We start from the raw sequence: 288,358 nt of genomic DNA on the forward strand, positions 1-288,358 counted from the left end.
GGGGTGGCGAGGCTTGTCAAGCGGTCGTAATGACTGCTTTTTTCTTGCCACCCTCAGTTTTGTAAAAGAAGCTGAAATAAAGTGATTGATTGATTGATAAACGGCTTAGCAGAATGCACGGGCGGTGCTCGCAGGTAAAAAACGTCGAGGATGCTGGCGTACCATTGATTAGTTCAGTCCTGAAGGAAGACAAGTGATTGACTTAAAGCAATTTTCTCAGACTGGTTGACGAAGTGGTACACAAAATTCTGTTCAGGCTTATGGGGTGGGGGGGGGGGGGGGGGGTGCTCGGGAAAAGATATTCTGCTGCGGGGAAATTTGAGCCATGGTGCTCTTGACAGAGAGAGCGGTTCACGCTGTCCCCTCTAGGCCAGTTGTTTTGACCAATAGTTGACACAGTGTTCGAAGACGTGATCTAGCCCTTTCTTTCAAAATGGCGCGGGATCACCGAGTAATCGGAGAATTCCTAGGATTTCCAAACCTGGAGGGAAGTAGCTGAAACGAGGGAGGGTCTTGACCTCCCAGGAACATCAACATCATCATCCCTAACTATTAGCTACAGGTATTCCTATTTTCCCGCACAATAATTGTCTTCGGTTGCTGGGTAATGTACAATATTTAATCAATTATCTGGCAACTTTTAATTTGGTAGCGGTATATCACACTTCCCCGCGCTCATAAGGATACACTGTTAGCATCATCATCATCATCGCCATCATCTTGAGAGTCAAAGGCGTGTGTCGTTGCATGATCTTTGCAGTAAGTCATACATGAGAACTGGCGCGTTTACCTGCTGGACAATCCTAATGTCATTAATGCGGACCGGGTTGTGGGCACTCTTTGCAATGCGTCATGCGCGCATGTGTAGTAATGTGGGATCCATATGGATCTTGAAATGGGGGTGGAAGGGGGTAGATGGGGGCCTGGTACGACGAGAAATTGCATCGTTGTCACGTGAGTAGGTGTGATGTCATATTACAGCGTCGTCACGTGACTAGGTCTGATGGCACATTACATCGCTGTCACTTGACCTGGTATGACGCCACACTCATATGATGTCATCACTAATTATAGTAATTATTCTTAGTTTTTCCTAATTATATTCATTACCATTAATTATGCGACGTCATGATCTTCGTCGCTTGACTCGTCGGTTCGTTAGGTCACATGGTGCCGTTTTTTGCGTGCCTCTGTTCGTGTACTGCAGTCGCAGCTTGTCAAGTGTTTTCGAAGGCAACATACAGAGGATTGAAAAGAGCATTCTCGCTATGCCGGAGAGAGCTAGAAAATCGAAATATACTGATATGCGTCTGCATAACCGTCGCATTGGAAAGTACATCGGCGACCAGTTTCTTTACATTCGGTAACTATTCTCAAGCCTAAAAAGAGTATAGTGAATACCTCCCCCCTCCTCTCAATTTCTGGTAGATGGTGTAGAAGGGCTGTGTTCGTCAATTGCCGGTTCGTGCGTGAATGAGTGAGAAGCATCCAATGCGAACAAGTATACACGAAGCAAGTTGCCAAATACTAACACATATAAAGTACTCACCGACGTACTGGTGGTAAGTAAGCCTTCCCACGCATTTACATCGTTTTTGGCTACTACTAGTCGGCCCTGCTTTTCACTTGAGGTCTTTGCTCTCCGTCCCTTTGATCGTGGACACAAGGCGGCTTCTTCGCAAGTTTTCTTTATGGCGTGCATTTATTGGAAAGTGTGATTTTTTTTCAGTGCTGCGTCGCACTTAAATGACGGATTTGCGCCCTCCACGCGAAAATAACCAAACCACAAGCAGCAATTTTCAGGGGGAAAGTTGGCAGTGCCTTAACTTGAATAACCCTGGAATTCAGCGGGAAGCTTCTGCGCGCATGGTTACCCATCACGTGGCTTCACATCACCCCATCGGGTGCTCTTAAGGTCAACCCAAAGGGCACCCCAATGTCAAAGGTCAACTGAAGGTCATGGGTAAAGGTTCGACGCCATTACTGTGCCACATACGTCACCCACTGCTGTCGTTGGTTGAGGTGAAGGTCGTTGTGCTGCCTATCCGAAAACTGCTTTACTCAGCATAATGATGTTTTTCGATTAAAAAAAAATAAGTGAAATGAATCATGTGACGTTCGTGTCAGAGTAATCTCAAGGGTGATCACTGCAGCATCGCCTTTCCGGAAAACGCGCTATTGTGGTCAACTAATCACTGGCAGCCGCTCTGTTTGGCGATAAACTTGCACTGTGGTGCGATGTAAGCGCCCCGTCATTTCCACACTTTTCGAACACAGTCATGCAACTGTGCTCCCATTTAAGATTTTGCATCGCTTAAAACAGGACGGCGACGGACGGATTTTTGTTGGGCAAGAACACCCGTGGTGCCGTAAAAAAACCTCTCCAAGTTAATTTTCAATTTTGTTCACTCTCAGTGGTCGTAACGCCAACTTCTCTACAGCTCTCAAAAAGCACGCCTCAGCTGCCTTGTTTACTGCAGTACCGAGGCGCGCGCGAGCCGACGGCACGCGAGTCCTCGTTGGCGTTCCATAACCCTCCTCGCTGCTCCGGCCCCTCCTCCTCTCCCCCCACCCACTCCTCTTTCCGTTTACACTGCGCCAGGTCTTCCGAGCATTCGGCGCAGGCCTGCCAACTCTAGGAATTTTCTCCTATATCTAGAGAATTTAAACGTTTAGGGGAAAAATAGATTATTGTTGTAATGTAGGGAAATTTTACTTTCTGTATGGGTCATTTTTATTTTTCGGTGTGAATAGGCTCCTTATTCACCCTTTCTTGACCACCTTGATTTTGAGAGCCTACTAATGCGCCATCTGCAGGTGCGAAAAGCATTGATGGGGTCGAGGTAGCGGGGTCGGGCAGGGTGGAGGTACGAGGATGACGGGACTCACGAAGACATTGGGGGACAACAATATATTTATTCTATTTACATGGTGAGTCAAATGCACGGACTGTATAGAGATGATGAGGGAAGCGCTGCAGAGAAGAGCTCTAAAGACTCAATGAGGCAGACGGGCGCCCTGAAACAAGGCTTTGCCTCTGCAAGCTGATCCGGAGTTCCCGGGTTCGAACCCGACCGCGGCGGCTGCGTTTTTATGGAGGAAAAACGCTAAGGCGCCCGTGTGCTGTGCGATGTCAGTGCACGTTAAAGATCCCCAGGTGGTCGAAATTATGCCGGAGCCCTCCACTACGGCACCTATTCTTCCTTTCTTCTTTCACTTCCTCCTTTATCCCTTCCCTTACGGCGCGGTTCAGGTGTCCAAAGATATATGAGACAGATACTGCGCCATTTCCTTTCCCCAAAAAAACCAATTATTATTATTACTCTGCAAGCTTCCCTGTTGGCCGCACTGCAGTGCAACAGAGTTTTCTCTCTGATCAACCTGATGAAAACAAAGACTAGAAACAGCTTGGCGACGCAAACCCTGGAAGCTACCCTTCACGCCAAGCGGCTTCTAGGAGGAGCCAACTCTTATGACTTTACAGTGAAGGAACGCTTAATTGGCCTTCTGAAAAAAGACATAAGGCGAAAATACGTCCCCGAATCGCTTTCTCTGCGGCGGTTAATGAACTGGGCTCTGTGGCTGCATAAATGCGCGCAGAGCCGCGTTTTCGCTCCAAAACAAGCGCACACAAGACGCTGTACCACGATTGGAACGCGTTCCGAAGGCGAAAATACGTCCCCGAATCGCTTTCTCTGCGGCGGTTAATGAACTGGGCTCTGTGGCTGCATAAATGCGCGCAGAGCCGCGTTTTCGCTCCAAAACAAGCGCACACAAGACGCTGCACCACGATTGGAACGCGTTCCGAAGGCGAAAATACGTCCCCGAATCGCTTTCTCTGCGGCGGTTAATGAACTGGGCTCTGTGGCTGCATAAATGGGCGCAGAGCCGCGTTTTCGCTCCAAAACAAGCGCACACAAGACGCTGTAAAACGATTGGAACGCGTTCCGAAGGCGAAAATACGTCCCCGAATCGCTTTCTCTGCGGCGGTTAATGAACTGGGCTCTGTGGCTGCATAAATGGGCGCAGAGCCGCGTTTTCGCTCCAAAACAAGCGCACACAAGACGCTGCACCACGATTCGAACGCGTTCCGAAGGCGAAAATACGTCCCCGAATCGCTTTCTCTGCAGCGGCTGCAGAATATGCCCTAGCCGCTGAGGTTATAGAAAAGAAAGGAACGGAGCGAAGAGCGGAACGGCTGTGAAAGAGGAGAACAACTAGGCAAGGAGGCGGAGGTAAAGAGAAAATAGAAGGAAAGGAAAAAAAGGGGGCGAGGAGGGTACAGGAGGAGGAGAAGCGCCGTTGCGAGAGGGGTTATGGAACGCCAACGAGGAAAATGCCGCCGGCCGTGAGACGCCGTGAGACGCGGCATCTGCGCCGTGTCCTCACCAAACAGCTGAAATGACAGTGCGCGTACGTGTGTATGCGTGCGTGTGTGTGCGTGTCTGTGTAAGCGCGTAAGCGACTTGCTGGCATGGCGCACTGCGTATATGGGTTCTCATCTGTCTGTCCAGCCTCGCACGTTGCTGTACACCATTTCCCTTTTGTGTGCAAATATGATTATTGCACGCAGCACGATGGCAAGATGTTGGCAATCGTAATGCTTGACTCGCTGCGATAAGCCCAGCAAACAACGTACCTCCCCAGGTGCGCCCAGAAAGTATGGAATGTCCCAGTCCCAGTAAAACATTTATCGAACATTTCCAGGCCGTAGAGGCAGGACACAGAAAAACAAGCAAAAGGGAAGTGCGCCCACTAATTGCCTAGAAACATTTTTTCGAGGGTGTTAAGCAGAAACAAAAACAAATCATAGCATTTTGATCCCAGAAAGGTAACTGGGAGCACGTTTTCGGGAGAAATGCTTTTCAACAAAAAATACAAATTGACTCCTCGCTTTCTTTTCTCTCTTCCTCGCGCCAAAAGCTACGGAGAGAGAAGGTTTCGCTCTTGCACTCGCCGTTTTGAGAGATCAGTTTTTTCGAATAGCCGAAGAAAGCGCATTTCACCCCGCATCTCTCTCGTGGGCCGTCGGCTACATGCTACAGGCAGGCAAGCGACGGCGGTCTGCCTTTTCATCGCACCGCCGGGAGCGGCGGTCTTCTATAGTGTTTCCAACTTCAGCACGGTGTGGCGGTCCCTGTAGGCATCTCCAACTAGCAGCAGTCCCGTTGCGCCGCTGTCTAGCAGAGGCGTAGTAATGGCCTCCCATCGCTCGCCCGGCTTCCCCGCTGCGCTCGCCCGGCTTCCTCGCTGGACGGAAGCCATCTTGCGCACACGTATTCGCGCAGCCCCTAGCCGCTCGCGCGCAAGCCCCAGCGCGCGGCAGCTCTTGCTCTCATCACTGGGCTGTCGTGAACTTCGTAGCTACGGATTCATGTAAGCTTTCCAGCGCACCTCGGCGTGCCCATATAATTCCTTTTGGAAATGATGCAGCGGCGCGCGGCGCATCGCAAGTCTTTTGCGCAGCTTCGCGGCCCTACACCATAATGGCGCTCTTACAGGCGTCGTTCGCGGCAGCGGATTTCAAGGCAATGGGCGATTCCTAGCGCGCACTCTGCATCCCTCAGCGCCTCCGACGACTGTGGCGTGTTGTTGGTGGCAGCGTGGCCGTCCACTGTGGTCAAAGGCGGGAGAGATCTTCGGAAGCCCACCAGTCTCTTGCTGCGAGTGCCCATGGATTAACCTGCTCTACCTACACTGCCGTCCTGTCGCAGCGGCATAGTTTGTGTTGTGTTCGCGTCGCTGACTCCCAACCCACCCCCACCGGATTACTTGTGCCTTGATCACCTTGATCTCGCCTCCCACGCCGTATTGTGCCGCACGCGTCGTCAGCTGTATCATGGGTACGGCCATCCGGCTCCAAGCAGTCTTTATCTCCACACTTAGTCACAAGAAAATAAAACGGGGGTGTAACGAGGATGTAACGCGTATGTTTGAGCGTTCGCTGTGCCGTGAGAAGGCGCAGGACAGAAGGCTGCGCTGAACTCATATATATATAGTTGCAGCATTTTATTTCATCCCCAGGTTTCTGTTGGCAACGTCGTCAAGGTATGTGGTTTATGCTCGTTTTTTATTTTCGCCTCGTAGAATTAATTTTTTTTTCCTGTTTTGATAACACGCTCAAGATTACTCCGAGGCTCTTGCGAGAGGCAAAGCGAGAGGGATGTTTCACCCTGCAGAATATCCGTAACCTGAAACCGCGTATCTGTATCGTACGCCCATATCGTCTTTTCTTCTGGCACCCAGGTTGCTCTTTACACGCGTTTGCTTTTCTGTGTGGATATATGGGAGGTGTAAAAGTGCTCATGTCAGCACCCAACAAGTTAAGGAGCCTGTGCGCCAAAGTCAACAGCGAGCAAAAAAAAAAAAAAATCAATGGAAGAAAAAACTCCTGAAAAAACGTGAAATGCGTGAAAAGCGGGGTTTATGATATAGTACCTCAGTCATGCGGACGCACATACATTGGTCAAACAGGGCGCTGTTTGAATAAACGGCTTCGAGAGCACAAAGATCCCTAAAGGGCGCCATCAGCAGTGAATTAGCAAAACATTGCAGAGAGCATGAATGCGCTCCGAAGCTTATCAACACATGGTCATTCCGTCGTATTTTGATCAACGGACCAGGGAGATTGAAGAAGCCTTGAACATCCGACCAAAGAGCGACATCTGCGCCTGCATACCTTCAATAGCGCTTCGTGACAGAGAAATTATCTGCGTGCGATGTCTTAATATTTCACCACGTGTACATCTTATGCGTTTTTCATGCTTCTTTTTTTCCCTTGTTATACGAGCGATGTATAATATTCGACGAACGTGCATTAAAATCTGGTTGTTAGCGTCGTGTCCCGCCTCTGTCTCGTGCTGCGCTGCTCCCGTCACAAGATCATGCACCAACCAGTTCAAATTTTCACCTTATTAAAGGACATTTCATGTAAACAGGTAAGTCTGAATGGCCTAGCCAGCAAGCATTCAAGTTGACAGATGTATTACTCCACCTGTAACGTAAGCATGTGCCTGAAATTTGGCACATATGTGCGCTTAGATGCCTGAAGTCTGCATGAAAAAGAAGAAATAATTTTATTTAGCCAGAGCCGAGAAATCTAGCATTAACCTTTTTGGGCTGTCCCTGGGACGCACAACTTTTTGGACACGGCTAGTTGTGGGGACGTTTTTTGTACGTCTTCGGGAAAAAAAAAAACCTCCTGGGGACATTCCAAATGTCCTGATGGGATATTTCTGGGAGATTTTGAGGTGGTTTTGTGTTTGTTGGGACGTTGGCACGCATTCTGCGTACCTTCAATGTTGACACTGCCCACGTTCCGACCAGAAAACTGCGACATGCTTTCGTCAACGTAAAGGACGTTCTTCCAAAAGAAAAAATATCCCGGCGTGGTTTACAGCATTCCCTGCCCCGACTACGACTGCGGCTACATTGGCGAAACTGGTAACTTCGAAAGGCGCCTAAAAGATCATAAAAAACTGCTAAAAACAGGAAAGTGGATTCTAGTGCTATCGACGAACACTGCATATCGAAACAGCACATTATCGACTGGGGCAAGGCCCAAGTTCTTGCGGCAGAAAAGAGGAAATTCCCTCGCCTTCACCTGGAATCTGATTATGTTGAGATAAGAAAGGTAATCGAGGTCCCATGGCTATTTTTTGTTTTCAATAAAATTTTTATATGTGATGGGTAAATGCGTCCACACAAAGGAATGAACCTTAGTTTTGCAAGAAACTTAGTAGTTTTCTCGGAAAAAATTGTCACAAGAGGTGGAGAATGTCGTTGTTGCCACTTCGCAAAATTGCAAGCTTGGAGCCTCACTACATGCACAATAAATTGTTCCCGCACATCAGTATTTTTTCAGTACCTCGTTACAACTTGTACTATACGAACAAACAAAAAAAACGTGTCAATCTTCTGAGTAAAAAATCGCGAACTTCGCTTCCGGAGCTACGCGGTGCCGAAAAGGCACTTGTCAGGGCAGCCTTAGGGCAAGATACGTGAAGATCTCCCCACTGAACTTTTTTCACTGTATTTTCCAGCCACTTTTAATCACTTCAGGAAATTTTTGTAGCTCTACACTTGACAGATATTTTTCAATATTGCCTCAAAATTGGACAAAGTTCAAAAACGTCAAAAAAGAGAACTTTGACTTGCAATTAAAAAAAAGCAACATCATCGAATTTCATTAAAATTTGCTTGAATAATCCTCAATACTTGATAATTTTAAGTACCAAAAAGTGTTGCATTGTTTTAAAGTACGAAAATACAAAACTGTGTTTTGTTATCTAGAATTGATTATTACTGCCTCTTAGAAATAGTAACTGTCAGAAATTTGATTTGGCACTCACTGAATGTGGCTACATTTCATTTACCACAATATGCAAACTATCCTGAATGTTTGTACAGCTTCTACTCGCTTGTTAGTGGCATTCTTAATGCGTCAAAATGGGAATAACTTCGCTATTTAACCTGTCTCAAGAACTGGCTGGTGGTGTTCAAAGTTTTTTTGTAATCTCTACTTCAACGTAAGGTACATTGGTATGTAATCAATTCTTTAAAAATATTAGATCATTTCTCCGTTCTTAGAAAAATTTTATATAGAAAAATTAATATTAATGTGTTTCTGAAGCCGACGCTTCCGTACCTGCATCTGTTTACCTCTGTGTCAATGGTTCTACAGAGCACTGTCAGGAGATGGAACATCGTCTTCTGAGAGAAACAATTTATCTGCAAGGTTTTTAATCAGGAGGAGTTTTAATCGGGACGCAATTTAGAAATGGGATGCCGCTTCATGTGCTGATTGCAATTCAGAAAATCATAACAAGAAATAAACGGCAGCCGTTTATTTTGGTATGCGCACAGTATATTGTCCAGCACGAAGCACAAACCAGATCACAGTCTCTTCCATTACGAAGCAGCGGTGAAGTCCATGTACGATCCACTGCCTTCGTTTCTTTGAACGTACTTCCACATATGGAACGTCTGAACTCCAGGCACTTTCTTTGCCATTTTCCTTTCTTCCTTCTTCATTTCGCAAAAGTCTGCAAGCTCCCTCTGTGGGAGCTCCAGAATGGTGATGTTCTTTAGCGTTCCTTGAATTGCGTCTACGAAGCCGCTGACCTCACTTGCAGGCTTCCGCAAGTTGTGGTGCGATGCTCGATGTTTCACAAGCTCACCAACGCCGTTGCAAGCATTTTTGCTGTCCAGTGGCCGAAAACATCCATTTCGTCTCGACATTCACTGCGTTGTAGCTCATGAAATTGATATTGATTCTTGAACTGAGCGGGAGCCCCGTCGCTCACATGTTATCTTGGTTTAGATTGGCGTGTTGTCTTCGAAGTGTGCTTTGATTTTCGACAGAGCCAAGCATGCATGAGCCGTATCATGAGACATATCGTCGGAAATAACAACGTAGCTTCGAGTCGATTTTCTTGACGTGACAATGCAGGTAAACACGGTGACCTGCTTTTTCTGCCAGTGATACGCTTGTACTGCGTCTGGAAGCACTACTGACCAGTTTTCAGCGAAGTCAAAATGCAAAACAATTGCACCTCTCTTGCAGCTGTGTTTTTATTCATGTATTGCTCTTGCTTGCACAGATCTAATATAGTTGTGGGGAGTCCATTTCATGGTCATTCTTAAAAATTCTCTCATAAATGATGAAGCGGTCAGAGTTTATTTAACTAGCTCACTGTATTCCCATGAAGCAATCAACACCTCGTCCTCGCTGCTCATTTCAAAATTTTCCGAAGTGAAAATGCCATCTTGTGGACAGCGCTCACAATTCCTGAGGAAACATGACGCAGTAGTTTCCTGGCATAAGCAGTGACTCTGCATATCTTCGGGAGAAAGCGACCTTTCGGACGCGTTCTGCAGTCCCACGAGACACAACTGAGTTTGCACAGCACACGCAAACACACACTTGCCACTGTGGCGAGCATTTCAGCCACTTAGGACGCAAGGATATGAATTTTGTGAGGCCAACCTGGGAGGCAGGGTGAGCTTGCTTGTAGAGGCGGAATGCTTCTCGCAAGGACCGCGTCATGAAGCATTTAGGTATCCATTCTTTCTCTCCCTCCTTTTTGATTCTCACAACATCCTTTTTGTTCGGAGTCTGTCTAGAGCAATCAAGTTCATCCATGGTGTAATATCCTAAAACAGTGGTAATGTACTTCAGTAGAGTCAGTTCTTGGGCTAGTTGGTATTCTTGATTCACGTTCATAGTATTCCGATAAAGATTTTGCGATAAAGATGTGATGAGATTGTTTTCCTATTTTTTTCTTTTTTTGGTTCTTTTACGGTGCGCTTACACTGGTCTAATACCCCTGTTACACGGGCGTTTTCAACGGCAGTTCAGTTGATTCTCAGTTGAACTGAACGGCAGTTAGCGGTGTTACACGGCAGTGCTAACTGCCGTTGAAATCTCAACGGCAGTTGAGTTCGACTGAGATCCCAGTTGAACGGGCAACTGACAAGATGGCGACGTACAGACCGAAAAACTTGTCCTCTTACTGGATTGTCTTGGCTCAGTGTGCTTCGAACCCGCAAATTTCTGCCGCAAAGCAAAAAGTACACAAAAATAATTGTCACTATAGTAAAGAATATATACACTACGATCATTTACAACAAGAAAAAATGCACACACTGCTTTTTTTCTTATTTAAACTTCGCTCTAGACGCGAGGACATGTGGTTTAGAGTGCTAACTGAACTGAACGCGAAGTGCTCGTGTAACAGCTGGCGATTCCAGTTGAGTTCAACGGCAGTTGAAATCATCAACTGGCGGTTAACTGAACTGTCGTTGAAAACGCCCGTGTAACACGGGTATAAGAGTATTTAAGCTGTGTGTGCATCTCTGATTAAACAGTTGTCGGTCAGCACAGTGTTCGTCCTTCTTCTTTTCCATCTTTTCTTTGGCTATGTGCAGTTGCGCTGGAATACTATGAACGTGAATCAGTGGTAATATCTTGTTGCTGTAGTTTACATCTTAAATCTCCTGTGTTGACTATACGCCTTCTTTATCCACCATCTTCGATTTTTGATAGCATACCTCGTTGCCTCTGGAATAACTTCCTGCACATATTTCACGGTTAGGTTGTGTAGTAGCAGTGTCAGCAGCTGGCAACGCTATTGAAAGGACGTACACCTATTGTAGGCAGCATGTAGGTTGTCTTCCCAGCTGCTGCATTGTGCACACTTTTCTTCTGACGCACGCGAAGTCTCCGGGATATTACATGCTGCCTGTATCCTCAATTGGATTTTCGTCACCGTAGCTCTTGCCATCTCTTCCTGCTTTCGCTTTGCATAGGAAAGTACGACGCGTTTTTCTACAGCGCTTGGTGGCTTTAGGGGCGAGATTTCGGAGGTAAGGCTGACGTTTAAGTTTAAATATTCTACGATTTCTTCCCCAGGGCAGAATTCTTCGAATGTTTCGGTTGACTCTGCCTGCATATATCTGTGTCTTCCTTGAACCGAGGGTAACAATTCTGACAGATGGTCACTTTCTCATACTCGGAGAGCTTCCTCGGGAAGTAGGACTTTTTTGAGAGCAGCGACATTGAGTGTTGTTACACTGCGAAAATTACGTCCTTTTCCAATTCTCTGTTTGTGCCTTTTTGAGTAGTCGGCACAAAACATTTGCCGCGGAAATCTCTTCATGAATGCAAAAGCTCACCGCTTCCGAAGATTATCGCGGGACAGAAGAGCAGGTGACAGATGCAGGGCCCAGGGCTGCTTTTCCAAAAAAAGGAGATGGACAGATGAATGGATTTTTAACGCAGGCTGCCCACCGTCGACACTGATGCTGTTTCGATCTGGCGTACAAGCTGAGACTGGGATACCAAGTATGCTTGTCGAGGAAGCCCTCCAGCGCATAGAAAACACGTGAGTACAGAAAATGACCCACCGGGTCTGCCGGGCCTAGAAAACAACAAGCGAAACTCGAAATCTGAAAAACATCCGCTCACCAGGGCTATCTCGGTCGAAGGTTGAGGCACAACTGCCAGGCCAGGCATTCGGTACATTGCGATGAAAAGATGATAGCGGCGGCACACAATGTGCTATGAAATTCAGGGCGTTGGGCGGCTGCCAAGCGCGGTTCATCCCTGGAGCGGCGGTTGGGCGTTATATAGCTATACGAGCAGCTGCCAAGCGCGGTTCATCCCTGGAGCGGCGGTAGCAGTTAAAGGCATCTTGAGAGTAGCATCAGATGCATTGTTTGTATATACTACTCCTACACACACGTCACGCCAAAATAACGTGCTAATTAAAGTATGCTTACAGTAATTTAGGTCCCACTGTTACAACAGTATGAAAGCGAATAGGAGCTTAGACCTTTGATTGGAAGAGAAAAAAAAAACTTACAAATTACACTTATGAACGCAGCAACTGTAGCGTTTAAAATTTGCCCACAAAAAACCAATACTAAATCCAGCTTCAGACAATTGCGCATCTTAAGAGGGAATACTGAGCAGTCATAAGGATTGAAATCATGGTCTGTTTTGTATTTATTTTCATACTTTAAGACAACATAATGCAACACTTTTTTGGTGCCTTAAAATTATCAAGTATTGAGGATTATTCAGGCAAACTTTACCAAAATTCGATGATGTTTTTAAAAATCCAAGCCAAGTTGTCACCTTTCTGACGTTTTTGAACTTCTGCCAATTTTGATGCCACATTGAAAAATATCTGTCAAGTGTAGAGCTGCAAAGCTTGCCAGAAGTGAGCAAAAGTAGCTGAAAAATACTGGGAAAAAGATTCAGTGGGGAGATCTTCTTCTTGCAAAACTAAGGTTCATTCCTTTGTGTGGACACATTTACCCATCACATATAAAAATTTCGTTGAAAACAAGAAATGGTAATGGGACCTCGATTACCGTTCTTATCTGAACATGCCCTTATACAAACGACCTGTCACACCTTGAACCGAAACTGCGGAAATCTGACAACTGCTTACGCACGCTCCTTGCTCCCGCTTTTCAAACATACATAAGCCCGTGCACCCGCATCTCGTTTTTTACTGTGAACAAGGCTCCCGCATGGGAGCTGAAACGTCTTTTGTGTGTTCTTTTCTTTGTAGTGGTCGGCGCCTTCAATGCTATGCTTCATGATTCACCCCAAGCAGACGAGTTTTCGTCGAACTCTTGATTTCTATTTGATAATTCAAACTTCGCTTAATTAGAACAATTTTTCGGTCCCCTTCGAGTTTACATTAACGAGTTTTTACTGTATACGCTACATACTTGAGTTTTTTGACGCGGACAAATGAAACACTGTTGACGGGCAGCTGGTGTCGTGAAGCTCTGATGACAGCGACGAACAGATGGACAGCACCCGTGTGCACGTCTCTTCGTTCCCGTGTCTTGCTCGTGTTGTTTCAAGGACAGACTTATTTGATGGTGTATGTACGATTCCGTTTGGGAAGCCGAGTCGAAAAAGCGCCACCATTTCCTTGTCATAAAACTGTGAAACGCCTGCCTGCTTGCCTCGTACACTGTTTTCGCAAACTGCACTGGGCATCTGGCAAGTCTGGGGCTGCCTGAAAACGGTCCATTGGCAAAATGCTGTCGCCACAGGCTAGAGATGGTGTAGGTCGCAGCACTGTAGGTCACAACAACTACCCAATCAAGGCTAAACAAAACATTGAAAGAAGTCTTCCAAACGCACCCCACCTTCCGAAACCTCTACCTCCAGTTATTGAGCACCAACGGATCGGCTCCACCATTCTAGGCCTGCCCAAAGTCCACAAACCGGGGATCCCTTTGGGCCCGATTGTGGACTTCTAGTGTTCCCCCTTCACTTGTTGTCGGAATACCTTCACAAGCTCATATCTCCGATTGCAGGAAAAACAGCGACCCATATCAGTCATTCCAGTCACTTCATCGAACTGGTGTCCCAAGCCACCCTTGAGGCCGACGAATGCCTTGTCTCCATCGACGTGGTGTCCCTTTTCAAAGAAATCCCCGTGAAGCTTGCGATGACCGCTACTCGAGATGCCCTACAACACGACGACACACTCAGCGCACGAACCCCACTGAGTGTAAATGATGTGTGCCGCCTCCTGGAGCTGTGGCTATGAAACACATACTTCTCGTCAAACGGGGAATTTTATCGTCAAGTGAAAGGAAAGCCAATGGGAGCCTCCACCTCTGTCGTCATGGCCAATTTAACCATGGAACACATCGAACAACGAGCCCTCAACTCATTCCACCCGAAACCAAAGATTTTCCTCAGGTATGACCACGACTGCTTCGCCAAAAAGATCTGAAACTCAAAATTTCCTTTCCCATTTAAACTCCGCAGAACCTGATATTCAGTTCACGTTATAGGTGGAACAAGAAAACTCCTTGCCGTTTCTAGACGTCCTCGTGTCCCGAAACTACAGTACCTATCAATTCTCCGTATACCGCAAACCAACTCACTCAGGCCGGTATCTCCACTTCTCTTCGAACCACCTGACAGCCCATAAAGCATCAGTGGTGAAGACTTTGTTCAGAAGTGTTGAGACACACTGCAGCACAGAACTTTACAGAAAAAAAGAACAACGCAGAATTGAAAGAACTCATCATGAATGGCTATCCAAAAACTTTATTCAAAAAACCATTCGACGTCAAAATCACAACATTCGCCAAGAAATCAACGCACAAAGACCAACGCCACCACCAAAATACGTCATTTTACCTTATGTCGGAGGTGTCAGGGAAACCATCGCCCGAATCCTGAAAAAAGGTGGTCTCCAGGTTGCGCACAAGCCCACAAATACTGTTGCGGTTTGCCTACCTGTTCCCAAAGATCGGACGCGGAGAGAAAGAGCCCAAGGCATTGTCTACAAAATTCCTTGCGCCGACTGCGACACAAGCTACATCGGCGAAACCAAAAATCTCAAAGAAAGAATTTGGCAACATAGAAACGACATCCGCAACTTCGCAAGAGAGCGCAATCCTGTAACCAAACATTCCGAGGACTCAGACCATAGAATCAACTTCGAAGAAACCCGCATCCTCGGAACCGAAACAAATTACCACTAAAGGCTCCTTCTGGAATCCTGGAACATCCAAACCACCCCGAACAACATAAACCCCACAAAAGGAAACCTGCCCCCAGTATATGCCCAGGGACTTCGCTCTTCAACTCAACGAAAAAAAGTCGCCATTGACCGCCTCCCCACAGTGCGCCAACTGACAAAGCCTTAACACCCCCCCTGCCCCCCTTTCCAGAAAAGGGTTGTAGCACCGAAAAAGACAACACGTAGCAAGCGAGACAGGACAAGCGCAACTTCCAACTGTTTATTCACTGTGAATGCGAATGAATGTAAGGACAATCAAGATGGGTAGCAAGAACCACACATGCACGCGAGGGTTTTAAAAAAAAAAAGTGGACAAAAGATAGGTGAGGCACACGCGTATCTCACCCCCATGTATCTAAAAAAGTTTCATTCTTATAAATGGTGATAGATGGGGCACTAACACAATCGCAACAGTTTCTTTTAATATAGAAGGCCTCCAACAGTTCATGGGCTGTCTGGTCCTTACTTCTGTTTAAAACCTTTGCTTTTTTCAGCCTTGCCACACACTTAATCTCCCTTTCTTCTCCGCAGGCTTTACAATGATGCGGCAAATGAGAACCAGTGCCATTTTGTAAATCCCGATTATGTTCTGCTAATTGGTCGTTAATACAGTGGCCGGTTTGTCTGGTGTACTTCTTTCCGCATGTGAGAAGAATCTGATAGACGACTCTCACGGCACATTTAACAAGCGGAGCTGCATGTCTCTTTTTACATTCAGTTTTGTTTACCTTGTTGGGATCAGTTTTAACGCAGAAGCCAGCCAGTTTCTTTTGGGCAGAAAAAACGACAGGAACCTTATATTTTGTTGCCACATGCTTCAAATTGTGCGCCACCGTGTGGGTGTACGGATGACAACCAGTCTACATTTGCTTTTGGTGACCTCATCTTGGTCACCTTTTGTACTTTGTTCTTTCTTCAGTTTTGCAGCAAAGCTTCAGCTACTCCACTGAAGATCGACGTTGGAAAGCCCGCTTTTTCCAACTTCCGAATCTGGGTTTGAAAGCTTTCCTCTGCTTTATGGCAACATGATTTCTTCAGCAACGCTTCCAGGCACATCTGAGCAATGGCACGCTTTACAGTCTGCGAATGGGAAGAATCATAGGGCATTAGTTCTTTCTGCGTGCGAGGGCGGTACATCCAGCAAAAGCTTTGGTCTTTAAGGGTGATATCAATGTCTAAAAACTGCAATCTGTTTCCTTGGGCAAGCTCATGGGTGAAGTCCAAACCTTTTCCAAGTAGTTTAAAACCAGATAAAACTTCTTCCACTATTTGTGGGTATGATGAGGAAACCTGTTTCTTTAAAATAATACAAAAATTGTCACCATAGCTAAAAGCTTTCAGAACTTTGGCTTCGTCAAAAGTATCCGCCAGTGACCTGTCCATCTGTGCAAGAAAGATGTTACATACCACAGGAGCCATGTAAGAACCAATGCGAATTCCCCTTTTCTGAACAACCAGCTGGTCTTCAAATGATACCACCGTGCAAGACAAGTAGTACTCTAACATTGCCAAGAAATTCGCAACAGAAACACCGGCAGAGTTCTGGAAGACAGTAAAGCGCGCCATTGCTCAGATGTGCCTGGAAGCGTTGCTGAAGAAATCATGTTGCCATAAAGCAGAGGAAAGCTTTCAAACCCAGATTCGGAAGTCGGAAAAAGCAGGCTTTCCAACGTCGATCTTAAGCGCAGTAGCTGAAGCTTTCCTGGGAAAATTGAAGAACGAACGTAGTAAAAAAAGGTGATCAAGATGAGGTCACCAAAAGCAAAAGTAGACCGATTGTCATCTCGTACACCCACACGGTGGCGCACAATTTGAAGCATGTGGCAACAAAATATAAGGTTCGTGTCGTTTTTTTCACCCCAAAGAATCTGGCTGGCTTCTGCGTTAAAACTGATCCCATAAAGGTAAACAAAACTGAATGTAAAAAGAGACATGCAGCTCTGCTTGTTAAATGTGCCATGGGAGACGTCTACCAGATTCCTCTCACATGCGGAAAGAAGTACACCACACAAACCGGCCACTGTATTAACGACCAATTAGCGGAACATAATCGTGATTTACAAAATGGCACTGGTTCTCATTTGCCGCATCATTGTAAAGCCTGCGGAGAAGAAAGGAAGATTAAGTGTGTGGCAAGGCTGAAAGAAGCAATGGTTTTAAACAGAAGTAAGGACCAGACAGCCCATGAACTGTTGGAGGCCTTCTATATTAAACGAAACTGTTGCGATTGTGTTAGTGCCCCATCTATCACCATTTATAAGAATGAAACTACTTTTTTAGATACACGGGGGTGAGATACGTGTGTGCCTCACCTATCTTTTATCCACTTTTTTTGTAAAACCCTCACGCGCATGTGTGGTTCTTGCTACTCATCTTGATTGTTGTCCTTATATTCATTCGCATGTTGCGCCTGTCCCGTTTTGCTTGCTATGTGTTGTCTTTTTCGGCGCTACGCTTTTCTGGAAACATGCACCAACTAGGCCCCCAACAACAAGTATTACTCAGCCCCCCCCCCCCCCCCCCCCCCCCCCCTTCTCATCACAGCTTTCGGTCGTTTGACCCCCTCCATACTTAAAAGACATTAGCTACTGCCCTCTGTCCCCCCCGATGAAGGAGCCGAGTCGGCTTCCAAACGTTGTTAATTCTTGGTTGGAGATGTGCAGTTCATTATGTCTTCAAACTCAACCAGACGGGCAAACCTGTCAAAATGGTTAGGTCACAGCAAGCCTTTTAAACCTTCACGTTTTATTCTGGCCATTGAATAGAACATGTGCAAGTAAGGTACAAATGTTTAAGTGGCTGTGGGTTAATCCGATCTTTGCAGGTGCACCGCTTACGGGGATACGGTGGCTGCAGCTGGCAAAGGACAGGGTTAATTGGAAGGGACATGGGAGAGGCCCTGCAGTAGGCGCAGTCAGGCTGATGATGATATGAATGTATATGGCGAAAGTAAAGCTATATCTGCTTTTGTTGTACAGTCTTACTTGCACATTAATTCCTCACAACCATGAAGAGATGCTGAGCAAAATGATGTTTTATTAAATCGCCAGTAGCACATCCTACATACTTACATGTTGTGAGATGTGTACACACCAACAATGCTACAGTGCTAAGAATTCGTGCACAGCAACAGTGTAATACCCCTGTCACACGGCCAGTTTCAATCACCCTCGAGTCGAGGGTCTTCGAGATTCTCAATCGCCATCGAACTCGCCGCTGCTACACGGCAAATCTCAATGGCCATTGAGATGGTTCTCGTGTCTTACACCACGGATGTGTGGCGCCACAATCGCTACTTTGGATTTTGTAAAAATAACAAAAATATTTGATAAATGTATACTAAATGCTGAAATACAGGCATACGCGAAAGTCGTTCAAAACCCTTTTAATTGCACGTACGCAACGGACATATGCTTACACTGCTGTAGCCACTCTAATACAAGACGAGCCAAAACCAAGCCAGTCCAACTTTGTCGGAGCGCTGCATCGTCAGGCTTAAGACCTGGGAAATCGCCATGATATCTGAAAAGCAAGAGCTATTTGTCTCTGGAAACCTTATGCGAGGGTAAGAATGGACAAATCGAAGGCAAATACAACAGCTTAGAACACGATATTGCTTTGAGGGATTAGCGACGAAGCTGTTATCGCTGTGAAGCGGGCGGGCAGGGTGCCGCCATGTTGTCAACATTAAGTACGCAAGCAACGCAAAGACTGCAACGCAAAATTAATGCGCTTAATGCGCTTAAAACCAGTCTAATATAATTTTAAAATAATTTTACAGACTGCTTGCATTAAATTTTATGCGAATAGTGTTTGTTCGTGTTTTTGCACCGTGAATGGGTCGTGTACGAAAGTGCGCTTGGCGCCGCTCGAAGCAACGCTAGCAACCTTGGGCAGCGCTCGAAGGCCCTCGAAATCTCGATGGAGTTCTGCGCTACTCCGTTGACTCGATAGGCTATTGACTCGATCGCCATTGAAACTGCCCGTGTGGCAGCGCTCGATCGCCTTTGAGTCGATAGACTATCGGTTCGAGGGCCCTCGAAATGCCCGTGTGACAGGGGTATAACACATTAAAAATCGGTTTAGAGATGGGTAGCACCAAAATGCACTTCTCACAAGGTGTAGAGGAAGCGTGAAGCAACTGCAGCAAAAACAGAAGTTAACATGAAAATATGAACAAATAGGCAAAACCAAAAGGGCTTGACACGTCACAACTAGAAGGACCACCTTGTAAATAATCTCTTGCCCACATCTAGAATTGCTCATACTCTTCAAGCATATAAAAAGCCAGCTTGATGATGTGTGAATTGAACTACTACATGCAAACCACCAGAACAAGTAAAATGGACATGTAAGTGGCAGCCACCTGTGTTATTGCACATACCAAGGAAACAAGCCTCCACTGCTCTCTACAGCATATACACAGGGCAGGTGCTAAAATACCATGCAAGCTGCGCATCTCATAGAGAACGACACAGTACTTTTCCTCCCAGTACAAAAATACCTTTATCAGTATTTGTGCTGTGCTTCCTCGTGTCCATGAGGAGCAACCTTCCCCACAGCACGGCCTGTAGCAGCCCTGGCCCACTTGTGTTGCTTTACTGCCTTCCTGGAAACTTTGCAGCCAGGTAAGTGCTCACTGAGCAGAGCACATGCACCCGCTATGAATGCAGGCCAAATGTGCAGTGCCCCATAAAACAGCAGTTCCACTGCTACTCTGTGTGTGAGCAATTTATACAGGCACAGCATGTCTTGACCAACCTTAGTTTCACATATCATTCCAGACCATGTTTCAACATGCCGCACAAAGAAAAACAACACAGGCTGCCTCCAAACACATGCATACCAGGTGAAAGGGTAAAAAGCTACTGAAGGCACTGGTTTTTTGGAGGCACAACATACAAGTGTTTCCTGAAAGAGCAAGTTTGTCCATACTAGTAGCCAGCTTCCAGCACTGAACCTTAAGCTGCAGACCTGTAAGTTAAACTGGGCATTTAACTCAGGCTTTGCTTAAGAATTATTACCTGCCATGAAAAGAATGCCAAGCTGAATGGTCTCGGCACTGGTCTGATGAGACCAAAAGCTGAGCTCAGGGACGGTACTCATTGGCACAAGTACCATTTATCGTTAGTACGAAATCAAGGTTAAAAAAATATACCTGACTAGAGCTTTGCAGTCGGCGGTGGTGGAATGAGGGTCACTAAAGTGCAAGTTATTCCAGCTGCCATAGTGGGCTGCTTTTAATCACACAATACAAGCACCTGGTTGGCTGGCCAACTTGAAGCTTGCACTAAATCCGACACAATAAGCGCACTTGTTTGACACCTGCAAGCACTGAGAAATATCCACACTGTGCATTCTCTTTTTTCCACCTTGTGCCAAGACCAGAAAAAAAGCATGTCAGGGTTGTTCTGCAGAGGGTGCTTCTGCACGAAGCAGCAGTGGCGCTTTTAACAGCACACAAAAAAGAACAAGATTGCGCAAGTTGCAGCTAAAATGCAACATGGTGTGTGCAGCTTCTTTAACAGAGTAATCCCAATTATACGACCTGCATTTTATGACAAATTAGCACGAGCCTGGCCCACAGAGGTAATGCATTAAAAGTCTCGGTTGCATGACACACCTCATTTCATACTACTACAGCTGGCAGGAACCATCCGGCAGGGATCAAACGTGCAGGTGGCAGAAGCAATTCCAAATCGGAGATATGCACGTAATGACTGCCTACAATGATGGTTCTGCTGATGGCTCTAGCCTGGCCTGCTTTTCCTCTGGCTAAGGTGTCACAAAAATCAACTGCACTTTGATACAAGCTATTGTGCCAGTGGTAACCAGTAACATTCATCAGTGATGGCTATTTTGGAACCGCCTTGCACTCAGGTACCGTATTTGCATGACTGTAGTCCACCCCCCAAATCACATTTCCAAAAAAAAAAAAAAAAGCTTCCTAGGCTGTTTAAGTTGGCCTTGAATAGTAGAATGTGATAGCATTATCCAGCGGCCGCTGTTTATCGCCAGCCGCTATCAGCTGCCACGTGCCTGTGGGCACATTCCAAAGCGAAAAGGTATTAGTCACTGGACTACTCGTCCGCACTTTCGCCATCGCCCTCACTAGCGCTGTCGTCGTGATCGCTGCTGCGGTCCCACAGCACGTCGTTCTAACGTCGTCTTGCAGCAAAATCCCGCACTTCAGAAACAGCCACATCACGACACCGCGTGGAACAGCTGAAAATTTTGCCTTGCTGCAGCTGCCACACCTGTATCACTCGTTGCGAACGTCGAACTTGCGGCCCAGTGCACAGCTGCTCATTTCTTCAGCGTAAAGAATGGCAGCCATCTTGAATGTAGCCGTGAACGAGCGCTGGTCGCTTGCCGGACCTGGAGCAGAAATGACGACTGACAAAGCACTACAGTAAAAACTTGTGAAACGTGGCCAGCAGTAGTCAAATGTGTCAGAGCCAAAGAGAAACTACGCATGAATGGTGTCTGCTCTTCTGTCGGCTACCGACACTCCCCGGCACCGCAGCCCTTCCGAGTGGGTGCTGCCTCGATTGGAACAGCCGCTTTTCCATCAACTATCAACGCTCCCTTGAGTGCCGAGCGTGCATTTGAAAGTAAATGCCAGCTTGCTGCTTATCGAGAGCCGCCATCGGCAGCCGCCTGCGCGCGCAGTGAGGGTATGTTAGTTCTGCGCATCAAAATAGTAGCTGCTCAAGGCAAGCACCAAGAGCGATGCGATGGAGCCGCGCAGCAAAAATGCAACCACGCTGTAGCATACCCGGTATCTCGTTTGTCTCGCCTTTACTTATAGTGCGATGTTTTCATTTCGTTTGTAAGTTGACCCCCTACTTCGGATTTTCAAACTTTGAAAAATAGGTCGATTTACAATCGTGTAAATACGGTACGTTTTGCCTAGCAACACAGAGTGCTGCAGGGAGCCGCTGGCTGCTGTCGCATTAGCGCCACAAGCGAACATTGCGATTGTTTTTTTTTCCTTTATGCTGCAAATGCCTGATACAGGAACGGCTGCCTAAATTGTGGAGTGACAGCGGTTCTAGACGTCTAAACAGAAAGACATATTGCTGGCATGCTCTTACCACGTTATCAAAAAGTCCGAGCAGCTATACTTCTGGAGCATTGTAGAAATCATTTCCAAGGCGCATGTGTTCCTGGATTCACGGTCGCAGTACTGATTCTCTGAACAGAAACAGAGGAGCTTTAAATTCGCAGGAAAAAAATATATATAGCCAGAGGGGTGGGTGCATTTATTATGCAAATGCATCCACTTTGTAAGATTATATGATGTGCAAATAATGCGAACGTTTCGTGCGGTCCGCTGAAAGTCGTATAATTGAGGTTCTCATGTACCAGTTGGCATACAACACATAAGAATGCTAAGCTGCAATGCCGCGAAAAAATGCCTACCAAAATAAAATGATACTTCCTCATTTCTTTCCAAAAGAGGGCCCCATCTACAATCACCATCACTGGTTTTTCCAATAACTGGTCAAACCACTTACACCCCAGTGGTGCATCATAAAGGTCACAGAGATCCGGATTAAGTTAAAACATCCAACATGACAATGCACATGCAAAAATGAGATGCTTGCTCACACTGCTTTGTGCAAAGCTGGCCTACTAGGAAACCACGAGCCAGTGCTCTGTCACCGGGCAGAGGAGCAAAAAGCCACTCATCAGAGACAGATGTGTGAAGGCGGCACAGAGTGGCGCCAGACAGCAGCCAAACACCACAACTCCACAAGGAGACCTATAAATATGTGCATCGCATAGGAATGACAACCCTCTGCCCTGATTCAACCAGCAGTGGATAATAAAACAGGCAAGAGGCCCTACACGAGAAAGGCAACACGCATTCATGCAAGGCAGTGTTGGCTCTTGGTTGGCCATCAGAGAAGCTCCTTCATATCAAGCCCCGGGATATCCTCCTACCTCTGCTTCCAGCCCAAAAGGTGGCGACAAACACACAAAAGCTGGCCAACGCCATGAGATTGCTGCCTCCCCTAAACGCAGCTGCCAAGAAGAGTGGGTTTGGAAGACGGCGCCAAGCCTCACGACATGTTTTCGAGCAACAAGTCGAGCGTAACAGGAGACGACCTTTGCTCTGCAAAACTTGTTACCTGAAAACCTCACTGCATGATCATTTTTCCCCCATGCTCCTGCTCTTCGAAAAACACCTTGGTGATGACAATGTCACCCGTTGAGAGCGTCTGGCAGGCCACCTCTGCACCCTCCCACTGCCTCTGATAGTCCCCACTGCCGCTACCACAGCAGCAGTAGCAGCAGCAGCCGCTGTTCTCCGAAGTGTGCCCGTTGGCCGTAATTGGGGTGGGCGCCTTGCCCTCCGACGAGTGGCTCGGCGATGCTGCCACACCGCCACCCAGTGAATCACAGCTCCAGTCGCCAGATCGAGGCAGATCCGAATCGGTAGACTCAGACTCTGACTCGGAGGCTTCCTCCTCCTCCTCTTCATCATCATCGTCACCGGCCGCCACTCCCAAGCCACCCGGCAGGCCGCCTGCGGCTGTGCCACCTGTGCCGCGGTTGCGCAGGCGATCCAGCTTGCGAGCCACCTTGGGGTTGCCGTCGATGCGGGCACACTCCTCTTCAGTCAGGTTCATGTACCTGTGTAGGAAAGCACGCATTCACTCGATAGAAGGCTGCTGAATTTGGCTCCACCTAATATCTTACTTTCGATACAGCAGGATGTAGCGGCACCTCAACTAAGACACACTAGTAACAGTTCTAGCAACTGGTCCACTTTGCCTGCTCAACCTTCTCCACAACTCAGTGACCTTGCATGACAGTCCTTGGCTCATCTCTTTGAGCCATGCCCGAAATTTATCAGAATTAAAGGATAAGTACGCACATTTCCTTGCGATTTGCCATGGATGTGAGGCACCGTTAAATGAGACCAAGATTCTTGGAAAGAGCACAGATAAATCGGCACGTGTTAATCTGGAGGCGTTCCACATAAAGAAATTTGGCAGCAGGTGTGTCAGCACCCCACGTTTATCTCTTTTTGCCTTCGAGCTCAAATTTTTAGATGCAGCTATCAAGCAACATGTTTTTTCTTTTGTGCTTTTTGGCTGCTTGCTTGCCTCTGCATACCAAGATGGTCATCCTCTCCTCCATTCACCCTTCTGTCCCCTTGAAAGTTCACCTCACAGTATAAGCTGCTTCCAAGGTTCAATAAATTTTAGTTGTGAGTCAGTGCCTGCGTCTCGTCTTCATTCTTTCTTGCGGTTGCATGGTTTGGTGCTATTTTTTCACCAATTCAAGGAAAGAGAAATGAGGGGCAAATTTGACATATATACGAAGGAAGCCACCAAAACAAAGGTGCATAAGGGAATGCTTCTGTATTTGTTTAATTTGTTGTGTTCATCAATGGGAGAATAATACCGTGATTAATCTGTTGCTTGAAGACGAATGCTTCTGTATTTGTTCAATTTGTGGTGTTCATCAATGGGAGAATAATACCGTGATTAATCTGTTGCTTGAAGACAATTAATTATAAAGCAGAAGAAAAACAGCAATGCTGACAGTGGCATCCGAACTGCTGACCTCCAAATTTTGTGTCCGGTGCGCTAACAACCGAGCTATGGCAATGGCTGTCCAATTTGCTGCCTTCGGGGATATTTATGTTTGTGTGTAATCGAACATTTCACCAGCACACCCTCGTCCATAGCGGCGGACGTAGTAGGTACTGTATTACCGTGAGTGTGATGTGGAACGTCATCAAACGGTGAAGGCGGAAGCTGTGCAAGAACTCTGATGCTTATGGCATTAACCCTGCCAGAACAAAGACCCTCGTCAGTTCAGATCTCACTGGCGGCATAGGAGCTTTTTCTTCTGCTTAATAATTGTCTTTAAGCAACAGATCAATCACGGTATTATTCTCCCACTGATCAACACCACAAATTTAAAAAAATTACATTACACTTCAGTCTGCTTAGGAGCAGAAATGCGAAAGCCTTTCCCTGTCCTCTTTCTCCTTCCATTTTTTGTTTGTGCCATTTTGTGCTTCTTGTTGCCTTTTGTTTTTATTATTTTATATTGTTTTACTTTTGTTATTTTATTCCTGCATTCTTGTTTTCCAGTTTTTTTTTAATATGCAGTTTTTATTTTATTTTCGTTTTTGCTTTTTTGTTTCATTACATATGTGTTGCTTAAGAACTGTTGCTAAATGAACTTTTGTATTTTTGTTTCATTTACCATACAACTTATGTATGACAGTTCACGCGGACAACTTCTGTCTACAGCTTCCGTCTACAACATCCATCTACAGCTTCCGTCCGTGCCACTCATGAGCCAAGAACGCTTTCACCTTAAAAAAATACATAAACAATGCACCTTGACTTCGGTGGCTGTTGGCTTCCTTTGTATGTATGTCAAATGAGCCCATTTCCCTTCCCTTGTCTGCTCAATAGCTGAACGAGGGTCCCGGCTCTGGCCGTCTTGATGCCATAGGCAGCATAGGGGTTTTTTGCACAGCTTCCGCCTTCATCGTTTGATGACATTCCACGTCACACTTGCAGCAATACAGGACATACTATGTTCTATGTCCGCCACTATGGACGAGGGTGGCGCTGGTGAACACCCTCAAGGTTCGGTTACAAGCAAACATAAAGTACCCCCGAAAGTGGACAGCCATCGCCATAGCTCAGCTGGTAGAGCACTGGATGCGGAATTCGAAGGTCGTCGGTTCGGATCTCGTGGGCAGCATGGTTGTTTTTTGTGTGCTTTATAATTAATTGCCTTGAACAACAGATTAATCACAGTATTAGTCTCCCATTGATGAACACTACAAATTGAAAAAATAAAAATAGAAACATTCCCCTGTACACCTTGGTTTCTGTGGCTACTAGGTTCCTCTGTATATAGAATTTGCACATGGAAGGGATGGAAAGAATATGCAACCTAAATGTCACATGAAAAGGAAACGTAATTGTTTTTAGAGGAGAGCAACAGACGGCAAGTTCTCTTTGCCAAGCGGTCATAAGATGGCAGCAGCAGCCGGAACAATTTCCCTTTCAAGTTGCCCGTTCCTACAATCTGAGTGCGGCTGAACTTCAGGGAACAGCCCTTACAACTGCGGCACTGAACTGGCAGTTGTGCCCCTCCAACCTCAACCAAGGAGCGCATGTGCACTTGCAAACCATCATTTAAGCATTTACTGGCTTGTCCAAAATAAAAACAGCCACAACTGCGGGGTACATGGAACCTGGTTTTTTAAAGGCGCTTCTTAGCACGTGCCTGGTTTTGAGGTCCCTTTTCCCATCCCACCATGACCGCGTGGCATAGTCGGTGGTGATGGTGATCCATTTGTTGACCAAGCAAGTCAAGGCCAACACGAGAAAACAGTTCGGCTCAGATGGCCGTCGACTGCAAATGTCCGGGAGGCAGAGCCGAGGGCTTCTTTCGGCGCTCCCAAGCGGGCACATAGCATTGGACAGGGCGGCAGAGGCGAGGCCAAAAGAAACGCCGACGAACATGGGCGTCCGTGCGAGCGACACCAAGATGACCAAGCATCATAGAATTGTTCGGGGACGGTAGAACGCAGGTGTTGGGAGACAAGTGTGAGAAGGCCGAGATAGACAAGACACAGTCTGTGAGGGAAGGAGGATCAACGGGACAGGCAGTCTGCCTCTTGATGAAGCCAGCCAGATTTGTGCACGTCATTAGGGTCCTTGAGGGAAGAGAGCCAGAATAAAGTGTGGTGGTCGGTTACAACAGTGAACGGCCGGCCAAACAAGTAAGGGTGGAATTTAATGGCCCAAATGATGGCCAGGCACTCCCACTCTGTGATGGAGTAATTCTTCCCCGGTGAAGAAAGGAGGCGGCTGGGATAGGCAATCATGCAGTGCTGGCTGTGTAGCCAATGAGCAAAGAGGCCACCGATCCCGTGGCCACTGGCGTCTGTGTGAAGTTCCGTAGGGGCGGAAGGGTCGAAGTGCTCCAAACCAGGCGGGTTGCTGAGGACAGCAATGAGGCTTAAGGAAGCGTCAGCGTGCTCAGACCCCCGAAAAAAGGAAATACCTTTCTTTAGCAGATTGGTGAGAGGGTAGGCAACTTCAGTGAAATTGGGGACGAACCAGCGAGAATAGGCACACAATCGGACGAAACTGCGCATGTCACTGGATGGACGGGGAATGAGAAAGGCACTGACTTTGTCGGGATCGGGCTGAACGCCAGCAGCATTAACCAAATTTCCAAGAACTTTAAGTTTGCTGTGTCCAAAACTGCATTTCTTTGAGTTAAGCTGAAGTCCAGTGCGGCAGAAGAGTGCAAGGATGGACAAAGGGCGAAGCAGGTGGCTGTAAAATGTGGGCAAGAAAACAATCAAGTCATCCAAGTTGTCCCCTTAAAGCAGCGCAGCAGCAAGCCCATCATGCGTTCAAATGTGGCAGGGGCATTACAAAGGTCAAAAGGCATGACTTTAAATTTAAACTGGTAGAGAATGTCTGGGATGACGAAAGCAGTCTTCTCACAGTCCCTTTCGTTAACAGAGATTTACCAGTAGCCGCTATGAAGGTCGATGGAGGAAAATTAGTGGACTCCGTGGTAACAACCCAGGGCGTCTTGTTCAGATGCTGGTAGTCGGCATAAAAGTGCCAACTCTGATCTGTCTTCTTAATAGGCATGACAGGCAGGCATCAGGGGCTGTTCAAAGGCTGAACAATGTCACTGGCCAGCATCTTATTGACCTCCCGCTGCATGACATGGAGCTCAGAAAGAGATACATGGTACTGCCTCCGGTCTATAGGACAGGCATCGTCGGTGTCAGGACTGGCATCGTCGGTGTCAATCCAGATTTACATACAGATTTAGTATTGGGTGGTAATATAATAGAAATAACTAATGTTGTAAAAACACTTGGCGTTCACTTCAATGAATTTATGTTATGGGACTACCACATCGAGCAAATAGAGAGTAAGCTAGCTCGCGTTGTCGGCATACTCAGAAGGTTAAAGTGCATGATACCTACTAGGACAAAACTTGTTATTTACCATGCCCTCTTTGACTCTCATGTTAAATATTGTCATTTGGTTTGGGGTACAACGACGCAAACTAATATTCAAAAGGTTTTGACATTACAAAAAAATGCAGTCAGAGCAATTGCGGGTGCCACATACTTAGCACATACGAGTGCTCTATTTGCAAAATACCGCATTATGGATGCAAGGGTTATTCATCAGTACCGTGTAATTCAGCAGTACAAATCTCAGGTACATAGTGACAGCACATTTTTTTCTGACGTTGCGAATCTACGGGAAAATACCGCTGTTCACAACACAAGACACTACGAATATTGGTATGTACCTTGTCCACGCACAAATTACGGTTTTCAAACACTCAGGTCTGTGTTGCCATCTTTCCTTAATAGAAATGCTTTCACTAATCAATCCATTCTTTCCGTTTCATATAACGCTGTCAGAAATATGTTCTTACAAAACAATGAATCATATCCAACGGTAAAATAAACTAAGTATCCATGTGCTGTGATTAAACTATAATTTGCGTGTGTGTAACAGTACCGAGACTATTCTGGTGATCTGTTATGAAGATATTGTACATATTTGTTATTTCCTGCATTCTCTTGTTATTGTTTTACTGCTGCCTGTCATCGCCGTGCCAAGCCGCTACGGGAGATGGGAGCTTTGTCAAGCCGCGTGCGCGGCTTTTTTTCCTTTCTCCTCAGCCATTGTACATGACTGAAATAAATGCAAAATGAAATGAAATGAAATCCGGTGAGTTACAATGGACGTTTGGCCCAGAGGTTGTGCACTAAAGTAAAAATTCTCACTACAGGACACCAAGAAGTGGTGAAGATCTTCAGCATACTTGGGGCTCAGGTCTTGTGCAATCATTCCGGAAAAAGGAGCTAGACCAGAGATGGGTTGTGGAGGGGCATCAGAGGGCGGATCAAGTGTTAGGGTAGAAATGGTGCAATCGGCCAGACATCAATCGGCGAGTGAAATGCCTTTGGGAAGAACTTGGCACAACAGGCTGATGAAGTTAAGGACAGGATGGTAGGTGCTGTTCTTGGTGACACACATGATGAGGTGTGGGAGAATGACATCATGGTGCAGAACAACATCAGTAATGGGGCAAGCAACGTAGTTGCCGTCAGAAACAGATGGAAAAGGTGACATAGGGAGGTAAACAGCAGAGTCAAGGGGCAGACGAGCGAACTCCATGGAGCAAAGGCGGGTAGGGCTGGAGGAGGCGTCAGAGCATAGGGGCATGTCCCGTCGAAGAAGGCCGCTGGAGCTGTTAAGTAGTCCAGCGGCTGGACCCATGAACAGGCGGAGCTGTACCAACGGCTCAGCAGTGGCAAAAGATGTGACCGACCCGCGAGCATGTGAAACAGATGGACCGATTGTCAGGGGTGCACCACTCCGTAGGGCTGCGGTAGCGGTAATGGGTCATGAAGGTGTTGATGGGCATAGCCTGAATGAGAGATATAGTGGCCAGCGTGTTGTTTGGCAAAGGCGGTGTGGAAACAATAGAAGTCGGGGCCTCTAGTTCACGGCGCACGATCCGAGTGAAGTTGTCTGTGTTCAAAGGCTGCTGCAAGATCAGTAGGTTCTTGCACGAGGTAATGGCAGCTGCGTTTGCTAAATGGTCAAAACGGTGCACAATTCTCCGATGTTTGGCCGGCTGAATTTGCCGGCACACCTGTAGAACGGAATCAACTGTGGAGCAGTCTTTACAGAGAAGGTTGAAGCTGTCGTCAGCAATGCCTTTTAGTATGCGGCCTAACTTACCTGCCTTGGACATTTCTTGATCAGCCTAAGCTCTCGAACACACACAAGCACTAATTTTCTTGAATTAAATCTCGATTTCTCGTTGGACCAACTAGTTTAACAGCCTACCCGAGGAAACAACACGCTCGACCTCGTCTTCGTGTCAGTTCCACAAAGTATTAGCGCTATTTCCCGTTCTGAGGGCTGTAATGATCGTGTGCTGCTTACTTTCACGATTTCTATGTCCCCGTGCACACGTGCCTTCACACATAAACGTATTTTCGATTATCACCGTGCTGACTACAATGCAATTAATCATGACTTGAAAAGTTTTTGTGATACATACCTACCAACATTTCCTCAGCATTCAGTCTATGACAGAAGCAGTGAAACTAGCAATGAAAGTAATGCCCAAAGCAATGAGTAAGCAATGGAAACACGAAGCTCTATTTATAAGAGCCCTCTCCTAAAATAGAAAGAAACTTCTCTCCAGTACTTGTCTGCTATAAAGGGGTACAACTGTATTGTTCTTGGTATTAATTTTAATCTCTACCTACGTTGATGTTTGTCTGGCAGTGAAAGACACTCATAAACTCAAACTCGTGATGCACTTACCAAAAGGACAGACTGCCACCGCTATGAAGTAAATGGTGATACAGCATAAAAAAAATCAGCATTGACAGACACACTGAAAAATCAACCAAAGATGGCAACACCTGTATTTGTTTTTTTATTATTGTGTTAGCACTACAACCCCCAATCTCATGTTGCCTTTGGCTGATGGCACTCGTGCGGTGCCCCACGTTCGGCGCCCCACGTTCGGCTGGATGCCCCTCGTGCAGTGCCATGCGTTCGGCAGGGACGAGCACAACATGAGTGCGCGCCGCCGTGGAGACCGACAGTGGAGCCGGTGGAGCGCGGTGAAATCCCGTCTTGCAGTGCGCGCTAGCAGACGTTGCGGGCAGACGATGCTGTTGGTGCAGACAATGGAGTGCATATTGCAACCGCGCAAAACAATGAAGGACAAAGAGAAGAAAGCACAGTCCAAAACACGTTTTGCACTATGCTTTCTTCTCTTTGTCCCTCCTCGTTTTGCGCAGTTGCAATATGCACTCCCCTGTTAATCACCAACTAGCCTGCCTTTGCCTTTTAAATGTGCTACTTTCTAGTTCAATGGGCCCTGTTCTACCTTCCTTTCTTTGTGTGAATTCAGCCATTACCCTTGTTAACTTGACGGCCATCGTCATCTGTCGTGCGCGCGTGTGCCTTTGCCTTGAACCACCGGCTCGTCCTTTCAGAGGTTATTCTCCCCTTCTCCTCGTGTGTTCCCTCGCAAAGGCATTCTACCAGACTGATGAAGATACTACGGTCCGAACTATGGAGGCAAGTCAGAGATCTTCAAGGTTTGCTACGGGCCCTCGCAGCATCCCAAGTTGGGGGAGCAGAGAACTGTGATGCCGTGTATAGAAGGTACTCTCGCGAGTGTAGCTTTATCACATAACTACTGTGGTCCCTATGCCTTCCCGCGCTCCTCGATTGGGTTAAAAGTCGAAAAAAGAAAAATCCGCTGCCAGGTAAAGTTAGCTACATTGGTGACTGCGGTGTTCCTACAGTAAGAGAAGACTTCAAGAGAGACGTTTATTCCAGCCCGCAGGCAAAGACGTGCTCCCAGCAACAGCACCAAGCGACACCAAGCACTGTACATTCCCATCGTCATAATGGGAATGTACAGTGCATGAAAAGAGGATGAAGTCTCTGGCTGCGACGACGAAAGCGCATAAAGTGCTCACACTAACTACCCACGCGGTCAGAAGCGGCCAGCCTGGCTGCTATTAGTCTGATGCAAAGCGCCGAATGAAAGGCTTCAGGCGAGAAACGTGGACAATTTCAGTCCCGCGGTAACGGCGGTCCGGCGGAGGATCAACAGGGGTGACGCGGTAGTTCACTGGTGAAGTTTGGTTGAGCACCAAGTATGGACCAATGAAAATTGGGTCACTGACCAAGTCGAAAGATGAAAAATGACGTTTCGGGTCCCATACGGGGCCCTTGTTCACAATGAGGCTGTCACAGAAGAAGGAATGGTTATATATGCTTCAGAATCTTCTGCAATCTTTTCACGTAGATAGGATGTAGCATGCCCTGATTCTTGTTTAGCGTGTTGGCCGCTGTCTGGATGATTAGGGATTCTAGATAAAGTCTTGCAGATAGGTTTCTTTCCGTTGCCAAGATTTCCACCTCATCCCAGCCAATCTCGTGGCCGGTGGACAGCACGTGCTCTGCAACTGCATTTTTTGCTGCGCGCTTGTTTCTGACGTCGCCCTGGTGCTCCTTCATGCGCCGCTGGAAGTTCCCGGTTTCCCCAATGTAGACGGAGGGGCAGTCGCTGCAAGGGATCCTATAAACAACGCCAGGGAACTTGGCACGTGGTAGCGGGTCCTTCACGTTGACCACATCGGCTGGCAGTTTGCTAGTTGGCACGTGTGCAATGTGCACTTCGTGTTTACGGAAAATCCTAGAAAGGGCCTCGCTGATCTGACACACGTAGGGAATCGCAGCACGTTTTATCTTTTTTGTCAGCTGTTGTGCTCCTCGTGTGTAGGTGGCTTTCTTGGTGACTTTGCTGGTAAAATTTCTAGGGTAGCCGTTTCGCTCAAGATCGTGCTGTATAAGCTTCATCTCGTTGCCAAGGCTGACCGGGTCGGAACAGATGTTTTTAGCACGGTTGACAAGTGACGCAACCACTGAACGCTTGTGAGCCGTAGGATGAGCGGAATCAAAATCCAGGTATCTCCCCGTGTGCGTTGCTTTTCGGAAGACGCTGAAGGCTAACCGATGCGCATCACGTTTGACGAGCACATCCAAGAACGGGATCATGCCGTTCGCTTCCTCTTCCAAAGTGAAATTTATGGATTGCTCTACGGCATTCAGGTGTTCAAGGAAGCTGTGAATGTGCTGCTTGTTTAAAATGCAAAAGCAGTCATCAACATACCTCAGAAACACCTTTGGACGATGTGTGAACGAGTTCAGGGCTTTCTGTTCAATAGACTCCATTGTCAGGTTGGCAGCCGTGACTGAAATGGACGCTCCCATTACGGTTCCGAAGATCTGCTTGTACACTGTGCCGTTGTAAGAAAAATACGTATTGGCTAAGCAGAAATGAAGCAATTCGCTGATCTCGCTGACGTTCAACGGTGTGCGATCGGGAAATGAGGGGTCGCTTTTTATGAGCTCCTTGCAGGTTTCCACAGCAAGATCGACCGGGACACTTGTGAACAGGGAACATACATCAAAGGACACGAGCACATCGCTTTCTTCGAGGACGACATCCTTGACTTTTTCAATAAAGTCTTGCGAATTCTTGATGTGCGTCGCTGTTTGTCCCACCAATTTTCATTTGTGAATAAATCATGCTTCGCCCTGACCAGACGGTGTTCCGTCGTACCTTGGACTAAGGGACCAATGAAACGAGGCTGAAACTTGTTACAAAGACCAGGCGTCTGCAGAGGGGTAGAAAGCAAGACTTCGTCTCCAGGGTTGAACGACACAACGCGGTGCGTCATGTCGTAGTGACTCTTGCGATCCTCCTGGCAGGCATGAGTGTTCAGGCGAGCAAGGTGGCGGCATCGGGCCAAGCGGGAGAGAAAGTGTTCGGGGAGAGACGGTGAGGAGCTCGCAGGCGTCGAGAAGAAAGAGGCGTCGAGAAGGATAGTGGGAGAACGGCCGTACATGAGGAAAAACGGGGAGTAACCAGTGGTTCGTTGCAACGCGGAATTGTAGGCAAAATTGACGAAAGGAAGGACTGCGTCCCAATTCTGGTGGTCAGGTTCGACGTACATAGCAATCATATCTGAGAGGGTGCGATGGAACAGCTCTGTAAGACCATTGGTCTAGGGATGGTAGCTGGACGTCATCTTGTGAAGTGTAGAAGAAGCTTGCAGAACTTCGGCAACAACGGTCGAAAGGAACGTCCGGCCGCGGTCACTGAGAAGCACCTAAGGGGCGCCATGGCGGAGCACGATGGATTGGAGAAAGAAGGAGGCAACTTCGGGCGCCGAGCCATCAGGCAAGGCTGCGGTCTCGGCGTAGCGTGTGAGATGGTCGATGGCAGTGACTATCCATCGATTACCTCGTGTAGTGCGAGGAAGCGGGCCATACAAGTCGATGCCGACGACGGCGAACGGCGTGGCGGGGCATGGTAGAGGCTGCAGATGTCCAGCAGCAGGTGAAGTCGCCCGTTTTCGGCGCTGGCAGAGCGGGCAAGATGCGACGCTGGAGGAAAGCCAGGCCAGAAGAAACAGCTCTTGACGCGGTCATACGTTTTGTGAAAACCTAAGTGACCGGCTGTCGCGTCATCGTGGAGGGCCTCCAAAATACGCGAGCGAAGTGTACGTGGCACCACGGGAACCCAGCGGGTGCCATCAGGGCAGTAAACGTAGCAGCAGAGCACATCATTTTCGAGTTTGAACTGGCCAAGCTGCCGACGCAACCGAGCGGTAGGAGGGTAGGAAGCTCCCGTGAGACAGTCGATTAGGGAGCGGCAATATGCATCATTGCGTTGGTTCGATGCAAGGTCGTTTAAATCGTCAGATGCGACGCAGGGGAGTGCGGTGAGGTGCTGAAGAGCTTGCGACGATGAGGAGGCGCTGTGAGATGTGGAAAGTGGAGTTGAAGACAGACACGAAGAGTCCAGAAGAGGGCAACGAGAAAGAGCACCGGCGTCTCGGTGTGTTCGACCGGACTTGTAGGTGACGTCAAAACGGTATTCTTGGAGACGAAGAACCTAGCGGCCAAGGCGGCCAGTCAAGTTTTTCAGGCTAGACAACCAGCATAAAGCGTGATGGTCTGTGACGACCGTGAAGTGGCGACTGTAAAGGTAGGGGCGAAATTTATGCACTGCCCAAAAGACGGCAAGACATTCCTGCTCAGTGATAGTGTAGTTACGTTCGGCAGGTGTCAGAGTGCGGCTGGCGAACGCAATAACTCTTTCGCAAGAAGTAGTATCACGCTGCAGAAGAACAGCACCAAGGCCGTGGCCGCTAGCGTCAGTGTGTAGAATGGTTGGAGCAGCATCGTCGAAATGGCCAAGAACAGGGTCGGAGGTGAGAGCTTGCTTTAAGGCTTGAAAAGTACTTTCGCATTGCTCAGTCCAAACGAAAGCACTGTGAGCAGTGAGGAGCTGATGCAATGGTCGCAAAATTTCGTATAAAGCACCAAAAATAAGAGGACAGACCGAGGAAACTACGCAGTTCTTTAGTGTGCTGGGGACGGGCAAAGTTCAGGACAGTGGCAAGCTTGTCAGGGTCGGGTCGAATGCCGTCCTGGCTGACGAGGTGACCTAAAATTGTTATTTCCTTCCTGGCGAAATGGCACTTTTTCGTATTTAGTTGAAGGCCAGCAGAAGCGAGGCAAGTGAGCACTTCATCGGGGCGGCCTAAGTGTTCACAAAAAGTTGAAGAGAAGATAACAATATCGTCCAAATAGCATAAGCAGGTTTTACATTTCAGGCCGCGAAGGACTGTATCAATCATGCGTTGAAAAGTAGCAGGAGCGTTACACAGTCCAAAATGCATAACATTAAATTCTTAAAGGCCATCAGGAGTAGCGAACGCGTTTTTTTCCTTGTCGGCTTCATGCATGGGGATCTGCCAATAACCAGAACGGAGATCTAGGGTCAAAAAGTATTCAGCTCCTGAAATAAAAGCACTGACAGAAGACAAGAAATCCCAACCAAAAATCATAAGGTAAGCGCACGGAGAAAGCACAGCAAACTGTACGTGGTGACGGACACCGTCAATATAAACCCGAACAGTGCACTTAGCGGATGGGCGAATGATGACGTCGTTAGTGCCACGCAGGGAAGGCCCATCGTATGGCGTTTTCACCTTCCTTAAGCGAGAACACAAGTCTGCGTGAATAACAGAAACTGCAGCACCCGTGTCAATCAATGCCTCTATCTGTAAACCTTCAACCCACACTGAAACCATATTAGACGGGCGCTCCGGAGGCATTTGTCGGTGTCCGAAGCATGCAGCTTTCCCTCCAAGAACTGCAGCAGCTAGTTTTCCGAGCGCAGGTCAGGCGCCGCAGAAGCCGGCCGAAGCGGAGAAGAAGAGCGGCGGAACGGCGAGGGGGATCGAGCTCTGGTGGGCCGATAACCACGAGGGCAAGCAGAGGTGGGGGGAGGTGAAGAACGTCCCAAAGAGTCAGGGAGGGCATGGCGTTGAGGAGAGGGCGCACGAGTAGAGTAGCCGCTTTCGAAGGCCGCATACCCGCGACGTTTCGTCTTGAAGGCGCCGGCGGCAGAAGAGGGAAATATGGCCCCGGAAGCTGCAATAATAACAAATCGGGCGGCTGGGGCGCCAGGGCGAGGAGAATGTTGGCGTTGAGGCTTGATGTGCTAAAGCGGTGACATGGTCGCGGGGTGGCGCTGGCGTTGGAGGCAGACCAAAGACAGGTGGCATGGCAGCGACCTGAGCGTACGTGGGTGGTGGGCGAATAGCAGGGGTGTCTGGTGCCAGAGAGCAGGCTACTGAGGCCAACTCTTCTTTGATGATGCTGCGAAGGCCAGCACCAGTAGAGGACGGAGCAGAAGGCGCAGGTACGGTGAGGCACGGAGAACCGTGAGCGAGAACCTCCTCACGAATGAGTGCACGAATGAGGGCACGCAGGTCGGAGTTGGCTGGCAAAAAGGAGGCAGCCGGGTCAGGTTGTAAACGGATAGATTGCAGCTGATCGAGGCGTTGACAGGTCGCGATGATAGCATCGACGGTAGTAGGGTTTTGGACGGCAAGGGCATTGAACGTCAGAGAGCCGATACCCTTCAGGACGTGGCGAACACGGTCAGCCTCGGTCATGGTGTCATTGACACGGCGGCAGAGAGCAAGCACATCCTCAATATAGGAAGTGTACGACTCGGCAGGGCGCTGGATGCGGTCAGCAAGCTTCTTCTTAGCGACTTCAGATCGAACAGCCGGAGAGCCAAAAATCTGTCGCAATGCTGCTTGAAACTTGTCCAGTCAGAAATATCCGTCCCATGATTTAAGAACCATGTCCGTGCAGCGTCAGTTAAATAAAAGGACACATTCAGAAGTTTAAGGGAATCGTCCCAGCGGTTGAAGGAACTCACGCGGTCGTAGTGGTCAAGCCAGTCATCCACGTCGTCGCTGCGGAGGCCGGCAAACATCTGGGGGTCGCATTGACGGCTGCTCACAGTCCAAGTTGTGGGGGCAGCAGAGGGCGAGCGGGAGGAACCCGGGCCATCGGCGTCCTCCTCTTGAGGCATGACGGCGAGAGTACACAAGCGACGACCGGAACGCAGCTCCAGCGAGAAGCGGGAAAGAGGATACGGGGGATCCAAGGAGCACCTCCACCACGTGTAAGAGAAGACTTCAAGGGAGACGTTTATTCCAGCCCGCTGGCGAACAGCACCAAGCGATGACGATGGGAATGTACAGTGCATGAAAAGAGGATGAAGTCGCAGCCAGAGAGGCGACGACGACGAAAGCGCATAAAGTGCTCACACTACGTATGTTGATTTGGTGTTGTCCAAAGGTCCTAAGTTCTGCACGGAACCTGAGGATTCCCCGGTAGAGCTGTTGTCGCTTGTCAAAAATATCGCTAGACGTGCCCCAGAGGAGGGAAAAGGCTGGTGTATTTCAGAAGGTGTAAATTCCCTTGTGACGAAGCGGCCGCAGCAGAAGCAAAAACCTGATGTAAAAAAGACTGTTGAGTACCTTAAACAGAATGATCTTGCCTTAATGATCTCTGATAAAGAGGGTAGTTTCGCTGTTCTGCCCAATTCGGTTTATCGTCAAAAAGCAAGAAAAGCTGTGTCAAAAAACTTCTCCCCCTTGAAGTTTAGCGCCGCTAAGCTGAAGAAACTAGCGATAGGGTTATGTGAAAGATGTAATCTGGAGAGGCTCTGTTCGACTGTCAAGGGAGCGTCCAGCGGAGCACTTAGCATTTTCTTTTCCACAAAAACCCACAAACAAGATGTTCCTTTTCGAGCCATTGTATCTGAACGTGATACGTGGCAGGGGGCAGTCTTGAAGTCTCTTCAGAAACACCTACGCATGCTCAGCTTTGAGGACCCGTTCTTGATTAAGAATTCTGAAGAGCTCATCATATTTCTTAGTGACCAGTAAAGCACAGGTGAATCGTTGTTTCCTTTTTCAATTGACATTGTTGACCTTTTTCATTCCATACCACAAGACAAACTGCTTTGAGCTCTTAAGGATACCATAGATGACTATGGCTCAGTGGCTTTTCAAAACGCACGTGGCATGAGTGTGGATGACTTTGTAGAAATGCTCCGTTTTTATCTTGCTTCGACCATAGTTAATTTTGAGGGAAAGAATTTCATTCAGAAACATGGTGTTTGCATAGGTTCATGTATTGCCCTTTGTTAAGCGACATCTTTTTATCATATTGTGACAAGCGAATTGCTGGAAAGCTTGACACAGCCCACTCGGATAAGATTTCTAGATCTGTAGACGACTATGCCATTTTCTTGAAAGGCGTATCTCGAGAAGGGGCCATTACAGTAGTGAACCAAATTCTTCAAATCTTCAGTGAGTGTGCCTTTGGGTTGAGCTTCACCTATGAGTTGCCGTCGCAGGGATGCTTGCAGTTTTTGGACATCTGTATTGTTACGAGTACCAGTGGAACCCAGGTGTGCTGGAGGTACCAGCCTCGCTCAAAAAAAGGTATTTTAAACCAGCAGTCAGCTCATTCAAAGCTTATAAAAAGGGGAATAGCCAAAAACTGCTTGCGCGCCGCTCTTGATAAGTCTTGCCCACATGAAATGCAGAACAGCGTGCACTTTCAGTTACAACGACTGACTAGTGCGGGTTTCCCTTGTGAGCTGGTCACTTCGGTGATAGAAGCCCTAGCCAAGGAAGCTCGATGCCCACCGAAGCACTGCCTAAGTGAAGAACCGCACCGCCGGAGACCCGTGGCTATGCCGTACTTCCACCAGATTTCACATCGCCTCAAAAAAGTGGCCATGAAATGTGAGGTCCCAGTGGTCTTCACGGTGCTCAAGAAGCTTTCAGGCATGTGCAATATGGTGCAGGGAAATGGAAAAAAAATACGGGTGCCACACTAAGCACGTAAACAGGTTCATTCCCTGCAAAACAGGGGTGGTGTACCGAATACCCCTCACATGTGGGAATTGTTACATAGGGCAAACTGGACGTTGCCTGAATGTTAGACTTCAGGAGCACCGCACAGCCGTTGAATCATTGGCGGGGGGCGCTGAACTGGCGAAACATTGTCGCCATTGCCGTAACTGCACGCCCAGGTTCCGGGACACAATTGTCCTGAAAAAATTACCGACCCAGCTTACCAGGGAAATTTTTGAAGCCTACAGCATTAGAAAAGAAAATGACCATTGCATAAGCACCACTTCCGTATCCTTATCCAAGACGGAATTCAACTATCTTGATGCTAACTTGTGCCATGTGCGCCCGCATGCCAGTGTCACGTGATGGGGTCTGCTGTCTATCAGGTGTGATTATGGATCTTGTATATATGTGGTTTTCCTTGTAGTAAACCTCAGTTGAAGTTCCGCATTGTGTCCTGTGCTCTTGTGCATTCTTCTCTACGTCCCTAGTCGTTTTGTGCGGTTGCAATATGCACTCCATTGTTAACCACCAGCTAGCCCGCCTTTGCCTGTTACATGTGCAGACAATTTCACTACACAGTGGCCGATAGGAAGCATCGACGAAGAGAAAAAAACAGATGAAGCTTAGTAAGGTGTAGGTGCGGGCTAGTTGGTAATGCATTGTAAGACGAAAAGCGCGAAGAAAAAAACACATGGACGCAAGAAAGATGAAGGACAAGCGCTAGTGAGCATATTTTAAAGAAATGCTGAATATTGTAGCAGCTGCAATGCATTTATTTGTGCTGCAATCACGCAGCCACTGGCCGGCAAGCCATGTTGCCTTTTCCTTAGGATAAAATTAAAGGTTTGTCAATATTTTTAGTGCAGCGAATGGCAGATGCGGTTCATCCAGCATGCCTGCACTTTATGACATCATACTTTCTGTCAACGTGAGCATAGGCTAAAAGACATATCAATAAAGCGACAACGTGGGGAGCTGAGATTGGATTGAGAATCGTCGGCAGATATTTTCAGAAGTTACTCTAGCTGTTCGGAGTACCCGGGCTTGATCCCGACTGCCCCGTGTTTCGATGGAGGCGAAACGCAAAGGCGCCCATGTGCTGTGCGACGCTAAAAGATCCCCAGGTGGTGGAAAATATTCCTTACGGCACCTTCTTCTTTCAGACCCTCCTTTGCTGCGCCATTTCCTTTCCCAAAAAGCCAATTTTCATTTTTACTCTAACTGCTCTAAAGCGTATGCATCTAAACCCGCAAGCATAACGCCTTGGTGTTGTGTCTGACAAACCTGCACAAGCACAACAGGGACCCCAACCTAAAGTTTTCCGCGCGATGACAGCGCCGTGCTCCTCCCGTAGCGGCGGAATTCTTAAGCGTCGATAGAGCACGATGGCGCCGGGGCGCTCTGACTGGCCGTGTTCGCGTGCTGTGCGCGCTTTCTCCCTCCGCGTGCTCCTCGTGCCCGTCTCCTCGCGGGCGCGGCGGATGCGAGCACAGCTTGACGACTGCACAGTGCGCCGTTTATGTCCATCGCTGGGCAGTTTTTATGCGGTGATCGAAGTGGCACGCGGCACTGTGGTTGCATAAAGGTGGGGAAGCATCTTGCTTGACTTGTGGGCTTCTATGGAATGAAGCATTTGCTTACTGATGTGTGTGCTGTCAACAGAAATTACCCAGGTGGCAGGAATCGTTCAATGCTAAGTACCGGTGCATTATCGCGCGCTGCAGTATTGATTAAAAATAGTACTACTTATCCATCACCGGCGGCAACATGAGAGAGCCCTGGCGGGCACTTAATATATGTGCACTTACTCGGCCGACACAATGTAAAGTAGCAGTGCATACAACTGCGAAGGCGAAGATGGCAGACACGATTCCACATGTGAACTAACCTTGTGTCTCTGTCGTACACACGAGTAGCAGTGTGGCTCTGCAAATTACATTGTAGCTAGACCATTGTTGTCCGTAACGCGTTACAAGTAACGGCGTTACCGGTAACGCATTACTTTTTTCGGTAAATTAGTAACGTAGTCGTTACCAATTCGGAACTGTAACGGGTAACATACTTACGTTAACATTTTTCGGCAACGGGAGGTGCCACGTTACTAGTTACTTTTTGTTCCAGTTGTGACCTACTCCGCCACATTTTTTAGAAAGCGCAGAGCACCTAAAGTGATGTAAATAAACAAAATGCAGAGGTGCTCCCGACAACCCGTGTTGGGGTTCGCATGCATGCCAGAAAACAGCTGCCCTTGACAACGCACCCTACTAAAAAAAGACGGAATAGCCATAAAGCACGAAACACCTGCACGAACACGCATTCACACACTTGCCTTCACCTACCTCCCCTTTCCAAACCACTCACACACACACAACTTTCTACAGAGTGGAAGCATGCCGATCATTTTGGAACATCACATTTTTCAGAATTACTCTAAATTTGTTGAGAATTCAGCGATGTTTTCTTTGTGAAGTTAGAATTGATGAGGGAGTGTCATTTTGTGTTTAATGCCATATTCATAAGATGGCTTCATCATGTAATACACAGTTAGAATCGAACACATGTAACTCTACAGGCATCTTTAGGCTACTATAACATTGCTAAGCTCCTGCACATTTGTGCAAAGTATTCTCGTTAAATCAGGATATCGCGTAAAACCGTTGTTTAGGCTAGTTGTTATTTAGGAAATTTGAGCTTTATAAAATTGTTATCGTAAGTTCTTAAGGTGACGAAAACTTAACATTTATGGCCAAGAAGTAACGGCAAAGTAACGTACGATACTTTTTTTCGGTAACGTTAATGATTACGCGCTACCTTTTTTTGTAGGTAACGTAGGGCGGTAATGCGCTCCTTTTTTTAACGTAACCAGTAACGTATTTAGTTACTTTTTTTCGGTAACACCAACAACACTGAGCTTGACCTCGAGCGGCCGCGCAATAGTGTTACGTGCCCCGTCGATGCGCATCAAAACTGAGTTGTGCCAGCGGTTTGTGAGTTTAACGTCCTAATTCTGTATGTAGATTGTGCGCATAGCCGTTTCTGAAGGGCTCCGTAATAACAAGTATTATTTTTAGATATCCGTATGGTAAATACGCCATATGCTATAAATACGACCATATGGCAGAAGCGCTAAACAAGCGCGACACCGGTAGGAACGGCAATGCGTTACCATATTGGTCGCATCAGCCGCACGCCCATGCTAACACTCTCAAAGCTCAACAGAATGGGATTCATTAATGCGCACCTATATTGCAAAATACGCTTTCGTATTTCGCACAAATCTAAACACGGCACGATTTGATCTGTGACACTGGGGTGAGCAGCATAGCGCCAAATCCATTGAAACACCGCGCAAAGGTAAAAGAAAAAGGTTGCAGAAACATGTCACCAGCACGCACAGCGGAAGCAAGCAGATCGAGCCGAGCTAGCACTATTTAAGACACGAAGAAAAAAAAAACGCAAAACGCATTCGTGCCGCAGCTTCGTTGGAAGGTAGGCTAAATTTCAGTTTTCACTTCGTACACCACGTGGTTATGCGCTCTGGGCACAAAACTAGGGCGTGACGAAAGCAGCGCCCTTTTGGACTGTTTGCTTGACGCCGCGCACACGAGCTGCTCCCTCTCTAAACCACGAAAGCGCGCGCAAAATTTTCGTAGCAGTGTCAAAGCGTGCAGAAAACTCTCGAGCGGGCGCGCTCTTCTCTCACAACGGCATCCATGCACGAGCGGAGAGAGCATAGCACGCGCGAAGCAAGCTCCTCTCTCAACGGCGCCGAAGCTCGAGCCAGAAAGAACGAGTGCGCGCGTGCGAAACGCGTTTCTTCACGTGCGGGCCAGGCAACGCACACAAGTCAGTGGCGAAGCTCGTCGTCCTGCCCGATCAATTAGGAGGAATCGCTCGGAGAGGGCGCTGTTCACTGGCGTCCGCAGCGCCCTCTGGCCCAGGTTGTGTCCCCTATAGTAGCAGTATTTCAAGAGTATGCTCGTGGTTCCCGCATTTCCCACCGTTTCTATGAATGCGCGCTGTTACTGAAGAGGTGGTTGCGAACTGTACAAATTGCTGACTGCGGTCGTTGGCGTCGGCCGCTCGTAGGAATGGCCTCTGAGTGTCTCGGAGGCCACGGTGAACAGAGGGCAGGAAGAGCACTCTGCGAATGTGCCACTCGTGTAGTATTTGGCGTCACAGAGGCAGTGCGGCTCAGCCGAAGACACCATCAAATTTCACCACAGTTTGCTTCTCTGAAGAAACTTGCCAGGTGGGCACCTAGGTCGTGTGACGTCATCACAACCAGCTCCCCACCAGACTCTGAGCAAACTGCCCATCGTGGCAGGATTGGTCATGAGGGGGTTACTCGGGTAGAGGGTCGGACAGGAGTGGTATGGAGACTCTGCAATATCGAAAATTACATATGGCCATTAACTAATTACCCTTAAGGCAGAGCTTAAGTCCAATTTTGCCCATCTTTTCTGAAGCCTAAATGACCTACAAAACCGAGCCTCAAACTGATACTGAAGTGAAAACTGAAACGCCAGTGCACCTATTTAGCATTGGCCTAACTACACTAAAGCAGGTGTCATTTTTTTGTCTTATAAGCTCCATTTTCGCGATTACAACTCTGACGACAGAGGCCAACTTCTCTCAGGGTCCTCTTAGCCCACTTCAAGAATGGCTTGCGTTTAGCTTGATGCCGACAAACGGCAGCACGCATACCAAGTGGGTTTATATTTTGTGTACCTGAGCAGGCGGATCTCGCGGTTGCTGAGCACCACCTGCCGGGCCGAGTGGCGTGCTGCGTCGAGGCGCCGGCGCAGGTCATCCACCTCGTGGTCGAGCTTGCGCTGCTTCTTGCGCTGCTTGACCTCATCGGGACTGACGTGGGCGAGTGCCTGCTCCTCGCACAGGGCCCACAGGAGGGGCTCCGACTCCGGCCGCAGGGCCCCACGCAGGGCTGCGTACACGCTGGGCAGCAGGCAGAACACATCGAAGGCCGCATGGAACACCATGTCCTCGCTCAGGGGCCGTCGGCTCCAGAACTTCTGGTCCCGCCGGTACAGGCTCTTCACCTGCATGCCCAACACCAACATTAGCAAACATCACATTTGGCCTTTTTAATCAGAGCAGCCCACTAGTGACTTTACTGCAGCTAGCAAAAAAGTGGCTGCTTGTGCAACTTCAGTGTGTTTTCTCAAGTGTCTCTTGACTATGCTTGCAGAAAGTGCAGCAAGACAATGGCTTCACAGAATTTCATGCCATTAGCTGCATTGTGTTCACCTTAAGAAACGGCACAAAAGACAAGACAAGGAAGACAACAGGACACCCAGTCGTTGTCTTTCTTGTCCCGTCCTCTGCGCCGTTTCTTTTGATGAACCCATTCCAATGAGCCCTTTGGCAACGTGTGCCTTGTTAAATGCAGTGGTGTTTCTACATTATGAGTTACTTTCTCATTTTTTACTTTCTCACGAGTGTATTATGCAAGCACAAATATAAGCTTTTGTGTAGAAAAAAGTCAGGCTGATGAAAATATTTACAAAATGTCACTGCATGAACCATTCTATTGCCTAAAATTTATGATAGGCTCCTACCTCGCTTTGCTGTCACACTAGGCATTCTGCATGTCTGGTACAGCAATCAAGCCCAAAAAAACTTGACAAAACTATTCAATAAATAAAATTTTGTATTTTACCATTAATGCACTTCTCAAAAAAAAAAGCTGCCAAAATTCATCGCTCTACGCCAAACAATAAAAAAAGTTCACCTCCGGACACTGCATCCCCCTGATTTGTGGTACTCCCAAGATGCCAAGCATGCAAAGGGAGGAGTGAGTGTAACTCCTTACCTTCCACAACAAGATAGGTGATATATCTTCTCTCACGGTGACCAAAACTGCAGCCCTTTTGGTTTCTTTGCAAGAATTTTCACAGCAAGCTGCAAACTATGTCACTACACTCGATTAAGGGGACATTTTTAATGTCTGCGATATTGAGCATACAAACCGGGAAATTGTATGAACCGGGAACATATCAACGACGTTTTACTGTACCATAGCTGACCGATTTTTCCGACTCCAATAATTCGGACTTGCGCGATATATCTGGCTTTACTGAGGAACCATCGTGCACCTCAAAGGAATGTGCACATATTCACGACCAATATTTCGGACTTTGTGGAGCTTAAAAGTTGGCTTTTTGGACTAGAATAGCTGCCAACAATACCGTGGAGATTCGTTTTCAACTGGAAGTTCCTTATTTTGGCCTAATATAGATGCGCTGCCACAAGCATTAACCACTCTGCACTGCAGTGAAAGGTGCCACCTTGGATCTAAACGGTAGGGGTTCCAGAAGGAAAGCTGTGGAAAGCACGCTTGCCACTGCAAGGAGTGGCCCCCTCACACGTCACTGCTGCTATGGTAAAATCGAACGCTGCGGTCCACGGTGCCATCACAGCGCAGTCGTTTGGATGTAGCGTATATGCGTGCTTGGTAGAATTTGCGGTGTCTTATGTATTCTTGCGATGTGCCACAAGAAATGTCGTCAGCCTCAAACAAGACCGTTGCATATATTTGTGCAACAGCAGCAGCTAGTCGTGATGCACCATTTTTGCGTATGTTTCTGACGTGCATGCTGCTGTTTCCGCAAATGCCGTGGACGAGTTTTGTCTTCGAAATGCATTAAACAATTGCTGATATTTTACAAGCACGTGGTTTTAACAGGTTTATATTTACTATAGATACTAAGTAGAATTGCTCATGGTGCACTGCAATTCTTGCAATACTTCTTTAAATGCACTTAGTAACTGCATGAGTCCTTGGTGTGGGTACATTTCTTTTCTGTAGGCAGGTAATTTAGGCAATAAAGTAAACAAGCACAGCAAAGCAGACGAAATGAAATGAAATATTTTAGTTTAGGCAGATCAAATTCTTGCATGGCTAATTATCACTTCTTAAGTGTGGCTGCAATATAGACTAAAGGAAGTCATTGTGAACCTATTGACTGCATTTCGTTGTCTATTTTTGTGTCTTAAGATTAACACCTGGATTCATCTGTTTGCGCTTCATTTGGTGCTGATATTACACCCTGCGCTATTAGAAGCACAATGCAGCAGGCAGTTAATTAGGTAACGATACAGCATGTCCTCCCCTTAACTTTTTTTAAGTGGCCCATATACTTTCCAAATGTTTCATAGAGGCTAAAAATAAAAGGAAACAATAGAGGCTAGTTGGTTTGTCATCTTCAGGTTGGCGCGCTATACTTTGGCACAAGGACTAGTTACAAAAAACAGGACAAGACAGGTACGTGTGCGTAGTCCTGTTCCTTGCGCACATATACAAGCACTCAGTATTAGTTCATGTTTCCTCTGGTCCACCGGATGCATCTTCAAAGTTGCCTCTAGCAGTACGGACATATGTGACTTCTTTTCTGTTTGTGGTGTATTTTCCTGTCGACCCAAACCAGGGACATGAAGGCGAGGCAGTGGAAAAGTGGCGTGTGAATGTGTGCGATGTACAAGGGGTGGGTTGTGTGCTGGGATCGTCGGTTCCTGCTTGACGCATCACGTCAGCAGCCATCGGCAGCTGTGACTGCAATAGTGGATCTGTAGTCATGTGACGCAAGCGTATAAAGGCGGAGTACGATAATAAAGAGGGGCTTTTTTCGTCAACTGGGAACACGGTGTCTGGACTGCTTCCTCCGACAGCGCTCAGGCACGCATTCGGCTATGCCCCATGGCTTAACACGACAGGGTGAACAAAAGATAGCATCCACGAGGGTCTCCGGTGTCCGCCACAAAATTTATAAAAGGAGGCCCGGCTGTTACCAGCTTCAGTCTGCTCCTCAGTGGGGGTTAGAGCTTCCACCAAGCCCTTCTGGGACCCCAAGCTGCTGATGATACTGCATCTCCCCCAATAACCTACTTGCTGCTCTGGGAGGACCACTGTCTTCGAGAACCGTTCCATGTTGTGGTGCATGAACTGACACTGTATGGTTATTTCTGACTTCCCTCCATTTAACTATTCAGTTGCTATTGCTTGTGTCAACTAATCTTTAATGGGCTTCTGCTTCACAAGTTTCTTCCGCTCCCTCTTCAAGTCTAGTTTAATCACAATAACTGCCACCCTCTCGTTAATAATATAGTAACCTCCAAGCTTCCAGCTATATCCTGAATGATGAGGAATCCCACAACTAGATCTCGTCTATCCGCTAATCCACGATAGAGCAGTGCGTGCCCGCCCTTTAGCACACTGCACGCCTCATCTGTCCTGCTAACCTCACTAAGCCCTATGACATCCGATGAATACCCGCTAGTTCCTCGAACAGCACTGCCGCTGAGGGTAGCGTCACTGGATAAGGTTCTAGTGTTAAACATTGCCAGGTTCAGTTTACAACGGCAGTCTGTCCGGAGCCAGAGATTCTTGGCACGCTCTGCAGTGTCCCAAGTCTGATTGCCGCATTGGTCAGTTGCTGTGCAGCCCCTGGGGACTGAGGGCCGAGGTGTAATTGATTTATTCATATAGGAGGTTGTCGCCAAGTACAACACCAAGGTGGCCAAATCCTGCTCTGGCTAAGGAGTGCACTGTTGGTTCTGGTCACTGGCCTGGTTATGCAACTCCCCTAACATGCTGAGCCCTTTTCTTTATGTAGTGGCAAACAAACTGAGTGGCACTGGGATTTGCACCCCAGTCCTCTTGCCCAGGTGCTCTACCTCTGCACCATCGCTGTCATGTAAAGCACCTTGTTTCCGTTCGCCTACTTTACAAAGCATTTGACCATTACTGATAACCTCTTAGATATGGCTCTGAACACTCCGGTGTAAGTAGGTAAGTTGTCGAGCACCATAAAAGTAGTCCTACCTAGGAGGTTCTGATGGAGTATCCTTAATAAAGGGCTTTTTAGCCGGCAAAAACAAACGACCACAAAACTGAAAAGAAATACGGCGTGACAACATGCTCTGTGCACCTGAATGTGCCACTATTACAGCGCTCTAAACTGCAACTTGGTGCTTTGTGCCTTATGTGCTGCTTATGACAGGGCTTTGTATTGTGCTTGGTTACGAGATGAATGCCAGTGGCTAGTGACGGCCTCTAGCAGCCGTTCAAATTTAGGAATATGAGAAGAAATGTAATCATTATGCAGTCATAAACTTTACTCAGACATCGGCCTTCTTTCCATGCAGAGTTGATAAGTGCCTTATTACCTTATTTATTTGTGTAATTTGCGCACTTTTTTCTTTAAATTAAGGTTTCAAGAAGGGGGTATGCAAATTACAGGAAATTTTTCTAAATGCACCCTAAAAAACATCATCATCATCTGCCCCGTAGGTGAGTACCCGTAAGATAAAGCTGTTGTACACTTTCCCTTGAGGGAAATTGGTAAACTGCCACTCATGATCTGCGGGAACCTGCCATATGCGCTCCACCCCATTCTTATCCTTCTAGTTATTTCCCTCTCATGATCTGGAGCAGCTGTCACTACCTGCCTTAAGTAGGCGTATTCCTTTACCACTTCTAGGCCCTCGTTGCAATTATTAAGTGCTGTTCCCTTGCTAGACTGTTGAACATTACATCGGTATTTTGCATGTTAATTTTTAGACCCGCCGTTCTGCTCTGCCTGTCTAAATCATTGATCATGCTTTGCAATTCATCTCGTGAGTGACTCGGCAAGGCAATGTCGCCAGCGAATCGCAGATTATGCAGGTATTCTCCATTATCCACTCTTATCCCAGACTGTTCCCAGCTGAGGCCTCGGAACACCTCCTATAAACAGGCGGTGAATAGCATTGGCGAGATTGTGTCTCCTTGCATGACGCCCTTCCTTATTGAAATTTTATTGCTCACATTAAGGGGGACTATGGTAGCAGTGCAGTTGCAACATTGATTATGCAATGCCTGTATGACTGCTCAGGCTTCCACTGAGTCGGATGCTTTCTCGTAATCAATGAAGGCTATATATAGGGGTTAGTTATATTCTGCGCATTTCTCTATCACTTGATTGATAGTGTGAATATGATCTATAGTGGAATATTCTTTACGAAAGCCTGCCTGATTATTTGGGTAAATTAAAGTCTAAGGTTGCCCTGACCTTATTAGCTATTACCTTAGTAAATATTTTGTAGGCAACGGATAGTAAGCTGATCTGTCTATAATTTTTCAAGGCCCTGGCGTCTCCTATTCTTATGGATTGAGATAATGTTTGAATTCTTCGAAGCTTCTGGTGCGGGTCGAGGCCATAAGGCATTGTGTATACAGTGTGCTAGTTTTCTAGCACCTTAGCCCCTCCGTCCTTCAACAGATCTCTTGTTACCTGATCCTCTGCAGCTGCATTCAAACTTTTCTTTGCTCCTACAGCTCTCTTTACTTCCTCTTTCATTCCTGGCGGGATGACCTAGAGAGGCAAATTACTGTCTCTATCATTAACGTTTCGATACTATACAGTGCAATGTTTATTCAACATCTCAGGGATGTATGGAGCACGGGCAAAAAGCCAGAAGGCTTGACTAAGGCCCGTACCCCAATACATGGCACGCAGTGTCCAGCTACATGCTGCTGTGGTTAAGAATAAAGAATAAAAAAATGGGTGCAATAGGAGACTACAAACACAAGTCAAATATGAGCATACATGAAAATAAAGTGCACTGCAATGAAATTGTTAGTTTACACGGTGAAGCGTGTATATATATATATATATATATATATATATATATATATATATATATATATATATATATATATATATATATATATATATATATATATATGTATGTATATATATATATATATATATACTGATACATACAACATGATCCAAAGACATCAGCAATAAAGAACACAGCAAAAAAAAAGGAGAAAGAAAGGAAAAAAGTGGATGCGCAAACAGTTTCAAAATTTAAAACGTGGTGGCATTTCACTCCTATACATATTTGTTCCGCAGGCTCTTCAATGAAATAGAGTCAAAATCTGCATTTCTGTCCCTCGCAAAATCATTCAGCAATGTTGGTAGTCTAAATTTTAACATTTGCCTTCCATATCCTGTACGGCATTTGCTCAATTTCCATTCATCTGGGTTGTGCATTGGGTATATAGGCGTGTGTTGAAATTTCAAGATTTGCCAGTAACTTCAAGCTGTCATTCCCTTTAGTTCTTTCTAACCTGTATTGCTTAGAAAATCTGTAGTCATACATAGATTCTACGCTGACAATATTTAGCTGCTTGTGCATCTCCTGCGTGTGACTTAAACAGGGTGCTTTGCATATTATGTGGATGGCACGTTTTTGTAGCAAATGAAGAATATTGTCTTTTGTATTAGTCCCCCAAACAAGTGCACCGTAATTGAGTGATGGTGAGAATAAGCATGATATTACCTGCCCTTGGAAACATGAAACAATGTCGGCAAATGATAGTTTTAGAAAGTTTTTTGATGAGGTCACAAAAAATAACACAGAGCGTCTTGAATCACTGCACAACCTGTACCTCTATGCGGTCAATGACAACTGGCGGTAATAGATAAACTATATTTCTTGGATGGAACACAACAGCCTTGTTTTTGCAATATTTAATTTTAATTCATTTCTTGCTGCCCAGGTACTAACGAGGTTAAGTGTTTGACTAGCATGGCAAGCCAAATCCGGACTAGAACTACTTGGAAAAAATAAGCTTGTGTCGTCAGTGTAAATTATGTACTTAGCACTAGGGTCAATGTTAACTATGTCGTTTATATATAAAATAAATAGAAAAGGACCTAGGATGCTCCCTTGCGGAACACCTAGTTTAACTGGTTTGACGACGGAAGAGTGACCATTTATAACAACGCAGTGGGGTCGGTAGTGAAGGTAGCTAGAAATTATCTTGTGGGCTATACTGCGAATACCATATTGCTCTAGCTCTTGTAGAAGTATACTGTGGTCAATATAATCGAAAGCTTTTGTAAAATCAAGGAAGACACCAAGGACCATGTTTTTGTTTTCAAAATTTTCAAGGATGAGTTCTTTTTGAGCAAGGAGTGTTAGTTCAGTGGATCTATTTTTTCTAAAACCATACTGTGCGAGAGCAAAGATGTCGTAGCGATCAGTAAAAGAAGTTAATCATTTAAGAACGACTTTTTTCGAGTCCCTTAGAAAAAACGGGGGTATTGAAATCGGATGGTAATTAGACATTAATTAGAGGTAATTAGATTACATTGGCTACTGTACAGATCTGTGTAGAACTCTTCGGCTAATTTAACTATCTTATCCATATTGCTAATGACCTTGCTCTCCTTGTCTCTCAACGCATACATCTGGTTTTTACCTATGCCTAGTTTCCTCTTCATCGCATTTAGGCTACCTCTTTAGAGCATGCTCGATTCTCTCCATATTAAGCTTCCTTATGTCGGCGACCTTGCGCTTATTTACAACCTTTGTCCGTAAAGTTCCGAGACTGAGTCCATTAAAAAAACTGCGTTTAACATTGAAATCATTTGTGCAGCACCCCTTCGAAATAGTCTCCCTTGCAGTCTATGCACAGCTTTCAACGCTTCTTGAGGTCTTGAAAACAGTTGGAAAACGCTTCTTTTGGCAGGGCTGTCAGCTCCTTTGTCCTGGCGCCTTGAATGGCCTCCACGCTCCCTACACAGAGACCTTTCAGAGCTCTCTTCACACGAGGAAACAGGAAAAAATCGCATGGGGAGAGGCCAGGCGAGTATGGTGGATGGGGAAGTACAGTAATGCTGTGCTTGGCGAGAAATTTTGTCACGCTGAGAGCAGTGTGCAGCCTTGCATTATCGTGGAGAAGGCTCCATGTCCAGATGCCCCTAAGTCAGGGCAACGGCGTCGCAATGCATCACGCAAGTGTTGGAGCACGCGGATATAAAACTCCTGACTCACCGTCTGCCCTTGCGGGACAACCTCATGGTGTATGACACCTCTGGCATCGAAAAAAAAGTATCAGCATCGTCTTTGTTTTAGTCTTCTGTCGCCGCACCTTTCTTGGCGCCCGAGAGCTTGTGGACCGCCATTTGGTGCCCTGCCAATTTGTTTGAGGATCGTATTGAAAACACCATGTTCCGTCTTCAGCAATGATGCTGTCGACGAATGCAGCATCCTTCTCTGCCTCGGAGAGCAAATCAGCGCTCACTGATGCCCGCATGTCCTTCTGGTCCTGTGTGAGGGAGTGCGGCACAAGTTGGCATTCAGCTTTCGTTTCCCCAAGTTCTAACGCAAATTTGGTGGACTGTAATGGTGCGGTCTTGCTGTACAATTTCCCTAATCCTGATCCAAGCTACCTTGCTTTCATTCCGTGAGATTGAAGGGTGCCCTTACCTTGTGTTGTCTTCCACCCACGTTCTCCCTGAAACGAACCTCTTGTGCCACTCGAAAACTCGTGCCCGCGATAATGTCTCGTTGCCGTAAGCGTCACGAAAAACCTCATACGCCTGTGTGGCTGTCTTGCCAAGCTTCACACAGAATTTTATGTTTACACGCTGTTCGAGGTGGACGTCCATCTCTCAACAATCACTCACAGTAGAATGAGCGGACTAGTGACAACGTATTTTTCTACATGTAGTGCCATCTAGCGGCTGCCTCAGCAATTAACATAAATAGCTCAGGCTGCCCTACACACATAAAGATGGCGCTACACATATGCACCAACGTTTGTTTTAGGGAATCATTTCTAGAGAATAAAATAAACCAGTCTCGAAACTTTACAGACAAAGGTTGTATTAACTTCGATAGCTCTGCCAGTTCTATCCTTAATCAGATCTTTCGTCACCTGAGATAGCTTGCTGGTATCCTGTTGAACCATCCTACCGCCTACTTCTACTACGCACTCCGTAATGATAGCTGTCCTGTCAGATTATCGTTCATTGTATGAACATCAAGATCGTCTTCCTCAGTTAAAGCCTGCACTGTACTCTGTACATCTGTACTGTACTGTACTGTACAGTAGAGTACAGTACAGTACAGTACATCTGTACAGCAGTGATATCCTGAATTCGTGTATTTTCCTCTTAATGCTAACTCGTTCATGGACTTCCTCTTCACTAGCTTCCTCCGTTCCCTCTTCAAGTCTAAGCTAATTCAAGATCTTACCATTCTATGGTCACTAAAGTGCACCTTTCCGAGGATGGCCACATCCTGAACGATGCCAGGTTGAGCGCATAGTATGAAGTCGATTTCATTTTTAAAATAACAGCACGCAAAATGGGAACACAGGGAAGAAAACACGCAGCGCTTGTCAAGTGTTTTCTTTCCTGTGGCCTTGCTTTCTGCGCTGTTGTTTTAAAAATGTATCACCAACTCGCCCGCCTAACTATCGTGTTGAATTTCATTTTTATTCTCACCATTGGGGCTTTTCCAGGTCCACTTCCTGCTCTCTCGTTTGCAGAAGAAGGTATTCATAATCCGTAAATTATTTCCTATCTGCGAATTCGACTAATAACTCTCCCCTGCTATTTCTAGAACCTATTCCATAGTCACCTACCGCATGGTTGTCAGCCTGCTTCTTGCCCACTTTCGCATTGAAGTCGCCCATCAGCACAGTGTACTGTGATTTTACTTTATTCATTGCCGATTCCATGTCTTCATAGAAGCTTTCAACGGTCTGGTCATCATGGCTGGATGTAGGTGCATAGGCCTGCACCACCTTCAGCTTGTACCTCTTATTGAACTTAATTACTTTAGCTGCCACTCTCTTGTTCATGCTATAGAACTCCTCTACGTTGCCAGCTATATACTGATGAATGAGGAATCTCACACCTAGTTCTCGTCTATCCTCTAATCCGTGATAGTAAAGTATGTGTCTGTCCTTTAGTACTGTATACGCCTCACCTGTCCTCCTAACTTCGTTAAGCCCTGTGACATCCCATTTAATTCCCGATAGTTCCTCGAACAGCACTGCTAGGCTAGCCTCACTGGATAAGGTTCTAGTGTTAACGTTGCCAGGTTCAGATTCCAATGGCGGCCTCTCCGGAGCCAGAAATTCTTAGCACCCTCCGCTGCGTCACAGGTCTGACCGCCGCCGTGGTCAGTTGCTCCGCAGCCACTGGGGACTGAGGACGAGGGTTAATTGGTTTGTTCATTGAAGGTTGCGGCCAAGTGCTGCACCAGGGTGGCCAAGTCCTGTTCTGGCGAGGGAGTGCGCTGGCGGTTCTGGTCACCGAGATCAGGCTGCACCCCAGGCCTGGTTATGCGATTCGATCGACACATGGGTTTTTGTAGCGATAGCTACATTACGCTAGCACTTCGAGCCTTCTCCGTGGCACCCCTTGAGCTGCGTAGCCATCGCTGAGCTACATGGCCACCCTTGAGCTCCGTGGCGGCGCCTTGGCTGGTCATATGGTTGATCACTTGGTGCGGAGCAGCTGCCGCACCAGCGAAACCGAGTGGGGGGAGTGGAAAGGGGGAGAGGGGTGGGGGAGTGAATCCACGTCCAGGGATGACGATGAAGAAGGAACGCCCAGCGAAACGGAGCGGCAAAAGACTGACTTTGCAATTCGACTTAGCGAGTTCCACGCGGCCAGCTGTAGCTATCACGTCACTCCAGGTTTAACCAGAGATAAACCACAGCCATTTTTTTTTAAAACCCGGTGGAGAATTGCGTGGCACCAGGATTCGAACCCCGGTCCTCTTGCATGGGAGGCGAATGCTCTACGTCTAAGCCATCGCTGCATCAGCTCTAATTTCAAAATATTTATATGTTTTATTCTCTACATCTCTGTGTGATGGCCAGATTCCAAGTGACTGGAGAACAGCTAAAATCAAGCCTCTTCATAAGAGTGGTAACAGAGCGCACATTGTAAACTATTGTCCCATTTCCTTAACTTCAACATCATGAGCATATAATACACAAACATATCTCTGAAGTTCTTGACACATTTCATACTTTGTCGAATGTGCAGCACAGTTTCAGAAAAGGTTGCGCCACATCCACACATCTAGCCATTACAGTACATAATTTCGCAGCTTCAATAAACTTAGGTAAACAAATCGATGCAATTGTTATGGACTTCGCAAAAGCGTTCCGTAAAGTTTTACACGAAAAGTTACTTTTTAAGTTAGATAACACATTAAAGAACACCCAGCTTGCGCCATTTATTCTGAGATCAATAGTACTAAGGATCAGTTACAGTTAATATCCACGCATGGTGTAATCGATGGGGCATGAAACTTAAATTTGAAAAGACTGTCCTACTACGTATTACGAGAAAACTTAAGGGCACAGGGTAAGGTAAAATTAGAAAAAAAGATCGTTTTTTTTTCTTTTGGAATTTTAGAAGTTCAATTCTTTCTACACATGTTCCATGATCGCACTTTCCTCAGAAAGCCATATTTACGGCTGAAAAACGCTTTTTCCGAAACCAAGTAGTGAGCGGCCACGCCCCCTTTCAGGATTAACGTCAATATTTTCAACCAAAAAGTCCACCACCTGATTTCAAAACATGTCTAAAATCAGCTACATATAAAAAATTGTCTGGCAACTATTGGACAGCTCCTCTTTTTTAGCCAAGACAATCCTGAGACGCTTTGCACGTTTTTTCTGCGTTTCTGCAACCTTCATGCAGCTGCGTCCGAGTGCTATCCCTTTCGATCAGTATTGTAAATTGTGCCGGTGTTGATTGCTGCTGATAAGTTGAGATGCCCAGGGCAAAGAAGGCCTTCGTCAGGCGTGAATTTCACGGCAACCGCTACGCTCATCGTGAAAAAGCAAAAGGATGTCCACGACCGAATGAGATCCCGAACACCGAATGCGCCAGCTCCTCGACATCGAAGCTTTCAAGATTTTCTCTGTGCTTCCAGAAAGAGGATGTGCTACAGAGCAGCAGCCAATATGCCTTAATGGACATGGACGGCATTTGTGCCGCAATTACACAGATTTGTGTGTGCAGAGAGTGCGGTGGAAGTGTTGAGCTCATCGAAATTGTGACAAAACGGGTAGGTGTTGCAAGCGTTTACAGTTTGAACTGTGAAGTGTGTAGTGCCGCACAACGATTTGAGACGTCGAAGAAAACTACTTCTGGCCTCTATGAAGCCAACCTCAGGTTAGTGTATGCCTTAAGGTCCATTGGTAAGGGAATGGCTGCAGGAAATATACTCTGTGCTATGCTAAACCTTCCTAAGCCGCCGACAAAGTTTGCGAAATACAATCAAGAGCTTCTAGGTCACATCGAAGCTGCTGCTCAGGAGTCGATGAAAAGGGCAGCTGAATGAGGGGGATAAAGACATCGCAGTTGCTCTTGATGGAAGCTGGCAGAAGCGAGGCCATACTTCCAATAATGGCATAGTCTCTGCGACCAGTGTAGACTCTGGGAAAGTGCTGGATGTGGAGGTTTTGTCTAAACGTTGTCCAAAGTGCAGCATCAAGGGTACAAACAGTGACCCCCTTCATAGAGAGGTGTGCCAAAGCAACTACCAAGGCACCAGCGGTGGAATGGAAGTCGCAGGAGCACTGAAAATTTTCGGCAGGAGTGAGGAGCTTCACTGCGTTCGATACGTCAAATACCTTGGGGATGGTGACAGCAAGGCTTTTATGGCTGTGAAGGCACAAATGCCATATGGTGATTCCGTTAAAATATCCAAGGTTGAGTGCATAGGGCACGTGCAAAAAAGGATGGGCACAAGGTTACGAAGGCTAAAAAAAGGAAACAAAGCAGGAAAACTCTCTGATGGAAAGAGCCTCTCGGGCCGAGGCCGACTGACTGATGCAGTAATAGACAAGCTCCAGACGTACTATGGTTTGGCCATCAGAAGAAATGTAGGAAACCTGGATGAAATGCGAAAGGCCGTTTGGGCAACCTTCTTCCACTTATCGGCCACAGACGATGACCCATGCCATGGACTTTGCCCAAAGGGACCTGATACGTGGTGTGCCTTCAACAGAAGTCAGTCAGAGGGCAAGCCATTTTTCCACAAGGAGAGTTTGCCTGCATCTGTCTTGGAGGCTATCAAACCCATTTATAGGGAGCTATCGAAGGCTGAGCTCCTAGAGAAGTGCCTGCATGGGCGAACTCAAAATGCAAATGAGTCGTTCAACCATGTTGTTTGGGAACGCGCGCCAAAGAATGTTTGTTAGGCTTCGGACCCTACGGATGGCAACACTGGATGCTGTTCTTTCATTTAATGATGGTAGCATCGCACGGGCCAACGTTTTGAAGGCGTGTGGATTGAACCCAGGGAGCAACACCATCAAGTGGCTGAGGGAAGCTGACCATAAGCGCATGTACTTTGCGGACCGAGCAACATGACAGCTTACAAAAGAGGCCCGACAGTCAAAACGACAAGCCGAAAAGCGAAAAAATGACGGCGACAGTGACTACGAAGCAGGGGGCTATTAAACCAATTACTATGGAGGCGTTTCTGCGAATAAAAAATGGTTTTTCACATCTTTTTTCTCTTTCCGCTCTATTATCTCAAAACAGTGTTTTTTCTTACAAAGGTACCATTATTTCCAATGCCTTTCAAGACAGACGGCTGATTTTTTTTTTGCAATCATCTACATAAGTGTTGCCAACTACTGAACTAGAATTAAGCAATTTCACTGAGCAGTTATTCTGTTATGAATTTTGAAATGCGCAAAGAAAGGCCAGATTTGTGTACTACCGGAAAAAATTTTATTAAAAATCGAATTTTCAACACATTTCAAATATTCTAGTTCAGTAAAAAGAGCACAAAATTTGGCAAACAATGATATATGTATTATTAGGCTACTGTTATTAGTTAGTGAGAAACATGTACCTCAACATGGCCTAAAATGCATGGGAAGTATAGGGCTTACCCTGTGCCCTTAATCCATTTATATGCTCTTTTTTTCTGTGTTCAGCAGAAATTACTCAAGTAAACGAATATAAATATCTCGGTGTTACATTAACAAACAACTGAAGCTGGAACACTCCCACTTCTAACACTTGTTCATCTGCCTTACGAAAACTTTGTTTGTCGCGCCATAAAATAAAAATACACCCCTTCAGGTTAAGAGGCTAGCATACGAAACATTTATAAGGACTAAATTGGAATATGTGTGCATTGTATGGGATCCGTAATACTGTCACTAACATAAAAGCACTTGAGCTAATCCAAAGGAAAGCTGTGCGATTCATGTTTTCGCAATACAATCAAACTGCTTCAGTCTCTGCGTTAGTGCAGTCGAATTTGATACCAACCCTTCAGTCCCGAAGCAAGTTTCTTCAGTTGAAATTCTTATTTTTGTTACTTAACCATAAACTTGGAATAAATTCTTTACCGTATTTTATACTACAGAACACCAGAAAAACTTGACACTCCCAACCCCTTTCTCTGACCCCATACTTTGCAAAGACTAACTTATTTCAGCACTCTTTCTTTCCGCAAACCATCCGTCATTGGAACAACTTACCCGCTTCGTGTGTACAGTCTCTTCACCTGATAAGTGACCACTGTTAGCTTTTTAACTTTTTGTTTTTTTTGCCTTTCCATGTCATTTCCTGCTGCTCGTGTTCTGTTTGCATTTTGGTATTATTGCTCAATTTGTGATCCGTTTCTGCATTCCACTCCTGCTTGGGCCTCATGGCCTGCAGTATGACATAAATAAAAAAAATTAAAAATAAATGAGGCGTTCCAAAAAAAAGTTTCATGGTGTGAAGACTGGCAAATGGAGGTCAATTTTGCAAAAACTGTATTCATGAAAATTACTTGCAAAAAGAACCCTCTACATTTTATGTACTCAGCTGGTGATGCTTTCTTATCAGAAGCTGAACACTTTAAGTATTTTGGTCTATGGATTTCCAAAGATCTAAGCTAGGCAAAGCATATTATGTAACTACTTCTACTAATCAGAAACTTATCCTTCTGAGGTGAGCGTTAAAGTTGTCCACACCAGGTGTTTGGCTTCTTGCCAATAAATCAATAGTACTTCCTGCATTAGAATATGTGGCTATTATCTGGTACCCCTATACTCAAAAACCTATTAATCATATTGAACATCTACAAAAAAAGGCAATTCGCTTCATCTATAACAGCTTTGGGCGAACTTCAATTACAGCACATTTAACTAAGGCTAAACTTCTACCTCTAACCGACAGAAACAGACTAGAACAAAGACGATGCTGATAATTTTTTTTCGATGCTAGAGGTGTCTTACAGCACGGGTTCATCCCACAAGGGCAGACGATGAATCTGGAGTTTTATATCCGCGTGCTCCAACACATGCGTGATGCACTGCGACGCCGTCGCCCTGACTTATGGGCGTCTGGACAATGGAGCCTTCTCCACGATAACGCAAGGCCGTGCACTGCTCTCAGCGTGACAAAATTTCTTGCTAAGCACAACATTACTGTACTTCCCCATGTGCCATACTCGGCTGACCCCTCCCCATGCAATTTTTTCGTTTTCTCGTGTGAAGAGAGCCCTAAAAGGTTGCTGGATGGGGAGCGTGGAGGCCATTCAGGACACCACGACAAAGGAGTTGACAGCCCTGCCAAAAGAAGCGTTTTCCAACTGTTTCCAAGACCTCAAGAAGCGTTGGAAGCTGTGTACAGACTGCAAGGGAGACTATTTCGAAGGGGTGCTGCACAAATGATTTCAATGTTAAGCTCATTTTTTTTAATGGACTCAGTCTCGGGAATTTACGGACAAAGGTTGTAAGTGATTTGTAAATTCCACCAGCTATTTGATGAAATAACTACAACGAAATCCACGCTGTCTCTTGTTTAGAAGATTATGCCTTTTAAGATGTGACATTATATATATTACAGTAAAACCTCGTTGATACTTTCCCTGTTCATATGATTTCCCAGTTTGTACGCTTAAAATCGGGGAGATTAAAAATCTCCCATAGAGTTACATTGCATTTCGCCCAGTTAATACATTCCCGGATAGCACAATTTTCTGGGTACTACGTTTAAAACTGTGACACACTATGGTCGTATAACACATTTATTGACCAACTGAGCATGCACAAACATGCAGCAGCAGCAGTCATCTGCCGTGGTGGCTTCTCTGCAGCGCCTAGGTGCAGAAAGGCGAAACACCACTACCAACAGCAGCAGCAGAAAAGCATTCCAGATGGCCGTTTTGCCTAGACGCGACAGGAAGAGGTTTCTTCGTGGTGCATAAGGGCAAGGGGGTGAAGCATCTATGAAATACAGCAGCGATGCACTTACACAGGAGCGGGCCGGGTATGGGGAACGCAGCTTAATAAGTAAAAAGGCTGCAACAGTCAGCCGTCGCGTTGGCTTCCCCGCATTAGTTAGGTGCGAAGGAGCAAAACATCTCTAAACCGAAGAGATTTTGGTCACTTTTACCATTGCCACTGACGGGCCAGATGCGTTACGAAGTTCCTTCAGCACTTAAAACGGCGCTATCGCAGAGTAAATTCTGCGAGAACTAGAAAAGGATCTGGTCAGATCTTATGCCAAGAAATCCTAATTGACATTTTATGATGTGAAATTGTCAACACGTCTTTGTACCTCATTCAACAGTTACATTTTTTTAAAAATTTGGCGGCTTGGATCATAAGTTTTCCCGGATAATACATTTTTTCCACAATTCTTTATAAATGTATCAACGAGGTTTTACAGTACATGCTCGTTTACTTTACATAACGTGTTTGATTTCGCATCTGGGCTCTGTCCAGTCATGAGCATTCCTCGGTGGCGTCTCAAACCATGAAGTTGTCGAAAGCAAGGTCTGTGGAGGCAGCCGCCATGCCATATGCACGACGTGTGCAAACATCTAGAGCGGTGCGATCGTGTGGAAGTGCCGGAGTGCACGTACTACCATTATCAAGGGTTCGACAGAATCCTGTCTGGTGAGGGGGAAGCATATTGGAAGCACAAGAAACATACACTCGGCAAAGAAAAATATTTAACACATGACGTTTCGAGACCCATACGGGTCCCTTGTTCACAATGAGGATGGGCGGAATGGGCCGCTACTTATAAGCGGACTTGACTGCACAGTGAGTGGGCGTAGATATTGGGGAGATTCCCTCTCGTCCTGTTGATAGCATTCTTGGTCGTCTGTATGTAAAATGATTCGAGAAGTAATCGTGAAGATAAAGATTTCTTCGTGTCCAAGATTGTGGCGTTCTCCCAGTCAATGGTGTGCTGCATCATTTGGGCATGCTCTGCAAGTGCGTTGGAGGAAGTGCGACCTTTCTTGACGTCATTCTTGTGTTCCCTTCTTCTTCATTTAAAATCACCTGACTCGCCAATGTATGATGCATCGCAATCCTTGCAGGGGATCTTGTATACAACGCCGGGGTAACATGTGCGCGCTAGGCAGTCCTTCACGTGACACAGCTGCTGTTTCAGCTTGCTGGACGGTACGTGCGCAATTCGAACGCCGTATTTGGCAAATATTCGCGCCAGAGCCTCACCCCGGGAATACGGGACAGTCGCGCGTTTCTGTTGCCCAACAAATTGGGGCTGAGCAGGTTCCTTACAGCGGCGTTCTTGATTGTTTAGCATCTGACGGGGGTAGCCATTATTTTCAAGGTCGACGCGAACTTTCTGCTCCTCGGAAGAGAGAAGGCCAGGACTAGAACATAGACGACCAGCTCGCTTGAACAGAGCGGACACGACGGAGCGTTTGTGGCCTATGGGATGGGCAGATTTAAAATCGAGGTACTTGCTGGTATGTGCGGGCTTTCGGTATACGGTAATGGTGAGCCCATCGGGAGTGCGGAGAACGAGAACATCGAGAAAAGCAAGACTTCCGGCGGCTTCTTCCATTGTGAACTGAACTGTTGGTTGAAAAGAGTTGAGGTGGTCCAAAAAAGGTTTGGCATCCTTGCGCTGAATTACGCAGAAGCAATCGTCCACATATCGTAAAAACAGTTTCGGACGAGTATGAAACGATTGTAGGGCCAAACTTTCAATACACTCCAGCGCGAGGTTGGCACAGGTTACGGACACAGATGCACCCATGGCCGTACCAAACACCAGCTTGTAATATACGTTGCTGAACACGAAATGTGTGTTCTGAAGACAGAAGCTTAAGAGGTGGCACAGATCAACTGCTTCAAAAGGCGTACGGGATGGTAGTGATGGGTCTTCTTCCAGTGCCCTTTCACAGCATTCAACAGCGAAGTTTACTGGAACGCATGTGAACATCGATTTCACATCGAACGAGACCATGATGTCTTCGTTGTCAACCGCCACGGCCTTAATCAGCGGAATCTTTCACGTATGTCGGCGTACGCACTTCGCAAAGGTCGCACTTCCTCCAACGCACTTGCAGAGCATGGCCAAATGATGCAGCACACTATTGACTGGGAGAACGCCACAATTTTGGACACGAAGAAACCTTTATCTTCACGATTACTTCTCGAATCAGTTTACATACAGACGACCAAGAATGCTATCAACAGGACGAGAGGGAATCTCCCCGATATCTACGCCCACTCACTGTGCAGTCAAGTCCGCTTATAAGTAGCGGCCCATTCCGCCCATCCTCATTGTGAACAAGGGACCCGTATGGGTCTCGAAACGTCATGTGTTAAATATTTTTCTTTGGCGAGTGCATGTTTCTTGTGCTTCCACGTACTACCATTGACTGCTTCTTCCAGCAGCTTATTTTCCTGAATTCTTCAACTTCAAAATACTTTGAAAATATTCTTAAGATTTGTTATTCGCTTTGAAGCCTGAATCGAATGCCATATTATTATATTTGCACACCCCTATTAAAAACTAGTTCACACTTGGCGAAAATCATAGCCAGAAGGTGCGAACACCGAGTGCGTGACAGCTTTGCCTGTGATCCCCAATGCCAGTACTTCGTTTTATAATGCTCATTGTGTTCATCCAAGCTTTTAGAAGACTGAATGATACGTGGCAGTGTAATATGGTTTGCAAGAGATACTCAGCAGAATACAGGTACATTTAAAGAAGCGTTATACAAGTTTCGAAATGCGGCAAAATGAAAATGAAACATGCTCTTTCACTGAAGTTAACAGACGCACAATTTCGTTGATATTATACAGCAGTAAAATTGCTTTCTGGTAAAAGCACATAAAACCAAGATATCAGGCAATTATGGTGGTAATCATATCTCAAAATGTGGCAGAATTTCTGGTGTTAGTAACTTTGTCAGCAACGCTGTTCCAATGGCTTATGGCACGTGGTGAACGCTTTAGTACAACCGAAAATATGCGTAAAGGGAGGCCGCGTCCAGGCATGACCGGCACAGCAAGAGACTGTCGAAATAGCCCTACTCAAAACCCAATTTCCATGCTGCAGACTCACTTTTGTACTTCCGATGTTCGTGTGACAGCAGGAGTGGTGAAAAGCGGATGACCTTGTCTCCAAAACAGCATGCCTGCTGAGTTTCAGTTTTCCTTTTCAGATCTTTGCGCCAGCCAGCATCAGCCAGCTTAGCACCGCTTTGAACTCTGATAGGTGCATGGCTGGTGTTTTCTTTTCTCTCACCGCTTTGGCGCCATTTCGCTTGCTTGCGTCCACATGGTTCTGTTCTCACTGAAGCTGCAATCTCGTCACACGCTGTTCACTGTGTGTGGTGAAGCACCCTCACATGTGACAGCGCCACTTATGATGGGTGTGATGTGGCAGCGGTGGAGCTCCACCGTGTTGTAGCATGAAGGATGCGGGAGGTCTTTACGATTTTGAAGCTGTTCTGCTTCGATGCTCCCGACAGTATGTACGCAAAAAAGTATTGATGAAAATGTGAAAGAGAGTACTGTTACGATCTTAAAATCAGGCAACGGTAGAGCAGTCTTTGACCAAACAAATTTACCGTGATGCAAGCAGTCCTTGACAATTTTTCGGGGTCATTCAATACATTCGGATGATTTGAGCATGTTGTTTGGTCCCTTGATGAGGTTTGCACCTACCTGGTCCCGGCGTGGGTTGGTCGGTCCCCCGTAGAGGGCACACAAGGTCCCCAAGGACACGTTCTTCACCTTGTGCACGGGCTTGCCCAGGTCCTGCTGCTGGAGGGCAGCATGCGCCGCCTGGAGGATCGGAGCATGCTTAGACCAAGTGACATCACTGTCTAGGCTTTCTTCCACCCTAGCATGCAGAGTCCCACATTACGGTTGGCGAAAGAAATGCTTAAGGCATGCATGGTGCTCCAAGTAACACAAGGAGCAAACATGCACTGTGAATGACATAAGTGCTTTCTCGCAACTGAAGGGTCTATCAAGAAGCCCTAACATATACACACACAGCCCACCAACCCAGAGCCCCCACATGTCAACCAATGCGCGGGAAACTACTGCCTCGCACTTTTAGGTTATCAAAATTAGGTTAACAAAATTTGAACAATATATTATATACATTACCAGGGTACTGCTAATTAGTTAGTGTGAAACATGTACCTCAACGTGGCCTAAAATGCATGGGAAGTATAGGGCTTACCCTGTGCCCTTAAGAAGCTGTGTTTCCTGAGCAAAGTTGCCAAGAGCACCAAACGACGTCAAGTAAATGGCCCATAGAAGATTCATTCGACCAGTTCAGTACTTGGACCAAAACATGTTACGAGCTTATCTAGAGGAGATACAAAGACTTGCCGATCGTTTTATCTGTGGCAGGTATAGTTGCAGCCATGTAGCCTTAAGCTGCTAGAAACAAGCTGAGAAAACAAAAACTTGAAATTTTTATACCAAATACTGCATGAGGAATCAAAGGTAAATAAGAAACTGCACCTGCATCCTCCTGCTAAAGTTAGTGCCTGAATGAATCGTGTCACGACAATACGCCTTTACTTCACATGCACTGACATCTTTTGTTGTCGCTTCTTTCCTGGTGTGACACAGCAGTGGAATGAACTCCCTAATCGTGTAGGACCTGTAGAACCAGTATGACAGCCTTTCAAGCAAATGCTGATTATTATTTTAATCAGAGCTATCCAGCTGTTCCGTGCATGCCGTAATGTAGTATTGGTATCAATTTTTTTGTCTTCTGTGTCATTAGCTCCAGCGTAACATTATTTTATTGTTGTGTTTGCAAATTTTTAAAGTCGAAATGATCGTCGCTATATTGTTTCATGCTTGAAGTTCTAGATGTATTGGATCGAATTGTTTCTATTCCTTTCCTGGCGTAACCCTCAGAAGGTCAACAGTATGATTAAATAAATAAATAAATGTTGACAGCATGGTTTCAAATGGAGCCAGACTGTGATGGACTTTCACGACACACAACACTGCAGCTGAAGCAATGGGTTAAATGGACTATCTAGCTTCTTGTTGGACTGGTATGAGCCCTCACTTCCTGGAACCATCTGAAGAGTACTTCGGCACACAACTTCTCTTTGGCGACAGTGAATCTTGCTGCAGTTGCTGCCGGTTCTTGTGGATAGTTGTGTCGGATATGCCGCTGCCACCGATGCTTTCTTCATCCCACTCTCAACATCCTTTATCACAACGAGCAATAAAGCATGCTGCTTGAAGGTGCCATGGCAGCAGAAGCTATAATACGACTGCAGATTGCACAACGTGCACACACTAAACGCAACAAAAAGACTCATGCCTGGATTGGGCTCCCCATCTCTAAATTTGCTGATGAGCGAAGCTGTGCTCCGCGCACACATTTCATGGTTGCGCCCTTCAAAAAATTGGCGGTGGTTTAGCTCTGGTTAAACCTGGTAATCTGGTAACCTGGTTACTAAGGTAATCGCTAATAGAGTCAGGGCAACGTTAGACTTTAATCAACCAAATGATCAGGCAGGCTTTCGTAAAGGATATTCCACAATAGATCATATTCACACTATCAATCAGGCGATAGAAAAATGCGCAGAATATAACCAACCTCTATATATAGCTTTCATTGATTACGAGAAAGCATTCGACTCAGTGGAAACATCAGCAGTCATACAGGCATTGCGTAATCAGGGGGTAGAAGAGCCTTATGTCAAAATACTGGAAGATATATATAGCAACTGCACAGCTACTATAGTCCTCCATAAAGTCAGCAATAAAATTCCAATAAGGAAGGGCGTCAGGCAAGGAGACACATTCTCGCCAATGCTGTTCACCGCATGTTTGCAGGAGGTATTTCGAGGCCTGAATTGGGAACAGTTGGGAATAAGAATAAATGGAGAATACCTAAATAATCTGAGATTTGCTGATGACATTGCCCTGCTGAGTCACTCAGGAGGTGAACTGCAAATCATGATCAACGAGTTAGACAGGCAGAGCAGATCGATGGGTCTAAAAATTAACATGCAGAAAACCAAGGTAATGTTCAACAGCCTAGCAAGGGAACAACAGTTCACAATTGGCAGCGAGAGCCTAGAAATTGTAACGGAATACGTCTACTTAGGGCAGGTAGTGACAGCTGATCCGGATCATGAGAGGGAGATAACTAGAAGGATAAGAATGGGGTGGAGCGCATATGGCAAATTCTCGCAGATCATGAGTGGCAGTTTACCAATTTCCCTCAAGAGGAAAGTGTACAACAGCATAATCTTACCGGTACTCACCTACGGGGCAGAAACGTGGAGCCTAACGAAAAGAGTTCAGCTTAAGTTAAGGACAACGCAGCGAGCCATGGAAAGAAAAATGATAGGTGTAACGTTAAGAGATCGGAAGCGGGCAGAGTGGGTGAGGGAACAAACACGGGTTAATGACATCCTAGTCGAAATCAAGAGAAAGAAATGGGCTTGGGCAGGGCTTGTAATGTGAAGGCAAGATAACCGCTGGTCTTTAAGGGTAACGGAGTGGGTTCCAAGAGAAAGTAAGCGTAGCAGGGGGCGGCAGAAGGTTAGATGGGCGGATGAGATTAAGAAGTTTGCAGGCAAAGGGTGAATGCAGCTGGCAAAGGATAGGGTTAATTGGAGAGACATGGGAGAGGCCTTTGCCCTGCAGTGGGTGTAGTAAGGCTGATGATGATGATGAAACCTGGAGAGACGCGATAGCTACAGCTGGCTGAGTGGAACTTGGTCACGTGACCAACTACGTGATGAACCACGTGATCAGCCACGGCGCCGCGCCGCGAAATCGTCCGCGAGGAGCTATGACAACTGATGACATCCTCCGCACAGCCCCAAGCAGCGACTCTTATGGATGTGGTGTGGGAAGAAGTGCAACAGGCACTTGGCACCCCGGCGGCCACAGAACCCCAGGCTATGACCTACACCACTGCAGTACGCACTCTTCAGCCCCAACGACAACCCCTACGCCCTGTCCGAGAGGAACCGCTTGTTCAAGAACGCCACCTCCTTGCCCCCGCCCGGCCAGCCTATGAACGAAACTGAAGCCCCAGGAAATGCGACGCCTGGAGGACTCCGACAACCGACCATTGTGCTTCCATTGCGGTGAGGCCAGCCATATTCTTTCGTCACTGCCCGTATCGACTAATCGGTCTTCGTGGATTTGCCGTTGATGCACCACAACCACGCTTCGGCCAATGTCCGCAAGGAATCGACGAGTACCTGCGTCGAAAGGAGTACTCGCCGAACCGCCTTTCGCACTCACCATTGCCGCCAGCCTCGTGCTTTGCGTCGCCACGCCACAGCTATGCAGCCGCGGTACGAGGAAGGTCTTCCAGCCCACATAGGGGAAACTAGGTTGCTCCTGAGCGAAACACTGAAGATCCTCCAATGACCATGCCGCACGAAGACACCGCCCCTGACACGCCGACGCCGCATACAATGGCAACGTCGACCATGACGCAAACTGCCTTCAAAATTAAGCTGTTACCGAGAAAACCTTCGACAACACGTCACAACAGCTTGGGACGGCCCACAAATTCAGACCACAGGGGGCCACCTCATTCGACATCAGGATGATGCACAGCGCGAGTGACTGTCAAAGGACATACCTATCCTATGACCTTCGTTGTGCTATGGCAATGTTCCAGCGAAGTGATCTTGGGCATAAATTTCCTTATAAGCATCAGGCGATCATCGACCTGCGATCCAAGCTGATCACGCTTCGGACGACGCCATCCCTTCGATGAGAACTCTGGAAAATCATGTTGCCCTGAGTGTCCTGGAGGAAGAAGTGAGCGTCCCACCCCGTTCAAGCGTTATCGTGACCGTAGGCGCCACGAAAACCATTAACGCTATAGCCATCATCGAGGGGTACATGCAGCTGCTTCTACATCGAGGAATCAGCAAAAATACCGGCACATTAACAGAGGAATGACAATTGCTTTCTTCTACGATATATCCGACGTACGAGACTCCTTCACCTTCTCCGACTCCTCCGCAGAAGATTCGCCTGACCAAGAGAACTCTCCCACTTTCGACATCAACCCAGCACTGCCCCGTAACAGACAAGACCAGATCTGCAATCTACTTCAAAGCTACAGCGAGTGTTTTTCGTCATCGCCGAAGGTCCGACAAACGCAAATTGCCAAGCATCGCATTATAACCAACCAGCACGCCTGACCTCTCCGTCAAAGCCCCTACCGTGTGTCGCCGCGAGAACGACAAGCCATCTGGGACCAAGTGGAAGAAATGCTTCGCGAAGACGTCACCCAGCCTTCAAACAGCCCATGGGCGGCAGTGGTTGTTCTAGTGAGAAAGAAAGACGGCGCACTTCGATTCTGCATTGATTACCACCTCCCGCAGTCGAAGCGGACGCCCAGACCACTAGGCCACGAGCTGCTTTGCTGGTCATGTTGGCCGCAGTGCCCTACCACCTTTAGCAGGCTGCGAGGTCGTTCAAAACTAGGGCTCAGCCCGCGAGGGGCGCAGCGGGGTTTACGGAGCCTCTCCCAAGCTAACACCCCTAAAGAAAGCCAGGCGCCAGGCCGGGGGCCGCTTGTACCCATTTTTACCGGTGGGTGTTCGGCGGTGGGTTTCGAACCAACCACCTCCCGCAGCCGAGACGGGCGCCCAACCCACTGGCAGAGAAGTGCCACTTTGCCTATGAAGAGCTGCTGTTTCTGGGCCACATCGTTAGCAAGGAGGGAGTACGCCCAGACCCGCAGAAAACAGCTGCTATGAACAGTTTCCATTGCCAGCCAATAAGAAAGCAGTGCGCAGATTCCTCAGACATCGGCGCCCCTGATGTGCTCATCATGGACGCAGGAAAGGCACTCATAGTATAACTAACGCGAGCCATCCTGCATTACAGCCAAACCAGCCACCGGAGGACAACTGCATACCATCCTCAGACCAACAAGCTGACCGAGCGCCTGAACAAAACCATCACCAATATTCTCGCCATGTATGTCAATGCCGAACACAAGACCTAGGACGCCATCCTGCCTTACGTCGTCTTCGGCTACAACACCCCAGTGCAGGAGGCCATTCAGATGACGCCTTTTAGGCTCGTTCATGGCAGGGAAGCCACGACCACGCTAGACGCCATGCTGCCCAATGTTACTAAAGAGGAGAATGTCGACGACGTCGCCTACCTTCAACGCGCAGAAGAAGCTCGAAGACTTGCCCGATTACGAATCAAAGACCAGCAGTAGACTGACGACAGAAGCAACAACCTACGAAGATGCGACGCAGAATACAAGCCAGGAGATCAAGTCTGGGTTTGGACGCCCATTCGCCACCGTGGATTGAGTGAAAAGCTTTTGTGCCGCTATTTCGGCCTGTACAAGGTTCTTTGCCGGCTAGGTGAACAAGATCATGAAGTCATCCTTGACGCAATGACTACATTCCAGCGACGCCGTGTATGACCAGAAGTTGCCCATGTCGTCCATCTAAAGCCATATTATGCAAGTTAAAGGACGCTGTGTTTCCATTCTCGGTGTTTATTGTCCACTGTCCATTTTATTTGTTGCTAGTCACCTCATTTGTTTTAAGGCATTGAGTAGATGCTTCTTTCAGAGGGGAGTAATGCCATGAATCTGTGTACTGTTTGTTCATTCTTCAAAGATGCCGGCGCGTCGCTTTATTGCTTTGTTTGCGATGCAAGACGTGACCAGAGTTATCTCGACTGATCGCATCCAGACAGAGCTGATTCTACGCTGCTCCAGAATGTTCTAGTAACTTTGCACGCTTTATCTCGAAAGTTCGCTATCAGCTTTAAATTGAGCACAGCCGACAGCGGCGGGCATTCTGTTTGATGACCGCCAAGCACGCTTGTTGCTACGTTGCTGCCGAGTGATTCAGTCCATTGTGGGCGCAAGTCAGCCCAAATAGAGAGTTCTGTTTAGACACCATTTTTGCAGCCTTTCTGCTCTTCGGACTACAGTCACCACTTCGAGACAATATTAGGATATAAGCAGTCTCCATTGTACTTTGTTTATTTTGAAACTCCATTCATCAAAATGTTTCACCATTTTTGCGACTTGAATCTACAGAGGGCTAAATGCACTTTTCTGAAATGGTGCAAGAAAGCTTGCCAACACGCTCAGCTGCAGTGCAGTGTTATTAGGAACACTCTGTGTCAAGCTGACAAAATTAAACAGACACTTTTTCACACAACAGCATGCCTTCTTTTGTAAGAGTTAGTCACTGAGTGACAATATTAGAATACGGAAAATTGGTGAATTTTTTCTCTTGGAAAAACTTTGCTTAATTTCTTTAAGTACTTTAATTACTTTAAATACACTTACTTTCTCTAAGAGAAAGTAAGCATAGCAGGGGGTGGCAGAAGGTTAGGCGGGCGGATGAGATTAAGATGTGTGCAGGCAAAGGGTGGATGCAGCTGCCAAAGGAGAAGGTTATTGGCGAGACATGGGAGAGGCCTTTGCCCTGCAATGGGTGCAGTCAGGCTGAAGCTGATGACGAGATTGGTGAATAGTGAATTGCTCTGTCAGAAAGTAATTCAAGCCAAGTGTGCAGCTGTCCGCTTTGTGCAGCGAATACTGATGGTCCGCCCCACCCACTCTCCCCTGCAGAAGTGGGGCCCCGGACGCTGTCGAGACATGCCATCTGGGCAGGGCTTTTCTCGGAGTAGAACTCTGTTCATTTCATCACTCCTCCATAATAGTTACTCACCAAATTTTACACTGTCTGAGGACAGCAACTCATGAGCAAATACAAAGGTGCTCAATCACGGTTGCCTTAGATGCTGTCTGGTGGGTAAATGTGCTGTAAAAGGCCATTTGTGCAAACATGTATTTTGGTGAACAGAGGAAGTCACTCTGCAAGCATCCATCCTGGAGCCTCTTTCCTTCTGCGAAGTAGCAGTGAGAACTTTTCATGTGTAGCTGGCATCCTGCCGCGTCATGCCTCCCTCTGCCAACCACCCACAATTCAAGCCTTTGTGTTTGAAAGCGCCCAAAGGCCGAAGGTGGCACGTGAAGGAGTGCCTGACTCTTTGAGCCCATACCTGGGTGTCGAAGACATTCTGCAGCTTGATGCCAAACTGGAAGAAGAGGGCTGCGCTGTCATTCCGGCAGTCATGCATCACCTGCACACACCCATACCACTAAGAATAAGCTCAAATAACAAATTCTCAGCAAAAACGGAGCTGTTAAGAGTTAGCACAACCAAATACAGGCGTGGCATGCACAGTTTTTTTTTCATTAAATCTACGCTACATCAGCACTCACTTCAAAATCAACCCATCCCTTTCAGTAAGGATGTCACAGGTCTCAACCAGAAGGTTTTTTAAAATCCAATATCCTCCACGATAAATGCTTCTTTTACAGGGGTGTGCGAATATCAGTAGCTTCTTAGTTTGAGCCAAATACTAATTTGCTTGGAATAATTTTGAAGCAAATATTTCGAACAGTACTTCTAGCACACAAAAGAACGGTCAAATTGCACAATAAGCATTTTCAAAACCATGTATTTTTGTAACACGCAAGGCCATTCCATGAATGATGGCAGAGTGCACAGAAGTCTCGTCAAACTCACTAAGGTGAAGCTCTGTTGACATTCAGTAAAATGAGCTCTTGGGCGAGTTGGTTACTTATCTTAGGCATAGTAGCAGTGCAAAAAACACACATAAAAGAAGAATGAGACACGACCGAGAGACGCACAGACGCTGCACTCACAATTGATTTCATTCATAGCCATCAAAGTGGAATATATAGGCTGCGTCGCGCATGCACGTTAGGAGAGAAAAGAAAGAAGGCATGCCATCAAACATCCTCTTCTTTTGACTCTTAACGTGCATGCGCGACGCAGCCTATATACTCCACTTTGATGGCTTGGAATGAAATCAGTTGTGACTGCAGCGTCTGTGCGTGTCTCTCGGTCGGTGTCTCATTCTTCTTTTATGTGCGTTTTTTGCGCTGCTACTATGCCTAAGATCTGTTGACATTCTTCAAAAATGGCCATCGGAAATTGTAGGAGTTGACCTACATGTGGTGCCGATGTAGTATTTGCGGGATGCAAGACCCCTTTGTGGAATTTCTGACTGCCGGTTTTTTAATTGAGACGTCATTGCGCAGCTGTTGCTTTTTTTCAGTGCCGACTCCGTGGACACCTTCTAGGAGTATGCACCGCATGCCACTCTGCACCAGGCAGCCATCTCTAGCTGTTGGCAGTGCTGTGAAGGCTGTGGCGATTGTGCACTGGGAAACGTGCTCCTCCGCACCCTCAACCCGTGACTCCAAGGAAAGAGCACCATTGTCCAGCTACTGCGCACAGAAGACAGTGCTGAGAACAACTTATGAGATGAGGTATACGTGTCTTGTGCTAGGTCCCTTTGGTGTTCATGCCGTCATGCTTGATTAGCGAATTTCACACTGCAGTGAGCTCAGATTTTCCCCAAGAAAGTCAAGAAAGCTGCGTCCTGCCATTGTGTCGATTCCAGAGGCTGGTAATGCGGGCACAAACACTGCTGCTGTGTGTGTGTGCGTGGAGTTGGGGCAGTGTGATCCTGGAGGAGGCTGCGGATGCTGGACCAAAACCACACAAGGCTAAGCGTTTCAGAATACCAAACAAACGGAAATGTTTAACTGTTTGACTGAATATTCGAATGTGTGCACTGCTGCCGGACAAACGTCCACCTAGCCAGAAAGAGCCACTGTGAACAACAGCTGGCCTCCCTTCAGTTAGGGAAGCACCCACGTCTGTACATAGCAGCAATGCTTGAGACAGTTGCAAGTAAAGAGGAAGCAATGGGAGCACCCACAAAATTGTAGGACCACACACATTATGGGATCCTTCTGCATGCTTTCTTTTGCAGTTAAACTGCTGTACCACACAGCGCAAACTAGCACTTGCAGTGTGAGCACAGTGCGACAGCCTGGCAGTTTATTAAGCATGGCGATGAGAGGCTGTGGCGATGCCAGAGTGCCCTAAGGAGAGAAGATGATCTGATCACACCACTAAGGGTTGGAATCCCACTTAGGCAAGGGAGATTTTTATTCATTTTAAACAGTGTCACAACACTATACACCCGCATAAGATAGACACTGGGTTTTCTTCACAATGGGGCTCCTAACACTAGCACATTAAAACTTATGAAACAAAATTATGCAACAGCTTGTTGCGTACAACAGGGTGCAATCGATTCAGAGAAGAGGCCAGTGTTTGGGTGAGAGGTGAGAACAAAGCCGCCTTCCTATTCCTGCCACCACCAAGTGAATGGCGAAGCTATGTGTGGACAGACATACCTACTTACTCGCGTAATGAACCCACTTTTTTTCCAGAAAAGTTGACAACATTTTAGGGGGAGGGTTCATTACACGGGAAAAAAACTTTGCAACAGATTTTTTTGGAAGGGTCAAGATTTCATATATCTCCGTCTGTCCTTCCGTCATCAACAAACACACGCAGTCAAACGCGTTTGTGCCGCCAGTGTTTAGCATCCTTCACTTTGATGCAATTTTGCGATAGCTAGCCGGGGGCGCCGGCCAATAGCGGTGAGATACACCGAATGGCCCTGAAGGTCAGGCAGGCGTTTTTTACGGGAGGTTAAAAACAGGAAGGTGACGAGTGTATAATGCGAATCTTTAAGCTTTAGCTTAGAGCACACAACGTCTTGGCGCTCTGCCAAATTCGCTGAGCACGCGCTCCCCCACCCCCCTTTCCCTAACCCGTCTGGCCGTCTGCGGTGAGATACACCGAATGGCCCTGAAGGTCAGGCAGGCGTTTTTTACGGGAGGTTAAAAACAGGAAGGTGACGAGTGTATAATGCGAATCTTTAAGCTTTAGCTTAGAGCACACAACGTCTTGGCGCTCTGCCAAATTCGCTGAGCACGCGCTCCCCCACCCCCCCTTTCCCTAACCCGTCTGGCCGTCTGGCAGGAGCTCCCTTCAAAATATAAAAAACAAGTTTCATTTCATTTATTCCATCTCTAAAGGCCCGAGAGAGGAGCCTACAAATGGTTTTATGTAAATGCACTCATGATGAAAACATAGGCACAATGAACGCAACACTGCAACTGTAAACGCTAAAAAAAAATAAGATAAGAAGGATAAAGTGGTTACAGATACGGTAAGCAAAATAAGAATACGGAAAAACAGAAAAAAATACAGGAAAAAGTACAGGGCAACAAAAGGTTCACGTGCTCTGAATATGACTGGTGAGTTTTGCGCGAAATGATTTGCGATCGTTGCATGAAACTATGTCGTTGGGCAGGGCATTCCAATGGGTTATTGCGTCAGGAAAAAAAGAAGTGCTCATTGCTAAAGTACGGCTCTTGATGCTGGCTATGGGGTGGCTGTGGCTGAGGCGACTGGAAATTTGCATCGGTGGTTTCAGCAGGGGGTGCTTTGACGTCAGATGGTACAAAAAGCTGTGTAGTAGGCAAAGGCGTGAAATGATGCGGCGCGACTCAAGTGTGGAGAGGGAGATGGAACGTTTCAGTGCAGTGATGCTAATTTCTTTTGTGTATTCAGAGGTCTAAAACGGTCGCGCGGTTTTGGATGGCCTCAAGCTCGGCGGTGAGGTAGGCTTGAGAGGGATGGCAGATGGATGATGCAAATTCAAGTTTGGGACGAACAAATGTTAGGTAAGCAAGTTTCTTTACTTCGGGAGATGCTGACATGACGTTACGTCGCAGATAACCTGAGACACGGGAGGCACCGGAACATATTCTTTGGACATGGTTTACCCAAGATAGTGAAGATGTCAGATGTAATCCAAGATACTTATACGACGTTGTTGGGACAATTGGGACTGAGTTAATATTGTATGAATGATGAATACCTGCACACTTCCATGTATTTATCCAGGTTTAAAGGCATAATCCATGTGTCGCACCATATGGCTGTTGTGTCAATGTCTTTTTGTAGCAGGTGACTGACTATTGGTGGGATCACGAATGGGGCTGTATATTACGCAGTCGTCCGCAAACAGTCTTAACTTGGAGTTTGTGTTTTACTGGAAGATCGTTGATGTAATTTCTCACAGGCGCGACAGAGCGGGAACAAGGGGTGGTGGAGTCCATGTTCTCTTGAAATAAGAATTGCATACATCCCCGTCCATGTTAGTTTCTCTCACGAGATACTTCGCGCTACACTGGCCCTTCATAGCTGTACAGCCTCCGAATTGCAACTCCTCCTTTCTTACCGACCTTCACTCCATCCTACTTGATCTACACTCTCGCTTTATCCATGCGAACTTCCTACTTTGTGGAGACCAACTTTCCCGATATTGACTGGGAAACCCTGTCAGCACCTTCCGGTCCATCCAACAATTTCATTGACTTGGTCCTCACGTTTACCTTCCCCAGAAAGTTAAAGTGCCTACTCGTGGTGACAACATTCTCGATCTTGTTCTCGCTTTCAAACCTGAGTTAACTAAGCCATTAACAAGCATCACCGGTCTTAGCGATCACGAGGTGCTTGTGTCCAACTTTTCCGTTCCCGTCCTCACCAAGCAAAACTCCTTAAAATACATTCGCGACTACTTTCGCACTATTAACCGTGAGTTAGAAACTTTTTTCCACCTTTTCCAGCAGGCTGCACCCACTAGATCAGTAGAACAATACTGGCTGCTCTACAAGAATAAAATCTTATCCCTTGTTGAAACCTACGTCCCCCTTGTCTGCATACTTGGCGATTGTGACAAGCCCTGGTGTAGCAACACCTTGCGACAGCAAACAAAAAGAAGCGCCTCTATCGTGCGGCCAAGCACACAAATTCAGTTGAAAAAAGGGAAATGTACAGCAAGTGCCTACATGAATACATTAGCCTACTACGACATTCTAAAAAGAAATTTTTTCACGAAGATCTTGAAAACATCATGCGCGTTAACCTGAAAAAATTTTGGAACCTGGTCACTCCGAGCAAAAGCCGTACTCAAAACATTTCATTGCTTAACCATGGCGGCTTACATGTCCCTGATAATGAGCGCGCAGATGTCATGAATTCATATTTTTCCTTCGTGTTTACGCATGAACCTTCACTCCGTATTCCCCCAATACCTGCCACCAGTTTTTCCGAAATGCCATCAGTTTTTATAACCCATGAGGGTATCACTAAACTCATTGACAACCTTAAATTGTCAAGCGCCCCTGGGCCAGAAAACATAACTGCCAAAATATTGAAGGGAACTGTGAGCATTTCTAGCCGTATTTTGCAAATTATTTTTCAGCAATCTGTTTTAAATAGTGAAATACCAAATGATTGGAAAACTAGTAAAGTAATCCCAATATTTAAGGCAGGCAATCAATCCGATCGTTCTAATTACCACCCAACTTTATTAACATCCATTCCATGCAAGCTACTGGAGCACATTTTATACTTGCAGATCGTATCAGACCTCGACAATAACGCTTTCTTCTATGAAAAACAGCACAGTTTTAGATCAGGCCATTCGTGCGAGTCCCAGCTTTTCGAATTCACCACAGACCTTCCCTTAAACTTGTGGGGTTGGCATGGGGAGATAGTTTCTCCCTGCTTACTCGCAACTGACACGGTTCAAAGCCGCCCGAACCCCACCCCGTTATCGCGCAAGCCAACCACAGTGGGCCTTGCTCTGAGGGAACAAAGGAACGACACATTGGCTGACACAAACAGGCATTTATTGCTACAGCAACAATAACGCCAGGTAGCAACACGCTACGCTAATGAATCAAGGTCGCCCGACTCAGCAGCAAGGTTCCGAGCGAATGCTCGCCTGCGCTAGGGCAAGAGATACATACTCCGAAGGCCGGACGGGACGATATACGACAGCAGGTCTTCCCGTTGCTTCCTCGCCCCGCCGCGGGCAACAGTCGGGCGAGCGGAGCCGCGAGCAACACGTCCGCTCGCGCCGACGATCCCACCCGAAGCGCCCTGCCGCCTCTCCCACGCGTGGGCTTCAGCAGTCTTTCGCGCAGTGACACTGGCACCCTCTCTTGCCAGTTAATGTAACTGACAAGGAAATGCGTTCCTCCTCGAGGTGAGACTGCTGCTGCACGGTGCCTCACGGGAAAGCAAACACAGGGGGCTGCAGGGCAGCTCCCCACAAACTTAGATTCTTCTTTTCAAACTGACGTCATTTACCTAGACTTCTTGAAAGCCTTCGATCGCGTTTCACATCGGCGTTTAATGACAAAACTCTCCTGCCTCCACATTAAACCTTTAATCTTATCATGGATTGACTGCTTTCTCTGCGGCCACTCACAACATACAGTAATAGGGAACCACAGATCAGAAAATACTACAGTCATCTCTGGTGTCCCTCAGGGATCGATACTAGGACCACTCCTTTTTCCGTACTTAGAAACAGCGCGAAGAAACGCAGACACCACGAAGAAACGGCACACACCAGCACTCGTGTGTGTCATTTCTTCGTGGTGTCCGCGTTTCTTCGCGCTGTTTCTAAGTACAATGCATAACCAACTAGCCCGTAACCTTGCTCTTCCTTTTTCTGATATTTATTAACAATCTTCCTAATGCTATATCATCTTGTATCAGCCCTTTCGCAAACGATTGTGTCCTTTACCGCCGAATATCTACTCCCGATGATTAGACTCTGCTTCAATGCAACTAAAACCTCATAGAAACCTGGTACACGTCATGGCTTATGCAACTTAACATTTCCAAATACAAGTTCATGCATTGAAAACTAAACATTTTGACAGATTTGCCTGTCTGGTTGGGTTTGAAGACATAACAAACTGCACAACTCCAACCAAAAAATTTTAACTTTAATCCAACGTTTCAAAGCCGACTCGGCTCCTTCATCAGGGGTCAGTAGCTAAGCATCTTTAAGTATGGAGGGGAGGAGGGGGGGGTCAAAGGAACGACAGCTGTGACGCGAAAGGCACTGAGGAGGGGGAGGGGGTTTAGGCTGGTAGTCATGCTGGCGCACTGCAGAGAGGAGGTGACGCGAATTTTTTTTGTTGAGTTGAAGAGCGAAGTCCCTGGGCATATACTGGGGGCAGGTTTCCTTTTGTGCGGTTGATATTGTTCGGGGTGGTTTGGATATGCCAGGATTCCAGAAGGAGCCTTTTAAGGTAATTTGTTTCGGTTCCCAGGATGCAGGTTTCTTCGAAGTTGATTCTATGGTCGGAGTCCTCGGAATGTTCGGCTACTGGATTGCGTTCTCTTGCAAATTTGCGGACGTCGTTTTTATGTTGCCGAATTCTTTCTTTGAAATTTTTGGTTTCGCCGATGTAGCTTGCGTTGCAGTCGGCTCATGGAATTTTGTAGAGAATGCCTTGGGCTCTTTCTCTCGGCGGCCGGTCTTTGGGAACAGGTAGGCAAAGCGCAACAGTGTTTGTGGGCTTGTGCGCAACCTGGAGACCCGATTTTTTCAGGATTCGGGCGATGGTCTCGCTGACACCTCCGACATAAGGTAATGTGACGTATTTTGGTGGTGGCGTTGGCCTGTGTGCGTTGATTTCGTGACGAATGTTGTGTTTTTGACGTCGAATGGTTTTTGAATAAAGTCTTCTGGGTAGCCGTTCATGATGAGTTCTTTGAATATCGTGCGTTGTTCTTTTCTTCTGTCAAGTTCTGTGCTGCAGTGTGTCTCAACTCAAGTGTGTCTCAATTTTTTGGTTGGAGTTGTGCAGTTTGTTATAAGTTCATGCATATATCGAGAAAGCGGAATAACCTCAGCTATCCGTATTCATTAAATTCTACACCACTCTCCGGAACAGATTCATGCAGGTATCTTGGAATCATCGTGAACAACAAACTAACTTGGTCTGAGCAATTTGCAAAACTTTGTACAGATGCTTCCAAGTTGCTTGGGTTCATCAGACGATCCCTCGCTTTTTCACCTCAATCTCTCCGTCAACTCGCCTACGTAACATTCATCTGTTCCAAACTCGAATAAGCCTTGGTGATCTGGAATCCCCATCAGAAATATCTAATCGATCAGCTTTAAGCCATCCAAAATCGCACGGCCCGTTTTATCACATCGCAGTACGACAGACGACACAGTGTAACTCTTATCAAGGCATCCCTTGATCTTCAACCCCTGGCACTTTAGCGTAAAATTTCACAGCTTTGTTTATTTCACAAATTATACTACACCTTCCCACAGCTAAGAAACCCTGTATTGCACTTGCCGCTTCGCACCTCACGCTGACTTTCAAACTCTACAAGTTTGCAGCGCATACACGGCTCCACAAACTCATTTAATAAATCTTATTTACCTACCTCCATTACATTGTGGAATGACCTACCCAATTTCATAGTTACTAGAATAGAACCTAATCAATTCAGACAGTTATTAACAGCACATTTCAAGGACTGTGTTATTTTGCCGTGTTTTTGAGTGTGTGCATGTGTGTTTTCTTTACCTTTCTCCAAGTTGTTCTTGAGCCGCTGTGTCTTTTTTAGTGTTGATAATGTTAATGTTGAACTTGAACCCTGCACTTTGTATTCCTCATTGATGTTACCGACCATTGTATTATGAAACGACTGCTCCCCTGCTTATGTAATGCCCTAAGCCAAGGGCCTTTAAGAGTAAATAAATGATAAATGAAATAAATGATAATAAATGAGGAATAGCAGTGGTGATAAGCCAGCGCCCTGGGGGACACCTGATGATACATCGGTAAGGGATGAGCGGTAACCATTGCATGACGTGAACTGCATGTGCCCATTTAAGAAATGATCAATCAGGGTTATTAGGTTATCAGGAATGCCTAGGGACGAGAGTTTTGCGAGCAACTGCATGTAAGGAACACGGTTGAAGGCTTTGGAAAAGTATAAAAAAATGGCGTCTATTTGAAGGTTGTTCTAAAGTCTAAGAGCACTTGCTGCTGGGCTAGTTGGTTTTGGTTCATAATTAAATAGTTTTAGGCGCAAAAAAGGACAAGACACATAGGGTAGGAGACAGGACGAAGCGCCAACTTCCAACTGATTTTATTGCATGCGTGAAACGTACTTAAATAGCTTGTCGTCACATGTGCAGATGGGTCACCTAAAGCTCAAGTACGACTTGATAAGGCGCGCTCCAGGAATTTCTTTTCACAGTTGTACAATACTATCGATGTGTCTTGTCCTTTTTTGCGCCTAAAACTATTTAATTATGAATTGTTCTAAAGTGTAGGATGTCATGAGTGAATTCGACCAACTGGGTTTCACAGGAATAGTGTTTTAAAAAACAGTGTTGGTGGGGATAAAAGAAGTTAATTGAATATAGATGGCGCATAAAATTAGACGAAATAACATGTTCAAGTAATTTTGAAGGAATTCTGGTCAACGAAATGGGACGATAGTTGGAAGGTTTTGTGCATTCTTTCTTGAATATTGGAATGATTTCAGCTATCTTCCAGTCATCGGGGACTTATCCGGATTTAAATGACTGGGTAAAAATTAGATGCAGGATTAGGCTTGAGACTGAACTAGTATTTTTCAGGAGTTTATTGTTTATATGATCGCAGCCAGCCGATGATGAAGTTTCGAGACAACTGATTAAGTTTGCTATTCCTGCTGGTGTGACTGTGACTTGGGGCATGGGTATTGCTGAGATGGCTGGCAAAAAAATTTGGACTGCTAGTTGCTGCGGAAAACACTGAACAGAAGTATTTATTTAGAATTGCCGCGTACTCATTGCTGTCTATAGGCTCACGGTCAGCGTCAAGAAGCTCGATTCTACAGGATCACAGCTCAGGGGAGAAAGTAAGCCAGAATTTAATAGGGTTTGTTTGAAAGATAGAATGTAGTTAAGTCGGAAGAAAAACTTCAGTTTGGCGGAGACTGATTTTTCATTATATTCTTTTGTGCATTGATGGTATCATTCCCATGTTTCAGGCAGGTTATGTAAGTTAGCCTTACGATAAGGACGCTTTTCCCTATTAAGAAGCCTTTTCAGGTCTCTATTGAACCATTCGTTGATACAATCGGATTTTACAAGGAAGGACGAAATATGTGCATTTTTCAATGTTAGCATTGTGGTTTTAAAAAGTTCCCAGTTGGCATTGACCGAGCGAGCAAGATAAGATTTCACAAAGAGTTATAAAATTCTGATAGTGCGAGGTTGATGGAGTCAAAATTAGCCCTTTTGTAATTGGTAATCTTTTTCGTTGGGGACAGCTTTGCGATGGGCAATGGATAGGCGGATGTGAATTATAGGTTGTGATCGCTAATGGCGGTAACATGGTTATACCTTTAACGTCACCGGGGGAGGTTGTCAGAAGTAGGTCAAGAATGTTACTTCCTCTTGTGGGGCATGTAATGGCTTGGTGTAGGTTGAAGTCAAGTGATAGATCAAGGAAGCGTTTTGAAGGTGACCTATTAAGCACTGAGAGTAAGGGCCAGCTAATGTTAGGAAGTTAAAGTCGCCGAATAATAAGATGGGAGAATTTGGAAATCTATCTTTGATGTTGTTCAAAGCACGGCACAGCACGTTACAAAAGGATGAATCACTATCAGGTGGCCGATAGCAAATACCAAAAACGACTTTTTTTGACCTGTCATTCATGGATGCCCACGTGAGTTCAAGAGTGTCCTCACTAGAGATGTGAGGTAAAAATTAGATGCAGGATTAGGCTTGAGACTGAACTAGTATTTTTCAGGAGTTTATTGTTTATATGATCGCAGCCAGCCGATGATGAAGTTTCGAGACAACTGATTAAGTTTGCTATTCCTGCTGGTGTGACTGTGACTTGGGGCATGGGTATTGCTGAGATGGCTGGCAAAAAAATTTGGACTGCTAGTTGCTGCGGAAAACACTGAACAGAAGTATTTATTTAGAATTGCCGCGTACTCATTGCTGTCTATAGGCTCACGGTCAGCGTCAAGAAGCTCGATTCTACAGGATCACAGCTCAGGGGAGAAAGTAAGCCAGAATTTAATAGGGTTTGTTTGAAAGATAGAATGTAGTTAAGTCGGAAGAAAAACTTCAGTTTGGCGGAGACTGATTTTTCATTATATTCTTTTGTGCATTGATGGTATCATTCCCATGTTTCAGGCAGGTTATGTAAGTTAGCCTTACGATAAGGACGCTTTTCCCTATTAAGAAGCCTTTTCAGGTCTCTATTGAACCATTCGTTGATACAATCGGATTTTACAAGGAAGGACGAAATATGTGCATTTTTCAATGTTAGCATTGTGGTTTTAAAAAGTTCCCAGTTGGCATTGACCGAGCGAGCAAGATAAGATTTCACAAAGAGTTATAAAATTCTGATAGTGCGAGGTTGATGGAGTCAAAATTAGCCCTTTTGTAATTGGTAATCTTTTTCGTTGGGGACAGCTTTGCGATGGGCAATGGATAGGCGGATGTGAATTATAGGTTGTGATCGCTAATGGCGGTAACATGGTTATACCTTTAACGTCACCGGGGGAGGTTGTCAGAAGTAGGTCAAGAATGTTACTTCCTCTTGTGGGGCATGTAATGGCTTGGTGTAGGTTGAAGTCAAGTGATAGATCAAGGAAGCGTTTTGAAGGTGACCTATTAAGCACTGAGAGTAAGGGCCAGCTAATGTTAGGAAGTTAAAGTCGCCGAATAATAAGATGGGAGAATTTGGAAATCTATCTTTGATGTTGTTCAAAGCACGGCACAGCACGTTACAAAAGGATGAATCACTATCAGGTGGCCGATAGCAAATACCAAAAACGACTTTTTTTGACCTGTCATTCATGGATGCCCACGTGAGTTCAAGAGTGTCCTCACTAGAGATGTGAGACGATGACAAGGTGTTCTTGATAGCTATGAGAACGCCTCCGCTGTAATAAGAAATGTCTTCAAAAGCACAGCGTCACGAACAACCAGCGGTACCGTCCAGGCCCAGACCAGAGACCGCATTCAGTCCAGAGCACGCATGAGTGACCGAGCGTTCGGCGCTCGAGCTTCGGAGTGTCCGGCGCTCAAGGGTCCGGTTCGGCGCTTCTCGTCGTCTTCTTCGTTAAGCGCCAGCCTCTGAAGATTCTAAAGCCCATGGCCAGTCTTACAATTCCCCCCGGGCGAAAAAGCACCATCCTGGCGGCCCAGGGCGATGTGACGACGGCGGGGTCGTAGTATGGTTTGAGGCGGGCCGTGTGGACAATTTCGCGGCCTCGGCGGCGATCATCAGGGGATGGCGTAAGGGGTTCGGTGAGGTAATTGACGGGGGATGTCTGCTGAAGAATACGGTAGGGTCCCTGGTACTTGCTAACAAGTTTGGAGGAAAGGCCGGGACCTGAGGAGGGTACCCAGAGCCAGACCAAAGAGTCAGGAAGGTAAGCGGGAGGAAGTGCAGGGGGATCACGGGTGCTTTTCTGCTGCTGCTGGACGTGAGAAGTGAAGGACCGGGCAAGCTGTCGGCATTCTTCGGCATAAGTTGTGGCTTGAGAAAGAGCGCTGTAAATTCGGAAGCATCAGGGCAGTAAGGTAGAATGGTGTCCATTGTGCAAGAAGGCTCACGGTCGTACAGGAGAAAGTACGGAGAGAAACCGGTGGTGGCTTGAGCAGCGGAGTTATAAGCTTGTTGTAAACTAGGAAGCGCAAAATACCGGACGACGGACAGAGTAAGGGACACAAAAAACAGGTTCACGAGCGCTCGTGAACCTGTTTTTTGTGTCCCTTTCTCTGTCCGTCGTCCGGTATTTTGCGCTTCCTAGTTTACAACATGCATCACCAACTAGCTTGGCAGCTTGATCTCCTGAAGTTATAAGCGTATGTGACAAAAGAGAGAACGCGGTCCCAGTTACAATGGTCGGAAGCAACATACATGGCCAGCATGTCGCCGAGGGTGCAGTTAAAACACTCAACCATGCCATTTGTCTGGGGATGGTAGGCAGAGCTGCTGCGGTGAATGACGTTGCATTCCTGAAGGAGAGCTTCTACAATTTCTGAGAGGAAGGTCGGACCTCTATCACTGAGCAGCTCTTTGGGCGCACCATGGCGAAGAATGATGCGATGGAGACTGAAGGATGCAATGTCGTGGGCTGTAGCGGATGGTAAAGGCGATGTTTCAGCGTAACATGTAAGGTGGTCGATGTGCAACGATGATCCAGCGGTTCCCGGTTGATGTGCTGGGAAGAGGGCCGTAGAAATCGATGCCAACACGCTCGAAGGGCTGCACTGGGCAAGGCAGCGGCTGCATAGGAGCGGCGGGTCGGCGAGGTGGATGTTTTCGTCGCTGGCATGCGGTGCAGGACATAATAACTGGCGGACGTAACTGGCCCTCCCACGCCAGTAGTACCGCTGTCGTAGACGGGTGAAAGTCTTCAAGAATCCGGCATGGGTACACTGGGGAGCATCGTGGTAGGCAGAGCAAATGAACGAGCGCAGATGTGTCGGAATGACGAGAAGCCACTTGCGACCATACGGGAGATAGTTGCGGCGGTAAAGGAGCTCGTCTCGGATGGTGAAATGGTGGGACTGACGACGCAGATCACGGGAAGGAGGTCGAGACGAATGGCCAGATAGGAGATCAAAAAGGCAAGTGATCCACGGGTCTTTGCGTTGCTTGGAAGCCATATCAGTGAACTCAAACTTCAAAGAAGGCAGGGCGGATATATGAGGCACTGCCTCAGATGGTACGGGGGAACGTGAGAAGGCATCAGCATCGGCATGCTTGCGGCCGGAACGATAGATAACACGAATGTCATACTCTTGGAGTCGCACCTCGGCGTCACCTGGGCGTCAATGATGTGGCGCTCAGCGGCTGACACGCGGTACGGACGTTGGCGCAAAGGGGCATGGGTTCGTTCCAGTGTCAATACAGTGGGTAACGGTGGTGGTGCGGCCCAAAGAAGGCTGCTGGTAGTCAAAAGAAGCTTGAAAACGCTGCAGAAGGGCTACAAGCTAGTCTCGTTGGGTAGACGTCAGGGCGGCGTCGACGGAACGGTGAAAAATATCGACAGACGACTGATTCGTGATGGGAACAGGCGTAATGGCGCTGACGTGAAGGCCGGCCGCGCTATCGATGAGAGGGTATGCGGAGGAGGGATCGAGAATGGCAACGCTACCAAGCGATTGGCCACGGAGTAAAGTGGTAGGGCAGGAGAACGGGTTGGCCACATAAATAGCGGTGGAGCCATGAACAATTGTCAGCATAGCATGAGGCAGCAAAACAGACTTCTGGTCAGCGCATCGTAAAGAGGAAGTCACAGTTGCATCTGAGAGCGCAGCACAAGAAAGAGGCATCAGCACTGAAGAGAAAGGTGTAACGTCGGTGTCCTCTTAGACGACCACAGTAGCAGCAGTAGCACCGGTTACGTCCAAGGGGGCGTCACTGAAGGGGACAAGTCAAGCTGAGCACGGGCGCAGTCAATAACGGCGTGATGTGAGGAGAGGAAGTCCCAACCAAGGATAACGTCGTGAGAGGAGCGGGCGAGGACGATGAACTCGATTGTGTAGGGAACGTTCCCGATGAGCAGGCGGGCAGTGCAGGCGGCTAACGGTTGAATGTCCTGAGCGCTGGCCGTGCGGAGAGAAACGGGAGGAAGGGGCGTTGTCACTTTTTTGAGTCTGCGACAGAGGGTGTGACTGAGAACCGAAACGGCTGCGCCAGTGTCAACAAGTGCTTCGACGGCGACACCCTCAAAGAAAACGGTAATAATATTGGCAGGCGCAGAAACAGGTCTTGAGTGAGTCGCTGGTGACACAGTTCTTGCCTCCAGAACTGCGGTGGTTAGTTGTCCGCGTGGACGGCAGGTTGGCGACGGAGCATTGGAGAACGAGAACGATGGCCAGGAGACGGCGAGCGGTGGGAGCGGGGATGGTAACTAGGAGAAGAAGAATCCAGAGGCGGCAAGTGTGACGCAGGCGAGGTCGACGGCGGAAGGTTGTAGGTCGGCTCACGCCTATAATCGTAGGGATGGTGGTCACGACTGCGACACAAACGAGCCACGTGACCAGCGACGCCACAGGCGTAGCAAATAGGGCGGTTGTCTTGTGTGCGCCAGGGGTTGAGTGGCTGCGGCTGTGATCGGTGGCGGGCAACCGGACGGTAAGGTGGGGTTGCAGGTCGCTGGGGTTCTAACTGCCGGGTAGGTGGCCTGTAGACAGGGGCAACAGGTGCGGGCTGCGACCGCACCACGGCATCGGCGTACGTCAGAGGTCCGCGATCAGGGGTGGCTGAGAAGGAGGTGGCAGGACTTCAGCGACCTGCTCCTCGATAACACGCTGTAGGTTGGGAGTGAGCGACGGCACAGGCGTAGGCGGGCAGGTAGACAAAGATAGCTAGCTGGCGTGCGACTTCCTCCCGTACAAACTGCTGGATGCTCTGGAGGAGCGACTATTGGTCCAGAGCACCGTCACCTGGGAGAGCCAAGCTGCAAAGTGCGGTCTCCTGAAAGCCTGCATGCCGAGTAGAAAGGCGCTGTTTGCGCAGCTCATCAAAGCTTTGGCAGTAGCCGATGACACCGGAGATAGTCTGGGGATCTTTGGCGACGAGCATCTGGAACGCATCCTCCTCAATGCCTTTCATAATGTGTCTGATCTTGTTGGCCTCGCTCATAGAAGGGTTGACACGCTTGCAGAGGTCGACGACATCTTCTATATAACTGGTGAAGTTTTCACCGGTTTGCTGGGCCCGACTTCGCAAGCGTTGCTCGGCGCGAAGCTTTCGCACTGCGGGACGGCGAAAGACTTCTGTCAGACTGGTTTTTAGAGCTGCGCAGCTTGAGATGTCAGCCTCGTGGTTTCGAAACCAGAGATTGGCTACGTCGCTCAGATAAAAGATAACGTACGGAGTACGTTATAAAGAGAGGTACGGGGATCGAACCCCGCACCTCCACCACTTGTAATAAGAAACGTCTTCAAAAGCACAGCGTCATGAACAATCAGCGGTACCGTCCAGGCACAGACCAGAGACCGCGTTCAGTCCAGAGCACGCACGAGCGACCGAGCGTTCGGCGCTCGAGCTTCGGAGTGTTCGGCGCTCGAGGATCCGGTTCGGCGCTTCTCGTCGTCTTCTTCGTTGAGCGCCAGCCTCTGAAGATTCTAAAGCCCGTGGCCAGTCTTACACCGCCCTTTTTGTTTTTCCTGTCATGCCAATATACTGTGTAGTTTAGGTTGGGGGAAAATATTTCACTGTCTCTAAATATCGTCGTTCAGCCAGGTTTTCAGCAAGTAGAACGACATCCGCTTCAATATCAGTGATGCAACTTTTAAGTCTGTTATGCTTAGGGATAACGCTCTGGATATTCGTGAACGCAATATTTCGGTCGAGGTATAGTGATGGACGCTATATAATGACGAGTGAAAGTGCTTGTTGGTCGGTGCGTCATGTACCACTTCGTTGAGTGCTTGCAGGGGGCTGGGTGGTCCTGTGTTTTTGCGCATGGTAACTGCTGAGTTTGGGCTTTCCAGTACGCTATCAGCGTCAGCGTTATAATAATAGCATTTATTGCCTACATAATGCTTGTCAAAAGCAAGTTTAAAGGCACATTTTTTTGGTGTTATGAACTCAAGCACCTTTGAATGTGCTTGTCGTGTACGAAATTCAAAGCCATCTCTTATGGCGTAGTTCATCCCTTTAAGTTTCCGCCCATGGGAAAGAATGTTCTCCTTCGTTTTGAACCATGTAAACTTTACGATGATGGGGCGTTTTTTGTCGTCGTAGTGACTTCCAAGACGGTGGACACGTTCGATGCTACTGCGGTCTAGTTGAAGGTCAAGGTGATCTGCGCAAAGTTGAACAATTTTGTGGCGGGAGCAGCACAGCACGAGACAAACAAGAAAAAAGAGGCGAGACACTACTCTTTTTTCTTTGTCGTGTGCTGCGCTGCTCCCATCACAAGATCATGCACCAACCAGCCCAACTTTTCACTTTGGTAATCAACAATTTTGTTGTCTGATTCGGTCCATGATTCAGTGTTTGTGTCGTCAAGGCCCAAGAAAAGCAAGTTGTTGTGGTGCATACGGTTTTTGGTGTCAATGTTGGCAGCTTTTAAGACTGTGATCTCGTGCTGTATGTGGTCTGCCTCGTTAGGCGTTTTGTCGGTATTCGGTGAGTGTTCTGGTGAATCAAGATTCGCTAGACGGTTGCTTAATGTGGCTATTTGTTTTTCGGTGAGACTTGAGACACACCGAGGTTAGTTACTACTAAGCGGAGTGCAGAAAAACTTTCTTCTAGTCGCTAAATGCGGGCCTCAATAGGTAATAGCTCTTTAGGCATGCCAGGGCCAGGGTTGAGTTCGATGTCACCAGATAGTAGCAGCACGAGTTTTGACAGGTAGTTGAAAGCTAGAATATCAGTGAGTATGCAAAAAATATCGCGCCACTTCCGAGCCGCAGGGGCACGACACCATCACGAAAAAACTGTTGCTACTATGGTATTGTTTGCAATGAATAAGGTAACTAACCTGAAACATCAGGAGTGCAGAGAGCATTGTGCGGAGACCGGTGCCGTGCCCCATGTGGACCATGGGTTCTGCTGGTTGAGTACAGTAGCGTCGACTCCCGTGGTTGATGACGTAATGGATAGGGGTGGTTGCCAGATGGGGACGGTGATTATTGTCGAGAATGGTGTCTCGAGCGTGGAATGGGTGGCATTTGGTTCAAAGTTTACGGAAGGTGCGGTGTAATCTTTGGAGGGCGGGAGATCTAGGCGGCACCACGTACAAGAAGTGGCCAGCACGACAGCACATGAAACACCCAGAGTGTGGTGAGCATTGTGCGGCGACCGGTGTCGTACCCCGTGTGGACCGGGAGGTTCTGCTGGTCAAGTACAGTAGCGTTGAGTCCCCTGGTTCATGACGTAATGGATAGGGGTGGTTGCCAGAAGATGGGGACGGTGATTATCGTCGAGAATGGTGTCCCGAGCATGGAATGAGCGGCATTTGGTCCAATGTTCCCGTCAGGTGCGGTCTAATCTTCGGAGGGCGGGAGATCACGGCGGCACCATGTACACGCAGGTGGCCAGTACGACAGCACCTGAAACACCAGGACTGCGGCGAGCATTGTGCGGCGACCGGTGTCGTGCCCCGTGTGGACCGGGGGGTTCTGCTGGTTAAGTACAGTAGCGTTGAGTCCCCTGGTTCATGACGTAATGGATAGGGTCAGTTGCCAGAAGATGGGGATGGCGATTATCGTCGAGAATGGTGTCTCGAGCGTGGAATTGGAGGCATTTGATCCAAAGTTCCCGGCAGGTGCGGTGTAATCTTCGGAGGGCGGGAGATCAAGGCGGCCCCACATACAAGCAGGTGGCCAGTACGACAGCACCTGAAACCCCAGGTGTGCGGTGAGCATTGTGCGGCGACCGGTGTCGTGCCCCGTGTGGACCAGGGGTGTTCTGATGGTTAAGTACAGTAGCGTTGAGTCCCCTGGTTCATGACGTAATGGATAGGGGTGGTTGCCAGAAGATGGGGACGCGATTATCGTCGAGAATGGTGTCTCGAGCGTGGAATGGGCGGCATTTGGTCCGAAGTTCCCGGCAGGTGTGGTGTAATCTTGGGAGGGTGGGAGATCAAGGCGGCCCCACGTACAAGCAGGTGATCATAATGGAGACAAGTTTCGCAGCATGAATAAAACGCAGCAGAGTCCTGTCTTGTTTGTTCCTTGTCTTCTGTGTGCGTTTTATTCATGCTGCGAAACTTATCTCCATTATGAACAGCAACCAACAAGCCCAAACCACCGTGTTACTACAAGCAGGTGGCCAGTACGACAGCACCTAAAACACCAGGTGTGCGGGGAGCATTGTGCGGCGACCGGTGTCGTGCCCCGTGTGGACCAGGGGGGTTCTGCTGGTTAAGTACAGTGCGTTGAGTCCCCTGGTTCATGACGTAATGGATAGGGGTGGTTGCCAGAAGATGGGGACGGCGATTATCGTCGAGAATGGTGTCCCGAGCGTGGAATAAGCGGCATTTGGTCCAAAGTTCCCGGCAGGTGCGGTGTAATCTTGGAAGGGTGGGAGATCAAGGCGGCCCCACGTACAAGCAGGTGATCATAATGGAGACAAGTTTCGCAGCATGAATAAAACGCAGCAGAGTCCTGTCTTGTTTGTTCCTTGTCTTCTGTGTGCGTTTTATTCATGCTGCGAAACTTATCTCCATTATGAACAGCAACCAACCAGCCCAAACCACCGTGTTACTACAAGCAGGTGGCCAGTACGACAGCACCTGAAACGCAAGGTGTGCAGTGAGCATTGTGCGGCGGCCGGTGTTGTGCCCCGCGTGGACCGGGGGGTTCTGCTGGTTAAGTACCGTATTTACACGATTGTAAGTCGACCCTTTTTTTGAAATTTAAAATTCCGAAGTGGGGTGGTCGACTTACAATCGAAACGAAACCTTGAACTGCCAACAAAAGCAAGAAAAGCAATCTATCAGGGACGCTACTGCGATGCTAGAAGTTTTTTTTTGCTCTACGGCTCCAAGCGTAGCATTCAGGTATTCCGTGGGCTTTTTGGCCAGGATTTTTCAGTTTTTATTTTTACTGCGCACACCGTTACCCACCGCGATGGTTCAGTGCTACTGAACAGGATACCAGGGTTAGAAGCCGACCGCGGTGGCAGCGTTTCGATGGAAGCGAAACGCAAAGGTGCCCGTGTGCTGTGCGATGTCAGTACAGCAGGTTAAAGATCCCCAGGTGGTCGAAATTATTTGGGAGCCCTTCACTACGGCACCTTGTTCTTTCTTTCTTCTTTCATTCCCTCCTTAATCTCTTCCCTTACAACAGGGTTTCCGCCGATATTTGAGACAAATACTGCGCCACTTTCTTTCCCCTAAAACTAATTTCATTTCATTTCACTCGCGGGAAGGGCCGCTGTACCGCTGTTCCAATCGCGGAGTCTGCGCCAGTGCCCGGGAGTGTCGCTAGCTGATGGAAGAGCCGCTATTTCAATTGGTTGCGCAATATGTAACTGCGGCGCTTCTGGGGAATGCCGATGTTTGCTGGAAGAGCCGACACCCCGACACCGATCACTCTTTGTTTGGTGGTGCTTGGAGTTGCTGCTTTTGACTCGACTGCCGGCCGCGTGCTTCGCCATGAGCTCCCCAGGTTCGAAAAGCATTCGGCGCTCATTCAATGCAGCGTTCTGGGAGGCCATCATTTACGCCGAAGAAACCAACAACTGTGCGGCGGGCCGCAAGTTCGACGTCTCTGAACGGTTGGTGCAGGAGTGGCGGAAGAAGCGAGACAAAATTTTCGATTGCGACTTCAAGCGAAGAGGTTTCCGCGGGCCGAAGTCGGGACGCTTTCTGGAGCTGGAGGTCAAGCTTGCAGCGTATGTCACCGAAATACGTGATCAGTCCCTTCTAGTGACATGCGAAATGATCACGCAAAAAGCCCGGGTCTTTGCTGCGGAAGCTGGAATACTCCGAACAGACTTCAAAGCCAGCAGGGCTTGGGCTTTGAAATTTATTAAGAGGGCTGGCTTCTCTCTTCGTCGGCGTACTAGTGTATGCCAGAAGCTGCCTGCTGCTTACGAGGAGAAAGTTCTCGCCTTCCATAGGCACTACCTCAAGCGCGGCAATACCTGCTCGGCCAAATCGGCAATGCGGACCAGACTCCCGTCTACTTCGACATGACGAGCAACACAACAGTGAGCGTGAGGGGAGCTCGCGAGGTTAAGCTGCTCACGACAGGAAACGACAAACTTCGGTTCGCTGTTATGCTATCATGCTTGGCAGATGGCACAAAGCTCCGACACATCGTCTTCCAAAGAAAAACTATGCCAAAGGAAATGTTCCCGAAAGGTGTGATTGTGCGAGTGAACGAATAAGGCTTTATGGCGGACGACTTAGTTATTGATTGGTACCGTCGGGTGTGGGTTTTGAGGCGAGGGGCATCCCTCAAAAATCGCAGTCCGAACCTCCTTGTGCTGGACTCATTTCGCGGCCATCTTACCGCGAAGGTGAAGGCAGAGCTCCGAAAAGAAGATACAGATACGCTGGTGATTCCCGGCGGTCTGACGGGGCAGCTGCAGCCGCTAGACGTTGGCATTAACAAGCCATTCAAGGACTTGCTCTGGCGTGAGTACAATGAGTAGCTGGCAGCAGAAGGGCGGGAACTTACGCCAACGGGGCGCCTGAGGAGAGCCTTCCTGGCGGCTGTGTGCGGGTGGGTGATTTCCGCTTGGGCGGCCGTTCCATGCGATGTCGTGGCGCGGTCATTTAGGAAGTGCGGGCTTTCCATGGAGGACGATGTGCTAAGGGATCGCAGCGGCGACGACGACGACGACGACAGCAGTACCACTGAAGTTGACTCAAGTGAGGATGAATAGCCCATCTATGCAATAAATTTTCGTTTTTGAAGCGCTCCACCGGTGTTTTTTTTTCGGACATGCAATTGGGGGGGTCGACTTACATTCGCGTCAACTTTTTTTTTCTTCGGACATGCGATTTGGGGGGTCGACTTACAATCGTGTAAATACGGTAGGTAGCTTTGAGTCCCCTGGTTCATGACGTAATGGATAGGGGTGATTGCCAGATGGGGACGGCGATTATCGTCGAGAATGGTGTCTTGAGCGTGGAATGGGCGGCATTTGGTCCAAAGTTCCCGGCAGGTGCGCTGTAATCTTTGGAGGGCGGGAGATCAAGGCGGCCCCACGTACAAGCAGGTGGCCAGTACGACAGCACCTGGAACACCAGGAGTGCGGTGAGCATTGTGCGGCGACCGGTGTCGTGCCCCGTGTGGTTCTGCTGGTTGAGTAAGTAGCTTTGAGTCCCCTGGTTCATGACGTAATGGATAGAGTCGGTTGCCATACGGGGACGGCGATTATCGCCGAGAATGGTGTCTCGAGCATGGAATGGGCGGCATTTGGCCCAAAGTTCCCGGAAGGTGCGGTGTAATCTTCGGAGGGCGGGAGATCAAGGCGGCACCACGCACAAGTAGGTGGCCGGTACGACAGCACCTGAAACACCAGGAGTGCGGTGAGCACTGTGCGGTGACCGGTGTAGTGCCCCGTGTGGACCGGGGGGTTCTGCCAGACGGGGACAACGATTATCGTCGAGAATGGTGTCTCAAGCGTGGAATGGGTGGCATTTGGTCCAAAGTTCCCGGCAGGTGGGTTGTAATATTCAGAGGGAGGGAGATCAAGGCGGCACCACGTAAAAGCAGGTGGCCAGTACGACAGCACCTGAAACACCAGGAGTGAGGTGAGCATTGTGTGGCGACCGGTGTCGTGCCCCATGTGGACCGGGGGTTCTGCCAGATGGGGACAACGATTATCGTCGAGAATGGTGTCTCAAGTGTGGAATGGGCGACATTTGGTCCAAAGTTACCAGCAGGTGCGGTGTAATCTTCGGAGGGTGGGAGATCAAGGCGGCACCACGTACAAGCAGGTGGCCAGTACGAAAGCACCTGAAACACCAGGAGTGCGGTGAGCATTGTGCGGCGACCGGTGTCATGCCCCGTGTGGTTCTGCTGGTTAAGTACAGTAGCGTTGAGTCTCCTGGTTCATGACGTAATAGATAGAGTCGGTTGCCAGATGGGGACGTCGATTATCGCCGAGAATGGTGTCTCGAGCATGGAATGGGCGGCATTTGGTCCAAAGTTCCCGGAAGGTGCGGTGTAATCTTCGGAGGGCAGGAGATCAAGGCGGCACCACGTACAAGCAGGTGGCCGGTACGACAGCACCTGAAACACCAGGAGTGCGGTGAGCATTGTGCGGTGACCGGTGTCGTGCCCCGTGTGGACCGGGGGGGTTCTGCCAGATGGGGACAACGATTATCGTCGAGAATGGTGTCTCAAGCGTGGAATGGGCGGCATTTGGTCCAATGTTCCCGGCAGGTGGGTTGTAATCTTCGGAGGGAGGGAGATCAAGGCGGCACCACGTACAAGCAGGTGGCCAGTACGACAGCACCTGAAACATCAGGAGTGCAGTGAGCATTGTGCGGCGACCGGTGTTGTGCCCCCAATGTTATTAGCGGCGGGCAGCAGCTTGGTGCGCTGCCAAGGTCTGTGCTGTACATGCTCGCCCCACCACCCCCATCCCTCGCTTGCCCCCACCTCTCTGGCTGGAGCTCTCTTCAAAAGATAAACTGCAATGAAGAAGATGACATGTGCGCCACCATCGACGACGATGAATAGGTTCGGCCGGCCTCGGCGACCGGGCGCGTTGGAGAGCTCGAGCTTGCTCTGGAATTCTGTTCTGGTGCCGCTGCTGCTGGGTCAGTTTGTGCAACGTTTACGCCGCCAGCCCTTTCGGCTCTACAATAAACCTCTCTTCACTTGGTGGAGGTTTGGTTCCCCCCCGTCCTTGTACCGCCCTGGACCTCCGCAACTGCACGCTACCGGCCCCCGTTATGCCTGCACAGCCCGAAGCCCACCACCAAGCCGTGCAGGTGGGATCCCCCGTCAGCTGCTCCGGTGCCGTCCAACAGCGAGACCCCGTCGTTTTCAGAGGGCACTGCGATCAAGATTTTGAAGGCTGGCTGGTCTCGTACGAACGGGTGAGTCGCCATAACAACTGGGACGACCGCATGAAACTCAATGACGTCATACTTTATCTGAGTGACGTCGCCAACCTCTGGTTCCAGAACGCAAGGCTGATATTCCTACCTGGGCTAATTTCATGACGACGTTTGCAGAAGAAGCGTGTTTTCCGTCGTCTGAACATAAAAAGATTTTAGGTAAAGCCTTTTTTTTTTTTATATTCAGACAACGGCAAACACGCTTAATCACAACGAAGGCAATCTACCCCCGATATACTCCCGCTGCTTGCGTCATATCATGAAACCTATATAACTTACCTTCACCCCTGTCTTTCTTTCATTGTGAACAAGGCCCCCGTAAGCCGGGGCCGAAACGTCATCTTTTTTAACGATTGGTCGGTGCTTGAATATTTTCTGCCATGAACATACCCGACCAGACGGGTTTCCGTCGAACCCTGGATTTCATGAAACTTCATGTGAGGCAAATTTTTATTTCTGTACATGTCTGAGAGAAGCCCAGGTAAATTGAGCAATTAGCTTCCTTCACTGTTCATTTGATAAATCTCATTGACAGCTAAATTTTATTTAAATTCACAGACACTGCAGCAACCCACAGAAGCGATTTTAGCACTGCAGAAATACAACATTTAGGGAACACACAGGCAGCAAAGGAAACAAAGTGACGAGAAAGTATACTGTGTACAACTATATCAACAGAAACAATGTCAATACTGCAGGAATATTCCATACAACACGATAAAGTTGAACCCAATTATATCAAACTCGGTTAGATTGGATTGTCCTTTATATCGAATGATTTCTGAGCACTGTAAAGCTACAACGTCAATGTATACAGGGTGCAGAGGAAGACCTTGCGGCTGTTTTGTACAAGGCGTAATTCTGATGGTTGCCACTGAATAATAATAACATTTTTGTTTCTTATTGTTATTTTCTTACGGTTATTTATCGATTTGCTTACTTGTTTCCAGCATTATGGTACCTGAAAGCTAGCGAACGACGATAGTTATGCTCTCCCAGGCCGGTATTCCAGTGGACTTGTTTGTCACCGGAAGAGCAAGGATGCTCATCCATTTCTTCTTGAATACCCAGATGGCCCTGTTGTCAGCCGGGTTCGTCGATGGACATTGCGCATGCTTGCCCAGGTGTGAGCATTTTGGATCATGTGAACCTCTCAACTGATAGGCTAATCATCGACGGACCACAATCGCCACCGTTTAATTCCCTTCCAAACGTGCTATGCCCATACCAGCTGACCAGGGCGGTGACGTCATGAGAAGCATGTCAGCACAGCTATATAACCAGGAGCACCACCAGCCATGTCTTCAGTGGACTTGGTGGCACCGGAAGAGCAAGGATGCTCATCCATTTCTTCTTGATTCCCGAGGTTGGTGATAAACACTCATTCTCTTCTATTCGACATGACTCTGTTGCCTTGATGGTGCCACCAAGTCCACAATTACTTGTTTCTACATTGATTGCACTGATGTAATTAGATTGCTGTTACTAACATCTGGTGATGTAGAACTGAACCCAGGACTGGGTACTGATTTAGATTCAGACTGCAGTTCTGAATACTGAAAAACTTCTCAAAGAGCAAACGACAACCAACAACGTTTTCAGACAACTAACAACGAACCTGAAACAGGTAGAATCAACTCTTGGTAGTATCCAAGACAGGATCACAGTAACTGAGACAGAAATGAGTCGACTGAAGCAGTGTGAAGATAAAATTGCAGAATGCGATGCAACCTGTCAGAGTACTAGTAAACAGATGCTAGAGTTAGTACCCAAGGTAGATGATTTGGAGAATAGGAGCCGATGCAAAAACCTTGTCATATACGGTGTCAAAGAAGAGCTGGAGGAAGATCCAAAAACACTACAGGATAAAGTCAAACAAGATATTTTCAAAGAGGTTCTGGGAATTGACATAGTGTGAACAGAAAGAGTACACAGAATCGGCAATCACCATAGCGACAGATACCGTCCGATCATGCTGACTTGATTTTTCAGAAAAAACTGAGATTTTGTCTTAGCGACAGATACCGTCCGATCATGCTGACTTAATTTTTCAGAAAAAACTGAGATTTTGTCTAACTGCTTCAAGCTGAAAGGATCAAATATTTCTATAACTGAAGACTTTTCAAAAAGGATAAGAGACATAAGCTCAAATTTTTGGTGTTCCACAGCAGATGAAAGAGCAAATGGATCGAAAGTTTGACAAGTTGAAAATGGATAGAAAGTTGTATATCTGGAATTCGCGACAAAATTGCAAAATCGAAGCAACTCGTCCGAGTACTTCTACCTCTGGCAAAATCAAGAGTTCAAACTAAAAAATGACAAGGCGACAATAAAGCTCTGAAAGTTATATCGTTTAATGCACAAAGTGTACTAAACAAACCCAATCTTCTAGAACGCATAATATTATCTCATCAGCCACACATCCTGGTTGTTACCGAAACATGGTTGCATGCAGAGCGGCAGGACTCTGAAGTAGTCCCATCATCGTACAAGCTAATCCGCAAAGACCGAGGTGCAAGAGGCGGAGGAGTAGCAATTGCAGTTAAAAACAACATTAAATTCTCCCGCATGGATGACATTGACATTGATGGCCACGAAAGTGTATGGTGTAATATAGAATACGCGGGCAAACACATACTGCTCAGAGGTGTATATCACCCACCGAACGCTCCCGCTGAGTATCTCGAAGTAATGCACGACTATCTGACACAGCATACCAATTCAAGATCAAAAGCAATCTTCACAGGAGACTTCAACTTACCTGGAATTAATTGGTCACAAGTGTCCCATGACAACAAAGAAGTGAAAAGTGCTGAAATGCTGTTATTAAGTGCATTTAGTTTCCAATTAAATCAACTAGTTACCTCTGGTACTTGAACTGTTGGCAGATGCTCTTCTCTGCTTGACTTCATGCTTGTTAGCAGCTCAATAGAAAACTGTTCGGCAACTATCGATGATGGAATTTTGGACCATAAAATAATAACTCCCTCATGTCCATTCCCATATTTCATATAGCACTATCAAACCATCCGTTACCTTTGTCAAAGATTACAAGCGGGCTTATGATATTTCTGTTCTAGTTCACCTGGAAGCTTGTTTTCCAGAATAAGAAACATTTGAGTGACATTTGTGCTCTATGGTCTTACTTCAAAGAAGTTGCTCACTTCTGCGACTAGCATTATATTCCTTTGAGAAAAAAACGCGTCAGCCGAGAATATCCGTGGACAACGCGAGAAATTATTCATCTGAAAAAAAAAGATTAAGCGGCGGCGCAAGCATCGTTCATCAGGCGACCTTGTACACCTTATCAGTATGCTACACGATAAAATTCGAATTGCTAAAACACGTTTCTTCTCGGAGACGCTGCCGTCCTCTATGAAGCATGACCCAAACAAGTCTTGGCGCTATCCTGTAAGCGAGCAGTCCACAGTTCTGTCTTTTCACATAAGGCTTCGGGCACTTGCCTACAAGCATGATCCATCACTCACCCTATGCCTGACATAAACATAAGCGAGGCTGGCATTTTCTGCTTACTGCTCAAACTATGCACAAAGAAATCTGCTGGGCTGGATGATATTTCAAATAGTTTTTCATGTAGGTATGCATCATGGATTTCAAAATATTTATTTAGAATATTCGCTCTGTCAGTGCAAACCCTAACAATCCCGGATCACTGGCACTGTGCTGAAATAGTTCCAATTTATAAGGGTGGCCCCAAAAATGAAATAAATAACTACAAACCGGTCTCGCTAACAAGCTCCAGTTGTAAATTACTAGAACGTATTATAAGTCGACCTATTATGTAAGTCGACCTATTCTTCAAAATTTGAAAACCAGAAGTGGGGAGGTCGACTTACAATCGAAATGAAAACATGGCACTATAAGTGAAGGCGAGACAAACGAGATATCGGGCATGCTACAGCGTGGTTGCATTTTTGCTGCGTGGCTCCGTCGCATCGCTCCTGGTGCTGGGGGCTGCTATGTCAGAACTGGCATCCCCTCCTCGCGTGTGCAGTCGGCAGCGAATAGCGGTTATCAATAAGCAGCAAACTGGCACCCCATATTCCCCACACGTGGCTGCTGATTCCGGTTGCTGATAAGCGGCGGCGGCCCAATCATGCAATCGCGTTCTACGAGAAACTCAAGCGCCCAACAAGATTAATTTTTACTTTCAAATGTGCCCTCGGCGCTCAAGGTTTATGGTTTATGGGGGTTTAAGGTCCCAAAACGACTCAGGCTGTGAGGGATGCCGTAGTGAAGGGCTTCGGAAATTTAAACCACCTGGGGTCCTTACCGTGCACCGACATTGCATAGTACACGGGCCTCTGGAATTTCGCCTCCATCAAAATTCGACGACCGCGGCCAGGATCGAACCCAATTTTTTCGGGTCATCAGCTGAGCGTCATAACCACTGAGCCACCGTGGCAGCACTCGGTGCTCAAGGGAGCGTTGATAGTAGATGGAAGGGCCACTGTTCCAATCGAGGTGGCACCCCCGCTCGGAACGGCAGCGGTGCTGGGGAGCTGACGGAAGAGCCGACGCCATTCACACATAATTTCTGTTTGGCTCTGACGCATTTGACTACTAACGGCCGACAAGTTTTACAAGTTTTTACTGTAGTGCTTCGTCAGTCGTCATTTGTGCTCCAGGTCCGATAAGCGACCGGCGCTCATTCACGGCTACATTCAAGATGGCTGCCATTCTTTACGCCGAAGAAACGAACAGCTGTGCACCGGGCCGCAAGTTCGACGTTCGCAATGGGTGATACAGGTGTGGCAGCTGCAGCGAGTAAAATTTTCAACTGTTCCACGCGATGTCGTGACGTGGCTGTTTGCAAAGTGCGGGATTTCGCTGGACGACGACGTTAGAACGACATGCTGTGGGACCACAGCAGTGATCACAACGGCAGCGCTAATGAGGGCGATGGCGCAAGTGTGGACGAGTAGTCCAGTGACTACCGTATTTACACGATTGTAAGTCGACTAGAATGTAAGTCGACCCCCCCAAAATCGCATGTCCGAAAAAAAAAAAGAAAAGTTGACGCGAATGTAAGTCGACCTCCCCAATCCCATGTCCGAAAAAAAAAAAAAAAACACCGGTGGAGCGCTTCAAAAACGAAAATTTATTGCATAGATGGGCTATTCATCCTCACTTGAGTCGTCTTCAGTGGTACTGCTGTCGTCGTCGTCGCCGCTGCGATCCCACAGCACATCGTCCTCCATGGAAAGCCCGCACTTCCTAAATGACCGCACCACGACATCGCATGGAACGGCCGCCCAAGCGGAAATCACCCACCCGCACACAGCTGCCAGGAAGGCTCTCCTCAGGCGCACCGTTGGCGTAAGTTCCCGCCCTTCTGCTGCCAGCCACTCGTTGTACTCACGCCGGAGCAAGTCCTTGAATGGCTTGTTAATGCCAACGTCAAGCGGCTGCAGCTGCCCCATCAGACCGCCGGGAATCACCAGTATCTGTATCTTCTTTTTGGAGCTCTGCCTTCACCTTCGCGGTAAGGTGGCCGCGAAATGAGTCCAGCACAAGGAGGTTCGGACTGCGATTTTTGAGGGATGCCCCTGGCCTCAAAAGCCACACCCGACGGTACCAATCAATAACTGCAGAAGAACCGACAACTGAGCTAGTTGGTGCATCTTTAAGCCGTGGTAAAAACAGCGCAGCGACGACAGACAGACACTGTCGTCGCTGCGCTGTTTTTACCACGGCAATCAATAACTAAGTCGTCCGTCATAAAGCCTTTTTCGTTTACTCGCACAATCACACCTTTCGGGAACATTTCCTTTGGCATAGTTTTTCTTTTGAAGACGATGTACGGTCGGAGCTTTGTGCTATCTGCCAAGCATGATAGCATAACAGGGAACCGAAGTTTCTCGTTTCCTGTCGCGAGAAGCTTAACCTTGCGAGCTCCCCTCACGCTCACTGTTGTGTTGCTCGTCATGTCGAAGTAGACGGGAGTCTGGTCCGCATTGCCTATTTGGCCGAGCAGGTATCGCCGCGAGTCGCGGAGCTTGAGGTAGTGCCTATGGAAGGCGAGAACTTTCTCCTCGTAAGCAGCAGGCAGCTTCTGGCATACACTAGTACGCCGACGAAGAGAGAAGCCAGCCCTCTTCATAAATTTCAAAGCCCAAGCCCTGCTGGCTTTGAAGTCTGTTCGGAGTATTCCAGCTTCCGCAGCAAAGACCTAGGCTTGTTGCGTGATCATTTCGCATGTCACTAGAAGGGACCGATCATGTATTTCGGTGACATACGCTGCAAGCTTAACCTCCAGCTCCAGAAAGCGTCCCGACTTCGGCCCGCGGAAACCTCTTCGCTTGGAGTCGCAATCGAAAATTTTGTCTCGCTGCTTCCGCCACTCCTGCACCAACCGTTCATAGACGTCGTACTTGCGGCCCGCCGCGCAGTTGTTGGTTTCTTCGGCGTAAATGATGGCCTCCCACTAGAACGCTGGATTGAATGAGCGCCGAATGCTTTTCGAACCTGGGGAGCTCATGGCGAAGCACGCGGCCGGCAGTCGAGTCAAAAGCAGCAACTCCAAGCACCACCAAACAAAAAGTGATCGGCGTCGGGGTGTCGGCTCTTCCAGCAAACATCGGCATTCCCCAGAAGCATGGCTTTTATGTATTGCGCAACCAATTGAAATAGCGGCTCTTCCATCAGCTAGCGACACTCCCGGGCACTGGCGCAGACTCCGCGATTGGAACAGCGGGACAGCGGCCCTTCCCGCGAGTGAAATGAAATGAAATTGGTTTTGGGGGAAAGGAAGTGGCGCAGTATTTGTCACAAATATCAGCGGAAACCCAGTTGTAAGGGAAGAGATTAAGGAGGGAATGAAAGAAGAAAGGAAGAACAAGGTGCTGTAGTGAAGGGCTCCCGAATAATTTCGACCACCTGGGGATCTTTAACGTGCTGTACTGACATCGCACAGCACACAGGCGGCTTTGCGTTTCGCTTCCATCAAAACGCTGCCGCCGCGGTCAGGTTCTAACCCGGGTATCCTGTTCAGTAGCACTGAACCATCGCGGTGGGTAACGCTGTGGGCCGTAAAAATAAAAAATGAAAAATCCTGGCCAAAATGCCCACAGAATACCCGAATGCTACGCTTGGAGCCGTAGAGCAAACAAAAACTTCTAGCATCGCAGTAGCGTCCCTGATAGATTGCTTTTCTTGCTTTTATTGGCAGTTCAAGGTTTCGTTTCGATTGTAAGTCGACCCTCCCACTTCGGAATTTTAAATTTCAAAAAAAAGGGTCGACTTACTATCGTGTAAATATGGTAATACATTTTCGTTTTGAAATGTGCCTACAGGCATACCCGCGCGCGGCAGCCGATAGCGGCTGGCGATAAACAGCAGCAGCTGGATAACGCTATCGCGTTGAACTATTCAAGGCCAAGCTTAAACAACCTTGAAGTTTTTTGTGTTTTTTTCCGTTTTCTGGAAATGTGATTCGAGGGGTGGGGGGGGGGGGGGGGGGGGGTGATCGGCACATTCGAGTCGTGTAAATACTTACAATCATGTAAATACTAAGCACGGTAATTTATGATATTGCAAATGCCCTTAATGTAAGGAGTCAGTTAGATGCCATCTTTTTAGACTTTTCTAAGGCATTCGACTTAGTTCCTCATCAAGACTTGCTTACAAAACTCCAGGCTATAGGTATTGAAAATAACGCGATTTAATGGATTGAGTGCTTTCTGAAAAACCGTAAACAATGTGCAAAACTGAAAATTTCCTTATCTGGTAACTTGGATGTTTATTCAGGAGTACCACAGGGTTCAGTGCTTGCACCCTTATTATTCTTAATATATATCAATGATACCCATTTATGCATTGAGTCTGGGGACAAATCCGACTCTTTGCGGATGACTGCGTAGTGTACAAAGTAACAGATTCTGTGGATCAGATTACGCTAAGCGATTCTTTATCACCCATTTAGATTTGGTGCATTAACTGGGGAATGAAACTTAATGCCGTCAAAACAAATAGCATAGTTTTTACAAACAAAAAATGCCACTAGGTTTATCATACATTATAAATCGTGTCCCAGTTGTAAAAACCACAAAAAAACGCCCCTAGGTTTTCCATACACTATAAATAATGTCCCAGTTGTAAAAACCAATTCTGTTAAATAATTCGGGGTGACGCTACCAAGCAATCTGAGCTGAGAACAACATGTAAGTAGCATATGCAAGAATACCCAGGGAAAGTTGTATTTCCTCAGAAGAAGATTACGCAATGCTCCTCCTGCTGTAAAACTTAGTGCATATAAAAACACTCGTGAAACCGTCCTTAGAGTACGCAGATATTATCTATAGTCCTCACCAGAGATATTTAATAGGCAGATTAGAATGAGTTCAGAACCTAGCAGTACGCTTTGGATACTCGAACTATTCCAGGCATTCTAACATCTCTAACCTACTAAAGAAAGCAGATCTACACAGCCTAGCTCAGCGTAGAGTAGTATCAAGACTTAAGTTCTTGTACCAACTTTATCACGCACACTTCAACATAACAAAAGAAACATACCTTCATGAACCATTCCGGCACTCCTCAAGGACTAACAATATGAAAGCACTTCGCCAACCCATAAGCCATATTAATGTTCACAAATATTCCTTGTTCCCTTCAGCTATGCATTACTGGAATAATAAACTACACTCTACTGTTGTGAACTGCGACACAGTCAAACCTTTCTTAGAACATGTTAATCACCTAAAAATCCAACATCAATCCCACCGTGATGCTTCTGTAATGATGAAATTGTTATTTTGTGCTTATTTGTGTATATACCTGTCTCTTTTGTTCAATCTGCCACTGTCATTTTTTTCCCACCTTGTATCCACTCCTGCATGGGCCCGAGAAGTGCTTGCAGTATTCGTAAATAAATAAATAAAAAAGATCGCTTCGCTCACTGGCGTGCCTCTCAGGACGGTCCAATTTACTCTCCACCAATATAGTGACATTGGTCAGTCAACTGACCGTGCAACAAGTGGAATATCTCGTACTGCAACCACAGAAAAGATGGTCAGAACATACGGCAATGAATCAAGCGAAATCCGAAGAAAAGTCTGGGGAAAATAGCCAAGGAGCTTGGCTACAAATCGGTACAAAATACCACGAAACACTGTCTATCAAGCACCAGAAGACTCCCGCATTGAATGAGCGCTTGAAGGCTACTCGGCTGTGAAAATGCCGTTGAGCTTCTGGAATTACTTGTCCAGGAACGCCATAGGCACATGCTCTTCACTGATGAGAAACTCTTTACAACTGAGCAGAGTTTCAAATGTGAGAACAGTTTTATAATTATATAAGGGTTTAATGTCCCAAAGTGACTCCGGCTATGAGGGACGCCGTAGTGAAGGGCTCCGGGAATTTCAACTACCTGGAGTTCAACGTGCACTGACATCGCACAGCACATGGGCCTCTCGAATTTAGGCTCTAGGATTTTGCCTTCACCGAAATTCGACCGCCGCAGCCGGGATCAAACCCACATCTTTCAGGTCAGCAGCCGAGCGCCATGACCACTGAGCCACCGTGGCGGACTCAACTATCAGAACGACCGAATCCTTGCTGCATCAGCTGAAGAAGCAAATGGCCATGGTCGACACGTCACTCATAACGGAACAGACATCCAGCGTCTGTCATGGTTTAAGCCAGAGTGAAGTTATGTCGAAAGACTCCCCTTGTTTTCGTGGATCAGGGCAACAAGATGAACAGCCAAAACGACCTAAGCGACATCCGAGGGAAAGTGGTGCGAGCCATGTTCACTTCAGCGACCAGAATTGGAAATTCCATCAGGATTCTGCACCCGCTCACAAGGTGAAAGTCATTCAGGAGTGGTGCCGCACACAGTTTCCAGACTTCATCTCTTCCCAAAAATGGCCGCGGTACTCGCCTGATTTGAACCCGCTTGACTAGTTGGTCTGGTCAGTGCTTGAGAGTAAGGCCGGGGAAAAATTAAATGATGACTACCTGCGTTCAGAGGTCGACGCATTCCCGAAGCACCTGAGGGCCTACATCAACACCAAAGGTTTTTTTGCTGTTGTCCTTAGCGTTTAAATAAAGTGTTTGCCACATTTCATGTCCATACCTCAATCAGTTTCGTTTTTATGATCAAAATACCACTCGCAAGGTCTATTTCCGCACTTTGTAGGAAAATGTACGGCTATGTTGTACAAAAATTAGCCGTCACATTTGACATATCAAACTTTGGGCCACATTCGGAGACTCAAGAAGCTGGCTTTCCTTCAACACATCTTCGGGGGAGTGACGATGTCGATTTTCCATGATGTAAGTGGCAGGTGCGTTCCCAGTCATTGTCACACAGTTGATACATATGGCGTGTCGTGCTACATCGGCAATTTTGCATGGTTTTCGTTACTCTTACACGCATGATGGTCCTGCGAAACAGCAGAACCCCTCCCCTTTTTCATGCAAGTGAAAATCATCAAGCCAGTTGAACAAGGTGAGAAGAAATTCGTTAAGACTCCAAGAAGCACGCCGAGCACCACTTGAAGAAGAAGGCTGATAATGTGAAGAGACCCAGCAGAAAAAGAAAGTCTTGCTGAATGCGTTTTCGGTTCCGGTGACCTACAGGTCCAATCGTGGATGGCCCTGTTTAGTTGAGTGGCTCAGAGTTTGAGACAACAACCTGGTGGGCCAACGTCCGCCTCATCGTAGACAATGGCTGCGCCCATTCCTGCAGTGCTAGTTTCAGCAACACAGAATCCTGCTTCCGACATCAGTTAATGAAGGAAAGTTCTAGGAAACATTTGATTGAACAGCGGAACCTGAAAACTGGAAGAGCCATAAAAATCGACCTCTTGGGCCGGTTTCATATGCTGCAAATTTCACTGCCCACCACTCGTTCGGACTGCAAGTGAATTCCAACCGGATGGAAATTGTTCACCAGCTGTCTGCGGCTAGACCCTATCGGGCTGCAGACCTAACCAATTCGCTGCATGTGAAGTGGGCTGTGGAATGATGTCAAAAATGAAACTGTACAGAACTAGTTCCGACATTCTGGTCCCTGCCTTCCTGGAGAAGACGGAGCAAATAATTTGTTGGGCGAGCTCAACAAAGCCGTCATGGGTCTTGACGATTTGTGGAACCAGTTGTCCAAATTTCCTGGTGCTATTCGTGATGGATAGCTGACTATGTCTCTGTGAACGACAGCGCTGAAACTACGGGAGAGCTTCTGGATGAAGACATCACAGCTGACTTGACGGATAATCAGCACACCCCTTATGTGAATCGGGCGAGGACTTGTGAGGAACTGTGCCCAAGTGCTTCGATAGATTGCTGTGGTCTCAGCTGTTCGGAGTCCATTGATAACATTGAAAAATGTGTTCTCTCACAATAAAGAGGAAGAAACAAAAAAATTGAAGGCTATTTCCACTTATGAATCTGCGTGCTGTAAGTGGCTATCACAGAAATGCATTTTTTTCCATCTCAATAAGTTTGTTATATTTACTGCTACTTTTACATCGAATTACACATCATATTGAACTGCTGGGCATTTTTTTGTGAGCTGGATGTATGTACGTTCGATTGTACAACTGAGCCAGTATTGCAAATAAAGTAACATGTCCATCTCTTGTTGTGACTTGGAAGAGGACAAAGATAAGAGACCTTGGTGATGTGCTCAGCCTCGAGCAGCTGGCGCAGGCGGCCTTCAGTGAAGAGCTGGGGCGTCGACTGGACATCGAAGAGGAAGACCTCCCCCGTGCCTGTGGCCAGCTGGACGAGGGTGAGGGGCCCCTGGGGGCCCAGGTTGACCCCCTCGGCATCCAGGGCCAGCAGCTGCTGCTGGGCCGCCAGCCGCAACACCACCGACTCGCACTCTTTCACCTGCACCAGCCACATCATGACTCATTTTATATCAACAATTAAAACTAGTGATGTCAGAGTTGGTTTCTTTTCGTCTATGGCATGTGCAGAGTCTAGGTTTCTCACTTCTTTAAGAAGTCAACTTGCCACTTGGTCAGCATGACTGATGGGTCACTTAAGCATGCACCTTCATTTTGACAACATGCAAAAGGTTTCAAACAGCTCTCCAAAGGATGACAGTTGTGTTATAAAGTTTGTTTATTTACTCTCCAGCGAGAGAGGACATCGAGAGCTCTCGACAAGTGCAAACAATAGTTTGCACCTAGACCAAGATGTCACAAGGTTGGTTAACAAGCTGCATAACCTGCGATGCCTTTCAATCAGGCATCGTCTCGTCTGGCCAACGTATGCCATGACAACGGCATTTTATGCACCACTCCAGAAGAGCAAGCCACGCGTGCACTACCCCGCATGGCTCCTTGGCTGTTTATCTTTGCACACAAACGCCAAGTTTATTTGGTGCAGCAAACACTACTGTGACATCATACCATTCAGTCTATGTGAGGCAACGTATGTAAGGTAAAAGCACTGGCCACTTCTCGTTCGTTCTTGTTCCTTTCTCGACTTTCGCCACTAAAAAAAGCATCTGCATGGGTAGCCTGCTGCTTTCAGGCATTCAGCTGGCAGGTTCATGCTGCTTGCACACAATTGCATGGCAAAAGTCCCTTCTCATCCTTTTTTGCAAAAGCACATCTCAGAAGGAAGCAAGTCTGCTGTACCTGGACATTTCCATCTCAGATGAGCCACACTTACGTCGGTGCTGCAAATGCCGAGGTGCCATTAGATTTAGCACAACTGAACCTTGTCAAGCATGGCACTGCAATGTCTCATTTTGTCCAGGCACTGAGAGAGTGAGAAAGAGGCATAGGGGGCCAGCCACACCTGGATTTTGTTAGCTACTTGCAACACTATTTCGGCTGAAGGTGAAACGAAAAATCTCACCAATTTAATTGAATTTCTACTTCTTATTGCGAGCATAAGCAAAGAAGCAGTGAAAGACAATAAAAACAATGCATCATGTAAAATTAAACAGTTTGTAACATTACCGCTTTCTTTGTCAACAACACCAAACTCTTTGAACATCCCGTGCTTTCAGACGTCCTATCTCCAATGCAACCAAACAGCACTTACTCGCCAAGACTAGCAGCTATCCAAACTCAGAAGCAATCTTAAAATTTGCAGCATTTTATCATATGGATTATGTGGTCCAGGCATCTCGAGACAAAAAGCTTCGCGTACCATTCGTTTGCTGCGAACGTGAGGCACAGTAAAGGGGCAACGACAAACTGGCAGAGAGGGAAGCACCTCCAAATCACTTGTATGCACTGCTTGTAGCAACCAGTATCATGCTAGGAAATGCTCGAGTGTAACAAAAGAAAGTTTGAAAAAAAATGTCTGATGTTAAGGTACAAGCATGATCTTATCCTACTTGTAGAAGTAAATTCGGTCTAGACATAAAGGCAGCAGTGAGTCCATGGTTGGCCACTCATTGAAGGGATCTGCGGAGCCATGTCTCGTGGCGAAGTTAAATGTGCTTCATCGTCTAGACATATTACAACAGAAGCAGGAGGAACAACAGGCAAAGCCTGCATCTGAAAAGCAAAGAGAAACAATTATGTCCAGTGAAAAATGAATGATGCTGCTTTCATCCAAGCATGATGACGTGCTCTCAAGAAAAGAGGACTTGGAAGCTCAGCTACTTGACAGAACCCCTCAAATTTCTCTGCCAGAAGCAGCTGTTGATAAATCAGAACTGTGTTCAAGGAAAAATAACCTGGAAATTCATGGCATAAAATCGAGCCCTGGCGAGCATCTCCGGGTAGTTGTTAGATCCCTTGCTAACAAGCTAGGACTGGATGCCCATCGGCAAGATGCAATCGAAGCAATTCAATGCATTAGAGGCAAATCAAAGACAGCTCCTGCAATTTTGGTATGGTTTACAAGGCGAGAGATCAAGGAGAAACGGATGAAAAAAGGGGTGCGTTCATTGATGCCAATGTATATCTAAACAAGAACCAAACACAGGCTCTAAAAAAGCTTCTCTGGCTGTCAAGCAAACTCGAATTATGAGTTTGTCTGGCTTCAATATGGGAGGATCCTCGTAAGGAAGTTGGAGGGTGCATCGGTAATCCACGTGAACACCGAAGAAGACTTGAACACCTTAACATGAAAAACAAAATGTGTACTGCACAAAGGCGCAAACTAAGCCGCAGCGAAAAAAGTTCGTTATAGCTCAGACCATTTACAACGCAACCACTTATAATGTGAGACTGCATTTTATGCGGCTTTGTGTGACAACCGTTTCGCTTCCCATAGAGTTCAATGTACTGGCGTACCACTTCATATGCGGCAGCGCATAACTGGAGACCGCGTATAGTGCGGTTTCTGGAAAACCTGGCGGCGTTCGTACCGACGTGGGCCAATGGGAACAGGCGGGCACCGCGAAGAGCGTGCTTCCAAGATTGTGCAAGAAGGGTGAAACAGGCAGGACGGAGAAGCATAGACAACGTGGTTCAAGGCAGCGCTGAAGGCAGGAGAACAGTTGCAAAGCAGGTGTTTTTCCTCTCTCTCCAATGCGCCTCCATTGGGCATGACAAAACTTGAATGCACATGATAGCACGGCCAGACTGGAGCATGCTGGAGCAGCGGCGAGCGTATGACCCTGCAAGTGCTGCTCGTACACGAACACAAGTGACAGCACCTTGTCACGGCTCAGCCCATAAGAGAGATATGTGTTGACGTGTTGTAGCGAAAAAAGCTGACAATATAGGCAAGTCAAGAAGTACTTGCAACTGGGCTTGTTGGTGTGTATTCGTGAAAGACATGAGAGCGCCAAAATGGCAACACGGTCGAGTAAAGGAACAGGACGAGCGCTGCAGTTTCAACAGGATTTATTCAAGGAAGAGCGTTTATATAGCCACTGCCCTTATCCATGCTCTTAATCGCAGTTGGCAAACAATCACCTCTCACAGATGTGCATCGAAACAGCATTTCACTGTGGCGAAAAACAACTGACGTGTCACTGATGCAATAATCACCTTGCTTCTTGAATAGAAGGCTTCCGCGAGCTCACGTTCTGTCTTATCTCGGCTTTTCAAGAGAACTTTGCATTCCAAAATAGCATGGTGTTGCCGATGCTACTGTGTCCGCCGTTTAAAAGAATAGCGACAAATTGTGACAACAGCTGCAGGAGGACTCTCCAGCGTTTGCAAGCATGCATATTCTTGTGAAGATGTTGATGCCGCTTTGTTCAAACGGTTTTGCGAGGTGTGAGCCCAGGGCGTTCCTCTAACAATGCGGAAAGCTGGGCTAGTTGGTATGTCATCATTAATTAAAAGACTAGCGCATAAAACTGGGACGCAGACAGGGAAGAAGACAGGACAAGCGCTAATGCCTTCTTCTCTGTCTGCATCCCAGTTTTAAGCGCTAGTCTTTTAATTAATGATTAACGTTCCTCTAAGTGGGCTGATATTGTAAGCCAAGGCCTCTTGGGGAATGATGGTGTCAATCCACTGAATGGTAGGATTCAACATTTCAAGCTTGACTGGCACGGGATAATATGTGTGAGGTAGCCCGCCACACCCGATGAAGTGAGCGACAGTGCAGCAAAAGTTTTGTGCAAAGACGCGCTCGAATATCACAACAAACTGCACCTCTACTGCACTCAGAGAAATCTTAGCAATCAAGCGCTCAAGTGCCTCACTGCTTTTGAAGATGAAGTCATTCGGAATGCAGTTAAATTGCAGTGCCAGACTACAATAACATCGTTCTTGCATTCACTACAACAAATGGACAAAAAGATCGACAAACCTTCTTTGTTGCCTGTGACTGCAGTGTTTAGCGTTTGATGCACTGTCAGGCGCACTATCATATCATATTGGTATAGCGGTCAGGTCTCGAAATAGCTGTGAAATGACTGTTTGAAGAGTGCAATACACAGTTTCTGACTGCGGAGATCACGTATTCGTCGATCGGGGACAGTGTAGCAAGGCACATGCCTTGAGGAAGCGTCTGGATGTGCGTACTGAAGCTGAGAACAGGTAGACATGCGCTGTTTGCCAATACTGTGACAACTGTGTGTGCAAGGGCAGCATTCTTTGTGATGGGCAAATCAAGGTCAAGAGTGATGACATACTGGCTGTTGGGAAGAGGTAGAACAAATTTAAACAAAACATAAGTAGCGGCTGCAGGTGGTAAGCGGGTGAACTCGGCTGTACAGAGACTGTGCACAACTGGGGCAGGTTGTTGTAAGAGGAACGGGAGGTCCAACTCAACAACACTTGTAGCACAGTCAATAAGGGCTGCATGCTTACTAAGGAAATCAAGGCCGAGTATGATTTCATGAGAGCAGTGGTTGAGAACGGTAAGGAGCACAGTGGTTTGGCGATCAGAAATCGTCACACGAGCAGCACACAGGCCGCGGACTGGGGACGGCTGTAGGAGCAGGCGTCAGTACTTTGCGGAGGCGGCGACGTAGGTCGGAACTCATCACAGAAATGTGGGCGCGCGTGTCAACTACAGCTGAAACGGCAACTCCAATGACTTGTATGGTCAGTAAATTCCGCGGGGCACGAAGAACTATACGAGGATTTTGGGGCCGGGTCATCACTGCAGCATCACCTCTAGATGCTGCAGAAGCTAGTTTCGCACCTGTGATCGTCCGTAGGGGCTAGGAGAGGAAGCGCGCGGTCGTTGCAGCGAACGGGACTGGTGGCGCTGTGGCGATGGTGAGCGGCTGAAGCGGGGTGGCAAGACGTCGGTGGTGGGGCTTGATGGGTCCAAGGATCGCGAGAAAGAGCTTGAGCGGGTAGCGTCGGGGCGATAAGGGGGAGTGGAGGAACAGGTCCACTGGGAGGAGTACCATCGACTACGGCAATGACGGGCGATGTGGCCTACATGGGAACAATTGAAACATATGGCCTGTCGTTAGGCGTATGCCACTCGGAGGGATTGTGTGGTCGAGGAGTGACATAAACAGGCCGGACAGGATAAAGAGGAGGGACTTCGGGTACTTAAGGGGGATGAATACCAGCGACTGAGTTGAAACCCAAGTTAGCAATTTCCTGTCGCACGACGGCTTGAATAAGAGGAAGGGTCAATGGCTGGTCGGCCACAGGAGTTGCTAAGGGAGCTGGACCAATTGCTTCAAGCTCGCGGCGCACAATATGGGTCACGTTCTCAGGTGAGGTCGGCTGGTTCCGAGAACAAAGATCTTGGCAGGAGGAAGACGCAGCCGTGTTGGGCAGGCATGCGATATGCTGGGCGATCCATTGGCTTTTGGTGTCCTCGAAGCGGCGGCATTCTTTTATGATGTTGGCGACCTTGTCGCAGTTTTTGTAGATGAGCAGATGAAGGCGTCGTCTGCGATGCCCTTGAGCACATGTCCGACTTTGTCAGCCTCGCTCATCTTTGTATCCACTGTGTAGCACAGAGACAACATATCTTGAATATAAAGCCGCCGCGATGGCTGAGTGGTTATGGTGCTCGGCTGCTGGCCCGAAAGACGTGGGTTCAATCCCGGCCGCGGCGGTCAAATTTCGACGGAGGCGAAATTCTAGAGGCCAGTGTACTGTGCGATTTCAGTGCACGTTAAAGAACCCCAGGTCGTCGAAATTTCCGGAGCCCTTCACTACGGCGTCTCTCATAGCCTGAGTCACTTTGGGACGTTAAACCCATATAAAACCAAACCAAACCAAACATCTTGAATATAAGAGACGTAGGACTCCATGGATGACTGGGCGCGACTGGCAAGATCTCTCTTAGCAGCAAGCTGCCGGCCGAGTGGTTTTCCGAAAAGGTCGATAAACTTCTTGCAGTCAGCCCAACTGGTCAGCATCTCTTCGTTGGTATCATACCACTTGAAAGCCGTGCCCTTAAGGTAAAAAACTATGTTCGCAAGCATGAAAGTTTGGTGGTCCCAGCGGTTGATAGCGCTGCACCTGCAAATACCTGCGAAGCCAAGTCTCGACGCCGGCGCCATCGTCCCCACAGAAGGGTCCAGGATCACGAGGGTGAGTGAGGACGACAGAGGACACCGATGCTGCCAAACCTTGTGGGGGGGGTGCTTCCGTCATTGTCGGCCGTAGTAGGTATCGTCCGCTACGTAGTTCCATCTTGCCGCGCCTCCTTTAAGTGTGTTACGGGGAAATACTATTTACATTTATTTACAAGCGTTGGGGGTTGGAATAAAGAGTTCCTATCAGGGAGCCCCAACACGAACAGGGAGCTGCATTAACCTCCTCTTCTTCGTTCGTCCTTTCACGCGAGAAGCCACTTCGTCTTCCACTGCCACTTCGTTGTAACAATATTATCTTCAAAACTGGCCTTTTGACGCCGAGCGATTTGAAAGCACCACTGGAAAAGCGCATATTTCATGTTTACACATGAATGCCCAGTCTGCAATAAACAAGGAAGACGTCATCACATCTTTGAATGAGAACTTAGCCCTTCACCTCGACGTAACAATGATTACTGAAATGTGGTACCAAGACGAAAGTGAAGTGCTAAATGTACAGTCTTTGTGAAAAGTCTGCTTCTGAGTTATGCAGCGCAGCTCCTCTTGCATAATCAGAGAACCTAATCTCAACTCCTCAACCCTCCCAGATTTTGGGACTGTCAAACGTGCTGATGAAGAGCAAGCCTGCTACAGTGCATAGAAGCAAACCCCTCGGGCTGTAGATTTTTGACAAAGACTGTACCTGGCTACACATGCAACCGTTGCAAAAAGACAGGTGGTGGTGCCGTCATCATCATCATCGTCGTTGTCAGCCTGACTATGCCCACTGCAGACCAAAGGCCCCTCCCATGTCTCTCAAATCAAATCATATTTTATTCTCCAGCAAGTATCTGGATGGTCACCTGGGCTAAAAGCTGTACGAACAGCCTGACGAAGGCCCAGGAAACCATTACATGGCAGCAGACAGAACAAAATAACAATTAATGATCAATACAGAAGTGGTCATCAATAAATAAATAGAAAAGAAATTATACAGCGTATGCATGAGAGCAACACAACAGAAATAAGCTAACAGAATGTTTATCAATAATGAATGAATGCAAAAAAAAGGGTACAGTAATAACAGAAATTTTCTCATACGGCATATGAATAAATACAGATTACATTTTCACAAAGTATATTCGCAGTTGTTTTGGACTAAATCCAGCAGTATCTTTATATTTTTTAAGAAAAAATGGCAGATTATGAGCCAAGGATTGCAGCTTGTAATCAGTTCGAATTTGTGGTAAGGATCAAGTGTCAGTACGAGTGTTAACTGTTGGTGTACGATATTCAAGAGAAGCAAGTTGTGTCAAGAAATTACTCATACCTGTGAAAGAAAAGTATGTTATTTGTAACAAACGAAATTCATATATATTATCTACACGGATCACATTGAATGATGCTATTGTAGGATTAACACTCGATGTTGGTTCGGTGTTTGCGATAAGACGAACAATTTTCCTCTGCAAAACGAGAAGTTTGTTAATATTTCTTTTAGTTGTTGCCCATACCAGTGTACAGTAGTTAATATGAGAAAGAAATAGAGCGTAATATATTTGTAGTTTAGCGCTTGCGGGAAGAAATGTGTGGCAGCGTGAGATTACGCCAGTAACAGCAGACAGTTTTCTAGAGATATAAACAATATGAGCGTCCCATTTAAGGTGGGCAGAAAAATACACACCGAGAACCTTATGCTCGCTGACTATTTCTATATGCTGGTCTTGAAAAACGAATGAATTCACCGGAGGAACTGTTTTATTCTGAGCCCGAAAAATAGCAGCTTTGGATTTAGTTGGGTTTACTTTGATTTTATTTACTCTAGTCCATGCCGATAGTTTAGTAAGGATATCATTGCATTTTAACTCTAGTGCGCTAGTATTACTCCCAAAAAATAAGTGCTATCATCAGCATAGATTACGAATTTTACTGTGGTGTCGATATTTACGATATCATTGATAAAAGAATTAAATAAAAGGGGCCCCAATATACTTCCTTGTGGCACACCGCATGCTACTGGTAAGAATGATAACCTTTGGTTGTTAATACACACGCACTGGTACCTATTTTCTAAGTAGGATTTAACTAAAACCAAAGCTGTACCACGAATTCCATATGATGAAAGCTTACTAATGAGAATACTGTGATCAATGGAGTCAAACGCTTTACTAAAATCGAGGAAAATTCCGGCTGTCAATAAATTATTATTATTTTCCAAAATTATTTCCTTCAGGGCTAACAAGGCGGCTTCAGTCGACCGCCCCTTTCTAAAACCATACTGTGAGTTTGTCAAAATGCTGTGCTCAGCATAAAAATTTGTAATGCGAGAAAGAATAATTTTTTCCAATCCCTTCAAAAATACTGAGAGGACAGAAATGGGACGGTAATTGGACGCAAGGTTGTGATCACTGCCTTTGTACAACGCAGATACCCTCGCACATTTCATGGAAGTTGGAAATATGCCCGTCTCAAGAACAAGATTAAAAATATGACCAAGGGCAGACGTCAGCAATTCTAATACATACTTAACAGGTTTAACTTGAATATCATTAGTGTCCAATGACCTACTGTTCTTTAGGCTCATGAATGTGCTGTATATTTCATTTTCATCTGTAGGAGCAAAAAATATGCTTTCAGCAAAGCTATAATCTAGGGTAACTGTATCTGAGGGAGTACTGTTCGGTGTTGCAGCATTTACAAAATAATGGTTGAAGCATTCAGCTATGTCGCAATCTCCAAGTTCACGGTCATTAATTGTTATCTTTCTCGGAATTGAATGGGAGTCATCCCGTCCAAGGACACAGTTTATAATTTTCCATGCAGCACCAGGTCGTTGCCTATTTATATCTGCAAACAGTTTTTGGTAATATGCAGCCTTTGCCCGTTTAATCCCCGCGTTTACTTGATTCCTTGTTTTCTTAAATTCCTTTAGGGTGGCTTTGGAACGTGAACGTAGAAAATCATGATAAAGGCGATTTTTGTTCTAATCAATTTGCGGTGCTCCCGGTTTATCCATGGTTTTCTCGTTTTCGTTGATGACTAAAGTGCTATCAATGGGAAGTGCTTTGCATACATGTCCACAAAGATTTTGATAAATTCACCGTATGCATCATTCGGATTTGTTTTGTTCAGGACCGTTGACAAATCACATGTCGATAAACCTTGTTTGAACATTTCTAAAGTGTCTTGCATGATAGATTGAATTATAATGGGTTCTTTGAGCTCCCTTGTTTGAGTGCAGTTTCTTTGATAGGCCATAAATACAGGGCAATGGTCACTTATGTCAGAAGTTATGAACTTCTATGAAGTGCCAGAGGTATGAAGTGCCAGAAGTATGAACTTTAGTATTAATATTTGTCAAAATAAAGTCGAGTGCGGATTGAATAGTGACTAACTCGTGTAGATGTTGTGATTAGGTTCAGAAAACCAGAGGAATGTAACGCAGGCTTAAATTGTCGAGTAGTGTTGGTATCATGAAGTATATTTATGTTAAAATCGCCACCGCAGACAAGGCGGAAGTTGTTGCTGCATACATAGTCTAGCAATGACTCAAAAAGCTCTATGAAAGATTTTATGTTACCTCCTGGTGGACGATATACAACAGAGATGGTTTCATTTTTGCATTGCACGGTGATTATTTCGAAGTCGGGGGTTACTTTGCTAAAGTCAGGCAAGATTTCACAGTTCTTGTGCACTTTAACATGAACTGCAACACCACCATCTCGTCTGCCAGTACGATTTAAAAAGAAATTCTAATAACCTGGTAATCTCAACATATTACATCCATCGTGATACCACGTCTCTGACATCATCACGATACTAAATTTAAACCCAAAATCATCCAGAAATGAGGTAAGAACAACTTCTTTTCCACTCACAGACCGTGCATTTGTGTGCAGAACAGATTCGCAAGATTTTGCAGGAGGTTCAACATCTTTAGGAAAAATGAATTCTTGGTACTTCATAGAGGAATCCATGATGTGCTAATCTGCGTTGTTATCAGAAAGAACATGTCCTATTCCGAATGACCAAATACGCCTTCAAGATCACTTTCATGTGCTATCAACATGGCCGAGCTGCCATCCGATTGCTTTGCGTAGATTTTGCTGCTATATGCCCAAAGTGATTTCCACTTGTGTTCGTGTTTCTTTTTTACAGTCATCACAAGTAGTTTCTTGAGCGCGGGACAGAGGTGCTCGTTTACAAAAACAGGTGCTGTATCGCCAAGGCCGAGGTGGTCATTTGTCAGCCGCACTTTCTTGGCTTTTTTCAAGACAGCAACTCGTTTTGTGCGTGTCTTGAACTGCACGACAATGCTTTTGGTCTTATCAGCCTTTCGTGTCGGCCCCCGGTGACAGGCTTCAATGTCACTTTCCGCTATCGGTTCTTTCACAGCGCTGCCAATCCTAACAAGCAAATCTGTCACGCTTTCATTTTCTTTCTGAATGACTCCTTGAATTTCGATGTTTGCCCTCCGAGAATACTGCTCTGAAGACACCATACGATCTTCAATATCTTGAATTTTACTTTTTGCTGCGAGACATTTCTTGCGGAGGGCTTCCTTTTCTGTTGTCAGACATTCTTTTTTCAAGACTTGTGATTCCAGTTTTTTCTTTAGTTTATCAATACTGCCGTGAGCAAAGTCAAGGCTCTGCACAAGATTCCTTTGTTCAGCTTTCAAATCCCGGATTTCATTGCGCAACCCTCTCTAGTGATTCGTGAAACAACTTTAAGCTCTTGCCTTATTTCATCTTTAAATTATTAACCCTGTACTTTGCCAGCTGCGCCCACCGTACGCCCGCAAACTTCTTAATCTTATCCGCCCACCTAGCTTTCTGCCAACCCCTGCTACGCTTACCTTCTCTTGGAATCCACTGCGTTACCCTCCCTTAAGGACCAGCAGTTATCTTGCCTTTGCATTACATGCTGCTACAGTCAAACCCAGATATATCGAACCTGCATATTTCGAGTTATTGGCTATATCAAACACAAAGACTATCCCCTTGAAAATACTGTAGAAAAGTATAGGACAGCTGCGTAGTACATCCAACTCCAGTTTCACCAGCTGTTCGATATTTTGCACGCCGCGCCAGCGCTGTGTCAGCACCTCGCCTCGCTCTTTCCAGTTCTCTCTTCTCCCTAACCAAAGAGGGCAGCGCCTCCTGACTGGTTAGGGAGAAGAGAGAACTGGAAAGAGCGAGGCGAGGCGCTGAGTTTTCTCCCTATCTCTCCTTCATTGCCCTTTGTCATTCCTTCGCTGACCCCTTAACTGACACCAGTTGACTCCATCGGACAGTGCGGGGCCTCTCGCATTTTTCTTGTGCCGATTGTAGCGTGCGTGACTGCTGTCATCTATGTCATCTACAGACGTAAAAAAAGAGAAAGAACCTGGACTTTGCAACAAAGCTTGAGGTGATCCGGCGTGTTGAGAATGGTGAAAAGAATTCCTTCGTGGCACATGCATTCGGCATTTCCACGGAGCACTCTAAGTACACTGTTAAAAAACAAGGAGGACATCACGCTCAAAGCAGGTGAGCAAAGTCACTCGGGAGCGTCTCGTGTGCGCCCTGCTGCTTAAGACAAAGTTGAGAAGGCACTGTATACATGGTTTCATGAAGTCCGAGCAAAAAACATCCCTGCAGATGGCCCCATGTTAATGGAGAAGGTTTGCCATGGCTCTTGGCGAAGAGATCTTTTGCAGTGGCACTGGGTGCCTGCAATGATGTAAAAACCGCCACGGTGAAAGTGGGGCTGTCAGAGGTGCAGCAGTGGCTTTCAGAAGAGTGGCCGAAGATCGTGGCAAAGTTTTGGCCTGCTTAAGTCTTGAATGCAGACGAGACTGGTCTCTTTTGCCAAATGCTGCCGAATAAGACACTCTATATCTGCGGAAGCTCATGTCACGGCGGGAAGATGAGCAAAGTGCATGTTACGGTTCTCCCTGCAGCAAACATGGATGGCTCGTGCAAGCTGCGTCCGTCTGTTATCGGAAAGAGCACCTCACCGCGCTGCTTCAAAAAATGCAAACAGCTTCCCGTCTGCTACGGCTGCAAAAGAAAGGCCTGGATGACACGCCAGCTTTATGTTGAGTGGCTGCTGGCTTGGGACGCTGAGTTCGGCAGGTTGGGCCACTGAGTACGCCTTTTGTTAGATAACCGCTCGGCCCATCAAACGACTAGCAAGCTGCAGAACACTGAACTCAAGTTTCTGCTGCTGAAAACCACAGCGAGACTGCAGTCCATGGACCACGGTATCATAAAGGCTTTCAACGTAGGCTACAGAAGGTGACTTGTTCAGCGGCTCTTCGTAAACCTCCGCATGGGAACTGATCTCAAGACTGACCTGCTCGGCACTATCCAGATGATTACCGGCGCTTGAAAAGATGTAAAACAGGCCATGTTAGGCAACTGTTTTGGCAACGCAGGCCTTGAAGTGGCTGGGGATGAATGCCCTGAAGCTTTGGATGGCGACGATGAATGCTTGGAGGACGCATTTCGTGACTTGTCCCATTTTTTAAGAGTCGTCCCACTGGAACTTACCATTGAAGACTTCGTCAACACTGGCAGAGAAGTTCAGGCTGTAGCTAACCTCGCTGATGATGACACTGTGGCGGGAATAGCTGGCGCCCAAAGAAGGCAATTTCAGGTACGACGAGGGCAACTGTCTTCCAGAAGAGATGCTCCCATGCACAGCCGCTGAACTGGTGTCAGCATTCAGCCTCATTCAGCGTTGCTGAGGCGAAATGGAACATACCAGGCTGTTGCACCTGGACAGTCTCAAGAAGATCGAGACTAGAGTATTCAACATCATTACTCACAGCAAAAAGCAGTTGAAAATTAGTGATTCTTTTTTTCCATGAAATAAGGTGCTTTCACATTGCGTGCCTGGACTTTGTGGTTCATGACTTTTGTGATCGGTAAACCACAATTTGTCATGATCGCGAGTGACGTTTTAGCCTCTATCTGTATATCAAATTTTCGCTATATCAAACTATTTTCCGATCCCCATAGAATTCAATATATTCGGGTTCGAATGTGATCAAAAACACTCTTGATTTTTTAGTTGTCACTCCTCTTAAAACAACACCAGACTATGAAATCCTAATGATAAAAAGTGCATTTGCCATTCTCTCAACTGTTTACCAGCTACCAAGCAGCAGTGTGGATACTTTTTTCTCTTTTCTTGATACACATTTGGGTTGGATTAATGACAGTAACTTTGATTTCATTCTGGGTAGTGATTTGGACATAGATCTTCTAAGCACATCATACCATCAGACACAGCTTGAACACTTGTTAACGGCTCATGCATGCATGTATGTTATTTCGCATCCAACTCGCACTTAACTGAACACGTCAACGCTGATCGACATCTTTATCACAAACTATAAAAATACACCTATTTATTCCTGAGCTTTTGTTTGGTGCTTACATGTGATACGCTGCAGTTGAAATACTATTCAGAGGTTCATGCAGATACTTTCAGAAAACTGAATACTGAAAATATGGAACTGTCTTCTAGTTGCCCGTGTAAAATTTATTGGCAGGAAGTCTTGCACACTAAAGGTGCTAATGAGGGATATGAACTATTCATAGGAAGGTCAAAACTACCTACAACTGCTACCTTCCGTATGTTACAGAAACAAGACCACAGTGAGCTCAAAAACCCTAGGTGACTTTTGAGTGGTTGAGGACCATTCGGGAAAAGAATACAGTCTTTCAGGGTTTCAAAAGACCAGAAATTTGGCAGACCTAGTCTTTTTCAAGGAATACAGAAACAGAACAAACAACCTTTTGCACAGAAGTAAGCAGTAGGGGTTTGCTCATAGAAGGTTGTGGCCATGTACTAACTAGGGTGGCCAAATCCTGTTCTGGTGAGGGAGTGCGTTGTCGGTTCTGGTCACCAAGATCAGGCTACACCCCAGGCCTGCATATGCAATTTCATCGACACGCGAAGTTTTTTTTTTTTTTTTCAAACCCAGCGAAGAATTGCGCAGCACTGGGATTTAAAACCCGGTCCTCTTGCACGCGAGGCGGATGCTCTACCTCTACGCTATCACTGCTAGTTACCAATACCCCTCTAGAGAAAAGTGTACAACAGCTGTATATTACCGGTACTCACCTTCGGGGCAGAAACGTGGAGGCTAACGAAAAGAGTTCAACTCAAGTTAAGGACAACGCAGCTGGAGCCATGGAAAGAAAAATGATAGGTGTAACGTTAAGAGACCGGAAGCAGGCCGAGTGGGTGAGGGAACAAATGCGGGTTAATGACATCCTAGTCGAAATCAAGAGGAAGAAATGGGCTTGGGCAGGGCATGTAATGCGAAGGCAAGATAACCGCTGGTCCTTAAGGGTAATGGAGTGGATTCCAAGAGAAAGTAAGCGTAGCAGGGGGCGGCAGAAGGTTAGGTGGGCGGATGAGATTAAGAAGTTCGCAGGCATAGGGTGGGTGCAGCTGGCAAAGAACAGGTTTAATTGGAGAGATATGGGAGAGGACTTTGCCCTGCAGTGGTTGTAGTCAGGCTGATGATGATGATGATGAAGCAGCACTACTCTGAAAACCTTTTAGGCTTTTAAAAAATGATACAACCAAACAATCTGACCTCGTCTGGAGCTGCTAAATGCTGTTCTTAATCTAAGAAAAAGGAGAAGTGCCAACGCATGCAACCACAGACGAACAAAGGAGAAGACACAAGCGCTGTGGTTGCGTCTGTGGTTGCATGCCTTGGCGCTGCTCCTTTTCTTAGGTTCAAAATGCACCAACTAGTTCAAAAAGAAGTTTTATCGAAGTAGCTGTTCTAATCGCCAGTCAAACCATAATTCAAACGGCATAATATTGAAACATGCCATTGTAAAAACAGAAGTAGCACATGCATTAGTAGAGCCAGAAGTTGGTTGCCTCTCGCTCGCGTGCTCGGTCTACTTTGGGACCACCGCAGTTTCTTGGCACTACTTCAGTGGTTCTCCTTCGTGTTCTATGTTCCAGTTTGGTGGAGCAGTGCTGGGTACGCTTCCCAACCTGCGCACTCCGTACTGCATCACCACAGAATTCACAGCGGTTCACAAGCGCCGCAGCTGCTGTATCCACGGAGAGTTGCTGATGTGTTTGAAGACAACAGCGCCATGTTCGAAGACGCTGAGGATTGGCTGGAGACCTTCGAGCGGGTGGCTCGCTACGATGGCTGGAGCGATGAGCGCACGCTCAATAATGTATACTTTGCTGTGGAAGAGTCTACCCAGACGTGGTTTGAAAACCGCGAGACTACCTTTCCCGCCTGGGAGACGTTTTGCCAGAATCTCCTGGCCACGTTCCCCATTGCCAACCGACGGGAGAAGGCTGAAGCTGCGCTGCACTCCCGAAACCAGTGCACAAACGAAAGCGTGCGCATGTATATTGAAGACATGGCCTGTCTTTTCAAGCACGCCAACCCAAACATGATGGAGAAGAAGAAGCTTCGCCATCTCCCGCGTGGGGTTGCAGGAGCTGTTCGCGGGCCTAGTGCGCAGCCCACCTCGCACCGCAGCGGAATTTCTTTCCGAGGCGACGCTCAAACAATAAGCCTGCCAATACAATCAGAACATCAACAGCATGGTGCCCGAAGGCTTTTTGTCGTGCCTATGCGGCAGTGCAGACCCCTTCCGCGAATTGATTCGTTCAGTTGTTCAGGAGGGACTCTAGGACTCCAGGATGTGCGTGCGCCGATGACTGCACTGACTGAAGTTGTCAGGGACGAGGTGCGGCAGGTTGCGCAGGCACCTCTTGTCCCCGAAGCGCTGCCCTGGTTAGATGACAAAGCCCCATATATATATGTTGTACGTCGCATGGCTGGCTATGGTCCCATTACCCCGATGCATGCCGTGAGCAACATCGGTGCATGTCATGCAACCGCACCTGGCTATAGTACTACCCCGACGTCTCTTGTGAATAGCATCGCTGCATATTACGCAACCGAAACCTGCTACAGCTGGGCTACGCCCTCTGAAATCTGATTTGTGGTGTACACCGGACCATAGGCCTCTATGCTACCCCTGTGGCGAGCCCAGTCATCTCTACCGAGCATGTCCATACCACCAAATGGGTCTTCGCGGTTTCCGTCCTGAAGCACCTTGTCCTCAGAACGGCAAATGACTGCATGAGACTACGGAGCATTTCTGGGCATGCCAGAACCTTGTCTACACTAAAAGGTGTGAGTCCTGTTCGCATTCGCCTTCGCCTCTCTGCTATCACGATTCCATCCCCGGCCACCAGAGTAACACTGCTGGCCGTCGTTTGCATCGGAACCTCCACAGTCAAGTGTCCAGCGACCTCCTGAGGCATGGCCGATGAGGTTGGGACATGTCAAGAACTTCCATCGCGAAACCCTCGAGCCGACAATACCTGGACAGAGAGAGGCAGCGACAGCGTCCGATACGCTGCATCCGATTTGCGTGGGACAATTGATGGCACTGAGATTACTGCTCTGCTCAATACCGGTGCTGATTATTTTGTAATCAGCAGTGCTTTAAAAAAGTTCTGACACTGTGGACAGGGACCCACATTCGCATCGCTGGTGGCAACATGTGGGCAAGTGCACGGCTAGAGTTGGAATTGGTGGTACGTTGGTGAATTTGAACATTTGAGCATTTTGAACATTTATTTTATTTCTTCCACACAAAAAGTGAAAAGGGAGGGTGGAGAAAAAGCTGTTTTAACAGCTTCACAGCGCTCCATCCCCCCAAAGGCAAAGGCAACAGTAACAGCTTGCATATATCCCGTTACAAGATTACAGAAGAAAAAAAAAATACTGCATACAAGACTACAGGTTTCAAAGCCTAGAAGTTTACAAAGGCACCAGGCAAAGGACAATCATTTTTTTCCTTTTTTTTACAGGAAAAAAAAGAAATATAAAAATGAAAGATTCGGACAAATATACGTGGAAGAGAGACATACATACGCAACGCATCTGCCTAATGCGAAAACACTAATAATTTCAATGAAACGAAAAACTTATCCACATTGATTATTTCTCTTGACATCACAAATGTTCACTATGTTCAGTGAAATGCGGTTGTTTTTAAGCCTTTCCACATCCACGCCTTCCGAGTGGAAGCGGTTAAGAATGCCTGGCAGTGTGTGCGCAATTCTTTGTTGGCCATAGTATGTACGCGAAAAAGGAATGTTCCAGGGTACCTGATGACGATAGGGATAGACGCTGTGTGTGCTCTCTAAGTTTGCCTGTGTTAGGAATGTCTCAAGTTTCCCCTTAATTGCTCGCTTGTAGCGGCTGATCATGCTATCTCCGAGGGCCATGACATCGACTGGGACGGCTCGAAGATAATCGGAAAAGAAAAGAGCAAGACGACAAGGCTTTACCTAGAATCTTTTTATATTCAGACGACGGCAAACACGCTTAATCGCAACAAAGGCAATCTACTCCCGATATACTCCCGCTGCTTGCGTCATACCATAAAACCTATATAACTTACCTTCACTCCTGTCTTTCTTTCATTGTGAACAAGGCCCCTGTAAGCCGGGGCCGAAACGTCATCTTTTTAACGATCGGTCGGCGCTTGAAGATTTTCCGCCATGAACATACCCGACCAGACGGGTTTCCGTCGAACCCTGGATTTCATCTGCTTCTATGGGCCTACGAATGCTGCAGTGCTTTATAAACAAAACTATAGGCATGTGGTCGCTTATGTCCGCACATAATGCTCCCGATAGTATGACTTCTGACGACGCGCTCATAAGGAACATGTCCAGCAGTGAAGATGTAGATGCAGTGATACGCGTTGGCGATGTAATTACATTGCGAAAATTACTGCATTCAAGGACGGATATAAATTGTGCCGCTGGTGTTGAATTTTTAGATACGTCCACATTAAAATCACCTCCCCAGGCTAGCTCGTATCTGTTGTCATTTGGATATGATAAAAGACAATCAAGGAATTCTAAAAACGCAGATACGTTACCACGACGATATACTACCGCAAACAAATTCCTGCCCGTTCTTATGCAGAGGACCACGAAATTATCATTTATAAATGAGAATTCTTCAACCTTCTCGCTGTCCTTGAACAATGTCTGTATTGCGATGCCCCCTCCTCGTAGGCCTTGGCGATTTAAGTAGTGATGTTGATAACCGGGCAAGACTAGAAAATCAGAATAGTTTGTGTACCATGTTTCGCTGAACATTATGACATCAAACTTGAAGCCACATGATACTAGCAATACACCTATATCATCGTGGTTTGACGAAACAGATCTGGTATTTAAGTGGAGCAATTTGATGCACTTTACTAGGTTAACCCCAACGAGATCCTTTATATCTTCCGGGAGAATACAATCCATGATATCGGCCACTTATACTTTAGGCGATGTATCAGCACAGATCTTGCCGATGTCACTTTCGCGAAGAATTTGTACAATTGGTGATGTCTCAGTGCGGCGCGCAAAAATGCTGCCGTTTAGGGTCCAGACAAATTTCCAGTTGTGCTCACGCTTGCGCGCACTAGCCATCCCAAGCAATTTTTTCAATGTCGGGCACAAGTGCTTATTAATGTACACTGGAGAAACGTTTTCATCTTCACTTGAGAGTACTAGAGTCTCAGTCTAGCGAGTACTAGCGTCTTTTCTTTCACGACTTCTCAAGGACCTTGTCTTGCTTCTAACGTTGAAACTGCACGATGATGTTTGTTTTGTCTTTCTCTTTTGTTTGCACTCTTAGGCACACGTCTACGTCGTCGTTAGATATAGCTTCGCCAATGACGTCACCAATCTTTCTGAGCAGCTCGGCAAGATTTTCATTGGGTTTTTGTTTGATTCCTTTCATTTTCAGATTTCGATTTCTGGAGTACTGTTCTGATTTCCCCAAGTTTATCTGGCATTCAGCCAGGTCCTTTTCAAGCAAGAAAACCTTCTGCCAAAGGCACTCGTTTTCTTTCTTAACACTACTGTTTTCTTTTAGAGTAGACTCTAGGCGTCGGTTTGTTTGCATCATCAAGCGTCTTACTCATCTCATTCATGCTCACTTTTATCTCCTCTAGTTCTGTACGTAGTCCCCTTTCCTTTTGTCTAATGTTTTGCTCCAGTGCATCCCTAAGAGCTTGCCACTCCAGTTTCATTTCTTATTTAAAATCACTCAGTAGTTTTGACACTTCTTTAGTCATATTTTTAGGAATCGCTTTCCACACATTTTGCAAACATGCATAAAACAGCTAAAGGCAACAGTTAAAGGCAGCAGTGACAGCGGTGCAGAAAACCCAAGAGAAATAACGTGTACTTAAAAGAACTGTGGACTAACCTGCAAGATGCAGTGAACACGAGTAAGGTGTTGCCCTCACCGTCGCTGTCACTGCTGCTGAAAGCGCGACGACTCGGCGACTCGATGCTGGCTTTATGGGTGCTGGATGGGGGGCGTGGCTGTATCGTCGTATTCTTTGCGCCGCTTGCGGCCGGCGCCACGATGGCCCCGTGCTCCCCGAGTGTTCCATAGCCTTGACTATGAAATCGACTTCCAGCAGGCACTGTGATTGATTTTCAGGACGCAGGTGTCTCAACCAAACGGGCCATACTCCACTGCTGCTTGAGCGGGGACTTGCAATAGGTCTCGTCCAACTACATGACGGCCACACCCATGTCCTCATGACCAACACTGCCAACGAATATCAGCACCTCGTCAAAAGTACAGCTATCGTCTTCCTCCATGACACTGCTGAGGTCCCAGGTTTGTGCACCTGGAAGGACCCACACCAGACAATGCTGGTGAACACCACATTCTTCAGTCAATCAAAATAAATCCAGCCCTGCCATCGGTTCAGGTGGATCTTCTGTCAGCCTTCTTAGCAGACTTTGCGGACTGTTTCGCTACGTGCTCGAAGGTCGGCCAAACTCCACTCGCCAAGCACTGTACCATCACTGATGAGACTATGTGACCCGTGTACCAGCGGCCATACCGGCAACAAGAAGCCATTCAGAATCAGGTTGCCGAAATGCTTGAAGACTGTCATTCAGCCGTCCACCAGCCCATGGCCATTGCCTGTGGTTAAGGACGTTTACCTGCTGCCCGGGATAGATGACGCGCTCGACCGATTGCAGGATGCCCGATACTTCTCATCATTAGACCTTAAAAATGGGTAATGACAAATCAAAGTGGATGAGAGAGAATGGGAGAAGACGGCTTTCATGACACCCGACGGCCTGTATTAGTTTAAGGTGCTCCCATTTGGTCTGTGCCGAGCGCCGGCCATGTTCCAACGCATGATGGACACAGTTCTCTCCGGCTTGAAGTGCCAGTCCTGCCTGGTCTACCTGGACGATGTCATTGTATTTTCAACCACCTTTAACGAACACTTGGAGCGGTTGCGCTTATACTACAAGCACTCAAAGCTGCACAACTCAACTTCAAACCTGAGAAATGCAATTTTGGCTTTGGGGAACTTCACTTTCTTCGTCACATTGTCAGCGCACAAGAAGTACGCCTTGACCCTGACAAGACTGCTGCCGTCTCAGGTTTTCGGTCCTGTGCTCTTATTATAGATGCTATTGTTCAAGATTTCTCGAGAATTGCTGAACTGTTAAACACGCTGACTCGCGATGAAATGCCCTTCCTGTGGGGAAGCGACCACGAGGCTGCATTTGTCAAGCCTCGCAGTTGTCTACAAAGTACTCTGACACTCTCTAGCGCATTTTGTTGCTAGCCGGCATTACTGTTGTAGTAGCAATAAATGACTTGTTTGCGTCAGCAAGAGTGTCATTCCTTTGTTCGCCCTCAGAGCAGGGCCCGCCGTGGTCGACATACGCCAAGTAGTGCGCGCGATCAAGGGGTGGGGTGCGACGGCTTTGAACTGCGTCAGCAGCGGTTAAGCAGGGAGAACGTGTTTATCCCCCCTATTACAACCCCATAAAATCTAACTAAAGTGTACATAAATTACAAAAAAATATACTGCACATAATATCAAACATTGCTTATGATGCATACACCGGGCCAATATTTCACGCGCTCAACTCAGTACCACTACCTAAACTGTACAACTATGTGCTTGCCTTGTGCTATCAGGCTTCATGTTTCTATAAATTAAACGACCTTTACTTCAAAGAACTAGCCGCTCTGAAATCCCACCAATATGCCTATAACACAAGAAACATGGAACAATGGCAGATACCTTCCACCCTAACAAACTACGGTCACCAAATGCTGCGATACACTTCACTGACGATACTGAATTGTGAGCACCCTGATATTTCTTAAAAACTGCACTTCATTCTTTATTCACACGTGTAATTTTTAGATGTATCAGATTGTTTATTTTTTTTTTCAAGTGTGTATTCTTCTGAACACATGCTTGTACCTTCAATAAACACACCCTAGATTATTGTTCATCGTTTTTTAAATTTCTTTTTTGTATCCTGCCCTGATTTTGTCCTCTGACTGGTGTCTCCTCTTTTTGCTGCACATGAAGCAAAAATATGCTGCTTAATATTATTCTGCTTGCTTTTCTTTAACAGTTACCTTTTGTTGAAATGTATATATGTTTTTCTTCTGCCATTTCTTGAACATCTTGTTGGCTCTGCATCACTCTGGCAACTGCAGGCCCTGTCAAGAAGCTCTTGTTTGGCTTTTTGCTTGCCCCCCCCCCCTTCAACATCCAAGCTGTCAAGAGATGTGAGATGCTGAAAAACACAATTTGACTTGACTTCACTGGATGCCGCCATTGTGCTTGTGTGTTGCTTGGGTTAGCATTGCCCACTAAACCAAAGACCCAACGACATTGGTGTTCCGCACATACGCACTGCCTTCCTGCTGTTCCCTAATCCCCCTAACCTATATTAAATTGCTATTTTCATTTTGGCTCGCTTTGTGCACAGTCAGAGTTATCATGCGAACACTGGATGTCACAAAATCCTGTATGTAACAAAAAATTGTGGACTGTTCTCAGTTTGGTGGAATGGCCACTCTTGCTAGTGTAGCCAAGGTGCCGTGGCCTCTATGGATGGAATGGGTCCTAAAGCAGAGCTAGGCCCCCACACAAGAGGGAAAAAATACCTTGGTGATGACGCGGACGCCGCGCAGCATGTCGCCCAGTGCCTGGTCCTGCTCGCGTGCCGAGTTGACGCTGGCCATCTTATGGTCCATGGCCGAGTTGTCGGCCACTGCTTTGAGGATGTGCGACTTGAGCCGCTGCTGAATGCTGCTCCCTCCTCCTGGTGCCACCCGTGTTGGCGCGACCTCCGCCGGCGGCTGACGCTCCAACAGGGTCACCACATTCGCCTGCACCTGCAGCAAGCCAGCTGTCAAACTCTCCATAGGGCCTGCACTTAATGAAACTCGACCGAAAGAAAAACCACACCACTCGCGATGAATCTCCACAAGTAATTTATTGGCAAGAAATGCATACCTATTTGCAATAGGATGTTATTTTTGCCTAAACACTGCATTTAGCTTTATCAAATAGAATCACATTTTTGACACACGACATCATTTCAACCAACTCCAGTACACTTCTCGCGCAGTACATCACAGCACATTGGTAGCAGAAGGATTTCATGAAGCGTTGGACGATCGTCACCTTTCGGCAGCGGCTTCTTGGTGGTGCCAAAGACCAGCACACCGGAAAAAATTCCCACTGTCACAGCTGCCTCTGAGGAGCACTTGTAGCTGGGCGTATTGGTGCATACTCAGGAAAGACACAGTAGTGCAAATGGCAAACACTGATATAGTGAGGGAACAGGATGAGCACTGCACATGTGACAGGCTTTACTTCACTAAAATGGCTTATATCGCTTACGTAGCTTCATTTCTACTCATGCACCAAAGCATGGCCCCAAACATGTCACCAGACCTCAACAGAATCAACGTGCCAGTGCCATCAGATGCGAATCAAAAAGAGGGACCATTACCCACGTTTACAGATATGTGTCAAGAAACACCATTTCACTCCTGTGAAGCCCAACAGAGGTATCACTTATACAGTTGTCTCCTCGTTTCTAGGCATAACATGCTTCTATGGGCTCTCGTTCTGCTTTGACCCTACTCTTCAGTAACATGACATGGTTTACGCAAAAAGCGTACAGGCGCTAAAAGATGAAGACAAGCACACTCAAGACAGGACAGGCTACAACCAACTACAACCAACTAGCTCAAATGAAAGTCTTGCTTCAATAACACTTTGCAATCCGATAAGCAAGGACCACGAATTGGCAGTTTACCAGTATCCCTCAAAAGAAAAGTATACAACTGCTGCATCTCACCGGTACTGACTTAGGGGGGCAGAAACATGGAGGCTAATGAGAAGGGTTCAGTTTAAGTTAAAGACAATTCAGCGAGCCATGGAAATAAAAATGATAGGTGTAACATTAACAGACTGGAAGCGGCAGAGTGGGTGATAGAACAAATGCGGGTTAATGACATCCTAGTCGAACTCAAGAGGAAGAAGTGGGCTTCGGCAGGGTATGTAATGCAAAGGCAAGATGATCACTGGTCCTTAAGGGTAATGGAGTGGCTTCCAAGAGAAGGCAAGCGTAGCAGGGAACGGCAGAAGGTTAAGAGGGCAGATGCAGGCATACGGTGGGTGCAGCTGGCAAAGGACAGGGTTAATTGGAGAGGTATGGGAAAGGCCTTTGCCCTGCAGTGGGCGTGGTCACGCTGATGATGGTGAAGCGAGGACCGCAAGGCGACCCGTATCTTCTGACTCGGGTTAGATTCGTGAAATTACTGAAGCCGAAATGATAGATCTAAATGACTGGCCTTCGGCTTTGGAATCTTCAGAGGCTGGCATTTAACAAAGAAGTGCTGAACGCTCCGAAGCTTGAGCGCCGAACGCTCCGTCCCTCGTGCGTGCTTTGGACTGACCGCTGCCGCTGGTCTGTGCCTGGACTGTACCACTGGTTGTTTGCGACGCTGTGCTTTGCAAGACGTTCCTTATTACAAGTGGTGGAGATGCCAACAATCCCCTCGCCCTGGGGCTTCGCACTCGCGCATTACCTACCGCCTCTGCAATGCCTGAGAACAACACCCAAACCACTTCACCGCTTCCGTTGGCTGTCTTCTGTTCCGGCACTGCGCACGGATGTGGAGGACTGGTTGGCCTCCTATGAACGCCTAAGCGCATACAGTAAGTGGGACGATAGCATCAAGCTCACCAACGTTATCTTTTATTTGAGCAACGTAGCCAATCCCTGGTTTCGAAACCACGAGGCTGACATCTCAAGCTGGGCAGCTCTAAAAACCAGTCTGACAGAGGTCTTTGGCCGTCCCAAAGTGCAAAAGCTTCGCGCCGAGCAACGCTTGCGAAGTCGGGTCCAGCAAACCGATGAAAACTTCACCAGTTATATAGAAGATGTCGTCGACCTCTGCAAGCATGTCAACCCTTCTATGAGCGAGGCCGACAAGATAGTCTATGAAAAGCATTGAGGATGATGACTTCCAGGTGCTCGTCACCAAAGATCCCCAGACTGTCTCCGGTGTCATCGGCTACTGCAAAAGCTTCGATGAGCTGTCTAAACAGCGCCTTTCTACTCGGCGTGCAGGCTTTCAGGAGGCCACACTTTCCAGCTTGGCTCTCCCAGGGGACGGTGCTCGGCACCTGCCATATACGGGCTTCCAAAGGTTAATAAAGAAGGCACCCCTCTACGTCCAATAGTACACTTCAGGAGGTCTTCTGTGCGCTCTCTGTCGTAGTACCTTCACGGTGTTTTGGCTCCACTGGTTAGAAAGACAGAAACGAACGTCAAGAACTCGTCCGATTTCAGTGACAAGGTAAAAGCCATTGTCCCTGAAGACAATGACATGCTCATGTCTTTCTACGTCTGCTCACTGTTTACCAGCATACCTGTCAATCTGGCCGTTGAAGCTTGCAGGCAACGTCTCGAAGATGAGGGCTCATGGCAAGATCGGACCCCTTTCGACGCAGCAGAGCTTTGCGAGCTATTGCACTTCTGTCTCGCCAACACCTATTTTACTTATAATGGCACCTTTTGCCAAGAGACCTTCGGCACAGCAATGGGAGCAGCAATCTCGGTGACAGCGGCGAACATCACGATGGAAGTCATTGGAAACAAAGCCCTAACCACTTTCCAGCCGCGACCAAAAATATTTCTAAGGTATGTGGATGACTCTTTCTGTGTCCTAGAGCGCAAGCACATGGCCCTTTTTCTGGACCACCTGAACTCCATTGAACCCTCAATCAAGTTCACTTTTGAGGAAGAAACCGACGGTTGCCACCCATTCCTGGACACCACGGTAACACGTACTCCGACTGGCCTTGCATTTAATGTTTACCGCAAACCTACACACACTGGAAGATATTTACATTTCAGCTCTGTGCACCCAGTCTCTCACAAACGGTCTGTGGTTGTTTCCCTGATCAACCGTGCCAGACAGGTCTGCAATCAAGATGCCAATCTAAAGAGCGAAATGAAAAGAATAGTCTGATCTTCGAAGAAATGGCTACTCTCTTTCCTTCATCAGGAACACCGAAGGAAGAATGCCAGCGAATCAGCCTGTCTCCGAAGAACGCGAGAGCACCGAAAAACTGAAAGAAAAACGAGCTGCTGTCCCATACGTAGCGGGAATTAGCGAAGCGCTTGCACGTATTTTCCACAAGCATGGCGTCAACATCGCGCACGTCTTCGCTGGCAAGGTGCGAACAGAACTGGTGAATGTGAAGGACAATCTCCCTCGTGAAAGATTTCCAGGTGTTGTGTATGAGATTGACTGCGCCGATTGCTCATCAATATATATCGGTGAAACAAAGGACTTCACGAAATGCCTGAGAGAGCCCCAGAACGAAGTCCGAAACCAGAAAGCAGCATCTAACGCCATCGCCGAGCATGTGCAAGATTCCGGCCACGAGATTAACTGGGATCAGAAAGATATTGATAATGAAAAGAACACACCAGCACGGCAGAATCTTGAGTCCCTTATCATACAGACATCGTCTAACACATTAAACAGGAACGACGGAACTCTACATCCTATCTATGCTAAATCTAAAAACGCTACTGGGTGCTACAAAAGAACAGATCCGTGCGCCGATTGCTTCATAGTGAACAAGGGAGCCGTAGTGCTCCCGAAACGTCTTTTCATCTTTTGACTTTGGCCACTGACCAACAATATGCATCACCATGATTCCTGACCACACGCTATGCCGTCAAACCCTCAACTACATCGATCTGCGCCATCAGTTTGGACAACCGGCCATCACCGGGATTCGTCGTTTTGTAAGCATCTCCGGCAGCCTCGCTGTATTTCGCACGCATTTGCACTTCAACCTCAATTGCAAGTCTTCTCAAGTTATACCGAAATCATTGTGTCTGAAGAAATCCGTCAAAACCCGCTTCGGTCTCCAGGTCGTCGCAAAGGCCGAACGTCAACTGCTTCAATCACGGATAGAAGAATGCAAGCTAACAAAGAAACGCCTGGAGACAGACTTGTTCTTCGCAAAACGTTTGCTGGAGTTCATCGCTCCGGAAATTCTCGCCAGCGTTCAATTAGTCGCCAACCAGGAAATGCGCAGAAGCGTGGAGAAGCACTCGAAATCACAAGAACAGAAGATGCAAGCGTTACTTGCTGAAAAAGAAACAGGCACTAGGTCAACAACAATCTTCGAAACACAGGACCTGTCATCCTACAGTCTGAAACCTGCTGAGGCCAAGCTACTCAGCCGAGGTTTGAACTTCAACCAAGGGAAAGTTCCGAACCCACGAAAGGTTGCTTGTGCCGTCGAAGGAGCGGTGCGACTCCTGGACCGAGACGTTCAAGACGAAGTAAGGTCGAAGGCGATAGGTGTGCTGTCTCGTATGAAGAAGACGTCACCAGACTACTCCCTGCCTCAAGACGAACGCAAGGCAATTCGCAGCTTACAGGCTAACGATGAAATTGCAATACTTCCTGCGGATAAAGGCAATGTTACAGTAATCCTTGACCGCTCTTCGTACCAAGAAAAAATGGAAGCCTTGCTCTGCAGGACGAGAATACCTATCGCCGATGTAACGGGGGCTTAGGTTAATGCTGAGGCGGCGGCGAAACCATGGCGGCGACCGAGTCTCTCGTCTGTTCAGGTCAGCAGGCGCTCGGTCTGAGCGATGGCAGTGCGGCTACCTCTTCTTCTTTTTTTTCCGTAGTCAGGCTACCTCCTCTTCTTCTTCCTTTCCTCAGTCAACATAGGATGATGCCGTTCTTCTTCGGAAGACGGTGTGAAGGGCTCAATAAGGTAGTTCACGGAGGATGTGCGCTCCAGGATGCGGTAGGGGCCATGGTATCTCGAAAGAAGTTTCTTTGAGAGGCCGGGAGCAGTGGAAGGGATCCACAGCCAGACAAGTGAACCAGGTGAGAAATCCGGATCAAGTTGACCGTCGTCATGGCGGTGTTTCTGGCGCCCCTGAGTGTCTGGCGTGAGCGACCGTGCTATCTGGCGGCAGTCTTCAGCGTGCTGGGCAGCTTCAGAAATAGTTGTACACTCATATGAGGCAGGGCGGTATGGGAGAACTGTGTCGATGGGAGCGGATGGATGTCGGCCGTGGGGAGAAACCGGTGGTGGACTGAGTAGCAGTGTTGTAGGCGTACGTAATATAGGGTAGAACGAGGTCCCAGTTCGTGTGGTTGGCAGAAACGTACATCGCCAGCATGTCGCTCAGAGTGCGATTAAATCGTTGAGCTAGACAGTTTGTTTGCGGATGGTAGGCTGTACAAGTCCGATGAATGATATTGCACTCGGCGAGTAGAGCTTTAACGTGATCAGACAAGAATACGTGTCCTCTGTCACTGAGGCGTTCACGAGGAGCACCGTGGCGAAGTATAAAGCGCTGCAAAAGGAAGGACGCCACTTCACGAGCTGTAGCAGCTGGGAGCACAGCGGTTTCTGCATACCGGGTCAGGTGGTCAATGGCAACAATGATCCAGCGGTTGCCAGCAGCGGTGTATGGCAAAGGGCCGTATATATCGATGCCAACACGGTCGAAGGGGCGAGGAGGACACTGCAGTGGGTGTAACTGGCCAGCAGAGTGATGAGGCAGTTGCTTACGGCATTGGCAGGAAGGGCAGGAGCGGACATACTTCAGGATGAAATTATACATGCCTCGCCAGTAGTACCAAAGACGGATGCGATTGTACGTCTTGAAGACTCCAGCGTGGCCGCATTGCGGGTCAGCGTGGAAACAGGTGCAGATTTGGGACCGGAGATGTCAGGGGATGACGAGAAGCCATTTCCATTCGTCAGAGTTATAGCTGCGCCGATAGAGTAGATCATCGCGAATTGTAAAATGTGAAGCTTGGCGACGAAGGGCGCGGGATGATGGAGGCTTAGATGGGTCGGAGAGAAAGTCAAGAAGAGAGGCAATCCATTCATCTTTACGCTGCTCAGAAGGCATGTCGCAGGTGGTGAGCAAAGGCGCGGAGGATTCAAGGGCGGAGAGGCTGGCAAGCTCGGCCAGTATCGGGGAGCGGGACAGGGCATCAGCGTCCTGATGCTTGCGGCCCAACCGATATAAGACACGTATGTTATACTCTTAGAGGCGGAGAGCCCATCGATCCGGGCGACCGGAGGGATCTTTGAGCGAAGAAAGCCAACATAGGGCATGGTGGTCGGCGACCACGTCAAACGGACGGCCATAGAGATAAGGTCGAAACTTTCCAAGGGCCCAGACAATTGCCAAGCACTCTTTTTCCGTCACGGAGTAGTTGGATTCAGATTTCGTGAAGGTGCGGCTGGCGTAAGCAGCCACATATTCCTCAAATCCAGACTTGCGTTGGGCGAGCACAGTCCCGAGGCCAATGCCACTGGGGTCCGTGTGTACTTCAGTTGGGGCTTGCGGGTCGAGGTGACGCAAGATGGGTGGTGCCGTGAGGAGACTGCGCAAAGTGTTGCAGGCGTCGTCGCAGGCAGGCGACCAATTCGAAAAATCCACATTGCTGCCGAGAAGCTGAGTTAAAGGGGCAGCAATGGCCGCAAATTTGCGAATAAAACGTCGAAAATAGGAACAGAGGCCTAGGAAGCTGCGCAGTTCCTAAATGCAAGTAGGTTTTGGAAATGCAGTCACAGCACGAAGTTTGGCGGTGTCGAGGCGGACGCCCCCTTTTGACACAACGTGGCCTAAAATTGTCAGCTCACGAGCAGCAAATCGACACTTCTTTAAGTTCAGTTGAAGGCCGGCGTCCGTAAGGCATGTTAAGACGTGCTTCAGCCGGGATAGATGAGTGGCAAAGTCGGGCAAAAATATCACGATGTCGTCGAGATAACAAAGGCATGACTTCCATTTCAGGCCACGCAGAATGCTGTCTATCATGCGCTCAAAAGTAGCCGGAGCATTAAAGGGGCCAAAAGGCATGACGTTAAATTCATACAGGCCATCAGGGGTCACAAATGCGGTTTTAGGGCGGTCGTCGGCTGCCATGGGGACCTGCCAGTACCCACAGCGTAAGTCGAGAGAACAGTTCCACTCCTTGAAGGCAGTCCGGAGCATCATCAATGCGCGGAAGAGGGTAAACATCCTTTCGTGTGACCTTATTCAGGCGGCGGTAATCAACGCAGAAACGAATAGAGCCATCTTTCTTTTTCACGAGGACCACGGGCGAAGCCCAGGGACTGTGTGAGGCCTGGATCACGCCGCTCTGAAGCATGGTGTCAACTTGGTCTTGAATAACTTGGCGCTCACTGGCTGAGACACGATAAGGGCGCTGACGCACAGGCGCGTGGCCACCGGTGTCGATATGGTGGGCGACAGTCGACGTGCGGGTCAAAGCGGGTTGGTGTGAATCGAAGGAGGAACGAAATTGATGAAGCAGAGTGACAAGTTGAGTTCGTTGAGGTGCAGGAAGAGAGGCGTCGATGGAGGGAAGGAAAACGTCTGGAGATGAAGTGTCGGGTGCAGGAACCGGCGGGCTGACGGCATCGACGTCAAGAGACGGGGAATCGTCATTTTCATCGCGGTAGAGAATGGAGTCAATGATTTGCACGGTACCAAGGCACTCACCGCGACGTACAGCGGAAGCATATGTAAACGGATTGGTCACGAACGCGCTAAGGCCAGCTGACATAGTGAGGACGGCGTAAGGTATGGACAGGTACTTGCGGCACAGAAAGAGGGGCGATGGTGTAAAAAGTACGTTGCCGTCGCGAACAAGGTCGGAAGTGAGGGGCACAAGAACAGAAGAACAGGCAGGCAGTTCAGTGTCTTCGGCAACGACGGCTTTGGCAGGAGCAGCAGAAGGGGCATCGGGCGGCGAAAAACCGCAGAGCGCAAAGAACTCAAGTTCAGCACGAGCACAATCGATGACTGCGTTATGGCACGACAGGAAGTCCCAACCCAAGATGATCTCATGAGAACAGGTTGGTAAAATGAATTCAATCACGTAGAGGATTTCCTGAATAACGACGCAAGCCGTACACGCTAACGACGCAATAGCCTGTGCACTTGCGGTGCGCAGCGAGAATCCAGAAATTAGGGTCGTCACTTTTCGCAAGGAGCGGCAAAAGGAAGCGGCCATGGCAGAAACAGCAGCACCGGTGTCGACAAGCGCCAGAACAGAGACACCCTCTACGGAAACGGCGATAAGATTGGCGGGACATAACTGAGGCCTTGGACATTTCGCTGGTGGCGCAGTTCTCGCCTCAGGAACTGCGGCGTCTAATTTTCCTCTTGCGAAAGGTTCGGGTGCTGACGCATGGGAGAAAGGGAGTGGCGACGAGGAGAAGGTGAGCGCCGGGTGGTGAAGGTGGTGCGATCAGGGGAAAGCGGGCGACTCTGTGGCGGCTGGGCTGGCGGTGAGTAGTCACTGGGAGGAGGCCAGTAACCGGCAACTGGGGAGACTGGCGCACGACGACGGCAAAGCCAGGCCACATGACCAGGCAGTCCGCAAGAGTAACAAATAGGCCGATTGTCACTAGTACGCCAGGGATTGCCGAATTGTCTAACTGGTCGCAAAAAAGGCGTCGGAGCGTGAAGAACTTGAGGCACAGACGCTTGAGGTGGAGCGTAGGTTGGGCGGTAGTTAGGCAGCCGTGGCTGTGCGACGGCGGCAGCGTAGGTCAGGGGTGCAGCGACAGGTGCGGGCGGCTGTGCTGGTGCGGGGGGAGGGACCGGTGGAAGGGCCTCAGCCACTTGTTTGCTGATGGCAGTGCGAAGGTCGGGCGCCAGGAATGGAGATTGCACGGAGGGGGATGGCAGAAGCGACAGCTGACGTGCAACTTCCTCACGCACAAAATCTTTGATGTGCGCCAACAGTTGCAAGTGGTCGGGTGCAGCCGACAGGCCGGCAAGCGACTCGACAGGCGCTGCTGCGTGCTGGCGAGTGATGAGCCTCTGCTTGCGCAGCTCGTCGTAGCTCTGGCAGAGACTGACGACTTCGGCAATGGTGCGGAGATCTCGTGAAAGCAGCATCTGAAAGGCGTCATCCTCGATGCCTTTCAGAATATGCTTGATCTTGTCCGCCTCGGACATCTGGGTGTTGAAGCGCGAGCACAGGTTGACCAAGTCTTCAATGTAGTGGTGAACGTCTCACCTGACTGCTGAGAGCGCTCGTGCAAACTGTTTTCGGCGCGTAGCTTGCGCACAGCAGGATGTCCGAACACTTCGGTGAGGTTTGCCTTAAAAGCAGTCCACGTGGAGAAGTCTGCTTCGTGGTTTCGAAACCACAGGTTGGCAATGCCAGTCAAATAAAAGATGACATTGTTCAACTTGGTGGTATCGCCCCACTTGTTATACGTGCTCACCCGCAAGTATGATGTGAGCCAGTCTTCAGCGTCATGATCGTCAGTACCGCTGAAGAGTGCCGGGTCCCGCTGCCGGAGGGAGCCGGAACAGAGGACTGGAGGGCCAACCTGCACGGCTTGGTGGTGGGCGGCATCAGGCATAGCGGGCATAGCGGGGGCCGGTAGCGTGCAGTTGCACAGGTCCAGGGTGGTACGAGGCTGCTAAACCGAACCTCCACCAAATGTAACGGAGGCTTAGGTTAATGCTGAGGCGGCGGCGAAACCACGGCGGCAACCGAGTCTCTCGTCTGTTCAGGTCAGCAGGCACTCGGTCGGAGCGATGGCAGTGTGGCTACCTCTTCTTCTTCTTTTCCTCAGTCAGGCACCTCTTCTTCTTCCTTTCCTCAGTCAACATAGGATGATGCCCTTCTTCTTCACACCGACTACCAAAAGACCCCACGTCAAAGGTGCAGACGTCTGTTCAGAAAATGCTTGCAAAAATCTTCGAGGGTCTTCCACCATCCATGAAACGCCGCTACCATCAGCTGCTTTGTACGAACGGCTCGGCACCCGCCATATACGGGCTTCCAAAGGTTCATAAAGAAGGCACCCCTCTACGCCAAATAGTAGACTTCAGGAGGTCTCCTGTGCACTCTCTGTCGCAGTACCTTCACGGTCTTTGCGCTCCACTAGTTGGAAAGACAGAAACGAACGTCAAGAACTCGTCCGATTTCATCGACAAGGTAAAAGCCATTGTCCCTGAAGACAACGACATGCTCGTGCCTTTCGACGTCTGCTCCCTATTCACCAGCGTACCTGTCAGCTCCACTGGTTGGAAAGACAGAAACGAACAACAAGAACTCGTCCGATTTCATCGACAAGGTAAAAGCCATTGTCCCTGAAGACGACATGCTCGTGCCTTTCGACGTCTGCTCACTATTCACCAGCGTACCTGTCAATCTGGCCGTTGAAGCTTGCAGGCAACGTCTCGAAGATGAGGGCTCATGGCAGGATCGGACCCCTTTCGACGCAGCAGAGCCTTGCGAGCTATTGCGCTTCTGTCTCGCTAACACCTATTTTACTTAAAATGGCACCTTTTACCAACAGACCTTCGGCACAGCAATGGGAGCAGCAATCTCGGTGACAGCTGCGAACATCACGATGGAAGTCATTAAAAACAAAGCCCTAACCACTTTCCAGCCGCGACCAAAAATATTTCTAAGGTATGTGGACGACTGTTTCTGTGTCCTAGAGCGCAAGCACATGGCCCTTTTTCTGGACCACCTGAACTCCATTGAACCCTCAATCAAGTTCACTTTTGAGGAAGAAACTGACGGCTGCCTCCCATTCCTGGACACCATGGTACAGTGTGGCTACCTCTTCTTCTTCTTTTCCTCAGTCAGGCACCTCTTCTTCTTCCTTTCCTCAGTCAACATAGGATGATGCCCTTCTTCTTCACACCGACTACCAAAAGACCCCACGTCAAAGGTGCAGACGTCTCTTCAGAAAATGCTTGCAAAAATCTTCGAGGGTCTTCCACCATCCATGAAACGCCGCTACCATCAGCTGCTTTGTACGAACGGCTCGGCACCCGCCATATACGGGCTTCCAAAAGTTCATAAAGAAGGCACCCCTCTACGCCAAATAGTAGACTTCAGGAGGTCTCCTGTGCACTCTCTGTCGCAGTACCTTCACGGTCTTTGCGCTCCACTAGTTGGAAAGACAGAAACGAACGTCAAGAACTCGTCCGATTTCATCGACAAGGTAAAAGCCATTGTCCCTGAAGACAACGACATGCTCGTGCCTTTCGACGTCTGCTCCCTATTCACCAGCGTACCTGTCAGCTCCACTGGTTGGAAAGACAGAAACGAACAACAAGAACTCGTCCGATTTCATCGACAAGGTAAAAGCCATTGTCCCTGAAGACGACATGCTCGTGCCTTTCGACGTCTGCTCACTATTCACCAGCGTACCTGTCAATCTGGCCGTTGAAGCTTGCAGGCAACGTCTGGAAGATGAGGGCTCATGGCAGGATCGGACCCCTTTCGACGCAGCAGAGCCTTGCGAGCTATTGCGCTTCTGTCTCGCTAACACCTATTTTACTTAAAATGGCACCTTTTACCAACAGACCTTCGGCACAGCAATGGGAGCAGCAATCTCGGTGACAGCTGCGAACATCACGATGGAAGTCATTAAAAACAAAGCCCTAACCACTTTCCAGCCGCGACCAAAAATATTTCTAAGGTATGTGGACGACTGCTTCTGTGTCCTAGAGCGCAAGCACATGGCCCTTTTTCTGGACCACCTGAACTCCATTGAACCCTCAATCAAGTTCACTTTTGAGGAAGAAACTGACGGCTGCCTCCCATTCCTGGACACCATGGTAACCCGTACTCCGACTGGCCTTGCATTTAATGTTTACCGCAAACCTACGCACACTGGAAGATATTTATATTTCAGTTCTGTGCACCCAGTCGCTCACAAACGGTGTGTGGTTGTCTCCCTGATCAACCGTGCCAGACAGGTCTGCAGTCAAGATGGCAATCTAAAGAGCGAAATGAAAAGAATAGAGTGTGATCTTCGAAGAAACGGCTACCCTCTTTCCTTCATCAGGAACACCGAAAGAAGAATGCCAGCTAATCAGCTTGCCTTCGAAGAATGCGAGAGCACAGAAAAACCAAAAGAAAAACAGCTGCTGTCGCATACGTAGCGGGAATTAGCGACGCGCTTGCACGTATTTTCTGCAAGCATGGTGTCAACATCGCGCACATCCCTGCTGGCAAGGTGCGAACAGAACTGGTGAATGTGAAGGACAAGCTCCCTCGTGAAAGATTTCCAGGTGTTGTGTATGAGATTGACTGCGACGATTGCTCAACAATGGTGAAACAAAGGACTTCAGGAAACGCCTGAGAGAGCCCCAGAACGACATCCGAAACCAGAAAGCAGCATCTAACGCCATCGCCGAGCATGTGCAAGAATCCGGTCACGAGATTAACTGGGATCAGAAAGATATTGATAACAGAAAAGAACACATCAGCACGACAGAATCTTGAGTCCCTTATCATACAGACATCGTCTAACACATTAAACAGGAACGACGGAACTCTACATCCTATCTATGCTAAATCATTAAAAACGCTACTGGGTGCTACAAAAGAACGGAGATCCGTGCGCCGATTGCTTCATAGTGAACAAGGGAGCCGTAGTGCTCCCGAAACGTCTTTTCATCTTTTGACTTTGGCCAGTGACCAGCAGTCTGCATCACCATGATTCCTGACCAGACGGTATGACGTCAAACCCTCGACTACATCAATCTGCGCCATCAGTTTGGACAACCGGCCATTACCAGAATTCGTCGTTTTGTAAGCATCTCCGGCAGCCTAGCTGCATTTCACACGCATTTGCACTTCAACCTAAATTGCAAGTCTTCTCAAGTTATACCGAAATCATTGCGTCTGAAGAAACCCGTCAAAACCCGCTTCGGTCTCCAGGTCGTCGCAAAGGCCGAACGTCAACTGCTTCAAGCACGGACAGAATGCAAGCTAACAAAGAAACGCCTGGAGACAGACTTGTTCTTCGTAAAACGTCACCTGGAGTTCATCACTCCGGAAATTCTCGCCAGAGTTCAATTAGAAGAGTGGAGAAGCACTCGAAATCACAAGAACAGAAGATGCAAGCGTTACTTGATAAAAAAAGAAAAAGGCACTAGGTCAACTACGATCTTCGAAACAAAGAACCTGTCATCCTACAGTCTGAAACCTGCTGAGGCCAAGCTACTCAGCCGAGGTTGAATCACGGCGGCTGAATTTCAATGGAGGCGACATCCTAAAGGCCCGTGCCCTGTGCGATGTCAGTGCATGTTAAAGAGCCCCAGGTGGTCGAAAATTCCGGAGTCCTTCACTGCAGCGTCCCTCATAGCCTGAGTTGCTTTGAGACGTTAAACGCCCATAAACCAGTTCGTTATAAAAAATAAATTTTACATGCACAATGCTACGAGTGTTTCTGAGTGTTCGATATAAACCATAATTCGCTATCTGCACAACTCAGCATTTCCAAAGCCGCACCCAGCTGGTGCCTCCATCGAGTAGCCTCCGCAAAGTGGCCACTTGAAACAGCAGAGGAACTGATTCATGACTGCTATGATCAAAGAGCTCAAGCACACAACAGCCCTGGCACTTCCTCCTTGCCTGCCACAAGCAAAGGTGCCGTCATATAGGACAGATGGACGGATTATGGTGGCATGATTTTTGAATTCGGGTGGTGGCTTTCATATTAAACGTTTTTCTAATTTTCCCTCCCAACCTTGGCTTTTTTACCATTTGAAGCTATTTCCTTCCTGCGTTCTAATCTATATTATTCTGATCGGACGGACGGAGTTATTTCTTCATTTCTCGGTTCTTGTTTCCTGCATACTAACTGGTTAGTTTGTTCGTTTTTTACTGCCGCTGTCAGTCAACGCCCTTTCTGCATAAGTATTTAAAATATACCTTAGCTGCCCGCCTGTTATTGTCCAATTTCCTCTTCATATAATATTTTACTCTTGAGCTTCTCGTGCTTTGAAACATTGCCCCAATTGTGGTTCCTCCGTAGCCCAGTGCTAATCTCCCAAAAGCTCTCCGATTTATTTCTAATCACGACTAAAGTTCTGCCCTTGAGCAAAAAACTTCATTCCCGAAAGTAAGCCCTGACACCATCATTCCGATCCAAATACCTCTCAGTACTTCATATGTGGTGTACCCCTATAGTGCCTACTGAAAAATTTGTGCAGTAACACGAGGACTAAGATGATAAAAACGACAGGCACTACAATGCCTGTTCTAGTTTTTGTCGTCTTAGTCCTTGTGTTACTGCACAAATTTTTATCAGTATGCGAGCTCACGGCCCAGAGGGCCTTTATAGAGCACGCGACCGGTGCAGCACGACTCAGTGGAGCCTTGGAATAGGGGCCCACCCTTGCTGAAAGAAGACTCTAGTCGCCGGCACAAGCACGTAGACGACGGAGCCTTCGATCCGCGAATCCCTTTGGAAATCAATAAATGTTTTCACTCACTCAGTATGCATATCAACCAACTAGCTCAACTTTCTTAACCCCTATATGCCATATGCTTCATTATTGTGGCACCTCTTCACCCTTTCGCCCTAACAGTCTGTTCGTGTTTTTCCTTTACACATCATCATCATCAGCCTGGCTACACCCACTGCCGTGCAAAAGCCTCTCCCACGTCTCTCCAATCAACCCTGTTCTTTGCCAGCTGCGCCCACCCAAGACTTGGCACCTGCAAACTGCAAGCGCAGGCACCCATGACTTATGCCTCATGACTTATGCCTGCAAACTTCTTAACCTCATCAGCCCACCTAACTATCTGCCGCCCCCTGCTACGCTTGCCTTCCCTTGGAATCGATTCCGTTACCCTTAAGGAACAGCAGTTATTTTACCATCGCATTACATGCCCTGCCCAAGCCCATTTCTTCCTCTTGATTTTGACTAGGATGTCATTAACCTGTGTGTGTTCCTTAACCCACACCGCCCGCTTCCGGTCTCTTAACGTTACACCTATCATTTTTCTTTCCATGGCTTGCTGCGTAGTCCTTAACATGAGCTCAACCCTTTTCATTAGCCTCAACGTTTCTGCCCTGTAAGTGAGTACTGGTAAGATACAGCTGTTGTACACTTTTCTCATGAGGAGTATTGGTAAACTGGCATTCACGATCAGAGAAAATCTGCCATATGCACTCCACCCCATTCTTATCCTTCTAGTTATTAATGCGAAAGCATTATTAGGCTATGTTGGCAGCTGACGTGTCCGCAAAAAGTGGATGCAAATGTGGAAGCAGAATGTGTCGCACGATACGATACGACGTCGTCAGCTAGTGTATAGTGGTTAAGATTGAATGTGTGTGAGAATTGGTACATAAATAGATTGTCAGGTCATTGTCATGGTCATGTGAGTAATTGTAATTGAGTCATAAGTCATGGCTGGAATCATAATCAATTACAATAACTCACATGACCATGACAGTGACCTGACAATCTATTTATATACCAATTCTCACACACATTCAATCTTAAATACTACTGTCATTGTCATGGTCATGCAAGTTATTCTAATTGAGTCATGAGTCATGGCTGGAATCATAATCAATTACAATAACTTGCATGACCAGACAATGATCTGACACTCTATGTACCAATCCTCAAATCATGACTGGAATCATAATCAATGTGGTCATGACCGGAGTGTCTGCCTCCAGAAGGAATTCAGTTGCGGTCATTAAAGTCACGAGTCATGATCATAAGTCACAAAAAGTGCTAAGTCACAGGTCACAAGAAGTGCCAAGTCATGGGTCACACAATGGGTCACAAAAAAAATTAAGCCAGGGTTGAGGTGTCCACCGAGATGTGGAGATCTGAGAGCTACTGTTCCCTTTCCTTTGGTCAAAAACATTTCCATTCCTCAAAACACATGCTTTTGCATTCCTCCACGTAAGCAGACTTAAGTGCCCTCAAATTTTTTCCCTCCAATGATCTGACCAGTGGCCACTACTTGCCCTTACCACTCCACTTACCACCACTTACTTGCCAGCATCTCGCTGCCAATTGTGAACTGCTGTTCCCTTGCTAGGCTGTTGAACATTACTTTGATTTTCTGCATGTTAATTTTTAGACCCACCGTACTGGTCTATCTGTCTAACTCACTGATCATGATTTGCAGTTCATCTCCTGAGTGACTCAGCAAGGCAATGTCATCAGTGAATCACAGATTATTTAGGTATTCTCCATTAACTACACCCTGATTGGCAATGTCTTTATGACTGCTGAGGTTTCCACTGAGTCTAACGCTTTCTCGTAATCAATGAAGGCTATATATAGGGGTTGGCTATATTGTGCGCATATCTCTGTCACCTGATTGATAGTGTGAATATGATTTATTGTGGAATACCCTTTAAAAAAGCCTGCCTGATCATTTGGTTTGATATATCATTTGATATATTTGTCAGAAGTACTTGTATTTGGGCGTGTTGGTTCATATCTTTTCAGGAGGACACAGGGGCGCAACAAAAACACACGGACATATAAGTAGACAGGGACGAGCGCTTACTATCAACAGGCTTTATTTGACGTAGACCGTTAATATACTTTCGCCTACCCAAGCGCCACTGTGCGAATCACAAGCACGTGGGTGACAGTGGCGCACAGTGGCGCTTGGGTAGGCGAAAGTATATTAACGGTCTACGTCAAATAAAGCCTGTTGATAGTAAGCGCTCGTCCCTGTCTACTTCTATGTCCGTGTGTTTTTGTTGCGCCCCTGTGTCCTCCTGAAATGATATATTTGTATTCAGCCACTCTGGTTATTTCCTGGCCTTGTACTGCAAGTACCTGATCAGTTTAATCATTGGAAATCATCAGGCCTGACTTCACTGCGCAAAAAGTGAAGCCTAGAGTGTTCCCTTTATCTCCACAAGAATTAACCAGAGTTTGAAACCTTCCTGGCTATCAGCTAAGCACACACTGTACTTCTGAATAACTACCTGAGGGGCGAGTTGGTGCATAATGAAATGAATGGTGGTGCAAACAAGGACACTAACAAGAAAGAGACACCACATGCGCACAACACATGTGGTGTCTCTTTCTCGTTAGTGTCCTTGTTTGCGATGCCGTTCATTTCAGCACAAAGTACTGCCTGACATGTACGTTAGATTGCCACCTATCTTACTTTCTTGTAGACTTCTGTACATATTTATAATATAAAGCATGGACAGCCACGATGACAGAGGACAACCCTTAATCCTTTCTCAACTGGGTACAGTTGTTGCAACCTTATCCCTGCCCATTCAATTTTAAATTTATTATTGATACCTTCATCTTTTAGTATGTTTCACAGGAGTTGCCTGTTCACGTTGCCATATACGTTGCCTTATGTACAGGAAGGCTAAATACAGAGGTCTTCCGCCCCAGCTCCGAGTAAGCAGGAACAGGCCACTATCTAAGTGCCGACCACTTTTGAACCTGTTCTGAAGTTCTTTGAGCGTCGTATTACTTTATATTACATCATGCCAACCGGTTAATTCCGCCCGGCTCACTTAAAAGCAACAAGCTTCTGTACATAAGTTGCAGTCCAGCAGAGTGCACTGGGCTGAGCTGAGAGGGACAGAGAAAAACCCTTTAGCTGGTGTTTAAAAATCACACGTCGACAAGATTTGAAGCTGTGGCTATCTCTTACCCACATGGCCTGAACAGAGCCTTCAAGCAAAGGCAGATGTTTCAACACCGAGGCATGGAATTACGTCATGCGGAGAGCAGCCAACCAGTTCATTCCGCCTGGCTCAACTACGCTTAAAAGCGACAAGCTTCTGTCCATCAGTTGCAGTCCGGCGGAGTGCATTGGGCTGAGCTGATGCAGTTTACTTTGCTCGTCTAGGTAAGACTATCCTTTGTTGTTTTATATTTTAGTCTATTGCTCTGCAGGACTGTGTGTTTAGGTGAAAAATGCCCAACCGTGACTGCCTTGCTTGCGTGTTTTCAATTTCACCAAAAAACTAGTACTTACAATGTGTTAAATGCGAGCACACTTATCACACAGGGAAGTGCTCGGGTGTATCAAAATCTAAGTTGAAGCAAATGAACCTTGATAAGCTCCAGAAGCGGTCATGTGTCCCATATATTAAGGAGCCTAAATTAAATTTTAAAGGAAAGAGTGAGAAGAAGACGATGTGGATTAACCAAAGAATAAAGAAGATGAAGAAGAAGCATTCGGTGAGGTGGAGAGATGGTTGGTGGAGAAGCATTCGGTGAGGTGGAGAGAGATGATTGGTGGCGAAGAGAAGAAGACAAAGACAAGGATTACGTGTACTAATGCGAAGGCTATAAAAGGGCGAGTGAGAGCGAGGCACGGGGGGGGAACAGCAGAGAAGCGGAGGCTCCGGCGGGTCAGGGACGCATCTGGTGGAAGAGTGCTCCGGTGAGCTCGCGTTCTACGGCTTCGCATCGTGGGCTTCCTGCTGTGCCTGAGCCCGTTCCAGGGAGTCGACGGAGGACGCTACCACCTGCTACGGCCAGGGGTGTCTCCAGCACTGTTGCCACCCATCCGGGTGGTGGCCCCATCCGCGTGGTGGCTCCACGGGCGCTTGTACCTGGAACTTATACGACGCAGCCAGCAACGCCGCCAGCGACGCCAGGCCAAGGACGTCGAACGCCGCCTCGACGCCGGCTACTGGATCCATAGAACGCCGCAGCCGCACCGAACCAACCGTGAGCACGAAAGTCGACCACTAGTAGTAGAACGCTAGTAGTAGACACTGGTAGCAATATGCCCGGATCGTGTGTATTTATAGTCTTTGTGTTTTGTTTTAGTTTTGTTAGTTTTGTGTTCTTGTGTGTCACGTAGGGGGCATTAAATGTGCGTCTGTGTGTGTACACCTGTCGCCTAGTCCATTCTTTCGGTCCGAGTGTTCTCCGGGGAGATCTGCGACATGTCCAACTCGTGCGTCCAGAAAATCAAAGCTCGCCAGCACAATAAATGACACTGATAATACCGGTAGTGTTGACGATCACTCGTTGAGAGACATTGTGGCTAACCTAGACGTCATCCTAAGCCGCACTGATACCACTTAAGAAAAAAAGGAAGAACAACTGGCGAAGCCTCAGGCCACTAATAGTAAGCTAGAAGCGCAAGCGGTAACAATCCAGGGAATACAGACATACCTTGATTTGCTGTCATCCAAATACAACAGCATTTTAGGAACCCTTGAATACCAAGGAAATGAAATAAAAGAAATGAAGGAAAAGAAAATACAAACACTTAATAGCAAAGTTTGCTTGCCTCTCGATGGTGGAACAAGATGTGAATAGGCTGGAACTGTACTCGAGGTGAAATAACCTAGAAATACAAAGTGTCAAGGAAGACTTGAAAGCAGTTTTGTGGTCTATTGCTGAGAAACTCGGACTTTCTCTATCAATGAATAAAACTACCCAGAATTTAAACCAAACCCAGCACTGTAGCCCCAATCCTAATACGATTTGCTAGTAAGAGATAAAAGGACTGAAGAAAGAACCAGCCTAAGAAATGACCCAACAATATTTGTGAGAAAGCAAGCGGGTCACTAAGAGCGTTAACTCAGTGACTGGGTGAAGAGGGAGGGAGAAGTAGCAATGTCCAATGACTTGATGTACAAAAGAAATTGGGATAAGCAGGTCTGTCATCCCTACAGATTCTTATTTTGATGGCCGCTAATATTAGTGAGCCTGAATGCTCGCAGTGCTCATTAACGCATCAGCCATTTCCACTATGTAGGAAAAACCAAAGATGCGGTGGTATGCTCAGGTTTGTAAACAATGATTGGTTATGCGAGCAGGTGCCGTTTTGTTGAAGCAGAAGCTATTGCTCTAAATATTACAAAAGGTGCGGAGAATTCTTGGCGTGCGCAGTGCATAGACTGCCAAACAAAAACAAAGCTGTTTTTCTAGAAGAGCTTCCTTGTGACCATGGATCAAAACAAGTTCTCTAACGTAAACAAAATGGGAGTAACAGAATACCTAACCCTACTGGAAAGCTTCGGATTGGAAAATAAAATTCAAAGTTACCCACGTAAAGAAATCTTAGGCAATCACTTAACACAAAGCTGTACTGACCACATCAGTACAAAATTGTGTAAGGACACTTCTTTTGGTTGTGTAATTTTGTTGTTATTTTGTTACTGTTATTTTGTTGCATTAGCTATTTTGGGAGATGCTAACCAACCTGGCCAACAGTTACTGGAGAAGTTAACACTGAACAATGCACCTGTCGATAAACAAATGTCTTTTGACTAAAACAGGCTCATATGTGCTGATCATTTACAATGCTATGAGTTACTAGTACTGAGTTCTGATATACAGTCGAATCCAGCTACAACCAAATTCACGGGACCCTGTGAAAAACTTCGTTGCAGCGGAAGCTTCGTTGTCATGAAATCGGGCCAGAACATTGACAGTGTCGACCGGATAGTTCATGAACAATGTTTATTTTACAAAAATATGTCAGTTTTGGTCTTATGCCATTTCAAAATGGGTGTCGTGGCGATTTTCTTGGAACTCAGAAAATCTAGAAATTGCGTAATAAATGCACCAGCTACATTTGCTAGCAAATCTAACATTTTTTTTCCAAATGCGCTTTCAAAGCGCCCTTGCTTTAATCATGTAAAACCCGTACTCAGATGTCAGTGTGTGGAGGCATTTCTGTGTAGACAACACGCGTGTGCGCCCGCATCACTGTGCGTTCAGTAGTGGTCACATGCTCCTCAAAATTAACCCTTTAGATCACGTAACAGAAATGTAGTTGCCCAGGTTCTTTGAAGACATTTTACATTTTGTGACGCGCGCTACGAACGTACCGGCGGAGTGTCGTTCTCTTGAGACATCCGCCAAGAACCACCAACACTCATTAACAAAGTGGTGGTTAGGGCTTGTTGGTATAGCATATTAGAAGAAGACATAGCACAGCACGAGACAGAGAAAAGGAGCACACAGGACGAGTGCTAACTGAAAACAGAAGGTTTATTCCAAGAAACCAGTGGAAGAAAACAACAAAGCATATGCCCAACCACACGGCAAAAAATGTAACCAGAGATTCTGTGAGCGCAAGACGCAAATCAGGAATACTACTACCGTAGTAGGAAACAGACAGCCGGAAACCGAAAGGCATGCAACACACCAGAGGACGAATCAGACAAGATTATCTTGCATTAAGCCCCCGAATTTCTTTTTGCTGAAGAGTGAGTGATGTATCACTGATGCACGTGTCCTTACCAAATTTGTAAATCAATGAAGCCTCAAGAATTTCTCTTGCCAACTCATCTTTGGAACGACTGACCACCTTGGCTTGCCATAACAACCATAGTTCCTGCAATGCTCTGGCATGTGCCTGCCACTGGAACCTTGAAGGGAATTAGAATATTCTCTTAATTGGTCGTTTAGGCACCTTCCGGTTTGTCCTATGTATACATGCCCACAGCTCAGTGGGATTTTGTAAACAACGTTCACTGTACATTGCACGAACTTGGTGGTGTGCTTGATGTTGCAAATGGCTTTTTTTCCGAACTTCTACTGGCCAGAGCTTGCGGGGTGCAGTGAAGATCCCATCTACCCCGAGCTTTCCTGCAACTCTTTAAATTGTGAGAGATGCCGTAGATGTAGGGCAACAGCTCAAATTTCTTGATTTGCTTATCATTCTGCCTGTTATTGGCGCTAGTGCGTGTATGTTGTTGCCTTAAGTTCTTTAACAGGTTTTCAGCTACAGCAGTGATTACCGGCACAGGGTAACTGCCACAGGGTAGCGCCTTTTCGATGGCATTAAAGATTTATTTTATTCTGTACCGCATGATGAACTTTTCATGCTGTTCGGGAGAGCGTTGACATTTTGAGAACTGTAGCATTTCAGAATGCTTGCGGCCTTTCTGTGAAAGCATTTTTAGAGCTACTAACTTTTTACTTGAATTCCACCGTCATCAATTTTAATGACAAATTCTATGTTCAAAAACGTGGTATTTGTATTGGTTCCTGTGTCACTTGCTCTTCGGCAAAAATAAATTCAGGGGCTTAATGTAAAATAATCTTGTCTGATTCACCCTCTGATGTGTTGTATGCCTATGGGTTTTATTTTAGTCCAGTTGTCTGATCGTTTCCTACTGTGTAGGTATTCCTGATTTGCTTTTTGCGTTCACAAAATCTTTGGTTACATTTTTTGCCGTGTGGTTGGGCATGTGGTTTGCTGTTGTCTTCCAGTGGTTTCTTGGAAAAAACTTTCTGTTGTCAGTTAGCGCTCCTCTTGTGTGCTCCTTTTCTCTGCCCCATTGTGCTGCACTATGTCTTTTTCTTCTATTACACTCGCAGTGGCCATATTTGGTCAGTGCCGGAGTGCACCAGACGGGGAAAAAACAGAACAATGCTTGCCTGCAGTGCAAAAGTAAGACTAGAAACATTAAATATTCCTCCCATGACAGCGCATTTTTAAAACCAACGAACTCTGCAGAAATTTGCGACATGTTTCTCACCGTCAACAACAGCAAATCATGCGACTCGAATGACTTGCAGATGCGCCCCGTAAAATAAGTCATAGACATTATCAGTCCCATCTTTGAGCACGTGTATAACCTCTCCTTTGCACATGGCATAATTTCTGAACCTATGCAGATAGCAAAAGCGAGCGTTCTTTTCAAAGGCTGCGATATACTTAGCCTAACCAGTTACAGACCGATTTCTTTCTTCCGGTTTTTTTCACAGAGATCAGAAAAGTTAATTAACAACAGGATGAGTAAATTTTATGAAAAGCATAAAATACTACCTAAATCTCAGTTCGGATTTAGAAAGGGACCTTCAACTGAATCAGCACCTCTAACTGAAAAAGAACTTATTGTGCATGCAACAGAAAACAAATTACTAACTCTGGGCAAATTTATTGATTTATTGAAGGCCTTCGACCGCATAAATCATACTACATTACTAAAGAAGCTTGCAATCTACAGATTTCGAAGGGTATTTTTAAGTTTAGTGAAAAGTTATCTCCAGTATCGCAAAGAAAGAGTGCACATCAATATTCACATGTCTCAAACTAGGCAAATTAACATTCGGGGTGCCTCAAGGGAGTATCCTCGGCCCATTGCTGTTTAATATTTACATTAACAACACAACATTATTGATGATTCAGCTACATTTGTTATTTACGCCGATGATACTACCATATCTTTTACTTCACCGACACCGGTGGGCTTATTCGACCTGGCAAACCTTGCATTGTCAAAATTGCACAAATGGAGTTCTGTAAACTCGTTAGCAATCAACACTAATAAAACCAAAGCTATTCTCTTCAGGGCAAAAAATCAGGACGTGTCCATTATTGGTAATCTTACGATCGGAATGTAATAAGAAACGTCTTGCAAAGCACTGCGTCGCGAACAACCAGCAGTACAGTCCAGGTACAGACCAGGGGCAGCAGTCAGTCCAGAGCACGCACGAGGGATGGAGCGTTCAGCACTCGAGCTTCAGAGCGTTCGGCACTTCTCGTCGTCTTCTTCGTTAAGCGCCAGCCTCTGAAGATTCCAAAGCCGAAGGCCAGTCTTACAGGAACATCAGTCATTGACATCGTACATTCTTTCAAAAGTCTTGGGGTCATATTCGAGGAACTTGGAATTCACATGTTGACATAGTGGCTAACAAAATTGCCAAAACAGTTGGAGTAATAACCAAATTACGTCCATTTTAACCGACCAGAATAAAAATATTTATAACTCACTCATTCTTTCGCACATTAGCTATTGTCATCCGATTTGGGGGCCTACCACTGCCTCTAACATGACCAAGCTGTTGTTACCGCAGAAAAAGTCAGTGTGTGTCACTTCCGACTCCTCATATGATGCTCATACAGAACCGCTCTTTGATAATCTAAAAATCCCTCCAGTTCACTTTCTATATAATGACACATTAGTCAAGCGATACTTTAAAACAAAAACCAGGGAAATAATTTCATTGCAACATTATCGAACCTGATGAAAAATAATAATGTTTATGAAGCACGCCACCATGAAATATGGCAAATTATATCACTGCGCACCAACAACAGCACTCAGTCATTACGCATGAGATTACCTTCCCTACTAAATATTCGTAACCTATGAGAAAAAAAAAATACAGTAAGCTATAAAAACTAAGAAAGACTAAGTCTTTTCCTACAGGTTTTAAAACTTCCACCAACGTGTCACTTTGTCTTGTTTTTCCTAACGTTCCCATTGTTGGCTTTGTTATCCTGTATTCACCCGTGCTTCCTTGCTGTCGCCCTTAGTTTTACTCAGCTATTATACACTTACCTACCTTGTACCATTACTGAGAATGTTTTTTATTAGCATTGTGAATTGTTTGTCTGCAGTTATTAATAAAAGAATTGTTGGTTTAGTTCAGCCATGACTCTTTAAGTTCTGAATTACAAATTTGCAACTGGCGATGCCAACTATCATTTATACATGTCCGTACGCACATGAATTGTTAAGAGGCACAGACCCCATCAAGCTGTCTTCTTCAGCTTTTTGTCTTTGCTCCAGACCTCTGTAAACCGCGAATGAAGAGGAATGAATGAACTTCGAATTATTAATGGGCGCTTCAATGAGCGGTCATTATGCCCCACCGTCTGGGCTGAATCCGAAGCAGCCACATCAAGATTTTTTATCACGAGCTAGGCTCTACTACACAGTGGTGGTTCAATAGCGCAAAAACACACAGAGCAAGTGTGACAAAATTCGGCGCATCTTCGAAAAAACCTGCGCTGCGCGTAAGCAATCGCGCCTGAGTACGGTAAAATAAACAAAAGAACAGCGGGGAAAGACCCCCGGAGAGCACGTAAACCTTGCGTGAGCTTTCCCCTCTGCTCGCCGGCGGGGCGCCAAAGTAAACATAGCCACGCACGGCATCGATTTCTCAAGAATGTCGGAGAAGTTTCTGCTCGTTGTCGATGGAAAAGGGGTAACCTTGTCCGCGCCTAAGTAATACCCTCTCCCCTTCGCTCCTGGGGCGATGAATCCGCGTGGCGAGAATGACCTAGATTTTTCTGGATGGTGTTTTCCGCGCTCGACCAATGGGGTCGCACCCGGCGCGAGAAGGAGGAGGAGTTTGTGCAGTTGAAGCTGCGTTTGTGCGCGCCTGCCTTGGCACATGAGTTGCATTGTATTTGTAAATCATTTCGTATCTGCTCGTACGAGTGATTGTGAAATCCTCTGTATCGTCTCTTTGCTGTATAAACTTTGTTTTGTTTTGTGAACCTTTGGCTCCGACCCATTCTCTGGCTTGAGACCGGTGACAGCTGGGCGCCAAACAACCAACCCCCTTGTCACTTGGTAGCTGGTCTCCGGCTGAGTTTGCCGCGCTGAGTCGAGGGCATCTCTTTTGTGACCGAGACCGCTACCCCCACACGCTCTAAGGGTGCCTGGGAGCGCACGCAAAAGTGCGCGAAGTGGTGACATATTCTGCCGTCTGCGACAGGACGTTTGGTGCTTTGCGAGCTCAGAGAACGGAGAAAGAGTCGGAAGGGTGTTAAGAGGTCGTAAACGAGTGTTTAACAGCAGAGCGATATTGTGAGGAGCAGCGCTGAAGCGCTTATTGAGGTTCACCATGTGGAGGTAGTCTTTGCCTTGAGAAGTTCAGTATCGGAAAATTAAATTGAAGGAAGTAGTTGAGGTTGGCATCCAGATGGGGATGTCCGGGGCTGAACTACGGAAATGGGTGAACCAGGAGAGGGAGAAGGCTGAGAAGGAGAGACAGACGGCTCGAGAAGAAGCCGAAAAGGAGAGAGAGAGGGTTGAAAAAGAAACAGAGAGAGAATTCGAACACGAAAAGCAATTGCTTGCCACGAAGCTGGAAGTCCAACGTTCTGTGAACAACTCTGCGGAAGTTCATAGCACTAGAGAAGAAAATAGGGTGCTGCGGATAGATGCCAGCAGATTACTTCCCCGGTTTGATGAAAAAAAGGGACGATCTCGACGCGTTTTCAGGCGATTCGAAGGGATCGCAGGAAGTCAGAATTGGTCAGACGGCGAATGTGCTACGGTTCTTAGCACCTGTCTCAGCGGGGAAGTTCTAAGTGTATTCAGGCGACTTTCTCCGGAAGATGCTGCAAACTACAGCAAGGTAAAGGCCGCCTTGCTTAAGCGATTCTGAATCACCACCAAGGGATTCCGAGATAAATTTAGAACAGGGAAGCCCACAGATGGCGAAATGGATACCCAGTATGCGGCAAGATTAAGTCACTACTTTGATCGGTGGATAGAACTTTCAGAAATTGCACAGAAATACAGTACCTTTCGTGAACTACTGATCAAGGAGCAATTCCTGAGTAGCTGTCACCTGAGCTTGTCGCTGTACCTGAAGGAGAAGAAGAGCCAAGACTCTCTCCGAAATGCTTGATCTTACCGATCAATTTCTTGAAGCTCAAGGAGGAACAAATCTGGCCAAGATTAAGAATACGAATTCGGAGAGCGCGGAAAAAACAGACAGCCGTGATGCCCGATTTAGCCCAAAGGCTCCACCAAAGTGCTACCTGGGCAACAAGTTAGGCCATTACGCATCTAATTGCCACAACAGCGCTACAAACAGTAGCCCAACAGCTTGTTTTAAGTGCGGCCAGAAGGGGGCACAGAGCCGCGGTTTGTCCGAACCCAAGCAAGCCCATCACCCACGTATCGTGCGTACGGGCCTCCTCATATGACCACCTGGAGGAAGATGAAAACGGCTTTGTAGAACTGAAGAACGGCAAGAAGGTACCAGTTGTGAACGCCGTTGTGAACGTGCTACCGGAAGCCGAAGTGAACAAAATGCCTGTCCTGAAAGGGAAGGTAGGAGAAAAAACAATTACAGTGTTGCGAGACACGGGAAGTAGCGCTGTAATAATAAAACGAAGACTAGTGAGAGATAAGGACCTCACTGGAACGAAGAGCCTCGTGCGGTTACTGGACGGCTCGTTTCAGCGCTTGCCGGAAGCTGAAGTACATGTGCGGACTCCCTACTACAGCGAGAAACTAACTGCACTGTGCATGGAGCGACCCATATACGACCTCATATTAGGCAACATAAAGGGGGCAAAATTTCTAAAGGGCCCAGAAAGTAGCCACGAGACAGAGAAATCCGAATCCTGCTCTTCGGAACGGCGCAGTGATCGCCAAGCGAAAAATAAGTGCTAGCTCAAGCAAAGGATCAGTCATGCAGAGAGTCAAGCACGAGGAACGGAAGAGTCCCTCGGATGAACATTCCGAGGAAGAAAAAAGTTTCCGTTGGAAAGGACGGGCACTGCGGTAAGAAGCCGTGCGGAACCGAAAGAAGAGCCACCGAATGGACACAGGGAAGCAGCGAAACGTGAAAGAAAAACAGCTGAAGAGGACAAGGTGTCTGACACTCCCGCTAAGCTCAGCTTAGAGCAGGTTGTGGACATGTTCATCATGCTGTTGGGTGCATTACTTCAGCTGCCTTTCGACCGCAAAGGAGAATTCTGGAATGTAACCAAGCGTGCATTCACACCGGTCAATATTGTGACCCTGTGTGTTTTGACGCAGGTGCCCTGGAATCCATCGATTGCCTTGTTTGTGTGTGCATACCTAATCGCACAATTCTTTTCCGAGTCGGAAAATTTATATGGAGGGTTCAGGTGGGGCAAAACAGAAGCCCATGTGACCGAGAAAAGGACCCGCGAGTCGAAGAGACTTGATGCGAGAAAAGGCAACTGTGAAGGTCCTCACACGTGCATTACGGAAGCGCAAGTAGGAAATCAATCTGGAAGTTTAGGCGCAAGCATGCCTTGAACTTGAATGCTCCCTGTTTGTGTTGTACTAATGTGCTGCCAAGTGAATCTTGACAGTTCAATAAAACTTGTTGCTGGGCGAGTTGGTGGCACATACACAGTTGCAAGTGTCATGTACGTGGAGACATCGTTGTAGTGATGTGTTTTTTGGCATTCGCCATTGAGTTTGTGAGCGCAAGAATGTGTGCACGAATTTTGTGTTTTGTGAATACTGTTGCACAATATTCTTAAAGGAAGGGGCAGTGTCACGAAATTCGGCACATCTTCGAAAAAACCGACGCTGCACGTAAGCAATCGCACCCGAGCGCGGTAAAATAAACAAAAAAAACAGCGGGGAAGGACCCCCAGAGAGCTCGTAAACCTTGCGTGGGCCTTCCCCTCTGCTCGCCGGCGGGGCGCCAAAGTAAACATAGGAAAGCGCGGCGTCGATTTCTCAAGAATGTCGGAGAAGTTTCTGCTCGTTGTCGACGGAAAGGGGGTAACCTTGTCCACGCTAAATTGATACCCTCTCCCCTTTGCTCCTGCACCGATGACTCCGCGCGGCGAGAATGACCTAGATTTTTCTGGACGGTGTTTTCCGCACTCGACCAATGGGGTCGCGCACCCGGCGCGAGAAGGAGTTTGTGCAGTTGAAGCTGCGTGTATGTGCGCGCCTGCCTTGGCGTGAAGAACAAACAGACGCGGACTGCGCCTATAAATAAGGGGCTTCAACCGCTGTTGGTTAGCCCGAGCCGCCATTTAAGCTTCCGAGAAGCGTGCCCGCTTGACTCCCGGGAGAACACCACCGCCCAGCCACGGTCCAGCGAGGCAACGTCCGCCAGTCTACGGATCGGCCCCGTCGTGCTTCTCAGGCCGTCAAACTGTCGCAGTGCCCGGTGAACAAATTGTGTTTTGTTTATTTGTCTCTGTGTTAGTGCACTTTAGGTGCAAAGATTTTGTTGAATTGCTATCTCTCTCCATGGTTACTTTGCATGAGTTGCTTGCGACCGGGAAAAGCTGGGCGCCAAACGACGAACCCCCTTGTCACTTGGTAGCTGGTCTCCGGCTGAGTTTGCCACGCTGAGTCGAGGGCATCTCCTTTGTGACTGAGACTGCTACCCCCACACGCTCTAAGGGTGCCTGGGAGCACACAAAATTGCGCGAAGTGGTGACACCAAGTAGGAGACGAGACACACAAACCAGCGATGAACTTACATCTGATTTTTTATTAGGAAGAAGCACGTCATATATACATACACGAAAAATAGCGCACATGCGCATGTACTAGCACTAGGTGTCTTGTTGACATTGCGCATGTGTGCTGTTTTTCGTGTATGTATATATGATGTACTTCTTCCTAATAAAAAACAGTTGTAAGTTCAGCACTGGTTTGTGTGTATCGTCCCCTACTTGGTCTGTGTGTGTTTTTGCGCTGTTGAACCATCACTATACATCACCAACTAGCCCAATCTGCAGTTCTTCTACTACACATTTGTGGCGGGCGATTCTGAGAATTAAATTCATGCGGTCCTAATGGCAAATGAAACAAACTGATTGGCCACTTATGCATCAGAAACAAGAACTGGAATGCATTCACGTGAGCAGTGTGCTTTAGTGCTGGAATATAGGACGCTATTTATGCTCCAAAACATGTTTATTTAGGGGAAGGGTTGCCAAAATTAAAAGTAATCAGTGATGTGCATTTGCTTGCGTTTCTTAAGCTGAAACTCCATCAGCAACATCTGCAGCTTGCCCAAGAGCTCCAGCGAAACGTCCAAGTTCTCATTGATAGAGAAGAAGCGTGCTGCAAGGTCGAGCACCGACGCTACTACACATGCACTACATGCACTTGGCGGTGGCATAGGCTCATCGCCGCAGTCGGACTCATAACTGTCAGCTGTGCTCGCCACACGCGAGGCCTGTGGCGTCTGCTGACAGCATGCAGTCTAACGTTTGACGAAATACCATCTGGTCTGGATGAAGCATAACAAGGTGAAGTTTGGGTCACTGACCAAGTCGCAAACAGTACGGGACCCGAAACGTCATTTTCGTTTGTTTGCGACTTGGTCAGTGACCCAAACTTCACCTTGTTATTATGACAGCATGCAGCCTCAATTATATTGCCATCACTCAGGGGTTGCAACGTCTCCACACTGCTGTCCACGTAGCACGCGGCGCCAAGGTGATGCATGATGGTGGCGCCCAAAATATTACCTAGAGGAAATGCTGGTACCACCATCTATGCGAGTTTCTGAAAGAGCCATGAAAGAAGACTTCATCCACCGTGGGAATGCCGGGATGACAGCAAGACGCACTTGGCTTGGCCCTAAAACATGACTAGGGGGCTGCAGAAATATAAATTTTTGCAAATTATATTGTCACATAGCCGTTTGGAACACAAAACAAGGCTTCACAACAGAACACAAGGCTTCCACGGGGAGGAAAATCGAGACGGCAGTGAAGAGCACCGAGCTAAAGCGAGACTTCAGCTTCTTCCTTTCGGCGCACAAGGCCCGCGAAGAGGAGCCGCCCAGTGGCTGCTGCTGCGGACGCTGCATTACCCCCTTTCTAAAAAAAAAAACATCGACCCGATGTATGCACAAAAAAAGCAAAAAATAAGCAGTCATAAAAAATATGCAGTGATGGCACTGCATTAGGCCACTAGCTCTGCTCTCGCGAGAAATAAGGTTTCATCCACACAACATGGACCCCTTCGGGTTTCTTGCTGACGATGAGTAGTTGAGGAAGAGCCAGCCGGAACAACTTGGTATGTGACGTTGCTCAGTTGACGGAGCACTTTGTAGGGGCCGAAATACTGCTTGAGCAGTTTCTCGGAAAGCCCTCGACGTCGAATGGGAGTCCACACCCACACCCTGTCATTTGGTTCGAGCGTCACTACTCAGTGGCAATGATTGTAACGCCGGGCGTCGCGACCTTGCTGGTTCCGAATGCGCAGTCTTGCAAGCTGTTGCACTTCTTCTGCGCATCGGGTAAATTCTTCTGCACCAACTTCAATGTCATGGCCATCATGGGACAATATGGCTTCCAGCATTGTGGACACCTCGCGGCCATACAGTAGAGAGAAGGGCGTCATTTACGTGGTTTCTTGTTGCGCCGTATTGTATGCGAAGGTGACGTACGGCAGGATGTCATCCGAAGACTGATGTTACAACATCCACGTACATAGACATCATGTCTGCAAGTTTTGTTCAGACGTTCAATGAGGCCATTCGTTTGCGGATGGTAGGCGGTTGATTTACAATGGGTAGTGCCACAGTTCGTTATTATAAGAGCGGGGAGGCCGTGCCGTAGGATGATGTGCTCGATGAAGAATTTCGCTGCCTCGGCCACCGTACCATGCTGGAAGGCCTTGGTTTCAGCATAGCACGTTAGATAATCAGTAGCGACAATTATCCACTAGTTGCCTGAGGAGGAAGTTGGGAAAGAACCCAGCAGATCCATGCCAACTTGCTCAAACGGGAGTCTGGGCACTTATACAGGCTGCAGTAAACTGGCCGGTCTTTGAGACGGTACTTTCCGTCACTGGCAAGCGTGACACGTTCTCACGTAGTGGCGAACTGGCGCTGCAAGTTTTGGCCGGTAGTAAGTCCTTTTGATACGAGCTAGAGTTCGGGAGTATCCTAGGTGATCGAAAGTGGACTCATCATGACATGCCTGCAAGGTTTCTGCGCGCAGACTCCGGCACGACAAGGAGATAATCTTTTCCCACTGGAGCAAAGTTGATCTTGTTGTTTCGCATACAAAATGAGAATTGCACTCTGGCAAAAAGACGGGGTTTTCCCTGGAGTACGCACTTCCAGGAAGTCGATGAGTGGTGCGAGCTCCGGGCCCTCGCGTTGCTGCTGCAAAACAGTTATTACGTCGATGGCCGTGATAATGGGAAAGTCCTGTTCTTCGCGCTCGCTCGCAGCCATGACTGGAGATCGGGACAAGTAATCAGCATCTTTGTGCTAGCGCACGGACTTGTACACGATGTGAAACTCCTGTAGACATAAGCTCCACCGTGCTAGGCAGCCAGAGGGATCTCGTAAGGTAGTCAGCGAGCAGAGAGGGTCACTCACGACTTGACAGTGCCGCCCATAAAACAGCGAGGCATTCTTTCTCAGCGGTTGAATAATTGAATTCAGCACGGAACAAGTCCGGCTGGTGTACACGACGACTCGCTCAGCGCCATCCTGTCACTGAACAAGTACAGCGCTGAGGCCGACGTTGCTTGCATCTGTGTGGACCAGTCTCAGCACGAGTATTGAAGTGGGCAAGTACGGGTGTTGTTTGCAAGCGGTGCCGTAAGTCATCGAATGCCTGTTGCGTTCATCTGTCCAGGTGAAGGGAACCTCATCTCTAGTGAGACGCGTCAGTGGGGTGGCAAGTCTGGAAATGTTGGCAATAAATCGGCGGTAATAAGCACAGAGGCCCAAGAAACGGTGAACAGTCTTCTTGTTGGAGGGAGTAGGGAAGTTGGCGACGGCTGCAGTTTTGGAGGGATCGGGCTGGACGCCTCGATGGCTGACAACGTGGCCCAGGAACAGGAGCTTTTCGTAACCAAAGTGGAATTTTTCAGGTTTCAGCATGAGTCCAGCAGTTCTTATAACCTGTAGCACGGTAGAAACGCACTCGAGGTGTCCCTCAAATGTTGGCGAAAAGACGACGTCGTCCAGATAGACTGGACACGTGTGCCATTTAAGGCCCGGTAAGACTGCGTCCATCATTCGCTGAAATGTTGCTGAAACAGAGCACCATCCGAAAGGTAAGACCTTGAATTCATAAAGTCCATTGGGCGTAACGAATGCTGTCTTTTCGCGGTCCCATTCGTCTACTTAGATTTGCCAATAGCCACTTTTCAGACTGAGCAAAGAAAAGTAGCGCACGTGACGCAGCCGGCCCATAGTCATCTATACGCGGTAACAGGTAGACGTCTTTTTTTGTGACCTGGTTAGGCTTGCTTATAGTCTACACAAAATCGTAGACTGCAATCTTTCTTCTTAGGCAGAACAATAGGTGAAGCCCAAGGACTTCTCGATGGATCTATGACACCGTCATTCAACACTGCGTCGTCCACCTGCTGAGCGATGAGTATTCGTTTCCGGGGTTATACTCGGTATGGGTTCTGTCGGACTGGGCGGATATGTTTGTCAGTTATAATGCGGTGCTTGGTGAGGGGCGTCTGCACAGAGGTGGATGAGAAACATTCTTGAAACCATGACAGCAGCACGACGAATCTTTCTCAGCCAGTGATAAGGGGGGGGTTCATATCTAGGGCAAATTGAGGCGTCCGGCAGGCAGATGTTTCGCCGTGGAGTGCGAGGCAGTCGTGAGTTTCAGCTATGTATTCAATGTATGCCACCATGGCACCCTTAGAGACGTGTTGCCATTCGTTCCCGAAGTTTGTAAGAAGCACGTCCGCTAGGCCATTGGTCAGATGGACGACACAGCGTGCAACGCAGATGCCGTTATGTAACACAAGGTCAGCGTTCTGTTCGGCAATCCCGGTAGCACCAGTCTGGTCGTCGCAGTGGACTGTAACAAGGGCACATGAGCGCGGTGGCACAGTTACATTCATGTCAGTGATGTGTAGCGGTGCGTGGCGTTGTTCGAAGTTTGCTCTAGCGTTGTTGTTGCGCGCGTTGAAAATGTGACCAAATGGTGAGTAACGTTAATGAAGGCACCATGCTCTCTTAAAAAGTCCATGCCAAGTATAAGGTCATTGCAACAGTGAGGCAGGACAACAAAAGCGGCGACAAATGCTGAGTTTGCAATCATGACACGTGCAGTGCAGCGTCCAACCGGTGTCATAAGGTGACCACCAGCGGTGCGAATCTGCAGTCCCGACAATTCAGTTTTGACCTAGCTAAGGCGATCCGCAAAATTTTTGCTCATTATTGAAAAGTCTGCGTCTGTATCAAAGAGGGCAGTCACGGGGTGCCCATCAACGAGAACGGGAAGGTAGGCGCTTACAATGTCGTCGGCAGGACAGCAACTCAGAGTCATGGGATCACGCTGTGCCAGCATTAATGTCTTAGAATCGTGCCAACTCATCACGGAGGGGTCTTTGGGACAGCGTTTTTATTTATCAGCAACCTAACCCCACTGAGGCCGCCGCCTTCAGTTACCCTGGCGGGGGCTTGGCGACTGCCCGGCCCTTGTGGCGTCGGTAAAACGGACATATCGGGGTTGGCCCGCCGACAAAGACGGGTCACGTTTTCGACGAACGTGTCTATGCTTTCACTGGGCAGTTGGATGCGAGCTTCCGGGAGGTGGCGGGCACGATCGCGACGGTCTGTGCTGGCAAATGTATCACGCACCTGCTGGCAGAAGTTATCCCAGCTTTGAAGACCAGCCTCCCGGTTCTCGTATTGAGTCCTGGCACCGTCTTCGAGCGTGAAGTACACATTGCGAAGATTCTGTGCAGGGCTCCATTGGTTGAACTGAGCCACCCGTTCAAACTGGTCAAGCCAGTCGTCGACATCCTCCAAAGCAGCACCATGGTAACTGGGCGGCACATGGGGCTGCTAGGTGACTTGAACCCGGTTGAGCCATGGAAAGGATGTCAACGGGACATCTGGTGCAGGGAAGGAGATCAAACTCCAGGGCGACGCCCTGGAGGCGGCGGCTGCGATGTACGGGTGGTAGGCAAGAGCGGGAGCATATCAGGACTTGATGAGCCGCTGCGAGAGGAGGTCCGGGACATGGGATGTCAAATCCACACCTCCACCAGTGTCACATAGCCGTTTGGAACACAAGGCTTCACAATGGAACACAAGGCTTCTATGGGGACGCAAACTGAGACGCCAGCCAATAGCACCGAGCTGGAATGAGACTTGAGCTTCTTCCTTTCGGCGCACGAGGCAGACGCTACAATATGTTGCAAGGAAGCGTTGTTTTGCAAAATATGGGAACTGTACATTGCAATTAATGAGCAGAAAACCACACAAGCACCGAATTTGCCCCTGGCGAGAGAGGGCTTCCTATTCATGCCGCCAAACATAGCTAACCATGAAAAATAATTTTTCACGCTTTCTAGAGCGAATATTCTTGCAAAAAAATTGTTAGCGCTTAGCGCGTTGTTAGTACATGTTTCATTGGCATACTCTGCTATTGCGGAACACGCCCTGCGTCCGTGCATAGGCTATGTTCGTGCCGTGAGAAACTTGCTCGATCCATCTTTTTTCTATGAGAAACTGGTTTGCCTACACTACGTGCCAGCTCTCGGCATGCCCCGATTTTGCCAAGACAAACATGCATTAGGAAGCGCAACTTCTCCTACGACAAGTAAGTGACGGCCGTGTTCATGCTGACAGGTGCAATATGCGGGTATTTGTTTAAATGAATTCGTGAAGTGGAAGTCGTTCCTGCATGCAATACGCAGCCACCACCAGTCTTCAAAATGAATCAAACGCAATCCTCCGTGAGTACAGTTAACAAGTTGCATTTGTCGAAGTACTTAATTTTGCGCTTTTAAAGTGTCTCCGAGATTCCTACGAAAAATGTGCAGAGTGGCCACAGCAGCGAACTGTTGAGTTCCCAGTTAAAAAAAAAAACCATTTTTCCCTTTTTTCACATTTCGGTGCAAAAGTAGTACAGGTTCCCGCTGAGCAAAATACAGCTTGCTGCATAAATGGCTCCCAGTGAAGGGGCAAACCAGCTTAGGCCTAGCAGGCACCAGACACTGTGCTCAGCTCACATCGAGTCATGCGCCTTTGGATGCTTCGGATTTCAAATGAACTGTGTGCGTAGCTGCATTTCACAACCACAAAGCGCACAAAACATCAGCAAAACCTACAGGAATGAAAACGAAACTGAACAACAAAAAAAATCCACTCCGTAGCACAGACAACTAGATGTCAATCCGGTTTGCTGTCTTCCCAGCATGCCTCGGGCGTCCATGGTGGATGAAGTGAAAAGCCGCCAGCTTTCCAACACGAAACTCATGGTGGCGCGGGCGCCACCATACTGCGTTGTAATAAGGGAGTAATTCCGCGAAAGCTCCTGGTGATGATAGTGATCCAGTATTAACACTGCTTCATGGTCTTCTGGACCTTTCCGCCAACATCGAACAAGGACAGGCAAAGCCCTGCAAAACCTCACAGCAAATCAGAAAGAACTGAGTAGAAATATTACAGACATCTCAGCCTGCCTTAACGCTGTTGAAAATAAACTCCAGTTACTTGACGCAGTTCGGGATGACATGACCACAGTGAGGGAAAATGCTGAAAGAGCACTAGCTCAAAATGAGATTCTCAAAATTCGTTTAAATGACCTTGAGGACAGGTCCCGTAGAGACAATACTGTGTTTTGTAATGTTCCAGAGGGACCCAATGAAACATGGGCAGAATCCGAGGAAAAAATAAGAGGTATTGTTCAAGAGAACATGTCCCTAACCTTAGGCGAACTGGACATTGAATGCGCGCACAGGGTCGGTAAGGCTGCAACTGGGAAAATGCGACCAATAATTGTGAAATTCACTCGCTACAAAATTAAAGAACGGGTCCTGGGCGCAAAAAGCAAGCTAAAAGAGTCCGAATTCTCGATTAGTGAAGATTTTGCCCCGGACACCAGGCATGCACGGAAAAAGCTTCCTGAATTCGCAAAGCAAACTGAGCCTGGTGAACCGTTTAGTCTTCATTTTAACAAGCTTATTCTGAAGAAAAAATGCCATACCTACTGCTCCATAACTGATGCAGTTCAAGAAAAAGATGAAAAATGTGTCGTAACTAACTCTGGCCTTTCGTCTCCGAGATAGCTCAATGAACATGAGCACCAACCTGCGCAGGCACCTCACAACGTCTCAGTTCTTTTTACTAATATACGCAGCGTCATTTGTATTCGTGATAGCTTATCTTGCCCAGCCGATACTACCGCGGCTGACATCATTGTAGTAACGGAAACTTGGCTCAAAGAAACTGTGCATAATGAAATATTTTCAACGCAAAGGTGTTACCGTGTATTTCGCTCTGACCGTTCATTTGGTCGTGGCAGTGGTATGTTAATCGCTGTGTCCGACAATTTAGAATGCTTTGAAGTGAGTGTTCATACTGCACTGGAGTTCAAATGTGTACAGGTTAAAATTAACAATAAAGATCTGTTATTTTGTGCATGCTACCGCACATCATCTACCACTGTCGGCTTTTCTAACGACCTTCATGATATTCTGAACATAATTCAAACAAAGTTTCCTAATCACCCTATTTTTATTTTTGGTGACTTCAATTTCCCGAACTGGTCTAGCCCTGCAGTAGACAGTGACGGACCTTCTGAATTGGCAAGTTTTTCATCCTTCTGCTCCTTCTTCTCGCTATCTCAAATGGTCACCCAGCCGACAAGGACGACAGCTACCGGTTTTAATGTATTAGAACTTTTGCTAACGAGCGGCCAAGATTTTGTTTCCGAGGTAACATACTTGCCAGGCTTGAGTGATCATTATTTACTACACATCACGTTGAATTTACCCTCGAATAAAACGCCAAATAAAACGAAAACCATTTACAATTATGCTAAAGCAAATTTTTATTCAATTAATGATGGCCTCCAGCTTTTTCTCGACGATTTCGTCCCAGCATAATGTCGAACGGTCTGTTAACGACATTTGGTGAATGTTTAAAAAAAACTGCATGAATTAATCTAATTTCACGTTCCTCGTAAAATCATCACGACTAATCGCAGGTCCCCATGGTTCACTCATTCCTTAAAATGCTTTGGGCAAGGTCGTCGGGAAAATCAGAACATTGGTCAGCGCTAAGAGCCGTGGTTAGTACTTATAAAAAATCATTAAAAGATGCTAAACAACATTTATTTACTGTCACACTGCCATCATTTCTTTTAACTGATACTAAAAAATTTTGGACCGTTGTTAATGGGTCAGATCAGCCATCAATCTCTCTCCTGGATTCTCAGTCAAATCCCATCCCTAACAGTGACAGTGGTAATGTACTTAATGAGACTTTTGCTAACGCATTTTCTGTCCCTTTTAGCGCATCACTACCAGACTATACTTCCGTTATCATATTTCCAATGGATCCCATTTGTTTTGACTTTGAAGGCTGTAAGTATCATAGACCGTTTAAAGTTATCCTCTTCATGTGGACCCCGATAATATCAGCACTAAAATACTGAAAAACACCTAAGTATATTCTTCCATCATACTATCGAAAATATTTGAGCAATCCCTTCAATCTTGTGAGCTTTCAGACGACTGGAAATTGGCTATGGTGGTTCCACTCCATAAATCAGGCGACAAGCACCTATCCCTCGACTATCAGCCAGTATCACTTACCAGCATTCCTTGCAAGATAATGGAACATGTCATCTTGTCATCCCTAGCGAACTTTCTTGAGTCATCATCCTTTTTCATTCGTCCCAGCATGGTTTTAGAAAGCACTTTTCTTGAGAAACACAGCTAATAAATTTTACAAATGATATTAACTTCATACTTGATCGTGGCAGTGAGGTTGACTGTATATATTTCAATTTTTCCAAAGCATCTGACAAAGTCTCTCACAGCTTGCTTCTTCACAAACTAAGTAAACTTAACATCGACCAAAATAAACTACAATGGATTGAATGTTTTTTTGTCTAACAGGTTCCAGTACGTGCACACTAACGGCATTAACTCATCATCGGTTCCTGTGACCTCCGGCGTCCCACAAGGTTCTGTTATCAGTCCCTTGCTGACTCTGGTATATATTAATGACTTGCCTAACAACGTAACATCCAGTGCGACTTTTTGCGGATGACTGTGTGGTTTACCGGGAAATAGGTGGGCTCGGTGGCTCTGCTCCCGCACAAGTCACTAATCCTTTGGTATTCGTCACGCAGGTGTTTGCCATCGCTGCCAACGCACTCTTTGCTGCTCTGCTCGCCCTTCCCCCCACCACGGTGTCAACTGCAGCACCCAGCTGCTGTGATCATGGCATCCAATTCCTGCTTCCGCCTAACATCAATGCTTCATCCTGTCCGGCAGCGCCACTACCCGGATTTCTATTCCTGGATGCTCAATGGAAAGCCGCATCACCATGGTCATCACCCGCCGATATAAAAGTGCTGCAACCACCTTCGCCGCTCTATGGGCTCGATGGCTGTGCTCCCGCACAAGTCACTAATCCTCTGGTATTCGTCATGCAGGTGCCCTTAAGTCCTTAAGTCTAACATTCAGTCCTTAAGTCTAACATTCAGGCAACGTTCAGTTCGCCCTATGTAACAATTCCCACATGTGAGGGGTATTCGGTACACCACCCCTGTTTTGCAGGGAATGAACCTGTTTACGTGCTTAGTGTGGCACCCGTATTTTTTTTCCATTTCCCTGCACCATATTGCACATGCCTGAAAGCTTCTTGGGCGCCGTGAAGACCACTGGGACCTCACATTTCATGGCCACTTTTTTGAGGCGATGCGAAATCTGGTGGAAGTACGGCATAGCCACGGGTCTCCGGGGGTGCAGTTCTTCACTTAGGAAGTGCTTCGGTGGGCATCGAGCTTCCTTGGCAAGGGCTTCTATCACTGAAGTGACCAGCTCACAAGGAAAACCCACACTAGTCAGGCGTTGTAACTTTCATGTGGGCAAAACTTATCAAGAGCGGCGCGCAGGAAGTTTTTGGCTATTGCCCTTTTTATAAGCTTTGAATGAGCTGATCGGTGGTTTAAAATTCCTTTTTTTGAGCGAGGCTGGTAACTCCAGCACACCTGGGTTCCACTAGTACTCGTAACAATACAGATGTCCGAAAACTGCAAGCATCCCTGCGACGACAACTCATAGGTGAAGCTCAACCCAAAGGCACAATCACTGAAGATTTGAAGAATTTGGTTCACTACTGTAATGGCCCCCTTCTCGAGATACGCCTTTCAAGAAAATGGCATAATCGTCTACATATCTAAAAATCTTAGCCGAGTGGGCTGTGTCAAGGTTTGCAGCGATTCGCTTGTCACAATATGATAAAAAGATGTCGCTTAACAAAGGGCAATACATGAACCGATGCAAACACCATGTTTCTGAATGAAATTCTTTCCCTCAAAATTAACTATGGTCAAAGCAAGATAAAAACAGAGCATTTCTACAAAGTCATCCACACTCATGCCACATGCGTTTTGAAAAGCCACTGAGACGTAGTCATCTATGGTATCCTTAAGAGCACAAAGCAGTTTGTCTTGTGGTATGGAATAAAAAAGGTCAACAACGTCAATTGAAAAAGGAAACAATGATTCAGCAGTGCTTTCCTGGTCCCTAAGAAATATGATGAGCTCTTCAGAATTCTTAACCAAGAACGGGTCCTCAAAGCTGAGCATGCATAGGTGTTTCTGAAGATTCGAGACTGCCCCCTGCCACGTATCATGTTCAGATACAATGGCTCAAAAAGGAACATCTTGTTTGTGGGTTTTTGCAGAAAAGAAAATGCTAAGTGCTCCGCTGGATACACCCTTGACAGTCGAACAGAGCCTCTCCAGATTACATCTTTCACATAAACCTATCGCTAGTTTCTTCAGCTCAGCGGCGCTAAACTTCGAGGGGGAGAAGTTTTTTGACACAGCTTCTCTCGCTTTTTGACGATAAACCGAATTGGGCAGAACAGCAAAACTACCCTCTTTATCAGAGATCATTAAGGCAAGATCATTCTGTTTAAGGTACTCAACAGTCTTTTTTACATCAGGTTTTTGCTTCTGTTGCGGCCGCTTCGTCACAAGGGAATTTATACCTTCTGAAATACACCAGCCTTTTCCCTCCTCTGGGGCACGTCTAGCGATATTTTTGACAAGTGACAACAGCTCTACCGGGGAATCCTCAGGTTCCGTGCAGAACTTAGGACCTTTGGACAACACCAAATCAACATACGTAGGAACACCGCAGTCACCAATGTAGCTAACTTTAGCTGGCAGCGGATTTTTCTTTTTTTGACTTTTAACCCAATCGAGGAGTGCGGGAAGGCATAGGGACCACAGTAGTTCAGTGATAAAGCTACACTCACAAGAGTACCTTCTATACACTGCATCACAGTTCTCTGCTCCCCCAACTTGGAATGCTGCGAGGACCCGTAGGCAACCTTGAAAATGTCGGACTTGCCTCCATAGTTCGAACCGTAGTATCTTCATCAGTCTGGTAGAATGCCATTGCGAGGGAACACACGGGGAGAAGGAGAGAATGACCTCTGGAAGGACGAGCAGAAAATAGAAATGGAAGGAGAAGAAAATGACCGGTGCTTAAGCACCACTTCCGTATCCTTATCCAAGAAATGAAAATGGAAGAAAAATGAATGGAATGAAAATGGAAGGAGAAGAAAATGATCGGTGCATAAGCACCACTTCCGTATCTTTATCCAAGAAGGAATTCAACTATCTTGATGCTAACTTGTGCCACGCGCGCCCGCATGCCAGTGTCACGTCGTCCCTCGTCCCTCGTCGTTATGCGTGGTTACAATATGCACTCCCCTATTATCAATCAATCAATCAATCAATCAATCAATCAATCAATCAATCAGGTTTATTTCACATCAAAGATGTGGGGAGCGGGGACAAAAAGCCTATAGAGGCTTGACGGAGGTCCCCGCCCCCTACAGCAACTACATTGTGCACAAAAACCCACAATCACACAACGGTACATTATATGTTATGCCTGTGACATATTTAAAACAAAAGCACATTGCATCGAAAATAAAACACGTTCAGGGCATCAAAAAACACATAACCATCAAACATATCACGTAAAGAGGGAAGGCATAAAAGCAGGCTGAGTTAGTACACTAAAGAAAGAAACTATATGCTGTTACTCTTCACTAATTACAGTTTTTCACAAATTGTTTAAAATGGACAACCAACTAGCCTACCTTTGTCTTTTATATCACCACGGTCATCACCCGCCCATATAAAAGTGCTGCAACCACCTTCGCCACTCTGTGGGCTCGGTGGCTGTGCTCCCGCACAAGTCACTAATCCTCTGGTATTCGTCATGCAGGTGTTTGCCATCGCTGCCAACGCGCTCTTTGCTCCTCTGCTCGCCCTTCCCCCCACCACGGTGTCGATTGCAGCACCCAGCTGCTGTGATCACGGCATCCAATTCCTGCTTCCGCCCGACATCAATGCTTCATCCTGTCCGGCAGCGCCACTACCCGGATTTCTATTCCTGGATGCTCAATGGAAAGCCGCATCACCACAGTCATCGCCCGCCGATATAAAAGTGCTGCAACCACCTTTGCCGCTCTGTGGGCTCAGTGGCTGTGCTCCCGCACAAGTCACTAATCCTCTGGTATTCGTCATGCAGGTGTTTGCCATCGCTGCCAACGCACTCTTCGCTCCTCTGTTCGCCCTTCCCCCCACCACGGTGTCGACTGCAGCACCCAGCTGCTGTGATCACGGCATCCAATTCCTGCTTCCGCCCGACATCAATGCTTCATCCTGTCCAGCAGCGCCACTACCCGGATTTCTATTCCTGGATGCTCAATGGAAAGCCGCATCACCACAGTCATCGCCCGCCGATATAAAAGTGCTGCAACCACCTTCGCCGCTCTGTGGACTCAGTGGCTGTGCTCCCGCACAAGTCACTAATCCTCTGGTATTCGTCATGCAGGTTGGTAACAAGTATTCTCTGTTTGCAACAAAACTAGCAACTATTTCTTAGTGCAGCCGCCGAGCCTGCAGTGCTGCATTTTTCTTGTAGCCGACTGCGGCAATGTTTTGTGTGCCTTGTTGCTCTTGGCAGGTGATGTCGAATCTAACCCAGGCCCTAACACTATCGAGGATGTGCTCGCTGAACTAAAAAATATTGACACCGCCAATTCATCGTCGTCGTTCTACTAGAACCACGAGAGCGCGGAATGCGCGCGCGAGCTGGCCTTAAAAAAAAGAAGCTGAAGTGTCTGGCTGCGAATGCTCCGCTTTTGGGACTGCTACTGACGTCCGCTGCAGTCACCTACTCCAACCGAGCTGTACCACCCGTGACATCTGGTGGAGGTGCTGGGTAACGCATTCCATGTCTCGGACTCCCCCAGCAAGCAGGGATTTAAGTGCTCGAGGGTCATCTGCCATCGAGGTGACGCCTGTACACCACGGCAGCCGCCGGCTCCAAGGCCTTCAACCCGAGTTTGGGCTTCTAGAGTCTCGCTCAACCCAAGCGGTTCGTTCAGCGCCATCGTCGACGACCGTCCAGCCCGAAATAGGCATGCAGACGACGATTAGTTCACCTTCTGTTGTGCTGCAGCAGCCTCGGGAGCCACCGATCTTCCAAGGTTCTCCAGGCGAAGACCCGGAAGACTGGCTGGAGAAATTTGAACGCGTGGCCCGGTACAACAGATGGGCGGAAGACTCCAAGCTTCAACACGTGTTCTTTTCGCTGGAGGGCGCAGCTCGTACGTGGTTCGAGAACCGGGAGTCGTCCATAACGACGTGGAACGTATTTAAAGACCAGTTCCTGAAGGATTTCACCACGGTGATTCGAAGAGAACGGGCCGATCTGCTCCTTCAGTCCCGAACCCAGCTACCAAATGAAAATATACTGGTATACTTCGAAGAGATGGCAAAGTTATTTCGTCGAGCTGACCCGGACATGACAGAGCAGAAGAAACTCCGGTACCTTATGCGAGGTGTCAAGGAGCAAATCTTTGCCGGACTGGTTCGCAATCCACCGAGCACGGTCGCAGAGTTTCTGTCGGAGGCAACCACCATGGAAAAGACACTCGATATGCGGTTGCGGCAATACGAGCGTCAACCTTTGGCCATGACTGCGGCAACCACGGACATCAGTAACACCCACATGCTTCGCGAAACCGTACGAGCTATCGTTCGCGAGGAGATCCAGAAGCTGTTCCCGGCTACGCCGCCTGCGCCAACGGTTACTGCTCTATCCGAGGTTATTCGGGAAGAGGTGCAACAGGCGCTTACAACACCAGCTCCCTTTCAGCCGTCCACAGCCCCACCACAAATGACATACGCCGCTGTTGCTCGTCGCGCACAACCGCCGCCGACTCGTCTTCAGGAAACCCCGGCCTCTTTTCGGCCACCACCACCTGCTCGTCCTGCTCCATCGTATCCCCGTAAAAGTGACATCTGGCGCACTCCCAACTACCGTCCTCTCTGCTATCACTGCGGTGAGCCGGGCCACCTGTACCGCAACTGCAGGTATCGTCAGATGGGCCTGCCGGGGTTCCCTGCAGATGCACCACGTCCGCAGCCTGGGCAGCGACCCAGAGAAATCAACGATTATCTGGCCGAATCTGCCGGTGGGACCCGCAGGTCGCCATCCCCACGTCGTCGGTCTTACGGTGACTTTCCTCGAGGAAGGTCGCCAAGCCCCCGCCAGGAAAACTAAAAGCAGCAACCTTTGAGGGGGAGGTTGCTCACCGACGAAATGTAACAGACCCTCCTACGCCGCAACTAGGTGGCCACCCGATGCCACGACCGAATGCCGTCCAACACCGTGAAACGCCGACTCAACGGGAATGCCACCTGACGTATCGAAATGAACCCGCGCCGCACCGCAGCCGTGACCGAACACCGCGCCGTACCGCTCACACGCCGTCTACGACAGCAAACCTGAGCATTTCCCTCGACGGAACAGACGTCACTGCACTCGTCGACACAGGGGCGGATTACTCTATCCTCAGTGGAAATTTCGCCGCCACTTTGAAAAAGGTCACCACTCCGTGGATGGGCCCACAGATTCGTACAGCCGGGGGTCACTTAGTTACACCGACCGGGACTTGCACATCAAGAGTAGCAGTTCAAGGCGCAACCTACCTGGCAACGTTCGTTATACTCGAACATTGTTCACATACGTCATTCTCGGGATGGATTTCTTGACCGAGAATGGAGCGGTCATCGACCTCCAGTCAAAGGCCGTGTGTTTCTCCACAGAGAACGCAATACACAGAGATCCAGACCATCCGACCGCACTTTGCATCCTGGATGACCACGTCACCATCCCACCTCGTTCGAGTATTATGGTTTCTGTCGGCGCCAAGACTGTGCGGAATTTCGAAGGCGTCGCGGAAGGCAACCAGATCTTGCTTTTTGCCAGGAGCCTTGCTGTCGCCAGAGGAGTCGTTAATCTCGTCGACGGAGAAACAGAAGTGCTGATAACCAATTTCGGTGGTGCACACCAACATCTGAACGTGGGAACCGTTGTGGCTCACGTTGATGCCATCGCCCATGTCAGCAGCACACCCAGTATTTCCACAATGTCGTTGTCGCAAGAGCAGAGCCCAGTCACTGGTTTCACGTTCGACGTCAATCCAGCACTCTTCCCGACGCAGCAACAACAAGTTAAAGATCTTCTTCTGCGCTACGGCGACATCTTCTCGGTATCATCGCGTGTTGGACGAACTCACCTAGCGAAGCATCGCATTATTACGGACGATAACGTGCACCCTCTCCGACAGTCCCCCTACCGAGTGTCTCCCGCTGAACGCGACGCTATTGGCCGCCAAGTCAAGGAAATGCTCCGCGACGACGTAATTCGTCCTTCCCGGAGTCCCTGGGCAGCGCCAGTCGTCCTTGTGAAGAAGAAAGACGGAACATTGCGGTTCTGTGTAGACTACCGTCGCTTAAACAAAATCACCAAAAAGGATGTCTATCCTCTCCCCCGGATCGACGACACTCTGGATCGCCTTTGTAGCGCTAAATACTTTTCTTCGATGGACCTCAAGTCAGGTTACTGGCAAATTGAGGTCGATGAGCGGGACCGTGAAAAAACAGCTTTTATTACTCCAGATGGCCTGTATGAATTTACGGCCATGCCCTTTGGACTGTGCTCTGCACCGGCAACTTTCCAACGCCTCATGGATACCGTCCTTGCCGATTTAAAATGGCAGACGTGTCTCGTCTATCTTGACGATGTTGTCGTCTTTGCCCCGACTTTCCAGGAGCATCTTCACCGCCTCGAATTGGTCCTACAAGCAATAAGGTCTTCTAGACTCACGCTCAAAAATGAGAAATGCCACTTTGCATATACAGAGCTGAAGTTCTTAGGGCACGTTGTGAATCAAGCCGGTGTTCAGCCTGATCCTGAAAAAACAACAGCTATTGCACATTTTCCGCCGCCGCAAGACCTGAAAGCTGTCCGCCGTTTACTTGGATTGTGCGCGTATTACCGTCGCTTCGTGAAAGATTTTGCTCGCATTGCCGAGCCGCTGATGCGCCTAACAAGGTCGGACACACCTTTCACATGGGAAGCAGCGCAAGAAAATGCATTCCGCAGCCTTCAAAGTTTCCTGCAGGCGCCTCCCGTTCTGGCTCACTTCGACGTAAACGCCGACACGGAGCTCCATACTGATGCCAGCAACATCGGCTTAGGTGCTGTCCTGGTCCAGATCCAAGCAGGTCAAGAACGGGTCATCGCTTACGCAAGTCGATGTTTGTCACCAGCCGAATCAAACTATTCCGCTACCGAGAAAGAATGCCTTGCCATTGTATGGGCCACTTCGAAATTCCGACCGTACCTTTACGGCAAAAATTTTAAGGTGGTGACCGATCATCATGCCTTATGCTGGCTCGCAAGCCTTAAAGACCCGTCCGCTCGCCTCGTCCGATGGAGTCTGCGGCTCCAGGAATACGACATGACTGTCGTGTACAAATCCGGGCGCAAGCACTCTGACGCCGATTGTCTGTCCCGCCCCCCCAGTAGATCCTTCTACCGACGCCTGTAATGATGACGACATCTTACTGACTGCTCTCAGCGCCTCCTGCCTCGCTGACCAACAATGCGCCGACCTCGAACTTCGAGACGTAATGGAATTTCTCAACGGCAGCAACACGACCGCCCCACGCGCTTTCAGGCGCGTGTTGCCATCTTTATGCATCCGCAATGGTCTTCTGGTCAAGAAAAATTTCGCTCCAAACAATACGCAATACCTAATCGTCGTACCGCCTAGCCTGCGCAATGAAATCCTCCAAGCCTCCCATGACGAACCCACTTCTGGACATTTGGGCATAGCCCGTACGCTAGCCCGAATCCAAGAGAATTACTACTGGCCTCGTCTCCGTGCTGATGTCACTCACTACGTCAGAACGTGCCGAGCCTGTCAGCGTCGCAAGGTACCGTCAACCAAACAAGCTGGGTTCTTGATGCCCATTAGACCACCCACAAGGCCCTTCCAACGAACAGGAATGGACATGCTGGGTCCGTTCCCACGTTCGAACTCTGGCAACAAATGGATAATTGTCGCGACGGACTACCTTACCCGCTATGCAGAAACGTCAGCTCTACCCAGCGGCACCGCTTTAGAAGTCGCTAAGTTCTTCGTGCATCAGATCGTACTCCGCCATGGGGCACCTGAAGTGCTGATCACTGACAGAGGCCCTGCGTTCATGGCTGAGCTGCTGCAGGAGATCTTGGTTTACAGTCATACCGACCACCGCCGAACAACGTCGTACCACCCTCAAACGAACGGGTTGACTGAAAGACTGAACCGAACCCTTTCTGACATGATTTCCATGTACGTCGATATTGAACACAAAACGTGGGACGAAGTGCTTCCTTATGTCACCTTCGCCTACAATACGGCCATGCAAGAAACAACGCAGATGTCTCCATTCCAACTCGTCTACGGCCGTGCAGTGACGACGATGCTCGACGCAATGTTACCACATCTGGACGACTCTAGCCTTCACACTGATACCTACACGTTCCTGGAACGCGCCGAAGCTGCTCGCCAACTGGCCAAAGTTCGAATTCAGGACCAACAACTTCGAGATGCAGATCGCTACAATCGGCGCCGTCACGACGTCCATTATGCGCCTGGCGACCGTGTGTGGGTGTGGTTCCCCATTGACGAGGACTGAGCGAAAAACTCCTCCATCGCTACTTCGGACCATACCGCGTGGTCAGGTCATTGGGCGACCTCAACTACGAGGTCATTCCCGATGGATTTCAGAAGTCCCGACGGTCCCCGTGCCCTGAAGTGGTTCACGTGGTCCGCCTGAAGCCTTATCACGATCGGTAGCCTCGCCCACTAACCCCGTTCAGTCCTTCCGACCTCTCCACTCACTCCCAGCATCGGGACGATGCTTCTTTTTGCCGGGGAGTAATGACACCGCCAATTCATCGTCGTCGTTCTACTAGAACCACGAGAGCGCGGAATGCGCGCGCGAGCTGGCCTTAAAAAAAAGAAGCTGAAGTGTCTGGCTGCGAATGCTCCGCTTTTGGGACTGCTACTGACGTCCGCTGCAGTCACCTACTCCAACCGAGCTGTACCACCCGTGACAATATATCCGCCGGTCAAACCACGCTCATTTCTGAAATACAAGACCTCAAAACTCAGGTCAATTCCACTGAAGTTGCCATAGCCAGCTTGACTAAGCGAATGACCGATCTAGAGGCCCATTTCCAAGCTTTTTCAGATCTTCAAACCGATTTCGAAGCAATGAAATCTGAGAGTGCTGGGATTGCTAGACATTTAGACATTCTAGATGCGCGAATTGAGGATGCAGAAAATCACTCGCGTCGCAATATCTTATATTCTATGGTATCCCCGACACTAACCCATCCGAAAACTTTGCAGGCTCTGAGGAAACGGTCATCAACCATTGCTGTCAGAACTTGAATATAACAATTAACCCTGAGAACATTGAACGCGCCCATCGCCTTGGGCGTTACAAATCTGACCACACTCGTCCAATCATCGTCAAGTTTAGTTCATCTAAAATTAAAGATGCCATATTATCGAATGGTCATAAGTTTAAGGAAACTAACTTAAGCGTCGGCGAGGACTTTTCCCTCAAAGTACGAAATGCGCGAAAGCACCTAGTCACGTTCGCTAAAGAAAGGACAACAAAATTTGCTCTGAACTTTAAGACATTGCATTTGGTCCCAAGCGCTACGTGTTCGATGAAACCATGAAAGCAGTCAAAGAAATAGTAACTCGTCCCTCACAATCAGATTAGCAATCACCTCATCACGAACCGTCTGGAAACCGTACCAAGAACCCTTCTTTATCTAGCCTCTCGCTCTCCATTATATGCACTAACATTCGTAGTTTTATTCCGAAGCATAAACTTATTTCTAGCCTTGCTTCGTCATCAAGCAGCAACATACTTATTCTAACTGAGACATGGCTGAGCAGTGACATAATAGACAACAAAGTACTGACTGATCTACCAAACTTTAAAGTTTTTCGGAAAGACCGTAAAGATTCATGAAGAGGGGGTGTACTCATTGCTGTCAGCCATGATTTATCATGTTCCCTAATACAAGATTCATCCGACCTCGAAATGTTGAGGCTAATCTTTCACGTAGCACCAAGCACAGTTTTACCAGGAGTTTTTGTTATAGGCCCCGACATAGTATCCAGGGTTTTTGCCGCCAGCTTAATAACGTACTAAGTCAACTGTCCACAAAGCATCCTAATTCACATATCTTTTCTTTGGCGATTTTAATTTTTCGAAGATTGACTGGCATAACCAGCCTGCACCTATAGCTAACAATAGAGAAACAAGGGAATTCCTAGATTTTTGCAACAACCTCAACCTTACTCAGGTAATACTTGAACCTACCTGCGTAACACCGAACTGCGCATATATTTTAGATCTCTTATTAACCAATCACCCAGACAGCGTACAGCCCATTACATACCTACCTGAAATAAGCGACCACAAAGTAATTCACACTAACCTTCTCCTTACACCAAACCGGCACCGCAAATACCATAAAACCATCCATCTTTATGACAAAGGGAATTATAACGTCATAAATAATGAACTTAACACGTTTTTTCAAGTTTTCTCGTCATGTTTTCATTTCCGCAGTGTTAAAAAAAATTGGTTGCTGTTCAAAGACAAACTAGAAAGTCTTAACTAATAGATTCATCCCCCAAATTAGTTTTCGCTCTAATTCACAAAAGCCATGGTTTACTAAAACACTGAAACGTTTGGAGAACAAAAAGAAGCGCTTTTACCGTTCAGCCAAGTCTCAGGGGACGCATAGCGCATGGGTAAAATATCGCGAAACTGAAAGATCATATCTCGCTGCTATTTCTAATGCCAAGCATACCTTTTTTAACTCGGACTTGCCGAATATGCTAACTAGTAACCCCAGTAAGTTCTGGCAAGTTATCAATCTGCATCACGCACCAAAAATAACCCTCACCGATGAGTCAGGCACAGTTTTCACTGATGCTGAGTGTGCTGCCATGTTTAGCTCTGCCTTCTCATCTGTATTTATGAAACTGATATACCGCCATCATTTTCAGCACCACCCTCAATGATAAATTATGCTATGCCACCAGCTGTCTCCACGTCATTAGGCATTTCGTGCCTAATTGAAACCATGAAAATTTCATCTTCATCCGGTACTGACAATATTAACTCAAACCTTTTGAAAGATAACAAGGATATTTGTATGCAATTTTTATGCTTATTTTTCTCACGGTCACTGTTATCAGGTCAACTACCACGCAATTGGAAAAGCGGTAAGGTCGTTCCAGTCTTCAAATCGGGTAAAAAAAATTCACCGCTTAACTACCGTCCCATTTCCCTTACCAGCGTACCCTGCAAACTCGTGGAACACGTCATCTACTCCAATGTCATGAGCTTCCTCAACTGTCACAACTGTTTTCATCCTGCGCAACACGGTTCTCGAAAAGGCTTCTCATGCGAAACACAGCTGGCCATTTTTATTCATGATCCGCATGCTAATCTTGACTCTAACCTACAGACCGATGCTATTTTTCTGGACTATGCAAAAGCGTTCGACAAGGTTCCTCACAAACGCTTACTACTAAAACTCATATTTGAACCTCCCCTCTACGAGTACGCTAACATTAATTACAAAACACTGAGTAGTAGAAGGCATCAGAAAATACAGATCTGCTGCAAGATTTATCACAACAATAGATTCTCATCAATTACAATTGAGAAAAGTAGCTCTTTTGGGGATTTGAAGGCTACCTGTTTGTGTTGATTTAATAAGACCGGCAGATTGTGCTTCAATTATTGCAATTTGTACTGAGTGAGAAAGTATGGGACTAACCGGGGTTCGGAAATTCGAGTTAAAAAAGAAGTAGCTCTAGGTTGCAGCAATGCCATCGAACGAAGGAAACTCTGGCTGTCATGCTGAGAAAAATAGAAAGCATGTAGCAATCGGTGTTCATAGTGATAGTCAAAACTAATAATATTGTATTTTGCAAAGAGATGTCTTGTCGTAGAGTGATGACCAATATTGGCTAAGCAGCGAAGGTACCTTTTTTGCAGAACTATTATCTTTTCAATATTTGCTCTTGTGGTGCTTGCCCGCGCCAAACTGCAGTAGCTCATGTGCGGGGCAAATAATGCGTTATATAACTGAAGTTTAACTTCTTGCAGCAGAACAGTACGACATCGCGACATAGCTCCAGTCACTGAAGAGATTTTCCTTGCAACATAGTTGACATGAGTGTCCCAACTTATATGGCACGAAAAATAGACACCGAGAATTTTGTGAGTATCGACAAGGTCAATATTTTTATCTTGAATCATTAGAGAATTTTCTAGAATGAATTTCTTATTTCTGGCTCGAAATAAAATAGGTTTCGTTTTCTGGATGTTTATTTCTATGCGATTTAATTGGGACCAGACAGACATTTTTCAAGTACATTATTGCAATGTGACATGAGGGCATTGGGATCATTACCAGAAATAAGCACAGCACTGTCATCAGCATATACAGTGGAACCCAGTTCATACGATTTTCACCGGACCGCGAAAAAAAAAAAAAAACAGCCGGGAAAACGCAACAGTGAGGAAAGGTCTGAAAATTAATGAAAACAGTGCAGCTTTGCCTTGAAACAATTTATTTCGACATCAAGTGAGCTTAGGTCTTAAAAAAATCGAGAATGGTCGATTGCCGTTTTTTCCGCTCGCTGGAAAACACGTGTTTCTCGATGGCCTGGAAAGCCGCATTGCTCTCAGCGTCGCTTTGAGGTGCAACGTACCTGCGGAGGAGGTCCAGAGCCGCGACGGCTTCTCCAAAGCTTGGGTCCGCCAACTCCCCGGAATCATGCGGCTCATGCTCCTCGTCGTGATCACAGTCTGAGCCTTCACTCGCGACCGAGTCTGCAACGATCTCGGCGATACTCTGACACTCGCACATCACGACAGCAGCATCCACGGCGACGTAGTCGTCATACGTGACTCCCGTGGCACCCAGCGCATTAAAAGCTTCACTCAACTCTTGATCATGAGAGGCTGCTTCCGTCTCTTCAGCTTCCGTGGCAGTTTCCTCTCCGCCGTCCATGCGAAAGCCACACCGCACGAAGCAGTGCTGTGCAGTTGACGCGCTCATTGCAGTCCATGCTGAAGCGGCATTCCCTTGTATCTCGGCACGCTTCGAGACGATGCTGTTAAGCGTCGAGGGTGGCAGACCAAGATCCTTGGCGATGTCGACTCTTTTCCGCGCTGGCTGCCTGTCGACTGTGTTGAGAACATCCAGCTTTTCCTCGGGGGAAAGCGCCTTGCGCTTGCGCGACGCCATCAAAGGACGACAAATCACTCGCGGTGTTAGCGAGGCCCAACGAGGCGTAGGCAGCGTAGGTGTTGACAGGAGGACATGGACGACTCGGATGGGTTGAACCGCACAAACAAGAAAGACTGGATTGCTGTGGGCCCGCGGGTTTTACTCGCTTCGGCTGACGAGGCAGTGGCCATCTAGTGGCAATCTCTCCAACTCGCGTGCGGCTTTTTATGGCCTCCGAGATTACCCACGCGCGTGCAAGCGGTTGATCTCGGAGGCCATGGTCTTGTAGCCAATTTCGTAGCCAAGCCTGGCCAAGACTCGTCAAAATGGCGGTTGGCGCGCGTTGCCCGGCCGGGTTCGGGTTGCCAGGTTGCGACGTATCATGCGGGAACGTTTTCACAGCTACAACGTAACAGCGGGGTACCCAATACATTGGATCCTATGGGAGCTATGCCGGGACCGGACGAAAACGACGTAACAGCCGGGAAAACGCAGCAGTGAGGAACGTAACAGCAGGGTTCTACTGTATAATGAATTGTACACTGTTGTCAATATGAACTATGTCATTTATGTATAAGCTAACGTCCCTGTACACCCGGTTCTATCATACAAGTACTTAGGCATTACCTTGTATAGCGACTTGTCCTGGAGCACACACGCTACAAACATCATTTCGTCCGCTAATAAAACACTTGGATTTTTAAGACATCTCCGCCAGGCCCCTAAACATGTGAGGTTATTAGCGTACAAATCCCTTGTCAGACCAAAATTAGAATATGCCTCACCCATTTGGAACCCGCACCAAGCTTACCTTATAAATACATTCGAACCTGTCCAACACAGAGGAGCCAGATTCATTCATTCATCATATTCTTACGACATCAGTGTGCCAGCGTTGAAAGCTGAATCCGACCTAATGCTCTTATCATTTCGTCGCCGCATTGCCAGCCTTTGCTTGTTTCATAAATTTTTCCATAGTTCACTCGGCCGCGCACCCTATATTGTCCCTCCAGCCCGCATATCTCATCGCACTTGTCACCCTTTTCAAGTTTCCCAGCCTCGTGCCCAAACTACCACATTTGCCACATCATTTTTTTTCCCGTACTGCAGAAGACGAACAAACTAGCCAACGACATCGCAGCCATCACATGCTCATCCAACTTTGCCATTACTATTTTTAATTTACATTAATGACATAGCATCTAACATATCATCTAACGTGCGACTGTTCGCTGACGACTGCATAGTCTATAGAAGGATAGTCACCCCCCTTGATGCAGTTATTCTACAGACCGACTTAGTGCGCCTAAATGAATGGTGCCAGCTATGGCAGATGGAAATTAATATCAAAAAAACAATGTTGATGACCTTTTCCACGCGCACTAATATACCTTCTAATGTCTACACAATTAATGAGAATACAGTTGAAAGAACGGATTGTTTTAAGTACCTAGGTGTTTATCTCAGTGCAGATTTAAGCTGGAACACCCACATAAATCACATCACAAACAAAGCATTTAAGAAACTGGGACTCATCAAACGTCGTCTATATCTTGCCAACCCCGAGACAAAGCTTCGCGCGTATACTACACTCATAAGGTCAGCCTTAGAATATGCATCTTTAATATGGAGTCCAAGTAGTGTTTCATTAATTAACCGTCTTGAGTCTGTGCAAAATAAAGCTGTGAGGTTCATCCTTTCTTCATACTCACCGTATGAAAGCGTGTCATTATTGAAGCAAACTATCAGTATTCCCGACCTTATCACTCGACGCAAGTTCTCTCGTTTATCGTTTTTTCATTCCTTGTACTACGATGGCTCCCCGTTCACAGCTGATCGCATCGCCCCTGCCCATCATGTTTCATCCCGGTCTGATCATTCCCACAAAGTGCAACCCATCTTCGCACGAACACTGAAATATCAAACATCACCCTTACTATTATCTATGGCAGAGTGGAACTCGTTACCGGCCGACATAGTTTCTGAAACTGAGTTATCACATTTTCAAACAAAACTTTCATCGCACCTTGGCCTAGAAAATTCACCGTGATATTTTCAGTATTGTTGAAGCATTAAGTCTCATACGCTCAACCTATGTATCTTTCAGCGACTGCAGTGATGTGTACTTGCAATTTGTATATATAGTTATTCTTTGTATTTGTTAAGTACTGTGTGCCAATAATCTGTATTGTGTTGTTTTCATGCCCTCCCCCCCTATGTAATGCCCACTTGGGCCTTTAGGGTATTTAAATAAATAAATAAATAAATAAATAAATAAATAAATAAATAAATAAATAAATAAATAAATCATGTTTCGTTGTGTTAACACTTGCTTACCAAAATATATGCACCCACCCCTTATGCAATACCCATCGTGGGTCTTTAAGGTAATAAAATGAAATGAAACTAATGACACTGTACTACTCCAGGAAGACTTAGCTACTGTATCTAACTGGTGTTCAGAATGGAAAATGACACTTATTGAGACTAAATGCAAAGTAATGCGTTTTTCGCGTCGCGTCAATCCGTGCCCCGCTCCTTACACTATTTGTTCTTCCCTGCTAACACCGTTAACATCTTACAAATACCTCTGCGTCATTATAACGTCAAACCTAACTTGGAAAGCACATGTTACTTCTATCACCGCGTCCGCTAACGAAATTTGTCCTTGCCCCGACACCTGTTAAACTTCTGTACAAATCGTTTGTCCGCTCTAAATTAGAATATGCTAACTCAGTATGGGACCCTTTCACTAACTCTCTTATCAACGCCCTCGAAGCCGTACAGAACAGAGCAGCACGTTTCATCTTCTGTAACTATGATCGTTTGTCTAGCGTCACAGAAATGAAAAACACATTGTCACTAACCCCCTTCTCACTGCGCAGGAAAATATCACGCCTGTGTCTGTTTTTAAAATTTACCACATGAATTCCGCCCTTAAAGATACATTACTCAGGCCGCCAACATGTTTCATCCCGCTTAGATCACCCATGCAAAATTGGTGTTCCACAGTGCCGTACAAAATCCTGCATGAATGCATTCATTCCAAAAACATCGTTGGACTGGAACCACCTATCACGGGATATTGCACTTTCCAATGACTTTGATGAATTTAAGAAGAAGTTATCAACACATTATTGCTTACCATAGCTTTGGTTCCATTTCTTTTTCCTCGTATTCATGCGCATTCTTGCATACTTTTTTCGCCAGTTTTGCTGCGTTAATATTTGTACTAATGGTGGCATAATGCAATTTGCATCACTTTCCTTTTGTGTGATTTAGCGTTTCTTGGTATTTGTGTCATTTTTAACTCACTTCATGTTCCGGGTTTTTGAATTATGTATATTTTCCGGTATATTTTTAAAAAAATTTTTTACTGTATGCGTTGTCTTCTTTTGTAACAAGTTTATTTAAAAGTGTGTACCATCCCCTCAACAATGCCCTGTGGGCCATAAAGGTATTTGAAATAAATAAATAAATAAATAAATAAATAAATAAATAAATAAATAAATAAATAAATAAATAAGAAGAACTGCAGATTGGGCTGTTGGTGTTGATGCATAATGGTGGTTCAACAGTGCAAACACACAGAGATCAAGAAAGAGACGAGACACACAAACCAGCGCATCTCTTTCTTGGTCTGTGTGTGTTTGCACTGTTGAATCAGCATTATGCAGTAATTACTCATTGGCATCCACCGAAGTGCAGCCTAACGGCTACAAAAGAATTTTTTTTTCTTTAACGGCGAAGTTTCTGAAAAAGCCTGTGTGTGATTGCACTGTTGAATCAGCACTATGCAGTAATTACTCATTGGCAACCACCGAAGTGCAGCCTAACGACTACAAAAGAATTTTTTTTTCTTTAACGGCGAAGTTTCTGAGAAAGCTGTATAGCATTCCTTTGTAGCCGGTTGGCAGCACTTGTAGATGATGTCAGGACGGCGCGAAAAGAACAAGGACAAAAGGGGCACAAGAACACAACAGGACGGGCGCCAACTTGCAACTAAGGTTTATTCGACCAAACCCTTACATTCTATCACACAAGAATAAGATTGTAAACAACAATCAGAATTCAGGAAGTAGGTGCTACTTCTAACAGACCAGAAGATACATTCATCCATTCAGCCCTACACTCCTGATAAAAGCAAACATTTTTTTTTTTTGACTAGGTGCCAAGATTATCCGAGCGCAAAACCAACAGGAAAGCAATTCATCCTCACAACAAAGACGCATGCTTGGCCAAGGAAAACAGATCGCAATATCAAAATCCCTGCTTTAACACATCGTGTGATAATGAATGGATGACCAACAAATTCATGCTGACGCACCTACGGCGAAGATGCCGGAACGTGTTAACAACAGTTTTGCTTTGCCTGACATAGACATAGAAGAAGTAATCACTGCAGTCGGCAGCCTTTCAGCCGGCAAGGCGGCAGGACCTGATGCAATACCCGTTAGACTGATCAAAAACAACATTGATATACTAGCGATCCATCTACTACACATATTTAACCATTCATTGGCAAACGGAATATATCCTGACGAGCTGAAGGTTGCAAGGGTTGTACCTATTTATAAAGGCGGTGAGCGATCTGATCCGCGAAACTACAGACCAATATCGGTATTAAATGCAATCAATACAGTTTTTGAAAAGGTTCTTTGTAAACGTATACAAAATTTTCTAAATAAATATAACATTATATGTCATAATCAGCATGGCTTCAGGCCCCAAAGGTCAACGTCATCCGCAGTTCTTGTTCTTTCACAACTTATAAATTCTGCACTGCATAATAACAAGCTGGCCATAGTAGTATATTTAGACATATCAAAAGCTTTCGATACGGTTGATCACACAATACTACAACAGAAATTGGAAACCTACGGTTTAAGAGGGAAAATTCGTGATCTAATTAAAAGCTATTTTACAGGACGGAAACAATAAGTTGTCGTGAACAATTTAGCCTCACTACCGCAAAGCATTAATCTAGGTGTGCCTCAGGGCTCCGTGCTTGGGCCGCTATTCTTTTCCCTGTATATTAATGACCTTCCATCAACGCTGAAATATTCGAAAGCTGTAATATATGCTGATGACACTGCACTGCTTTTTACAGGGGAAAATTTAGTGGCACTTAAATGTATAATTAATGAAGAGCTTGGTGAAGTTTCGCAGTGGTTTAAAAGTAATCGGTTAACCCTTAATACTGAGAAAATAAAGTACACCGTGTTTCACTCGCGCAGGAAGAACATGAACTACGAACGTATATCTGTAACTATCGACAACACGACTCTGCTGAGGGTGCCTCAATACAAGTATCTTGGTGTCCTGTTCGCGTCTGATATGCACTGGAAAAAACAAATTAATAATGTTTGCTCCAAATTAGCCTATGGTTGTCATGTTTTACTAAAGGCCAGGGACTGCTTTGATCTTCCAATTCTACGCGTTCTGTATTTCGCCTTTGTGCACAGTCTTATCTTATTGCCCGGAAGCGTGGGGTGGTACATATAAAACATACCTAGATCCTGTTTCTCGCCTTCAAAAACGAGCTATTCGTATGATAACTTATTCAAATAATACACACCCCAGCAGGCCACTCTTTCAGCAGCTTCGTATCTTACCCCTATCAATGGCATATAAACTGAAGATAGCTGAAATAGTAAACAATGTAATAAAATCTAACAACCCCCTGCCCCTTAGTTTATTTAGATTACCAATGAAACAAACAAGAGCTGCAACTAACAATCTATTTAATTTACCACCTTGTTACAATATGTACGGCCGGAGACTCCTAGAATACAGTGGAGCCCATGTGTGGAATGAAATCCCGAATGAAGTTAAAGAAAAAATTAACTTTTCAGCATCTTTAAAACACTATTTAATTTCCATGGAAATGTAGGAATCAATTGTGTGTGTTAATCTTGAAGTTTTTTATTTTACACGGTCTGCGGTAGTATTGTGCTTGTGTTGTATTTGGACCCCTCACTAGCCGTAAAGGCTATGGGTCCAACCAACAGTTTGTGTACTGTTTCTGAGAATAAAGAAAGAAAGACTTCAAAAAAAAAAAAAAAAAACTCGGAAAAAATGGTGGACATGAAAACTTAAAAGCTTTGAGAAATCCTCTCAGCGTCAAAGAACTAAAGGTATTGGATTCCACACAATTCTCGTTTGGCTGTTGAAACACATTCAGGAACAACAAACTATGCAGAGAAAACTTCAACACATTAAAACCTGAAGACACCCTTCGAGAAAAGCCACCTCAGCGTCACTGATTGAAATGGACGGTTTGCTAACGCATGCGCTTCCCACTTTCTTAATAAAATATGCCTCTACTACTTCTCACTCAAACTTGTCTTTTCCACTCTTCAAAAAAATTGTTTTGTTTAGTTCCGGATGACACTCTTTGCAGGTTTTGCAGTGGTCTGCAAGGAAGCTTCCATATTGGTTGCGCACATTCCACAAGTGCTCACTGGCACGTTCATTGCGCTTGGGTGGATGCCAATGAGTAATTACTCCCTTATTACAAGTCTTCTCCACCTTAGGGGTTTCCCTTAAACATTTGACCAATACTGCGTTGTGTGCACCACGTGGCTGCAACCCAGCGACCGCAGCACAACAAAAACCTGGAACGACTTGTGCCGAAGTGCTGAAGCATCGGCTGCACGGGCGAGTGCTCCGGCAGGGGAAAACTGTTTTGGCATGCATCGGAGTGCTAGCTCCGGAAGCGTCGTGCGCTCGGGTTTTTTTCTTTTCAATTGTTTTACGTCTCTAGTAAATCTGCAGCACGTTGTACTAGTTATGACTCAACTTGTATTTACGAGGAGCGGTGTCAGCCAAGGGCTCCTAGTTTGAATGAACCGCAGCGGATGCCGACTTGTTCGAATTATCAGGAGTTTTCTGCCATCGAAATACACAAAGCTGTGCTGGGACGTGGGCGTCAGTTCGAATTAACTGTAAGTTCGATATAACCGAGTTCGAACTAACGAGCTTTTACTGTAATAAAAAAACATGCGGAGGATGCTTAACCTACTTTTAAGAATACAATGATAAGTTCATAGATTAATCGTGAGGAGTCCCGTACTGGCACTGCAGTGGGCTTCTGAGACCCAGGTTGTTCATCCCAATGAGCTGATGCTGGAGGGCATTGATTTTATCTCAATCACCACGGCAGGACTGAGTCTCACGACCACAGAAATGGTTTAAAGCTTGTGTTGGCAGCAGAGAGCACTAAGCATCAAAGTCTCGAGCACTACCACAGGATTCATATGCTCTTTTTTTTTTAAAAGAACTTGTGCCGACAGATTTTTCAGACATGGTTAATTTTCCGGACTTTGGGCAGCACCGCGTCATGTATCCATAGAGTCCATAAAGTCTGTATACAACAGTGGCTGAAAAACTGGACGTGTTGCAAATGGTTGCTCAATTTGTCTAACCTCATTGGACATGTCAAGTTGGGCATATGCAGTAAGCATGCATGCGCTGTAAATGTCACAAACACAATACATTTCCACCTGCACTCACTGAACCAGTTCTGTAAGTTGTGCCGTGAGTGCCAGTTCCGGCTGTTCAAGTGCAGGCCATGGTGTTGCCAGCAGATTGCAGCCAGCTGTGTGCTGCCCACCTCAGCCAACATCCCAAACCGTGTCAAGAACTTTCAAGCAGCACGTTGCAGTGAAGTGCTGCCACAAACCAGCCTCGATGCATAAGCACCTCAGGACAGCTGGCGCAAAATGCACATATGTTCTTTTACTGAACACTAATAATGCGTGTGCACGCACAGTTACAGATTGTGCGGTTTTAACAACAGTGTACGTCTGCTGCACGCACCTGTTTGCTTTCCAGTTAGCATGCCTCGTGTCCACTACGAGTGCGGCAAGGAAGTGCAGTGGATTAGTGAACAATAACGCGATAGTCGCCAGGTAGAAAAAGCAGACCAGCGAACAACCTGGTGGCCGCAATGCATCTCGTAACATGCTTGTAGACACAGTGAGTGTTCAGTGAGTGTTCTGCACATGCCCATTCGTTACCCGTAGAGTCGCTGAGTGTGAGCACCTAAAGAGTGCCTATTTGCATGCCATAGAGTAACTGCACATGCATGATTACGCTTTCGTAGCACTGTTGAATTTTAATTCTGCTATGTGAGAGTGATGTGAGCGAAGGCATGTGATAGAAGCGGCATGCTGGGAGGGGTCCAAGTGACGCGTCATAGGCACATGCCCTCCTGCCAGATGTGTCGCTGCACAAAGGCATGGGGTGCACTCTTCCATGGCGTGAACTTTCAGAGTCAAGTCGTATTGTTCTAACACGTGAAAGTGCAGCAGCAAAGCACCTGGAAGGCCTATGTATACTGCATGTATGCTACACCCCTAACGATGAAACTAGTGCCCCTGTATGCCTGAACATGCAACTGCCCTCGCATCGCCAATGGCAAAACCACCAGTCACAAAGTGTGCCCCACGAACCCTGACAAGTGGCAAATGGCTGCAAATAAGTCCCTTTAACCGTAAACAGATTTGTGTAAATGCCCTTCCCATGTGTGCCAATGTTATTAGGTTTTGTACAATACAAATTTCGGGTGATATGCAAGCAGCCCCATGAGATCTGTATCAGCGAGATTCCACTGTAAATGGGTCACTTTCCATGTTCTCGCCCATGTTTGCAGACGTGAGAACATTTATTTAAATATTCAAGTGTAGTGGGGGAAGGGAAAGGAACCTCTTCCATCAAATTACTCCGTAATGCGAAATTTGAACGCAGTTCTTTAGACATTTTACGTCAGCGGCATCTGTTATATAAAGAGCGAAACTGTAAAGGTACAAGAGCAGTGCAACCGATAGTGTAGAGTGCCAACTTGGCTTTCCTCCTCCTTCATGCTGCCCTCTGCATTCGCTCTTTATTCTGATGAGCTCGTTCACTTGGTTACGCCGAGGCACGCCGCATCTCAAGAGCTGAAAGTGTGTGGCCCCACCTGGAAGCGGTGCGTGTTCATGCGAAGGAAAGCCGACAGGTCTTGGGGGCTCTGCACCATGCGTGAGTAGGTGTCACGGCTGAAGCGGGAGGTCAGGTGGCCGTGCAAAGCCTCCAGGCTGGCTGAACCGCCCCGTGACCGCAGGAACCCCTCGAAGATGGATGTCAGCTGGTCACGTAGCCCAGAGTCCAGGGGCACTTCCTCCGCTACCTGGCAGCACCAGCCACTCATCATCAGCTCACATCCACACAAAAGTGTTTCAGCACAAGTGGCTGCCTCTGCTAGTGCTTCCAGTTTTCTTACTCTAATCTCCAACCACTGCATTTGAGAGCAGCCACTTTGTGAAATTAACAGCACCGCCTCCTTCTGTGCCACTTTTTGCCCACTAAAATGTATGTTTTTTTAAACCAAAACAAAGCTAGAGTGCCCCTCACAGGAAGCCCTCCAGTAGGTAATCCCAGTGCCACCTGCAATGCCACACTGGCACGTGCAAGGGCATTGGATACAAGGTTGAAGGGCATCTTGGGCACCAATGCACAGGATGGGGGGGGGGGGTTGGCTTTGTCAAAAGGAACTGCTCAGGTGCCCTTTACCTGCCCCCTATGAAATGCCTGTGCGACATCCTTACTACTGCCACCAAACATACAAGACTACTTTTCTAACCAATTCTCACATAAATGTTAGTGCAGATCTTTGAAGCCCCCCCCCCAATTGCAAGAAATACCAACCCACTTGGCTAATGGTCTCCCAAATGGAGATGAACTTGCTAATCCCGTCATCTGGCACCATCGGCACAATACTCTCTGTGGCTGTAAAACATCCTGCTCAACCACAAAATGCTCAGTGTGTGGAAATCTTACGGCCAGAATGCAAACAACTCCGAGAACTGATGGTAGGCCTGTTTAAATTCATGCCGCCAGACACCAACAAGCTTCACTACCGCCCTCGATGGTTCGGCTCCAGCTATACAAGGTCTTCCCAAGGTCCACGTACATCCCATGGTGGACAACACAAGGTTGCCACTGTGTCAACTTTAAGGGCACCTCTATGACATCATCATCAACCTGACTGCAGGGCCACTGCAGAGGTCCTCTATGACATGCTCAGCCCTTTAGCCAAAAGGAACAGGACACACACTGGGAGCTCTTCAACCACTGTTGGAAAAAAAAAAAATGTGCGGCAGGCTGCACTTCTGACGTTCCGGAGCTGAGCCCATTGCTACGGCTTTGACTGAGCAACACATACTTCCGTAAATTCTACAAACAGATGCCAGGCAAGGCATCATGGAAGCACTGGAGGAAAGACACTTAGGACTGCTTACATGTGGGAATGCACGCACAAGTAATGGCACCACCTTGAATGTCGTATGACCAGCGGTTATGCCACAGTTTTAATAACAAAGTCTGGGAAGTGCATATATTGTTGGCTCAAAACCCTGTCGCAAGCTGGCCTCCAACTTGACTAGCACATGTGCAATGAGAAATCATATGACACCATTCAGAACTCTGTAGTACAACAAACGGCTGCATCAGTTTTGGTATGAATGCCACCACCATGAATGATGCCACATGGAGGTCGTCCAGTCGGGAGTATGTAAATACGAAGGACATGTATAGGATTGCCTGATGTGTCAGTGCTCTGCCCACCATGTGTGTCATACGGCCGCTTGATGATATCACCCTATTTTTCTTGCCATCACTGGGATTTTCTGTACCATCTGCGTAATGGGACTAGTAATGCTTTCGCATTAAAGGACTGCAAACCTTCCCTCCGGTGACCAATGTCTTTTAACGGTATGTTGACTGCTTTAGAATTTTTGCAGAAAAGGCTCATTATGATTCCGACATGAACTGAACAGTGTAGACACAAGCTTAAAGTTTAAGATCAAATGTGAAAAAGAAAGCCGCCTTTCCTTTTTAATGTATAGAAAGCCTATGGACACCACAATGTACTTGAACTTTAATTCAAACCACATGGTTGCACACAAAGCCTCCGTCGTTGCCTCAATCACTAAATCTGCGTTTGCAAGAAGATCCGCAAAATGAGTTAAAAAGAATACGCCAGGAGCTTTTCAGCCAACGGTTATCTGAGATAAGAGCAAGTTATGCATCCGGTGACAACTGATCGCAAGCAAACATCCTATACATGCGTGGCATCAGCGAAGTGCTTTCTTGTGTTTTTTCAAGACCCGCCCATGTGCCATCAAACAAGGTGCGGAAACAGGTAATGAGCACTCAAGACACATGACCTGATGAACGTTTTCCAGGAGTTAGCCACAGGATGTCTTGCGTGAACTGTAATCATGCTTGCACCAGTGAGCTTGGTTTTCTGCATGTTCATATTTAGACCCACCATAATGCTCTGCCTGTCTGTCTGTCTAACTCATAGGTCATGCTTTGCAGTTCACCTCCTGAGTGACTTAGCAAGGCAATGACATCAGCAAATTGCAGATTATTTAGGTATTCTCCATTAACTCTTATCCCCAACAGTTCTACAATTCAGGCCTCGGAACACCTCCTGTATAAATGCGGTTAATAGCATTGGCGACATCGTGCCTCCTTGCCCGACGCCCTTCCTTATTGGAATTTTATTGCTGACTTTATGGAGGACTATGGTAGCTGTGCAGTTGCTATATATATATATATATATCTTCCAGTATTTTGACATAAGGCTATTCTACACCCTGATTCCGCAATGTCTGCGTGACTGCCGAGGCTTCCACAGAGTCAAAAGCTATCTCGCAAACAATAAAGGCTATATAAAGGGGTTGGTTATATTCTGTGCATTTCTCTATCACCGATTGATAGTGTGACTGTGATCTATTGTGGAATATCCTTTACGAAAGCCTGCCTGATCATTTGGTTGACTGAAGTGTAAGGTTACTGTGACTCTATTAGTGATTACCTTAGCAAATAGGTTGTAGGCAACGGACATTAAGCTGATCGGTCTGTAATTTTTCAAGTCCTTGATGTCTCCTTTCTTATGAATTAAGATAATGTTAGCATTCATCCAAGCTTCTGGTACGTAGAAGAACTGCAGATTGGGCTAGTTGGTGATGCATAGTGGTGGTTCAAGAGCATAACAGCACACACTCCGTGATACATTGCTGAACATATTCAGCAATGTATCACGGAGGACAACGGAGGACAACGATGAATGCGTGTTCCAAAATAAGTGTGGAATCATGACAGGATCCTTTCTGTAACTGTTAACCTACTACCTGAGTAGCACGTTTGTTGAGTGGGATGGCCGACTTTATATGTAAAAATCGGGTGTGTGCATAGGTGCTAGGTGTTCTGTCGTGGCCGAGAGAAGACACGCCGCACGAGCGAGGGCAGGAACGAGTGTGTTTTATTCCACGACGCCTCTGCTTTTATAGCATGTGCCGAGACGGTCCTACGTCATAGGCACGTGCTTGAACTGATAACGTATCACATTCTTCCCTTCTTAGTGAAACAAAAGTCATTTTAATTACTACTATCTCTTCTTCCTGAAGTCTTCTGTAGTGTATCTCTCGGGAGGGTTTCGCGCACGGGTGCTTCGTCGCAATGCTACTGCTGATGACTGGTTTCCTGTAGGGGTAGGCTCCTCATGTGCTGTGCCATTAGATCTGGTCTCGCCGCGCTCTGGACGCCCTCCACCTGCCACTGCTTGTGGGTCCTGTGGTGGTCTTGGTAGCAGGGCCCGAGGAGTCTGTTGGTCGGCGGACACCCTTGGCTCTGAAGAGGTCCCCCGAGTTGGATCTCTTCTTGGAGAAGGTTGGCTCTGCACTTCGATTGTCCGATCCAGGGACCTGGAAAAGACCTCTTGAGAAGACAAATCTTCGGAAACCCATCGCGGATCTTCTGAACCTCCTAGACCATTCGCCCCATCTTTCTCCTGACCGGTTAGTGCTGTCGTATGATTGGTGGCTTCAGTCCATACGCTGGTCTTTCTGGTCCGCAGGTGATCAACATGAGTGAACTGTAGTCGGCCTTGAACCCTAATCATGTACGTGACTGGGCTGACAACTTGTTCAACAGTACCTTCAAGCCACGATACAGGCTCACCACGTGTAGTTTTCACGTAGACTGCATCGCCCACGGAGAAGGATTCAGCGCATCCTCTTCGGTCGTTACGTTGTTCCGTGTCTAGTCTCTGACGCTCCGCCATGTCCCCTGCAAAACTTGGTTTGAGAAGAGACAAAGTAATTCGGGGCAGAGGCTTGAGGAAAACTTCAGCAGGCGTCCGCAAAGTCATCGAATGTGGGGTGTTTCGATAACAAAAAAGAAATTTATTCAGGCGGTCTTGTACTGTACTCTTTACTCTCTCATTTTTATCGTGCAGAACCTGTTTTAGGAGCGCTTCCTTCGTCGTTCTTATGAGTCTCTCTGCGGCTCCATTTCTAGGAGGTTCAGATGATCCGCGATGGGTTTCCGAAGATTTGTCTTCTCAAGAGGTCTTTTCCAGGTCCCTGGATCGGACAATCGAAGTGCAGAACATGTTTTAGGAGCGCTTCCTTCGTCGTTCTTACGAGTCTCTCTGCGGCTCCATTTGAAGCTGCTTCGCAGCAAGTTCTTTTTCGAGCGCAATCTTGCAAGCTTTTTCAAAGGTTAAGTTTTCCGTTGCGAACAATATCCTCTGAGTCTCTTGGTCGCGCAATCCTGCCACCAGGCGATCCCTCAAAGCATCATTCAGAAACGCCTTGAACTCACAATTACGCGCCAGATGTTTAAGTTCCGTCATGAATTCCTTGACGCATTCTCCTTCCTGCTGCGTGCGTTTGTTGAACTTGCAACGTTCGGCTATTACTGAGTACTCGGAACTGAAGTGTTGTTCAAGTACCTTCTTTATGTCTGCGAAGGTCTTGTCAATAGGACTGTCAGGGACTAGAATTTTCTTGAGCTCCCCGTACACTGTACTGCCTACTACGTTCAAGAACAAGCTCAACTTCTGGGATGCTTAGGAATGGCAGTAAAGAAATCTTGTTTTCATAAAATGATGCCCAGTCTCTTAGCCCAGGCAGACAGATGTAGGGAAGCTGGTTTCCCAGACTCAGTTCTTGTTTCGAGTGCAGACAAAGTCCGCCGTTCCCTGAAATCGTCTGCAAGTACCTCGGGGCTGGAAAAGGGTTCGGAAGAAGGGAGAAGAAGGGTAGTGGTTATGCCGTATGTCCACAAGCTGTCGCACCGGATTAAAACGGTGGGGAGCAAGCATGGGGTAAAGGTTCTGTTCTCTGCACCTAACAAACTAGAAAGAGTGGGGGCGGCGGTTCAAAGAAGGCATGAAGGGCACAGAAGAAATGCTTGCAGCATAAACCATGAAAATAGATATGTTTCCTGCAAGACACGCGTAGTGTATCAAATTCCCCTGTCCTGTGGCCTTACATACATAGGACAGACTGGCCGCTGCGTTAACGTGCGGCTCATGGAGCACGCTAATTCTTTAACGAAGAAAGAAACTAACCTAGCTAAACATTGTTTCACGTGCAAATGCAGGCCGTTTCTTGATGACACTGATGTCCTGTTCGTTCATTCTGACCAGCGCACTCGAGAAGTAGCTGAGGCATTTCATATTATCAGAAAAAGTGAAGGATGCATGAGTATGCCATCTGTTTCATTATCGCCTCGAGAAATCAATATGCTACATAGTGGGTAGCGGTCCAGCGGATGCACACGTGCTTTTAAAGCGGTTTTTACCATGTACTATCACTAGGTGTCTTCTTGACATTGCGCATGTGCGCTGTTTTTTCGTGACTGTATATATGACGTGCTTCTTCCCAATAAAAAATCAGTTGTAAGTTCAGCGCTGGTTTGTGTGTCTCGTCTCCTACTTGGTCTGTGTGTGCTGTTGCGCTGTTGAACCACCACTTCTGGTACGGTCGAGTTCATAAGGCATTGTGTATACAGGGTGGCTAGTTTTTCTAGCACAATCTCCCCACCATCCTTCAACAGCTGTTACCTGATCTTTACCAGCTGCTTTTCCCCTTTGCATTGCTCCTAGGGCTTTCTTTACTTCCCCTTTCATACTGACAGGATGACACATTGCTGTTTGCTACTACACCCACTGCAGGGCAAAGGCGTCTCCCATGTCTCTCCAATTAACCCTGTCCTTTGCCAGCTGCACCACCAAATCCCTGCAAACTTCTCATCTCAACCCGCCCACATTATTTTCTGTCGCCCCTGCTACGCTTTCCTTCTCTTGGAATCCACTCTGTTACCCTTAAGGACCAGCGGTTATCCTGCCTTCGCATTACATGCCCTGCCCAAGCCCATTTCTTCCTGTTGATTTCAACTAGGATGTCATTAACCTGCGCTTGTTCCCTCACCCACTCTGCCGGTCTCTTAAAGGGAAGCTGAAGCACTTTTCGAAAAAAATGAGATCTCTACGTCACTCTATAGTTTTTAGTCCACTGAAACAGAATATCTCATTCAAAAAGAGCAGAAATAAACGCAAAAAGCTGTTTTTTAGAAGAAAACGCGCCCCATCGCCTCAGGGCGCCGAGCGAACGCTGCTCTTGCTCGCGATTGGTCGGGACCGTCGTGACGTCATCCACGGGGATCTCCGGCCGGCACCGACGGCGTTGCTGCGTAGCGTGTTGCTTCAGCGGGCTTTTAAGGACTATGCTATGGAAATTATGGATAATTCAAGCAGTGATGAACAGTTTGCACTTTCACCATGCATGTTCGAGCCATCAGCAGCTTCAGAAAATGGCGGAACCAACGACGCCGCGGAGTGTGCCGGCAGCGAATGTCAAGTCGCGTCATGTTCACGTGTTGGAAATCTCGACTTGATGGATGGGTGGATGACAGCTTTTATTTTCACCGGAAATGAAGAAGCCTTACTACTCACCGCCCCCAGCACGCAGGCCTGGAGGGCGGGGGCCGGTGCCTCCGTGACTAAAGGCTAACAAAGAGACTATCTCTTCGCAGCATCAGCCGCCAGGCGGATTGGCTTGTTTCTGCCGAGCGGGTTCTTCGCTGCGCAGCAGGGCTTCCCAGCTTTCTCTGCTATCAATATCTTCGTCGACTCCGGGGTAGTCAGCGCATTCCCATATTCTGTGCTTCTGGGTAACCATGGAACCGCCGTACTGTCGGGATCTGGACGAGCGCACGCAAAACTATTCCGAAATCGTTAAGAACTATACAGACTAAACAGAAAACTGGCACCACCGCCTGATAAGAAGCTAATAGAGAAGTGACTGCATGGCGGTGCCTGCAAGCCGGAAATTTCGTTAACCCAGTATGGGCCTTTCACGTCCTACCAGGGTAACACGAAAACCAAATCTCGACTGATACGTATGTTTTGTGTAGGTGCATGCGTGTGCATATGTTTTGTGTAGGTGCAAGTGGCAGTAAAAAAAAAAGTAAATTGCGTCGAAACGTTTCTGTGTACCGCTGCTGCATAAAAGCCTGGCCACCAAATTCTTGTAACGACTGCAAACGTGATCTAAATCAGATCACCGGCACGCTTACACGAGTCACGCGAGGTAAAGCATTTGTTTGTTCATTTATTTATGGTTACTTGCCTAATTACGCCCGAAGGCCTTTTAGAAATCCACAAAGTCTTTACATTGACCCTACAAGCGAGACTGAGGTCTGTGCTGTGTACCATTCACTGAAAAACAGCTTTGCTTGTGATATTGATAATATCCAGATCAAACCAGTAAAATATGCACTAGACCTCATTTTGTCGCCGCTCACATACTTGTACAATATTTGCCTCTCAACAGGCACTTTCCCCAGGAAGATGCAAATCGCTAAGGTAGTCGCTATATTTAAAAAAGGGGACAAAAATAATCTGGCAAACTATCGGCCAATTTCCATCCTGCCAGTCTTCTCGAAAGGTCTAGAAAAACTCATCCACATACGAATTACCAAGTTTGCAACTAAACATAATTTAATTAATCCCACTCAGTTTGGCTTTAGAAAAGGAATGTCCACAGAATATGCTCTTTTGGCTCAAAAAGAAATAATTTTGAAAGCAATCGAAGAAAAATATGTAATTGCAGGTGTATATATAGGCTTTTCGAAGGCATCCGATAGCATAAACCATGTTACTTTGTTAAAAAAACTGGAAGTATATGGAATACGTGGAATACCTCTCGACCTCTTAAAGTCTTACCTCGAAAACAGAATGCAGTGCATTTCCATACAGGAAATTCTATCCACTTGCCAGCCAATAAAAGCAGGTGTCCCCCCAAGGCAGCATACTTGGTCCCCTATTATTTAACTTGTACATAAATGATATTACGTGCATTAGTAGCAACGCAGAAAACGTAACATATGCAGACGACACGACAATATTTTTTCACAGTCGTTCCTATCATTCTCTTCAACCCGAAATAAACAACACTCTGGAAAAACTGACCACCTGGAACGAAATAAACTCTTTACAGATTAATGCTAATAAAACAAAGGCAATTACTTTCACTACCAGACAAGCAGCCAGCGCTCCAGAGATGACGTTCACTTTAGGCGACGCAGATGTAGAAATCTTAGATTCTGTCAAATGTCTTGGTGTCCACTTTCACAAAAATATGTCCTGGGACACGCACGTTGACCACGTTACCACACAGATAGCAAAAGCTGCTGGGGTCATAACTAAATATAAATCGTACTTACCGACGGCCGTTAAATTACACGTTTACAATTCACTTTTCCTTTCACATGTTAACTACTGTCTCTTAGTGTGGGGTAAAACAAAACCTTGGTAATTTAAATCTCATACATGTCCTACAGAAAAGAGCGATCCGCAGCATAGCAAATGTTCGTTATCGTGAACATACATCCGAACTTTTCACTAAATTTGACATTCTTTCCATCCATCATATGTACTCATTCTACCTTGCAAAGCGATATAAGCATGACTCGCTTGAAATTCTCCGTACACTTGCTAACTTGACCCCTCAAACACGACACTACAATACACGCACTAATCTAATTTGGAAAATTCCTTACTCACGCTTAAGACTATCTGAACAAATGCTCCGTCATGCCCTACCGACCCTACTAAACCATCTTCATTGTCAAGGAATTAACATAAGCACCATTACCAACAATATGCTTAAGTCCTTTGTAATGCGACAGTGAGCGTGTATGAAATTGTTTTATGTATTTTAGAAATTCTCTTGTAGAATTGGTGTGCTACCGTGGCTGCCTTCCTTGTACATACTGACCTTTATTTGTGGCTCAAAAATGAGTATATTATTTTTGTATTGCATATTATACGTACTGACTTTTAAACTTTCTAATGTATAAAGATGTATGTTTCTTAATCTTTCACTGTATATGCCTTGTAAATAGGGGGTTCGAAGCTCGTCAAGTGGAAACTTCCACTTTTTCTTCGAGCCCTCCTCGTCCTCCGCTAATCTTTTTGTGAGGAAGAAATAAAATTATTGATTGATTGATTGAACTACAAAAAAATGCAAAACTGGATGATTTGGAGTGGGTGCACTACTGTACTACAGCGCGAAGAGACGAGGCGACCGGGAGGAAGCTCCCGAGTGCGCTTTCCTTCTGTCGCTTGTTCGGGCTACTGTTCAACCATGAAACTTTTGCACTTATCCCCGTGCGTTGTTTTTTTTTTTCATGCTGAACACGCTTTTGAAAATAATTATGGCTGGGCTTCGGAGCTCGCAGTGCTGCTCATCAAAACTAGTGTGCTACGAGATATAGTTGCTGCTGTCGCGTATCTAGATGGCCGGCAGAATTGCTTGTGACAGATATATGCGTAGCGCTGCTCGACCACTTTGCCGTTCTGAGTCAAGGACAAATTTGCATGAATTCTGGCCCCATTGTCGATCGTCAGTCATGACCAAGCGCTCATGAATGCAAATGTTTTCTTTGCTCAAGTATACTAGGCTATATAATCGGTTTTTTGTTCAGTTAGTTGCTGGTGCATGTGCTGCGCGCTGATGAAAGATTAAGAGAATTGCTTGTGCTGCCACGAGGTTCAAGCAATCAGGAAAAAGCAAAAAGGCACACAGTGCGTAAAGCTCGAAAAGTTCAAGACTGTGTGCCTCAGTAAAGCATTGCTGGAAGTGGCTTTAGCTCAGCATGGATGTGAACCAGCTGGGAAAGGCAAAGAGTTTACAAACAGGTAAGAAAGTAATATAGCAAAAAGAGAAATATTGCTGCACATATTCTGTGCAGGCAGTTTCGGCATGTTGCGTACAACAAGATTGTCTGGTTAACGTGGAAGAGGCTGACGGAGAACAACCGACGGATTCTTCCAAGCTGTGGGCTGAGCGCTGTTCGAAAGAAGTACCATACCAAAACTGGTTTATATAGAGGCTTCAAGCATTACAGGGAACGCCCGAACGAGAGAAAGTAAACGGCACTGGCAGAAGATTGCGTTGATCTGTGGTTCGCCAAAGCGCGGGCCGCAGCGAAGCCAGCGCAGCCGGCCGGCCGACTCTCCGTGAATGGCGTCACTTCCGCCAGTTCTCCCGCTCTGCCGTCCCCCAACCCGGCGCTTCCGGAAGCGACGAGGGCGTGCCGGCGGCGGGTTTTTAAGAAGCGATTGCAGCTCTGTTTGCGGATAGAATCGGAAAAAAATTTACACACGATTTTCAAGGTCCTTTCTTCCCAACCACAGCGTTTCATGCGATTTGAAAACCGTTTCAGCTTCCCTTTAATGTTACACCTGTCATTTTTCTTTATCACTTCCGTCTTTTTTCTAACATGATCAGTGACTGCTGCTTCATTTCACGGAAGCCCTGCGATGCCCCATGTTCCTTGTTTACTAGTAGTGTTTGCGAACTGCACCAGAGCAGGCATGGAGTCCTGTTACCAGTTGAATTATGCCCAGTTTCTAGACTGTTTATGGTGTTTTGCAATGCTCCTGTTTCTGTCCTATTCACCTTGACCACGGCCTGACCGTCTCCTTGGGCAGCATTCTGGAGGACACTCCGCAGCACCACATGCTCCTCCTTCACCACAAATACATCAGAGTGCTTGGCCAGGAAGTCCCGGAACTCCCTGCACAGACCACAGTGATCGTGTCAATCGGAGCACAAGACATCCTGCACTGACATTGCAATTTGCATCATTATAGGGGCAAACGATTCATCTATCACAATACCCACAGCACCAATTTTTACATGGCATTGCAGTGGAGTGGGATATTACAATGAACATTTCAGGTGAAGATTTGTATGTGCATAGATGAAGACTGAAAACAAGAGATAACCATTTGTGAAAACATTAAAATACACAATGAATTACAAAAAGGTGATGATAATAAAAACAAGACACAAAGTATAAGCAACAAAGTATACATCACAGGGCCCAGTTACTACAGATCAATTTCACACAAATAGCGCTGCTATATACATCACAACAATAATAATAAATAGTTGTAATTATCCATAGTGGTGGCGATATAGCGCGGTAAACAGTTCCATTCCAAAATTGTTCGGGGGAAAATGACAATTATACCTCTCAGTCTTGCACCTAATTTCTTGAATCTTATTGCCATGGTCTCGTCTTGAGGAAACATAATCAGGAGGAATAAGATAGCTGCCTCATCGTATTCCTGTTCAGGAATGAAAAAAATTGTGAAAAGACTAACCTTAGAGCCTTCCTGCGCTTTCCTAAGGAATTCCAACCAGGGCTTTGCTTAGCCACTGATACACTGAACAGCCATGTGCAATTTCCAAAAATATATCGCACACTCAAATTTCCCAATTCTTCTACTCATTGATTGTCAGCTTTGAGCCATGAATTCCACATATGTAGTCAAGTACAGACCTGATACATGTGTTTTCAGCTGGAAAATGTTTGGAATTACGACACAGAAAGCCCCGACATGCTTTGGTTGTGCCGTACTAATATGACGATGCCAAGACAAACAAGGGGTAAAAACCACGCCTAGATATTTATACTCGCATACGGCAAGTAGCTTGATCATCTTTATGCAATTTGTTTTCGTCACTTGCCTTAATATGCTGCATCAATGGTGTGATCACAGGTACATTAATGAAACTTGGTGCAAAAAATGCCCAGAGGTAGTAGATACACAGAACCATAAAATTTGCAAAAAAAGGCACTTACAATTTTATTCCATTTGCATTTTCATGTTTACAAATTTGCACCCTTACACAACTGCCATAAGCTGAAAGAACACAGACTATTCGATCAGAACAGCGTGCAGTTTGGCAGGGACAACGAGGAAGACACGACACACACGAGCGCTGACTTGCAACTGTTGTTTATTGCTTGGAACGAGGCATATATACAATTCCAACAAAAAGATGAAACCAAAACAACCATTCATAGATTCACAGTCATTCATACATGCCGCACTGAACAAAGGAGGTAACTAAGAACATCATTTCCCCCTCGCTAAAAATGCCAGTTCTTTGGAACCAATCGATAAAGATGGGCTGCTAACGCAGGCGTTTTTTGACCAGGCGATGTGCGCTGCTTCAATTTTTTCACATGTTAGTTGGTTACTGTGCTTCCTTAACACTTGTGTGCGAGTGAAATCAGGGTGGCAAGTTTTGCTGTCACAGTCTCTGCAGTGGATGCCGAGATGCTCTTTTACAGTATTATGCACATTGTTATTGTGCTCCTTCAGGTGTCCACTGAGGCATCTCGCCGTCTGACCCGCATAAAGCTTGCCACATGACAAGGGAATGGCGTAAACTACACCTTCTTCACAGGAGACGAATTAATTTTCATGTTTGATGTCGCATTCAATACGAACGAAATCGGTGTTAACCATTTTGCACATCTTCTCAAGCTTATCCGGAGCAGAAAAAAATGACTTTGACACGTGCTCTATTTGCTATCTTTTTTAGTCTGTGGGAGAAATGATGACTTACCAACTCGCCCAAGCAACCGCTTTAACTATTCGATCAACCACGACTACAGTAAAACGACACTAACTAAACACTTTAACCTGTGGAAGTTTGGCAAGCAATTCAAAGCGCAAGCGAAAAAGAGATTACATTGGACTACGATCGCCTACACGTGGACGACACGATATATGTATGTGTGAGACGAATCCACGTCACAGGCAGTTCAACTATACCGAACCAAAGCAGACGATGAACCATGTTGACGCAAACTTAGTGAGTTGAGCATTATCTTGGTTAATGCAAGAAGTCTTGTTAATAAGTCAGCTAACTTACAAGACATTATTTTTCTATATGACCCCACATCATAGCGGTCACGGAAACGTGGCTTTCATCTAGTATTACAGATTCTGAAATCATTCCACCATCCCACAAAATGATCAAACGTGACAGAGAAGGACGATGAGGGGCGTAGCTGTAATTGCAAAAAATGATATGCATTTAGTGCACAATCAACTATCAAAATCTTTCGGTATTGCTCGGAGTGGTTTACCGTCCTCCAAAAAGCGTTGTGTCGTTTATGGAATCGATGACCACGTACTTAGAGCACACATTCAAACCTAATGACCGGCTAGTGCTCACTGGAGGCTAACTTACCGGGCATAGATTGGAAACAACTGGCGGTTTCGGGATCCGAAGATACTGATAACGCCCGCCTTCTTTTTGATACCATATTTTTTCACGACCTCAAGAAGATTGTAAGTGCTCCAACACACATCACTGAAACAACCCAGTCGGTTCTCACCTTGTGTTTTTTAAAAATTTTTCCGATGATTACGCAGTCTGTACTACTGAAGGAATTTCGGACCACAGGCTCGTGCATGTTAATGTGAAAACAAATCGAAAAAAGCACAGGCATTTTCACAAAGCATTTCATGATTTTCCAGCTGGAGATGATGAATCCGTGCACCTCTTTTCTGATTTTGAGGAAGGCAGAGATATTTCGCAACTTTGGGATCAATTGAAAAGTTTAATTACGTCTTGCTTTGTTCCATTACGTTGCAAAACGGTAAAGCGTCACAATCTGTGGATTAACCGATAGATTTTTCACTTAAAACGCTGTATTGCACCAAAACGAAAAACTAAGGCAAACGCTACTGCCATACTGACTATCCTTAAGGATGAATTACTGAGTAAGTTACGGAACGCACGCAGTAAATTTTATGAATGGACCCTAACAAATTTCTTGAAAGACTCCCCCCAAAAGTTTTGGTGCATCCTGTCAGAAACAAAGGGAAGTGTGGACCAGCTTAAAGTTAATGGTAGCGTAACTGGTGACCTTACCAGTATGCTAATGAATTTAGTAGTACTTTCCAGCATGCCTTTGCTCGATCGTGCACCGACTGTGAACAAACTTCAAATATTGTCCAGTTTCCGCCTGCCGTCGCAATGCCCGAACTAGCGCTTAGTCGTGAGGGGATCTTTTCACTCTTGCTAAATATTAAAGTTAAATCCTCCCACGGCACTGACGGCAGGCCGAACGCATTTCTTAAATGATACTCCGAAATACTATCTCATTATCTGTTTATCAAAGAGCTTTAGCTGAGCGCATTTACGTTCTGCTCCACTGGTAGTTCCCCAGCGGAGGACCAGCGGAACGTAGCGCGAGTAAAGAGTTTTAACGCAGCGTCTAAAACGCCCGAATGAGCGTAGTTGCGCAGAGTAGGGTACCTCGATGGGCCAGCGCCGCTTTCAGGGTGAAGACACCGCTCTCGGCGGGGACATGTTGGATCTCACACTCCCGTTCGGCTGCGTTGAGCGCAATGCAGCGGCGCGCCGTTTCGAAGAGAAAACCGTAGCCACCGCGTGGAATTCAGGAAATTTGGTATTCTACCAAGACAGAGTGGTACCAGAGATTGTTTGAACAGTGAATCAGAAGTAGTTGCTTTAAAGTATACTATCGCAGCAAATCTGCCAAGGAAGTCGGCGCCTTATGAACAGTCGGTGCACTCATGCATGTTGGTTCTCTTCTGTAGCGTTCATTTTGCCCTGTGTTCCTTCATAATAGCATTGTTACAACTTGCCTAGCATATTCCACTGCAATCTCTTGACTGGGATACCCTACATTTCGATTACTTTTCCGACAATCAGGATTACTTATTTCGAGCTGCAGTTAGATATTCGCCAAACACAGCCATTAAACAGTTTCTCGTTCACAATGAAATCAATGCGAGAAGAAGCATTTTATGACTGCTAATTTCAATAATTATGAGGATGCAAAGTTAAGTTGTGCATTAATCCTCTGTCCACAGCAGAAATTGTTCTAAAAAGCAAGCGTTTCGCATGCCTTACCTCGCATACTTTGGGGTCAACTGTTGGTCCAGCCGTCTGATTTCACCTGCAATTGGCAATTTTGCGGCGCGCGCTGTCACGACCAAAGCCAAATAGCTGGTGCACTTTTAGAGTGTGGGCAGGACACCCGGGAACACAACAGTCCCTCATAGCTCTATCTCTGACTGCTGCATCACACAACACAAGCTCACTTCAAGCAAAAGGGCTTGGCCTGTTCTCGCCTCGGTTTTGCAAGTTTTGTGCGTTCTGCACCGCCTTTCTTCTTCCGACTAGAGGTATCTTGTTGTCGTTACGTGTCGCGGCCTTTCTTCTCCCGATTACAGCCGCCTCAGTACACATCGCACGTTCGGCACCCCGCTGTCAGAAGTGGCATATTGTGTAGTCGGAGAGAGTGCATCATGCATAAAATACGCTCAAAACTGCAAGAACACTACTGCCACGAGTGAAACAAGTATGTACTATCTATTTCCAGATAGTAGCATTATTACAGTCGCCACGCAACCGCACAGAAACCGTGCCAGATGCATAGCGCACTGCACGCAACTGACACGCGACACCCAACATGCCGCTGCGAGGGGGAAACGGCGGCGGGGGCAGTACAAAGGGTGTCCACACCCTGAAAGCGGGCATCCAGGCACCCTAGCGCAGCCCCACCTATTGGTGAAAAGCGGAGTTACGCTAATACGAATATGAATCACGCTTGCTGTTACTGTAGTACTATTGCTAAGTAAAGGCATTATTTTTATTTCTGGTATATATTTGAACATTAGCAGTCCTTACAATTCAATTTAACGTATGTAGTGTTAGAAAAAAAAACGTTTGGCACTGTGATGGTCAAGTCAAGCCGAAGCCCCCCTCCGCAAGCTCACCCACTTGAGCTCGTCACCGAATGGCCTTGCCGCGGCTACTTCCTGCATTAAGGCAAAGGTCTTCTTGCATGCTAAAACATTTGCACGGCTTCTTTGCCTACAGGCGTGCTTACGCCGCGTCCGTGCTCGATGAAGCCGACGCGCCAACGTTCACACTGGAGGCTGCCATGTTAGTCCTCGATGACACTCACTCGCTGGGCATTCTCCGCTGGGAAGACCCGACGAGCGGGCAGCGCTGCAAACCCGCTGGCCGCCTGAGCGTCCTGCGCATGCGCACTGGCGCCCTCTCTCATCCGCTCCACTCCGCTGGCCCGCTCTGCTAAATGTCTCTTATTTTCGACACATCTCTTAAGCAAAGTTCATTACCAGCCGACTAGTTAACAGCTAAAGTAATTCCAATATTCAAATTCAGAGACATATTAAATGTTACTAATTACAGACCAATCTCTTTATTATGCACTTGCTGTAAAACACAAGAGCACGTTATAGCCCACCACATATCTCACCTAGAACTAAAAGGCTTTTTTGCCACCTATTAACATGGGTTTCAAAAAAATGTGTCCACTGTTACGCAGCTTTTATCAGTCATTCATGACTTTGCTTCAGCCGTTGATAGTGGAGAACAAATTGATGCCATATTTCTTGATCTATCGCAAGCTTTCGACCACGTGGTGCACACTTTGTTGATCGACAGAATAAGAAAAGCAGTGGTTCCTGACAATTTGATTAGCTGGTTGCAGGCATACCTAAGCAATAGGAAGCAATTCGGGGAATGTTCAGGGATTGGATCTGTTGTTACAGATGTGTTGACCGGAGTGCCACAGGGATCTGTGCTCGGTCCCTTGTTGTTGACGGCGCTTAAAAAACACGGACAGAAGACAGAAAACACGTGTGCTGGGCATTTGAACCAAGGGACAAGAAGGCCATCTTACCTTATGACTCCGCTCCCTCGAAGCTGGAGAAAAGAAGTATCACCCAGTCTACCTTTATTAATGCCTTGAACAAGTCATGCGAGCACAAGTTGCAGGAAAGCTTTACAAACCAGATATGCAGGCTCACGCAATCGGGGTACCCGTCACAACTGCTTAGCTCTCTTGCAGAAAAAGTGCTTAAACGTATCAAGCGCAAAAAAAGTTGGCCACCCACTGAAGCGCACAAGCAATATAAAAAGGTTGCTGTTATTCCTTACATGCACCAAATTTCACACAACCTTAAAAAAACTGAAAGGAAAGCAGGAGTAGACGTCTTTTCTGCACCCCATTGTAAATGAAAAAGAAAAAAGGAACAGAGGATGCACCACTACGCACAGAAATCCCTCAACGGCATGCGTGGAAGGTGTCGTCTACTCAATTCCTTTGTCTTGTCGCAAGGTATACATCGGCCAAACAGGCTGATGCATCAATGAGAGGCTAAGAGAGCACAAGAATGATTTACCAGGTACATCACTCAGGAATCTTCCAGTCCACTGCCGAAACTGTGACCCAAAAAAGCCATGCCACACAATGTTCGAAAAGGCCACTGTGTTAAAAAAACACCGGAACAAGCTGACACGTGGAATAGCGGAAGCCACCGAGGTTTTGAGGCTCGAGGGTGAATGTGTAAGTGCCCTCTCGGTTTCACTGTCGGAAAAAGAGTTAGCCTTTCTTTCTGGATCTGTTTGCCTTAATCTTTCATAAAGGATTTACATTCTCTGCTTTTTCCGCCAATCTCCCTTTTATCGATTTCATTTTTATCTTTTTCTTGCTTTTATCCTTCTTACTTTTTGTTGAATTTCATTTATTGAAGTAGACTTTTCATTTATTGAAATCGACTATCTTTCTCTCTTGGTTTTACTGCACCTCATCTTATACCTTTAGCCGTGTTATTTGTTAGCTTCACCTTTCGTGCTAATCCCCTTTTTTATCCTTTCAGTTATCTAGCGCACTTCATCTTCTGTGTTTAGCTGCGCTAATTGTTGGCTTCACCTGTGCTGTTAAAATTTAGTTTGCGCACCCGATCACCATTGTGTTTTCATTGTGTGTTTTTTTCTTGCAACTATGCCTTTCTCATTTTTCGCCACGTTTGATCTTGGTTTGTGTGTATGTTTTGGTTCAATGTTATCGGACCCGTTCTTGAAAATTCCTTTAGTCAATCCGCACCACTATTTCACATGTCGGAGGCTTTTCTTCTTTTTTTAAATGACTTGGTAAAAGTTTTTTTGTCTCATCTTGTTCTGATTTTATCCTGCAATGTTCAAGCCTTTGGTTTTTAGCCTTTGTCATTTTACCACTACTTGTCATATCATTTCTGTTGCCACGAGTGCATAAAATTTTCGCCGCTTGTCGGTGCCTGTGTTTTGGGCATATATGCAGCGTTTCGGTGGTTCTTGAATAAAGTCATCTTCCATGTTTTCTGTCTTCTGTCCGTGTTTTTTAAGCGCTGTCAACAACAATACATCAGCACCAACTAGCCGACAACTTGACCTGCTCTCGGTCCTTTGTTATTTTTAATTTATATCAATAGCATTGCAACAACCTCGATGATAGAGTATGGGTCAAATTGTCTCCAGATGACTGTGTCATGTACATAGTTATAAACAGTGCTTCACAACAAACATTGCTGAATAAAAATTTTTGTAAACTTGCGGACTGGTGTGACGAGAGCAGTATGAAAATTAACTTTACTAAAACTGTTTCTATGCCAATAACAAGAAAGAAAAAGCCCCTTCTTTACAATTATCATATACAAGACCAGTTTATTCATTCTGTTTCGGCTGTCAAATATTTAGGACGAACTGTTACAGACAAGCTTAAATGGGACACGCATATTGGAAACAACATTTGCACTAAAGCATTCAATAAGCTTTGTTTTTTTCGCCAAAAATTAAAAGGCTCTACTCCAGGCGTAAAGCTTAAGACATACCACTCTCTAATCAGACCTGTTCTCGAGAATGCTTCTATAGTATGGGACCCTTATTATAACAAGGACATTGCTAAACTGGAGTGCATCCAATGCCTTTCTGCATGATTTATTTTATCTGAGTATCAGTCAACTTCATCTGTTACCAATATGCTGAGTCAGCTCAACTTGGAGCCCCTTGGATACTAGAAATGGACACTAGTAAAAGCTTTCAAGATGGTCGGGTAACCTCACTAGCCATCCTTGGCTGCACAAGGGTCTCGAGGCTCCCAACCAAATAAAAACCTCAGCCTTCTCAGGAATGCGAAAGTGGCTGAGGGGTATAAAAAAATGAAGTGATACAGTGTGTAAAAATTTAGAGCTTGTCGAAAAAACCCGTTTCTCTTAAAAAGCAAAAACCACAAGACATGTCAACAACTGCATCTTGGAACTTGTTGCAGGGCAAGTTGGTACATGTTGTTGGTCATAAGAAGGCACAACAAAAATAGACACGAGAAAGCAGCCGGACTGTGATAAATTGCAGTTTTTAGATTTTGAGCTCTCCATAGCCTCGGACAAGATTTGCTGGATGTACTGCCCTTGTGCCCAGAAAGAATTTTCATCTTATGAATCGGCTCACTCGAAGGCAGTGAAGCGAGCCATCCCCACATCAGGTCTATGTGCTGCATTTGTGAAGTCCTGCTCTCATAACATGCAAATGAGCTTCTATTTGCAGATGGTGAAGCGTCAAATGCAGGCTTCCCTCAGTCTGTCCTACCGTGTGCGGTGGAGTCCCTTCAAAAGCATTAAAAACAAGGAACGTAAGCAGTCCAGTCTCGATAATGAAAGACTTCGGCCACAAGTGATTCCCTACTCCCACTGGGTTGCTCATAATCTGAATGAAGTAGCTTCCAAGTACAAGGTTCCAGTAGTTTTTTCTGCTCCTTGTAAAATGCCGAAAGAACCAGAGACAAAACCTGCGGAACAAAACATGCCCATAGGTTCGTAGAATGTAATGAAGGGGTTATAAGATCTCCCCACATGTGGTATTCGGCATATATTGGGAAAAAGGGACACTGCTTAAATGAAAGGCTGAGGGAACATGAACGCTCGATGAGGACTGGAACAGGTTCAAATCTGCTGCTTCATTGCAAGGGCTGTGAACTACGCCCGTGCAGGCCTATTCTTCAGCAAACAGTTGTCTCGGGGAGTGGACATGAACATGTTGCCTGAGAATTGAAGGAAGCTCACTTGATCAGAAAATGTGGGCCTGAATTGCGATACCGATGCATCCGTTTTTTTTTTTAAGTCTGAAGGAGACTTTATAAGAAAATTCCCCTGAGTTAGAACCACGTGTACGGGTGTCTTTTCTGAAGTGGACTGAAGTGTACAATGATTTCCAAATGTAGAATGTGTTTTGCCGTTTTTTTTTACCTCTTTAATGCGTTTTCACTCCGTTTTCATCCTGTTTTTATCCTTCTTTCATGTCACTTTGTCCCTCTACACCATATGTCAATCCTTGTTATTACTTTCTTAGATTCATCAGTCACTTTTATCGATTTTAGATACCTTTCGTTACATGTTTTCTCTTATCGTTTTTATGGCTCCTTACTTAATTCTGACATTAGCAGCAGCTGATGGGCGGGGTGGCAATGCGCCTATATATTATGTGTGTCAGTTGTCAGTAGCACATCGTCCTGTCCACCTATCTTGTGTCCCTTTTTGCTGCACCTTCTTATGACCAAAAATTGTATATCGACCCACGAGCAACACTGGGTATAAAACTGAGTAACATACTTTTGTCATTAGTTTTTGAAGTTTTGTGCATGAGTATAAAATGTTTATGGTTTAAGGTCTATGGGGGTTTAACATCCCAAAACGACTCAGGCTATGAGGGATGCCGTAGCAAAGGGCTCCGGAAATTTTGTCCCTCTGGGGTTCTTTAACGTGCACTGACATAACACAGTCCACGGACCTCTACAATTTCGCCTTCTGCAAAATTCTTGTATCTTCAGCGCCTCTGAGCTCGAGTTCTTGGGACATCATATATCATCGCATGGTATCCACTCTCTTCCGTCCCAAGTCAAGACCATCTAGGATTATCCACAGCCTACTACACTGCACCGGTTACGCCAATTCCTGGGGCTGATGAATTTTTCCCGGCACTTCGTACCGCACTGTGCGTAGCAGGAGGCGGCAAAAGGTTAGGTGGGCGAATGAGATTAGGAAGTTTGCTGGTATAGGGTGAGCGCAGCTGGCAAAGGACAGGGTTAATTGGAGAGACATCAGTGGGTGCAGTCAGGCTAATGATGATGATGCCTCTAGCGTGGGTGTCGGAGCTGTCTTACAGCAGCTCATTAACTCCGAGTGGCAGCCTTTGTCCTTTTACTCTCGGAAGTTCCTTCCTGCTGAGACACGATGCAGCATCTTCGGTCGCGAGCTACTCGCGATCTACGCTGCCATACAGCACTTTCGACATTTTCTGGGAGGATGCAAGTTTCATGTGCTCACCGATCACAAGCCACTGATGTAAGTTTTCCGGACCAACTCATCGTAATACGTGTTCCGCGAACTCCGCCATCTCGCTTACATCTCGGAATTTACAACCCACATCCGTCATGTGAAGGATGCCGACAACAGCGCCACTGATGCCCTTTCACGTATCACTGCGGTTGACTCTCCAGCTTCAACCATCGACTGGGCCGCATTCTCTGCTGCACAGCAGGATGACAGCGAGCTCAAGGCTTTTCAGGAGAACCCCCGTTCTCTCCGACTATGGCTTGTGCCCCATTCGTGCTCGCCTGAGCCCTTGTGGTGCGATCTCTCGGCAGACCTTCCCCACCCTTTTGAGGCTGCACTTTGCTGCACCATTTTTCACTCACTCCATGACATTTGTCACCCCGGCATTCGGGCTACTCAGCGCCTTCTCACCCAGCGCTATGCCTGGCCCGGTATTAATGGTGATGTGCACGCATGGACGCACACATCTCCCCTGCCACGCAACAAAAGTCTTACGTCATACCAAGACTCCTTTCCAGGCCTTTGTTCCCACCCCGGCCGTCGTTTCGATCATGTTTATCTTGACATCGTGGGTCTTCTACCCGTGTCACAAGGTTACCGTTACATCCTCAGCACGGCCGACCATTTCACACGCTGGCCAGAGGCTCTTCCCATTTGTGACATTCCTTCCCGAGCCTTCATTTCTTCGTGTGTGTCACGCTTTGGTTGGCCCGACACTATGACAACGAGTGTTGTAGGCGTTACCGAAAAAAAGTAACTAAATATCTTACTTGTTAGGCAAAAAAAAACACGTTATCGCCCTAATCTAACGCGTCACCCTTACCGAACAAAAGTACCGCACATTACTTTGCCGTTACTCCATGACCATAAGTTTTAATCAGTGCATCTTCAATGTAAGAACTCACTAACAATTTTATAAAGCTCATATTTCACATAAAACTTCTAGCCCAAGAAACGATTTTGCCCAAAAGCCTGATTTAATGAGTACTTTGCACAAATGTGTGGGAGCTTAGGAATGTTAGTTAGTTATATTGATTTTAATGGCGCAAAAGCAACTGAGACTATGATGCGCAAACACACGGTTAGAGCTTTTGTTAAAGGTTACGCTTTTTATATCTAAAGTTTGTTTGAAACATTGGCTTCTCTGAGAAACTTAAAAATGCTTGAAAAATCAACAAGTGCTTAGGAATCTTACAGTGGGCTAAAGTTGCCTTTAGAGTTGTTACATGTGATGGCTTTTCTAACTCTGTACCACATAAGCAAGGCAGCAATGTGGGCTAGTTGGTTGTACATTTTGGCTTGAATAACGCGCTACACACTAACGAAACGACACCGGAACGAAGGCCACAGGACAAGTGCGCACTAACAACTAAAATTCCGGTGTCGTTCCAGTGTCATTTTGTTAGTGTGTAGCACGTTATTCAAACCAAAATGTACAACCAACTAGCCCACATTGCTGCCTTGCTTACGCTTATTTCCAGTCCAACGGGCTTAAACATTCCTAACCTTCCGCCCCTTCCTCGTGTGTATTTTCTTGTGAATTGCATTGCTCAGGAGAGATGCCGCACCCGTACCCTCACCTACGCCTTGTCTCATGGCCTTTCGACCCCCGTGCTGAACTCCTTACTGGTAAGTATGGCTCCGACGGAAAAAACAGCGCGACGCCTGTGCAAGATTTTAAGAGCGGAAAGTTGGAGGAAAATTCGGCTGTTTCGGCTAGAGATACAAGTGACCTGCAGTGCCGTACTTGACGAGGAGGAAGCACGTTTCATGGGCCGCTACTTCAGCGGTGTGGCAGAGTCGTTTGGGGAGGACCTTTGGAAGAAAACGTTCTCAAGTCTACCAAGGAAAAGGCAGCGCACCAAAGTAGATGACCATCTGAACCTGTCTGGCCAGCAACTACCAGAGAAGGTGAGAGATACGCTTGACAAAGGGCCCAAGTTTGCTACCGACATTTGCCCCTCGACAGAACAACTTCTCAGCATGGCACATGCCGTTACCGCGAAGGTGTCCAAACAACAGAAAGCTGCTTGTGCGGCTGAAGGTGAGAGGTGTGTCATGAGGTACTCTCCTCCAAACATGAGAAGGTGCGCCACCAAAGAGACGCTGGACTTTTTGAAGTCAAACAACTTAGCGTTACTGCTGTCCGATAAAACTGGGAAGTTCGTAGTGATGAAAGACGTTTACTCTAAGGAAATGTCGTTGACAGCACTGGAGAAGAACTTTGCTGAAACCAACTTGAAGGAAATACACCTAAAACGAGTAAAGAAGCAAGCAGCAGACTTATGTGCAAGTCTAGATCTGGGACACCTAGGTAAACAAGTCAAGGACTGCAAACAGCTGAGCCTCACGCCAATGTTCACCGTGAAAACACACAAGGAAGGCAAAGGAAAACCGGGCCTTGAAATCAAGATTGGCACAGTTTGAATTACTAAAGGCATTTCATTTTGTTGATGATTTTCTGCTTTGTTTCCCTTTTGCGATTGCGAACCGATTGTCAGTAAGCAGCATATTAGATGTTTTCTGAGAGGTTTTCGCCGGGCTGGAATTCACATTTGAGCTGCCACAGAACTCTGTGATTAGATTCTTGGACATAGAGATAAAAGAAGGTTGCAAGCACACGTGTTGGACGTACCTGACGAAAACGGGAAAAACCTTCTTAAGTTATCATTCCGCGCACTCTAAATTGGTGAAAAGAAGTGTAGCAAGTAACAGTTTGGCGCAGTGTCTTAAGAAATCATGTTCCTATCAGGTAGAGCGTAGCATCAAGTGGCAAATTGGTAGGCTAAGGATGAGTGGGTACCCTGACGCGCTAATTACGTCAGTGGCTGAAAAGAATCTACAAAAGCTACTGAAGAGAAAAATACCGCAGAAAAAGCATGCAGAGCAAGGTGCTGGTGTTGTTGTCATCCCTTATGTACATATTGTTTCGCACGGCTTAAAGAAAGTAGCAGACAGATATGGTGTTCCCGTGGTGTTTACCGCGCCCAGAAAATTAGTGAGCCTTTGTCACGAAATGAATAAGTCGAAGAAAAAATTGGCTAACACTTGTGGTATCGCACACCAAGAAAAGTTCGTAGAATGTGCCACCGGTATAGTGTACAAAATTCCCCTGTCATGTGGCATGAGCTACATAGGTCAATCAGGCAGATGTCTAAACACCAGGTGGAAAGAGCACAGTAATAACTTAGGAAAAATAACGAAACCTGGAAATCTCGCCCCCCATTGCGCAAATCACAAATGTTCACCGTACTTTGATCAGACAGCAATTTTAGGTCAGGCAAAGGAAAAGGAAGAAAGGGAAATAAAAGAAGCCTTTGAGATATTGGAGGCCGGAGAAGAGTGCGTAAGCACACTCTCGGTGTTGTTATCAAGTGAGGAGGTGCATCTAATCAAAAAACGAAGGAGCGTGTGACACAGCCGTTGGCAATGAATTGATTGTTTCAGCATGTTTGTGGAATGTATTTATGTACCCTCGTACCAGAATAAATTTTAGTTGTTAGTGCGCACTTGTCCTGTGGCCTTCGTTCCGGTGTCGTTTTGTTAGTGTGTAGCGCGTTATTCAAACCAAAATGTACCACATGGTGAAGCCATTTTCTGAATGTGTCATTAAAACACGAAATGACACTTCATCATCAATTCCAAGTTTACAAAGAAAACATTGCTAAATTCTCAACAAATTTACAGTGATTCTAGAAAATGTGATGTTCCAAAATGCTCGGCACACTTCCACTCTTTAGGCAGTTGTGTGTGTGAGTGGTTTGCGAAGGGGAGGTAGGTGAAGGCAAGTGTGTGAATGCGTGTTCGTGCACATTTCGTGGTTTACGGGTATTTTCTTGTCTTTTTTTAGTTGGGCATGTCGTCAAAGGCAGGCGTTTTCTGGCATGCAACAAGGGTCGTCAAAAGCACCTATACATTTTGTTTATTTGCAACATCAGTTTAGGCGCTTTTTTTTTTGAAAAAGGGGAGGAGGGGGGGATAATTGGAATAATAAGGAACTAGTAACGTGACACCTCACGTTACCGAAAAATATTAGCTTAAGTTTGTTACCTGTTACATTTTCGAAATGGTAAAGACTAGTTACTAAGTTACCGAAAAAAGTAGCGAGTCATCGGTAACGCCGTTACTTGCAACGCGTTACCGCCAACACTAGTGACAACAAACCGTGGGCGCCAATTTGAGCATACCCCGTTTGCTGCGATTAACCACATTCTCAGCGCCAGGCATTGCAGCAGAGCTGGTGTAAAATGGCTCCCTGCGTCTCCCCGGAGATTTCTTCACATCAGCGCAGCTACCTGCCCAGCCGCAAGAGTTCTTGCAGCATCTGGTCGACAATGTTAAAGACCTCCGGCCTATTCCGCCTCGCTCTCACCGCCTTAACACCATCTTTGTTCACCCAGATCTCGCCACTTCCACCCATGTTTTCTTTCGCCACAACGTTGTCCGAGCACCGTTCACCCCAGCCTACGACGGACCATTCCGTGTCCTTCGCTGCACCCTGAAAACTGCCACCCTCCTTCAGAATGGCCGCGAAGAGACGGTCAGTACGGACTGCCTCAACCGGCTCACGTGGAGACCTCCGCTGAGTGCCTCGCAGTGCCACTTTACACTGGCTGTCCCCCGTCTATGGTCCCAGACTCCCTCAATGCGGTTTCGACATGAAGTCTAGGCGGGGGGCCTTGTAGCGCCCTTCTTTGGCTGCACCTAGATTACGGCCAAAGCGTGCCCGCACAAGAAAGAAAATAAAGAAGGCGCAGGGCTGTGGCACGTGAAGCCACAGCTGGCCGTTCAATTCTTGCCCACATCAGAATCAGCTGCTCATTCCTTTGCTCCTAAGGCTTAAGCCTACAGTCTCTTGCATGTTATTACGTCTGAGGATATGCAGACTATTTGAAGATCATCAACAGACTGAATACATAATGAACTTAAGATTACTTTAGCTATAGAATTCCTTTTTATAACAAAGAGTGTTGTGCTTAATACAGGGTACAGCCTAGGCTCACAGAAAGTCACAGACAAGGATGAACAAAGAAGATGTGACACACACGAGCGCTAACTTGCAACAAATTTATTATGAGCCACGAAGCAGAATAAAAGTGAATCTTTACCGGTCATCACGCAGGCGCAGTCAGTAAACCAGTCAGTGGCAACGCAAGTATTACAGTTCCTTTGATGATAAAGCAATCGATGGCTTGGACACAGTCAATTGATAGACAGGTTAGGGAGTGACTGTGTTCAAGCCGTTGATTGCGTTATTATCGAAAGCTTTACCACTCGATTCAAGCAAACTGGTTAGGTTAGCTTGATGAGGATCGAATATGGAATGAGCATATTCGTGTTTGGGTCTGACAAGTGCAACATAGGCGACAAGTTTTACAGTATGGGGCGCTAAGACAAGGTCACGGCGTAAGTAGTCAAGAGTGCAGTTAGTAGAGTTAGCAATTTGATTAATATGGTTGCACCAAGATAGGTTTCGGGAAAAGTTAATGGTTAGGTACTTAAATGTGTCAGTTACATTTAGAGGACAGTTGTAAACGTGATAAGAGGGAGCTTGGCACTTATGATGGCATTGAAAAAGACAGCAAAGAAGTTTTGTTGACATTTATTTTCATAAGCCAGGTATCGCACCAATCTTAGATTTTAATGTGGTCGTTCTGGAGAGTGCTAATGTCAGACAGGTTATTTATGGGGTGGTACACTGCGTAATCATCAGCGAAAAGCCGGATGTTGGATGTAACGTTAAGAGGTAGGTCATTAAAGACGATTAGGAAGAAAAGCAAAAGCAGGTGGGTGTGCTGCGCCCACACACCACATCGGCAACGTTTATATTATGTGTCAAATGACAGCTGTAGGTGGGCTCGGTAGCTCTGTGAAAGTACAGTCTACTAATCCATTCCTCTTCGTAATGCAGGCACTTTCCGTCACCGTACAACTGGTCTTTGCCGCTTTGCTGGCTGCTTCCCCTGGATCTTCATCACAGAAGATGAACATTGCACCAATCTCGGAATAACACCGTCACCGATACTGGATTTCCCTGTGCCGCCGCCGGAATATCGCCTCCCGGACATTGGATGGCTACATCATCGACATCATCGACTTCGCCGGTTATAAAAGGGCCGCATCTGTCCCCTCCACTCTGTGGGCTCGGTAGCTGTGTGAAAGCACAGTCTACTAATCCGTTCCTCTTCGCAATGCAGGTTAGTAATAAGTTTTCTCTTTATGTTAAGAAAACCAGCAATTACTTACTAATGCAGCTGCCGAGCCCGCAGTGCTGCGCCAGTGCTGTTGCTGAATTCTTACGCACGATCCGTATGCTTATACTCCTGTCTGGTGATGTGGAGACGAATCCTGGGCCGAACAACTCTGAAACCATACTTTCCGAACTGTAGAAATTAACAGCGGGCCAAACTGCCCTAATCTCCGACTTACAGGACATTAACACACAGCTCAGAACAACTGATTCAACTCTGGCCGATTTAAACACACGCATGATTGCTCTGGAATCTCACTACGCTACGCTTTCTGCAATTAATTCTGAAATAGACAGCCTTAGAACTTTAACTACCCAACTAAGCCAACAGATCGTGAGGTTGACAGCGCGTGTAGACGATGCTGAAAACCGCTCTCGCCGTAATAGCCTAATATTTTACAATATTGCCGACACTAATCCTTCTGAAAGTTTTGCGGATTCAGAGGATTCTCTCAGACGTGTGTTCTAATTGACGTGTGTTCTAAACGTGTGTTCTCACACGTGTGTTCTAAACATCTAAACTCACTTGATTCTAACCGCTCCACGAATTTAGTTGATCATTACCAAGAGTGTAAATCTTGTTTTCCTGCCTTGTATTACAGTGACATACTGTACAAACACCCCGATCAATTGACCAAAGAAATCGTAGAAGCATACAAGATGAGAAAGAAATCAAGATTGTGCGTCAGCAAACCATCCCTGCTCCTGCGTGACAGTGAGGTTGCCTATCTTGACCCAACATAGTGCACGTGCCTTGTGGTTTTAATGTTTGGTTGTTGCCTGTTCGCTCATATTTGCCTGTTTGCTGTGATTAAATTTTAAGAAGTACTTTGATTTGGGCTAGTTGGTTCATATCTTGAAAGAAGTTAGGACGGCGCTAAAACGGTTATCTCAAAGGTTTTAAATTTTTGACGATAATTATAGTACTTTGACGCTGGGAGGTTCCCCCGAAGGTTTAAGTTTTCATGTCCACCAAATTTTCCGCGTTTGTTGTTGGTCATTCTTTCATTATCACTCTTTGTGTTAAATCACGATTGTTGAGTTTGCGCGCTGGTTGCCTTGCCCAAGCGTGTGTGTATCATTTGGATGATCAATTGCTTTCATGTGGGTTGCGCACTCATTTAATCTGGGGACTTATAAAGTAAGAATAATGCTGTTATCAAGTGGATAGTGCAGAAGGCGTCTCTGGTCTGTAAAAGTAGCGCCTACTTCCGATGTTCTGACTATTGAAGAAATTGCGTTTTGTTGTGTGATAAGCTTGTTGTGATACGGCTCAGTTGATGCATAAAATGTAGGGGTTTGGTGCAATAAACTTCAGTTGCAAGTTGGCGCCCGTCCTGTTGTGTTCGTGCCTCTTTGTCTTTGTCGTTTTAGCGCCGTCCTAACTTCTTTCAAGATTAAATTTTAGTTGAGAGTCGGCGCTTGTTGTGTTTTCTACCCTTGAAGTCCCCGTTTTCCGCACTGTAATTTTTCAAACATGTATCACCAATTCGCCCGCATTGCTGTCGTATTGATCTTCAAAGTGATCTTAATGCTGTCCAGAACTGGTGTAACCAATGACTAATGAAACTCAACCCTCATAAGTGCAAGCTTTTATCTGTCGACCGCCGTCATAATCCTCTTATTCGTTCCTACGTAATCTCTGAAGTGTCCATGGAACCAGTTCAGTCCTACAAGTATTTAGGCACAACTTTCTAGTGATCTTTCCTGGAGTTTGCATGTCACTAACACAATATCATCAGCTAACAGAACGTTAGGATTCCTAAAACGATATCTTCATCACGCTCCTCAAAATGTAAAGTTATTAGCATATAAATCGTTCGTTAGGTCAAAGTTGGAATTCGCATCGCCAGTCTGGAATCCCCATCAAGCTTATCTCATTAATTCTCTATAGTCTGTGCAAAATCACGCGGCCAGGTTTATTCACGCATCCTATGCTTATGACATTAGCGTTTCCGCCTTAAAAACGGCATCCGGTTTTCCGCCCTTATCACTCCGTCGTCGCACTTCCAACTTATCTTTATTTCACAAAACCTTCAATAGCCCTATGCGCACCGCTCCTTATATTCTCCCTCCTCCAGCATGCATTTCACTCCGCACCAGTCATCATTTTCACGTGGCCCGTCCACTCTCCCGCACTGTCACCTTCGCCAATTCCTTTTTTCCCCGCACAGCTGCAGACTGGAACGGCCTTCCAGGCGACAATGCCACCATCACCTGCTCATCCAAGTTCATTGAAAATGTTAAAAATTATGTACAATTGTAAGAAGCGTCGCATTGCCTGGAGTCTTCTCTCAAGAAATCGTGCCCGCATCAGTTGCAAGATAGCTTTCACAATTTGATGAGCCGACTTTCGGTGGCTGGGTTCCCCTGCTCTGTGTTGGTTGCTGTTTGCGAGACCCTCCTTCAAAAACTTAAGCACGGAACCCGAAGAAATACCGGAGGAGATCGTTTCAAGACACAGAAGCCGCTAGTAGTGCCTTATGTACACAAGGCCTCACACAACTTGATGAAAGTGGCCGACAGGTATGGCGTGAGTGTCGTTTTTTCGGCTCCTAACAAGCTGGAAAAGTTGTGCCCCCGAATCTGCAACTCTAGGAAGCGAGGTTGCCAGATAAAGCACTACACTCCGTTTATCAAGTGTTCCATAGGAGTGGTCTACGCTATCCCTTTAATTTGTGGGAAGTTCTATGTCGGTCAGACTGGCCATTGCATCAATGAGCGTTTGGGGGACCATGCCCGAAATTTGTCGGACTTAAAAGATAAGTACGCACATTTGGTTGCGCACGTAATGAGCTGCGACGGGTGCGAGGTGCGTTTGAATGAGAAAAGATTCTTGGCAAGAGCATAGATAAGACTGCGCGTGTTAGATTGGGGGCTTTGTACATAAAGAAGTTTGGCTGTAAGTGCATCAGTACTTCTTCTTTATCTCTTTTTGCCTCAGAGTTTAACTTTTTAGATTCAGTTATCATGTAATTTTTCTTTTTCTTGTGTGATTTTTGGCTGCCTGCCCGTTTCTGCGAAGCGATGTTGCCTTTGTTCACCTCCTCCTCCTTGTCACCCTTCTCTCCCCTTGAAGCTTCACCTATCCTAGCTTCAATAAAAATTAAGTGGCGAGTATAGCGCTTGTGTCTCGTCGTCATTCATCCTTGTGGTTTGCATGGTTTTGGTGCAGGGTTTTCTCTAAATCAAGTATACACCAACTAGCCCAAAAAGAGGTGTTAATCGTTTTCGTTAGCCTCCACATTTCTGCCCTGAAGGTAAGTGCCGGCAAGATACAGCTGTTGTACACTTTTCTCTTGAGGGATATTGGTAAACTGCTATTCATAATCTGAGAGAGCCTGCCATACGCGCTCCATCCCATTCTTATCCTTCTAGTTATTTCCCTCTCATGACCCGGATCAGCTGTCACTACCTGATCCAAAAAGGAAAACAGTAGCGCTGAAAAACACACACACAGTAGAAGAACGACATAGGAGAAGCGCTAACTTCATCTGACTTTATTCCTCGAAAAGCGAGCAAAAAACAAAAAAAGGCGGCAAATAGGCATGGCGTGCCAGTCGTCTTTTCGGCTCCACGGAAGCTTGCTCAGCTCTGTGCACGCGTAGCCAGCGATGGAAAAAGGAACGGTTGCAGCAAAAAACATAGAAAACAGTTTGTGAAGTAGTCGAGGGTTTGACGGCATACCGTCTGGTCAGGAATCATGTTGATGCAGATTGCTGGTCACTGGCCAAAGTCAAAAGATAAAAAGACGTTTCGGGAGCACTACGGCTCCCTTGTTCACTATGAAGCAATCGGCGCACGGATTCGTCCTTTTGTAGCACCCAGTAGCGTTTTTAATGATTTGGCATAGATAGGATGTACAGTTCCGTCGTTCCTATTTAATGTGTTAGACGATGTCTGTATGATAAAGGACTCAAGATTCTGCCGTGCTGATGTGTTCTTTTCTGTTGTCAATATCTTTACTTGATCCCAGTTAATCTCGTGGCCGGATTCTTGCACATGCTTGGCGATGGCGTTAGATGCTGCTTTCCGGTTTCGGACGTCGTTCTGGTGCTCTCTCAGGCGTCTCCTGAAGTCCTTTGTTTCACCGATATATATTGATGAGCAATCGGCGCAGTCTATCTCATATACAACACCTGGAAATCTTTCACGAGGGAGCTTGTCCTTCACATTCACCAGTTCTGTTCGCACCTTGCCAGCGGGGACGTGCGCGATGTTGACGCCATGCTTGCGGAAAATACGTGCAAGCGCTTCGCTAATTCCCGCCACGTATGGGACAGCAGCTCGTTTTTCTTTTGTTTTTTCTGTGCTCTCACGTTCTTCGGAGGTAGGCTGATTCGCTGTCATTCTTCTTTCGGTGTTCCTGATGAAGGAAAGAGGGTAGCCGTTTCTTCGAAGATCCGACTCTATTCTTTTCATTTCGCTCTTTAGATCGGCATCTTGACTGCAGACCTGTCTGGCACGGTTGATCAGGGAGACAACCACAGACCGTTTGTGAGCGACTGGGTGCACAGAACTGAAATTTAAATATCTTCCAGTGTGCGTAGGTTTGCGGTAAACATTAAATACGAGGCCAGTCGGAGTACGGGTTACCGTGGTGTCCAGGAATGGGAGGCAGCCGTCGGTTTCTTCCTCAAAAGTGAACTTGATTGAGGGTTCAATGGAGTTCAGGTGGTCTAGAAAAAGGGCCATGTGCTTGCGCTCTAGGACACAGAAACAGTCGTCCACATACCTTAGAAATATTTTTGGTCGCGGCTGGAAAGTGGTTAGGGCTTTGTTTTCGATGACTTCCATCGTGATGTTCGCCGCTGTCACCGAGATTGCTGCGCCCATTGCTGTTCCGAACGTCTGTTAGCGGTGTTAGCGAGACAGAAGCGCAATAGGTGTTAGCGAGACAGAAGCGCAATAGCTCGCAAAGCTCTGCTGCGTCGAAAGGCGTCCGATCTTGCCATGAGTCCTCATCTTCGAGACGTTGCCTGCAAGCTTCAACGGCCAGATTGACAGGAACGCTGGTGAACAGTGAACAGACATCGAAAGACACGAGCATGTCGTTGTCTTCAGGGACAATGGCTTTTACCTTGTCGATGAAATCGGACGAGTTCTTGACGTTCGTTTCTGTCTTTCCAACCAGTGGAGCCAAAACACCGTGGAGGTACTGCGACAGAGAGTGCACAGGAGACCTTCTGAAGTCTACTATTGGGCGTAGAGGGGTGCCTTCTTTATGAACCTTTGGAAGCCCGTATATGGCGGGTGCCGAGCCGTTCGTGCAAAGCAGCTGATAGTAGAGGCGCTTCATGGATGGTGGAAGGCCCTCGAAGATTTTTGCGAGCATTTTCTGAAGAGACATCTGCACCTTTGACGTGGGGTCTTTTGGTAGTCGGCGATAGGTATTCTCGTCCTGTAGCAAGGCTTCCATTTTTTCTTGGTACGAAGAGCGGTCAAGGATTACCGTGACATTGCCTTTATCCGCAGGAAAGATTGCAATTTCATCATTAGCCAGTAGGCTACGAATTGCCTTGCGTTCGTCTTGAGGCAGGGAGTAGTCTGGTGACGTCTTCTTCATACGAGACAGCACACCTATCGCCTTCGTCCTTACTTCGTCTTGAACGTCTCGGTCCAGGAGTCGCACCGCTCCTTCGACGGCACAAGCAACCTTTCGTGGGTTCGGAACTTTCTTTTGGTTGAAGTTCAAACCTCGGCTGAGTAGCTTGGCCTCAGCAGGTTTCAGACTGTAGGATGACAGGTTCTTTACTTCGAAGATCGTTGTTGACCTAGTGCCTGTTCATAAAGGTTCATAAAGAAGGTTCATAAAGAAGGCACCCCTCTACGCCCAATAGTAGACTTCAGAAGGTCTCCTGTGCACTCTCTGTCGCAGTACCTCCACGGTGTTTTGGCTCCACTGGTTGGAAAGACAGAAACGAACGTCAAGAACTCGTCCGATTTCATCGACAAGGTAAAAGCCATTGTCCCTGAAGACAACGACATGCTCGTGTCTTTCGACGTCTGTTCACTGTTCACCAGCGTTCCTGTCAATCTGGCCGTTAAAGCTTGCAGGCAACGTCTCGAAGATGAGGACTCAGGGCAAGATCGGACCCCTTTCGACGCAGCAGAGCTTTGCGAGCTATTGCGCTTCTGTCTCGCTAACACCTATTTTACTTACAATGGCCCCTTTTACCAACAGACCTTCGGAACAGCAATGGGCGCAGCAATCTCGGTGACAGCGGCGAACATCACGATGGAAGTCATCGAAAACAAAGCCCTAACCACTTTCCAGCCGCGACCAAAAATACTTCTAAGGTATGTGGACGACTGTTTCTGTGTCCTAGAGCGCAAGCACATGGCCCTTTTTCTAGACCACCTGAACTCCATTGAACCCACAATCAAGTTCACTTTTGAGGAAGAAACCGACGGCTGCCTCCCATTCCTGGACACCACGGTAACCCGTACTCCGACTGGCCTCGTATTTAATGTTTACAGCAAACCTACGCACACTGGAAGATATTTAAATTTCAGTTCTGTGCACCCAGTCGCTCACAAACGGTCTGTGGTTGTCTCCCTGATCAACCGTGCCAGACAGGTCTGCAGTCAAGATGCCGATCTAAAGAGCGAAATGAAAAGAATAGAGTCGGATCTTCGAAGAAACGGTTACCCTCTTTCCTTCATCAGGAACACCGAAAGAAGAATGACAGCGAATCAGCCTACCTCCGAAGAACGCGAGAGCACAGAAAAAACAAAAGAAAAACGAGCTGCTGTCCCATACGTGGCGGGAATTAGCAAAGCGCTTGCACGTATTTTCCGCAAGCATGGCGTCAACATCGCGCACGTCCCCGCGGGCAAGGTGCGAACAGAACTGGTGAATGTGAAGGACAAGCTCCCTCGTGAAAGATTTCCAGGTGTTGTATATGAGATAGACTGCGCCGATTGCTCATCAATATATATCGGTGAAACAAAGGACTTCAGGAGACGCCTGAGAGAGCACCAGAACGACGTCCGAAACCGGAAAGCAGCATCTAACGCCATCGCCGAGCATGTGCAAGAATCCGGCCACGAGATTAACTGGGATCAAGTAAAGATATTGACAACAGAAAAGAACACATCAGCACGGCAGAATCTCGAGTCCCTTATCATACAGACATCGTCTAACACATTAAACAGGAACGACGGAACTCTACATCCTATCTATGCTAAATCATTAAAAACACTACTGGGTGCTACAAAAGGACGAATCCGTGCGCCGATTGCTTCATAGTGAACAAGGGAGCCGTAGTGCTCCCGAAACGTCTTTTCATCTTTTGACTTTGGCCAGTGACCAGCAATCTGCATCAACATGATTCCTGACCAGACGGTATGCCGTCAAACCCTCGACTACATCAATCTGCGCCATCAGTTTGGACAACCGGTCATCACCGGAATTCGTCGTTTTGTAAGCATCTCCGGCAGCCTCGCTGCATTTCGCACGCATTTGCACTTCAACCTCAATTGCAAGTCTTCTCAAGTTATACCGAAATCATTGCGTCTGAAGAAACCCGTGAAAACCCGCTTCGGTATCCAGGTCGTCGCAAAGGCCGAACATCAACTGCTTCAAGCACGGATAGAAGAATGCAAGCTAACAAAGAAACGCCGGGGACGGACTTGTTCTTCGCGAAACGTCAGCTGGAGTTCATCGCCCCGGAAATTCTCGCCAGCGTTCAATTAGTCGCCAACCAGGAAATGCGCAGAAGAATGGATAAGCACTCAAAATCGCAAGAACAGAAGATGCAAGCGTTACTTGCTGAAAAAGAAACAGGCACTAGGTCAACAACGATCTTCGAAGTAAAGAACCTGTCATCCTACAGTCTGAAACCTGCTGAGGCCAAGCTACTCAGCCGAGGTTTGAACTTCAACCAAGGGAAAGTTCCGAACCCACGAAAGGTTGCTTGTGCCGTCGAAGGAGCGGTGCGACTCCTGGACCGAGACGTTCAAGACGAAGTAAGGTCGAAGGCGATAGGTGTGCTGTCTCGTATGAAGAAGACGTCACCAGACTACTCCCTGCCTCAAGACGAACGCAAGGCAATTCGTAGCCTACTGGCTAATGATGAAATTGCAATCCTTCCTGCGGATAAAGGCAATGTCACGGTAATCCTTGACCGCTCTTCGTACCAAGAAAAAATGGAAGCCTTGCTACAGGACGAGAATACCTATCGCCGACTACCAAAAGACCCCACGTCAAAGGTGCAGATGTCTCTTCAGAAAATGCTCGCAAAAATCTTCGAGGGCCGTCCACCATCCATGAAGCGCCTCTACTATCAGCTGCTTTGCACGAACGGCTCGGCACCCGCCATATACGGGCTTCCAAAGGTTCATAAAGAAGGCACCCCTCTACGCCCAATAGTAGACTTCAGAAGGTCTCCTGTGCACTCTCTGTCGCAGTACCTCCACGGTGCTTTGGCTCCACTGGTTGGAAAGACAGAAACGAACGTCAAGAACTCGTCCGATTTCATCGACAAGGTAAAAGCCATTGTCCCTGAAGACAACGACATGCTCGTGTCTTTCGACGTCTGTTCACTGTTCACCAGCGTTCCTGTCAATCTGGCCGTTGAGGCTTGCAGGCAACGTCTCGAAGATGAGGACTCATGGCAAGATCGGACGCCTTTCGACGCAGCAGAGCTTTGCGAGCTATTGCGCTTCTGTCTCGCTAACACCTATTGCGCTTCTGTCTCGCTAACACCGCTAACAGACCTTCGGAACAGCAATGGGCGCAGCAATCTCGGTGACAGCGGCGAACATCACGATGGAAGTCATCGAAAACAAAGCCCTAACCACTTTCCAGCCGCGACCAAAAATATTTCTAAGGTATGTGGACGACTGTTTCTGTGTCCTAGAGCGCAAGCACATGTCCCTTTTTCTAGACCACCTGAACTCCATTGAACCCTCAATCAAGTTCACTTTTGAGGAAGAAACCGACGGCTGCCTCCCATTCCTGGACACCACGGTAACCCGTACTCCGACTGGCCTCGTATTTAATGTTTACCGCAAACCTACGCACACTGGAAGATATTTAAATTTCAGTTCTGTGCACCCAGTCGCTCACAAACGGTCTGTGGTTGTCTCCCTGATCAACCGTGCCAGACAGGTCTGCAGTCAAGATGCCGATCTAAAGAGCGAAATGAAAAGAATAGAGTCGGATCTTCAAAGAAACGGCTACCCTCTTTCCTTCATCAGGAACACCGAAAGAAGAATGACAGCGAATCAACCTACCTCCGAAGAACGCGAGAGCACAGAAAAAACAAAAGAAAAACGAGCTGCTGTCCCATACGTGGCGGGAATTAGCAAAGCGCTTGCACGTATTTTCCGCAAGCATGGCGTCAACATCGCGCACGTCCCCGCGGGCAAGGTGCGAACAGAACTGGTGAATGTGAAGGACAAGCTCCCTCGTGAAAGATTTCCAGGTGTTGTATATGAGATAGACTGCGCCGATTGCTCATCAATATATATCGGTGAAACAAAGGACTTCAGGAGACGCCTGAGAGAGCACCAGAACGACGTCCGAAACCGGAAAGCAGCATCTAACGCCATCGCCGAGCATGTGCAAGAATCCGGCCACGAGATTAACTGGGATCAAGTAAAGATATTGACAACAGAAAAGAACACATCAGCACGGCAGAATCTCGAGTCCCTTATCATACAGACATCGTCTAACACATTAAACAGGAACGACGGAACTCTACATCCTATCTATGCTAAATCATTAAAAACACTACTGGGTGCTACAAAAGGACGAATCCGTGCGCCGATTGCTTCATAGTGAACAAGGGAGCCGTAGTGCTCCCGAAACGTCTTTTCATCTTTTGACTTTGGCCAGTGACCAGCAATCTGCATCAACATGATTCCTGACCAGACGGTATGCCGTCAAACCCTCGACTACATCAATCTGCGCCATCAGTTTGGACAACCGGTCATCACCGGAATTCGTCGTTTTGTAAGCATCTCCGGCAGCCTCGCTGCATTTCGCACGCATTTGCACTTCAACCTCAATTGCAAGTCTTCTCAAGTTATACCGAAATCATTGCGTCTGAAGAAACCCGTGAAAACCCGCTTCGGTATCCAGGTCGTCGCAAAGGCCGAACATCAACTGCTTCAAGCACGGATAGAAGAATGCAAGCTAACAAAGAAACGCCGGGGACGGACTTGTTCTTCGCGAAACGTCAGCTGGAGTTCATCGCCCCGGAAATTCTCGCCAGCGTTCAATTAGTCGCCAACCAGGAAATGCGCAGAAGAATGGATAAGCACTCGAAATCGCAAGAACAGAAGATGCAAGCGTTACTTGCTGAAAAAGAAACAGGCACTAGGTCAACAACGATCTTCGAAGTAAAGAACCTGTCATCCTACAGTCTGAAACCTGCTGAGGCCAAGCTACTCAGCCGAGGTTTGAACTTCAACCAAGGGAAAGTTCCGAACCCACGAAAGGTTGCTTGTGCCGTCGAAGGAGCGGTGCGACTCCTGGACCGAGACGTTCAAGACGAAGTAAGGTCGAAGGCGATAGGTGTGCTGTCTCGTATGAAGAAGACGTCACCAGACTACTCCCTGCCTCAAGACGAACGCAAGGCAATTCGTAGCCTACTGGCTAATGATGAAATTGCAATCCTTCCTGCGGATAAAGGCAATGTCACGGTAATCCTTGACCGCTCTTCGTACCAAGAAAAAATGGAAGCCTTGCTACAGGACGAGAATACCTATCGCCGACTACCAAAAGACCCCACGTCAAAGGTGCAGATGTCTCTTCAGAAAATGCTCGCAAAAATCTTCGAGGGCCGTCCACCATCCATGAAGCGCCTCTACTATCAGCTGCTTTGCACGAACGGCTCGGCACCCGCCATATACGGGCTTCCAAAGGTTCATAAAGAAGGCACCCCTCTACGCCCAATAGTAGACTTCAGAAGGTCTCCTGTGCACTCTCTGTCGCAGTACCTCCACGGTGCTTTGGCTCCACTGGTTGGAAAGACAGAAACGAACGTCAAGAACTCGTCCGATTTCATCGACAAGGTAAAAGCCATTGTCCCTGAAGACAACGACATGCTCGTGTCTTTCGACGTCTGTTCACTGTTCACCAGCGTTCCTGTCAATCTGGCCGTTGAAGCTTGCAGGCAACGTCTCGAAGATGAGGACTCATGGCAAGATCGGACGCCTTTCGACGCAGCAGAGCTTTGCGAGCTATTGCGCTTCTGTCTCGCTAACACCTATTGCGCTTCTGTCTCGCTAACACCGCTAACAGACCTTCGGAACAGCAATGGGCGCAGCAATCTCGGTGACAGCGGCGAACATCACGATGGAAGTCATCGAAAACAAAGCCCTAACCACTTTCCAGCCGCGACCAAAAATATTTCTAAGGTATGTGGACGACTGTTTCTGTGTCCTAGAGCGCAAGCACATGTCCCTTTTTCTAGACCACCTGAACTCCATTGAACCCTCAATCAAGTTCACTTTTGAGGAAGAAACCGACGGCTGCCTCCCATTCCTGGACACCACGGTAACCCGTACTCCGACTGGCCTCGTATTTAATGTTTACCGCAAACCTACGCACACTGGAAGATATTTAAATTTCAGTTCTGTGCACCCAGTCGCTCACAAACGGTCTGTGGTTGTCTCCCTGATCAACCGTGCCAGACAGGTCTGCAGTCAAGATGCCGATCTAAAGAGCGAAATGAAAAGAATAGAGTCGGATCTTCAAAGAAACGGCTACCCTCTTTCCTTCATCAGGAACACCGAAAGAAGAATGACAGCGAATCAACCTACCTCCGAAGAACGCGAGAGCACAGAAAAAACAAAAGAAAAACGAGCTGCTGTCCCATACGTGGCGGGAATTAGCGAAGCGCTTGCACGTATTTTCCGCAAGCATGGCGTCAACATCGCGCACGTCCCCGCTGGCAAGGTGCGAACAGAACTGGTGAATGTGAAGGACAAGCTCCCTCGTGAAAGATTTCCAGGTGTTGTATATGAGATAGACTGCACCGATTGCTCATCAATATATATCGGTGAAACAAAGGACTTCAGGAGACGCCTGAGAGAGCACCAGAACGACGTCCGAAACCGGAAAGCAGCATCTAACGCCATCGCCGAGCATGGGCAAGAATCCGGCCACGAGATTTACTGGGATCAAGTAAAGATATTGACAACAGAAAAGAACACATCAGCACGGCAGAATCTTGAGTCCCTTATCATACAGACATCGTCTAACACATTAAACAGGAACGACGGAACTCTACATCCTATCTATGCTAAATCATTAAAAACGCTACTGGGTGCTACAAAAGGACGAATTCGTGCGCCGATTGCTTCATAGTGAACAAGGGAGCCGTAGTGCTCCCGAAACGTCTTTTCATCTTTTGACTTTGGCCAGTGACCAGCAATCTGCATCAGTTTGTGAAGTTCTGCACCGGTGTGGTCTATGAGATACCACTGACCTGCAAGAAGGCCTATGTGGGCCAAACGGGCAGGTGCATCAATGACCATGCAGCAGAGCATGCGCGCTCGCTCAAAGAAGTAGGAGGGGCGCATCTACCCAAACACTGCGCAGAGTGCAAGGTGTGTCACCGAGCGGCTGAACATTCTGCGGGGGAAAATTGCAAACAATGCAAAAAGTGTGAACGACGACTTGATGAGATAAAGATTCTGGGTAGGAGCGGTGATAGCAAGGGAGGAGAGGTTTTAGAGGCGTAACGCATCAGAAAAAGAGGAAAAGGGTGTGTCAGCGATACATCTGTGAACTTTCTTAAAGCTGAGATTTCATATCTTGAACGGTTTTGTTGATCGCACATGAGATTTCTGTCTGCGCATGCCTAGATTTTCTGTATATTTGCTCGCTTTTCAAGGAATAGTCAGATGAAGTTAGCGCTTGTCCTACGTCGTTCTTCTACAGTGTGTGGGTTTTTCGGCGCTACTGTTTTCCTTTCTGGATCGAAATGAACCATCTAGCCAAAATAGAAGTTCTTCTAAACTATATGTCACTACCTGCCCTAAGTAGATGTATTCCTTTACCACTTCAAGCACCTCACTTCCAATTGTGAACTGCTATTCCTTGCTAGGCTGTTGAACATTAATTTGGTTTTCTGCATGTTAATTTTTAGACCCCCCGTTTTGCTCTGCCTGTCTAAATCATTGATCTTGCTTTGCAATTTATCTCGTCAGTGACTCTGCAAGGCAATGTCATCAGTGAACAGCAGATTATTTAAATATTCTCCATTAACTCTTATCCCCAACTGTTCCCAATTCAGGCCTCGGAATACTTCTTGTAAACAGGCAGTGAAAAGCATTGGCGAGATCGTGTCTCCTTGCCTGATGCTCTTCCTTATTGGAATTTTATTGCTGACGTTATGGAGGACTATAGGACTATGGTAGCTATGCAGCTGCAATATATTTCTTCCAGTATTTTGACATAAGACTTCTACACCCTGATTCCACAATGCCTGTATGACTTCTGAGGTTTCCACTGAGTCAAATGCTTTCTCGTAATCAATCAAGGCTATATATAGGGGTTGGTTATATTTGCGCATTTCGCTATCACCTGATTGATAGTGTGAATATGACCTATTGTGGAATATCCCTTGCGAACGCCTGCCTAATCATTCCGTTGATTAAAGTTTAAGGTTGCCCTGACACTGTTAGCGATTACCTTAGTAAATCCCTTGTAGGAAACGGACAGTAAGCTGATCGGTCTGTAAATTTTCAAGTCCTTGGCGTCTCCTTTCTTATGAATTACGATTATGTTTGCGTTCTTCCAAGCTTCTGGTACGGTCGAGGTCATAAGGCATTGCTTATACAGGGTGGCTAGTTTTTCTAGCATACAAGCTCCCCTCCGTCCTTCAATAGATCTGCTGTTACCTGATCCTGTTACTTCCTCTTTCGTTACTGGCGGGATGACGCATTGCTACTCTCTCTCTCTCATTAACGTTCTAATTACATCAACTACTGTATAGATTTGCGTAGAACTCTTTGGCTAATTAAACTATCTTATCCATATTGCTAACGACATTGCCCTTCTTGTCTCTTAACGCATACCATCTGGTTGTTACCTATGCCTAGTTTCCTCTTCTCCACTTTTAGGCTACCTCCGTTCTTTGGAGCATGCTCGATTCTCTGCATATTAAACTTTCTTATGTCGGCTGCCTTGCGCCTATTTATTAACTTCGATAGCTCTGCTATTTCTATTCTGTCTTTAGGGTTAGACGCTCTCATGCTTTGGCATTTCTTAATCAGATCTTTACTTTCCTGAGATAGCTTGTTGGTATCCTGTCAAACCGTCCTACCGCCTACTTCTACTATGCACTCCGTAATGATAGCTGTCAGATTATCGTTCACCGTATGAACATCGTCTTCCAAGGCTCTTGGATATTACGTTGGTTTTCTGCATATTAATTCTTAGGCCCACCGTTTTGCTCTGCATGTCTAACTCATTTGCAGTTCATCTCCTGAGTGAATTAGCAAGGCAATTGCTAAATTCTATTCTATTTTGACATTGCTAAATTCTATTTTAGCCTTGACTGCCATGAACAGTGTTTTGTGCGGGATCGAATAAAACAATTTTCGACATGTACACAAAACGCGCAACCAATGTCTCTGCTTTTCTCCAAAAAGTTGATGACGTCTAAAAGTCCTTTGTGGCGAACAGACCATCAAGAACTAGGAGGATTAACTGCTTTAAAAGATAGCAGCTCACCTGAAGCTGCCATGTGTCCCTCTCACTCGCAACACACCAAAGAGGCACCTTGGGCTTATGAGTCTTGGCTGCAAAAAACACTGTGAGGCTGCCTTTTCCGCTGTCCCCGATGGTTTTTTGCACGCTTGTGCAACTTTAGATTGTTGCAGAGAAATGGCCGCTGTCTTCACCTTGATCACCTTTGTCTTCACAAGAGCCATGCTCTTAGCAACAGCGTCAGTGGCCTTCTCATTGTACATTTCAGATGGCATAACAACAAAACCCTCCTTCTTTGTCGCCCTGAAAGCAGACATAGGTGATTGTCCTTAACGTGGTCGATGACCTTGTTCAACGTCGCATCCTGGCTGGTCTGTGTTATTGGAGCAATTGGTATAAGGATGTCCACACTATCCAGTAGACACTGGCCACGATTTTCAGGCTGTCTTGTTCGAGATATTGCTGTTCAGTGAAAGCAGTTCCTGCAGCTCAATTCAGGGTTGCAAACCATACTTCGGGCCTTGTGCCAAGATGGAGGCGGTTTCTTGAGGAACATAGGCATCTCCGAGCACCATGAAATTTCCCTGTGTGGCTGTTGTCTTCTCTTGCCTTGCATGCAGCAGGTGCGTTAACATCCCTCACCAGAAGAAATCCGTGGTTTCTGATGCCAGTCGCCGTAGTGTTCTCATTCTTCTCATTGCTTCCTTCTCATGTTGACTTTCCTGGTAGCACAGGACACACAGCCAGTCATAAAATAAGCGTACCCGTCGCCAAAGCTCAGATCGAGCGATGCGGCAGAGTAACTTGACATGACCATAGGATGGCCGGACGGCTCCGAAAAGGGCACTGTTTCCAACAGGCATACATCGCCTTTTCAGGCAAAATTTCATCAGTAGCGCAGGCACAAAGCGAATGCAATTTGGTTGATGATGTGTGAAGATTGAGGGGTTGAAGAAGGGTTATGTCTTGTACCGTTTATGTGTCGTGCTAAAAAAGAATTTCCCTTGGACGAAACATGAACCAACTAGTCCCCAAGCAAAGGCTGCTGAAATTCCAAGCTTCTGGTATTGTCGAGGTCATAAAGCATTGCGTGTACAGGGCGGCTAGTTTTTCTGGCACAATCTCCCCTCTGTCCTTCAACATATCTGCTGTCACCTGATCCTCACCAGCTGCTTTTTTCCCCTTGCATTGCTCCAAAGGCTTCCTTTCATGACCAAAAATGATGGTGGAAGAAGAAACAGTGCGTGTGTCAAATGGCAACGAAGTCTCCAGAGAAATGTCCCGGTTTTTCGGCATCCTTAGACATAGTGTGAATGAAAGGCCATCTCAGGCACCAAAATAGAAGGGAGAGCCTCACTTTTCAGGCTACATCATCGTTGTGGTCAAGACCTGAACTATTTCAAATTTCTTTTATAGGCAGCACTCACCAACGTCACAGCGGCCATCATTTTGTTGTCTGTGTAGCACTGCTAAAGGCTGCGGGTGTTTCTAATGGGATTATCGCCTCCTGCTCCAGCCTGCATAACTAAAGCTACGCACAGGACAACAAAATGAGCACCCGTGATGTCATATGAATGCCCCCTATACAACGTGCAATGTTCACACAATGAAAGGCGCTGATACCTGAAAAACAATGTATTGAAAAATCCAGCAAGACAAGCGAAATGCATACAACTGCTCGAAAATGAACACCTCTGATTGAGTTCCACTGAGTGCATTTCCATTTGCTTGTTTTGCAAGCACATTGAAGTCCCTGAAATGTGGCCATGCGCTTGCATAACATACAAAAACAGCGCAGGAACAAAGACACGAAAGAAGAAGATGGGACAAGCGCTGACGACTGTGAACTATTGTATCTAGATCCCTATGACTGAAGTTGTCAGCTTATCAGTGTGGAAGGTGCAGCTCATGCGCGCTCTTGGTTGTAAAGAGAGTATATTTTACGTGTTCCTTTTCAATAAACCTTCAGTTGCTAGTCAGCGCTTGTCCCATCTTGTTCTTTCTTGTCCCTGTTCCTGCGCTGCTTTTGTTCAAGTATGTACCAACTCGCTGTGTTACTGAAGTTTACGTAACAACTTAAAAAACTTTCTGGCCGAACTCTTTGAATTCATTTCACCTATTTATCAGAGAGCTGAGTCGAGAAATATAGTTAAGACCATGAAAGTGATGCTGAGTTGCGATGCATGCATACAGGATGCTTGCACATTTGATCGTTAGGGATGATGGCAATTTTTCCTGTGCAATGCTGGCAATATCCCTCACAAAAATGTTGCATTTAAAAATTGGCTGCTCCAGAATAGTAATTCGCGAGGAGCAAAACAGGACGGGACTGAGGCAGGCGACAACCCATGATGTCCTACCAACTGACCTACAACCAAGTCCTTCTAAGTAATTCAAGGGAATATCGTGAGGGTTGTCGCCTGAATATCGGGGCAAGTGCTGTTAAATGCAGTTCAGTAACCTTCAAGTCGGCCAAAGGCGCTATCAACAGCAGCCGGGATGTATTCGGCACCGAATAAACGCGTCGGGTCGACTTTGCGCACTGCGATGGCCGTGTGAGAGAAGACTCCGTGACGGAAAAACGGCACGTTGGAAGCGTGAACCACGCCGTCTACTTTTCTGCCGGGCCCACAATGGGACCGCAAGAGGCCCGCTTCTTTCTTTTTCCGGCCCCACGGGGAAAAAGAAGGCTCACCTGCCATGCTGGCCCGAGACGTGCCTGATCTCGGGCGTCGCCTGCGATCGGTGTCCGAGCAGAGACTTGATGGGCACCTCGGCGTTGCCGTACTGCTCCAGCTTGGCGCGGAAGTAGTCGATGGCCTCCTGCACGTAGTCGCGCTGCGGCGAGCTGCCGCCGCTGTCGCCCTCGAAGCTCGTCACCGACACCTGGTCCCCGTCGATGGTGAAGAGGAACGGGTACTGCTGCAGGAACTTGCGCAGCCCCGACTGGCTGCCGCCGGCGATCTGGCGCATCTCCTTGGTGAAGCCCTTGGTGCCGAACTGGCACGACAGGTCGTGCAGCGTCCGCGGCTGGCCCTTGTCCATCAGCCGGTCCAGGAAGAACATGAGTGTCATGTTTTTCGTGTGGTCGTAGTCGCGGCTGTCCATCTTGGTCCCAGAGGAAGCAGGGTTGTCCGCCGCCGCCGCTAAGGCGACGACTGCGCGCCAAGGCTTCGCATGGACGCCGCTGAATTTCGGGCCGAATGGGGCTCTTCGTTGCTGGCGTTTAGCGGCCCAAATCCGCGAGTCCGTATCAGCTGACCAAGTACCACATAGTCAAGGCGTCGCCATCTTGCAAATCCCTGCCTACCCACGTGACACTTGCTTGCGATGATGATGGTGGAGAACTGGAATCTCTACTCGGGGGTTAATAATAATAATGATAATTGGTTTTTGCCCACCTGAACCACACCGTCAGGCGCAGTATCTGTCTCACATATGTAGTGAACATATACAGTATTGTGCGTTTTTATCGTGAAGACCTTCAAAAGTTTCCCCGCCTCAACCGCTGGCTCATTTGCGATGAAACTGCACACAGAGCTTGCGTATTATGGTAACTTTTGTATCGTAGGAAGTTTGACAACGGTACTTACTTAGTTGAGCCGTGCATGATGCGAAAACATAATCGTCTACGTAGAGATCGGCGACCAAAACCCGCAGACGACGCTTTTTCGCTGAAGGGCGGCAGTGGCGCCATCTGTTTGCGGTAGCGCGAAGCGTCACGACAAGGCCGTCGAGGAGAGCGTTGCAAGGAGCGCGGGCCGTTTGAATATGCCGTTCCTGTCGTTTCGTCTGCTTCTACTGAAGAAGACGAATACACCGAGCTGTGTGGACGTATTCTACATGGGCTCTCGCTTCACAGCCAACTTTTGGCGGAAATACTGCATTCTCTGAGCTGCAGTTTTTGGGAATTCTTAGGAGCATTGCCCCGTACCCGCGAACAGCAGTTCTGGCAAGTCAACGCCCTTTTCTGTGTGCCTCACGGACTTCTCTACACGCTGCCGTGCCCTCAGGGCCCTGGGCCCTGCGCTCGCTTGTTCGAGCCAGCCGGCCGCTCACACGACCTCAACTATGAACTACACCGTCGTGGGGGATGACATTTCGCCCGCGGAGCTGGCGTCCGGAGAATGGGAAACCGCTCGTCGCCTACAAGACCGCGCCCGGCGCCTGCAGCAAGACGCCGCCAACGATGACTCCGGCGTTCCTGCCAAGAAGAAACGGAAGCCGCCCGCTATCAAAAGGCGAGTGCCGCTACCGCAACTCCCAAAGAGCGACTACAAAATAGTCTGCCGTCCGCGAGGCTGAAACTTAAACGACTTTGCGCCACGCCAACTCGAACTCGCCATGTGCGCGGCAGCCAAGGTTCCTCTTCAGGCCGCACTAACTGAAGACACCATGCGTGTTAATTCTAATAACAACACGCTCACTCTAAGCACCCCGGCACGCCAGCGAGCTGCAATGTACTCCGAAGTCAAAGCGTTCCAGCTTGGAGATCACACCTATGAAGGGGCGACGTATGTAGCAGCGCCAGACGACTCAGTCAGAGGTGTCATTTATCAAGCCTACGACGGAAGCTCGCCGGAGGAAGTCCGACAAGGCTTCATTAATCGCAACCGGGGTGTCGTGATCCTCGAAGCTCGTCAGCTGTGTCGTTCAAAAACGATCCGGATAACATTCCAAGGGAACAAAGTTCCGAGCCAGATCTACTATTGGGGATCCGTATTCCATGTGCACCCTTACCGGGAACAAGTCGAAACCTGCTACAACTGCAGGAGAGTCGGACATAGAGCCGACGTCTGCTACAGACCCAAAGCCAACCTGTGCCACCGATGTGGCGAGAACCATCCTGCACCTCCTGATGGGGAGCCACTCACATGTAAACCCGACTGCATCGTGTGCCATGGGGCGCACCACACCAGGAGCCGGAATTGCAAGCACCGCCTCGTGGTCCGGAGACAACAATCACATAGGCTTAACGAGGGTGCGGCCCAGCATCACGTGGAAGGTGCGGCCCAACATCACGTGGAGCATCACCCGAGATCCAGGCACCGATTTTCGAGCCGGGAGAGGATCCAAACATGGAACCAGGGCAGATATAGATCCAGTTCCTTCCCGCCGCTGAGTGGGGCGGCTGATGGAGAGAAGAGCACAAGTTCGGACCGAGGCAGAAGCAGCAGCCGAACCAACAAAAAGGTGAGCTGGCCAAATCCGGCCTCCCAACAGATGAGCGCTCGGGAGAAGGAACTTATAGAACAATTCCACAAAGAGCTTAAGGCGCGTGACGAGGAAAACGCCAGACTAAAGAAAGAAATGGCGGAGCTTCGTCGACTTGTCATGGCCTCGAGAGAGCAAAGAGCACAGTCACAGCAAACACCTGTTCAAGCCCCTCTTAAAGCACCCATTCCCGCATGCGAGGCTATGGAAACAGACAAACGCACCGCAGTTAAAAGACACCCTCCCCCCGCGGAGGATATCCAAAACAAACGAGCTGCCGAAGCCTCTGCAGGCGATGTACCGCAGCCGGCTACGCCCGCTCCATTAAGAGCTGACCCTAATGCAATCACTACAAGAGTGGATAGCATTCAGAACAAGGTAGACAGCCTAGAGGTTAGAGTAGGAAACTTAGAGGCTAAGGTAGATGCCTTAGCAGTGGAATTCAGACCGTTCCAAACTCAAGTAATGTCTATGTTCAAACAAGTGATGGAGAAGCTGACCGCATTGGAGAACAGCTTAACATCATTACAGCAAAGAGTGGATCACCAATATGGCCCCGTCGCAACAAATTGAGGTATGGCAGTGGAATTGCAGAGGCTTCCGGCACAAACGGGGGAATCTGCAGTTTCACATTCAAGCACAACAACGTCCACCAGACATTATTGCTCTACAAGAAGCTAGTGGCGCGGTCAAATTACCGGGCTATAAGGCGTTTCTTCCGCCAGGATATGATGCCGGCTCAATTACGGGCGTGTCCACCGCCGTATTATTGCAACGCAATATTACTGCTCTACAGCACTCCATAGAAAGTTCAAAGGAAGACTACGTCCTCCTTGAGATTTTACCCAAGAAACGAGGAGATAGAAATTTGTTTCTGCTTAATGTATACAGCCCACCCAAAGATAAGGGTACCTGTATACCGGAATTACTTATCAAGACTCTGAAACTAGCGACTAAAGCCCAGCTATTAATAGTAGAGGACTTTAACGCACCACACCCGGAATGGGGATACACTAGAGCCGGTCCCAAAGGCAACAGGGTATGGAAAGTGGTCCAAAATCTAGGCCTAACTGTCCTGAACAACCCCCAAGAAATCACGAGACTAGGCAACAGTATATGTAAAGACACGTCGCCAGACCTAACCCTGGCAAAGAACACACAAAACCGAACATGGACTAACACAGGACACACGCTAGGCAGGGACCATTACATTATATCTACCACCTTTGAGACAGCAAAGGTGGTAGTAAAAATTACGGACTGGGACAAGTTCAGGGTAATAAGAGAACAAAGACAAAAAGATGCAAGCACAGACCCAGTCATTGAACATCTCGGGGACTGTGTGGAATCACTAAAAATGGACATTAAGGCTACCACCGCCGAAATCGGCATGGAAGAAGGACAAGTCACTGACTCTAGGTTATTGCATATGTGGGAAGCTCATTTCAGCTTGCAAAACCGCTGGAAGAGGAGCAAACACAACAAAAATCTTAAAAAGAGAATTGCACAGTTGCAGAGACTAATTGAAAAATATACTCTAGAGCTTCAACACAAACAATGGGAGCAAATTTGCGACCGCATGAATGGCAAGCTCGAGTGCCGGAAAACTTGGCATCTGCTAAGGCACCTTCTTGACCCCACAGAGGCTAAATCAACTAAACGAGGTCAACTTATGAGATTAGTGCATCAGTATCAAGGCACCACAGAGGAGTTCTTAACGGAACTACGAGATCGATACTTAAACACAACCCCAGATGGACCGCTGCCAAACTAACAGGGAACACCCAACGAGGACTTGGACGCTGAGATTACGGAGTCGGAAGTGTGGCTTGCCATGGGGCAACTACGCACCACGTCTGCAGCCGGGCCTGACGGTGTTACTAACAAAGCACTTAGAAACTTGGACGCAGGGTCAGTGAAAGCACTCACTGATCTCATGAACAAATACTGGACAGACGGAAACATTCCACAAAAATGGAAACATGCAAAGATTACATTCATTCCAAAGCCAGGCAAGAAATTGTGTATAGAGAATCTACGCCCAATCTCTTTAACATCCTGCTTAGGAAAGTTATTGGAACATATAATTCTCAATCGGCTACAAGCATACGCTGAGGACAATAACTTACTCCCTAACTCCATGCTAGGTTATAGGGCTAATCTTTCTACCCAAGATGTTATGCTGCAACTCAAGGCAGACATCATAGACATGGAACGCAGCAGAGGAACTAAAGCCATATTAGGCTTGGATTTGAATAAGGCGTTTGATAATGTCACGCAAGATGCTATCTTAAGGAATCTCTCGGACATCAACCCAGGGGAAAGAACTTTCCAGTACATCAAGTCATTTCTCAGTAACAGAACGGCAGAGATAGCAGTGGGAGAGATTAAATCAGACACTATCTCACTTGGAGGTAAAGGAACACCACAGGGCTCAGTCGTGTCACCCTTCCTTTTTAATCTCTCACTAATTAAAATTCCTTCTAAATTAGCAGCCATCCCGGGGCTGCAACACACATTCTACGCAGATGATATCACTTTATGGACCACAACTGGCAGCGATGGTCAGATAGAGGATACCCTGCAAGCTGTAGACATAATACAAGACCTGGCAGGTAAAGCAGGGCTAACCTGCTCGCCCTCCAAGTCCGAATTATTTCTAATCAGATACAAACCAAGGGGCCCTCGAGCAAAAAATTACAAACCTCCGCCTCCACTGAAAATCTGGGTGGAAGAGCTCCCTGTAAAGGAAGTTCAAAGTATAAAAATCCTAGGACTCTTCCTTCAGTCGAACCGGAAGAACAAGGAAACACTAGAAAAACTCCAGACAACCGTCAATATGACGGTAAGACTAATTAGACGAATTGCAAGCAAAAGGAAGGGAGTGAAGGAGACAGAACTTTGCAAAATAGTACAAGCATTTGTAATAAGCAGGCTTGTCTACGCACTCCCATACTTAAAATAGAGAGTAGTGAAAAAGCCAAAGTAGAGTCTATGATTAGAAAAGCATACAAGGTAGCATTAGGGCTACCGAACTGTACCTCCACCGAAAGGTTTCTGGGCTTGGGAGTACACAACACCTTAGACGAGCTTACAGAGGCACACTTAACAATGCAGAGAGGCCGGCTTTCCCGCACCAAAGCAGGAAGAACCATACTTCATTGTTTAGGACTATGCATACAGTTGCCACCCCAAGATACCAAAACACAGATACCTAAACGCATCGCTAAGGTGATAAGAGTTAAACCACTAGCTAAGAATATGCATCCTGCTCACCACGAGGGAAGAAGAAGGGCTAGGGCAAAAGCTAACATGCAGTATATGTAGATGCCGCAGAATATCCCCAGAAACAAGCGTTCACACTAACGGCGGTGGATACGCAAGGTAGTTTAGAAGAACTTCTTGTTGGGCAAGTTGGTACATTGCTTTTGAGGAAACCATGTTGCGCATAAAAAGACAACCACAGGAAAGGCCAAAGGAACAGAAAGAGCGCAATTTTTTATTTGTGCGAAAGTGCCTTATATATGCAAAATCACATCAAAAGAACAAGGAGGTTGAGAGAGGGGGGTATATCCAAGCAACTCCTGATCAACAACAGGTGCGCAGAAAATACTTTTCCTTATTGTAAAGTTTGACGGAAGTGTCGCTAATACATTTATCACCTTTATCTTTTATGTGATAGGCCTCCAAAAGCTCACGCGCTGTTTTGTTATTACTTTTGCCTAGTATTTTAATCTGCTTAAGCAAAGGCTCGCATCCACTGCAATCAAAGCAATGAGCAGGCAAGTTAGCTCCTTCCTTATTCCGAATGGATCGGGCATGTTCCCCTGCGCGTTTATTCACGCAGCGGCCTGTTTGGCCTACGTAGGCACTTCCACACTTGAGTGGGATTTCATACACCACACCAGTGGCACATTTAACGAACGTCTCAGCATGTTTGATGCCGCATCCACTGCCTCTAGTTCCTTGGGTGCCGGTTCTCGGGCACAAGGCTACGAGTTTCCGTGGGGCAGAAAAAACGACAGAGACGCCATGCCTCTTGGCCACTTTTTTTACATTTTGCGCCACTTTGTGTATGTATGGCATCACCACGATCTTTTTTGGCGGCTGCTCATACACACTACCTCGATTTCTTCTTTTTATCGAGGTAGTGTGGATGAGCAGCCGCCAAAAAAGAAGATCGTGGTGATGCCATACATACACAAAGTGGCGCACAATGTAAAAAAAGTGGCCAAGAGGCATGGCGTCTCTGTCGTTTTTTCTGCCCCACGGAAACTCGTAGCCTTGTGCCCGAGAACCGGCACCCAAGGAACTAGAGGCAGTGGATGCGGCATCAAACATGCTGAGACGTTCGTTAAATGTGCCACTGGTGTGTTGTGTGAAATCCCACTCAAGTGTGGAAGTGCCTACGTAGGCCAAACAGGCCGCTGCGTGAATAAACGCGCAGGGGAACATGCCCGATCCATTCGGAATAAGGAAGGAGCTAACTTGCCTGCTCATTGCTTTGATTGCAGTGGATGCGAGCCTTTGCTTAAGCAGATTAAAATACTAGGCAAAAGTAATAACAAAACAGCGCGTGAGCTTTTGGAGGCCTATCACATAAAAGATAAAGGTGATAAATGTATTAGCGACACTTCCGTCAAACTTTACAATAAGGAAAAGTATTTTCTGCGCACCTGTTGTTGATCAGGAGTTGCTTGGATATACCCCCCTCTCTCAACCTCCTTGTTCTTTTGATGTGATTTTGCATATATAAGGCACTTTCGCACAAATAAAAAATTGCGCTCTTTCTGTTCCTTTGGCCTTTCCTGTGGTTGTCTTTTTATGCGCAACATGGTTTCCTCATACGCAAGGTAGACTGATAGTCTCCGGGACTACCATAACGAAATCCTCGGAAACGGCAGAAGAGGCGACAATCGCCCTTGCTATCGTTAACACAGAAGCTACTACCATACTCAGCGACTCTAAATTTGCCATACGCAATTATGCGAGGGGCAGAATTTCTTAGGCAGCAATGAGCATATTGGGCCAAACCAAAGACTTAGACAGAATTATTGAATTGATATGGGTCCCGGCTCACTCGGGGAACCCTGGTAACGAAGCGGCCCACATAACAGCTCGATCGAGGATTCGTCAGCCGAGCAGGGGACGCTGTCGTTGCTGAGAGTTTTTCGAAGGACGGCCTATCATCTTTTACTAATGATTACATATTACTAATCATTTTAAACTTGAAAGGAGGATATTCCCTCCTCCAGACAAAGCCTTTAATAAGGAGCAGGAGACCACTAGGAGGCGACTCCAGACGCGATCCTTCATGACGCCTTACCTGTTGTCAAAATTCTACCCCGGTGAATACGACCCTGCATGTAGTCAAAATTCTACCCCGGTGAATACGACCCTGCATGTACATTATGTGGTGATTTAGCCACTTATGATCACCTATTGTGGAATTGTAAAGAGGAGCCGCCCCCGAAATCTCTAATACAGGTTCCTACTCTCGAGCAGTGGGAGGCCGTGCTGGTCAGCTCAGACTTTGGAGTTCAAACCCGGGTCATTGAATGGGCTACCCTAGAGTCACTAAATAAAGTCTTTATTTAGTGACTCTAGGCTACCCAGGTCGCTGTCAGCCGTGGACTGATAGCCACCTAGCACGGATCGTCTGCATTCTGCCTTTTCTGACGAATTAAATTTTTTTCCAATGTAAGCGCTTCTACGCGCTTCTACTGAAGCGCTTACAACATTTTCGACTAATTAAGCGGAAAAATATCAGAACAAATGATTTAACGAGGCTTTACCTTTCAAAGAATATTGTTTGCAATGCTCGCCTCGGTGGCCTTGTCGTGACGGTTTCCACTGCCCAAAACAGATGGCGCCACTGCCGCCCTACAGCGAAAAAGCGTCGTCTGCGGGTTTTGGTTGCCGATCTCTACGTAGACGATTACGTTTTCGCATCATGCACGGCTCAACTAAGTAAGCACCGTTGTGAAACGTTGTGAAAACACCCCAGTACCCTCTCGGCTGCCATCGTGATCGGACGCGTCCGGTGCGGTGTGTTCCCGCCTTTTCCATGCGCTCCAGTTGTATATATTTTGGTAATGTGCAGTGACAGCACCCTCCAACTATGACGGGGTGCAGTGCGGCAAACTGCAAGAACCGTACCGAAAGCGGCAAAGTTTTTCGCAGTGCCGTCCGGACGGTTAGTCGTACGTCAGCGATTGCGCTGGTTTTTGCGTATGGGACGCGTGAAAGCAGCTCCGAAAGGAACTCGAATATGCGAGGTAAGAGAATAAACAGCACAACTTTACCGTATTTGCATGACTAACTTAGCCACATACCTCCCTCCAGCGTTGCAACCATCATTTGGCTATGTGCCTAGTCTGATAAAAATTACAGTTGAATATAAATTATAAATTGTTCAGCAGGCACGCTCAAACTCCATGCGGCGACTCATGTTTGCCATCAACAAATTATCTTCATTTTTCCCGCAACGCTACAAGTTCCAAATGAAAATGTGAACAAAAGTTCTGTTCCTAACCTGGCTGCACGTTGTTACGTCTCGCCTACGACGCGCGGTATAGCCGGCGCGGATGCAACGGACGCCGCGGCTTCGTTCATCGCGGCCGCAACGCCTCCCGCCAAGCGCGTCCAGGCAGGTTTCAGTGCCACGTGTCGTCGTGCGTGCGTGTGTGTGTGTGTGCATGTTTTGCCCACGCTTGTCAAAGCGCGGCAGCCGGGGAGAGGAGCTCCCCAACTGGGAGGCGAGGAGGTCTGACCGGCGCCGGCCTGGCGGACGCGCCCGTCACGTCTGGGCATGTTCAAGCGTCGCCGTATCGGACGCCTCTTCCCAAGCCGTTCCTTCTTGCCCTCGACTCCGTGGGTATAAAGGGGGCTGCCCCGGACGCCAACGAGAGACTTCGATTCCTTCCTTTGAGTAACGTGGTCGCCCTGACCGGCTGCTCTTTTGCGATGCCAGAATAAACAAGTTGTTCTGTTGCCAGTCGACTCATCCTTTGCCGGGACCTTCGGATGTTTCCAGCTTTGCCCCAGGCCGCCAGGCCAACGCTACCCTTGGGGCTTGCAACCCAAATGCAACAACTGGTTGCCAGCGGTGAGATTCCGACAACGGAGGCCAGCAGCGAAGATATGCGGTCAACTGTATGCTGAGCAGCTCAACGACCATCCGGGAGCAGTGCAACGAGCCCTGTGTGATGACTGGTTGCCTGCAGCGGAACGACTGCGCTGAATTCTTGGCTGCGAGGTTTGGTGAGTGCGGGACTTTCTTCTTCTGAGTTTTGCCAGGCTTTTGTTAGTGTCAGAAACAGAGCTGGTAATTGTGGTTGTCGTTGCTGCCGGGTTAGTTTGCGGCAAGACAATAGTAGGCAGTAGAGAAAGCAGCATTCGGAGCAGCCATGGATTTGAAGTCGTTGCGCAAACCGAAATTGCTGGAGCTTGCAAGAGAGTTGGGTCTTGATGTCTCAGACAAACTCAGAAAACCGGAACTGCTAAGGGCTATTCTTGAGTTGGAGGCTGAGGATGACGAGCTGTCGGAATGCCTTGAGACCATTGAGGAGAGGGAGCAAAAAGAGGAGCGCGAACGTAAAGAGCAAAAAGACGAGCGCGAACGTAAAGAACAAAAAGATAAAGACGAGCGCGACCGTCAACACGCTTTGGAAATGAAGCGTCTCGAGGTAGAGATGGAACGCGCTCGTAATGGAAGTCAGGCACACGGTGCAGGAGAACGGGTATCGTTCAAAATGACTGACCTGATGCGGCCGTTTAAGCTTGGAGAGGACATTGGTTTGTTCCTGGTTAACTTTGAGCGAACGTGCGAGAAGCAGGGGTTCTCTCGGGAAACGTGGCCACAGCGCTTGCTCACTTTGTTACCCGCCGAGGCGGCCGACGTAGTCGCTCGCTTGAAGAGAGAGGAGGCAGAGGATTTCGACCAAGTGAAATCAAGTCTGCTAAAAAAGTACAGGCTGTCAGCGGAGGCGTTCCGTCGGAAGTTTCGGGAAAATGAAAAAGGCAGAAATGAGTCATATACAGAGTTTGCCTACAGGCTTATGTCAAACATGCAGGAGTGGCTCAAAGAAGAGAAAGCGTTTGGTGACCACGAGAAAATTCTGCAGTGTTTCGGGCTGGAACAGTTTTATAGTCGGTTACCTGAGAACGTGCGGTACTGGGTCTTGGATAGGCCAGACGTTAGTACAGTGGCTAAAGCCGCCGAGCTAGCCGAGGAGTTTGTGACTCGTCGGGCTCGCGGAGCTAAGGACGGTCAAAAGGGTGAATTTTTCTCCAAGTCTGAGAGGCCGAAGTTCACACCTATGAGAGCAAGGAGGGACACACGTAGTGCGGATGCGAGTGAAAGCAGTCCGACCGAACGTAAGGAGACGGCGGCAGCCGAAGCCGAACGCAGAAAGCGGTTCGAGAGGAGGCAAGCGCGCGTGTGTTATACGTGCCAGAAGCCGGGTCACTTTTCGGCGCAGTGTCCAGAAACAAAAAGAGAAGTCGTGTGTTTGTCATTATGTAGCACTGACGAGAACATGAAGCTTCTCGAGCCGTACATGCGAGACTTCCTCGTGAACGGGAAAGAGTGCCGAGTGCTTCGTGATTCCGCAGCTACAATGGATGTAGTTCACCCCTCTTACGTAGAACCCGATATGTTCACGGGCGAGTGCGCATGGATCAAGCAAGCCTTGGAAGCTCATAGCGTGTGTCTGCCCGTAGCAAAAGTGCTTATTGAAGGACCTTTCGGAGCACTTGAGACTGAGGCCGTAGTGTCATCTAGGCTGCCCCCCCAGTACCCGTACCTATTTTCGAACAGGTCCGATCACCTCCTGCGCGAGAAGGGGCTTTTGTTTGGTGAGGCTAGCGTTCAGGCCTTAACCAGACCGAGAGTTCGGGAGCTCGCTGCAAAGGCGGTAGTTGCGGGGCCGACGTTGTCGAACAATGAGAAAGGGTCGGAGGCGCAGCAAGCTGATATTCCGAGCACGTCAGAACTGGATAAAATTGAGCCTGTAGCGTTGAAGGCACCAGGTACTGGAGAAGAAATGCCCGACACGGGCAAGTTAGAAGAGCTTCCGGTCGAGCTTCCGGGACTAGGCTCAGTGACGAACAGGGAAGACACTGATCAGGTCATTAGTGACTTACTCAGTAAAGCACCGCTGTCGCCTGAGCAGAAAACCGAACTACACCAACTCTTACAAGAGTTTCAAGGTCAGTTCTCTGAGAGGCCTGGTAGGACTTCTGTCCTTACTCATGATATAGAACTTACCTCCCCAGAGCCAGTACGATCCAAGGCGTACCGGGTGTCACCCCGCCAGCGCGATATTATGGAGGCTGAGGTAAAGAAAATGCTACAGCTCGGTGTTATTGAGGCGGGTGAGAGTGATTATACCTCCCCCTTGATTTTAGTTGAGGTACCGGGCAAGGAACCTCGTCCTTGCGTCGACTACCGCAGGCTTAATTCCATCACTAAGGATCAAATTTATCCGATCCCTAATATCGAGGAGCGCCTTGAGAAAGTTAGTAGCGCTCAGTTTATTTCCACCCTAGACCTTGTCAGGGGTTATTGGCAGGTTCCACTTACAGAAGAGGCTAGTAGGTATGCGGCGTTCATTTCACCAATGGGAACATTCCGTCCTAAAGTTTTGAGTTTTGGTTTGAAGAACGCGCCATACTGCTTTTCAAGCCTCATGGACAAAGTGTTGCGGGGGCAGGAAGAATTCGCTTTACCGTATTTAGACGACGTAGCGATATTCTCCGCATCCTGGTCTGAGCATATGGCACACTTGCGGGCAGTGCTAACCCGCCTGCGCGAAGCGGGCTTGACAGTCAAGGCTCCCAAGTGCCAATTTGCACAGGCCGAGGTTGTCTACCTCGGTCACGTGATTGGACAGGGTCGTCGCCGCCCCTCTGAAATAAAGGTGGCCGCTGTGCGATACTTCCCGCAACCGCGCACGAAGACCGATATTCGGTCGTTCTTAGGTGTCGCCGGCTACTATCAGAGGTACATCCCCCGGTACTCCGATATCGCGGCTCCCCTGACGGATGCTCTAAGAAAAACAGAGCCCCAAACAGTCGTCTGGAGCGAGACAAAGGAAAGAGCTTTTAGCGCCTTAAAGAGCGCCCTAACAAGCCAGCCTGTGCTACGATCGCCAGACTACACAAAAGGGTTCGTTGTTCAGTGCGATGCTAGTGAGCGAGGCATGGGCGTTGTACTGTGCCAAAGGGACAATGGAGAAGTGGAACACCCCGTCCTGTATGCTAGTCGTAAGCTGACCTGTCGTGAGCAGGCGTACAGCGCCACCGAGAAAGAGTGTGCGTGTCTCGTGTGGGCCGTTCAGAAATTGTCATGCTACCTAGCCGGCTCGAGGTTTATCATTGAGACGGATCACTGCCCTCTCCAATGGCTGCAGAACATCTCTCCCAAAAATGGCCGCCTCCTGCGCTGGAGCCTCGCTTTGCAACAATATTCCTTTGAGGTGCGTTACAAAAAGGGGAGTCTCAACGGTAACGCCGATGGCTTAAGTCGAAGCCCCTAACGTAGGAATCCGCCTCAAAGTTGTTGGTTACTGATGTTTTCTTCCTGATGCAGGATTTTTAACATATTGCTTTTGTTTAGTGTTTCAAAGTGATTATGTGCTTTCTAGTGCAATTTTCCAATTTGTGGACGCGTTCTGAGTGCTGCTTGACTACTGTATGGAACTAGGCAGTAGTATAAAAGGGGAAAGAGCCTGGCAGAGCTTAGTGAGGGTTGTCTCGTGCTTGCTGACTGAGCGGTTGCGTTTCGGCGTAGTTCTAACGCTTGCTGGGAACGAGCACAAAAATGGCAACTCTCCCGAAGTGACTTTGCAGTGTCCTATGTGATCCTGAACATGTGAACGAGGCCTTCTCTGTGCGCTGCGCTCAAGCAACGTCGAGGGACGATCGGTTTCGATTACGAGCATCATCGAGAGACATCCCTCTGGACAGCGGATGCAGTCCCCTGACCATCGGGATCTCCTTCTCCCGGCGGGGCGGTCTGTTACGTCTCGCCTACGACGCGCGGTATAGCCGGCGCGGATGCAACGGACGCCGCGGCTTCGTTCATCGCGGCCGCAACGCCTCCCGCCAAGCGCGTCCAGGCAGGTTTCAGTGCCACGTGTCGTCGTGCGTGCGTGTGTGTGTGTGTGCATGTTTTGCCCACGCTTGTCAAAGCGCGGCAGCCGGGGAGAGGAGCTCCCCAACTGGGAGGCGAGGAGGTCTGACCGGCGCCGGCCTGGCGGACGCGCCCGTCACGTCTGGGCATGTTCAAGCGTCGCCGTATCGGACGCCTCTTCCCAAGCCGTTCCTTCTTGCCCTCGACTCCGTGGGTATAAAGGGGGCTGCCCCGGACGCCAACGAGAGACTTCGATTCCTTCCTTTGAGTAACGTGGTCGCCCTGACCGGCTGCTCTTTTGCGATGCCAGAATAAACAAGTTGTTCTGTTGCCAGTCGACTCATCCTTTGCCGGGACCTTCGGATGTTTCCAGCTTTGCCCCAGGCCGCCAGGCCAACGCTACCCTTGGGGCTTGCAACCCAAATGCAACAACGTGACAGAGCATTTCTCATGTGCAGCCGCTGCCAGCCCGTCTGCTTATTCTGCTGCCACCTCCAACATTTTGCAGAATTGGTTTGTTTTGTGAAATAAAGAATGTTTGACAAGCAAACTGTACGTGAAATTTTGTTCTAGTCCCAGTTTACTACACAGAAGTGGCAGGACAGTCTCTCAGCATGAGAACAAGCTTTGCCTAGACTTTTTAACTATTTTATTTGTTAAAAATACACTAAAGGTTCCACTGACAAGGATGTTAACACTGGAGGAGAGGGGAACAAAAATAGCATCAAATACTTGAAAAAGCAAAATGGATATACAGATAATTATTTTTCCTTGAGTAAAAGCATAGAGCAGTCCAAAACAAAGATATTTCAGAATGCAGTGAAGGTACATATAATTCAAGTAGGTCAAGAGAAAACGCAATAGTGCTTAGGGAAAAACGAGCAATTAAATAACAGCACCAGAAAGAGATATCACTTTTCGAGATCCTTGGAAACTCGTATACCACAATTCAGCTGCAGTGACTTAAGGCAGGCTTCTCTAACTGCAGGCTTCTCTAACTTTTGGATATTAAAGAAGTACGGCACGTGATGTGTTTGGCTTGAAAAGATGACCATGGCATAGGAAAAATGCAATGGAGGGCTAGAAGTCAGAGCGACAAATGATACGTGTATTTTGTGAAAGATAAGCGCGCGAGTTTGCGATATCTGTGCCTTTGGTGGGTTAGACTTACTTGCGTGCAAAATGCAGAGCTTTAGACTGCCCGCATTCACATCGTATGCAGCGTGGCTTTACAAGCTTCGTGCAGCATCGGCGGTCGCAACCCTATAGAATAATGTATTTCAATGTGGTTCTGCAGGGAGATGCATTACCGCACTTCTCTTCATCGCACAACTTACGCAGGTTTTTCATTTCCAAGCATTTCTGCGCCATTAATGTCCGTACTGCGAGGTATCGCTGTCATTCCGCCACCTTTCTGTCATGCTCTATGATATTTTAGGAAAATCAGATTATTTTTCGACGTTTTTTTTTCAGCGAAGTATGATGGGCTTAGCATCGATCCCTGAGCACTGAGACAGTAAAAGGAAAAAAAGGATGCCCGCAATCGAGCGCCGTTTGTAAGCTTTTCAAAAAAAAAAAAAAGCGAACTGCTCTACAACGCCAGCCCCGTCATAATCCCAGCGCCTGTGCGCTCGAGGAGCTGCTTTCCCGCACAGCTTGGAACAAAATGGCGGACCTTCGCGCAACTCTGCTCCCTGCGGGAGCATATACAGGAACACTAACCCTCAAAGATGACCTCAATTCATTGAGAAAAATGGGGGAAAAGCAGTGGGCTAGGAAAGTTTTCAGATACCTGTATATAAAGAATGTTGACACGAAATGGAGAAAGCGAACTAGAAAATTGACAAGCAAATATCTGGGCAGCAGTAAGGGGGCAAATCAGCAATTATCGGTTAAGAAAAAGGTTAAAGAAACAGAGAGAGCTCTGTGGAAAACAGGGATGCTGACGAAATCGGCACTGGGAACATACCGGACCTTTAAACAGGAAATTGCCAAAGAAAATATCTATGATAATTGTAGGGGAAGCTCTTTGTTGTTTGAGGCCAGGACTGGAGTTTTGCGGACTAAGACGTATAGAGTCGGGTACCACGAGATAGACATGTTGTGCATAGCGTGCGGAGAGGAGTAGGAAACGGCTGAACACTTGATACTTTTCTGTAAAGGGCTTCACCCTACAGTGAAAAGCAGCGGGGCTGATTTGCCCAAGGCATTGGGGTTTAAGGATAGTAAAGGAAAGGTAGATTTTGAGCGGGTAGAAGTAACCAAGCGAAGGTTATATGATTGGTGGCTAAAAGCAAGACAGGAGTAAAATTTCACAAATCATGGCTAGGTGGCTTGAGCCACCGCCCGATTTAAAGGGTCAGCCTTATTCATCCATCCATCCATCCATCCACCCATCCATCCATCCATCCATCCATCCATCCATCCATCCATCCATCCATCCATCCATCCATCCATCCATCCATCCATCCATCCATCCATCCATCCATCCATCCATCCATCCATCCATCCATCCATCCATCCATCCATCCATCCATCCATCCATCCATCCATCCATCCATCCATCCATCCATCCATCCATCCATCCATCCATCCATCCATCCATCCATCCATCCATCCATCCATCCATCCATCCATCCATCCATCCATCCATCCATCCATCCATCCATCCATCCATCCATCCATCCATCCATCCATCCATCCATCCATCCATCCATCCATCCATCCATCCATCCATCCATCCATCCATCCATCCATCCATCCATCCATCCATCCATCCATCCATCCATCCATCCATCCATCCATCCATCCATCCATCCATCCATCCATCCATCCATCCATCCATCCATCCATCCATCCATCCATCCATCCATCCATCCATCCATCCATCCATCCATCCATCCATCCATCCATCCATCCATCCATCCATCCATCCATCCATCCATCCATCCATCCATCCATCCATCCATCCATCCATCCATCCATCCATCCATCCATCCATCCATCCATCCATCCATCCATCCATCCATCCATCCATCCATCCATCCATCCATCCATCCATCCATCCATCCATCCATCCATCCATCCATCCATCCATCCATCCATCCATCCATCCATCCATCCATCCATCCATCCATCCATCCATCCATCCATCCATCCATCCATCCATCCATCCATCCATCCATCCATCCATCCATCCATCCATCCATCCATCCATCCATCCATCCATCCATCCAATTTTGGTTTGAATATGCTGCGAGACTGTGACACGCGGCTCCCGATCATGTGCGGTTTCATCTTTTTTCGGGCTTTGAGCAACTTTTATTTTGTTAATGAGAAAAAAAATGTTTTTGAAGGTTTTTAAAGGTATTTTTGAAGGTGCAGCAAACGCTTAAGAAGTCTGAGCTGACTTCCACATAATAGTGAAAGAGGATCATCAGTTTCGATTTCGAAAACTGAAAGCGTGCTCTGCACGCCGTTCTATCATGCCGTTCGGACCTTTTGTCTGCTGCATAATCAGTAACTTCTGGACGGTTTGCAACAAAAAAAAATTGTTCGAAACATCCATATTGCAACAAGTGCTTGAAGTGGCTAGAAATGCCGCAAAATATATATTTACACTGCATGATGCATGGTTGTATATTGTACTGCTGCAAAAGGCAAGAAATCAATAACTACTTCGGACAAACAAAGGGAAAAATAATTTATGAGATAGAGAAAGGGCAGGAGGAAGTCCGGAATTATCTGAGCTCTCAACTACAGCCAGGCGACCCGTGGGAAAAGAGGACTGCATGGCGCTCAATGGATAGAAGCCGGAGACGTCACGGCCTGGGGAGTCCTTGGCCCCAGGGGGCCTATCCCTCAAATCTAATGTTCTTAAAACTATGCGAAGCATGCGTTTCTTACAATCTTACTGCGGATTATTGCGAGGGATATTTCGATCGGGTGAAGCAGATCTTGGAAGGCCCAGCCTGCGCTGTTTCTGGTCATTTTTCCGACGAGCCTTCGCCGAACGGTACCTTCTTGAATAACGTTGACAAATTTCAAATAAACCTGTGCCGCTCTTTATTCTTCCCACAAGAAACACAGTTCACTAGGTTCCTGTGTGATGCACACGCGCACAGTGACTTTGGGAGTAACACAGCAGTGCTGACTGACCGGATTTCTCCAAATGACAAGCACGTGCGTAGATGAAATGACAACAGGAACAAGGGGAGTATCAGACGTGGCGAGCGACCTGTGGATATTTAAAAGAAACTGCGCTTGAAGGCACAGACATGTGCGCACTTACAAGAAAAAATGGCATGCGTCGATGTGATGAAGGCGGCGGAAATCGTTTCTTACTGCAGTTTCAAGAATTTTCGGGAAAGAGGTTTCTTGTTGTACATCTTCGCAACTGCGTTCTTGTCTGTTATGTCAAGTGCATGGTTTGTTAGCAACGGTTTGATGAACATCTTGCACATAATACGCATTAGTGCTTCCCTGTGGCCGCTATCCTCGTTCTAACAGGTCAGGACAGGCAAACCCGCGATTTTATTCACACTAGTTGTAGAGCAAGCATGTGTCCAGTGGCCTTAGAAGATGCGTTCGGCCTTTGAGCATGATATCGACGAATTTCTTGAGGTCATGCAACACTGTTCGGAGCGCTGACGTCAGGCAAAAGAGTCCGCCCCTGTCTTGGTGGGTAGTCAAACTGTCTACAGTAGCATTTCCTTGGCTGGAAATGATCGAAAGTTACAAACTGCAGAATTATTTGATGTTGTGTCTGGCTGCCAGCTCTTTCCTCTGATTACCTTCAGCCGTCTTTCCCGGAGTTATAAGTCGGCAGGATTTTCATGGAACGAAACGCCGGGCTTCTTGTTTCGCTCACTGGACATGCAAAACGGAGCGCAACAGCAACGCATTTTCGCTCGCTATTCCCACCAGCAACTACATTCATCGACGCGTCACTTGTAAAACAGTAACACTAAATCAACCACACTAATAACATAAGAAACAGCGCACCAGAAGGCATACTTTTCGCTGCAAAGTCAGTCACAAGAAAATTTTGTGCTGCCTGCGTGTCGTCTGCTAGGATGGATGGATGGATACGGCTGAACCCTTTAAATCGGGCGGTGGCTCAAGCCACCTAGTCATGTCTTGTGAAATTTTACTCCTGTCTTGCTTTTAGCCACCAATCAGATCACCTTCGCTTGGTTACTTCTAACCTCGTAAAATCCACTTTCCCTTCACTATCCCTAAACCCCAATGCCTTGGGTAAGTCAGCCCCGCTGCTTTCCACTGTAGGGTGAAGCCCTTTACAGAAAAGTATCAAGTGTTCAGCCGTTTCCTCCTCCTCTCCGCACGCAATGCACAAAGTGTCTATCTCATGGTACCTGACTCTATACGTCTTAGTCCGCAAAACTCCAGTCCTGGCCTCAAACAACAAAGAGCTTCCCCTACAATTATCATAGATATTTTCTTTGACAATTTCTTGTTTAAAGGTCCGGTATGTTCCCAGGGCCGATTTCGTCAGCATCCCTGTTTTCCACAGAGCTCTCTCTGTTTCTTTAACCTTTTTCTTAACCGATAATTGCTGATTTGCCCCCTTACTGCTGTCCAGATATTTGCTTGTCAATTTTCTAGTTCGCTTTCTCCATTTCGTGTCAACATACTTTATATACAGGTATCTTAAAACTTTCCTAGCCCACTGCTTTTCCTCCATTTTTCTCAATGGTTCCTCAAATGCGATCTTACTGCTGGCCTCTCTGCTCTCGAAAGACGCCCATCCCATGTCACCCCGTACCCCCTGATTTGGTGTATTTCCATGTGCTCCCAAAGCTAACCTCCCTACTCCCTGTTGTTTAATTTCTAGCCTAGCTTGAACATCTGGCCTCATACACAGGACCGCATTGCCGAATGTCAGGCTAGGGACCATCACCCCTTTCCAGATCCCTCATACCACCTCATACCTATTGTAATTCCACTGTGCCCTATTTTTCATGGCAGCTGCATTCCTACTAGCTTTATTCATTACATATTTTTCATGCTCTGTCAGATACTCAGCACTGTTATTTATCCACACCCCAAGATACTTGTACTCATTCACTACTTTTAGCACGAACTCCTGTATTCTATGCTCGCCGCCCTCTTCATTAAATATCATGACTGCAGATTTTTCCTTACTATACTTGAAGCCTAATCTATCTCCCTCTGTACTGCATATGTCTAACAACTTCTGCAGGTCATGCTTGTTGTCAGCCATTATCACTATATCGTCCGCGTATATTAGTCCCGGTAATGTCGGTTTAATCCATTCCCCTTGCTTGAAAAAGATAGGTTGAAGCCTAGTCCGCTCCCCTCTAGCTTGGTCTCCAACCCTTGCAGGTACAACATGAACAACAAAGGGGACAGAGGACATCCTTGCCTAAGCCCCCGCTGTATCTCTACAGGCCCTGGTACATTTTTTCCCATTTTATGAGCACACTGTTGCCTCTATATATATTTTTGAAAGATTAATTACTCCATTTTCCGCATCCAATGTGCCTAATATGCCCCACAAATGCTCCTGAGTAACGTTGCCATAGGCTCCCCTAATATCCAGAAATGCTAGCCATAAGGACCTGTGTTCCTTTTCCGAAATTTCTATACACTGTGTCAATGAAAATAGATTGTCCTCCAACCTCCTTTGTTTCCGGAACCCATTCTGTAGTTCCCCTAACACCCCCTCATTCTCCACCCAAGCCTGCAGTCTATCCACCACCCTGTAAACCACAGATGTCACTGTTATGGGACGATAGTTACTTACGTCTGCTTTGTCCCCCTTTCCCTTATATATCATGTTCAGTCTACTTAATCGCCATTCATCGGGGACTTTCTCTCAACTATCATTTTGTTCCCTACCTGTATTAATGTTTTCTTGGATTTTGGTCCTAACTTCTTTATCAACATAATCGGGATACCATCTGGTCCTGTTGATGTGCCACTAGGAACCTTCTTTTCTGCCCTTTCCCACTCTCCTTGCTCAAGTGAAGCTATTGCTGTAACCGGTCTATCCTCCTTGGATAAATTATGTACCACGTGCTCTGCTGTAAATTCTTCCGTCATCCTTGTTCCTATGTGTGTTCCTTCATCCCCTTATAGTCGAATACCCTCATTTGTAACAATACACCTTTGTTCTAGCCTAGTCTTATTACTCATTGCATTTAGATGTTTCCAGAAATTTTGGGCTGCTTTTCTATCTTTTTATTTACTTTTGACATCCATTGGGCACCCTTTCTTCTAATTTTCTCATTAATCAAATAGGATGCTTCCGTTCTACACTTTATGAAGGTATCCCATTTTCTATCTACTTCGGATTTTGGTTCCCCATTCTTTTGGAATATCGGTGTTCCCTGGACGCTTCCTGGCGCTTCTCTATTGCCCTCTTGACCTCCTCATCCCACCAACTATTGGGTTTGCATCTTTTCCCTTTTAGCTATACTTGCAGCTTAGCTAGCTCTAGCTCCAGTAATCGAGTTAATTTGGTATAAGTCCATTCTGTTTCACTATTCTCAAAAATTACTTTCTCGATTTGTTTGGCTGCTGCTTCTAATTGGTTTTCTGAGTAAAATTCCCCTCTGATTGTTCATCTCGCTTCAGTCCTACATTGCTTTTTCTTCTGAAGCTTAACTTGATACGCTTGTGGTCACTACCTAGACTTCTGGAACCATCTTCATCTATGTTCATTACCCCTAATCTATTATACATATTCTGTGACATTAGTGCATAATGTTATGAGCCCTTCACACTTCTCGGTGCTGTTGCATACAACTAAATCATGCCTGTCACACATGTCCTGCAGCATGCTTCCTGTCGAATCCGTGTACCCATCCAGGTCTTCTATGTGTGCATTCATGTCGCCTAATATAATTATCTCGCCCTGTCCTCCTAGCTCATCAATGTCGCTTGCAATGCATTCTAACATTTTCCTGTTTTCCTCTTTGGCATTAGCCCCTGTCCAAAGGTGTACAAAGCAAAGGAGTGTTTGCTTGCCTGCCACTGTTCCTTTTAGCCATAAATGTTCCTAGAGGGCCATTTGACAGCGCCGCCATACGGCGAAAGCGCGCTCTACGGCAGGCAGAAAAACCCCTGGCGCTTCAAGCATGTTGTTCAGGAGGCATTGATCCTTCGAATGCCTCCTGAAGAACATGCCTGAAGCGTCTCCTCGATTTCAATGGGCCCCGAGATCGCCCCTTCATTGCGCAGACTGGCCGCTAGGCGGCGCTAAAAGATGTGGCTGGGAGCTGCAGCGACTACGTCCGAAGCTAAGTGCTTTCGGTATTTGCGCTTGTATACATGCTGTCGGGCGGCAGTTTTAGACCGAGTTAAGGGTAGGGAGGCCAGCGGAGGTGTCCGAAAATAATTTTTAGCGGGCTTTTACGTTGCGCAGGGCCGAGGGCCATCGGCATAGGATTTTTGGCGGGCTTTCACAAGGCGTAGTCGGCCGGACGATGGGTCGGCAAGCTAGGAAAGTTAAGGTGGACGAGGACGGGGAGTTAGTACAGTGCCAGGAGTGCGACCATTGGTGTTATTTAGATGAGACGGGGTTCGGGAGCTTAGCCGAGGCGGATGAGGCTAGTTTCGTGCGTAAGATGTGTAAGCGGTTTGGGGACGCCGTTCATACGTTAAAAGGGGAATGGGAAGCTGGGTTTAATGCACTTAATGCGGACCTGCAGGTAGAACGAGAGGCACGGATTAAGCTGGAAGCTCAGGTCACCGATTTGATTAAAAAAGAGGAGAATAATGCCGCCCTGTTGAAGAGAATTGTGGGCGAGATGAAAGAAGAGCGGGAAAATTATTATTAATATTTCTTATTTTATTTATTTCAGTCATGTACAATGGCTGAGGAGAAAGGAAAAAAAGCCGCGCACGCGGTTTGACAAAGCTCCCATCTCCCGTAGCGGCTTGGCACGGCGGTGACAGGCAGCAGTAAAACAATAACAAGAGAATGCATGAAATAACAAATATGTACAATATCTTATAACAGATCACCAGAATAGTCTCGGTACTGTTACACACACGCAAATGATAGTTTAATCACAGCACATGGATACTTAGTTTATTTTACAGTTGGATATGATTCATTGTTTTGTAAGAACATATTTCTGACAGCGTTATATGAAACGGAAAGAATGGATTGATTAGTGAAAGCATTTCTATTAAGGAAAGATGGCAACACATACCTGAGTGTTTGAAAACCGTAATTTGCGCGTGGACAAGGTACATACCAATATTCGTAGTGTCTTGTGCTGTGAACAGCGGTATTTTCCCGTAGATTCGCAAGGTCAGAAAAAAATGTGGTGTCACTATGTACCTGAGATTTGTACTGCTGAATTACACGGTACTGATGAATAACCCTTGCATCCATAATGCGGTATTTTGCAAATAGAGCACTCGTATGTGCTAAGTATGTGGCACCCGCAATTGCTCTGACTGCATTTTTTTGTAATGTCAAAACCTTTTGAATATTAGTTTGCTTCGTTGTACCCCAAACCAAATGACAATATTTAACATGAGAGTCAAAGAGGGCATGGTAAATAACAAGTTTTGTCCTAGTAGGTATCATGCACTTTAACCTTCTGAGTATGCCGACAACGCGAGCTAGCTTACTCTCCATTTGCTCGATGTGGTAGTCCCATAACATAAATTCATTGAAGTGAACGCCAAGTGTTTTTAAAACATTAGTTATTTCTATTATATTACCACCCAATACTAAATCTGTATGTACAACCCATTTGACATTTTTAGCTCCAAAAATATCGCCTTCGTTTTCCGTGTGTTTATTAGTAGGGAATTTTTTTCAGACCATGAGTTAAGTTTTCCCAACACGCTATTAGCCTTTTCTACTATATCATTCGCGTTGGTGCCGGTCAGAAATAAAGTAGTGTCGTCAGCGTAAATTACGTATTCTGTTTCGGAGTCAATCTGTACTAAATCATTAATATATACATTAAATAATAAGGGACCAAGGATACTACCTTGAGGTACACCATGCTTTATTTTATTGTAAGTAGAGCGATGATTATCTATAGAAACGTACTGATATCGGTCAGTTAAATAGCTGGTGATAAGAGATAGTGCTTTGTTCCGGACACCGTATGCAGAAAGTTTAAGAAGAAGAGTTTCGTGATGAATCCTATCGAAGGCTTTGGAGAAATCTATGTATATTCCAAGGGTTATTTGTTTACATTCAATGTTATTTAAGATTATTTCTTTTTGCTTCAAGAGAGCCATTTCAGTAGAGGACTTAGGTCTAAATCCAAACTGTCTTGGAGTTATCACGTTGTATTTTTCAAGAAAATTGGAAAGTCGTAAATGTATTGTTTTTTCCAAGCCCTTAGAAAAAATAGGCAATATAGACACTGGTCTATAATTACCAAGATCGTTTTTCGAACCACCTTTATAAAGAACAACTACTTTTGCTATTTTCATTTCCGAAGGGAAAATGCCGGCAGTCAAAGACAAGTTATAAATATAAGTTAAAATTGGGCAGATAATGTCCAAGACGTACATAACAGGTTTCATTTTCAGTCCAAAAGCATCTTCACTGTTTGTATTGTTCATGCCTTTATATTGTTACAGGTTCTATTTACAAATAATATTTACAAGGCAGGTCGAGAGGAGCCTGGTGCGCCGGCGGCAGGATACTTGACTTTCTCTTCTACTTCCAGCCGCCGCTCGTCTTCTTTATTCCTCAGAGCCCATGCGCAGCACGTGACATTTCCCCGTTCGCAGACGAAGCCCTCTGGGCCAGTCAATCAATCGGGGTCCCGAGAGTGGAATGGCTTCAGCCGTGCGACATGCACGACCTGGGTTGTCCTTGAGCGGCGTCTTTGCGTTGATTGGGGAGAGATGACATAGTTGAGGTCATTGAGGCGAGCAACATCGATGAACGGGCCTGTGTAGTGGGATAGCAGCTTTAATGATAAGCCACGCTTGCGTAGGGGCGTCCACAACCATACAACGTCACCGGGCAGGTAGGAGACATCCTTGCGCCGGCGGTCATAGCGCTGCTTAGAGCGATGCTGTGATGCCAAGGTGCGTATCCGGGCAATCCGACGGGCTTCTTCAGCGCGACATAGAGTGTTGGCAATAGAAGGCTCGGTGTCGAGAGAGAAAGGTAAGATGCTGTCGAGGGAGCTTCGAGGCGGACGGGCATAAAGAAGGAAGAATGGGCTGTAACCAGTTATTTCATGCCTCGACGTGTTATAGGCGTATGTAATGAAGGGAAGCACGTCGTCCCAGTTCTTATGGCGGGAATCGACATACATGGCCAGCATGGTCGTGAGTGTCCGATTGGTACGTTCAACCAGTCCATTAGTCTGGGGGTGGTACGGCGTCGAGTGGCGAAAATGGCATGAACTAAGACGCAGAAGCTCTTCCACAACGTCTGCCGTAAACTGGCGACCGCGGTCACTGATAACAACTCGAGGAGGTCCATGCCGGAGGATGACAGCACGAAGAAGGAAGAGCGAGACCTCAGCAGCGGTGGCGCAAGGTAGGGCGGCGGTCTCACAGTAACGGGTGTGGTGATCAACGCACACTATAATCCAGCGGTTACCGTTGGACGAGCGGGGAAACGGGCCGAGCAGATCGAGTCCCACTTGTTCATATGGCGTGCTTGGAGGTGGCAAAGGATGCAGGCGTCCAGGCGGAGAAGTCGTGGGAAGCTTGAACCGCTGACACTGCACGCAGGTGGCCACGTAGCGCTGAACCATGTGACGCATTTTTGGCCAGTAAAAACGTTCTTTGATGCGGTTAAGGGTCCTGGCAAACCCCAAGTGCCCAGCCGTGACGTTATCGTGCATTGCCTGCAGAACAGAGGAGTACAGAGTAGCCGGAACGACGAGGAGAAAGCGCGCACCTCCAGGCGAGTAATTCGTTCTGTAGAGTAAACCGTCGCGAACGCAGAAAGGGCTTGCGGATGTCGGGTCACGGGCTTCGGCAAAAAGCGGCGCCAAGTGCTGATCTAGAAGAAGTTAGCGCAAAACTTAGACGAAGACAGAGAAGAAACACACAAGACGACAGACGAGCGCTACTACCAACTGTTTATTGGGTCTTAACACCCGGAATATATATCCGAAAAAACAAGCATGCGCAGACAGTTGGAGGCACACACGTCATACACCAGCGCCGTGACGAGGCGAAAGGGAATCCAGAAAATCACATTCAGAAGTATAAATCTGTAAGGAAGGATCACTCGCGCAGCGATCAGATAGCCTTTTAGTGTGGAAGGCCTCCAGCACAAGCCTCGCTGTGACATTGGCGCTCCTGCCCAGAATCTTTGTTTTCTCAAATCGTGCCCTACACGTGCTGTCACAGGAAGAAATATGCCGCACAATATTAGCGGTTCTGTCGTTGTTTTTTAAATTTCTATCATGCTCCCGTAGCCGGTCATTAATGCAACGGCCAGTTTGACCTACATAAGAAGACCCACAAGAAAATGGTATGCTGTACACCACCCCTGTAGCGCACCCCTGTAGCATACCATTTTCTTGTGGGTCTTCTTATGTAGGTCAAACTGGCCGTTGCATTAATGACCGGCTACGGGAGCATGATAGAAATTTAAAAAAACAACGACAGAACCGCTAATATTGTGCGGCATATTTCTTCCTGTGACAGCACGTGTAGGGCACGATTTGAGAAAACAAAGATTCTGGGCAGGAGCGCCAATGTCACAGCGAGGCTTGTGCTGGAGGCCTTCCACATTAAAAGGCTATCTGATCGCTGCGCGAGTGATCCTTCCTTACAGATTTATACTTCTGAATGTGATTTTCTGGATTCCCTTTCGCCTCGTCACGGCGCTGGTGTATGACGTGTGTGCCTCCAACTGTCTGCGCATGCTTGTTTTTTCGGATATATATTCCGGGTGTTAAGACCCAATAAACAGTTGGTAGTAGCGCTCGTCTGTCGTCTTGTGTGTTTCTTCTCTGTCTTCGTCTAAGTTTTGCGCTAACTTCTTCTATATCATGCAAAGCCAACTTGCCCGACAACACGCTCTTCTGAAGTGCTGATCCTTGCGTTGTTCCACCTGGAAAGTGCCAAGATCTGGAAACTCTTGGGAAACGGCAGCGAGATAGTCATCGAAGTTTTCATCATCGGAAGTAGTAACCGTGAGCGGCAGCCGCGAGAGGCAATCTGCGTCGGCGTGTTGGCGGCCACTTTTGTAAGACACTTTGAAGTTAAACTCTTGGAGGCATAACGCCCAGTGGGCCAACCGACCGCAGGGGTCGCGTAGATTGACCAGCCAGCACAGAGAGTGATGGTCTGTGACGACTGTAAAAGCACGTCCATAAAGGTACGAACGAAACCGTTGTACGCCGAAAACAACGGCGAGACACTCTTGCTCTGTTACAGTGTAATTGCGTTCCGACTTGCTGAGCGTGCGACTTGCATAAGCGACAACGTGTTGATTGCCCTTATGGCGTTGGATAAGCACAGCACCCACGCCGATGTCGCTGGCGTCAGTGTGGAGTTCAGTCGGTGCTGTCGGGCAGAAATGACGCAATATTGGCCGCGAGGTGAGGAGAAACTTGAGCTGCCGAAACGCGGAGTCGCATTCGGGAGTCCAGTGGAAAGGGGTGTCTTTCTGCAGGAGACTTGTAAGCGGGTAGGCTAAATCAGAAAACTTGGGAACGAAACGCCGAAAATATGAGCAAAGTCCTAGGAAACTCCTGAGCTCTTTCACTGATTTGGGTTCTTTGACACTGCTTACAGCTTCAACCTTCTGCGGGTCGGGTCTGAGGCCATCCTTGTCAACGAGATGACCAAGCACAGTAACTTGGCGTTCACCGAAGCGACACTTCTTCGAGTTCAGCACGAGGCCCGCTCTCTCTATGCAGTCTAGGACAATGGCTAAGCGGCTGTTATGTTCGGCGAAGGTCCTACCAAAAATAACAACATCGTCCAGATAACACATGCAAACTTGCCACTTCAGGCCACGTAAAAGCGTATCCATAAATCGTTCAAAAGTGGCAGGAGCGTTGCAAAGGCCGAAAGGCATAACATTGAATTCATACAACCCGTCAGGTGTCACGAATGCTGTCTTCTCTTTGTCTTGCGGGTGCATCGGGATCTGCCAGTACCCGGACCGTAGATCCACCGAGGAAAAGTAGGAGGCTGAGTGGAGGCAGTCAATGGCATCATCAACGCGCGGGAGCGGGTAAACATCCTTCTTTGTGACAGTGTTAAGCCGGCGGTAGTCGACACAAAATCGCCAAGTGCCATCTTTCTTTTTGACAAGGATCACTGGAGCAGCCCACGGGCTTGAAGATTCCTGAATGATGCCGCGGTGCAACATGTCACGGACTTGTTCATCGATTATCTGACGTTCGGAAGGCGAGACGCGGTATGGCTTCTGGCGAATCGGCTGTGCAGATCCAGTATTGATCATGTGATGGGTACGGGAAGCTGGAATCGGCGGTGGTTGGTCGCGACCAAAGTCAAACACGTCCGCATGCTTCATAAGAACGGCCACTAGTACCTGGCGGTTGCTGGTGGGTAGGGATTTGTTGACCATGGCAAGGAATTGAGAGTCGCTCAGATCGCGGCGTCTAGTTGGACGAGACACGTTGTCAGTGATCGCGGCAACTGGTACAGAAAAACGTTCTTCAAAGCCAGCAAGTTTTAAACCACATGGCAATACTGCAGGTTCGTTGGAATGATTGACAGTCCAAAGAGTGGCATGGCCCTTGGTCACATGGACGACGCTGCGGGGTACTAGCACACTTTTCTTTGCACAGTTAAGGGAACAAGGTTCCACCACAGCATCGAAGGCATCAGAAATCGTGCTCGAGGACACAACGGGAACGAATATGGCAGACATTGCTGGAACGACGGTATCTTCAGAGACAGAAAACACTTGGGCAACCACTGGAGAGTCTTCTATGAGAGCTGACCGAAGGCCAGGACTTAACGATATGCCACCACTGCGGAAGTCGAGAGTAGCGCCGCACTGGTGCAAAAAGTCAATACCGAGGATGTCATGCGTAGAACGAGGGAGAACCGTGAATTCAGTTCGGAACATGTGGCCAGCGATCACTACATTCACAAAACAAATACCAATCGGAACCAATGATTCTCCCCCTACACCCCGGAATATAACAGCACGATCCCAAGCGAACATTATTTTACGACCCAGACGGTTCTTGAAAGTTGAACTCATCACTGACACCGTGGCACCAGTGTCCACTAAGGCCATGACGCAAATACCGTCCACTAAAACTTCAAGGCGGTTCCTTAACATAACAATGGGCAGAGGAATTGGCACTATCGATGATCCGGCGACCGCACCTCCATCGGCCGCACACGCTAGTTTCCCGGGGACGGTGGGGAACGACGTTGGGGGGAAGGCGAGCGGCGAGAGCGGTGCGGAGGTGGAGTCAGACTTCGGTCAGAGGCAGGGGAGTCGTTCCGTGGTGGCGCGTAACTGGATGGGCGCTGAGACGATGTGAAGACACGGTCATGAACAGGCGCATTGAAACTCAGGCGAGGGTTCGACCATTGGCGCTGGGAGCGGGAAAACTGGCCCCGGCGACGGCAGAATCTAGAGATGTGACCGATCATACCACAGCGGTAACAAAGTGGTGGGTCGGGGGGGGGGGGGGCACTCGGGATAACACTCCTCGTAGCCAGTGTCGAAACGACCATCGTACTCCGGCTGCCGCAGGTGGCGTTGCGGATGAGCTGGCGCCCTGGGGCCGGGGCGGGTGATCCGGGGAGCGTCGCTGTAATCAATGCGAGTAGCACTGGTAGGGGCCTGGGCAGACAAACTCCAAGGGGAGGAGCGGGAGGCGGGAGCCGCCTGCAGAGAACAGCTCCCATACGGGACCTCACTGCGGCGCGCAAGATCTTGATGCCGGGAGAGTTCGTCACGCACGATTTGACGAATCACGTCAGGGAGAGTCGCCGCATTCACAGGCTCGTGGAAATCCACGCTGGCGACGGTGGTGACGTTAGGCAGGCGACCGAACTTGGGAGTAATTCGACGCAGTTTTAAAGCTTCAAAGGTGCGGCAGTGCTTGATGATATCCGTGGGCGAGTCTAAATTTTCTTTACTAATAAGAAAGCTGTAGACGTCCTCTGCGATGCCCTTGAGGAGATGACCAACGCGATCTTCGTCGGACATACTGGGATTAACGACGTTGCACAGCTTCAAGACCTCTTCTATGTAAGTCGTGCAGGTCTATCCAGGCACTTGCGCTCTCTGAAGCAAAGACTGCTCAGCGCATTTTCGTTTGGCAACAGTATCCCCGAAGCAGCTGCGGAGCTCTTCCATGAAGCGGTCCCAACTTGTTATTGATGTCTCATGGTTTTCGAACCAAGTTAGCGCGGTGCCATCGGCAAGGTCAGCTCTCAGCGCACCTGTAATATATCCCGTCCCTCACCTCATTCTGTTAGCAGCTTCACGTTTCCAGCGGTTCCAACATATTTCAGCCACTTTGAGTGATCCGTTGCTGAATACCGTGGACTTTCAGCACCTAAAGTACCCATGGAATATCCGGTGGTGTAAGTCAAGGCTTTGTGAAGTGTCCATGACGCTCCTGCGATGTAGAATCCCTCACTTAAACTTGTACTTATGCAGGTGCGGGTTCGCTGCGACAAACCTTTGTGTATCATGTGGGCAAGTTGAATCATTCGATCATTTTCTCCTCTCTTGCCGGCGGTTCGCGGTTCAGAGAAAGCAATATCTGGAGGTTCCTCTTTCGAGACTAGGACTGCCTCTGTCTCTTACAGTTCTTCTATCGTTCGGTGCGAGTGCCAAGGGATTCCCGTTAAGCAATGTATGCGGCTACCTTCACGATTACATAAGTGCAACTAATCGATTATCCTGTTAGCTATACACAAAATTCTTTCGCATGTCCAAAAAAGGCTAGATTGATTCTATTCCGGATGACTCATACCTCTTGAATTCATTTTATTTTTCCCAATTCTTTTTTATCTTGATTCAGTCTTCTGACGTTTCCTTCCCCGCGCAAATGCTTCATTGGCATTCTACCCTATACCTTGGCCAATCCCCCCACGTGGGTATGGGCCATATTACTTGAGGAGAAGAAGAAGAAGAAGACGACATTGGCCAGCTGAAGAGTGGCATCCCAGCCGTTGTATTTGCTCACCCGCTTGTAATGGGTGAGCCAATCATCCACGTCTTCGCCAGCCTTCCCGGAAAACGTCCGCGGCTCACGGTAGTGCTGCCAAGCGGGCATTGCGGCGCCGGTCGGACGTGCGTCGGCCTCCTTGGGCATTTGCACGGGCAACGGTGGCAATCCGGCGATTCTTCGGCTGCAGCGGTTGCGAGAGTGGTCCGTGGTGATCGATCCAGCACCTCCACCACACTGTTACAGGTTTCTATTTACAAATAATATTTACAAGGCAGGTCGAGAGGAGCCTGGTGCGCCGGCGGCAGGATACTTGACTTTCTCTTCTACTTCCAGCCGCCGCACGTCTTCTTTATTCCTCAGAGCCCATGCGCAGCACGTGACAATATATATTAAGCACCACATTTTCGTCACAACATGTTATAAAAATACTGTTACTTGTATGATTCGTAATGTAATCCAATGCCATATTGTTGTGTTCACTATCAACAAGTCCACTGAAATAGCTATTAAACTTATTTGCGAGTGCGAGTCCACTATAACTAATGCCTTCCATTGTAATACTGTCAATTGTATTTGTAGAGTTAGGGTTCAAGACTCGATTCAACCTACTCCAAACTTTCTTTTGATCGGTCAGACCAGCGAACTTGTTAAGGTGATATGCATTCCTCGCTTTTCTTAAAGTTAAGTTCAGTTTGTTTCGGTACCTCTTGAACGTTGCCCACGATTCTGGACTGCGACTTTGTAAGAATTTCTGATAGAGGGAATTTTTCCTGGCAATCATTCGAAGAATATGCGAGGTAATCCAGGGTTTACGAGCTCGTTTTGGTTTCTTTACATCTTTGTACGGAAAACTGTTACGATATATACAAGCGAATATCTTCTGAAAACAACTAAACGCTATGTCAGCAGTCAATGCAGCAAAAACTGGTTCCCAGTTGACGTTCATTATTTTGCGTCGAAATGTTTCTAACGTGGTTGGGGTGATCTGCTGTATTTTTACATTTGTTTGTTTACAGGTTGATTTTAATACAGGCACACTATTACATACGATGTAAACAGGCAGGTGGTCACTAATAGCATAATTAATAACCCCGGTTGAGAGCACATTTGTTGCGTTATTTGTAATCAGCAAATCAAGAAGTGTTGCCGTAGTGGGTGTTATGCGTGTAGGTAATGCCACAACGTTTACAAGACAATATGATTCCATTAGTAATGATAGTCGTGACTTTCTGGGTGTATTTTCATGCATATCGACATTGAAATCACCACCTATATATACAGTGTAATTATATTCAGTGGCAAATTGAAAAACATGCTCCATATAGTGAAAAAAGTTCTCAACACAACCATTCGGGGGCGATACACAACAGTGAAGAGGTTCTTATTGCTACAAACTGAGAGCACCTCATAATCAGGTGTAACCGAAGTAATCTCATCAACCCTTTCACACTGAACACTATCAAGCACAAACAAAGAAACGCCTCCACCTCTTCTGCTTGTTCTGTTTAGGAAGTAAGACTGATAGTTGAGCAGCTCAGGACAATCAACTTTGTCTTTGACCCATGTCTCAGTAAGCATTACCACAGAGAACATGAATTTAAACTGTTCAAGGAATGCACATAAAAATGTCATGTTTATCACGAACAGACTGAATATTCAAACATAGCACTGAAAAATGGTTAGACTGACCCTGAACCTCATTATTAATATCATTCGGAGAGAGGTAAGTATCACCCATCTAGAAGGAACTAATTACAATCAAGAGCAGTGACTCACTGCAACAGCCCCCTCAAATCGTCATCGCATCGAATCACGTGTGCCAGTTCCCCGTTCGCCTTTCGTACAAGCACTTTGTTGTTCCGGTGCCAGGCATACTTGTAGGCATTCGCATCAGCCCATTTATTTGCAGAATCGAGAAGCGTTCTGTTCAACCGAGTCAGGTTTTCTACGATTGAGACCTCAGAGTCCGACGTTCTGAGTGATTTGCCTTTCAAAAACCATTGATCTCTGAGCTTCTGGGAAGTGAAACGAACTAACACACCTGGAACTTTGCCTTGTTTCGCGGGAAGCCTGTGTACGGCATCCATATCGCCTTCGCACAGCTCAGGAAGCTCAATTGAGTGGGCCACATCATTCACTTTTTCAAGCAAATTCTCACCATCTGACTCCGAAATGCCATGGAATACCAAATTTTGCCGTCTACTCCTCCACTCCAAATCATTCACAGTGACCTTCAGATGATTCACTTCCTCATTGTTACTACAACTTTCAAGGACAACTCGCTTTCGAAGTTCCTTAATCTCTGCCTCTTGTCTAGCCATTGTTTTTAACACTTCATCATATTTCTCTGACATCATATTGATCGACTTGTCAATATTGTCAACTTTTTCTGGAAGATGTTCAAGTTTCTCAAGTCTCGCAAGGATAGCACTGAGAATGACAGGTATATTGACTCCGTCTCCCTCCTTGCCGCCTCCCGCCCCTCTCAGGCGTGACGAATAGCATGTGCCACATTTCCAGACCTCGAAAAAAGCCTCAGCCTTTCCCTTCGCAGCAGCCTCAGACACCCCAGAACATTTTCCTAGGTGGAACAAGTTGCTACATTCAGAGCATTCCATTACACGGCCTTTGGCTGGAATTGCTTTCGAACATGCCGCACATATTTTATCGCGGCCATCCATGTCTTATCTAACACGGGCCAGCAAGTCAAAAAGGCACAGCACAAAGCAAGACACTTTCGGCAGCGGTGGCAGCAGGGTAAGACCAAGACTGAAAATGTAAAGGCGAAAGCACCAACCTGCAACCAGTTGTACGGAGCAATTAGGCTGCGAACCGCTGTCTGCCACCACCGCAGCCGAAGTGACGAGCAGTGGGCGTGACAGGAGCGGCACAAATCATTCCGGTGATAGCAGCTTGGTGACGCTAGCAGCAGTAGTTGCTTGAGGAAACGAAATGCCGTGCATCCACAGCCGATCAGTTCAAGAAGGTTACTGCAGGTCCCACAGTCTTGGGAATTCCAGGCGAAGGAGAAATTCGTCGCGCAGTCTGCAACCTGCAACCAGTTGTACGGAGCAATTAGGCTGCGAACCGCTGTCTGCCACCACCGCAGCCGAAGTCCACCGAAGGCCACCGCCGCAGCCGAAAGCGGACCCAGCTAGGAAAACAGGTTGAAGCGCTCAGGTCGCGGTCGGCTGGGCACCCCAGTTCGGAGAAGTGTCAGGTGGGGGACGAGGCTCGTCGATCCTACAGTGCTGTAGCGCAGCGAGCATTGAGTGAGAAAAATGAGAACGAGATGAAAAAGGTTAAAGCGGGCATGGAAAATCGCGACAATAGCGTACAGCGGCAGGACAGTCAGCTAGAGCGATCCGGAGGCCAACAGATGGAGTTAGGAAGCGAACGGTTGGGGCGCAGGAGGGTTCTGGTGGTCGGGGACTCGAATGTAGCGAGGGTTGAGGGAGGCGTTCTGACGGCAGTGAAGGCAGACAGGCGGTACAGGTGGAGGCTCAGTCGGGAGCTTGGCCAATGGATGCAGTGGATGCAGTGGCCAAAGCCCGGGAGGTGGTGGTAGGCAGCATGGATGGCGAACACCTTGTCGTCATCCATGCTGGTCTCAGTGACGTACTGCAGGGGAGGAGCCAGAATCTTGAGACGCAGTTGGAGGTGGGGATGCGTAGGCTTAGAGAGGCCTCTGAGAGTGTGCATGTCACCATATGCACAATCCCAGAGGTCCAGAGGCAGGCTCGCGAAACGGAAAGGAGGGTCGTTGAGGCTAATCGGGTAATTAGGCTATTGAGTCGACGACTAAGATACTTTAAAGAAGTTAGGACGGCGCTAAAACGACAAAGACAAAGAAGCACGAACACAACAGGACGGGCGCCAACTTGCAACTGAAGTTTATTGCACCAAACCCCTACATTTTATGCATCAACTGAGCCGTATCACAACAAGCTTATCACAGAACAAAACGCAATTTCTTCAATAGTCAGAACATCGGAAGTAGGCGCTACTTTTACAGACCAGAGACGCCTTCTGCACTATCCACTTGATAACAGCATTATTCTTACTTTATAAGTCCCCAGATTAAATGATTGCGCAACCCACATGAAAGCAATTGATCATCCAAATGATACACACACGCTTGGGCAAGGCAACCAGCGCGCAAACTCAACAATCGTGATTTAACACAAAGAGTGAAAATGAAAGAATGACCAACAACAAACGCGGAAAATTTGGTGGACATGAAAACTTAAACCTTCTGGGGAACCTCCCAGCGTCAATGTACTATAATTATCGTCAAAAATTAAAAACCTTTGAGAAAACCTCCCAGCGTCAAAGTGCTACAATATTGGTTTCTACACAAACGTCTTTTCGGTCGATAAAACACATCGATGAAAAACACTGTATGCAGAAAAATTTGCAAACGTTGAAACCTAAAGACAGCCTTCGAGAAACGCCACCTCAGCGTCACTAATTGAAATGGACGGCCTACTAACGCATGCGCTTCCCGCTTTCTTAATAAAAAATGCCTCCACAACTTCTCGCTCAAATCTATCTTTACCGCTCTTCAAAAAAGTTGTTTTGCTCAGATCCGGACTACACCCCTTGCACGTCTTGCAGTGATCTGCAAGGAAACTTCCATGATGTTGGCGCACATTCCGCAAGTGTTCACTGGCACGTTCATTAAAACAGCGACCGGTTTGCCCTATGTAAACTAAACCGCAGCTTAGAGGAATCTGATATACAACTTGTGATCTGCATTTCGTGAACAGTTTTTGATGTTTAATAGGGCAAACCGGTCGTTTCTTATCCGGTTTTGACATTGTGCAAATATTTGACAACTTTGATGGGGCCGAGAACACAACCTGCACCTGATGTTTGCTTGCGACTTTTTTTATACCATGGGACACCTTATGCATGTACGGAATCACAGGGACCAATTTTTTTGCTTCCGGAAGTTTCTCATCACAAGGCCGCTTGAATTTCTGGATTAACATTTCAGAAACAGCCAAAATCAAATGGGGCGGGTAACCCGCTTCGTGCAACCTCTGAATTTGGGCGCCAAAGCTCATAGACATCGTGTGATGGCACGACTTTCTTAAGGCATTCTGAAGGGAATTAGCGATTATTGCTCTTTTTACAAGTTTAGAATAGCACTATCAAACGGTAACAGCCCTTTCTTAGATCTGGGATTGTACGCCCAGCATAGGTGATCCTCCATAAAAACCAATCTAACGTCTAAAAACTGCAGTTCGCGATTCACTGGTAACTCCCACGTGAACTTGAGGCCCTGGCTGTTACTGGTGAAGACTGATAACACACTTCCTGCCGCCGAAGCTACATCGGACTCATGAACATTCTTCATGATAACCAAAAAATCGTCCACGTATCTAAAAATGGATACTACACGTGGATCTCTAAGTTGAAGTTTGATTTGATTCCCAACAGCTGACAAGAAAATATCACAGAGTACAGGTGCCACTGAAGACCCTATGCATACACCTTCTTTCTGGACAAAGAAGCTACCTTCAAATGAAATGGCTGTCGAGCCTAAGTAGAATTCTAACAAGGCTACAAAACTATCACTGCTAATGCCAGCTGCATTTTGAAACTGAACTTCACCTGTTGTGATGATCTTATCTCTGACCGCGCTTAGAAGTCCATGATGAGGAACAGAGTAATATAAATCTTCAATATCGATGGAGAAACCCATGTACTCGAGGGAGGGCAAAACGTCCAGTTGCTGCATTACATACGAGGAACTACGAACCACGAAAGGATCATCTTCCACCAAAGAACCGAGGTGCTTCTGAAGGTAACTACTGACCACGCACTGCCATGTCCCTTTTTCCGACACGATGGATCTTAGTGGCATTCCAGGCTTGTGGGTTTTGACCTTGAAGAATATTTCAAGGAAGCCCCTCTCTTCACCTTTTGCTCGCTTCTTGATGGCATCCAGATGCAAGTCATCCAAGATTTTTAGTACTTGTCGTTTTCTGGTTCGTGCGTTGAACTTGACCGATTTGAAGTTTTTGTTGATGGCTGCAATCGCCTTTTCTCGAAACAAACCCACGGGTAGGACAGCAAAACCACCATCCTTATCTGCTTGGAGCGCCAGGAGACCTTTTTCTTTGAGGGCATTGGCCACCTTTTCAAGAGGCGGGTTTTTCGGGGGGTTAGCCCCGACGCACCTCATCAGGCAGGCGACACCGTCATCTATAATCCTCTCCTTTCCACGCTCCGTCGCATGGCCGGCCACCCTTCTAACCATGGCAAGCATCTCCTGCCGCTTGGCACCTGTACTCTGTGATATTTTCTTGTCAGCTGTTGGGAATCAAATCAAAGTTCAACTTAGAGATCCACGTGTAGTATCCATTTTTAGATACGTGGACGATTTTTTGGTTATCATGAAGAATGTTCATGAGTCCGATGTAGCTTCGGCGGCAGGAAGTGTGTTATCAGTCTTCACCAGTAACAGCCAGGGCCTCAAGTTCACGTGGGAGTTACCAGTGAATCGCGAACTGCAGTTTTTAGACGTTAGATTGGTTTTTATGGAGGATCACCTATGCTGGGCGTACAATCCCAGATCTAAGAAAGGGCTGTTACCGTTTGATAGTGCTCATTCTAAACTTGTAAAAAGAGCAATAATCGCTAATTCCCTTCAGAATGCCTTAAGAAAGTCGTGCCATCACACGATGTCTATGAGCTTCGGCGCCCAAATTCAGAGGTTGCACGAAGCGGGTTACCCGCCCCATTTGATTTTGGCTGTTTCTGAAATGTTAATCCAGAAATTCAAGCGGCCTTGTGATGAGAAACTTCCGGAAGCAAAAAATTTGGTCCCTGTGATTTCGTACATGCATAAGGTGTCCCATGGTATAAAAAAAGTCGCAAGCAAACATCAGGTGCAGGTTGTGTTCTCGGCCCCATCAAAGTTGTCAAAGATTTGCACAATGTCAAAACCGGATAAGAAACGACCGGTTTGCCCTATTAAACATCAAAAACTGTTCACGAAATGCAGATCACAAGTTGTATATCAGATTCCTCTAAGCTGCGGTTTAGTTTACATAGAGCAAACCGGTCGCTGTTTTAATGAACGTGCCAGTGAACACTTGCGGAATGTGCGCCAACATCATGGAAGTTTCCTTGCAGATCACTGCAAGACGTGCAAGGGGTGTAGTCCGGATCTGAAGCGGGAAGCGCATGCGTTAGTAGGCCGTCCATTTCAATTAGTGACGCTGAGGTGGCGTTTCTCGAAGGCTGTCTTTAGGTTTCAACGTTTGCAAATTTTTCTGCATACAGTGTTTTTCATCGATGTGTTTTATCGACCGAAAAGACGTTTGTGTAGAAACCAATATTGTAGCACTTTGACGCTGGGAGGTTTTCTCAAAGGTTTTTAATTTTTGACGATAATTATAGTACATTGACGCTGGGAGGTTCCCCAGAAGGTTTAAGTTTTCATGTCCACCAAATTTTCCGCGTTTGTTGTTGGTCATTCTTTCATTTTCACTCTTTGTGTTAAATCACGATTGTTGAGTTTGCGCGCTGGTTGCCTTGCCCAAGCGTGTGTGTATCATTTGGATGATCAATTGCTTTCATGTGGGTTGCGCAATCATTTAATCTGGGGACTTATAAAGTAAGAATAATGCTGTTATCAAGTGGATAGTGCAGAAGGCGTCTCTGGTCTGTAAAAGTAGCGCCTACTTCCGATGTTCTGACTATTGAAGAAATTGCGTTTTGTTCTGTGATAAGCTTGTTGTGATACGGCTCAGTTGATGCATAAAATGTAGGGGTTTGGTGCAATAAACTTCAGTTGCAAGTTGGCGCCCGTCCTGTTGTGTTCGTGCCTCTTTGTCTTTGTCGTTTTAGCGCCGTCCTAACTTCTTTCAAGATATGAACCAACTAGCCCAAATCAAAGTACTTCTTGACTAAGATACGAGGTGATGGAGGTCAACAGGGAAGTGTACGAGGTTAGGCAACACCCTTTTGCACAGGATGGCATCCACTACGGTGGTGCCACTGGCAAGAAGGTGGGTAGTAGGATAGGTAGCCAGGCAACAGCTTTTTTGGGGGGACCCAGAGCTCTGAAAGAACCAGTGTAGAGAAGGAAGAATTAAGATCAAACGGACAATGGAACCATAGGGGAAGAAAGAGACGCAAGCGCCAGGGCCAAGTTAATTCAGATATAGGTTTCATTAACATGCATGGTGGCAGGAATAGACTGAAATGGGAGGAAATAGAAGAACAGTTAAGGCAGGAGGAATTAATGGTATATGGTTTAGTGGAAACACATCTTAGAGACATGGAGCAACCACCCTGTAACCCAGACTACGCATGGGAATATTGCATAGAACAGAGGGCAGCAGAAAGGGAGGTGGAATTGGGGCATTCATTCATAAAAGTATGAATTTTCAAAGGGTTAGACTGGGATGCAAGGAACATTTATGGCTAAAAGGAACAGTGGCAGGCAAGCAAACACTCCTTGGCTTTGTATACCTGTGGACAGGGGTTAATGCCAAAGAGGAAAACAGGAAAATGTTAGAATGTATTGCAAGCGACATTGATGAGCTAGGAGGACAGGGCGAGATAATTATATTAGGCGACATGAATGCACACATAGAAGACCTGGATGGGTACACGGATTACACAGGAAGCATGCTGCAGGACATGTGTGACAGGCATGATTTAGTTGTATGCAACAGCACCGAGAATTGTGAAGGGCTCATAACATGGGAGGCGGGGAGTCTGCACTCGACGATAGATTATGCACTAATGTCACAGAATATGTATAATAGATTAGGGGTAATGAACATTGATGAAGATGGTTCCAAAAGTCTAGGTAGTGACCACAAGCGTATCAAGTTGAGCTTCAGAAGAAAAAGCAATGTAGGACTGAAGCGAGATGAACAATCAGGGGGGAATTTTTACTCAGAAAAGCAATTGGAAGCAGCAGCCAAACAAATCGAGAAAGTAATTTTTGAGGATAGTGAAACAGAATGGACTTATACCAAAATAACTCGTTTACTGGAGCTAGAGCTAGCTAAGGTGCGAGTAAAGCTAAAAGGGAAAAGATGCAAACCCAAGAGTTGGTGGGATGAGGAGGTCAAGAGGGCAATAGAGAAGCGCCAGGAAGCGTCCAGGGAACACATATATTCCAAGAAAAGGGGGGAACCAAAATCCGAAGTAGACAGAAAATGGGATACCTTCATAAAGTGTAGAAGGGACGCATCCTATTTGATTAATGATAAAATTAGAACAAAGGGTGCCCAATGGATGTCAACAGTAAATAAAAAGGATAGAAAAGCGGCCCAAAAATTCTGGAAACATCTAAATGCAATGAGTAATAAGACTAGGCGAGAACAAAGGTTTATTGTTACAGATGAGGGTATTCGACCAGAAGGGGATGAAGGAATTAAACACATAGGAACAAGGATGACGGAAAAATTTACAGCAAAACACATGGTACATAATTTATCGAAGGAGGATAGACCGGTTACAGCAATAGCTTCACTTGAGCAAGGAAAGTGGGAAAGGGCAGAGAAGAAGGTTCCTAGTGGCCCATCAACAGATGGTATCCCGATTATGTTGATAAAGAAGTTAGGACCAAAATCCAAGAAAACATTAATACAGGTAGTGAACAAAATGATAGTGGATGAGAAGGTCCCCGATGAATGGCGATTAAGTAGAATGAACATGATATATAAGGGAAAGCGGGACAAAGCAGGCGTAACTATCGTCCCATAACAGTGACATCTGTGGTTTACAGGGTGGTGGATAGACTGCAGGCTTGGGTGGAGAACGAGGGGTGTTAGGGGATCTACAGAATGGGTTCCGGAAACAAAGGAGGTTGGAGGACAGTCTATTTTCATTGACACAGTGTATAGAAATTTCGGAAAAGGAACACATATGCTTATAGCTAGCATTTCTGGATATTAGGGGAGCCTATGACAACGTTACTCAGGAGCATTTGTGGGACATACTGGGAACATTGGATGTGGAACATGGAGTAATTAATCTTTTAAAAGATATATATTGTCACCGATAAACGGTTAAAGCACTCAAAGCCAGGTTTAATTAGACGTGCTACGCGTCCAAGACAGCAGGGAGCTCGTGCGAGGAAGACGAAAACCTCTAGCCCCTCGAGAGCGCAAGCCATGGAAAGTCCCATCTAAAACAGTTCGGCCGCGGCATGGCGCCACTGGATTGATTGGGACTGTGGCATTACTCCCCCTCTCTGAAGGGCAACGACTCTCTGCCGCAACAATGAGGAGCACGAAGACAAGGGACGGCGCTTGTGTCCGGCGGCTGGTGTGGACAGGCCTAAAGTGCTAGCGGGCGTGGTACGGCTTCATCCGTGCGACATGGACGACTTCGGGGGTCGGCCGTCGAGAGGAGCGAACTGTACCCTGGGGAAGAACTTCATAGTTCACCTCACTGACTTGGCGGAGTACCTCGTAGGGGCCAAAATATCGGCGTAGAAGCTTTTCAGAGCGCCCACGCATGCGTATTGGGCTCCAAACCCAGACTTGTTCGCAGGGCTGGTAACTAACAGCGCGGTGGCGGAGGTTATAGCGGCGAGCGTCGAGAACTTGCTGGCGCCGGATGCGCTCTCTAGCTAGTTGGCGGGCGGCCTCATTATAAGGAACGAATTGGGCAGCACCCATAACAGAGCAGGTAGTGCTAGCTGGAAGCAGCACGGCATCCACCATGGTTGTGGCTTCGCGACCATGCACCAAACGAAATGGAGTGAAGCGTGTCGTTTTTTGCAGAGAAGTGTTATAGGCAAATGTGACGTAAGGGAGTATGGCGTCCCAGTTGCGGTGGTTTGCGTCAACATACATGGCAATCATGTCGGCGATCGTCTTGTTGAGCCGTTCGGTGAGGCCGTTCGTTTGAGGGTGGTAAGCGGTTGTCTTGCGGTGACTGGTGCCGCTCAGGCGCATAGCCTCCTGCATAAGGGCCGAGGTGAAGGCCGTTCCTCTGTCAGTTAAAACGATGGAGGGTGCACCGTGACGAAGCACAATATTTTGAACGAAAAAGTTCGAAATTTCGTCAGCGGTACCATGAGGGAGAGCTTTAGTTTCACAGTACCGGCTGAGGTAGTCGGTGGCGACCACAATGTAGCGGTTACCCAGCGAGGACTCCGGAAATGGGCCCCGTAAGTCCATGCCGACTTGGTGGAAGTGGACTTGTGGCGGATTAATAGTCTGCAGTAGTCCGGCTGGCTTAGTCGGCGGCGTCTTGCGACGTTGGCACTCACGGCAAGTTCTGACGTAACGCTGGACAATTGAAGCAACCCTGGGCCAGTAGTACTTTTGGCGTATCCGCGCCAAAGAGCGAGAAAAACCCATGTGACCAGAATATGGGTCATCATGGCACGCCTGCAGAACTTCGTAGCGCAAGGCAGCAGGTACGACGAGCAGATAGGCAGCTTCCTTCGGGTTGTAGTTTTTCTTATACAGAACGCCATCGCGCAAACAGGATGACGACAGTCCACGTGAGAAGATTCGCGGGGGTGACGCAGCGCTTCCTTCAAGATACTCAATGAGAGGCCGTAGTTCACTGTCGTCCCTTTGGTGCTGAGTGAGGACGGACGTGGAGATGGCGCCGAGAAAAATAGAATCGTTGTCGGGATCAGCTCGGTTGTCATCGATAGGAGCACGAGACAGACAGTCGGCATCACTGTGCTTCCTACCGGACTTATAAACGATGGTGACATCGAACTCTTGAAGGCGAAGGCTCCAGCGTGCAAGCCGTCCCGAGGGATCTTTGAGGTTCGCCAGCCAACACAGTGAGTGGTGGTCACTGACGACCCTGAAAGGACGGCCATATAAGTACGGGCGAAATTTGGTCACCGCCCACACAACGGCCAGGCATTCTTTTTCAGTGGTGGAATAGTTTGCCTCAGATCGTGACAAGGTGCGGCTCGCGTATGCGATTACGCGTTCGAGACCACTCTGCCACTGCACAAGGACCGCACCGAGGCCGATGTTGCTGGCGTCTGTGCGCAGCTCAGTGGCGGCTGACTCGTCGAAGTGTCCAAGGATGGGCGTACTTTGGAGACGAGTTCGGAGGTCTTCAAAAGCCTTCTGCTGTTTCAGGCCCCAGAAGAACGGTTCGGAATCTTTCGTGAGGCGGGTGAGGGGCTCAGCGATCTGGGAGAAGTTCTGCACAAAACGCCGATAATAGGCGCAGAGACCCAAAAAGCGGCGCACGCTTCGCTTATCGGTGGGCACAGGAAAAGCAGCCACAGCGGCTGTCTTATCGGGGTCACCGCTAACCCCTTTAGCACTCACGATGTGGCCCAAAAACTTCAACTCATCGAAAGCGAAGTGGCACTTTTCGGGCTTCAGGGAAAGTCCGGCCGACCGAATTGCTTCGAACACAGCGCGCAGGCGTCGCCGGTGCTCTTCAAACGTATCAGAGAAGATGACAACGTCATCCAAGTACACGAGACAGGACTGCCATTTCAGATGCAAGAACGGTATCCATCATCCGCTGGAAGGTTGCAGGAGCCGAGCACAGGCCGAAAGGGAGCACCCGGAATTCGTACAGACCGTCCGGTGTAATAAAGGCGGTCTTCTCCCGGTCGCGTTCGTCCACCTCGATTTGCCAATAGCCGCTGCGTAAATCTAGCGATGAGAAATACTTGGCGTGGCGCAGCCGATCCAGGGAGTCATCAATGCGCGGCAGAGGATAAACATCTTTTTTTTTGTGACTTTGTTTAAACGCCGGTAATCAACGCAGAACCGTAGGGTTCCATCTTTCTTTGCTACTAGAACAACAGGCGACGCCCACGTGCTCGTCGACGGCTGTATCACGTCATCCTGGAGCATTTCTTGAACTTGGCGGCGAATGGCATCACGCTCCTTTGAAGAGATCCGGTAAGGCGGCTGACATAACGGCCGCTGGTTGGCGTCGACTATATTTCGGTGCTTAGTGAGCGGTGTCTGCCTAACCTTAGAGGTCGAGGCGAAGCAGGCACAGAAAGACTGGATAACGCTTTCGAGGCAGCGTTTCTGATTAGACGGGAGGTTCGGGTTCACGTCAGTTTTTATGGGAGTGGTCGGTGCCTCCACTGATGCCGAGGCTTCGAACAAAGCGTGCTGTCCCGCGAATTCGCCAAGTTCTTCGAAATACGCAATAACTGTTCTGCCAGGCAAACACTGAGGTTCACAGCCAAAATTGGTTACCAAGAGCTCAGTTCGGCCATTGTTCAGCTCTACAATTCCGCGAGCAACACAGACTTGCCGACCAAGGAGGAGCGACATGTTGGTTTCAGCGATGCCACGAGTACCAGTGATGTTGTCGCAATCTACGGTAACGAACATGCTAGCTCTTGACGGGATTAATACGTTGTCGTCAAAGACGCGTAACTTAGTCCCGCGTGGCCCAGGATCGCCGTCAACAGGGGGTTGAGTGGAAAATGACACGACCAGCTCCCGAAGGTTGATGACAGCACCGTACTCCCGAAGGAAATACAAACCAAGTATCAGGTCTTTGGAGCACTCCGGTAGCACGGCAAAGCAACCAGGGAAAGTAGCACCGCGGATCTGGATTCCTGACGCGCAGACGCCAATTGGCGTAACCACATGACCGCCGGCGGTGCGGATCTGGGGTCCAGACCAAGGGGCCAGCACCTTTCTGAGGGCCGTAGCTAGCCGACTGCTCATTACAGAAAAGTCAGCGCCGGTGTCCACAAGGGCGGTCACATCACGATTATCAGCGATTACTGGGATTTCGGCAGACACCAGTCGGTCGCAGCACGTCGTTGGCGTTGAGTCGTCGGGTCGGGTCGTCGGGTCGGGTCGTCGTCGGTCGGATCGTAGCCGCGAATCGTCGGGTGGAGGCTCTTGACTTGATCCAATAGCGGCGGCCCTACCCCCGGGGGACGCCGTCTTCAGTTTTCCCGATGTGGGGACGCGCCTCTGAACTGGCTAGAAAAAGACGGGCGGCTTGGCGAAGAAAGCCGCCTTGGGGATGGCGAACGGGACTGGCGTTGCCGCGAGGTCGTTGGCTGCACGTTATCGGACAGATACTGCTCGATGTCCCGCGGCCGTTCTCCGTAGCGTGGTCGAGGTGCGTCAGGTGAAAACCCCCTTAAGCCCATTCTGCGGTAGGGGGAGTGGCGGAGGATGTGGCCGGGCTCCCCAAAGTGGTAGCAGAGCGGCCTATTGTTTGGCGTACGCCAAACGCGCGCTTTGCTCATGGTGGACAGGGGCTCCTGTGGTACGACGGGTACAGCTGCAGTTGGGTACCGCAGTGAAGGCACAGGAGTGACGGGAGAAAATGCTTGACTCACTGTCCCAGGACGACTTTGTAGTGCTTGAGTGTACGTCATCACATAGGGCGCTGGCTGTGGAGCTAGTGGCGATTGAACAGCTCGCCGGACTTCATCTCGGACCACGTCCGGTATGGCAGCGACGCTTGCCTGTGGAGCTTCGAAGCGAAGTTTCTCGAGTTCTTCGCGCACCAGGCTCCTCACAAGCTCTCGAAGCTCCTCAGTGGGTAACGACGTGGGCGTGCAGTGGAGAGCGGCTGCTACACTAGCGTGACGGCCGTAGTGCGCGCCCCGTTCATGCAGAGAACGCTCCATGCTTGTTGCCTCCTTGGCAAAGTCGGCCACCGTTCTTGGCGGGTCACGTACCATTCCGGCAAACAATTGCTCTTTGACGCCGCGCATTAGGTGGCGTACCTTCTTGTCCTCGGGCATAGCAGGGTCGGCGCGATTGAAGAGTCGCGTCAGGTCCTCGATGAACATGGCGACGCTCTCCTTCGGCTGCTGCGACCTCGATTGCAAGGCGATTTCAGCCTTCTCCTTTCGTTCGCTGGTGTTGAACGTGGCTAAGAGCTCTCGGCGAAACATCTCCCAGTTAGTGAAGGAAGCTTCATGGTTCTCATACCACGTCTTGGCCGAGTCCTGTAGTGCGAAGTACACGTTCCGCAATTTGCGCTCGCCGTCCCACTCGTTGAAGCCCGCCACACGGTCAAAGCTGGCCAACCAGTCTTCGACGTCCTCAAACCGCTCACCGTGGAATGATGGGGGCGACCGAGGTGTGTGAAGGACAAAGTGCGGGGCATTCCCGGAATGCTTACTTGTCTGGCTAGCCGTAGCGGACGTCATGGCCCTTGCTGGTCTTGCGAGTTGGCCGAACTCTGGTTGTAGGCCTCGCAGGCGGCGGCTCGCCTTGTGGACTGGTGTTGTAGCCACGCGTTGAGAACTGACGTCAAGAGTGTCCTCGAAGTCAGCGTACATGGATCTTTACCCAGCACCTCCACCAAATGAAACCGATAAACGGTTAAAGCACTCAAAGCCAGGTTTAATTAGACGTGCTACGCGTCCAAGACAGCAGGGAGCTCGTGCGAGGAAGACGAAAACCTCTTCCACATAACTGCAGCGTAAAAAATTACGAGCACAAAAAAGGGGAGAAACACATACGACACGGACAAACGCTGCACTCGCAACTGATTTTATTTCGCCAGGAATGGGAAATATAAAGGTTCCGCCGCGGAGGCGCGCGCAGCAAGTACACGTACCTCGATCACAACCCCCCCCCCAAAAAAAAACAAAAGAAAAAAAAAAAAAACAGAAACCAAAAAACTAAAAACAAATCCAAAAAACTAAAAACAAACTTTATCACACCGTGAAACCCAACTTATCGCCTGGCAGAGAAAAGATCACATTCCGCTTTATACAGATGAACAGAGGTATCGCTTACGCAAAAAACGCCCTTTTTCTTTATATGGTAAGCTTCCAGTAGTTCACGTGCAGTTTGATCTTTGCTTTTGCCTAGAATCCTTGCACCTTCAAAATGCGGCGAACAATCCTGACAATACCTGCAATGTTTAACTAAATTAACATCTTCATCTCTCTCTAAATTTCTTTCATGCTCCCTCAATCGATCGTTGACACATCTGCCAGACTGGCCGACATAGGCTTTTCCGCATGACAGCGGAGTTTCATAGACCACTCCTACCTGGCACTCTACATGGGGCTTAGTATGCTTTTTCCCGCAGCCAGTTTTTGTTGCCTCCTTACCGGAGATGCGAGGGCATAGTTGGCCGAGCTTTTTCGGAGCTGAAAAAACCAGCGGCACCCCAAACCTGTTCGCTACTTTCTTCAAGTTATGCGAGACTGAGTGCAGGTAGGGGGCTACTTCAGGACGCACAGTTTGCTCAACTTCCCTTGTCTTCGAGGACGTCGCCTTCTTCTTCACCTTTTTCAGGAGGGTTTCCGCAACAGCCGTCACGATCGACTGAGGGTAGCCCGAGTCCAATACTCTTGCCAATTGGCCGTCAAAGCTGGTCTGCATTTCATGTTCGCACGATTTATCTAGTGCAGATTCTAGGCATACGTTCACAATGCTTCTTTTAATTATTTTAGAGTGTGCAGAATCATATGGCAAAAGACGTTTCTGTACACGTGGAGAGTACCGCCAACACACGTGATCCCCCCCGAACTTTAAACGAATATCCAAAAACCGTAGAAAATTATCGTTTGGCACTTCGCAAGTGAAGGTCAGTCCCATTCCATGGTGTTTAAAAACGTCTAAAATCTTATCAACAATAGCGCAGTAGTGTAAAGGGCTCTGCTTGTCCAATAAGATCAAAAAATCGTCAACATATCGGTACACCTTTGTGACCTCGTCCGGTTTAAAAACAGTTGCTAACGACTGGTCAATACTAGCTAGAAAAATATCACTTAACACGGGTGCTACGCAGGACCCAATGCATTTTCCTTTGGTTTGTAAGTAGTGCTGGTTGTTAAAAGCGATAAAAGTTCCTTGAAGGTAAAATTCTAAAAGTGTTAGAAAATTGTCAACAGACATACCAGCTGAATTTTGGAAGGGGATGACGCCACTCTTGTCAATACACTGTTTCAGTGAAGCGAACAATTCCTGGTGGGGTATCGAATAAAACAAATCTTCAACATCCACAGAGAAAGCGAAGCCAATGCTGCGGTTGGTTTTTAGAAAATCAACAACTTCTCTAGAATTCTTTATAAGAAAAGGGTCATTAATGGTGAGCCCTCGCAAAGATCTCTGCAGGAACCGACTAACAAGCACCTGCCATGTACCATTTTCACTAACAATAGTTCGGAACGGTACATCTGGTTTGTGTGTCTTGGCACTAAAAAACACTTTCAAAGCATTACCTTTACAATTCACAATCTGCCTGGACAGTTTATCATTTCCCACGTCTTTGCAAAGGTTGGCCACTGGTTTTTTCAGCTCCGAAAAAGCTCGGCCAACTATGCCCTCGCATCTCCGGTAAGGAGGCAACAAAAACTGGCTGCGGGAAAAAGCATAATAAGCCCCATGTAGAGTGCCAGGTAGGAGTGGTCTATGAAATTCCGCTGTCATGCGGAAAAGCCTATGTCGGCCAGTCTGGCAGATGTGTCAAATATCGAGCATGAAAGAAATTTAGAGAGAGATGAAGATGTTAATTTAGTTAAACATTGCAGGTCTTATCAGGATTGTTCGCCGCATTTTGAAGGTGCAAGGATTCTAGGCAAAAGCAAAGATCAAACTGCACGTGAACTACTGGAAGCTTACCATATAAAGAAAAAGGGCGTTTTTTGCGTAAGCGATACCTCTGGTCATCTGTATAAAGCGGAATGTGACCTTTTCTCTGCCAGGCGATAAGATGGGTTTCACGGTGTGATAAAGTTTGTTTTTAGTCTTTTGGATTCTGTTTTTTTTTTGTTTTTTCTTTTTTTGCTTTTTTTTGTTTTTTTGGGTTTTGTGATCGAGGTACGTGTACCTGCTGCGCGCGCATCCGCGGCGGAACCTTTATATTTCCCATTCCTGGCGAAATAAAATCAGTTGTGAGTGCAGCGTTTGTCCGTGTCGTATGTGTTTCTCCCCTTTTTTGTGCTCGTAATTTTTTTAGCTGCAGTTATGTGGAAGCAAAGTAACCAACTTGCCCAAAAGCTCGTTTTACGAAAACCTCTAGCCCCTCGAGAGCGCAAGCCATGGCAAGTCCCATCTAAAACAGTTCGGCCGCGGCATGGCGCCACTGGGTCGATTGGGACTGTGGCAATATAGAGGTAACAGAGTGCTCATAAAATGGGAAAAAAATTGTATCAGGGCCTGTAGAGATACAGCGGGGGCTTAGGCAAGGATGTCCTTTGTCCCCTTTGTTGTTCATGTTGTACCAGCAAGGGTTGGAGACCAAGCTAGAGGGGAGCGGACTAGGCTTCAATCTATGTTTTTTCAAGCAAGGGGAATGGATTAAACACACATTACCGGGACTAATATACGCGGACGATATAGTGATAATGGCTGACAACAAGGAAGACCTGCAGAAGTTGTTAGACATATGCAGTACAGAGGGAGATAGATTAGGCTTCAAGTATAGTAAGGAAAAATCTGCAGTCATGATATTTAATGAAGAGGGCGGCGAGCATAGAATACAAGAGTTCGTGCTAAATGTAGTGAATGAGTACAAGTATCTTGGGGAGTGGATAAATAACATTGCTGAGTATCTGACAGAGCATGAAAAATATGTAATGAATAAAGCTAGTAGGAATGCAGCTGTCATGAAAAATAGGGCACTGTGGAATTACAATAGGTATGAGGTGGTAAGAGGGATCTGGAAAGGAGTGATGGTCCTTAGCATAACCTTCGGTAATGAGGTCCTGTGTATGAGGCCACATATTCAAGCTAGGCTAGAAATTAAACAACGGGGGAGTAGGGAGGTTAGCTTTGGGAGCACATGGAAATACACCAAATCAGGGGGTACAGGGTGATATGGGATGGACGTCTTTCGAGAGCAGAGAGGCTTGGAGTAAGATATCATTTGAGGAACGATTGAGAAAGATGGAGGAAAAGCAGTGGGCTAGGAAAGTTTTCAGATACCTGTATATAAAGAATGTTGACACGAAATGGAGAAAGCGAACTAGAAAATTGACAAGAAAATATCTGGACAGCAGTAAGGGGGCAAATCAGCAATTATAGGTTAAGAAGGTGAAAGAAACAGAGAGAGCTCTTTGGAAAACAGGGATGCTGACGAAATCGGCACTGGGAACATACCGGACATTTAAAATGGAAATTGTCAAAGAAAATATCTATGATAATTGTAGGGGAAGCTCTTTGTTGTTTGAGGCCAGGACTGGAGTTTTGCGGACTAAGACGTATAGTGTCAGGTACCATGAGATAGACACTTTGTGCATTGCGTGCGGAAAGGAGGAGGAAACGGCTGAACACTTGATACTTTTCTGTAAAGGGCTTCACCCTACAGTGTAAAGCAGCGGGGCTGACTTACCCAAGGCATTGGGGTTTAGGGATAGTGAAGGGAAAGTGGATTTTAAGAGGTTAGAAGTAACCAAGCGAAGGTTATACGATTGGTGGCTAAAAGCAAGACAGGAGTAAAATTTCACAAAACATGGCTTGGTGGCTTGAGCCACCGCCCGATTTAAAGGGTTCAGCCGTATCCATCCATCCATCCATCCATCCATCCATCCATCCATCCATCCATCCATCCATCCATCCATCCATCCATCCATCCATCCATCCATCCATCCATCCATCCATCCATCCATCCATCCATCCATCCATCCATCCATCCATCCATCCATCCATCCATCCATCCATCCATCCATCCATCCATCCATCCATCCATCCATCCATCCATCCATCCATCCATCCATCCATCCATCCATCCATCCGATAGTGTTCCTGTATATGCCCTCGATTGAGGCGCGATTTAGAAAAATGGGGGAAAAGCAGTGGGCTAGGAAAGTTTTCAGATACTTGTATATAAGGAATATTGATACCAAATGGAGAAAGCGAACTAGAAAATTGACAAGCAAATATCTGGACATCAGTAGGGGGAAAATCAGCAATTTTCGGTTCAGGAAAAGGTTAAAGAAGCAGAGAGAGCTCTGTGGAAAACAGGGATGCTGACGAAATCAGCACTGGGAACATACAAGATTTTTAAGCAGGAAATTGTCAAAGAAAATATCTATGATAGTTATAGGGGAAGCTCTTTGTTGTTTGAGGCCAGGACGGGAGGTTTGCGGACTAAGACATATAGAGTCAGGTACCATGAGAAAGACATGTTGTGCGTTGCGTGTGGCGAGGAGGAGGAAACGGCTGAACACTTGATACTTTTCTGTAAAGGGCTTCACCCTACAGTGGAAAGGAGCGGGGCTGATTTATCCAAGGCATTGGGGTTTAAGGAGATTGAAGGGAAGTGGATTTTAAGCGGGTAGAAATAGCCAAGCGAAGGTTATCTGATTGGTGGCTAAAATCAAGAGCAGAGTAAAATTTCATAAGTCATGGCTAGGTGGCTTGAGCCACCGCCCGATTTAAAGCGTTCTGCCGTATCCATCCATCCATCCATCCATCCATCCATCCATCCATCCATCCATCCATCCATCCATCCATCCATCCATCCATCCATCCATCCATCCATCCATCCATCCATCCGTCCATCCGTCCATCCATCCATCCATCCATCCATCCATCCATCCATCCATCCATCCATCCATCCATCCATCCGTCCGTCCGTCCGTCCGTCCGTCCGTCCGTCCGTCCGTCCGTCCGTCCGTCCGTCCGTCCGTCCGTCCGTCCATCCATCCATCCATCGATAGTGCTCACGCAGGGAGCATATGCTCCCTGCGGGAGCATATACAGGAACACTAAACCCTCGATAGGATGCCTCGATGCCATCGCCGCCGTTCAGGGGGATGCCATCCTTTGACCGCACCCACGCCGCTTCTCTTTCTCGCTGCGACGCCATTTTGAATCACGGCGGACGGTCGCAGTTGCTCGGTGCGAGCAGCTGTGCTTGCGTTGTTCGAGACACAGTGGCCTCGGATGACTCGCTGGTGGTTCTACTTATTTGAGAGTGTTCGACCGCATGAGAGAGCTTGGCAAGTCCACCGACCCGTGATGACGGGCTGTTGTGTGCCCGTGTGCCCCGGGTCAACGCGTAAAGGCCTGCGTTGTTTTCGCTTCCCCCGGGACTAGGGCCAGCAATGAAGCTGAAGCAGTAATGAAGGTCAGTTTTTAGGTAGTAGTTATTTTTCCGAAAGCTTAACCCATCACCACCACATTTTGCAGGAAAAAATAGGAATTGCACCCATAGGCATCGTTAAAATTTGCAGTTTTTAAACTAAACCATTTCTGGTCGATTCTTTTTCACAAAGCATAGCTTTTCAAAGTCGATTACTGATATCTCGGGTTTAAAATTTTAAGAAAATAATTACCGAATTTGTTTAATGACCTCAATTTCACCCCTTTTTGTGTTGGTTTATATGAATGGTTTATTAATGAGTACAGATGAGTTTGAATGAAACAAATACAATGAAAATATATATGCAGAAATGGGTTTCGCTAACTGAGGAATCGCAGGCAAAGCAATCGGTTAGCATGTTCATGGCGCAAATGAAGTGTGCATATGAGCGCACTCAAGAGCACTAGCTGAGTGCTTGTGCGCCTGTCAGAAAAATGAAACGAGTGAAAAACTTCCAGTAATCATTTACCCCATCGCCAACGAAATGCAATTAGTTTTCGTGGGCCTCGAGAAAGAAAACGCAGGCGGAGTGGCAACATTGGTTAACGGCGGCATCGTTTTTTTACACAAGCGTCCACCTGTAAACAGGTGTAGTTGCATCCCTGCGAGCAATAAACAGGCGAGCAACTCGCAGTTACACTTTGAAAGATTAAATAGCAGACAGACATCAGTCTTTGCGAGCACAACAAACGGAAACAGCCCGCACGACGAAAGTGGAACCCAACCGCAGCACGCGAGCGGCTGATGACGCGCGGCTGTCACCAAAGCGCAGGACTTCAAAAACCAAAAAAGCACGTAGAAAAAGAACAAAAACAATTTCTTCCAATCGCGCAGAGAGGAAGCACATGCAGGGCTACAGACCTTTAAAATAATAATAATAGATCTTTAAAATGGTTGGTTTTCAATCCAATAGACGGCACACTAAATGCTCAACCCCGACCACTCGGGGCACTAAAAATTAAGTCGTAAAATTACGTCTTCTACCCTCAGATGTTAAAATGGCTATTATGGGTAAAAAGATACGCAGTGCGATACTGATGAAAGAGACTGTTCAAGCAAAAGCACTCTGAAGCACGCCGAAAGCATGAACGGAGCAGTTACGAACGCTAGCGCAGCTCCTCCCGTGTGATTCAACATGGCGGCGCCGTTGAGGTTGTCTCCACCCGGAACGGCGGCGCTGTCTTCGAGACACTTTACCCACAAGCGTTTGCGGGTCGGTAGGCTGGAAACGCTGATTGGTCCAAAAAAAGTGACGTCACGCCTGTAACGTCATGGTCGCGTGACTTTTAATGACGTCATGTCCGGTTGGGGACAGACACATTTTCTCTAGATTTTTCTCGGAATTCGCCGCGTTTTTGACAGCGTGCGCGGGATAAAAAAGCGCATCTTTAACTCCACCCCACCCAGTTCGACCACTTTGCCGAGCGGGGTGCAGTTGAAGAACCCTTGCCTAAATGCTCCCGCCATTCACGTTTACCCCCCCCCCCCCCCCCCCCACGACACTTTCCCGAACTCGGATGTTTTGCCGCCTTTTTTATTTTTATTTTGTGTGTTTGTGTTTGCATGCACAGTGAACGTGTCTCTACTTAAGCTAACTGCGCCGCTGATTCCGCATTGACTATTCCTGCCGAAGAGGCTCCAGGGAAGTGTCCTGCATTGTCTGCGCTTTATTGTTTTTTTTTACTCGCTTTGGCCAGCGGCACGCGAGTACACGCATCTCTGTGAGTCCGCCACCGTCTGTTTCTGTACTCGCCGCCGCTCTGCCTTGAGGGGCGACCATTCTCTCCTCCCGCTCCTCGTTTTCATTTTCTTCTTTCTCTTTTATTTCTGCACGCTCCCAGCGGCTTTTCGGTGGACAGGGTGCGACAGCGCGCTTTTCATTTTCCATTTATTAATCTTTCTCCCTTTGTTAGTATTTTTCTTTTGT

General features: G+C 47.2%; 1 protein-coding gene, 1 long non-coding RNA gene and 1 pseudogene across 4 annotated transcripts; 1 reads left to right on the forward strand and 2 right to left on the reverse strand.

Annotated features, from left to right (window-relative positions):
* The first annotated feature begins 4,985 nt into the window (after positions 1–4,985).
* LOC144106616 (uncharacterized) lies at positions 4,986–21,687 on the forward strand. Its single transcript, XR_013309062.1, has 3 exons — positions 4,986–6,048; positions 11,783–11,885; positions 17,893–21,687. It is a non-coding gene; the product is annotated as an uncharacterized LOC144106616 (long non-coding RNA).
* LOC144107338 (uncharacterized) lies at positions 8,905–9,738 on the reverse strand (annotated as a pseudogene).
* Positions 18,439–235,260, reverse strand: egl (Egl_like_exo domain-containing protein). Of its 3 annotated transcripts, none has more exons than XM_077639463.1 (9): positions 234,641–235,260; positions 200,469–200,586; positions 189,626–189,835; positions 128,310–128,534; positions 106,036–106,254; positions 71,096–71,176; positions 63,749–63,868; positions 43,693–44,021; positions 18,439–23,711 (listed from the first exon to the last, which is right to left on the reverse strand). In XM_077639463.1, the coding sequence occupies exons 1-9, from the start codon at positions 235,051–235,053 to the stop codon at positions 23,216–23,218; spliced, it is 2,211 nt and encodes a 736-aa protein (XP_077495589.1). In that variant the 5' UTR covers positions 235,054–235,260; the 3' UTR covers positions 18,439–23,215. The 3 variants fall into 3 exon arrangements, with proteins under 3 accessions (XP_077495589.1, XP_077495588.1, XP_077495590.1); XM_077639462.1 differs by having other exon boundaries at positions 128,310–128,540; XM_077639464.1 differs by lacking the exon at positions 189,626–189,835 and having other exon boundaries at positions 128,310–128,540.
* Positions 235,261–288,358: the final 53,098 nt, after the last annotated feature.

Source organism: Amblyomma americanum, chromosome 10 (assembly GCF_052857255.1).
Source record: "Amblyomma americanum isolate KBUSLIRL-KWMA chromosome 10, ASM5285725v1, whole genome shotgun sequence".
NCBI classification, from domain to species: Eukaryota; Metazoa; Arthropoda; class Arachnida; order Ixodida; family Ixodidae; genus Amblyomma; species Amblyomma americanum.

What these genes read in the sequence shown, in the direction of transcription:
- egl (XM_077639462.1), bottom strand. Translation starts at nt 235,053, where the DNA reads ATGGACAGCCGCGACTACGACCACACGAAAAACATGACACTCATGTTC. An exon ending in AGGCTGAGCACATCACCAAG is followed by an intron (nt 71,177 to 106,035) that starts GTCTCTTATCTT and finishes GGGTGTGTGCAG; the next exon opens with GTGATGCATGACTGCCGGAA. An exon ending in CGCGAGATCCGCCTGCTCAG is followed by an intron (nt 23,712 to 43,692) that starts GTACACAAAATA and finishes TTTCCTACACAG; the next exon opens with GTACATGAACCTGACTGAAG.